The 288,358-nt window shown below is 38.3% G+C and overlaps 2 protein-coding genes across 8 annotated transcripts; one reads left to right on the top strand and one right to left on the bottom strand.

Moving 5' to 3' along the window:
• Positions 1-32,403: 32,403 nt before the first annotated feature.
• LOC116586909 (RWD domain-containing protein 1-like) lies at positions 32,404-33,325 on the bottom strand. Its single transcript, XM_032337442.1, is given in 1 exon segment — positions 32,404-33,325. A coding segment is annotated over 1 exon segment (732 nt). The 5' UTR covers positions 33,311-33,325; the 3' UTR covers positions 32,404-32,578.
• Positions 33,326-67,206: 33,881 nt separating this feature from the next.
• Positions 67,207-242,031, top strand: PARP8 (poly(ADP-ribose) polymerase family member 8). Of its 7 annotated transcripts, none has more exons than XM_032337436.1 (28): positions 67,207-67,393; positions 68,428-68,529; positions 69,457-69,511; positions 146,363-146,425; positions 160,384-160,421; positions 167,917-168,006; positions 168,407-168,477; positions 170,193-170,270; positions 172,178-172,272; positions 181,766-181,826; positions 182,290-182,380; positions 188,484-188,550; positions 195,074-195,199; positions 195,581-196,145; positions 197,770-197,820; positions 197,928-198,023; positions 208,651-208,743; positions 216,120-216,245; positions 217,482-217,547; positions 220,058-220,125; positions 221,833-221,881; positions 223,001-223,113; positions 223,347-223,419; positions 224,689-224,758; positions 227,629-227,702; positions 228,785-228,854; positions 229,706-229,790; positions 239,838-242,031. In XM_032337436.1, exons 2-28 carry the CDS (start codon positions 68,439-68,441, stop codon positions 239,938-239,940), a joined length of 2,628 nt encoding a protein of 875 aa, XP_032193327.1. In that variant the 5' UTR covers positions 67,207-67,393; positions 68,428-68,438; the 3' UTR covers positions 239,941-242,031. The 7 variants fall into 7 exon arrangements, with proteins under 7 accessions (XP_032193327.1, XP_032193328.1, XP_032193325.1 ...); XM_032337437.1 differs by lacking the exon at positions 67,207-67,393 and adding an exon at positions 67,764-67,894; XM_032337434.1 differs by lacking the exon at positions 67,207-67,393 and adding an exon at positions 67,927-68,340.
• The last annotated feature ends 46,327 nt before the right edge of the window (positions 242,032-288,358 follow it).

The raw sequence follows: 288,358 nt of genomic DNA, 5'->3' as shown, positions 1-288,358 counted from the left end.
ATTTTAAGTTGTAGGATGCAGGCTTATTCTCACCAAAATTTTGTTATAATATTAAGTATTTATAGAATTTGAGGAATAGTAATATATTAAGACATTTCTTCAGGAGATTTGCTGGTGTTAAACTTGAAAAAAAACTGATATGTTGCATGATCTGAACAATTTGCTAACCTTTAACCAATACTATTATTACACATAAAATAAGGCAGAGAGATGTAAACTTTATGTTGCTTGCCTCACTTAGTAATTAATATAATAAACAGGGACAATACTTAACAAACAAACATTAACACTTACAAGGCTAGAAATGCAAGATTTTAGCATGCAAAATTTTTACAAAGGCTTTCGTAATTCTTACGGAGAAAGAACGATGATAAACTTTCACAAATGTAATCATTTAAGTTAGACATGCATGATCTATTCCACTGTCTTACTCTTGCTAACCATATTATTTCTTCTTCTGATGGTTATTTTGTTTGCACATTTTCAGTGTAGAGTTGGCTAAAAATGATAGCAGATTTTTTTTCAAGACTGTAGAGCTTAGATTTACAAGTCCCATTAATCTCAATGTCAACAATCTGTAACATTCCAGTTTTTTAGTCAATTTCCTAGTTAAATGTTTTTGTATATATCTAAACTTTTGCCATGCTGCTATGCAGTCTTAATAATGAGAAATCTAACTGCCCTGACTAATGTCATTCTGAATAACAATATTAGAAATATTATGAAATATTCTAAATTTAACTGCCCTGAATAATGTTATTCAGCACTGAGACACCTTAATTTGACCCTGCCATTGCTTAACTGCTAGTTACATAGTTTGTTTCAATGTCTTTGTTTTGCTGTATTAGGAAACACTGAAATGAATACTTTCCGGCAAAGAACTGTTTAGAAGATTTATTTGAATTTGCGAGTACATTTTCCTTTTTAAAAATCAATTTTATTGAGAGATAGCTTATATATAATAAAATGCACACATTTAATTATAAAGATCAATGAGTCCTGACAAACGTCTAATTCCATATAACCATCAATACATAGAATATTTTCATCACACTTACAGTTCCCTTGAGCCCCTGGCAGTCAATCCTATCTTCCCCCCAGTCCCCTATCCCAAGGCCATTTATCAACTTTCTATCACCACATTTTAGTTTGGCCTTTTCTAGGATGAGATACAAATAATACAGTATTTATTTGAGTGTCTGGCTCTTTCAATTCAGCATAATATTTTAGAAGTCATCTATGTGGTCATCTGTACTGGTAGCTTATTTCTCTGTATCACAGAGGAGTATTCCTTTGTACAAATTTATTCATTCCTTCATGTGTTGGAGGACATTTGGGTTGCCTCCAATTTAGATTATGAATAAACCTTTGCCAATATTCTTATCCAGGTCTTTCTGTGGACATAGTTTTTTCTTTCTCTTGGATAAATACCTAAGAGTAGAATTTCTGAGTCATAGGGTAGATGCATGTTTATAAGAATGTATTCAACCATTTTCCTAAGTAAGTGTAGCATTTCACTGCCAACAAACAATATATAGGTGTTCCAGTTGCTCCCCATTCTTGCCAACATTTATCACTCTTTCCAGCCACATAGGACAACAGGACAGTGAGACCACATGATTTCATGTCTGAGGACTGCAGGATTTCTGAGGTCAGGAAACAATGAAAAGAAGAGACTTTTAAACCGAGATTGCAAGATAATGCAATCTCTCAATTTCCTGGTCCAAGATTTGATTACTCAGTGAAATACTCTGGTAAGAGCACTAAATAGGGAAGAGCATTTTCTTTGCCTTTGAGATTTCCTCAGCCTCAAAGGCCTCCTATCAGCACAAAGGTTTGAAAAGTTTGGAAAATTCCTCTTACTGCAAGCCAAGATTGTTCTTGAGGTGGACACTTGCTCCTCTGCCTGTCTTGACCCCAACTGCAGCCACTGCCCTGCGTCAAAGTGTTCTCCACCTTTTGCTTACTGATGAAGAGTTTCTCTCTCTGGAAAGTTCAGTTCTTTAAGATTTATGTGTGTCTGCGAAACAAGACTGTATTGAAATGGTGGTTTTGAACAAAAGTATTAATATTTGCCGTCTTGGGTAACTTGTGTCAGTGGCAGTGAAGGTCTTTCATGTGTTTTTATATCCTCACCATAAACAGAGCTCTTACTCCCCCCCACCAATTTGAATGATTTTCTAAGGATATACTTCCAGAAGAACATTATTAAGTCAAGAATAATAAATGTTTTTGTGATGATTGCCAAAAGTAATAGGATGAGTCTTATTCATCAAAAAAAGTAGTGCTCTTTTTCATAGTTACTTTTTTTCACATTACTCTACAGATTTGAAACAGGACTCATTGAATTGTATTGCACTCATTTTATTAAAATATTTGTATCCTGTTCTCAGGCTTATTTGCATTGTATACTCTCCTCTCATCTATTGTTCATTTATTTAACACGCATTTATTCAAGAGCAGTCTGAGTTAGAGAATGACCTTTCCTTCTCTTATACAGACAAATGAAATAAATGAGAGTAACTGCTAATGGTATGGGGTTTCTTTTTGGAGTGATTAAAGTTTTCTATAATTGATTGTGGTATGGTTGCGCAACTCTGAATGTAATAAAAGTCACTGAACTGTACACTTGAAATGGGTGAGTTATATGGTATGTGAATGTTATCACAATAAAGCTGTTATTTTAAAATAAAATAAGGGAATGAAATACGAATGTCAATGAAGCTTGTATGATATGTCTCCAAAAACTAACTTCTTACCCAACTGAAACCAAAATCAGCTTTACGAGACAAATTCTAAGCGTGCTGAAAAAAGAAGAAAATTATCTGATCTACCAGAACATTATCATAATAAATATAATAAGAATGAATTACATTTTTGTTTGATATCAGGCACTGAAGTACACACTTTGAATGAATTATCTCATTTAATCTTTGTATCCATTCTGGAGAGTTACTATTATCTATTACGTACCTTGTAGATGAAAAAACTGATATGTAAATCAAAGCAAGTAACTGAAAGATTCAGGGCTGAAATCTCAGGCTTGCCTGACATAATTGTTTTGGATCTATTGCTTCCTAATATCAGAGCGTAACATTCAAGAAAGTTCCATTGCTGTTGATTGTAGCTAAAAAATCCATACATGCAGGTGCACATGCTCAGAATCATGTGAAGTAAAACAAACATTTTCAAGCCAAGAAAAATCAGCCTGGTCTGGTGAAAACCTAGATCCAGAAATCCTAAAACCTAAATCCAGAAATTCTAAATTCTTTGGAGGGTAACTGGAAGTAGGAGTTGCCGATACACCCTCCAGCTCAAGCTGGCTCTAAGTTAATAGTTGTGCTCCTGTTCAACACCAGTTTAAAACCTCATTGATCCTGTGTGTTATCACAAAAGTAATACCTTAGGTTCTATGACCAGTTATAGTTAACAAAGATATTTTAATGGTTAAGACAAGCTATGGCCAGGGCTCCTGGGTGGCTCAGTGGGTTACGCCTCTGACTTTGGCTTAGGTCATGATCTCAGGATCCTGGGATTGAGTCCCTCATCAGGAGCTCCGCTCGGCAGGGAGCCTGTTTCCCTTTCTCTCTCTGCCTATCTGTCTGCTTGCCTATGATCTCTCTCTCTCTGTCAAATAAATAAATAAAATCTTTTTTTTTTTTAAAGACAACATATGGCCAGCCTTTTAAGAATTATCAAATGTTAGTTTTGCAAGAAATCTTTGAAATTTTATTTCTTTTTAAAGATTTTATGTATTTATTTAACAGAGAGCGATCACAAGTAGGCAGAGAAGCATGCAGAGAGAGAGGGGGAAGCAGGCTCCCCGCCGAGCAGAGAGCCCGATGCGGGGTTGGATTCCAGGACCCTGAGATCGTGACCTGAGCTGAAGGCAGACGCTTAACCCACTGAGCCACCCAAGCACCCTGAAATTTTATTTTATTAATGAGGACACATCTCCTAGAGAAGTGAAGGCAATTTTCCAAGGTAAAGCCTCTTCAGAAATCAAGTCAGGGAACTATCTCAGGTGTGTCGAACCAGGGTCCAGGAATCCTTTTATCACACTGCATTTGATTATTACTAACTAATAAATGTTCTTACCCTTTCTTCTCTCCAGTCCCTGGTAAATGCCCAACACTGGCCCAATAATCACTCACGATACTGCCTCCATGGTTTCGAGTACAATCTGCTCTCTGATTGCAAACTCTGGGAATAAACCTGGTATTATTCCAGACTGCTCCTGCCAAGTCCAATTTCATTAAGGAGTAATAAAGAACAACAATACACATTTTTACTTTAATGTTCAAAGAACACTTCTGGATCATTGAATTCTGGACAGCATTTCATCTATGGGACACAAATTATTCTAATTACAAGTTTACCTTATAAGAAAAGAACACCTGCTTTTTCAAGGCAATAGCCCCTAAACACTACTGAATTAAATAAAACTAAATTTGTTTGCATTTAATAGTAGTTGGGAAAGAATGAAAAAGAAACAAGTAATTGTGTTTTCCACTAGGGAAAGCATTGGATAGTTAGGGAACGTTATGGAAGGAACACTTAGAATTTTATATTGTGTACATTTCTACTGCATACACTCAATAAAGAATATACAAAGAAATAATAGCATATAAACCTTGTTAACAATTCCCTAGTGTCGACATTCTGAAAATGAACTACTCTTTCTAGAAATACAATTAAGCATCAGGAACTAAGATTTGCATTATACATAAGCAAATTTTCCAGGTAACTAAAGCTTATAGCTCCAAGATGCATCCCTGTGTTTATTTCATTACTCATTCTGTAAGTGTAAATTTTATATAAGCCTTCTGTGTTTGCCAGGCACCAGGCTAACCCAGTGGCACAGCAGAAAACATAGTCCCCCCCCTTATGGAGTTTTCGTAATGTTAGATGGGATCATTACTGAAGACATCTCGTTTCTGCCTTTTAAACAAAGGGTAATCTATGTATATTCATATAGTCTCAATGGCTTTCAATGAACATCCATTACTGAAGTAAAGTACTAGGACTATATTTTAGACTCTGTGTCTCTTACTCTTAAATAATAATCTCCCAACCTCTATGGCACCAAGCATGCCCAAATTTATACCCCATTTGCAGCATTTTTCATTTTGTCCTTTTTTTAATCATCCAGGAAAGGTGAAACCAGGTAAGTAAACTTTCGATAAAAATTATGTTTGATGAGATTCTGAAATACATCCTTATAAAATACCTGATCACTTGCAGGGACTCTGGGAAACTTCTTCAGTGATTTGAACAGAATTTTGGGTTCACTTATTTACCAAAAGTTAGAGCTGCCCATCAATACTATATTCTCTGTATTATGTTAGCAGAAGGGAAAATTGGTAACTGGGCTGCTTGGGCTGCCAAAATAAAACACCATAGACTAGGCAGCTTACGCAACAGAAGTTTATTTTCTCACTATTCTGGAGGCTAGAAGTCCAAGATCTAAGTCCAATAGGGTCAGTTTCTGGGGAAAACTCTCTTCCTAGTTTGCAGGTAGTCACCTTCTCATTGTGTCCTCACATGGCAGAGGGAGAAAGAGAGAGAAAAAATAAGCTCTTCTGTGTCTCTTTTTTAAAAAGAATATTTATTTATTTATTTGAAAGACAGAGAGACAGAGACAGAGAGTTGGGGAAGGTCAGAGGGAGAGACTCTCAAGCAGACTCCCCACCAAGCACAGAGCCCAATGCCGGGCTCAATCACGTGACCTTGAGATCAACCTGAGGTGAAATCAAGAGTTGGGCACTTAACCAGCTGAGCCACCAGGTGCCCGTCTTATTAAAGAAACACATTTGAGATGCCTGGGTGACTCAGTGGGTTAAAGCCTCTGCCTTTGGCTCAGGTCATGATCCCAGGGTCCTGGGATCAAGCCCCGCATCAAGTTCTGCTCAGCAGGTAGCCTGCTTCCCCCTCTTTCTCTGCCTACTTGTAATCTCTGCTTGTCAAATCAATAAATAAAATCTTTAAAAAAAAAAAAAAAGAAACACGTTTTATAAGATGTGTTTCCTCTTATAAAAACATGAATTTTATCATCTAGGGCCCCACTTTGTTATCCTCATTATCTTAATCACCTTCCTAGGTGTTACAGCATTACCATTTGAGTTTGGGGGGACACAAATATTCATCCATAACACGTGGTTAAACCAAGTCATATAATAATTAATATATTATTATTATCATTTTAGATAGAGAAGTGTATGGAAATTCTGAGATATTTATTTTAGCGATCTTTGATTGAGGGCCAGTTTGTAGTCAGACTCAGAAATGGCATCCATACTTTGGGTCTCTTAAAAAGGATGTGAAAATAATATGGCCTGCAATTAATTTTTACAATCAAAGATTTTGCTTTCCATTGTATTTTTTAAAATGCTGCAGTCATCAATGACTGCAGAAATAAGTTCACTATTGTCAAGCACAAATATCTTTCAAGGTCAGATTAAAAACTGGATTAAACATTTTCGTTGTGAGGTTGCAATCCCTGCTTGATGAGATGAATGGAAGAGCAAAATTCACGGATCGAATTTGCTTTTCAGTACAATCTCCAAGTAAGAATGAGTCTGGGTTGCTATGATGCTTTCCCCCTTGCATTTTCCTTAAAAGTTTATAGTGGCAGTTTCCAATGACTGTCCTGAATGTAGTAGTTGTAAAACGAATCAAGTGTAGTGATCCTTCATCTGGAAATTCCTCAGCCATCACCTAATGCATCTGTAAGTTGTTTGTCCAGACACGGGTCAGTGAATTAAGCTAGTGGTTTTGTTGTTGGTAGTGTTGCCTAATGGGATGATACAATAGACCAAAAAAATAGTAACATAGTAAATATATGTTTATGAATATTTTTTATTTATATACTGCAGTGGGACCATGAGTTCCCTGTTTCCAGGATGAATAAATACTACTTGTCTTCAATCAACAGACTGCAGAGCATACAGTGTTTGCTAAACTAGCTGAGCACGGAAACTTGCAGTATTTCTTAAACTGTAATGTGTAAGTGAACTACCAAAGATATTGTTAAACTGCCCTTTCTAATTTTTAGATCCAGTAAGTCTAGGGTGGGGTTCCAAATTCTGCAATTCTAGGGGTGAAACTGGTGCTGCTGGCCCAGACCACACTTGAAGGATCAAGGCTTCAAAAGGCAGAAAACGCAGTTCTTTCTTTCTTTCTTTCTTTTTTTTCTCTTAAGGTTTTATTTATTTGAGAGAGAGAGAGAGAGAGAGAGAATGAGTAAGAGGGAGAAGGACAAGCGATTCCCTGTTGAGCATGAAGCCCTAAACAGGACTCAATCCCAGGACCCCAAGATCATTACCTGAGAGGAAGTAAGACACTTAACCCACTGAGCCACCCTGGCACCAAGATTATTTCTTCTAAAAATCTACAAAATGGATATCACTAAAATAAGATTGCTATCCTATTCTCTATGGTCTCTTGGGGAGATTGATGAGATTACATATGTAAAGCAGCTGGTACAAAAAGAGTTGAAAAACAATGAAAATTCTTAATCGGGTAAACAAAGACATTGTCTATTATGGTGAATTTTATGTAGTTGAATTTATGTAGGGCAGAGAATTGGAAGGGTTTGTTATGGTAGCATGGGCATGTCAGTTAAGACGTCACTGAAAATATTAAATTCTAGAGATAGTAGATTCTTATTTCAAAAGTGGGAGTAAACTCATCAGTGCTTTTCATTCATGGTGAAGACAAAGCAAGGTCAATAATTTCAATTTCAATAATTTCAGCAAAATTACAGTTTTGGAAACCAGTGTGGACATTTGTGCAGTAATATGGATTTGATTTGATGAGGCATGCAGGTAATGGTGGAAAGAGAGAGGCCAACAGATACTGCCTACTCTCAGCCAGGTAACAGGCTCTACAGGGCCCTGGGTGCACGGGAAACCTTCTGGGATTTCCAGAATGTGTGTACATACATTCAGACTTCACTCTGATTTCTCACTAGAATCTCTGCAGGAAGGTCCAAGCAAATCTTTTCAAAAGCTCTTTATAGCATCTCTTTCTTGTGACGGGTATACCAGTTCCCCCGGGGAGACTTCTCTGTAGCACTCCTACAAGGAGACTATCACTCTTGTCCTTCTCCACTTCTCTTCAAGACCGGCCACCCTCTTGCCATTTGCCCCACAGAAGAGACAAACAGTACGGCAGACAATCCTGCACTCTGATCCCCTGAAAGCCTTCTTTTTTTTTTATTTTCAAAAAGTCTAGTTTGAAAGTAAAATATATTTTTAAGTTAGCTGTGTTTTCTCTTTACCTCTCTGCTCAACCTAATTCCTCTAAGGCAATTAGAATTCTCAAGAGATGTAGACAAGAAAGAGATGTACATAGTTCAATATTTCAAGATCCTTTCTCACTATAATAAATGGCCTGAGTCAGGGTGTGATTCTAGGACTGACTGAGTCCCAAGTACATATTTATTATTCCTACTGTGCCCTGCTGCCAAGTATTGCAGCTATCTAGGAAAAAGCAATTAAATTAATAATGACTTTTGTTTTTCCTTTTCTAAGACAGGAGAGAAATAAGAGTCAGTATTTCATCTCTCAAGAAATATACCCTGAAGTACTAGGAAATATGGTGCCGTAATCAGAGTGACATCTTTATCTTGAGCTACGAGGCTCTTTCATCAACATCTCCAACTTCTTGATTCATAATTTTGGTCCAACTCAGATTTTAGAGACTGGACATCACCTTTTCCAATAGATCTTTCTCTCCCACTTCTGCCTTTTCAAAGTCTCTCTTAATGACTCTTACCTGACTTGATTGGATCAGATCTCCTTCGATCAGAGCAGAGTTTGTAAAGTTTGCTTCTTTTTAGCTTTCTTAAAGAGAACCTGAGTCCACCGAGTTCAAAACCTGTATGCATTAATTGTTCCATGATGACCTTGAATCCTTTTTCAAAATTGGCATTTCCTCAGTATGTATACTCCCTTAATATAAGTTCTTTTATTTTATTTTCATTATTTTTAAAAGATTTTATTTATTTATTTATTTATTTATTTATTTATTTATTTATTTATTTTAGAATGAGAGAGCCCATGTGAGCAGGAGGAGGGCCAGAGGAAGAGGGAGAGAGGGAATCTTGAGCAGTTTCCTCACTAAGGCTGGAGCCTGACAAGGGGTTCAAGCTAATAACCCTGAGATCATGACATGAGCTGAAACCAAGAGTCAGATACTTAATCAGCTGAACCACCCAGGTGCCTGATTAATATGTGTCCTTTTAGAGGTTTAAGTGCAGGAGGCCTGGGTGGCTTAGTCACTTAAGTGTGTGCCTTGGACTCAGGTCATGATCCCAGGGTCCTGGGATCAAATCCTGTATCAGGCTCCTTGCTGGGTGGGGAACCTGCTTCTCCCTCTGCCTGCCACTTCCCCTGCTTGTGCACTCTCCCTCTCTCTCTGACAAATAAATAAATAAAATCCAAAACAAAAAAATAATGTTTTAAATGCATATAGTATTGCATATCTTTTCTTTAAAGCTTCTCTAAAATATGTCTATGATGTTTTCCTGGAAGCAGTGATTCTCAGCCCCAGCTTCACATTGAAACCTTTTGAAGTCTTTGAAAATAATATTGTTGCTTGGGCCCAATTCAGTCAGAATCTCTCGGGTGGGACCATGTGTGTGTTCATTTTTAAAGGTCAGGATTGAGAATTACTATTTTAGTTCACACATTGCTTCAAAAATGTCCTTTCTCTTTTCCCTAAAAAACAAAAACAAAGCACACAAAAATCGGTGCAGGGCACAGGTTTAGCTAAAGGGCGAGTCACAGAAGTGGAGGACATAATTCAACCAAGGTTATTTGCTCAGCTCCTAGATACCATATTTACAGTCCGAGTTTCAGCTAAATCTCGTGAGACTGCAGAAAGTAGGTTTTGTTCGAAATCAGTCTTTTTGTGGATTGAAGATCAATGACTTGCGTTTCTCTGGTCTGCTGTGGGGAGAACAAAATCGAACATGCCTCAATTGTAGCTTCTTCCCGGCCTGCCATTCACATGGCCCCTGAACTTTCCAGGTAAAGTTGTTCTCTTCAGATTTATTAATGAAGGGCTCAGAATTTCTAGCTAAACCCCTGCCACAAGGGCTCCAGGCACAGGAGCATCATGAGGTCGCCTGTGGTTCAGAATTTGAGACTAGGCATCATGACATTGCTCTCTATTTTGAGCTCAACTCTAACCAATATATGCCCTGGTTTCCTCACAGGTCAAAAGGCTGTGGGATCCCTTGCCATATACACCTCAAAGGACTTTATGAAATGAGGCAATCATACAGCTAAGTGTATAGAAAAACTACCAAGTACAATTCAAATGAAAAATGATTTTTATCACTGTGATCATTTGTAAATGATAAATTTATGTCATGTTCTCTTATTTATTGCCAACTTTTGAGACTGAATGGAATTTGGAAAGTAAAAATGAGAAAAAAAGTCACATTACAGTACATTTAATGATATAAACCTAGTGAAAACAAAGAAAATACATTATTTTATAAGAAAAGAAAAGAGAGACATCCTGGGTATTTGTGACGACAACAAAAATTTGGGAGGAGGGATAACAGGTTTTTTTATTTTGCCTTATTTACAAACGTCTTCCTCCTCCCGCAATGTACTTGCACTCCCCTTAGCAACTTAAGCATTGTTTAGGGCAGAAGTGGCTGACTTTTAATTTAAGTTGAATTCTTATAACTCCAGAAGGAACTTTTGTCGCTTCTTAAGCCAAAGTAAAAATTCAGTCTTTATCCTTATAACGTTCTCCAGGGAAATTTCAGTTCCTCAGTATAGCCCCTGGGACATGCTGCTGAAAAGTGGTGTGGCTGCTCTGGAGAAAAAGATCTCGGACTTCCCCTGAGATGCCGTTATAACTGCTCATTTCAGATATTTACATGCGGAATGACTTTATTCTCAAAATAATTTTTCAGAAATGCATTTTCCAATTGATCCATAGTATTAAAATTCTGTATCAGAAATTACTTACTGGTAAAGAAGTTAAACTCCTAAGAGACCAGGCAGATTGTAAAATGTTCTATAAATATCTAAGGCATTCATCATTGTTTGTGGAAATAGTACACAAGGGAAAATGCGTTCCAAAGCCATCAGGAAAAATTGTGTTTCATTTAGCTCCTACCATGGTTACGCCTCTATTCTGTTTGCCCTCGACATTTGTGAAATTAGTCAATGCTATATTACTTTACTTCTATGATTGGCTTTGGATGAGTGTTTATAAAGATCAATGGAAACTTTCCTTCTTAAAGGCAAAATTGCATATTAGTCTATATGCATTCAATAAATACTTAAATCACCAGCTAATTTGAATTCCATGTGAAGTTCATTTACATGGGTCAAGTGTGATTCAGTAACAGTAAATTTATATGCCTAGTCTCCTACAGACGAACGCTTGTCAATCACCTTTTCAAATATCAGATTGTTTGTATTTAATTTTGCAATATCTAAGAGATGTTTTCTCATCTATCTCAAAAGTTTAGCTGAGTGTTTCTTCTCTCTGCTTAGGGTAAAATTTGTACTTTATGGCAAAGAAGGAATATTTCTTCATGACTATCTCGGTGACTATTTCAAGTATCTTAAAAAAAGATTTTCTTTTGTAAGTCTTAACATTCTTCTGTATAATTCATGGGTTTTAGTCATATCCTTTGAGGTTAAAGAAACATGTCTTCAAGATAGGTAAATTGAACTAGAATGTTTCAGCTTTACTTTCTTCTCGGATTCCATGTACTGTCTATACACACGTAAGTCACAAATTAGCTAACAACATTCTTATTTCATTAACATCATTTTCCAAGTCTGTTCCTGCAAACTTGAAAAAGGAAATTCTCTAAATTCATGCTGCAACAGGTGCTGAGGCAAGTATTTTTACCATTCAGTTAGTCAATCCTAGTTCTTTCTTTCCCTTCCCTGACAGGAAAAAAAAAAATTTTTTTTTTAAATGTTTATTTTGCAATAAGAAGTATGGACTTCCATTTCAGTTGTGACCAGAAATCACAAATGTTTATAATGTCTATCAAAGACATGCGCACAACTTTCATCACTGATTTAACTTTCATGATTTTCTCTTCACCATCAAACCAACAGAAACTCCACAAACACTAAATAACAAAACATTACGAGGGCCATAAACTCAGATTGTCATTGTTTTCCCTCCACTGCCTCTTCCATTCTGTTTTCTGTTGTGTAGATCATATTCTAAGATGATTTGTCTATCAAGTTATGCTTTCAAAATGCTGGTCTCCCAGAGAACCTGATCTCCCAGAGTGTAATTCTTGTTCTTTCCCTTTTCATTTACTAAGATTCTTTGTCAAGAGAATGAATCCATTCTTCCCCATCCCAATGTTCTCGCCCTTAGTTTCATGTTAGGCATGTTGAGAGATTGTTTCACTCGTTCTCCACACTCTTCTCCTGGGCAAATGCCTTTCCCTCCCTAGGAGTTTTACGTGGACTTTATCTAACCTCTATGCCCACACTACAAACATGCAGTTCTGCATTGCCTGAGTTCCTAGTTCAGCAGCTGCCTTCAGATGCTTGTCCACTGACCTAATCATTTAGCTCTTCCATTGCAAAATCATCCTTTATACTTCTTTGCATGTGTTTATTTTTCACTCTTTCCCCATGGGAAGGGGAGCAGGGGGGAGTAAATGGGAATGTTGCTTGGAGCAAGAAAGAGGGAGGGCTGGAGGGCTGGGAGGCAGGAGGCCGGAGTGGAAGGATGAGAGAGAGGAAGGCGGGACAAATCTGGAGAATGAATTGCTTCCTCTGAGCCTGTTACTTACTAGTAGTGCCTCGTTTCCAAGGGTCCTTAAGGCTATAGGAAGGAAACCAGTGGGAAGCATTGTGACAGCGATCATGCAAACATCAGTGTTATCCAACAACAACTGTTACACAGTTTGTGTAAATGAGGTAACAGTGCAAAAAGGACAAGTACTATGTGCTTAGTTCTTTACCCTTTTGGGGGTTCCTCCTCTCCCACTCCCCACCCATGGCCCAGCTCCAATTCCTGCAAATACCCTGGCTACGTATGTATCAATGGTTAAAATTCGCCTCCAATGTTTCATGTTCTCTTCATATTGAAACTCTTCTCCTTTCTATCGAAAAATTAAACCCCAAATCTAAAACATTCTTACACTGAATTTTCTTGTCATTAATTCGTGTCTTCATAGCATAATTTTGAATAACAACTGCATAAATTCACACTAGTTTTCTGTTGGATTGTCAAACTGAACTTGGTTATCAACAGATACAGCTATTTTTAGAAGCTATATAACAAACAGGAGAATTAAATTAGAATTGGGTCTGTAGATATGAAAAAGTAAAATCTGTCTGGAACTGAAAGACTGAAAATCAGCTTGGACTGACAAATAAAAAAGCAGCCTTGCTGTGAATCAGGCTGGGGGGGACAGGCACAGATAAAGCCAACTGCCAAAACACGAAACGTGTTTTTCCCCAAGGTCACGCAGCGTCTGTCAACTGCTAGCATGATCTCTTCTTTGTGCCACCACTGCTGTGTCACAGATGAGGCCCTCAGCCCTGCTTTGTTATCCCCACCCTTCTATTATTGGGGATACCCCGTTGCTACACCGCCCTTACCTCACGACAGTCCCCAGTCCCCAGGAATCCCTGCTTCTCCTAATCCTGCTTCAGAAACAACACTCAACCCAGAAATGATTTCCTTTCCTTTAGCACTTCCTCAGAATCCTCCATCAGGAATGCAAGCCTTTGAGAGGGCACTGGCATCCCTCCCCCTTGGCCACCTCTCTCTGAAGAGTACCATCCACAGAGTTCTTCTGGAATGTGCTTTCTTTCTTGCAAGTCAATAAACATGATTTTGTGAAAGTACAGGTTTGAGCTTGGTAGACTGTGTCTGCTTGAGCTTTAAGAGAAATCAAGTAGAAGTTGGACAGTTTTGATGATTTTTCTTGGAGACTTACAGCTTGGAGATAAGATTTCCCCAATGCTAGATTTTTTTTTTTTTTTTAATGCTGGAATTTTTTTGGTGGGGGCGGTATATAATTTGTAAGACAAAAAATGTCTTTTAAAAGAATCAGAATTCTTTGAGACATACTTAAATAAGTATCTGAGGCTTCATGACTTCATTCCACACTGACAACTTTCAATAACAAATAATGAAAATTTTCATTGATGCAGATGCAACTTTTCTAAAAGTCTTGATAGTTTGGCTAAGAAGGAATAAATCTCTATGTAGTATTTGATTAAATTTTTATTGATTTATTTATTTAACAGAGAGAGAGAGAGTGAGATCACAAGTAGGCAGAGCAGGAGGCAGAGAGAAGGGAAGCAGGCTCCCTGCCAAGCAGAGAGCCCGATGTGGGGCTCGATCCCAGGACTCTGAGACCATGACCCGAGCCAAAGGCAAAGGCCTAACCCACTGAGCCACCCAGACGCCCCTTGATTTAATTTTTTAACAGGTTAAATTAATTCCGGGGTTTCCCTTCTCTAGAAAGCCTTGGATCCCCTCAGCAAATACCCAATATGAACATTTATTGGCCTCACTCTTCAAACAGGTCCTGTGCTGTACATATTTGATTTAGGTATACGCTCCATGTGTGGCCTATTTCGGACGTATCTATTTTATCCCATAATTTGTTTGTATGCACGTCAACCTCAGCTTTATGCACTATAACTTCAAAATGCATTTTATATCTGGTGGGAAAATTCCTCCCCACTGTTCTATTGCTTTTTCAAAATAGTCTAAATTATTATACCAAGTACATTTTGTTAAAACTTGGTTCAATTCCAAAAGAAAATTATGTTAGAAACAGTCCCCATTTTAACTATCAGAAAATGACATTAAACATCTAAATGAATTCTGAGATCATTGAATTTGCTTTCTCAAGACTTAGTATGCATCTTCCCTTTTCCAAATACTGTGTTGTTTCTCAGAAAAGTTCTTTTTTAAAGATATGTATGTAATATTTTTCTTCTTTAAATGTGAAATGTATTATTTTTCTTTAATAAAGAAAATAAACATGACACAAAATTTGTAAATAAAAATGTATTTTCAGAGTCTTCATGCTCCTATTAGGCCATAAAATGATCATTATTCAATTATTAAATTCATTAGCATTTACTGATTTCCTTAAGTTTTCTAGGTGCTCATATTATTATCTAAAAAGATTAATAACTCTTAAAAAGTTCTACTTCTATTCCTATTTCGCGTGTGGTGGGCAAATAACGGCCTCGCAGAGATGTCTTCTAATCACCAGAACCGGTGAATCTGTTATGGACCTGGCAAAAGGAAATAAAGGTAGAAGATGGAATCAAGGTGCTAACCAGCTGACCTTAAAAGAATGAAATTAATCTGAAGGCCCTGATCGAATCCTTAAAACAAGAAATCTTTCTCAGCTTCAGTCCGAGAAGGATGTGGTGACAGGTCAGAGAAATGAGCCATTCGAAGGATTCCACCTGCCATTGCTGGTTGTGGAGATGGAGAAAGGGAGCTGTGAGCAGAAGTGCTGGGTTGGCTCCTAGAAGCTGGAAAAGCTTTCTCCCGCAAAGCCTCCAGAAAGGACTACAGTCTTGACTAAACCTTGATTTCACCCAGAGATATTCCTGTCAGACTTCCGATGTACAGAACTGTAAGGTAAATACATCTATGCTTTATGCTACTAAGTCTGTGACACTCCACTTCTGACGCAATAAGAAGCGAATATTTTTGTCTTCTTACATTGATCTGAACAACATTAAATAATCATGTCAGATTTGGGGTAGAGAAACAAATATCAAAGTTTAAAAAAAAAAAACAAATGAGGCTGTCCTCTCTCAGCAACAAATGATGTAGGAATTCTCTTACTTCATTAAATTTAATTAAATTTCTAACCTAGTTTTATTGATCTGGTTTTTAATGATACATTTTAGTGCTTCATATTTCATCTGTCCGGTTTACTTCATTTATTTTTATGTATTCATTTCTAGAAGTACTGTTTTCAAAGAATCATACAAGATTTTTCTTCATTCATTTTTTATGAAACTCTTTGTCGGCATCTTCTCTTTCGGGTTCTTATTTGAAATACGTGATCCTTTAAAATATTGGTCCCGTCTGGCACTTTTGCTATCATGTCTCTCTATATTTACTCTGACGAGAATCAGGTCTTATGTACAAATTCTTATTTTCATCTCTTAACTTTCGTCACATTTAAGCTGTATTTCTAAAGTTAGAACCTAGTCATGGGTAGAGTGAGTTGGCTACTGTCTTCTCAGTAACGCTTCCCTGTCCTTTTTGGGATAGCACACTGCCCTGAGACCTTAAATCACCGCGGCCCACCCCTACCTAACTAACAGGGAGTCAATAAACCAAGATTCTCTCTCTCCTTGGAATCTGAATCTTGAACAGAATGGCATGGTTTTCTGGAAGTTGAGTTACTGGCCTTCAAAAATAACTGAATTTCTGGCTGAGATGCCAAAAGCTGGTACACTTCTATTTTTTCTAAGGCGTGGTTATCCTATTTTTCCATGGTGTAAACAGTAAATGTAAATGAAAGAGGGAGACAGTAAGTGAAGTGACCCCCACAAGGAACCAATCAACCAAATTCAGAATGTGGGAAATTGTTCAGAAGAATGGGCCTGATTTCTTCAACAATAAATGTCATACAACTTGGTGGAGGGAGAAGCAGTTAATTACAAAATTAAAAATTTAGTTTGTCACAAAATCCTCACAGGTATCCCTGTTTGGAAAAAAAAAAAACAACAACTAATAAAACACATTTTTGAGAAAAGCAGGGAAATTATATTAAGAAGTAAATGTTAACTTTGTTATATGTGATAATGGCATTGAGGCTCTTTTTTATTTGTTTATTTTATTAATTTTTTAAGTTTTTATTTTAATTCCAGTAGAGTTAACATATAGTGTTATCTTAGTTTCAGGTGTATGATATAGTGATTCAACACTTCCTGTGTTCATCACAGGTGGCTCCTTCAGCCTCCTCACCTATATCACCCATCCCCCCGCCCATCTCCCCTCTGGTAACCATTGGTTTGTTCTCTTTAATTAGAGTATGTTTCTTGATTTTTCTCTCTCTCTCTTTTTCCCCTTACCTCATTTGTTTTGTTTCTTAAATTCCACATGAGTGAAATCATGTAGTATTTGTCTTCCTCTGACTTATTTCACTTAGCATTATACTCTCTAGCTCTATCCATGACATTGCAAATGGCAAGATTTCATTCTTTTATATGGCTGAATAATATTCCATCATATAATTCAGCCATATATATATATTTCACATTTTCTTTATCCACTCATCAATTGGTAGACATTTGGGCTGTTTCCATAATTTAAGCTATTGTAAATTACACTGCAATAAATATCCTGTAGTGTGATTGTTGCATCCTAGGGTACTGCTAGTTTTAAATTTTGGGGGAAACTCCATACTCTTTTCCACAGTGTCTGCACCAGTTTGCATTCCCACCACCAGTGCATGAATGTTCCTTTTCTCCACATCCTCACCAACACCTGTCATTTCTTGTGTTTTGGATTTTAGCCATTCTGACAGATAGAGGTGCTATCTTATTGTATTTTTTTAAAGTCTATCTGTTAGAGCTGTACACTGAGGTATTTTCTGGTAAAATGTTATGATGGGTGGAATTTGATTTAAAATATTCCAGTACCACTTGTTAAAACTGTGTATCGGGAAGGGGAAGGGTCCTAGGAGGTAAGATTGAGAGAATGTTGGTGATTGTTGCACATGGATGATGGGGACAAGGAGATACATTGATGCTTTCTCTGTACTTTTGTAAATGTTTTACATTTCTACAGTAAGGGTGTTGAGGTTGTAGTGATTTATCCTTCCTTTTCAATATTTTCTTTTTTTTTTTTTTACTGTAATTTTAAGTGTTAGTTGCACAAGAAAATTTTAAAATATTTTAAAAGTATGTCCTATATTTTATATGTATTCCTATTTCTCATGCAATTCATTCATCCTTTACATGCTACTGTCAATTTTTCCAGTTTTGAGAAATGAATTTTGACATTTTCAGGAAAAGTGCCATCTTCCATCACAAAGGCAGTTTTGAAGTTCAATTGAGATCACATTTCTGAAAATACAGTACAGCCATCACAGTATTATCCAAACGTACTATAAGTTGTTATTGACTTGCTTCTTGCTTTCCTTTTTTGTTATTATAATTCAGACTGTTAGCACACATATACAAGCACCTGGACTTTTGTTTTATATTCTAGCAGATTGTTTTTTATTCTTTGGCTCCAATAGTTGTTTTTCTTACTTCTGATTCTATCTATTCCCTTTTCCCGAGATGCAACTTAAAACTGTTTTTTTTGTTTTGTTTTTTGGGGGGTTTTTTTTTGGTAGCTTCAGAGGTAAAATTTAGTGATTCATCGGTTGCACGTAACACCCAGTGCTCATTCCATCATGTGACGTGCCCTCCTTAATGCCCATCACCCAGTTACCCCAACCCCCACCCACTTCCCCTCCAGCACCCCTCAGTTTGTTCCCTATAGTTAAGAGTCTCGTATGGTTTGTCTCCTTCTCTGATTTTGTCTTATTTTATTTTCCCCCTCTATTCCCCCATGACCCTCGGTTTTGTTTCTTAAATTCCACATATGAATGAAATCATGGGATAATTGCCCTTCCCTGATTGACTTGTTTTGCTTAGCATAATACCTTCTAGTTAAATCTCCTTTAAGTAACTGCTATGTGCAGGGTAATTATCCTCAGGTAATTCTTCACATTGCTCTTAAGGGTATGCCCTTGGAGGGGTGCCTGGGTGGCTCAGTCAGTTAGGCTTCTGGCTCTTGGTTTCAGCTGGGGTTGTGATCTGGGGATGGAGGGAATAGCGAGCTCCGTGTCAGGCTCTAGGCTCAGTGTGGAGTCTCCTTGGGATTCTCTCTCTCTTTCTCTCTCAGCTCCTCCCCTCGCTTGCTCGCAGGCACTCTCTATCTCTAAACAAACAAAATCTTTAAATAAAAAAAAAGATGGGTGCCTGGGTGGCTCAGTGGGTTAAGCCTCTGCCTTAGGTTCAGGTCGTGGTCTCAGGGTCCTGGGATCGAGCCCTGCATCAGGCTCTCTCAGCAGGGAGCCTGCTTCTTCCTCTCTCTGCCTGCCTCTCTGCCTACTTGTGATCTCTCTTTCTCTGTCAAATAAATAAATAAAATCTTAAAAAAAAAAAAGAAAAAGTATACCCATTAGAAAGTCTCATATTTTCCTCTCAGAGTAAACTACCAACATTCTCAAGAGGTAAATGTAGAATATTTGGGGGCAGGAAAAATCCTGAGGTGATGCTAATAATAACAACGACAGTAGTGATTTCCTTTCCCCTGCACTCTGATCAGTTTTGCTCCTGCTGCTTGCGCTTAGGTCGGGCCCTATTATTATCCTGCCTCCATGCTCCCGGCTCTCCCCTGCCTCATGGGCCATTTCATTGGGGCTGTTCATCTTACTTCTATGATCCTTTTCCTCTATTGATTTATCCATCTACTCTTTTCCTCTCTCTGCCTGTTTACTATTGGTATTACATAAAACTTCTTTGCTAAGAAAGGTCTCATTTAGCTGCATTTTGCTTTAGGCAGACCCTTTCACAGCAGCCATGCTCTCCTCCTGCATACCTGCTCTAGCTCCAGAAATCCATTGTCTTTGTTTTCTGGCTCATTTCTGAGCCTTGACTCATGGTGATACACAGTCTCATGTGGCCGCCTTCTTCTTCTTTTATTTTCAACAGTCATTGCAGCAGAAGTAGTCAATTTATTTCTTTAGATTCCCATTTTATTTATTGCCTTGCAACTGGCCTGATTGTGTCCCTCTCAATTTTGTTATGACCAGTTCCTTAGAACCCACTGAGCCCACAAGGGGACCCTTGGGAATGGTGAACCCAACTCCTTCATTTGAATGGTCAGAAAGCACAAGCCCATGCTTCCTGCTTTCTGGTCCAGTACTGGAACTCTTTTCCTGACACCTCCATTCATCATTCACATTAATAGTCATACTTTGCATTTGCATAATACTATCGTCCTTGCAGTGGGCTTTCACATCTATCTTTTCACTGGCATGTAGTTTAAAAGTCATTCTTGACCATGAACTCCCCGTCACAACCACTACAACCTTGGGATATTCCTGCCCGGTGTCTGTACTTTCCTGATCTGGGCCTTTGGGTAATCAACCACACAGCATCCTGCACTGTGTGTTCTCTAATGCTTCTCACTCTCTGGAGAACACATTTTGTTATACGCCCCATTACTGTGGTACTACTTGCCTTCCGTCCCATCTGGAACCATTAAAAATGTGTGTATTATATATCCTTGTAAATATTATCTTAATAAACATCACTTGTGGTGCAGGGGAAGTAGATGAATAAAAGAAAGGTGTATGTCTTCCCAAACAAACCTGCTGAGAACCTCCTGGAAAGAACTAAAATGAGGGAGGTTCGCTTCAACACCAAAAACAAAACAACCCCGGGTACTCCTAGGTAGAATCTTTCCATAGCACCAGTGTTCTCTAAACCTTTTCACAAGTCTCTCGCTTGTTTGTTTGTTTGTTGCCTCTTTTTTCCTTCTCTGGGATGCCCCATGCTAGCCTACATCTAATTCTTTCTTCTAGAAATTTGTTATGTCCTTTTCTTCCAAACATGCAGTCCTTTTTGTTTTTGTTTTTGTTTTGCCTGACAGCACGTGTCAAAAGGGTTGGGAGGAAAATAAATCTCTTCCGTTCTGCTCCCCAGCCTGCAAAGTCAACCCAGGCAGGAGTAAGTGTTTTTTCACCCCGGAGAATCCTGAGCACCTCCGTACAGCCCCTGCCTCGTGTGGGCACTTCGTGTGTGCAGATCAATGAAGAAATGAAAGATCTTGATAGGATTTCCGTGGCATACCCACTTCACGCAATTTCTCACGCAGCCCAGCTATCTCTAAAATTTGTCCTACCTCTTTAAGAAATTGAGCAGTTGCTGTTAAGACACATGAACCGTTTAGACCATGATGCCTTCATCTCACCCTGCATTGGTCCTCAATACAGCCCCTTCAGGAAGGCAAGGAACTTGACAAAGAGAGCGGTTAAGAAAGAAGAATAATCAAGCCCCTTGCTCGCCATCAGCTAGCAAGCTGGTGCAAACCCTGAATGAGCTCGAACGCGAGTCTCTGGCTGAGAATTCGGTGCTCTTTCCATTGAAACTGCATGGCTTCTTAAAAGTCGATCTGCGGGAATAAGAAAACATTTGCATAGTGCAGTGTGACCGACAAGAGAGTATGGAGAGTGATATCAGGCAAGGAGGGGGAGGCACTTGGCCGTGGGTCCTCCTGGTCCCCCTCCTCTCTTCTGTTTACGAACCGACTTGGGCAGTAGGTAGGTAGCCTAACAGCTGTCTGGTAGATACAGGCCACGGTTTTATGTTGCTGAATGTGTTGAGTCATTTCCCTTAGTTCACACTTCTGCCTCACCCTGTCTTCTAAGTTATTATCACGACTTTAATCTCTCCTTTATTTTGACAGTTGGGATTCTTTTTGAGACATTATCCAAATGAAATATTGATCCTCACTGATGAGGCCCTAATCCTTCCCAAGTGGAACTGGCTATTTCTTTGATACTATAGTTAAAGCAGTAGGATTAAAAACGCTTTCACGAAGACATTCAAAAGTTGTTTACAAAAAGGATGGTTAATTTAAAGGAAACAGAAATTGAAACTAGAAATGACTGCCATCAGCTCTCTCTAATGTGTTTCTCTGATCTTTTCCCCTACCATGTAAATTGAAAAAGCTTTTTTTTAAGAGACTGTTACATTCAGGTGAGAAAACACAAACAAACAGTCAAAACGCTGAATTAGTAGGTAGACTTACAATTCCTAGTCACCAATTACTTTTATATTCTTTTGTTATATAGTTGGTATTTCTTCATCCCTCTCTAAATACTGTATTTGATCTATCTCCAGGTAGGGGAGCTCTCATTTCTCTATTAGTTATCAGACCCTGATTTTAATCTTTTACTCAATAAAAACTCAGCTTCTTTTTATATATAAATATTATTAGTAATCTATAATTGCCATTTCTCAATGAACGGGATGAATCAACCTGGGAAACAGAGAATCAGGTAACCACAGGGGAAGTGAGTGAAGAGTTCCACCCAGCTAGAGAGAAGACCCCCAGGGCCGCGGCCTGAAAATATTGGAGAAGCTCATTGGGAGGGCAAGACTTAATATAGTTTATCTTTACACTTTTAAAAGATTTTTGCTTCTTGCCTCTGCTTGAATGCCCGCTGTCATTTATTATAACTGGATTTATTGTTTCAATAGTGTCGTACCTGGAATCTTGACCACAGTCAAAACAAACAAATCCCTGGTTCTAGCTGAAGCCGTAGATAAATGACATGGTACAGATTCATGCGCAGGTTTGCTCTACCGTCTTCTCACATTCTCTCATCACCAATCCATCTAGCTCGTTCTCTCTGAAGGTCGTCAAAGGTCAATATAATTCCAATAAGGTGGTTTTTAAAAAAAAATATCAGTAAGGTTTTAAATAGAGGATGGCCATAACATTGAGTGAACGGCATGCATGTTTATCACCAAAAGCCATTCCCCCTGTTGAATGATCACCTTCTACAGAAGTCCCCCAGCCTGTGTCACATGTCCCCACAGTGCTTGCCCTCGGAGAGATGGACCATTGATTACCATAAGCCCAGCTGCCCCCAACATTGATGATCCAGATAATCTCAGTTATTTGCCAGCCCTTGTCGAATCCATCTCAGTTCCTGTCTTCACGTTTTTGCTCACACTGTTTCTACCTGAAGGTCCACGCGCACCTTCTTCATTTTCGACTTCATCATTCCGCCATCCGTATGCTCTAGACAAGATCCAGCGTCAGAACCGCTCTTAGTTGGCTCTCCATCAAAAAGCTTCCCCTGAACTCACCCTGAAATAACATTTTTCTCTGCTAAATTACCATTCGTCATATATTAGGGCATGGCTTTTCTAACTACCATGAAATTGAATGGATGAGAGAAGATGCAACTTGAAAGGAAATCTGCTCTTTGAAGGTAGGCCCTGGGGAAATAGGGCCTACCTTCATGTACAGTCTCATGATGTTTTCAGGATCTGAAGATGTTAACAACCCAAAACCAGTGTGAGCCCAGACAAGCTATCAGTGCTGGTCCTAAAACTAGGTATTTGAATGAATGGACGACTCAGGTTGGGGAATTGTGTCAGTAAATGGACGAAAGACAGGAACCGGTGCAGTGAGAATCTATTGAGGAAAAATGGCTAAGAGATAGCAAGACTAATACATGGCCTAAATTGTTAAGAACGTAAGGCTATTACTAAATCACTGAATCATTTATAGGGGCATACGACCACACAAGAACGCAAGTTAAGTCAAGATGAGCAGTAGGGTGAAATAATATTGAGTTGTACAACCCTGAGCTGGAAATATTTAAATCCTTCTTGCCAAAGGTAAATATAAAGGACGTTTATTGGTTCGGGGTGAATTTCAGGTCTTTTGTAAAGAAGGCTAGAACAAAAATATTCTCTTCCACTGAAAGGAAACAGTGAAGCATAAAACCCCCAATTTAGCTGCAGGTTCCATCACCTGCTGATTTGTGTGTAAGGGGCATGAAAGGAAAGCTCAGAAACAAAAGCATATGGGAAAAAATAGAAGGTGGCATTCACTTGCAAAGAAATGTGAGGCAGTCAGACTTCAGAAAACCTGACCCAACAAATTAAGAAATAGGACAAGTATTTTTTAAAAAAACAAATAATATTATGAAGCCTCAAGCTCCCATCAGTTCATTCTTGGTGGAAAGTAACAGTTCTGTCGTGGTTACCATATTCACAAAGTTCACCACTATTTCCAGACAACAGCACTGCAAAAGTCAAGGACAAAGTTATCTCCATTTAGGAGTTAGCAGCTCACAGGAAATACTCCAGGTTGTATTCAGAGGACAGAAGTAGACAGAGAGATCCTTTTTTAAAAAATTTATATTTTTTTATAAGGGGTTTTTTTCTTTCTTCCCTGGTGAGATAAGATGCACACACAATAATGGTGGCAGCAAGTGTCACTTTCTGTTTTTACAAACCTTCTCCTGGTCATGATTCCCTGCCCCCCCCACCCCCCGCCACAGGACATGTTTGTCTGCCTCCATCGGCTTAACAATTTTCTCAGTCAGTATTATTGATTTTATATTTTACTTTGACTCATTTTATTTGTGCAACTTTAACAAGAAATGTTGACTAATATATAATTACCTCCTTGGATGTTTTATTTTAATGACACGATATGATACTAAGACCTGAGACTTGCTTTCTGGTTGTAGGTTTGTAAAGTCTTTATGGTTTTAATTTATTTTTATGTTTTCATTCGCTCAGTTGAGGGAAGACTGTATCATCCAGTTCACCTCTACCAGATTTCAACTGCAGTGTTTGTAATTTTAAGGGTGTCCTTTTCCAAAGAGATACCAGAACTTCTCTATATCCACGCTGAAAAGAGTGACATTCTTTCCCACCTGCAGGCCGAGATTCCCTAGTCCATCAGGGTAAGTACCAGATGAGTTTCCTGAAGGCTGTTGTAGGCATTGCTTCTGTATGCAAAACACAGAGCTTGTTTCCATTACTGAACTTCTCTCATCTACTTGAATGTAATTTGCAGCCCAATTATATTAAAATTTGGTTTTTCCCATTGGAGCATACAAATAACTACATTCTCACGTAAAGTAAAGGCATTTATTAACAGTAAGTTTGTATGTTTTATCATTATAACTAATTTTATACCCATGGTATATTAAATCTCAAAGATTTTAAGACATTGATTTCCAAATCAGTTATAAACAGAAAATTCAAAACTATCCTTTGTTGATGACTTTCAGAATCCAGGACATAATATTCTGACTAAAATTTTTATTTTCTAGTTAATGGTGGAAAATGATCTACCTTATACCAAACTAACCTAAAAATTAGTAGTTATTTATATAGTGGATACACAGAAAAAAATTTTCCATATTTATGTTAAAGCGCAGCACTCTATTCATCTATAATTAAGACTTTCTCAACTCCTTTTTAGAATGCCCAAAAATGATACTAGAGGAGAATGGTCATGTTGTTATTAAAAGCTAATTTGCCTTTTTTTTTTTTTTTTTAAGATTTATTTATTTGACAGAGAGAGAATACAAACAGGGGGAGAAGCAGGCTCCCCGCTGAGCAGGGAGCCCGTTGTGGAGCTCGATCCCAGGACCCTGAGATCATGACCTGAGCCCAAGGCAGATGCTCAACCAGCTGAGCCACCCAGATGCCCAAAGTGTGCCATTCTTTATCTCACTCTTATATGGAAACTGACTATTGTACCACAAAAATACATGTTTAACATTTAACATTTCTTGAAAGGAGTTTGAGAATCTCTATTCCCTCAGATGGCAATATTGTTAGGGGTGCGAAAAGCTTGACTCCAGAAAGACTATTTCTAATCTGACAGGACACCTTAAAAAGCACTAGAAAACAAAGTAGATACTGAATCCCTGGTCATTAGATACAATAAGACAAAACTATTGTTAAAAATGAAAAGATTTATTGAAGAGTTATTCAAATTTATAGCAAGAACAAAAACGTTATTTTAGCTAAATGAAAATCCTTCACTATCTGGAAGAGAATAACTTTTAACTATTTTTGCTAAAAGCAAGCTGGTATACAAAGATTGAGTTATCATTTTAGCAAAAAGAAAAGCCAAATACTTTGCTTTTTGTAGATCATCTGTATAAGAAATTGCAGCAAAAGCCTCAAAAGCCCTTTTACGTTTCATCCACAAACTCATTAATATTGAAGCAACTTTGTGGGAAAATTGTAAATATTTTATTGCTCATTTAAGCTCATTTTTTGCAGTTATTATAAACTGTAGTGAATAAAGTTTATTTCCCTCAGATATTCTGTAATTATTATATACCCTCAACTTTGTATTTTAAAGTCTAATTGGACATTCTGACACACCATAGTGATTTGGTTTTTAGAAAAAATTACTCCCATTTTGCCATGATAAACAAAAACACATTAATATGTTGCATGCACTTTCCTCTCCAGTCACACTGACTTAAATTCTTAAAGAAGTAAAAATGAACAAGTGCACTGATCGGTGCTAGAGGTGTTTGTACATACTGTTCATTCTCGTATCTGACAGTCATTCTGTAATGTAGAAAAATAAGGGAAATGGTTTTGCTTGAGTAGACAGAGATTATTTACTGATTATCTCAGTATACAATTAGTCCAAGTTCTCAAAGTAGACTAGTATATTAAAATTCCATTTAAACTTACACATTACATAGAAACAAAAATGTATATTAAAGTTTTAAGTTTAAAGATATGAAATTTGAAAAGTTTTCCCCAAACAAGGTAAGTGATTTTATCTAGGCAGTATAATGATTTGAAGTCCCATCTCAAGTTATAGGAACAAAACCTCTTAAAAGAGAGTAGTGATTATAATTCAGTTTAATTGAACCATAAAGCCAGCATGGGACATTTTGAGAGCTCTGATTAATTAGGGTATTTTATAAATTAGAAAAAAAATATGCCTACATTATCAAACTATATGCATTTATCCAAGGATTTCCCATTACTAGATACATTACTGAACTTTATTTTTTTTTTTTTTTTTTAAAGATTTTATTTATTTATTTGACAGAGAGAAATCACAAGTAGATGGAGAGGCAGGCAGAGAGAGAGAGAGAGAGGGAAGCAGGCTCCCTGCCGAGCAGAGAGCCCGATGCGGGACTCGATCCCAGGACCCTGAGATCATGACCTGAGCCGAAGGCAGCGGCTTAACCCACTGAGCCACCCAGGCGCCCCCTGAACTTTATTTTAATGAAATATAAAACGCTTTCAACTTTTGTTGTAAAGTAACAAAGCCCTTAGTATTTTGTGGCTCTTCTTACTCACCTAACTTCCTCTGCTTCTTATCCTCTCACAAATCAGCCAAGTTCCTTACTTCAGCTCAGAACTAAACCTTAAAATTTTTGTTCCTCTGAACTACAGTTCAGCAAATCATGTGTGTTTCTGTAAGCAAGCAAATGAAAGTGACTCCATTACATTTAAGATTTGTTTCATTTAATTTATTCATTTTCTCCAGGGGTAGTAAAATATATAAGAATTTGTCCAAAAGACATTTACATCATACAACATACATCAATTCTGGGCCAGGCATGACTTTCTCCCTATTTTATTATATGCTTTTATGTGCTGTTTATTTACAATCCTCATCCAGCCAGATTATGGGCAAAGTTAGGAGCATAATTTTCGAGGTTAAGTTATACCTTATGGTTGGTATACAGAACAGAACATTCCCTACACCTTCTTGTAACTCAGTTTTTATGTATCTGTGAGATTTTCCTAGTTTTGCTTTTTTGTGTTTTGAAAGAAAGGAGAGGGGAATTTATACAGCTGAAATTCTGTAGAGTTCCCAGAAGGGCAGGCAACTCCAGACAAGTCAAAAGCAACAATGTCCACTACATATTCAGGCTCATTAATGTTTGGTTTAGGCAAAGCAAGCAAAGCTATGTGAAATTGCCCTCCTTAGTTATTGCTGTAGCAGTGATTCAACTTTCATGAGCATAAGAATCACCTAGAAGGCTTATTAAAATATACATTTCTTGGTCCTCACTGGGCAGTATGTGCTTTAGTAGGTAAAGTCCAAGAATTTGCATTTCTAACAAGTTCCCAGGTACTGGACTGGGGATCATTTTGAGAACTAATGTCCTAGAATGTTCTCTAAGTGACCAATTTCTGTGCTCAATTAATCAGCCAAAATTTCCTGAGAGAGAGAAAGAGAGAGAGAGAAAAAAAGAAACAGTAATAACACTTAAAAGCAGACCACTATAAAGGCTAATTATATGAAGAAAGGTGGGGGAGGGGCTCCTGGGTGGCTCAGTGGGTTAAGGCCTCTGCCTTCGGCTCAGGTCATGATCCCAGGGTCCTGAGATTGAACCCCGCATTGGCTCTCTGCTCGGCGGGGAGCCTGCTTCCCTTCCTCTCTCTCTGCCTGCCTCTCTGCCTACTTGTGATCTCTCTCTGCCAAATAAATAAATAAAAACCTTTAAAAAAAAAAAAAAAGAAAGAAAGGTGGGAGAAGCTTACTTACTTCATTTCACACCCACAAAAAGCTTTAAAATCTAATTCATATGTCAGAAGGAAGCATAGAACTCAAAACTTTACTGACCCAGATCTCAAAGGGAGATCATAGTCTCAGAGGTTCTCCCTTTCAATGAGCACAAAAAATTTGAGCTCCTATTATTGTGCAAAAATTAAAAACAGAGAATGCTAGAAGGTATCCAATTCTTCTATACAAACAGACCAAAAAAAGGGGAAAAGGGTATAAAAGATTACTCGCTAGATTTCTCAATACTTTCACCCAAGATAGAATGGTCCCCTAATATTACCCAAGAAAATCAAAGAATACATCAATACAGTAAAATTTGTTAGTCCTGCTTCCTTGAAATTTTATTAGGAATTCCAGAGTAGAACAAACCGAGGGTTACTGGAAGGTAGGTAGAGGAGAGGGATAGGTTAAATGGGTGATGGGTAGTAAGGAGGGCACTTGTGATGAGCACTGGGTATTGTATGGAAGTGATGAGTCCCTAGTTTCTACACCTGAAACGAATATTACACTCTATGTTAATTAACTGGTATTTAAATAAAAACTTAAAGAAAAAAAGAATTCCAGAGTACAAGAATCCATCACTTTCCAACACTTTTTTCCTAGTGGTGCAAAAATAAGGAGGAATGGTCATGAGTTCTTCAATTGCCTCAACTTAGGCTGACCCTTTTAGTGATATAATGGAGGATAAATTGGAACCAATGTCCCCAGGGTCAGAAAAATAGGCTATGCAAAGTGGTTCACCATGCTTTCTTAACAGTTTTCAAGGAATTTATATTTAAATGTTTGCCCTTCACGAAAAGTATAATAAATTTTATAAATGCAATTTGACTTTGCCACCTCAACTCATGTAAACAAATTGCTTTACTTACTTATTAGACCATGAGGAAGTTCCTTCGGGTCGATAAACAAAAACTAAAATTGTTGCATAACTGTATAATTTTTACATATAGAAATAAATAATATATATGTGTGTATATGCATATATATGTATATGTGTGACTGTTTGTATGTGCATGTAACTAAATTCTACAAGTCATTTCATCATTCTCCTAGTGAAGGAGATTTACCAGGGTCCCGTATCTTCTGCTACTATAAACAAAGCAGCAGTAAACATTCTAACTTTCTAGAATATGTATTCTTTCATGCTGGTGCTTTTTAATTTCTATAGGCTCAAGTCCCCAGAATGGAACTGTGAAGTTAAAAGGTTCTTTGTTTTGAAAAATAGTGACAATAATTACTGCCAGATTACTTTACAAAAAGTTTCCAATTCACATTTCCACCAACAATGCATAATGTCGGTATCCTTGAATCCTCACCAGCACTGAAGTTTTAAAATATAATCTAATGGAATAAAAAAAAGTTAGTTTCCTTTTCAATTTAGAATTCCCCGAGACTACTAAAACTAAGCATCAACATTATTCCTTTAAGACACAAATGCTGAAAATATGTCTAACTATAATAAATGTCAAGAGTCTAATAGCCAAGAGTCCCGCTAAATTAAATATCAGAATTCCCAAGTGAACACAGCACTAGCGGTGGAGCTAGAAAATTCCAATATATACCCTAGCTCTTCCACCTACACATTTGTAAATGTGGGCAGGTTGCTTAGCTTTTCTAAGTTTTCATTCTCATAGTACCTAAGTTGAATGAAATCATCATCTCTCTTTCTTGAGGTGTTCTGATCATGTTAAGGAATAACATCTGTTAAAGGGCTTAGCACAGTTCCTGGTACACAGGAAACGACAAGAAACATTGGCGAGGATTACAAGGATTCTTACCATCTTCTGATATGCTTTCACTTCTTTTCTTTCTAGGATCTTGAGTGAAACGTGGTTACAGAACAAAGCAGAATGATGTCAACTTGATGACCTCAATGTATTCACATTTGAAATATCTTAAAATAGTTTGTTGGTGAAACAAAAGACACCTACTCTCTTCAGTAGGCGCTGACACTTTCTTTAAACTATATAGGCCAACAATATTATAAAGTGAAAACAGCAGCACCAAAAATAAAACAAGAACAAAAACAAAGCAAAATGAAGCCCAATGCAAGAAAACACATACACATAAACCTTAATAGTGAGTTCCTGAAATTCTTAATGGTGAGCGGGTAATGTTTTGAGGATTACAACTTCTTCAGAAATGAATAGGTAGCCCCTGTGAAGCCACCCACTCATCTCACTGTTACTTTTTCCAGTATATTTATATCTTTTGTTCTTTGGAAATTCACTAATTCTTTCCAACATTATATTCTTACACTTTGAGCCGTTTTTACCAGCTTTAAAAAAAAAAAAAAAAAAAGATTTAATTAATTTTAGTTGGGGGCCAGAGGGAGGGAGAAACTTAAACAGACTCTGCACTGAGTGTGGACCCAACACGGGGCTCCATCTTACCACCCCGAGATCAGAACCTGAGCCGAAACCAGGAGTCGGAGGCTTAACCCACTGTGCCACCCAGGCACCCGTATTTTTATCAGTTTATTATAAACTTTATCATATGGTAGTTTGTTTATCCTTGGCTGATTCAAAGCACTTGGTTTAAATTGTCTTTAAATTGTCTCCTCCCATTTCACAACACTGCATTATTTTCAATTAATTCCCAATAAACTCTTCATTGTCCACGGTCTGTTAGAGCTAACAGTTTATCCCTGTTTAAGCTAATGGGTTCGACTTCTTCAACAAACACATCTTTCATGAAAGCTGCGGACAGCCCAGAGTATTAACTGAATCTAGTTTCATTATTTCTCACTTATCTGGATCTTACCCTTATTCTTTGGGAAACAGTCATAGCATGCCGGTGCTCCTTTGTAACACGATAAAAACTAGAGAGCATGGTCCAGGGAGTCAAACTAATCTCCCTAAAGCTGATGGGATCCTTTTTGTATACCAAGCTTCAGATAACAAGCCCATAACTTGGGTAGTAGTACTCTCCAAGCTAAACCTCAGTCACAAGGCAGAAAACAAACACATCTCACAATGTGCGATTTCCCTTGGATCTTCCACTGTTTCTATTAGATACAATGATACAACATTTTTCAACTGGAATTAATTTTTCAAAATGGAAAAACTGTACTGTTATTTTTATTATAAAAGTACATGTGCTTACCATTTTTTAAAAGTACAAAAATGTCTAAAAACAGGGGAAAAATTACCAGGGGTCTTACATCCCAGAGACAACCCCTGTTAACACTTAGATGTAAAATATCCAAACATTTGGATAAAATGGATGAAATTATTTCCCCCTCAAAACACTAGACATTTTATATAGAATGACCTGTGTTTCTCTAATCGTATGCAGCATAAAATAAATGTCATCCATTGACTGTATGAACCAATCCATTCTTTTTAAACAGTAAGGCAAATGTCATTGTATAATATATACAATATTCCATGAAGTATTTACTGAGGCTTCTGGGTGAGAATTTAAGTTGCTCAAAATTTTCCTATTATAATTATAAACATTATAAAATGATCTTTGCAAAAATATTTTTCTGTGTTATTTGTATAGGAAAATGACTAGAAAGAGAAATGCTAGATCAAAGATGTATAACAATTTAAATGTCAAGATATTAGGAGTAAATGTACTTCAAAATATTGTACAGAATTGTATCTGAGTTTCTTTTTCCGTATTTTTACTACAGCCAATCATTTTAATTTTTGCCAATCTCTGAGATGGAAAAAAATCCAATACAAGAATGTAGAGGGAGATGAATAGGTAGAAAGAGAAACACACAAATGGCCAAGAGAAGTAGGAGCTGGTCAATGTCAGTCCAGTCAGATTAATGGAACTTTCAAAAATGCAGTAATATTCAGTGTTAGCAAGTGTGTGAGAATTAGACATACTCACGTAATGTTGATAGGTATATAAACTAGGGCCTTGTTTTGGAAGGTTATTTGGTCCCAGCAACAAAAACTGTTATATTTCACAGCAGGTTGGCTGAGAAAATTATCACAGAGATAATCTTGAAAAAATACATAAACCAAGATATATTATTAATGACATCGGTAGCAGATTATTTAAATAAAGCATGACCTAGTCATACAATGCGGTTGTTAAAGATAGTAATATCTTGGAGATCAATTATTTAAAGAACCCACCAAGCTTTCATGATATAGATGCCTGTTAAATTATCATGTTGTACACCTTCAACTTATTTAATATTACTTGTCAATTATATCTCAGTAAAGCTGGGGAAAAAATATAAAGCCCAGTTTCTGAACATCTTTGTGTATAATCCTAAATGATAAAGCCATATTTTCTACAAGCTTGTTTAAGATATAGATTCTATATTGGGGATATATCTTTTTTTTTTTTTTGAAACTTTAAGGTCAGTTTATTAAGTTCAATGATGAAAGCTATCAGAAGAATATTCTCCTGAAAATTATTTTTTCTTAGAAAAAAAGAAAAAAAAATCAACACCTCAGCACAGCCACAGATACTGTGGCAGTCACACCTCTCTGCAGCTGGGGACAGCCCATTAGTTAGTCAAATCACTTTCTGGGTCAGCAGGATTATAGTCTGGATCATCCTCATCATCCTCTAGCTCCAAGTCATCCATTTCTTGGAACAGAGATTCATCTACCTCCACGTTGTTTCCAGCATCTTCCAGAAACTGGATATCAGATGTGTCAAGATTATGATCTGTCTCAAAGAGCTGTTTCCCACTTAATTTATTTTTTCCTGCTTGTTCTTCTTCTTTCATTCGTTTCTTTTTAATTTCCAAGAGTTCTGCATCAAACTTGGCCTTCCAGCTTAAGAAATTCTCAATTGTAACAGGAGTGCCATGAAATAATTGCTTTTCAGCTTCCTCTGCCTCTTTTTCTTTTTGTTTCTTTTCTTCTTCTCTTCTAGTTTTTATTTGATCTACTATTTCATTTAATTTTTCTTGTACAGCTGTCACTAAAGTAAAGATCATCACCATACCAAGGTTTTCTTCTGCCTGTAATGCTAATAGTTTTAAAATCTCTGAGACATCACTATCTTCTAGATTTTCCTGGGAGAATATTTCATAAAGAGGGGCTTCATCTGGGTATTTTTCACTGTATGTAAACTTGAGAGTAGTCTGGACAGTTTCATCATTTTCTCCAGCCTCAGATGTCACAGTAATGGTGAAACTGGGTGGATTTTCTGATAATACTGTGAAGGAGTCGGGATAGATGGACTCTAGAGCCTACAGCTCATTGCGCTGCTCCTCGCCGTAATCTGTCATCGTGGCCCTCGCTGCTGCCCATGGACCGCCCAGGACCCAGGCGGCGCGCTGCTGCTGGGACCGCGGCCGCACCAGGAGAGCCGGCAGCAGCCAGACCTATATTGGGGATATATCTTAAAGCCATTTTTAGAAAGACATTCAAGAAACCTGTCAAGAACCCATCATCAACTGTCGATGAGTAAGCCCATGATGTGGTTTTACATGAGATGCCTATACATCTAGCACCTTCAGGGGATATTCTAGATGCCTGGTGGTGTAAGACCACAGGAAGAGAATTTTAATTTTATTTTTACCTTTATTTTAATTCTTTGATTTTCATCCCATATTTTTGTTAGCATGAGCTATTAGCTAAATAAAAGGATGAACCTTTTCTGTCATCTCTCATTTATTTCTTTGTCTAAATGGGGAAAACAAAGGCTTGTCTTTTTTAAATTTGATAATTCTAAGTCCATGACTTTTAAGAAGTCCCCGGTTATCTTCATCCATCCTTCCACAAAGACTGTTTATGTCGTGCAATTACTCTTTCCTACCTATAAGGTAGATACAGAAAGTGGCATACATCTTCTGGGTCAAACTAATTTCATGTAACGAACAAAATTGTGTAAAGTCATTTTTTAAGACCTTTTTGTGATTTATCAATTCACTGAGTTAAATAGCTGAAATCACTCCCAAAACAAATCCTTTTGCAGTCAGCAAAACGAAGCAATTACATGAATAAGTTTTTCCACTTAGCCTATTTTTCTGCCCATGGTTATTAATCAGTCTCACTGACTACATTTTCCATTTTCCCTCCACTTTGAGGCACTACTCCAGGTGGCCAAACATTTCACGTTACGTAAATAAAATAAAACAAAACCTGTGCCCATTGAGCAAATGGATATGCTTCATAATCTCCCTCTTCCAGCCTCTCTCAAATCATTCAGAAAACACAATGCGGTTTCTATAAAAGGATACACAATATTTTCATTTTATTTGGCTAACTGGAATTTATTTAAGGGAAATTTTACTCCAGCCAATCTTCCCCAGATAGCTGAATTCATTTAAGTTGCTGCCCTGTTTTATCTAATGGCTCTTGGAGACCCGTGGGTCGAGTGTTTGTTGCTTTGCCTTGTCTCTTCCAAGTTCAAAGTCTGGAGAATGCCCCTTCTGGAACTGCTGTTTTGCATAATGTGACTTTCAGATGCTGCACATCATAACCACTATTTCTTTATAGTAATACTCTGGACATAGTTGGGTAGAGATTCGGATTTAACTGGGACAAAGTGGGGCCTGGGTCATTTTTTTCAAAGCTCCAAGTGTGTTTCTGCTGGGCCCATACATCTGGCCCTCAAGATATTACTCTAACATAGAGTAATATTTGGCCCTGCCATGGTGCCATTTGCCACCATTACATGATGCCAAGCATCATGTTAATGATGCTTCTCTGAAATTTAATCCAAGTCTTTACAACTGCTGATCTGCCCTGAGTGATAACATGGCTATAACATATCTACTCACAACATTCATGTTCTTCATAGGGATTCCAGTGTTATAAAGATGCATCGTTCTTAGGCCTGAGAGTTTTAAATAAGAGCACTGCTTGCACTGCTCCCAAAGTCCGACATGTGAACTGGACATTGAAATACTTTAAATTTTTCCCATGTGATATTAATGTGCAGCCAAGGTTGAGAACCCCATATAGGGCCAAGATACTTAAGAAGATTCAGTTCCTGCCTTGTTAAATGCAGTATCCTTCTTTCCCAAAGAAATCCCCAAGGAGCACTTAACTAAGGGATAATGACAACAGGAAATAATCCACAACAATTATATATATGCAGACTCTTCCTTTTGTTGAACTTTGGCTTGAAAATATCTGTGTTAATGTTCATTTCTAGAACTCTATATAAGAGGCAGTCCTAGGAAAAATAATGAGGCTAGAAAATATTTTCCATGACCTTCTCAGCTTCTTTTATCAATTTCCCTCATTTCTTTACCTGGGAACCTCTCTTTTGTCACAATCTCTGAGGTCTTTGCTCTCAGCTAATTAGCTAAGACATTAGCTTTCAAAAGCACAAGATGTTTTCTCACAAAGATGTAGAATATCTATATTTAATAGGACAGGCTATGGAAAGATTTTAATTCTTTCCAGGAACATTAAATCTTCTCACCCAATTCATCAGAATAATCAGGTTTCTAGACGAAGACTGAAATTCATGGTTCAAAAGTGAATTCCTTATGACTTTCTACAGTCCTAGCATGCCCAGGAGATAGCAACAAAAATTCCTGAGTAAATGGGAATATGGATCACCTTTCCTCCTGTGTCTCTCCCTTTCACGACAGACTTATAATCATGGCTGCTATGTTCTGAATGTTTGTATCCCACCAAATATGTATGTTGAAGTACTTACCTCCAAGGTGATGGTATAAGAAAGCAGGGCATTGTGAGGGGATTAGAGAACCAAGAGAACCAAGCCCTCCGAAATGGAATCAGTGGCATTATGAAAGAGACGCCAGAGATTCCTCACCTTTTCTGCCATGTAAGGACACAGGAAAAAGGCAGCAATCTGTGAATCAGGAAGTAGCCTCTCTCATCTACCAGACGCTGCATCTACCAGCACCTTGATCTTGGACTTCCCAGCCTCCAGAAAGAACTGTGAGAGGTAAATTTCTGTTGTTTATAAACCACACAATCTGTAGTGATTTCCTAGAGCAGCACGAGCAGCCTAAGACAATGGTGAAGGTCACAGTGTTGTTTTTTTTTTTTTTTCATTTTATTTTAGTGCATTACTCATTGCTATTTCTGCTTTTTAAAAATAATATAACTTAGTAAGAAACATTGGAAATAGAAAATAGTAAAGAATAAAACAAAAATTATTGACAGAAATAGTCACTATTAAAATCGTAACACGCTCCCTTTCAATTTTTTTTTCTCTGATTGATATTGGTACCTATTAATGCCAAAAGAAAAAATCAGAGATTATCATTCCTGTGTACTGGCTGTCACTAGACTATAGACAATGTCGGGCAAACGTGAAGCTCAATTCTAGCCAGACTTCATGCAGATTAACTCTCCTCCATTAAGATATCATTTCATGAGATAAAATAAATATAGCTACTAACATACGAGCTTTCTCAGTTAAACTGCAATTCAGTTATGCTTCCCTAACTTTGTAGCATTCAGATTTCAAGTGATCACAGAACATTCCTTGAATAATTTCTAAAGGTAGTTGGCTATTTCTTTTGCAATGTGCCTCCTCCTTTTTAAATTCAATTCTTATAACTATAATTGGGGTACTTTTTTGTTTCACATTCATAGTTTCTCTCTCCCAAAGTTCATGAATATTTCCATATTTATGTATTTGAATATTGTATGTAAAAATGTATAGAGCAATAATGAGATTACACAGTAAGTGCAAATTTGTATACTGGTGTTTTGAAAAATAAATACTGACTATATATAAAATATTCATAAAATATGCATGAAATAGGCACATTAGTAATAAAGCAATAATATATCCTCCTTTAAGTTTAAAACTAGGACATTGACATACCTTTGAAGCCTGCTTTGACTAGCTCCTCTGTTCCCTGTTTTTCTGTCACTTATAGGGTCTCAAACTCGTTCTCAGACCACTTCCAATCTACTCTCCTCATCTATTCTGTATTTCAGGAAAATATATTTGCAGGTACGTTTAACCTCCCATTTTTCATTAGGCTTACCAGTGGGAGGCACTGGGAAAAGACAAGTTATCATCTCCCTGTCTCCTATCTCTAGCAAAATTTGTCCCTTTTCTAGGGTCTAATTCCCAACAGATACAGCTCCTCCTTCCATGAAACCTGCTCTCCCAGACCATGCTGTTATTAGCTCTAGCAGTTGCCTGAGAATCCAGTCTTTTCACTCTGATAACACCCCATCCCACTATCCTTCTCGCCTTAGGGGCACGACTGGCTTCCTGCTCTCAAGTAGCTGACTCATAATGGTTTGGCTTTCACATTTGCAAAGATGTGGCTGGAACTAGAGCATATTATGCTAAGCGAAATAAGTCAATCAGAGAATGACAATTATCATAGGATCTCTCTAATATAAGGAATTTGAGAGGCCGGGGTGGGGAGGATTGTGGGGAAAAGGGAGGGGAAAAATGAAACAAGATGGGACTGGGGAAGGAAACAAACCATAAGAAACGCTTAATCTCAGGAAACAAACTGAGGGGTGCTGGAGGGGAGGTGGGTAGAAGGGATGGGGTGGTTGGGTGATGGACATTGGGGAGGCTATGTGCTATGGTAAGTGCTGTGAATTGTGTAAGACTGATGATTCACAGACCTGTACCCCTGAAGCAAATAATACATTATATGTTAATTTAAAAAATTGGCTTAGCTTTCATAATCTGAGTAATCAATTACCTGTGTTAAATCACCTCTGTTTGAAAGACCAAGAAATTTCCGATTTATAGGTGGACAATAAGAGCTCTTCTATTTCTAGTTTGCTAAAAAAATTTTATTAAGCTTAATTAATTTTATTGAATTCACTTTCTGCATCTCCTGAGATGATAATTTGCTTTTCCTCCTTTAACCTGTTAATGTGATAAATTACATTTATAGATTTTTTTATTGTTAAAAATCCTGCCTAACCCAGTTTTCATACTGTATCTTCTTTTTTTATAGATCACGATATAAAAGATAATTTGCAAATTTCTAATTTAGAATTATTGCCATTAGGTTCATGAAGGAGATTGGTTATAATTATTCTTTGTTGTAAATTTCTTGTATAATGTTGGTATCAAGATTTTAGTGACCTCATAAAATGAACTAAAAAGTGTTCCTTCTTTTCCCATTCTAGAATAGTTTTTGTATGACAAAAATAATATATTCCTTGAAAATATTTATAGAACTCATCAGTAAAATTATCTGGGCCTGATGGTCCTCTTTTTTTTTTTAAATTTTTTTATTTTAAAGACTATTTATTTGACAGACAGAGATCACAAGTAGGCAGAGAGGCAGGCAGAGAGAGAGGAGGAAGCAGGCACCCTGCCAAGCAGAGACCCCAATGTGGGACTTGGTCCGAGGACCCTGAGATCATGACCTGAGCTGAAAGCAGAGGCTTAACCCACTGAGCCATCCAGGCGCCTCAATGGTTCTTTTTGTGAGGAGAGTTTTTAACTTGTAATTAAGTATCTTTACAGGTAAGAAAAATTTGCATGTGCTTTATTTCATCTTGAGCATTAATAAATTTGAACTATGAAAAGTCCTCAGGTATTATGTCCTTGACTAAAACCTTTCTTAATTCTCTACTTTTCTTTTGTACATCTTATCAGATAGTGCCCCTATCTCTCGATCCTACTTCATATATCCATCTTTCTGTCCTCTCCAGGCTGTATTCAGTATAATTTCTTCATATCTAACTTCCAGTTCTTTATTTTATCTTTGGCTCTATCTAATCTAGTACTTAACCTGTCCACTGAATTTTTACTGTTCATTATATTTTTCATTTTTTAGAATTTTCTTACATTCAGTCACAAATCTGCTGAATACATGATATATAGACTGTTGCTTACTTATGTTACTAGCACAGTTTCCTGATTTCTTTAAGCATATTAAACATAGTTTTTTTATGGTTATGTAATAACTGTAATATCTGAAATCTTCATGAGTAGATTTCTATTTTTTTTAAAGATTTAATTTATTTATTTGACAGAAAGAGCACACAAGTGGAGGGAGTGGCAGACTCCCCACTGAGCAGGGGGTCCAGTATAGGGCTCGATCCCAGGACCCTGAGATCATGACCTGAGCTGAAGGCAGATGCTTAACCAACTGAGCCAACCAGGCACTTTGAGTAGAGTTCTATTTTTATGTTTCTGCTCTTGATGCCTATCTCCTTATGTGTTTTGTGATAGTTTATGTTTAATCCCATATTTAATGGAATTTTGTCTGTGATTAATCTCTAAGACCTGGCATACATAGATGTCTTCAAAGATCTTTGGTTTTGTTTTGGCTGGGTTCTTAGAAATAACACTAAACTGGGACAATTATAAAATTTCAGTTGAGTTTTTTTTAGTCATGAAGACCATGAGAATTTAAACTACAATTTCAGGTGAAGATGAAATTATGATTATTTTACTCCTTAACCTAATACCAAGTTGGGGCAGAAAATTTTCCTCATTGCCCCTCTGAGAAGCAGTTATTTTTCCTACTTTATCCTTTCACTGAAATTATAGTCCTCTAGAATTCTGGCTTTAAATGGGTTTCTCTGTAAGACTGCTGCACTGAGAAGGCTCTAGGTTCTATCTCCCACTGTCCCATATCTTGGATTGTCATAAAAATGACAAGTCAGGGTTTCAGGGACAGCCCTGTGTTATGGAAGTTTCTGGTTATGATGCTTTCATACCTCTCTGGCATCATGTATTCTCTTCATGGTCTTCTGATGAGTACACCTTAATTCCTTAGTGAGTCAGCAATACACTTGAAAAAATGGCATGTACCTTTTATCCGGTATTTGTAGATGTTATATAGCATGATGGTGGTCTAGCAAGGTAGTCTGCCATATTGCTGGTAGAAAAAAAATCCCTGGCTTTTTGAAAACATATCAGGTAATTTTTATTGCCATTAATATTTGTTTTAGAACCGTGCTTTTAAATACCTGCACTGCATTTTGTTACATATTTTTGTATCATATATTTAAGTAATCTGCCCTTCTTCCCTTTGTCTTTTGGAAGCAAATGTTGTACTCAACTCTTCATTTTAAGTAAGAGTGCAATAAATATCACTCTTTATATGCATTTATGATTATTTTCTATTATTATGATTATTTATATTAGTGAATCATGGTATGTGAACAGTCTTGATGCTTGAGATGCATGTTTTCAAATTGCATTGCAGAAATAATGGTACCAGTTTATATGCTGATTGAGTTGCATATGAAAGTGCCCATTTCACTGCACTGATAGCAAGAAAAACTATCACCATTTTTTACACATAAATCTGATAGAATTTAGAAGGCACCTTATTACTTCAATTTGTATTTATTTGATTATTAAATTACTCAGCACTTTTTTGTCTATTTTCAGACCTAACATAAATATTTTTTTCTTATTGTTTTTTATATTAATGCAAACCCTCAATCACTACTTTTTTTAGTCCAAAATTGTTTCCTAAGCAAAATTATATACGCCTTATTCATAGGTTTTATACTAGATTACCTTCTTTTATTTATATCCTGCAAATTTTGTTAAAATATATATTATGAATGATTGATCATACATAATATCTTTTCCAGGAAATTTTCTCTGTAAATCTAAATTTCATAAATCTTCCTTTAAATAGCTCTATAGAATTTCCCCTAGTTTTAATAATCGCAGATAAAACTTTCTCCCATTTCTTACTGCTTTTGGTCTGTTGCTCTCTCTGTTTTCTACCACGAGATACATAAAAATTCTAATACCAGATTCCATGATAAATTATTTCTTACTCACAACCTCCCACAACATTTTAAGGATTCAAATTGACCTTTTCTCCCATTCTTCTTATTTTGAGTTCCCACTATGTCAATACCTGTGAAATCTCATCAAGGGTTTAATAGTCCATACCCTACTGACTCATTCTTTATTTCAGTTTGATCTTCCTTATTCTCATTCAATTCTTTTTTTTTTCCAGTAATATAACTTCTTCAAGCATTTTACCCTCTAATGCATTTCTCCAAATAGCAGCTGTAACCCTTACTTGCCCTCATCCAGCAAAAAAATAAATCGTGCTAATCTTGGAAACAACTGATTATATCAATTTGAGAACAGCAACATTGATGCTCTATGTGGACCTTACAGTCATGTTCCTTACAAGTGGAGCAAAGTTGGGAATCCCTGGGACCTTCCTGGGCTTTATTCTGAACAAGCTAAACATATTATTGTTTCTAATATTAAGGATTCCCCCCTCCCACGTTCTCTACATTTTGTTTAGATCTCTGCATGTTTAAAGTTTTCCAATTTTTAAGGGCGCCTGGGTGGCTTAGTGGGTTAAGCCTCTGCTTTTGGCTCAGGTCATGATCTCAGGGTCCTGGAATTGAGTCCCGCATAGGGCTCTCTGCTCAGAAGGGAGCCTGGTTCCCCCTCTCTTTCTGCCTTCCCCTCTGCCTACTTGTGATATCTCCCTCTCTTTGTCAAATAGATAAAATAAAAAATTAATAAATTTAAAAAATCTTTAAACTGTTCCAATTTTTAGACCTCTAGACCTTGCTGCTCAAGAAGGGGCAACATCAGCTTCACTTGGGGGCTTGCGGAGAAGGCAGAAAGTTATAGGCTTCCTCCCAGAGCCATTAAATCAGAACCCACCATCCGTCAGGATCCCCGGGGTATGAGTATGTGCAATCGCAGCACTGCTCTGGCAAACTACAAACTCTTCTATCTCCCTTGTATAAGTTGTATGTGACAAAATTAGTTAATCGGGCAAAAAGATCACGTTTCTTAATGAGAAGGAGCAGATACTGGCTATTATCGTCAGTGGCAAAACGGGTTATTCCATCCCAATTAAAAATAGAGATGACAGACAGAGACAGAGACCAAGATTTTTAATTTAAGACGTGGGGGTGATGCAATTACATTTGCTGAATAACACTACTTAATCAGATGGAGCCTTCTTTCTTCTCTTTGACAAGAAGGGAGGAAATAGTAGGAATAACACAACTCCGAAAGGTGCTGTCAAACTTCCTTCCCCGCACCTTACTGCTTTCTTGTAAACATTGGACAGAACAAGTTTGCATTCAAAAAGTCAAGCCTCCCAGTTCTAAACAAATGTGAAAGACCCGCTGTGATTTTTCTCCAGAAGCTTTTATAGAATACTACTTTCAAGTCTTTTATTTTTGCTCATTAAAATCTGATTAGCAACATGTAAAGACTCCCACTTTATTACCAGTTGGTAACCTCTCCAGATCAGCATTTTTTTTCCTATTAACTTCAGAACCCGAGATTCAGGAACGTATACTTAAACTCTGTGATGCTGAGATTTTACATTTTCAAAGTGAAGTGACTCTCCTCTTGCACCATAAAAAGTACTTAAGACGGTTTAGATTACATTTAAATGTTCCTGGATGAAATGAGCTTAGTGCCTGAAGCCAACTGTTACACAAACCATGTGTTTTTCCAGACCAAATTAAATGAAATGAAAGATGACAGTTCTAACCAGTATTCCTGCTTCAATACTGCACAATTTAGGAACATCATATTTTATTATACTTGGAAATTCCAGGGTTTCTCTTTAATTAGAAATAAAATAATTGATAAGTAAATAAGTAGTATGTGCATGTATGATAACAAAAGAATGGCTAGGAGTGCCTGGATGGCTCAGTGGGTTAAAGCCTCTGCCTTAGGCTCAGGTCTTGATCTCAGGGTCCTGGGATCAAGTCCCGCATAGGGCTCTCTGCTCAGCGGGGAGCCTGCCTTCTCCTTTCAATCTCTCTGCCTGCCTCTCTGCCTACTTAGGATCTCTGTCTGTCAAATAAGTAAATAAAATCTTAAAAAAAAAAAAAAAGAATGGCTAGATCTAGAAATCCAAATTGCCTGAGAGCTAGCTAAGGACGTTAAGCAATGCACATTTTTATTGCAACAACTTTGTATTAAGCTTCAGTGATAAATAAGTAGAGGACAAGGAACATAATGAGTAGGTGATGAGTTAGGGTTATCATTGCACAATGATAGGATGATAGAGAGTTTATGGTTAAAAATGACTGCTCCTAAGACCCGTGGAGTAATTGGAGGATATAAATAACATATGAAGAGAACAACACGCCAGTAGAATTTAGTCTGCTACCTACAGGAATAGTATCTGAATTTTAAGGATTCCCTTAGCTTTTGAACAAGGTTGACATGTGTTTGGATCTAGCTGATAATCCTGGGGTTCGCTAGCATCTACCTTTCTGGCTCATGTTGCATGAACACCTATACTTGGGTCTGGTTTTTCCTAATCTGATCCATTTTGATTTCTTTAACCCTGAAGCTTATTTTTATTTTACACTAAACACACATTAACACACAGGCCAACATGTAGAGTGAAGAATGCCAAAGAACTGTGTTTCTTTGTTCTTCTCACAAACCAGACACCATGACAGAGAAAGCAAATATAAGAATGTGTTTATGCTCAGTGTAATTATACTGATTATTCCAAAGTTTGGAGGCATCAATATTTTTTGAAGGTTTACCAGGTCTGCCATGGTTAGTTTTTTTTTTTTTTTTAAAGATTTTATTTATTTATTTGAAAGAAAGAGATCACAAGCAGACAGAGAGGCAGGCAGAGAGAGAGAGGGAAGCAGGCTCCCGGCTGAGCAGAAAGCCTGATGTGGGGCTCCATCCCAGGACCCTGGGATCATGACCTGAGCCGATGGCAGAGGCTTTAACCTACTGAGCCACCCAGGTGCCCCTGCCATGGTTAGTTTTATGTGTCAACTTGATGGGACTCTAGGATGCCCGAATATTTGGTCTGACATTGCTCTGGGTGTTTCTATGATGGTGTTTTTAGATGAGATTAGATTTAAATCCATAGATCAAGTAAAGCAAATTATCTTCCCTAACATAAGTAAGCCTCATCTAATCAGTTAAAGGCCTGAATGGAACAAAAAACTGACCCTCCTCCAATTAAGAGAGGATTTTTTTTTTCTGTCTTCAAACTTGAATGAAGCATCAGCTCTTTGTTCTTGAGCCTGCTGGCCTTCTAAAGGAAACTACACCATTCCTTCTCCTGGGGCAATGGTTCATAACCATGAGAGCCATGATGTAAATGTATCTCCCCCCGACAAAGAATTTATTTATTTATTTGTCAGAGAGAGAGAGAGCACAAGCGGGGGTAGTGGCAGGCAGAGAGAAAGGGTGGCTCCCCTCTGAGCAAGGAGCCCAACACAAGGCTCCACTCCAGGACCCTGTAGATCATGACCTAAGCCAAATGCAAACACTTAACGGCTGAGCCGCCCAGGCACCCCAATGTATGTGTATCTTATATCTCTCATTGGTTCTATTTCTCTAAAGAACCTTGGCTAATACAAGATCACTCATATAATTTTAGAATTTTGACTCAGAAATAACAATGAAAATATATTTCTCACAGTGTTCTATAACCTCCTACTATTTCCTCTTCTTGTGGTGTTCTGGTTTGTGTGTGTGGCTATTGTTATAAGATCAGAGGTGAAGAGAGGTATTTGTTATGACCTTTTAGCTTTTTCTTGTATACTCAATTTCCTGACCAGTTCATATTTTCTTCTTGCCCATCTCTGCAAGATTTGGGGGCAAGTAATAGAATAGATCATGGTACCTCTATCAAAGATGAATTTAGGGGCGCCTGGGTGGCTCAGTGGGTTAAGCCGCTGCCTTCGGCTCAGGTCATGATCTCAGGGTCCTGGGATCGAGTCCCGCATCGGGCTCTCTGCTTGGCGAGGAGCCTGCTTCTTCCTCTCTCTCTCTCTCTGCCTGCCTCTCCGACTACTTGTAATTTCTCTCTGTCAAATAAATAAATAAAATCTTTAAAAAAAAAAAAAAAAAAAAAAAAAAAGATGAATTTATCTTCAATCAGTCCAATTTTTAAAAATACACTAGTAAAATGATTTCATGTTGTAACATCAAAAATCATTGAACAGATTACACAGCTAGAAGACAGAGTTGACCCTCTCCATTCTCAGATGGTTATAAAGAAAGCTGTATCCACAAAAAATGTAATTAAGTCAAAATCTCTTGCTGCATATCCAACAGTCATTTCTCTTTTTCTTTGATAACAGATCTTGTTCTCAAATGATGAATCATGAAGGATTTTGCGTCAATATGTGATATCATTTCTCCTTTGTTTGTGATTGTTTTAGAGGCTGGTCTGTGATCTATTTCTGACCTCTAGTATAGAGAGGAAATAGTTTGAAGATTCTTGGAAAGATTTCACCCCTAATGGAAATAAGGAGAAGATCTTTTTTTCTTTTTCTCTGTTTTCCTACTTTGGAAACTTTCAAATAAATATGGTCTATCTAGAGCTGTAGCCACGATTTACAACTATGAGGTAACAAACCTGATGATGAAATTCAATATTTGGAAGAAGGCAGAGTTAAAGGATGGAAAGAAACTAGTTTGTTAAGATCCCCACTGAGCGACCAAACCAACCCTGTGGACCAGCTACCTCAAGACTTCTTGTTAAGTCAAAATTAAATGTTGCTATGTTATTAAAGTTTTCTACTGGTTTCAACCAGGCACAACCTAACTGACAAAGTTAGTGATGTATGCTAATGTATGGATTTGCCCTTATTTTTCAACCGTTCTTTCTTGTTATGTTAGCTCCATACTTCCTAACTTTTTTGCATTATGTTAATTTCTATTATGATATTTGTATTGACAATCCCATTGATTTAATACCCCATGGTGACCTTTGCTCGCATAGTCTCATCTTCTAACATACTTTATTAGAAATATAAATACAATATTTTATTTATGCTAATGGTCCAGAGTACACTTCAGAAGTTCACAAGAGTTTATAGCAAAATGCTTCTTTTTTTTTTTTTTGTAAAATAACATTTTTTCAAGAGACAGCTCTTGATCTATTCCTGGGCCATTGTGGAGACTAAAGTCCTATCAGTGGAACAAAACAGGACAAGATGAACTGTTTATCATGAAATTAGTGCTACCCAATTAACTAGTATACCCCAGTAGCAGGCAGGAATAATATATATGGACTTGAGCCAAAGTTGATCTGAAGACACAGAAAGCTGCATGAGCTTACTCTCTGTGCTGCAACCCCTCCTTGAGCCTCGTCTGTGTCTTCATGGGAAATTCTCTATGGCCAGCTGACTAACGAGAGAAAAATTGAGCCTATTCTATAGAAGTCAATGCACAATATATCAGTGACAGCCAAAAGTAGATGGCTTAGGCATCATAGCCCACTTGAGTGTAATCCTAAGAGGTACTTCAAGCTATATATTTGGTTGGCCACTATTCCTCCACGATGAGATATTATTGAGATATGCGTGGTAGTTAATAATTTAGCTAAATGATTAAGGACTGGATTGGTGGGACTCCTGGGTGGTTCTGTCTATTAAACGTATGCCTTCAGCTCAGGTCATGATTCCAGAGTCCTGCATCAAGCTCCTTGCTTAGCGGGGAGCCTGCTTTTCCCTCTGTCTGCTTCTCCCTCTCCTTGTGTGCCTGTGCTTTCTCTCTCTGACAAATAAATAAATAAAATCTTAAAAAAAAAAAAAAAAGATTGGAGGAGTGATATTAATGAGTGTTAGGGAAAAATATGTGGATGAACCACTAAGAATGAGCTAGAGTGGGAAAACATTTATGCTTAATACGAATGCTTACCGAAATCCAGTCAAGATTATCAATCAGATATGTAGATACGAAACCACCTCTTTCACCAGGCACTACATTGCTCTTTCAGAAAACTAATGAACAAAACTACCTTAGTGGTAGCAAGAGAGAACGTGCATAGACTCAACTCCATGCCTTGTGCCTCTCCAAAGCCAATTTATCTGCCAAGACCATTAGTTGTCCAGCATGCAAGCAACAGTGACCAAGACTAAGCACTCAATGATATATCCCAGGTGAACAAATGACTTACCTTTTGGCAGGCTCATTGATAATATTTTAATTCCCTCTGTCACCATGGCAACAGGGAGTTTTGCAACTGGAATAGATACCTATTCTGAGATGACATTGTCTTTTTCTGCACACTCTGCTTCTCTGATCACCACTCTCCATGAGCATATTGAATGCCTTATACAGTGCCATAGTGTCTGATTCTACCCTGCTTGTATGCAAGGAGCTCTCTTTATAACAAAATAATATAGACGCATTGACCTTGCTTGTCTCACCATTGGCCCTGTCACCCAAAAATAGCTCTTAGCCCTGAGTGGTGAGAAATGATACTTCCGAGGGTGGGCTGATGTTAGAGGATGTGGTGTGTGTTCGGAACTCATAATCAAGTATGAGCTTGTGTGGGTCTCCCAGGGAGCAAATATAAGAATCTTTGACCTGTGTTACAGATGTCTGAGTCATGCCTTTCACCGTTACGATTACTGATCCTTTTCAAATTTTTGTCTCTTTTTCCTAAGAGTCTAGGCTTTCCTGAATTAGTACCCAAGGGAAGATATTCTCACAGTAATATTCCTTTGAATCTGAGGATGAGAGACTGCTATGTGGCCTTTCAGGACTCTTCATGCTCCTGAACAAACAATAAAAAATTTAAGAGATGGTTACGTTGTTGGCTGGGGAATAAAGTTTGGCTCTGGAGGGGAATTAAAATTGCGATTTCTGAGAAAAATAAAAAAGAATACAGGGGATCCCCTTGGATGGCTACTAATTCTGCCAAGTCCTGTGGTCAAAATTAATGAAAACTAATGGCCAAAACTTGGAAGCAAATAAGATATCTTTTAATAAGTGAATGGATAAATAAAGAGTGGTACATCTGCACAATAGATTATTATTCAGTGATTTTTATAAAAAGTTATCGAGCCACAAAAAGTCATGGAGGAAACAAATGCATTTTACTAAGTGAAAGAAGCCAGTCTGAAAAGCCTATATATATACTGTAACATTGTGACTATATGACCTTCTGGAAAGTATATATAGAGACAGTGAAAGTATTAGTGGTTGCCAGGAACTGGGGGGATGGGAATAGAGAAGTGGAGTAGAGTAGATTTTAGGGCACTCAAACGATTCTTGAATGATGCTGTAATGGTAGATATATGACATCATACATTTGGCAAAACTCATAGATCTATACAACGCAAAGAATGAAATTTAATATAAAGGAGGAACTTTAGCTAATAATAATGCATCAACATTGGTCCATCAGTTTTAACAAATGTACCATACCAGCACAAGATAATAAAATAACAGAAACTGGGGCTTGGGGGGAAGATGAATAGGAATGACAAACACAGAAACTCTATACTTTCTTCTCAACTTTTCTGTAAACCAAAAACTGCTCTAATGAATAAAGGCTATCAATTTTGTTAAAAGAAAATAAATAAATGACCACATCAGGCTCATGTTAGTAGATTATGAAGGACATTTCTGTCCAGAATGAAGATTTGGTCACCCTGCAATGGAAAGCTCTGACTGGGAGAGAGGGTCCAGAGGGTCCATGGTCACAGCTGCCAACAATGAACCTCTGATTGTTCACAGAAGTCAAGTCCTTAACCTTCGCCCACATTTTTTTTTCTTGCATTGTTTGCTATATTTATATTTTTATGTGTATTTTTTATTTATATATGTTAACAAATTCTCCCTTTTCTTTCCTCTTTTTTGCTCCTTAATTTTTGTGTAACATATATTGGGGGTGGTTAGCTTAATTTTAGAACTGATCAAGATAGTATAGTATAGTGATGGGATTAGAAGAGGAATGGACATCACCCAGAATTCTTAGACTTGGAGTAATTGCTATGACTGATGAGATTTTGGGTTGTTCCTTTGTGCAAGAGAGTATAGGTAAGTGTCCAGCCATTAGAAAAAGAGTTGCATCTCTTACAAGGATGCATGAGTCGCTTTGTGTTTAAAAAAGAGAAAAGTTTATGTTGACAATGAATGAATCAAACATAGATTTTATTATTATTATTACTGAAGTATAACTGACATACAGTGTTAATTAGTTACAGATGTGCAACATTTTAATTCAACAATTCTACACATTACTCAGTGTTCATTATGTTGGGTATGGTCACCATCTGTCACCATACAATGTTATTAAAATATTATTGACTATATTCCCTGTGCCACACTTCTCATCTACATGACTTATTTATTTTATAACTGGAAGTTTGTACTTCTTAAATCCATTTATCTAATTCATCCATCCTTTGACACCTCTTCTCTGGTAACCGCCACTTTGTTCCTTGTATTTAAAAGTCTGGTTTAGTGGGGTGCCTGGGTGGCTCAGTCATTAAGCATCTGCCTTCGGCTCAGGTCATGATCCTGGGGTCCTGGGATCGAGCCCCACCTCGGGGTCTCTGCTCATCGGGAAGCCTGCTTCTCCCTCTCCCATGCCCCCTGCTTGTATTCCCTCTGTGGCTGTGTCTTTCTCAGTCAAACAAATAAATAAAATCTTTGAAAAAATAAAAAAGAGTCTGGTTTTTCATCTGTCCATTTTTTGTTGTTGTTTTTTAGAGTCCACATACAAGTAAAATTATATAGTATTTGTCTTTTTATGACTTACTCACTTAGCATAATACCCTGTAGGTCCTTCAGTATTGTGTGTCACAAATGACAAGATCTCATTTTTAATGGCTAAGTAATATTCCACTGAATATACCACGTCTTCTTTATCCATTTATGTAGTGATGGACAGACACTTGGGTTGAAAGCATGGATATTGATTATTATTGGAAGTCTGTTGTTGTTGGAGAAACTCCTTAGCCTATAAACCTTGATAGGAACAAGAGACCACCTCTTGCTTGGGAAGTTAAAATGCCAAATGCTTGCTTTTTCAGCCTCCTTTGCAGCTAGGGTCTCAACGTATGATTTAAGTTCCGCCAATCTGTTTGCCTGCACTCAGGCATTCATTTGACTAAGGAATTCATGAGAAAGAACCAGCTTTAGTTAAGTGCTCTCTGTTTCTAGTGGAGGCAATGCAGCAGCTGCTACAGCATCTGTTGTGGGGTGCACAGTGGGAGCAGTAAGGGTGATTGAACAGGTGGCCTGGGGTTGAGCAACAGGTACAATTGTGCTCTGCAAATGGCAGCATTAGTTCTTAAAGGTGGTGCCAGTAGAACCGTGGACAGGTTCTACAGAGTCGTTTGGGGCATGTTTCGTGACTGTTCAGCTTTGAGTCTGGTTGTCCAGCCTTTCCATAGTACTACAAACTCCCCAGTATTTCTGATAAACATAATTACTGTTGAAGTCAGAAATTTTAGGCTACTGAGGTTTATGTTTTTAAAAGTCCAAGTCCAAGTTACACAAATTAACAGATGCTCTGCAAACACTTGTCTTTTTAAGTTAAAATACAATCTATGTCACAGAAGGTAGAAAGAACAAAAGTTCTTAAGCCTGGTAGAAAGACCAAAGGTGTCTTAAGCCTGGTTGGTCTTCAAAATGTAACTGGGTAGAACTTAAGCTTTTAAGTAAGTAGAAAATATTTTATGTAAAATACAAATGATGAATTAACATTATACTTATGGATTTTTATTCTAGAATCTTATTCTAGAATTTTTACTCTAGACTTGTTTCTTTTGTTAAAATGTTTATTAAGTTGCAATCTTTGGAAGTGTGAAATATAATCCTCAGTATTTTCCAAATGTATTGGAACGTAGACTATTTGATTTACTAAGTTAGCAAGCAAGTTCTCTGCTAAACGCTGGCAAATACTAGCATAGGTCGGTTATGATTTAACATCTTAGTGCTAAGGTATTCTGATAATTTTGGTCGCAAATGACAAAAGTATAATTCAAACTGGCTCATATAATTAAGGGAATTGGGTAATAGGAAAAACTCAAGGATAGTTTAATGGAGAGTTTTAGTGATGACACAAAATAAATGTTTTTGTCCTCTCTGTATCTTCACTCTACCTTATTAATTAGTTCTCTGTTTTATTTTATTGGTTGAAATTCGATGTCATCACCAGACAACTACCTCACACTTCCTCTGCTATGTTTGAAGAGACGCTATTTCCCCCTCAAACATTGAAGGAAAATAACTGTGTTCCTTTTTGATTCGATCAGCTGAAGACATAGGCTCCTTCCGGCAACAATAGTCATGACCAAGAATTCGGCGTGGGTTCACTCAAACGTTGCCGCGGCTCGGCAATGAATCTTCTGTTTAGGAGTGTGTGTGTTGGCAGGGGGAATGGTGAGTGGCCAGGACCCCACTGCATATATTCCCAACAATGTCCAACACATGCATTTCCATTTCAGTAAACTTTGTCATTAAAGTGCTGTTTTAATGGCGATCAGAGTAGTGGAGGTGAGAGCCCCCAACTCTTGTTGATCTGACCAACTGAGGTCGCTTCCAACTGGATTGTTTGGAATCTCACATGTGCCTTTATGTCTCAGTCCAATTTACATTAAATAATTTTCAGGCCCCTGTGTTTAGCATATTCCATTTGTCTATACATGTGTATATTGTGTATTATAGATACAATGTGTGTATAGATATATGTATATTTAACATACGCACCCATGCACACATATACATGTACGTATACATTCCTGCATAAAGTTTAGAAGGCTTCACATTAAACTTTTCCCTAAAGAGTAAAGAGAAACAATGGCCACAGGAGTTGAAAAGAAACACATTTACTCATGGTATAAGCATCTAAATATTTTACATTATGGATGTATTAATATTTTCATAAGTTTATTCATTTTTCATAATTTTATGGATTTGCTTATTTATTTATTTATTTACGGCTTAAAACAGTAGAGATTTATTTTCTCATAATTCTGGAGGACAGGAGTCTGAAATCAAGGTGTCGGCAGGGCCATGCTCCCTGAAGGGAAGACACCTGAAGGGGACACCTGAAGGGGAGAATCCTCATTTCTTCTAGCTTCCGGAGTTTGCTGGCAATTCTTTGAGTTCCTTAACTTAAAGACACACTCTTCTCATCTCTGTTCCTGCCATCACATGACCTTCTCCTCCTTTCTGTGTCTGTGTCTTCACATGGTCATCTTCTGTCATTTCAAACACTACTTTCAAACAAGGAGCCTGGGTGGCTCAGTCTGTTAAGCATCTGCCTTAGGCTCAGATCATGATCCCAGGGTCCAGGGATTGAGTTCCACATTGGGCTCTTGGCTCAATGAAGAGCCTGCTTCTCCCTCAGCCCATCTGTGCTCGCTCCCTCGCTCTTGCTCTCTCTCTGACAGGCAAATAAATAAATAAATAAATAATCTTTAAAAAAAAAAAAAGGCCGATGATTTCTCTTAAATTTGGCCAACTACAAGATATCAGAGTATATTCTAGATGTAATTTGTCTCTCAGGATGCTGTATAGAAATTTGAAAGGCCCCTATATTTCAGAATGTATCTAACATGGGTAATTCCTATGCATAATGGTCTCCCATTATCAACCAAGTACTGATAGGGGAACGGGATACTTCAGAGAGATGGTCGCACCTGTGTTTGCATTCGCTTCTACACCTTCTTTCTTCTGTATCTGACATGTTTCATGTCACTGTTGTTTAGCTGCTGAGCTAATGTGCTTTTATCTATAAGGGGTCTTATGTGAACCTTTAAATAATTAAAGACGCATTAGCTCCCTGGAGGGCCAACATGACTCCCTGAATGAGCCAAGATACCTAGGGACGTAATCATGCAATTTCCCTCAACTACCTACCTTTGAGGAAAAAGTCACATCACTCAGCAATGAGTATTATAATTATTCACAGCAGTTTGCCTGGTGCAGTATAACATTCAATTTACAGAATTAAGGGTGATTCAATTCAAAAGAAAAAGAGCTGGTTTTAAGAAATGAATGGTCACATCAACTACTAGAAGTGTCTTCAGGTCAGAGCCTCTATATTAAGGTTTCAGGAGGCTTATATTTTTAACTAATATCCTATTCAGCTTGGAAAAACTTCCACTGAGCTTCCCTAAAACAAAACAAATCAGAAACTGATCTTTGATTATAAGCCAAAAAACAAAGAGCCGAAGAATTGAGACAAATTTTGAAGGAAGAGTTCTTTTGGGACTAATCATCTCAAAAGGATAAAGACTAATCAGGCAATAAAGAACAAAATATATTACAAAGACCCTATGAAATACACAGAGAGAAAATAATTGAACCTTTTTAAGAAAGATTTAACCTTCTAGAGAAGAGTTAGTAGTTTTGGCAACAAAAGAGCCGAATAAAATACTGAAGAATTACTGAGGTTTAGAAGATATAGCTCTAAATGTTTTCAAAAAGAGTTGAGATGCTAAAAGATAGGATTTAGTTCATAATAACAGGCAATAGAGGAATAATATCTTCCACATCATGAGGGAAAATAACTAACAACCTAGAGTTCTATAACCAAGTAAACCATTGTTGGAGATTAAAGATACTGCCAGATGTATATGGAGAGATGTAACTCACAGATGTCACTGTAATTTGAATGTTGAGATGCACTAAATGGACACCTGATAAGCTTATTGGGAATTAGTTAAAAGCTCTTCAAAGCTTAGGTCATGTGTCCTCATTGAACACATGGAGCGCTGCATTTGATGTATGAAGGGTTCTGCTTCCTCTCCAAAGAAATCTGCAATTTCACTCCCACAAGTGGAAGTGGAAGAGGAAGAAGTGAAAGATTCTATTCTTGGTCTCTATTCCTTGGTATGTGCACATCTGTATGCATGGGCTTCTCTTTCAGTTACTTAATTCCAGAGACCATCTCTTTCAAAAACCATTATATTCTCACCACCCAGGTGGAGTCATGCTAAGTTAACCCGGTTTAACTGTGTTGACTGCATGGCATTTATCTGGTTGGCGCCTTTCTTTATAAATTATTTTATGTTCAGATGGAGAGCGCTAGATGAAGTCAAACCAAGAAAATATTTTCTTTGGCAGTTTCTGGACACTTAGACACAATGACCATTAAACGCTTCTTCAGCAAACAAGCCAAAAAAATTCATAAATATAATATTTTGATCATGCTTTCAGATGGTATATGAGGTAGTCCATAAAAGACAAATAATATTCAGGGAAAAAAATAATTATTTCTTACATATTGGTGCTGAGAAATAAATGTGTAGTGTGAGGACTGTGAGAAAAACTCGAGCACAGATAAATCTTACATTTTTGTTGAAATCTATCTGCTAAGAATTTCTCGTTGTGTAAATAGCAGGGCACCCTAAGATTCCCTTTTCCCTCAGTGTCTGACGCAATCCAATGCCTTTCGACACAAAGTAAAAGTTACATGATACAAAAAGACAGAATGACTCAAAGAAACTAAACTTTCTAGATGAGCATGGAACAATATGGATCTGAAAGTGGCAGAGAAGGGAAAAGGATTTGGGGCCCAGAGTGTGGGGAAATTTGAGGTGCTACAGAAGACTCATGGTGTCCCAGGAAAGCTGGATTTGAGTGAAGACAAGGTAGAAGGGACTTTCAGTGAGGGAACAGATTGAAGCAGGATTTCTTCATTATAGACAGGGGGAGCGGGGCTGCTAAGAAAACAGCTGCTTAGAAAACAGCGGGGCTGTTCATATCTTCTGCCCATTTTTTGATATGTTTGCCTGTTTCGTGTGTGTTGAGTTTGAGGAGTTCATTATAGATCCTGGATATCAACCTTTTGTCCGTACTGTCATTTGCAAATATGTTCTCCCATTCCGTGGGTTGCCTCTTTGTTTTTTTGACTGTTTTCTTTGCTGTGCAGAAGTTTTTGATTTTGATGAAGTCCAAAAGTTTATTTTCACTTTTGTTTCCTTTGCCTTTGGAGACATATCTTGAAAGAAGTTGCTGTGGCTGATATTGAAGAGATTACTGCCTATGTTCTCCTCTAGGATTCTGATGGATTCCTGTCTCACGTTGAGATCTTTTATCCATTTTGAGTTTATCTTTGTGTATGGAAAGAACTAAGATGCCCTTCAACGGATGAATGGATAAGGAAGATGTGGTCCATATACACTATGGAGTATTATGCCTCCATCAGAAAGGACGAATACCCAACTTTTGTAGCAACATGGACGGGACTGGAAGAGATTATGCTGAGTGAAAGAAGTCAAGCAGAGAGAGTCAATTATCATATGGTTTCACTTATCTGTGGAGCATAACAAATATCATGGAGGACAAGGGGTATTAGAGAGGAGAAGGGAGTTGGGAGAAATTGGAAGGGGGGGTGAACCATGAGAGACTATGGACTCTGAAAAACAATGAGGGGATTGAAGTGGCGGGGGTGTGGGAGGTTGGGGTACCAGGTGGTGGGTATTAAAAGAGGGCACGGATTGCATGGAACACTGGGTGTGGTGAAAAAATAATGAATAGTGTTTTTCTGAAAATAAATAAATTGAAAAAAAAATAAAAAGAAAACAGCAGGGCTGTTGGAGAATGGAGAGCTGCTGTGGGCAGAAAGGTGTGGGAAGAGAACTGGTGAGTCAGGAAGAAAGGATCGTACACAGGAGGGTGGAGGCTTTGATCAGTTAAGGCTGCCATGAAAGGCAAGGGTGTGAGGCTTGATGGAATTTGTTGGCTGCCTGTTTTCCAAAATAGTTAATTCCAGTAGTTTCTTGGTCCTTGCCAGCTGAGGAAATAGCAGACTAGTGGATGGAAAACCTTTCTAGAAGAAAAAAGTTAAAGGGTATCTTTTAATAAAGAGTACAGAAAAACAGTAATTATGTAGTGATGACATGGTCATTAATTTATTCCACATATATCTCTATTTATCTACTTCTCTATCTCTATCACCATTATTTCATTTTACTTTTTTCTCTTTCTCTTCCCACCCCCCCCCCCCCCAACACTTCTGAGTACTTTGTAGACCATTGTGTGCTGGTTGCCTCTGGGGAAGCAGAGAAAAATGTTTTCTTGGCTTTGGTTTCTAAAGTTAGAAGCTCTTGGGATAGCTTCCTAATAGAAAATGGTTCTGGAAAGAGAAGATTCTAGACTTAACAAAGTAATTAGAGACAGAGCAGAACTTCCCCCAACTTCTTGTTAAGACAAAAGCAAAAACAAAATTCAAAATACTTTGCGTTCATATTGGAAGAAAGAGGAAGATAATCAAAGTGGAAAGAAGTGTTACGACCTAAAAAGAGAGAGCCACTCCTAAAAAGTCACTTTGATAGGAAAGAGGAATGTTGCCACAAAGTCCTGCAGCCAGGTGGCAGTGAGGGTGGGGGTGCAGTAGGGGTGCAGGGCAGAGGGGAAGGGGGTGTTTTGGGGGCCCAGGAAGCTGATGCTGAGTGAACAAGCTCAGCCTTCACTTGCCTTACCACAGGGGTTATGCTCACTGAACTTACCCCCCTGTGACCTGTGGTGCAGATTCCTGTTGGTAGCATTGTGCCTGGGATCACAGGAGATCCCTATCAGTGTTTATGGGATGGATAATCACAGCCTTACAGTGTCACTAGATGGAAGGTTGTGGAAAGTTTATGTGGAAGAGAAATACTTGTTTCTGAACCCTGATAAGATACACCACTATTACAGAGCTTTCTACTGAAATCAGATAAACAATATCTAAATGCATCCCCAGAAACTGGGTTTTAGTGAAAAGGTTTATTTTAAGAAGAAATATTTTGGGGGGTGCCTGGGCAGCTCAGTCATTAAGCAGCTGCCTTTGGCTCAGGTCATGATCCCAGGGTCCTGGGATCAAGGCCCACATCCGGCTCCCTGCTAGTCTGGGAGCCTGCTTCTCCCTCTCCCTCTGCCTGCCACCCCCATGCTTGTGTGCTCTCGCTCTCTCTCTCTCTTTGTCAAATTAAAAAAAAAAAATCTTTAAGAAAATAAAATAAAATCTTAATTTTTTTTCTTTTATAGTTCAGAAAAGTAGAATAAAAATAAAATAAATACCTCACTTATTGAAGTGTAGCAATGTTAGCTTTCCACATTTTTTGTTGTTAGTTCTGAAATTCCTGCTGAGACGCAAGTGATTATTTTAAAATCTGTAATTTGAAAAACAGGCTAAATTTGTTCCTTTATAAATAAAAGAAAACAAAATGTTTTGAAATTATCCTAATAATCTTGTTATCAAAAAATATTTAAATAAGGAAAAAACATTCATAATACCACTATTCAGAAATAATGACTCTTAACACTTTGCTATGATTTCTAGGTACAGTATAAAATGTAGCCACTCAGATTTAAAGAATCTGACTTTTTGAAAGTTTGATTTCAAGCTGTCCCTTCAGCTTATAGAGCATGATCTGAGCCACCCAGAAAGCATCTTTGTAGGTTTAAAATTGGTGATTTTTTATACTAGGTTTTCTTTTTGAGAAAACCTTCGATTGTCTAGGTTATGCTAGTAATGGTCTGGTAGACTGTTTGCCTCATTTTATTGATTTATTTTGCCTTTACTGTCTGTGTCAGTCAACAATTAACACAATACTGTTGGGGAACAAACTACAAACTCCGTGGTTTAAAGCAACAATCCTTTGTTCTCATTCATGTGTCTGAGCCTGATCTAGGCTGGGGTAGAGTGGGCTTGGCTCCAAATTGCAAGATGAATCCAGGTCTACCCTACCCTACATGCTCTCACCCTTCTGAGAACCAGCAGATTGCCTAGGTTTTTATCTTCTCGTGGTGATGGCAGAAGTGCAAGAGAGCAAGTCCAGACACACTAGCACATTTCTAGCTTCTGTTGATTTCATACCTGTGAACAACCTATTAACCAAAGCTTGTCAATGGACAAGCCCAAAGGCCAAGGCAGCTGGTAGACTCCATTTCACGGGAGGCCAAAAAGAGTCACACAACCACCAACAATAAAGAGGACACTTCTCCCACGTAGGCTGAAGGACTGGAGGATTTTCAAGTAAAACTGGAATCTCTTCCATTAAACTTCAATACAGACATTAAAAATCATAAGTTTGCTTTGTTAATACTTGAAGTCATTGTATACAGTTAACGTGAATGACACATTTTGATTTACAAAAATTCGCCCTATGGCAACTTTTTCATGGATGATGCACTTTCATAAGATGGGAGAAGAAAAATGCATTTTTAGAAATTATCCCCATTAGATTCTTCTGTAACCACTTCTCCATGACAGTAACTAGTGATAGCGATAGGAATTCCAACTCCTGGTTCTATTGTAAATTTTCTGCATAAACTAAAAGAAGTTTCAACAGGTAGAACAATCATTTCAAACACACAGTATTTCCTACCCAGGGCAGAAAGAAAGGCCAAAACCCCCCAGGAGAGAGAGGATCAGATTCAGGGTGGGAAGACTCTGTGGATTGATTTCAGGGATCAGACCTAGGGGAAAAGGAAGAAAGCATTTTTCTGTGATGTCAGGAAAGACGTTTATAACAGTCTGTCCAAGGAGAACACTTCATGTTTTTATAAAAGCAAATTTTTAAATGAAAAGCTACAAAGTGACTTTGGAAAGAGCGCTCCAGTGTTTTTGCTCATTTCCTCCAGCTCACGGGGCGGCTGCTGTTTTGTAAGCGTCCATCTCACCCACCCCAAAAGAACACTTTTTTCCTTCCAATCTCTGGATGTGTCTTTTTAAAATAAACTTGTCTTTCTATATATATTCCTAGATTTCAAAGAACTGTGAAAACCCACTTAGATCATGTCTCTACCATTAGACAGGCCCACACCTAAAATAGCCCAGACAAAAAAAGAAAAATATGGCTAGAGTTGGCAACCTTTTTTTTTTTTTTTTTGGTTGGAAGCTTGCTAATGTCAACATTTTAGGAGGCTGGTGTGCCAGGTGGCAGGAGGAAACAGATTTGTATTCTGTGGGACATACGAGTAAGTGGGATGGATTTAAAGTGGTGCAGCTATGGGGCCCGCACCTGGTCCAGAGGGACTCAAGCTTGGGTTGAGCCTGGCATAGTTCAAGGCTAAGCAGTTGGCTAAGACTGATTTGATAGGACAGGCAGTAAACTCCCCAGGGCTGTAGACATTTAGTACAGGGTGGCCGTTGATGGTCCCTCCACCAAGTTTGTCGTGCAAAACCACTGAAGAAGAACTCTCCCCAGCAGACATTGAGCAAGTCACATCAAGTAGTGCTTTCCCTTTCAAAATCTTTCACTGTCTAAGGTTCCTTATTTCTGTGGTAAATACTACCCCACTATAGTTTGTTTCCAGCTCCCAATATAAAAATCACTGCCTGTGGAGTGAGGAAAAGATGTGTACCAATGGGCGTGCAAGCTTATGTGGACGAGCTCAGCACATTATAGACTCCACGAGCTTCCCGCTGCCTAGAATGTCCTTTTTCTCTTTCTTTATTCCCTTTTTTTTTTTTTGAATACTCAGCATCTACCTACAAACCCTGTTCCCCAGTCTGAGTTATGTGCCCTCTCTCTGTGTTTCCATTTTGCACTGTGGAAGGATACCGTTATGTTGCTTTTCATGAGTATTTATTGAGTGTTTTCTGGTGTTTCCCACATTAGTTTAATTATAAGAGAAATACTGTTGAACACAGCAAATGACTCGGCTTCTGAGCACGTTTGCTTAGCCTCTTAAAAAAGGAAGACGGATAGTAAGTGTGCTAAGTCCTGTCGCTGGGGTAAGCACAGAGGAGGGGCACTGAGATCTCTCTCATAGTCTCTCATCATAGCCTATGGCTCTAATGATTACTCTGAGAATAAAATGAGAAGAAATCTACACTGTGAGGAATAAAATAATCCATTTCTTGATATAATTCGATCCCAAAAGATGAGTGAACACCACAGAACCAGTCCAGAGAAGTGCAGTCAACTGAGGCAGGAAATGATTTTTTTTTTTTTTTTTTTTAAATCAGACCAGCAAGAGACCTGTATGAGACACTGCCTTCATTCGTTTCTAAGTACTGACCCTGAACGTGGAGTCTGTACTTGACCTGGCCTAACACCTCATAACACTTCATCCACTTGGCAGTGTGGCTGTACAGAAGACAGACCCTTGATCCAAGCTGGGAAGATAATTATTTTTTTTTCAAAGATTTTATTTATTTATTTGACAGAGAGACAGAGAGAGAGATCACAGGTAGGCAGAGTGGCAGGCAGAGGGAGAGGGAAAGGCAGGCTCTCTGCTGAGCAGAGAACCTGATGTGGGGCTTGATCCCAGAACCCTGGGATCATGACCCGAGCCAAAGGCACACACTTAACTGACTGAGTCACCCAGGCATCCTGATAATTATGTTATTTTATTATGAGGTTAATATATAGGTCCTGGAGGAAAGAAGTTATCCTTCTCCTACTGGATTTATTAAGCTAGAATGTTATAGGTTTGGGATTACCACAAGACCATTTTCCTTTTTATTTGAAAGTAAGAAAAGGCGAAGCAGAAATGGAAATGGAAAGAAAGGGAAAATTCAGGTTGAGTTGAGTCTCTGGTTTGACCCCCTAAGTCTCTAGCTCTTCCAACTCTTGCTTTGGTTTGGTAAGCCAACCAAGTACTGTGTCTAGTTATTTGAGCCAGCAAACCAAATCTTGCCTTTGCTAGTATGAGTTAGAGTTCTGTTTTACCACCAACGATGCCTGACGAATATACTGACCTTGGATGTGACCTCGAAGAGGAAGACTGGATTATAGTAATGGAGGTATTGTTCAGGTACCTGAGATCCTGGGATTGAGCCCTGCATCTCCCTCCCTGCTCAGCGGGGAGTCTGCTTTTCCCTCTCCCTCTGCCCCCATCCCCAGCTTACACTCTCTTTCCCTTGTTCTCGCTCTCAAAAAAATAAATAAAATCTTTAAAAATAAAATAAAATAAAATGTTTGAGAAAAGCAAGAAGAGAATGGGGCTTCCCCTTTACTGTCCCACCCAATATTAGCAACATGATCTTTTCAGTGCAGTGAAGAACAAAAGAAACGGAGGAAGTCTGCATGGGACTCAGCTCCAAACCAGACCTCAGAAGGAACAGAGAGAAAGCCAAGTGGTTCCTAACACAGCATTTAAGCACTGTTCTCGCAGTTGGGAGAGCTTATGTGGATGGAGACAAGGGCTTCCAGCGTTGACTTGGGTGGTCCACTGACCAAGGAGTGGATTGGCCTCCCAGGAATATCTTCACACAGTGTAAGCTCTCTTAAATTTCAATACAACCCAGGAGAACTGGAGTAGAATTCCCAAAAACTAAAGATAAATTTTCTGTCTGCTAGACATGATAGGATTAGAAATAGAAATCTATTTAAGCAATCAAAAGTAAAATATAGCTCCACCTCCTCCTCCTCCTCTTCCTCTTCCTTTCCTCTTTCACTAGAATCTCTCCGTGGTCACACTGCTACCTCCTCTTCTGCCTTGCTTCTCTCGCCTCTGTCTTCTCTGCTTCTTACTTATAAGGACATTTGTGAAGGCATTTGGAGCCCAATAATCTAGGATAATCTCTTCATCTCAAAATCCTTAACTTTTTTTAAAAAAATATTTTATTTATTTGTCAGAGAGAGAGAGAGCGCGAGCACAGGCAGGCAGAGGCAGAAGCAGGCTCCCTGGTGAGAAAGGAGCCCTGTGTGGGACTCGATCCCAGGACACTAGGATCATGACCTGAGCTGAAGGCAGCCACTTAACTGACTGAGCCACCCAGGCATCCCTCAAAATCTTAGTCACATATATAAAAAGGTTTTCTCCTTAGAAGATATTATTTATAGTTTCCAGAGATTGGGACCTGATACCCTGAAGGTCATTTGTTGAATTGCTTATCACACCCACTAAAGTATTTGGGGGTAATGGAGCATCAGGTTGGCAAAATTCTCTTCAATATTTCAGACAAAAAAAAGTTATTTGTTCTGTACTTTCAACTTTTCTATAACTTCCTTTCAAAACAAATAAATATGGATGTCTCTAACAGTTGAAAAAGAAAGAAAAGAAATGTATCTCCAGGGAACCACATGTTCTAGAATTCCATCAGCTCCTTCTTCTACCTCAAATCTGTGCGGGTTCCCAGTTGGCACCAAGCTCACGGGACTTATAAATATGAGTAAGAGGAAGGCCCTACACAGGGACTCACAACTTATTTGTAACAAATGTATCCCAAGAACACAGAAAATTACCAGATTAATTGGGAAAACAGAGGAGGAATCAGTCAATTACATATAGAAGTGAGACAGAAAATTTTTAAGGTGGCTCCTTAAGACTAATGAATTCTTATTAAGCAAATTCTTCATTTCTTTTTTCATGTCCTTATCTCATTTAATCTTTTTTCTTCAGCCATTAAGGGACAGGAGCCATGTTCTTCCCATTTTTCGGCTAGAAAACTGAGGTTTTAGGTAATAACAGATTGTGATTGTGTACCTTCCTCAAATTTCTATCTCTGGTGAGTTGGAGAGTCAGAATTTGATCCTGTTCTGCTTCACAACTCAGTCATCACAGTCATCACATCAAGCCTTTCCTGGGATGAATGTTAAAAATGTTTCACAGCTGATATCACAAAGAAGAAAATGAATATATAATGGAACTTTTTTACCTGAATTAAAACATATATGTTATTAAAATTATTAAATTGAAATTATTAAAATGAAACACAATACACTGCCAAAAACCCATCCAACCAACAAAATCCCCACATGTTTAGTCATCTAAATCTTTTTAGAAATTCCACATATCCCTCTTAGTTAAGCATAGTAAGGCCTCAAATTAATTAGATAGAAGCATATTACCTTTATTTAATCCCATTTTCCCAAATTTATTTGAATCTAGAACAATTTTGGAGGGAAATATCATTATTATTATATGATATTTATATAAATATAAATTATATAAATATCATTATTAATTATTAATAATTATCATTATTAATTTCATTATATGAAATTAATATCCAATGGAACACTCTTAAGGAAACGTTTCTCTTTTGTGACAACAGCATGAAATGTCAAAGAGCATAACAAAATGAAATCAATTAATCAATGTGTATTTTTGAGTACCACCAGTATACTCACCACTCAGTATGCCAAAGGATATTTAGGAACAGTGGAAACAAAGAACTACAGGGGCACTCAAAATTTCAAGGAATTTAAAACAACGGCAATAAAAGACAGTAATTAAGATTTCTTGCCAAGCCAACAATTATTCTTAAACTACTTACTGTCTATCATACTAAAATAATTCCTATTGTGTGTACTAAGATGAATAAAATCAGCTCCGGCCCACAAGGAATTTACAGTCTAGAAAAGGAGAAGCCAGGGAAGAAGAAATGTTAGTCAGCTGGAGAAATCAGGAAAGATTTTTTTGAGGAAGGTAGTATTTGGTCTGAAGGAGTTAATTTTAAATTATTTATTTTTATTTTATTTAATAAATGGAAATTTTAAACTTTTGTCTAACTAAGAGTATCTATATCAGAAAAGGCATCGCAATCTAGAATATATAAAGATCTCCTATGAATCAATACTAAAAAGTCAGAAAACCCCAATGAGAATACAGAGAAAGGATATGACAGGCAATCATACTCAATTATACTTGTATACTCAATTGCCAACAAACACTTGAAAAAAATGCCCAATCTCACCAATAATCAGGGAGATACAAATAAAAGCAAGATAAATATTTTTCATCTAACCAACTGAAAAAGATTTAAAGATTTACAGTACATATTAGTGGGAATGATGCAGAGAATTAGGTGGAGTATAAAATGAGGTATTTTTGCTTATACCTACCAAAATTTTAAATAGCCAGTTCCCTGTCATCCAGTCCACTTCGACCAATCTATCCAAAGAAACTTCTGAAATTGTGCATAAAGTTTACGGCCATACCACCCTCAACGTGCCCGATCTCGTCTGAAATTATGCATAAAGATGTGCATTTACTGCAAATTGTTTTAATCACAAAATATTTGGAAAACCCCATCCTGACTGCAGAGGCATGATTAAAATGTATTATGGTGAGTCCATTCAATAAAATTCTCTGCAGTAGCTAAAAGGAATGAGCTAGATCTGTTCACTGCCAGAGAAAGTTCTCCAAGACAGTGGAGAAGTCAAGTTGCAAAAGAACATATATTATATGGTTCCTTTTAAATTAAGATGTATATGTATAGATCTATGAACATACATATGTGGATATTTAAATGCCAGAATGGAAGGATTCTCTTATAACTATTAATATTGATTATCTTTGGGGTCAGGAATGGATTTAGGGGTAGGAATTTTCAGATTTTACTCTCTGTATTAATATATGCTTTAAATAGTTTGCATTGAGAATATATTCATGCAGTATTTATGCATTTTTAAAAATAAAAGAAGAGGTATTCAAAATGAAGTAGAATTAACAAGTGAGTACAAGTTGAGAAGTACGAGTTTGTTTGCATGGGATGGTAAGGCATCTACCCAGAGTGAAGGATGCTCCTTCCTTCCTTCCTCCCTTCCTTCCAGGGAGAGATTAAGAGAATGAGTGGGAGGAGGGGCAGAGGGAGAAGCAGACTCCCTGCTGAGCAGGGAGCCCAATGTGAGGCTTGATCCCAGGACCCTGAGATCATGATGTGAACCAAAGCCTGACACTTAACTGACTGAGCCAACCAGGTGACCCAAGGATGTTTCTTGGTAGAAATGAGAATTAAAGTTTATTGAGAGACAAATGTGACTAAATTGAAGAAAAGCCTGGAGCTAAAAAGAGCAGTTCGGGTTTCATGTTACAGCCTTAAGGTTGCTAGAAAGTGCATGAAATCTTCAGTATGACAAACGCACTGCTCCATTTGATTTTGTTAGGAGATAGGCTAAGGACCAGATTGGGACGACTTTCACGCCAAACTACCTAAAATTGTCTTCCCCTTTGTCAAGTTTATTCAAGGGTGACTTTGTTTTGCTCATACTTTGATTGCTAGACCTACCAAAGGAAGTCAGGGTGGCAGGATTCATTTCTCCCAAAGCAATACCACAAGCTGAAAGAATTGCCCAAACCCACTTCATTTAGGAGGGGTCTGTTGGGTCTAGCAAGCATTTTGAACTTTATGGATCTCTTTCCATTACAAAGCCACCACAAGAAGTTCTTAGAAATCTAACTGTCGACAAGAATTTTGAGATCACCTTCCTGCCGGTGGCTTCCCATTTCTCTCAGATGAAATCTCCACATCCTCACCCTTGGCTGAAATTCTCTTGGTCATCTCTTCCCATGGTAATCCCTCAGGCTCATGCTCTCCCTCGTCCACTCTGATTCTACCTCAAGAGCAAATTGTCACAGGGCTGGTTCCACAGCTGACCAAAGCTGCTGGGCATTCTCATGGGGATTTGCTACCGAGGGTGGCATCACGAAGTTGGGAGAGCGGGTGTTTTCTTTGCAAATCCTGCCTCCTCCCCTCTTCTTAATTTCCAAGGAATAAGAGAGATCAGGCTTTTCCTTTCCTTAAGACTTTCCCAAGGACTGAGATTCATTTGAAAGGAAGTTCAATGCAGGAAAGGGAAAGATCGCGGCCACCAGGAGAAGCTATTTTGAGACCCATAGGTTCCAGGCCTGCTTCAGAATCCATTATAGGGCTTCTTGTTGGCTTAACTCCTGGTCCGCTGCCATGGGTGAGGCTGGTTTGCTCTGAAGTGAGGCTTCTGAACATCCATTTTCCTCAAAGATCAGTTCAATTGCTGAAAGTTTTGGGGAGGGGAAAATAATCATTGCAGTCTACATCCCACTTTAGGTAAGTTCATTATCCCCTTTGTGCCTCAGTTTCCTCTTTTGTAAAATGCGAAGAATTACAGTAACAGCTACCATAAAGGATTATTATGAATATGAAATGAGCTAATATATGCAAAGCATTTGCAGTAATATCAGGCTGCTCTAATAAGCTCTGGACACGTGCGAGTTATTAATAATTGAACTTATTGCCACATTTCCATTACCTTCTACTTCTGCAGCTGGGGCTTTCAGCAGAGGTGAAGAATTTACATTTTTCCTCCAATACATTTTTTTTTTTTTTTGGCTTGGGATCATTTTTCTAAACTGGTGGGACTTTTTTTTTTACTAGACCCAATCATCCAATGTATTGATTACTTACTATCTTGAATTTCCTATAGCATGCTACTAGAATTCTCTTACTGTGAATAGTTTTTGTTTCTTTAACAAATGGATTAAAGTCTTACTATGTGCTGTGTTTCTGAATTCATGTGATTGTGTGTGTGTGTGCACAGGAGTGTTTAAGGTCGGGATATAACTTCCTCATCTCAAACGTCCATATAGTTTTTAATCACCAATCTAAATGTTTAAGTAAGAGGTAATATAAATAAGACACTGCCTGTGGGCTGAATTTGAAAGAACCATGCCTAAGGATCTAGCATATTACACTGATGCCAGGGTACAGTTTCTGTTAGAGGAACTTACCTTGCAAAATGCATACTAAAGAGAAAGGGTTTTTTTGTTTGTTTTTTGTTTTGTTTTGTTTTTAATGTTATCCCTTAACATTTAAAAGTATTTAAATATATCACACCTTAAGGGCATGAACGGAGTGAGGTCAGTTTTGTTTAACAAAAACAGGGCAGCCTGTGAAGTTTGAAAAAAAAAAAAAAAGCCAAATATAGGACAAATCACAATAAGGCCTATTTTATGAAGGGAGTAGTAAACCAAGAGGTGATCCAGAAGAAATACATCAGGTAGGTTTAAAAACTATTTCAAATTTATTTGTAGTAAGGGTTCTACTTTGAGAATGCAAGGTTCCTGGATAGAGAGACAACCATCAAATAATTTGGGGTTAGTTGTTGGATTTTAAGCATTTTAGAGAAGTTAGAGCACAGAGGGCTGGAGGGAAATAAACATGATACTCCTGGCTATGTGGAACAGAAGGAAGTGTTTTTGGTTGCCAAGAGGACTACACACCTTGGCCCTACCCTAGGGAAGTTTCAGAAGTTCTGAACAGAAAACGTACTGTATTGTGACTTTCACATCAAAGACAGCAGCGGTCTTCTTAATGCGGAGGAGTGTTTCTTCTTAAAATTCACAGTGATTGTGTTGTGTTCAAGGCTGTAGGACAAATGATTTCGTGTTTTCTTTTCTGCAGGCCAGAGGGGTTGGAACATATGATTTCTCATTGCATTTATCTCTATAGAATCTTAAGACCCCGTCAGGGATGAGAGTCATTTCTAAGTCTCCTACACACCGTGGGTTGCCCATATCAGAATCCAGACTGGGCTGATTCAGGGTCTGAGCCTGTCTTGGGTACTTCTGCTGATAAGGAAGTTGTCTAAGACTGTGGTAGCTACACAGAAATGAAGCTGCAAGGCACCACCAGTCCTGCATCCAGCCAGCCTTCAAGCCTGCCTCCTATTTTTCAGGCACTGCACCAGGCACTGGGAATGCAGAACCAGAGGAGACACGCACGGTCTGCTCAGGGTAGCCTTCTCAGTGGAGGGAAAAAACAACAAGAAAAGTGCCTTTGGATGCCTGTCCTAGGGGAAAGGGCAGTATAAAGAGGCAGGACGGCTACCTCAGCCCTGAGGTGTCCTAAGGCAGAACAGGAAGTGAGGATCAGAGCGCTCTCTCACTTCTGAAGAGGACAGCAGGATGGTAGGACCTTTCCCTTGACTGACTGGCAAAGGGGCGGCTTCTTAAAACAAGCCAAACAGATATCCATCTTCTAGGGAGACCCTGGCACGTGCTCATTGATTCTGCCAATTTTTTATGGACGGAAATAGCTAGGAGGGAAGAACTGGCGAGTCTTTGGAAGTAGAGAAAGTCCCTAGAAAGGGGCTGCATTTCCTAAAGGGTGTCCCAAAGGGACTGAACTACCTCCCCACCTGGAAGAAAAAGATTCTGGAGGTGAGGCGGCCCGGGGCCGGGGGTGGGGGTGGGGGGAGCGTCTGTCTGGAGTCATGTCAAGGCTTTTTTCCCCATCTAGCCTGATGTGGCAACAAGGAAAGATTTGTTCGTTATATTTATTTTTCAATTTCTAAAGATTTTTCTTTTCCCTCTTCCCCCCTCCCAGCCGCTCCGGTTTGGGTTTTCCATATGACTCATAATCCCTTCCGAAAGTGGAGTCGAATTCATAAAAGTGGTGGAAGGCGGGGAGGGGGGGGTGCAGGCTGGGAGCCCCGGGGAGTCTTCACTACCTGCATTCCCACTCAGCTGCCGGCGCGAGCGGCGGCCGGGGCGGGGACGCCCAGCCTGTGCCCGGGATGGCGGATACTATGCACACCCCGGCGGCCGGGACCCGGTGACTGGGCGCGGGAGGGTCTGCGGCGGGCGGCGCTGCAGCAGCCTCGGCACGGCCGCCGCCGCCCGCGGGCGCGAGTGTGCGCGGGTGTGGAAGGCCGGCGTGCGGGCCGCGAGGGGTGTGCGCGCGTGAGGCGGAGCGGGGCTCGCCCCTCGCCGGCGCCCGCCGCCCCGCCGGTGATCGCTCTCCGGCCGCCTCCAGCACCCTCGGCCCCCCACGGCCGTTGGTCCGGGCGGGGGAGGGAGAAAGTGAGACTCGGTGTCATCACCATCCATTGTCAGGAGGGGAGGAAATTGGAATCCAGCAGTGGCGAGCAGCAGCTGGGCGGTCACATCTGGGAATGCAAAGCCGACCTCCCCCTCCTCCTCCTCCTCCACCACCTCCTCCTCTTTCACCCAGGATCACTTCCGAAACCACTTCGCCTCCAGCCCCTGCCTCGGCCAGAGGTTTCATTTTTAACTGAATATTTACGAAAGCTGGAAGCGTGCGAGGGGGGTGGGGTGGGGTGGAAATAGCGGCTGCTTCTTTTCCAGGGATTTATTTAATGGGGATGTGTTCAAGGCAAGAGCGAATTCAGAAGGATATCGACGTCGTGATCCAGAAGTCCAGAGCCGAGAAGGACTGCCTGTTTGCAGGTGAGTTCTCGCCTTTCCGGAGCCTCGGACCCAGCGCCAGCTTCCGCCCGCCGCCCCCCTTCCCAGCTCTCTGACCGCGACGTGTGTGGTTCGGGCTGGGGGTGGGTTGCACGTCCCCATTCCGGGGTTCATTTGGCAACAGCTGCTGCAGCGGGAGCGGGAGCGAAAAGGGGGAGGGGGCGCCCCCCCCCCAAGTCTGGGGCTGCTACCAGCTCTGGGGGCTGAACCACGGTGGCCCCGGCGGGGGTCTAGGCGGAGGTGCCGTGCGTGGTCTTTTTTAGCCGGCTGTGGATACCCGGAGCGCCCCAGCCCGCCTCCCGGCTTTCAGCGGCGGTGGCCGAGCCTGGCGGGGAGGACCCGCGGGTTTGCGCAATGGGCTGAGCGGCGGCGGCCGGGAATGGAGCCCGCTGCGCTGCGCGACGCTGCGCTGGCCGGCTGCGCCCGGCGCCGAGGCCCCCGGGGGGCAGCGCTGGCCCGATCTCCGCGCCTTCAGCTCCCGTTAGTCCCCTCCGACTGACAGTGCGTTGCCCCGGAAAGAGAAGGGATTCCCGGGGTTCCCGAGGCGCCCTGCTCCCCTGCCTGGGGGGTCGCCTTTCGTCCATTTTGCTCCCCCGGGAGAAGGATCGCATTTTGCTTTCTCAGCCGCGAGCTCGGCGGGGGCCGCTTCCGGCCTCCCCGACCGGGAAATTCCCGCCGTTGCCATGGCACCCGGCACTTGTTGCGGGGGGCGGCCTCCCGCGGCACCCGGCTGGGGGTGCGCAGCATCCCCCTCCTGCATGGCGCGGAGAGGGGACCTCCCGGTTCTCCAGCCCACACCTCCCTCCCCGCCAGGCCTTCTCTTGGCTCCACTAAATAGGGGGCCCAAGTCATGACCAAGGTTAAAAACCCACTCGAGGGGTAGCTTTTAACAGGACTTTTCCGTTTCAGATTTCAGATACTCAGACTCCACCTTTACTTTCACCTACGTTGGCGGCCCCAAAAGGTATTTGTGTGTATAGAGTTGCTTCATTTCCTGTTCACAGGCTTGTGTTTCCTTTGTTCTTAGCATGTTCCGTGTTTGGGGTTTTTTTTTTTTTCCTCTCGTTGCTGCCCTTTAGCCACATCCCAGGCTGGAGGTCCCCCCGTTTTAAATAAGAGGGAACATAGATATGTTTGATTCAAGGGTTTCTAAGATCACGCCACAGGCAATGAGCAGAACTCTTGCACTGTTCATATTAAAGCTGTTATACTGTAGTAGTAGCTCGCTCTGGAGAGATTTGGGGGTTGATAGCTGCAAGCAGGTGAAGAACCGGAATCCTGGGCATGAAGTGAAATGCATAAAACATAAAAGGTGTCGCAAAGTAGTTTCAACACAAGTAATAATTTTTTTGGTGAGTTGGGGCTGCGTGTTTCCATGTTTTCTGAAGGGTGACATAAATAAGCAGTCTGCCAGTTCTCCATACTTTTTTTTTTTAAGGAGCGGTATTTTGGTTTTCTACATTTAGTTTTGGAAAGAATTTGGAACTTATATGTAGCTGGAGTGTATAACTTCTCTCTTGGGGGGAGGTATGACAGATTCATATATTAATACTAAATTATTAACAGTGTGAAAGAAGTCCAAATCCAATTTTGTATTTAGGAGGTAGAGTTAAGATGAAAGGTAGCTTTTAAAATACATCTTGCAGTCTTCCCTTGTTAAGTTAGGATTTTCTCCCTTTTAGCCCTTTGGGGACATTTGTTTAAAAGAGCAGTGGCCACATATGAGAAATGTCAAGAGATTTAGCCTTGCTGTTAGGACTTGACATTCACTATCATTTGACCACATTCCAAAATATTGCTTAGCTTAATGGAAACATTTATGAACATATAAATTGCAGAAGCAGCTTTCCTCTGTAAATACATTTTTTTAAAAAGATTGGAATTAATGTGAGTCTTTAAAATGCTTAGGATCCGTGCTGCAATCTGTGTCTTAAAAAAGCTTTAATTAAAACGGTTATCGCATTTCCCATATGTATAGCCTAAGCCCCAGGACTGGCATATTGATTTGATTTACTAGTTGAGAACATAACACACATAACATGTACTTACTGGGAGAGGATGAAATTACAGTACTTCTTAATTTACTGTGGTACTATCACCGTAGTTGTGAATAAAAAGAATAATTTCAAGGAGATTCAGCTAAATTAATGCTGCTCCTACACTTACTATCCAGAGGAGGTTGGTGTATGACTAATATCCTTTTGGATTATTTTAACAGTGAAAATATGCCATGCGTCCCATTGAAAACATTCTCCACGCAATCAGGTAGATAGCTGCTTGAGCACTGTAACAGTTACTGCTGTTTACCCAGTGAGAGGTGTGGCCTAGGGAATGCTCTGGGTAGGTTTTTCAACTAACTAGCTTATTTCCAGTAAGATGCTTGGGTTCTTTTGGGCCCAGTTTACTTTCTTGTACAATGAGGGAGTGAGCCATACACTTAATCTCTGAGATCTGTTAAATGCTGCAGTAAAATTCTGTATCAGCAAATTATTGAACTGGTGTTAACATAGCAAGTGGTGAAGAAGGTATGGAAGCCTCGAGGAGCAAGGCGGCGGGGTGGGCGGGGGGTTGGGGATAAATAATTAATTAAAATAACCTCAGTTTTCACTGTAGGAGCAAGCACCTTGGTTGCTCTTAAAGTAAGAGATGTTTCCTTTTCTGTGTAATCCTATTAAGGGATAGTATTTTCTTTTGTCTCAGATTCAAATACCTGGGATTTGTGTATCTACTAAAGAAGACTTTAACAGACTGTTCTTGTGATTTCTTTGTGTCCCCAAAATCTTGTTCTACAAAAGGATATATAAAAGTTTGTTTTAGTATAATAATGCTAATAATCCCTTTAATGGTAATCTCTTTATGTATTTATAGCTAATGGCAGAGAAGACATTTTTTTCCCCTGAAGATAAAAATGCATTGTTTTCATTAACTACATTAGAATCTGATATTTATTCTGTATTTCTCATTGTGGCATGTTAATTGGGCATTTAAAAATTTTTTAAAATCCTACTGTTTTGATTGAAAGTGCTTATTAACTTATAATAGTCTATCAATAGTGTCATTTTCGATAAACTAGACTGACTTCATGGTTAAAGGAGGTGGGAATCTTAAGGAGAAATAGTATATGATTATCTTGAATTATACTTAACTATCATTTCATTTAAACCATTGAGAACATATTTAAAAGATCATTTTCAATTCAGGTTGTAGATAAAACTTAATAAACCATTTTCTCTTTCTCACACTTTCTAAGAACAAGTTACACTTTGTTCTAAGGGCAAAGGTTGACCTCACATGTTACTACTCAAAAAAGAAATAATAGGGAGAATTTGTTTTACACATACATTGTTTTATGTTTCTGTGGGTAGGAGGTAATGCCAAGAGGCAACTGTGTCAGGGCTGGCCAGTGGCCTGGTAAACTGAGCTTTCATTTGGAGGTTGAAGGGCTTGTTAACATTGGCTGTTCTGTTTTCTTGGTGGACTTAAGGTGAGGAACAAGGGGGAACTTAGGGTCATTTGGGAGACCGAGTTCAGTTAAGTTTCCCTAAAGAGAAGGTTCATGTAACTGTTATATCCTCACTTTTGGATGTACAGACTGAGGCTCAGAGAATTTAAGAGACATGCTGAAATTTACTTGGTTCTTTGAAGAAGCTACCATATATGTACCCCGTTCTGTAACCCTCTTGAGACCTGTGCTCATTCCTCTACACTGTTGTTCTCAGCCTCTTTGAACATGGAGACGCTTGAACATCAAAGGATCATGCAGATACTGATTGGAGAGTGATAGTTTTCATGTCTTTCGATTGAGAAATAATGAGGAAGAAGTGTTAGATGTTATGAGTTTGGTTTTTAAGACCGTCTACATATGCTTGAAAATGTATATATGCAGCTAGATTAATTTATTTTAGCAATGGTCTTTGTTACACATCTCTGATTCCTGGACTTCTTGGAATAACTTCATAGCTGTCAGTGGTTCAGGACCTTCCATGGGCCCTTACCCAGTGCTTCTTCCAGTTTCAGGGATGTGCTAATGTCTGGCCTCAACTGTACAGAATTTGGGAAGTTTATGCAAAAGTCATTCCTTCCCTGTACTTGTCATGCTTGTGATCTCCTGCCTCCTTCTTTCTCCCTTATTGATTGATAGTAAAATCCTTAAGACCACAAAGGGATTCTGGCCCTTCATCTCGTTTGTAGTCAGTCGTGCACTTAGTGGTAGAAGAAACAGGAAGGAGAAAGTCAGTAGTGACAGCTCCTGGGGATGGGAGAGCAGGCTGAGTCCGTGGTGCCAGTTGTCAAAGAAAGGACGGAGCAAGGGGAGCCCACTGGGCCTGGCCATGGACCCCTGCAGGATTGCCCGATTGTGTTTCCGATAAGGATAGTATATCGTGAGGATATAACTGAGGTTTTAAAAAATGCACAAATCAGAAGTATTTATTGTCAAGACTTTTTGTTAAAGAGATAAGCCAAAAAAAAGAACATAAGAAACATGTGATTTTTTCATCTTCTATTAATGTGTTAGAACTTATTCTTTCAGCATTTTATGTGTCTATATGCATATAAAATATATGCCTCCAGGGATTGTATTATACTCTTGAGACCTCAGTGTTTTTTCACTCAAGAATGTAAAAGTGTCTTCCCTTTAGAAAGGATATGAGAATAAAGAAATGTTTATTAAATTGAGAGTTTTCCAATCGAGGAGTGTGACTGTGAGATAAGAAATCTAACATTTATATTAGAAATTATTAACCCATTAGACACTTAATATCTGGCAGAATGTTCAGAGTTGGCTATAGGTGTATACCTTTAATTATAGGAAGAGACGCTCTTTCATGTGGTTGTGGGTAGACTGGCATCTTTTGAAGTGTGTGAGTATGGGCCCACCTCCTTTGGGATATTCTGTTCACATAACTGTTTTGGAGCATCACACGTATCACTAACAGAAGTGTCCACAGTTCCTCAAATCACATGCTACCCTTCTTTTTCTTGGGCCTTTGCACATGCTGCAGAACTCCCATCTACATCCTGTCCTCCCCATCTTCCCCCATCTCAGCCCTGGGAGGCCTTCATTCTTGGATCTTTGCTAAAGATCCGACCAAATTCCTCTATGAGAAGTCTTTTTTGGCACTCTGGTCCCTGTATTATTCTTCTAGGTATTTCTGAAACCATGTTGTCATATTGTTTTATTAGCAAGTGTTTCCTTGAGCATCTGTCTGACCTTGAGCTTCTTGGAGGCAGGGTCCATCCTATTCATTGCAGTTTCCCCAGATCCTGTCTCCCCGCCTAGTACAATGTTTTTTTGAATAAGTAGATGCTTATTCAATCATTTAATGAAGGCTAAAAGGTCTTCCGGCAGGTGAGAAGCAGTTTTCTAACTAAATGGTCAAGTATAGTGATAGTCAAATACTTCAAAAAGCCCCAAATCTGGTCGTGTCACTTGCAATAGAATTTCTTAAGAATTCAGAAGCCGTGTAGCCAAGTTATAAGCCCCGTGGCGTGCTCAAAGGCTTTTAGGGGACAGAAAGATAATGCAATTGCTTAACATTATGAGAGACTTAATGGGAACGATGACACACTAGGGAGTTTGGACTCTAAAAGTATTTAATTCAGTTTTAAAAAATCAATAGCATTCTGGTGATCAAGCAGATTTTCTGGGGGCCTTAATCCACCTGGGTTCCCAATGTTTAATTCCTTGCTCATGGGATGCCATGGAGAGAGGCAATTTACTTGATTGATAAAGTGCATTTGTTTTGACTTTCTTCGAAAGGAGAAGTGTATGTGGGTGCAGGCCTGGGGGTGTTGAGAGGGTGGCGAAGTAGAAGAAGATCATCTCAAAGACATTAATCAATTTTCATTGTGAAAGAATTACATACTCATTCTAGAAATCTTGAAATATGCAATTATTTTGAAACCATCAAGTGCTTCTTAAGATGTCATAATGAAAAGAACGATCATTTTTTAAAAAATCAGAACTTAGCATGTTCCTCTTGGTGATGGGGACTTGCTTCCCGTGATTTTATACTTTATCAGTTATTATCCAAAAATAATGATTTAGGAAAAAAGGTCTTTTCCCTGGAGCCCTGGGAGCCTACATTGGAAGCTGGGGTGCCTGGTGAAGGAAGTATGAAGGAAGCCGAATGAGTGAGTGAAATCTGAGCTGTCATATCCCTTTGTAAATTATAGCTGCTCTGGCTCTTTTCTGTACGTAATTTTTTTGAAAAGGATTTCATTATTAAATGAATTTTAAAACCACTGACCTAAAATAACCACCAATTTAACACAAATATAACTTTATTGAAACTTACCTAATAAAATATTTAAACTCCGTTTATTTCATGGATTAAGATAATACTCTCAATTATATTTATTGGGCATAGTCTCTGCTGTACCTTTTGCCTACCTTACATCCCATGTTTGCAACAGAGACAAGTAGGGATTTTGTCAGTTCTTTTGCATTTTATAGCTAAAGAAACTGAGGCGGAGGTAATTTAAGTAGCTTACAGTTAGGAAGAAGCAGAGTCGGAGTATATTGCCATGTGAGTCGATGTTTACGTAAGGTTTAAGGGGCAGTGGTTGAACTGGCATGACGAGGAATAGTTGGGAATGTTTGGGATTGGGGAGGGATTGCTTGGTGGGACACCCGCCAGGGCCAGTACTGAAAACTCCACTGGCTGGCAGGGGAAATGCCCGAGCCCAGTGCTAAGCATTAATAGTGAGAAAATTATGTACATTGGCTGTGGAATCCTTACACAAATATTGGGCCGACTCATTTAAATTCCCCATCATTTCTCTCGACAGCATTTTGAAAAATACATGTAAGAGAACATTTATCAGTCCTAAAAATATTTTGTAATTCTCTGCACAGATTTGCTTTGGATAGATCGTGCTGTAGTAGATAAATCTTGCTTTAAGACAGCTGCCACTGACTTAGTGCGGAATTGTTCAGTTATTGGCATGTCCCCTTGCCCTTTTTCGCTCTCTACGTTTTTGAAAGCCCATTTTCCATGTACCCCCAGGGAAGGCTAATAAGAAATAAGCTTTTATTGATAAGGCTTGTCACTCTTATTTTACTGGGACATAATTTAGGTTTCCTGTCCTGTTGCCTCACTTAAATGCTGGACGCTTCAACCCAGCGTATCAGAACAACCCATCACTTCTTCGTTAAAAGAAGCTTCTCTTCCCAGCCTTTCCCTCGTGTGGCTTCATTTGAGCCACTCTGGAGGAATCCGTCTCAGGTTTTGTGTATCCCACCTTCCTCTTCATTTCTTTCAAAGCTTTAGTGGCTCTTTCTTTGAAATCATCGTGGGCATCTTCATCCCCCACAGTGTCAGCTTTTCTTCGGGGGCCCTGATCTCTGGACAGAGGTCAGTCACTGTAACCCAGTGTTTTAAATTCTTAACTAACAGCTCCTCACCCGTCCAGTTCATTGACACCTGAACTCTTTTAAGTATGAATTTTACGGGACACCTGGGTGGCTCAGTGGGTTAAGCCTCTGCCTCCCGCTCAGGTCATGATCTCAGGGTCCTGGGATCGAACCCTGCATCGGGCTTTCTGCTCAGCAGGAAGCCTGCTTCCCCCCTTCTCTCTCTGCTTGCCTTTTTGCCTACTTGTGATCTCTATCAAATAAAAAATAAAATCTTTAAACAAAACAAAAAACATTACCTTTAAAACAAAAAAAGTATGAACTTCAGCATGGGAGTTTTCTGCTCAGAAGTCCTCAGATGTGACCATGGTTTCCTCCATAACAAATCGAAACCCCCCATCCTTGGCTTTCTAGAGCCACCTTCCCCATCCAGTCATGCATACTTCTCAGGCTCCCACTGTCCTTTTATCGACCTGGTATTTCTGTTCAGCAGCCCCCAGTCTGTACTTAGCACATGAAGCATCCACAGTTGTTGAAGGCTTATTGATTGTGTAGTTTCTGTGTCACATAATGGGCCTGGTTTGGATATCGAGATCATGATTTTTATGATCACGGATGCCCGTTCATTTAATCTTTTCTTTGACCACAAGTGGCATCTCTGAAAATTTATGATGTATTTATGCTCAAGGAGAGGCTAGAGTAAGATCATGAGTAGGACAGACTGAGAATGAGAAGACGATGAAATCTGAGGAAGATGGGACAAGAATATAAATAGACTGTTACCAATCCATTACAGAGGAACAACAACAAGTTTTGAGTGTAGTTCATTTGCATATCGGTGACATCCCAGTTCCTGGCTGATACTTTCTTTGTATTAACGGAACATGCCAAGCCCGACATTAAATTTAAAAGGGGGATCATCCACTTACACCTTTGTGCAGTCAGATCCGTTTTCCCCATACAGAAATGTGCAGAAAGCTAGCTGCTAACTAACTTTCCCCTAAGATGGTTTCCTTCCAAACATTCTGAAATATAGATTGAAAAGATCTTGCTGATGGCCTCAAAGTGTTCTTAGGATTTCTCAGCCAACTCAGAAGTGTTGCATTTGTTTGGATTTTCATCGTTTTGTCTAAAAAACATGTACAGTTTGTTATCCAAGAATCACTTACAGAATATTTACTGTATACAAAGTACAGAGTGGAGCCAGATACTAATGTAACTACTTTACATTTGTTAGGCTTTCACATCAATGAAGAAAAAAGTTCAGACACAATTGGAAAACAAACAAACAATGCTATTAAGGACAGAGCTGTATAAAAGAGAAAAATGTAAGTCAAAAAAAAAAAAGTCACAAAAGACCAATATTCTGTTTAAAGACTAGAAATCTGGTTCCCAGCAGAGTGCCTAGAATATAATAAATATTTCCTACTATTTCTTAAATGAGAGTATTATTTTTCTAACATTATGGGAGAGCATTTCCCAAACTGTTTAATTAGGTGTTGCATATGTGGCCAGCTATGTCTGGGAAATACTTATTGAAACAATATTAAACATTTCTAATGGTTGACTTCTGGGAACTTTTTCTGTGTTAGTGTACATTATGCATATCCAAGAAGTGAATGAATTGTTCAGGGTTTCTCACTTGATTAGAGCTCTGGAACATCTTGAGAAAGTTGTTTTGTGGAAAGCACTTCGGCAAACTCTGAGTCTTACTCATTAAAATTAGTTTTTGAGTAAATAGCAGTATAGTAGAAATAGAAATTGCACATTCACAATTGAGCCCTGAAGAATTTACTTTCAGAAGTTTTTGTAGAACTTGCTTAATGAACAGGAAAGCTTCGGTTAAAGGCATTTGGCATTTTATGCCACTGACTTTCCTATGTGAGGATATATTTCTCTGGATCTCTCACTTTGTCATCATTTGTGTTGAATCCATTTATGATAAGAGCTTTCAACGATTCTTCATCAATGCCTTAAAGTTAGCAGGGCCCACTCTGGTACAGGTTTAGAAGTCAGCCTCAGAAGGAAGTGTTAGAGATAGATAATGATTTTGTATAGCAGAAGTACTCATTATGTCCTCTTAAATTCTGTCACTTTGAGTTCAGTAGAGCTTGCTAGCGAGCCATCTTTGACGGAGTTCATACTTTTGGAGAAATTTGTGGTGAGGGAAATATGGGATTTATTTACAAGTTTCATTTTTTTTTTTTATAAATTACATGGAGAAATCAATGAGGGTATTTATTTTATGTATTTTCCTCCCAGTCACCAAATGAGAAATTTACTGAAGAAGTTTTAAAATACTGCTCAGAATTTTTTCAACATGAGTCAGGAAGCAAGCTGTCCCTTTTTTTTTAAGGCAGTGTCAGTCATTACACTTGAAGAAGCCACATGCTTCTTTCGGTAACCCATGAATGGAGAATGAAGCTGGTGCTTTCAGGTGTGGTCCTGTGGACACAGTGTCACATATATATTGAAAATGATTCATGTTAACAGCAGACCTGTTCCTATGCGAACGCTCCATAGCTTTTGTGATTCAGGGAAAACAGTGGAATCTCACACATAGTGAAAATCTAGTAAATTCTAGGTTTTTCATTTTTGAAATCAGTGTGCCAAATCTTAAGTGGGTGAATTCATTATTGTGATGATACGTTTGCCAGTCTGTATGTCTCTATGTCAGTGATCTTCTTACAAACAAAGTCTTAAACACTGGTGAGTGGAAGACAGAAGCATAACATAAAGATCTGCTTCATGGGTAAAAGCTGACGCAGTCATCATTCTTATTAAAATGCACCACAGCTAGATATGCACAAAAAAAAAAAAAAAGGCCCTCCAGCTGCAAAGCAGTCATTATTTTATTATCACCACAGAATTTGATATGATTTCTCTAGTGAATGGTCAAATTCATTTTTAGTTAACTAAGAAAAAGTTCGAATAATTCACTGTGAGCCAAATTCTCTCGTTTCTTTTGGAGCAGTCTGTCCTTATGGGAAAACCAGATTAGAATGGTGATTTAAGTGAGTTTCAATTAATAGAAGAATTGCATATTCTTGGCTGAATTTGACTCCCAAACGATAAAATTTGGAGCAAGAAAGATTTTAAGCTTAGTTTTTTTAAAAATCATGTTTGTTTGGGGGCTAGCTGGTTAACTGTCTGACTCTTGGTTTGGGCTAAGGTCATGATCTCATGGGTCAATTGATAGAGCCCCGTGTGGGACTCTGCCTTCAGCAGGGAGTCTGCTTGAAGATTCTCTCCCTCTGGTATTCCCCCTGCTTGTATGTGTGTGTGTGCACGCTCTCTCTCTAAAATAAATAAATAAATCTTTAAAAAAAAATGAAATCATACTAGTTTGATTTTCTTTTTTGAATGAGGTATAACTGACATATAACATCATATTTGTGTCATATGTACAGCATAAAGATTTGATATGTGTATATATCCTGAAATGATCACCACAGTAAGTCCAATTAAAATCTGTCACACATAGTCACAAACACTTTTTTTTTTCTTGTGATGAGGACTTTGAAGATCTATTCTCTGCAACTTTCAGATATGCAGTACAGTATTATTAGCTGTCATCACTGTGTTGTACGTTATATCTCCATGACCTAATTGTAACTGCAGGTTTGTACATTTTGATCCCCTTCACCCATTTCTCTTACCTCCTCCCTCAGTTTGATCTAATGTGAGCTTTCTGCGTTGACTTCAACACAGATCATTAACGTAAAATTTCCAGTGTCTTCAATTCTCAACATCCAACATACACAAAATCCTTTTCCAGCTGTAGGTAATTGGCAGGGAAAAATCCATTTAGGGCAGTAGTTTCACAGAAGGTTTTTTTAAAACAGAACTGTGACGTTTCCAGTCTTTGGGGTACAGTCTGGGAAGTGTTATATTTCAGATGCACTTTTAAATGAAAATACAGGTGCTTACCACTCCGTACCTATGAGAATGGCCAAAATCCAGAACACTGAGGACACCAGATGTTGGCGAGGATGTGGAGCAACAGGAGCTCTGATTCATTGCTGCTGGGAGTACAAAATGGTACAGCCACTTAGAAGACAGTTTCGCAGTTTCTTACAACACTAAACATACTCTTGCCTACTGTACAGCAACCACACTTTTCTGTGTTCACCTAAAAGAGTTGAAAAGTTATGTCTGCACAAAACCTGCGCATGGATATTTATAGAAGCTTTATTCTAATCTGCCAAAACCTGGAAGCAACCAGGGTGTCTTTCAGTTGGTGAATGGGTCAATCACCTGGGATACTTACAGACTATGGAATATTATTCAGCACTAAAAAAGAATGAGCTATCGAGCCTTGGAAAGACATGGGGGAAAGAATTCCCATGACTAAGTGAAGGAGACCAATCTTGAAAGCTACAGACTGTATGATTCCAACGATATGACACTCTGGAAAAGGCAGAAGTATGGAGACAATGATAAGATTGGTGGTTGCCAGGGGTTACAGGAAAGGAAGAAAGGAACAGATGGAACAGAGGCATTTTAGGGCAGTAAGGTTATTCTGTATGGTACTGTAATGGTGCATACATGTCATTATACATGTATGTTTTCGAATTCATAGAATGTACAACACCAAGAGTGAACCCAAGGATAAAAAATGGACTCTTGGTGGTAATGATGTGTGTCTGTGTGTTCATCATTAGTAACAAATGTACCACTCTGATGAGTGATGTTGATCATGGGGCAGGCTCTGCGCATGTGGAATAGAGCGGATATGGGAAATCTCTGTACATTCTGCTCAATTTTGCTGTGCTCTCCAAACTACTCTAAAAATTAGAGTCTTAAAAAAATAGCCAGCCAAGAAAGGCAGGTTCTTGCCAAGACTTTTTCAACTCCTGAATAAGGCCTCTGATCTATAGAAGTTTAAAAATCCTTTTTTACATTACACAGGCATATACATTTGAATTAGGAAAATGTAAAATTAGCTATTTTTATTCAATAAAATTGCCTTGGCACAAAACTAAAACAAATAGGCTATATTATGAATTTAGTCTGTAGCTAATTCCATAGAAGAAATCATCATTTTAAATTAGGTTTTCTATCAATGTTTTCCAAATATAGATTATAAAACTACACTAAACAAGAATATTTCAAGAAATACTAATGATTATTACAGAAATTCTATGCCTGCTAATTTTTTAGTCCCCAAAGAAAGACATAATGCCAGTGTACTTCTCAAATAAAATCAAGTAGGAGTTGGTGCTTTCAGATACTTCTGTGGCGGAATGCTGAGCCTAAAACAAAACCTACTTGAAATGTGCCTGCTATTGTGTGTCTTGCACACACGATGCGTTCCTGCACACACTGGCATTGATAGACACATACCTACAAACTGACATTGGAATGCATTTTAATTTTTCTTCCTAAACATCCAAAGATAACCTTTTAACCTACATTTGCAGACATGAAGAAAATAATAATATACCCATTTCTTTCTTTCTAGCCCCCTCCCCCCAAACCCCCAACTCCCAACATGCACAGACCATGCATAGACCCACAGTGTTCAAAGACAGGAAGTATTGAGAATTGAATTACACTGGAAACTTTTTGTGGGCAGAAGGAGTAAGCAGATGAGGGACACCTTATAGGTGAAAAAACATTTGATTATGGCTTTTAGAACCATCCCAGACATACATAAAGTTCTTGTAAGTCCAACTTTAAGTTGGATTGTGTTTATAGACCAATTGTAGTCTAACTATTTTTCAGGGTTTATGAAATTGCATTTTATTTTTTCCAAAGAAAGTTTTTCCAGTGTTGACTGAGTTATAAGATTATTTAAAAAATTCTTTGTGACCCATAACATTACAGTGTAGTAATAATAGAATGGAGAGATTGATTTTTTTTTTTTTTTTAAACAACCAGGCAAATGACTTAACCTCTTTGAAAAGTCTTGGCTTTATTATCTCTGAACTGGCAGTGATTTTGCAAGGTTTTTAGGATTGAACTTGACAGTGTGCTTGGAAAGGGGGTCCTGAAGACTACTCTTCGGCTCAGTGGTTTGCTAGAAGGAATCACAGGACTCAGAAAGCTGTTACACTGTGAGTCCTGTGATAGTTTAATTTATAGTTTTGGTTTATTATAGAAAAAGGGTACAGAATAAAATCAGCAAAGGGCACAGGCTCACTGGGCAAAGTCCCAGGAGAAAGTCCCAGGAGAGCCAGGAGAAATCAGGCACAAGTATGCAAGTGTCTTATCAGCAGAGTTGTATGGACACACTTAATTTTCCCAGCAATGATGTGTAACGTCTTGGGCAGAGTATTGTGAACCAGAGAAGCCCACCTGAGCCTCAGTGTCCAGGGTTTTCATTAGGGATCAATCACAAAGGCATGCCGCACCTTTACAACTGACCTTGGCTTTTCAGACTCCAGCCTCCCAGAGCAAAAACATGTGTTCAGCACATATCACACTTGTTAGTGTAAACTGTCTGAGCACATTGGTGTTGCATGGTCTAAGACTTAGGGCACATAAAAACGTTCTGATCAGGCAGAGTATTCCAAGGGCTCAGAGCTCATTTCCTGGGAACTGGCCCAGAGCCAGTTTTGAGGACAGGCCTTTTTTGGAAATGTGCAGGATCTGAGCAACCAAGGCCTGCATTAACCCTTCCCTGGACGTATGCCGATGGTGTCCAGCTCAGGACCTGATAGGGGAGGCAGGATCTGATGTCATTATTTATAGCACTACCCAATTCCAGTTTCTGCGATTGGGACCTCATAAGCGACAGACTAAGGGCAAAAACATTGTTCCCCTTTTTTAGTAGGACGACTGCTCTGTCTGGTTTGGAAATAAAAATCTTTCTCCATTTCTCCACTATCATTGAATAACAGTTTCTGATAAGAATTACATTAAATGTATATGATAGTGAAGAAAAAGTGGCCGTAGCATGTGTTTATTCAAGTAATTGCATGCTATTTTTTCCCCTAAAAAATAGCAAAGCATATGTTCATTCATGTAATTGCCTGTTTTTTGGTTTGGTTTGGTTTGGTTTTTGTGCCATGAAGTCCAAGTCTAAACTTTTATGTTTTAGAATCTAAAGTTGCTCCAGACTCACTTTTGGCCATCACCAGGTCACCACCGCATTCAGTGATAATGCTTTTCCTCTCCACTGGTCTGGGTTCCTGATCTTCACCTACAATTTTAGAGTAATGAGGATTTTTTATTAAATTTGTGGTAGTCTAGGTTTTTGTTTATATTCCTTATTTGTTTACCCTTGTGTTTTTTCCCCTTTCTTTAACTGAGTTGTGTAATATTAAGTGGTTTCTTTGGGAAGACAGTGGAAGTGTGTTGTGGGGCCGCTACAAGAGTCCTTCTTCCGCAGCTCCCTCCCCTGGGCCCAGCCTCCCTGATCCCAAGGAAGTCTGGGTATATTCTGATACACATGGCCCTGTCTGCCAGCTTTTTTTGCATGGTCCGGCATAACCTCTGTAGGGAAAAAACTTTTTCCATTGTTGCTGTGGTGGTTTTTGTAGGGGGAAAAAAAAAATCACTTCAGGCCTGCATCATAGCTTCCCTGCAGAGGGAAATGGTGGCTCCAGGGCAGGTGGCCCGGGGTGGCCATGAAATGAAATGAACTAGTCTGTTGAGGGCCGAGCTCGCTCTTTCGAACTTTCGCTGATGCTGGCGGATACATGTCACAACTTCCTCCTTGACGGCAGTTAGCTGACAAGTTTATTTTGATACGTATATGTTTGTATACATAAGGAAAGAAGGAAAACCCATGAACTTTGTAATCCTGAAATAACAGAGCAAAGGTTCACTGAACAACTAACACGAGATCAGTAAATCCTGGTTCTTGCTTCTAAATTGCCCTCACGTTTTTGTCCCGAGCAAGTTTCTCATTTACGCTGTGGAAAGGACAGAGGAGAAGCTACTGGAAGGAGAAGGTGGCTGGAACAACTTTATACAGCCTGACAGCTGGATTGCCTCAACATTTACATTTCTGATTAAAGTACCTGGTTGATAATTTAATTTTAAGCAGTGTTGTAAAGGGGAAAACTCTCCAAATTCTGTGGGAGAAGGTGTTTTGGGACTGGGTATTTATCATAGGCTCGCCACTTCTGCCTCCTTCCTTACGCAGGAACCGTGCCCTTTACTCTTACTTCCCCGTAGCTCCCTACCCTCCTCTTCTCACACCCTACCTCGTCCCAGAAGCTTCCGTTGTTTCCCAGCAACCCTCAGGGCTGTTGGAGTTGCTACAACAAGCAAGGTGGGAAACACAAGGGTGGATAGGCATAGAGATTTTAAGCCGTCTGTGTTCATATTGTTCCTCCATTCACTCTAGGTCTGCCTGTCTGTCTGTGTGCAAGTCTGTTGATGATTTTTGTGGAGCAACTATAATTACAATTAAAACCTGGGGGAACTCTGTTATTTGTAAGGAAATGACACCTGGCAAATACATGAATTGATTACCCCCATATACTCTCCTCCAAATTTGCTTAGGTGCATTGATTGCACACACTCAGTAAAGAAAAACATCGTTTTCTCATAAGGTATGCTTCACTTGGGGGACGCCTGGCTGGCCCCGTAGGTTAAGCATCTGACTCTTGGTTTTGGCTTAGGTCGTGCTCTCAGGGTTGTGAGGTTGAGCCCTACCTCAGGCTCCACACTCAGTGGGGAGTCTACTTGGGCTTCCCTCTTTCCTTCTTTCTTTACCCTCTCCCCACTGTGCAGGGAGGGAAGACAGCATCTGATGTCATTATTTATAGCACTAGCCCAATTCCAGTTTCTGTGATTGGGACCTCATAAGCAGGCAGACCAAGGGCAAAAACATTGTTCCCCTTTTTTAGTAGGATGACTGCTCTGTCAGGTTTGGAAATAAAAAACTTTCTCCATTTCTCCACTATCATTGAATAACAGTTTCTGATAAGAATTACATTAAATGTACATGATAGTGAAGAAAAAGTGGCAGTAGCATGTGTTTATTCAAGTAATTGCATGCTATTTTTTTTTTTTTTTCTAAAAAATAGCAAAGCATATGTTCATGTAATTGCCTGTTTTTTGGTTTGGTTTTGGTTTTGTTTTACACCCTCTCTCTTAAATAAATAAATCTTTAAAGAAGAAAAAAGTATGCTTCACTTTCATGTACCTCCCCTATGCCAGAAACTCAGGCTGCCCTGCTTTCCGGGTTTAGCTTCTCAGTAATGTCAGAAGCCACGTGGTAAGAGGACAGAACTATAAAATCAGATTTAAATAAAAAAACTAAAATCTTGGTATATTTGGCACACGCCCATTAGCCCTGTATATGTTGTTATGACTTAAGGGCATGCCTGGTTTTCATAAAAACAGTCTATTGCCATTCAAACAAGCAAAAATTATTTTTGATACCCTACTTGAAAAGGTGTGTGAATACCTTAAGTGTATTAAAAATTTTGCAGATGGTCCAAGTTTTATAAAATGCTGTTTTATCTTTTCTCATGAATGCAAAAGACAGACTGTGTTTTCTCAATAATTAATTTTCATAGATAATTTCCCTAATGGTAGGATATAAGTGAGGTTTAGTTCCAGCTAAAAAGAATATGTATTACCATAGGTATGATAGAAGAATCATAAATATTTCTGATCCCTTTAGAAGATACTACTTTTTCTTAATATCGTGGAAGACGAGAATTTAATGTCTCATCTGTTTCTTATTTTAAAAAATTGTTTTAGTAAAATATAATTGAGCAATTGAAATTTGTTTTCCCAATACCTACAGATTTTTGTTTGTTTGTTTGTGGTTTTGTTTGTTTGTTTGTTTTGGCTTAAAATTAAGTGTGTTTGGCTCGGAATCCAGTTCTTCCATTCTTGAAAGTCTGTTGGTCACTATCTAGGAGGCAAAAGTCATTTAATCGTCCTGGATGTGGACAGTGACTCTTAAGCATCTTTTATTTCTTGTCTACTTAAAATGAGAGAGGGATTAGCTTTGGGAATCTGGAAAAAAATTGATAGTGAATAATCTAGAGTTGAAAGTTTACAGATCCATCATTCTTATAGTTTTAAATTGTCTAAGAGCTTCCTATAAAATTTACTTCCAGTTTAAACCAGCTGGGAAGCACTTAGTCCAAAATAAAAGTGTTTGATTTTAGGTTGTAGAAGAGACTCAAGAATGAGAACAGAAGTTACTTTCAACCTGAACTTCTTTGGCGTCTGTGAGGAGAAGGTCTGAGTGAAAAAAGCAAACTACTTAGCTTGGTCATGAAGGGGGAGCTAATGAACTAATTCACTGGTTACTATGCCTGTCCAGGAACCTTCCCTCACTCTCTGTCCCATCTCTTCCACGCCCCATTCTTCTTCCCACTTTGCTTGTATTATGATGTGGTTGGAAACCAAATAACCAGGCTTGTTAGAATCATGTCTAAAATGGGACAGACTTTGTCCAAGGACTCCAGAGGGAATGTAAGAACATGGCCTTGTGACCTATTTTGGTGGTTTAAAACCTTTTTGTATGTGTTGTTTTCTTCTCTGCTTAATTTTATGCTTGTTTTTCTTTCTCATCCTCTGATTAAGTTCTTTGGCTTCGAGGCCAAGTGTACATGTTGCTCATAGTACCATTTGTCATAGCGCCAGATGGCAAGGTATTGATGGTGGGATACTGCTGTTTGGTCAAGGCTCTGCCATTAGAAACTTGTTCTCCCAAATACCAGTGCTTCCTCCACTTCTGCTGAGTGGAGAAACCTAGATCTGAGGTGAGCCCTGTGGAGTACACACTGGGGTGGGGCTCACATTTGATGCCACTTCCTTTGCTATAAATTGTCCCTTGCCTTCAGTACAAATAAAGACAGTTACTGCCAAGAATATGAAAGTAACCTTTGCTAAGCTAAATTGTAATGAAATCATTTTGGCTTATTTATAGTCACTTAACATTTTCAGTTCATGTGTTAGTATTAATTCTGCTTACTGGAGAGAAAGTACAGAAAGTGTTTTTCAAGATGATAACCACCTTGTTACTGCAGAAATGTAGAAGTTTGGCATTTTAAATATCGTATGTTTTAAGTTAGGAAAAAATTGCCAGTGTTCCATAGCACAGAGAGATAAATCTGTGCTTGCTTGTGTCCCTTTAATCTTCCCCTTACAAAATTAAGCCTAGAGGCCTTACACTATTTTACATTTTCAAAATTAGGTCACATAAATGTTGTGTCAGACTTCCAATCCATAAGTAGTATCCTCACGAATACGAAGCTAGGGTATAGTTATATCCCGATTGCTTAACTGTGCACCAGAGGTGAACATAAAATAATACTGGTGTTTTCAAATGTTAGTAAGTGGTTTTTCTGTGATCTCATATACAAGTGTGGTGGTTTTTTTTTTTTTCCTTCCCCCCCTGAGCTAATATTAGAACATACGGTCTGATAAGCGTGAGTCCATTAGGGAAGGCAGGATAGCAATCAGGATTGACCTGGAAAACACTTGGTTCCAGGATTTGTGGATTAGGAGGCGGAGGGACTGAAGAGGAACTTAAAAAAGCAGTGACCAACAGGGAGAACAGGTTAGCCTCAGAACTCAGGGGTCCCAAGGATTTTTCCTGAAGAGGTTGAGAAGAGCTATAGCTGGGGCTCCCTCGGATGGAAAGCCATCCACATAGGAAGTGATTTAAATACCCTGTTCCTAGCTGAAGGGTGAATGCTTTATTTATTCTGACAAAGATTTTTGACCCCTCTGTAGATTCCATCAATTTCAGATTTAATGTAAATACATTTTCCCTTTGGCTATTTTGCAAGGACATTGAGGATTAATTGTATTTAAAAGAAAGTAGCTCTTGAACTCTGCATTGAACTCCCAGAAGAGGAGGAGCTGTTTATCATTTTCTCATCATTCATTTCTTATTCATTCATTTAACAAATATTTGCTGAATACCAATTAAACTGAAGACACTGTATCAGGTGCTCTAAATGGAAATACGAAGATGAATGATTAGGGTGACTTCTGACCTCATTATATTGTGTGTTCCTATTTTATCTTAAAAATTCCCATTAGAATATAAGTAATTGTACAGGGATATAATATTGCTAATCTCAGCATTAGTTGATCTTTGACTAACATCACTGACACATATTTTTATTTTGTAAATTCACTTTTCCTTTCTATTTTAGAACCACTCTTAACTTCTGCTGTAAAAGATGTACAACAAGACTTTATTTTTTACCGTAAACTATAATCAGTGTTATATGAACTACTTTTTCTTATTAAAAAAGTAAATGCAAGTAATAATAACAAACCAAAATAAACTCCCTACACATTCCTTCTTCCATTTAAGACACAATGGTCTTATTTTAGATGGCATATCCAGAGTCATTTTAACCCCATGTTATTACTTGTGAAAATACTACTCAGTATAGGTTTTAAGAAAGAGAGTTTATAATATTTATATTTTGTAATTAGCATTAAAGAAGCGTATATTAATCTGCAGTTTGAGTTAAAATATGTTAATTATCAGGGGCATGAACTTGGGACCTTTCCAATGACCACTGATTGGATGTTCTTGTACAAGGATACATGCTGTTCTCTGAAGGAGCTGATAAAGGTTTCCTAGCTTAGGTGACTTTTTAGCTGGTTGGTTCTTGAAGTTCACTGAATAATGAGTGACCAATTTTGACTACCAGCCTGAAATGTTCATCTTTAAATTTAATCAGAGCAAGTGAAAGTAGGTGAATTAATAATGTGTGCCTGATTCTCTCCTTTGGGTTTGAAAAGAAATAAAGGCTCTACCTCCTAAATTAGGATAAAAAGGAGGAACATTCCTTTCCGTGGTTATTTCTCAATTTAGGTTTGTGTTTTCGGAAAAAGAAAATAACAGTGCTGGTATCAGTAGCCTTTGTCACTGCCAAATAACATAGATACGTTGATGTTTTGGACTGGTTATATAAAACAACAGCTAGGCACGTCGTCTCAGAGGACAATCTGCAAAGATGTAAGAATGCTGAGTATGATAATTATGGGTTGGAAAAATGCTGGATTGAGAATAATAACAAGTGATAACTAAAGTTATACCTATATATTCATATATCTTATTTCTTTTCAATTTACATAATATCATAAAAATGATAAAATGCTTAAATGTAGTCTTGACAGAGAACCAGCATCCAACTTCCGCTGAAATCGCATGAGCCTGTCAGAAACCTGATGACAGTATTTAAAGAAGACCTAATGTTATTTGTGAATTGGTGTCAGGAGGGACTTCTAGGGCTTATTTTACTTCATCTTTAAAGCATGGACTTTTATTTTATTTTATTATTTTTAAGATTTTACTTATTTATTTGACAGACAGCACAAGTAGGCAGAGAGGCAGGCAGAGAGAGAGAGAGGAGGAAGCAGGCTCCCTGCTGAGCAGAGAGCCCGATGTGGGGCTCGATCCCAGGACCCTGGGATCATGACCTGAGCCGAAGGCAGAGGCTTTAACCCACTGAGCCACCCAGGCGCCCCTAGAGCATGGACTTTTAAAAATGATTATATCAGCGTGGCTACTTTGAATGCCAGGAGTTCAGTAAGTGTCAGGAACAGCAGATATTTTTCTTCTTGCCTCCTGTTCTTCCCTCAGAAGCAGGGCGTGGGAGCAGATCTCTTCGTAGGTGGTGTGCTTGCTGGTCAGTCAGGGGACTGGTAGTTCTGTTGCACTTCCATCCAGGGAAGATCAAATCTTAGCATTTCTGTTGCTTCAGCTGTTCCATTTATGGCAGTTGCTCTAGACTAGTCATCTCTGTGCTCCTTTTTCAGAAATGCAGATTTTATGATATTCTTAATCATTCTCTTTGCATTTAGCTTAAACATGTTTTTAGTTGATCAGAGAATGGGGATAAGCAAGCCAGGGTTTCTGGAGTGTATGGCACTCTTTCAGAGCACGGATGTCTTGAAATCTGTGTATGTCAGGATGCCTTTATGTGCTAATGACAGAATACTCAAGATTGGCTTGAATAAAAAAAGGATTTTCTTGTTTATCGAGCTCTAGATTGGGTGGTAAGTTGGGTTTCTGGATTGATTGGTTTAGAGTTTAACAATGTCTTCAACAGCTTGGTTTCTTTCCAAAGGTCAACTCTTGCCCTCCATGTCAGCAAGTATCCCTTTCTCATGGGATTGTAAGACAGCTGCAAACAACTCGGGTGCTTTTCCCCTCTTCCATATCCAGAGAAGGGAAATGCTTTCAAAAGCTGATTATTTTAGGCCTGAATTCCATTCCCATTGCTAGAGTTAGGGGTAAAATTAGCTGTCCCTAAATTAGCTACCCTGAGGAAGATACGATATAGTGATGAATAATAGGAACATTTCTAAGAAAAGGGAATAGATGTTGATGTGACAAACCCAAAGTCTACGCGAGAGAGAGAGAGAGAGAGAGAGCGCTTTTCTACTTTGATTTCACAAGTTTTTATTCTATTTGGTCTTTGAAAATCTAGGGAAGAGTCGGACTTATGTTAAGTAAGTGAGTGTACTGCGCTATGTGAGAACAGGTCAGTCTGACACACGCAGCATCAGCAACACAAAACACATGCCTGGATTTGACTTCTGTAACCAGTATCAGTATTTTTGCCGTGAACCTCAGAAATCCCTGATGAGTGTGCACTACGTAAGAAGAGGTTTCACAGGAGATAGTTACTGGGAAATAGATCAGAATATGTCATAATGAACTACCCCGTTCCCATGCAGACGGCAGAGATGATGTGTAAATATTTTATTCTTTTGGAATAAACTTTAAGCTGGCTACTCTCTCCTTGTTACTACCCTATCCACTCCTGTCAGCCATCACAACATTGGGTGTTCTTGGTCAATATGGAAGTTTTCTACTGCTGGTGAGTATGGTCTTCTTGTATTGCAGTAACCCAATAATTATGAACTATGAGCCATTTCTAAGGCTTATTTCCCCACTTCCTCTCTATATTCCACTCTGGCCTATGGGGGCTCCGTATCATCACTTGGGGAGTCAGACTGAAGAGCTTCCATCTTGTATGTGCATTATCTGGAAATACCCTGCTTATTCTCCGTTTCAGGTAAAGAAAGAACCTGGAGAAATCTACATGGGTCTTTCATTACCTCTGTCTGGAAGTGATACACATCACTTCCTATCACATATCACAGCTCACACTGGTCATGTAGACCTGCCCAACTATAAGGGGGGGAGCAAAAGGAATATTGGTGAGCTTTACTATATCTGCTCTTTATTTCTGTGACCCCCCAGGAAACGTAATTTCTGACTACTTGATGAGGTTCCTGGGGACTAATTCATCCCTTCATCTCCTATCTCCCTTGGTATAAAGGTCTCTTGGAATCCATAGATCTAGATAATTCTTTTTTTTTTTTTTTTTAGGATTTTATTTTTATTGATTTTGCAGACAGAGATCACAAGTAGGCAGAGAGGCAGGCAGAGAGAGAGGGGGAGGTAGGCTCCCTGCTGAGCAGAGAGCACGATGAGGGGCTTGATCCCAGGACCCTGAGATCATGACCTGAGCTGAAGGCAGAGGCTTTAACCCACTGAGCCACCCAGGTGTCCCAGACCTAGGTAATTCTTAAATGAGGTCTACATCCCACCATGTACCTGGAGTGCAGGTTTTCTCTTGGGAAAAAAAAATTTTTTTTTTTGAAACACTAATGCTAGCCATTGGCTGCTGGTGCAGACACAATAAAGCTCATCAGTCTGTAGTGTTTGGTGGGGATTGGGCCTTCCCTGAGGTCATCTCCTCATAGGCTCACACTTAATTGCTTTATAGTTAGGAGCCACGAGCAGCCAATTATGTATGGTGTTAAGAAGATAAAAGGATTCTCACTTGATGACTTCCATTCTTTCTTAAAGAAGGTAGAGGGTAGAAATTAAGAATGTTGGAATAGCCACTGCGAAGGGGGATGGAGAAGGGAAAAGAGATATCCAGTGCTTTCTTTTCCATCCTGTGTAGAATTTTGTAGAGCTGACTATTTTGCTGTATCACTATCTTTACCCTCCTGCCGGTTTTTACCACATGTCTGGTCATTTGCCCTCCTTTCTGGAAGACTTTGATACATGGTTTACCGTTTTCCAATCTGCCCCAAATTCAGCCAGCACATGAGTGACTCCCAAGGATTCCCAACTATGACCTATTTGATATCCACAGGCCTCCTAAATCTTTGACTATCTCAACGCTAGTGTTTCCATATCCCACTGTGTTAACCTCATAGTCACACACTGGATTTGCCGTCTCCTAGAACTGCTTGAACTCTTGGTGTATTTAACACACATAACTCATTCTCTGACACTGGGGGTGTTCCATCTTTCCTGCTCTCATGTTATTAACTACTGCTTAGTGGAGACCTTTAATCTCATGGTCCACTTTTAGTTTCTTTATATTAACTTCCTCCTACTAATTTTCCCCCTTCCCTTTTTAGTCATGTTTCATCAGTTCTAAAGACCCATTTGGCAATATCCTCTCAACTTCCTTGTCTTTTTGTCTTTCTGTGGGACCTGTCTAGCTGAACTACACCTAAAGACCCATCTACCTTCTTACTTCACTCCCATTCCTGGGCTGATAAACATTTCTTCAGGTAGAGACTCAGGAGTGGTGATGAATGTATGATCTCCAGGCTTACTGGTCCCTCACATGCCAAATACTGCATGAATCCTTGAAAGAATGTTGAATAGTGAGAAACAAGCATGGTCTGTTTTCCTATTTAGCTTTTCCTGTTTCCCATGGTAGTTCCTCTTCCTCTTCTCTCTGCTCTTCTCAAAGCTCTTATTCCTCCACCTTCTTCCAGAACACATCCCATCAAACTTCACATGAAAATCAGTAACCAAAAGGTAGCAACTCTTTTTTACTTCGTGCCATGTGTCTACAGCCCAACCCAACTGCGTTCTAGAGGATCCTTTCCTCTGTCATTCATTCTCGCTGGAAGAAGCCTGTGGCTAATGTGCTAATACCTCCCCTGGGCTCTGGAACACATCAGTTCCATGATGTATCCCCCTTTCACTCATTTTCTCACTGGCTCATTTCTGTCTTTTTTTTTTTTTTTTCCCATTTCTGTCTTTAAAAAAAAAAAAGCTTACAAATAAAAACTTGTTTACTTTCTATTGTCTTTTTGACTTAGCTCACTCAGCTTTCAGCCTCACAGCAGTGTGTGTCGATGGGCACTCTTCCTTGACTTGTGCAACTGTGGTCTTCACCAGGGTTAATCGTGCTTTCCATTTGGAAATGCCTCTGTGATGGACTCCTGGTTTTGCCCCCGTCTTGACAGTTGCAACCTTCTAGGGGCTCTTCTTTCTATTTCAGTTCCTTAAATGTCAGTGTAACTTAATGTTTCCCTCCTGTTCTCCCACCTTTACCTACTCAAGACATTCTGGGAAATCTCTGCCAACCTCCTTGTCTTAATATCTATATTTACATGTCCCAGATCTTCCAAATCCTTGACCTTTCATTTTTAACGTTCTTACACTGTGTGGTCTGTTTTTCGGCTCAGATCTACCTTCCGTATGTCTCCCTGTCTACATGGCATCACAACTTGGACATTTTAAGAATCTCCAAGTTAGCGGCGCCTGGCTGGCTCAGTGGGTTAAGGCCTCTGCTTTCGGCTCCGGTCATGATCCCAGGGTCCTGGGATTGCTCAGTGGGAAGCCTGCTCCCCACCCCACCCCCTATCTGCCTCTCTGCCTACCTGTGATCTCTCTCTCTGTCAAATAAATAAATAAAATCTTTAAAAAAAAAAAAAAAGAATCTCCAAGTTAAGTACATAAAAAATGAGTCTCACTGCCCACCGCCTCGCAAGTTCCTGTGCCAATCATTAGATGACTCCAACACTCATCCATATTCTCCCCAGTGAAGCACTTGGGAGATATTGAAGATGCCTTTGTCTTCCATACAACCTACATCTATAACTAATCACTATGTTTACATTGATTTCTAACTCTTAACACCCATCAAACAGCTGATATTGAAAGGCGGCTGCTTTCTATCGCAACTTCTATTTTAGTTGTGACCACCGCCACCAGTCCTCACTTTCATTATTCCAGAAACCTTTTCCAAATTAATCTTTCTTCCTCCACTCCTGCTCTATTCCATTCCATTACACCCATAGCAAAATAATCTTTCTGAGTTATAAATCGGAGCATGTGACTTCCTTCTCTTAAAGCCCTTTCTGGTTTCTCCGCTGACCACAGAGTGAAACCTATATTCTTCATCGTGGTATAAAAAAGCCCCTTTCTTTGCGCTCAGGCATCTCTTGACTTTCCTCTCCAAAACTCACTCATCCCCACCACTTTACTTATTTTCAATATTTATTTTTATTTTGCATTTTTAAATTTTATTTTTTTGTTTGCTTTGATTTCAATTTAGATGTCATTTCCTCTAAGAAGTGTTCTCTGTGGGCGCCTAGGTGGCTCAGTGGGTTAAGCCACTGCCTTCAGCTCAGGTCATGATCCCAGGGTCCTGGGATCGAGTCCCGCATCGGGCTCTCTGCTCAGTGGGGAGCCTGCTTCCCTCCTCTCTCTGCCTGCCTCTCTGCCTACTTGTGATCTCTCTCTGTCAAATAAATAAATAAAATCTTTAAAAAAAAAAAAGTGTTCCCTGAGACACTCAAAATTAGATTATATATCTCTCCTAGATGTTACTGTAGCTTTGGATCCTCAGCCACATGGGGATAGTGATCACATAATTAAAATTCTCTGTTTATGACTCTATCTTTACATTCCTTAAGGGCAGGAACAGTTTCTTTTTCACTTAGCCCAAGTGACCAAAACTTCTTTTAGTGAGAGAATGAATGCTATCGGTACAGAATTAGGCTAATTGATGAGAAATGATTACTTTCTCTTACTTCCATAGGATGGAAAAAATGAATACTCGTCACTCTAATCATTTGACTAAACCTTACTGTCTTTCAAGATTCAGCTTACCTGGTCACATGTGGTCAGTCCTTGCCCTGTCTTAGAGGCACTTACTCTGCATGCCCAAGGCACCTTATGCTTGTTTGTTTTAACACTTAAAACAATAATGTATAATTACTGGTTTTCCTGCCTGTGTTCCCTTCTGGACTTTAAATTCTCTGAAGCAGTAGTTTATGTTGTTCTTATCTGTGTCTCTAAATGACTGGCCCAGGAAAAGAACAGCTCTTAAAATTTTTATTGTAAGGATGTTGGAGACTGCCCTTAGGAATTTTGCATATAAATTAAACCTAGGAGTTCTCAAGATGATTACCAAACCAAAATGCAATGGGTCGATTTTAAAGCAGATCCTCAGTTGATAATAAATGAAAGAAGTATTAAAATTTTTTTTTTCCTAGCCTTTAATTATTTATTACAAAGGACCTTACATGCCACTGCCAATAGCCTAGCTCAAATGAAATGTGAATAAGCCGGGGAAGTAGCGAGTAGCTGTTACGGCCCCAGTGTTTTCTCATCTTTTATTAATTCAACACTACAGTTGAAAGTATCCCCAGGCATAGAATGGATTACATGCAGCCAGCATTTTGAAGCTAAGCCTTGTTCTGAAGCCATTAGGAAATTAAGTCTGTCCAGGTGTTCTGATTGTTTTGGCTGTTTCAGGAGGTCAGAACCAGTCTCAGGATAGAATATAACTACACTTATAGAAGAACACGTTCACAGAGTCCGAGGTAATGTTATAGAATGCTAAGCTTATTTGGTTCGTTAGGTTCACATCTATATTGCCCAGGATTTTAGAGTCATGCATATTTAATCTAAAAACCTTGACAATGCAGAAACGTGTGAAAGAGAAAGTAAAATTGCTTATAATTTCAGCACCCAAAGATAATGTATTAACGGTTTGATATATCTCCTTTCAGTGCTTTTTTTCTGTACACACACCATGCACACACACCTGTGTGCACACTTGCTCCTCTCATTCTCATTTTTATTATCTGCAAAGAAGGAGTATCTTAGATGCCTAAGTGGTATTTCGCAAGTCGCCTTTCCCCCTACAATAACCCGAATCATTGTTTATTACCACTTACGTACCATACTTTACGTTTGAGGCGGTATTTTTACTGCTCCCAGTGTCCAGGGGTGAACAAGGATCCTTTGACTTCTATTTTCTTGCACTTGTCTGTCTACTCCTAAGATATTCCTACAGTGAAAATCCTGTCTTTTTGTACACGTGAGATTGCCCTCGTGAAAGTGACACCAATTTACACATCAGGCAGCAGTCTCATGACTTAGCTCGTACAAGGATGTGCGAGTCCTTTTCTGCTTTTGCCGGGTACACACACGCAGAGTCGAATCTCATACTTTTAATATGCATATATTTAATTGGAAGTGAATATGTTCTCACGGATGGTTGATTCTCCTGGTTTTGATCAAAATCCCCTCAGAGGGTCTCAGAACCACGGTTCCTGTGGAGGGGTTTCAGCTCTGTTTATCTAAGTTTGGTGTTCTGGAGACATTTCCTTAGGGTGGCTTCAGGAAACTTAAAACTTTTTACTATGGCAGTACAGCTTGAGATGTCCGCCTTCTGGAAACTGGGACCATGTGTAGACTCCTTTTGTAGACTCTGTGGCGTGACCTGCAACCCAGGATACAAACGTAGGGTCTTGACAGTAACGAACTGTCAGTGCTCAGATAGGCCCGAGTTTTAGGTGGGACCACACAGCCCCCACAAGGCTTAGAAAATGAAAAAAGTAACAACCAGTCCAGATTCACACTCAGTCATTCAGACCTCCGGAAGCCTTGAACCTAGGGCTGAATGACTGTTGGAATCTGGCTAGTTTAGCTAATTGAATATTTATTAGACACACTTCATAAAAGCAAATAGATAGATTCTATAATCTCTACTGATAATGTGCACTAAGTAATTAATGATTATTATTGTCAATAAAAAAGGAGAATATTTCAATAAGCTTTTCTTTTATGGCTCTTTAAAAAATTAATAAAAATAAAAAAAAATAAATTTGGTTACTTTTTTCCTTTGGTTAGTGTTCAGTTTTGTTCTTTTTTATATTTGTATCCTTGCTTCACTGTATAATTCGGTAATGGATTATTTCTAAACTCTTTTCCTAATAATAAATTATTTTGATTTAAAAATTACTCATCAGGTATGGGATCATTATTCCCAGAAGCACTGCAAGTTGATTTACTTTTGAATATGCAGAATTCAGGCTTTAGTGTACTTGAGCAATGTTTTTTTGTGATTTACAGTTGCTATGAGAAATATAAATTTCAGGAATTTTCACTTGGGTGAATTCTAAATTATTCCCTATCATGGCATTATTTTGATATATTTCCGTTGAACATACTATTTATTTTTGAACAAAGATGATTTAGGTGAAAGAAATACATGCTGTTTGTTGTTAGGAATTATGTAAATCTTATAAATTAAGTCTGTACATCAGGACTTAGAGGATATAATTTGATGCTTCTACAGGGGAGAGGAAAGATTTCATTTTAAATGAGGATAAGAGAAAGTTACTTTGAATTAATTTCAAATAGATAATGTAGCAAAGGAATGAGTAGAATCAAACTATACCATAGTTCCTTCTGTAGGTTAATCTCTATTACTTTATAGTCACTATTTTAGCTGCCTTACTGAAATAATAATAGAAAAAAATTAAATCAGAATTCTTTTAAACTTTACTGAGGTTAAAGCTTGAAAGTTTTAAGATTAGCCTAAACTTGGGTAACTGAAAAATTCTCCCAAATTGTAAATTAAATTTGGGTATCTGAGGTACTATATTTTAATGTATGTGGAACACATACATTACATTTCTTGAGTGATTAGCCCATAATCTTCAGTTTGAAAGGATGAAAACTGGAAGGCAGCCATGATTCTATTATCTGAAAACAAAGTAGTGGTCCTTTCTGCCCATTAGATATTTCCCTTTCTCTTTCTCCTTGAAGTAATATTATATGCTTCTTATTTCCCATTTACTCATCAACCCATTGTAATTTGCCCTCTGCCCTCACTTACCTGCCTCTTTCTGCTTCGTGTCTTCTTTTTGTAAAGTCTTCATCTTGATTTTACCGACATTACTCCTAGGTTTTTTTTTTTTTTTTTCCTTTCTTTATTTTCTTTAATCACTTCTCTGGCTTCAACATTTCTACATTTTTACCACATCTGCTTGCCCCTTTCTTAACTGACTCTATAGTTGTTGGAATTTCTTATGCTATTGCAAACTTAGCTGGCTCTTAGCCACTGAGGACACAGCCTTATCTCTGTGCTCTTCGATTTACTGCTGTGGCCTTGGGTGTTCTTATTCTCACTTATGATCGTGACACCCAGCTTGCCACCACAACTGTCACTCAGATAGGACATGAAAAAGAATAGGTCAGATCCTTCAGAGTCAAAAACTCAAGGGTTTTTGGAAAGTTATTATAGCAAATGCCAAAATCTTATCTGGAAATCCGATTTCTTTTATTTGAAATCCTGGCCAACAGTATTTGAAAGAAGGAAATCAGTACTTACTTTGAGACATAAGGAAATTAAAAAGGCTTATTCCAGAAAAAAATAAAAAAATAAAATTTTTGTATCATTTTCTTGATAAATGGATTGGTGGTGATAGTTGCTGAGTTGCTGGTGGATACTCAGAGCTGTATCTTTGTATCTTTTAAGTAAATACTCTCATCTGTTATCCATAATGTAGTTTAGCATGTGGCTAATTAACCATAATTTTACTAATAATGATAATAATCACTGTGTTGGAGCAGTGGCTCTGGTTTTCTTTTTTAATTTCCTTTGTATGCTTCAGGTCACTGCTTTAAGTATCATACAGGAAAAACCTTTTTTCTCTCTCTCTCTCTCTAAGTATTCTACTAGAGATTTCTCATTGCATTGCAATGCAGTTTTACACATTTGTATGTGATCATCTGAGCAAAGTTTAATTTCTTTTCTGGACCATGAACTCTGTAAGGGCTCATGGTGTCATGCCTGTGGCTCACCATTCCTAGGGCCCAGTGCAGTGCCTGGTACACAATAGGTGCTCAGTGGTTATTTCTCCATTAAGTGCTTGAGTAAATGCATGAAGGGATTAGTGTTTGACAGTTAAATTGCAGATTTAGATAAGAAAACCTCCAAGAACAAAATGTATGCAGTATTTACTAATTGATTTCCTTATCCACCACTCCAGCAGACATAGGCATCAGGGGAACAAAGATGCATTTAACACGACTCTTGCCTTTTAGGTGTCCATACTAATCTAAAGTTTCCCATACTTTCAGGGCTTTCTGGGAATCTTAGAACATGTGTGAGTATTATAATTGAAATATAATTCAAATGAATTACTCTCTAGCAGGCATTCTTCATATCCCTTTCTTACTCCTTAGCATCTTTTCACTCCCTATTACTGTGATAAAATGACCCTTTGCCTTAGATAAAGCCAAAAATTATACCTGAGAGTTTTACAGGCAGCAGAATCTCAATAGACGTGGGATTCATCCCCTTCCAGCACGAGATAGAGTAGGAAGGAGGCCAGAGACCATTCCGCAAAGAATAATCAGGCTCTAATCCTGATGAGATTTTCATTTTTCCCCCTCTCTCTGAATGGAAGGAAAAGCCATTAGAGGAAATAATAACGAGTACAAAAAAAAAAAAAAATCTGAAAAGAAGCCTGGGTCAGAGGTTTCTTGAAAGGATTTAGAGAAGGAAAAAGAATAGAAGACGAGGTGTTATGTAAGATGCGCTAGCCCCGGTGATCTTTCTCTTCTATCTGTTAAGTTAAAGGTGTACCAAGTAAATCTATTCAAGACATGTCCTCCTGCTAGGAAGACTTAGAACAGGATTTTACTTAGTGTCACAGGGAAAAAGAAAAAAAGTTCCTTTGAAAAAAAAAAAAAAATCCTCCCAGCTTTGCCTCCTTGGAACTCTAGTGGAAAGATTTTTCCACATTCCAGTGTTCAAGAAATGAGGACACCGCAGTGTTCATTGGATCTCATGTATGTTGCTGGAAGAGGGTGATAACCTGTTTGGAACCATACAGACGGAGTCAGGTCTGTATTATTCTCTGCGTACTGTATTCTTACCCACGGCATGGCAGGACGTCGGTAGTGTTGAATAAGCCTGGTTTCCATGGCTGACCAAGTGAATGAAAGATTGAGAAGTGCCTACAGTGCTGGACCATGGGGGAGGATTGGTTGTTGACCCTTTGGGTTCCTCCCTTGCCAAGCCCATTACCTAAAGAGCATAGATCTTGGCAGAAATGGAATCTTCAGAAGAAATCACCGTACCAATAGTTACTTAAAACGTTACCGATTTCAAAATGTCTGTATATACATTTTCCATGGAATCATTTCCATAGCTGCCTCCCATTTTCCCAGGGGTCTTGAGAGCCTCAGTGCAAAGAGTTGTTCCGATCAGAGGAAGCATATGTTACCCAAACATCTTCATTATGACAACATCACCTGCTTAGGGTGACTCCTGATTTTGGTTCTAGAGAGACCCTTGTAGATCAGCCAAATTACTTATAGTTCCCTCTCCACTATCAGTATGATGAAAAAACCAAAAAGGCTTTGCACCAAATCTTAAACTGGAGTGTCGTAGAAGCTATGTGAGCATCTGTTGAATGTAGATTCAGATTCTGTAGGTCTGAGGTGGGCCAAGATGTGATATTTTTAATAGTCTCCTAGATGAACCATGCTGCTGGACTGTGTACGGACCAAACAGTAAGTTGAGTAAGTTGCCAGGGCATTGGAGGTCTTCTGAGGCAGCTAAGGGCCCTCGATTGTCTTTCTCTGGCCAATACATTCTTGGTAGGTTAACATCACCCATTAGGCAATAAAAGTTCCATAAACAGGCATCAGTGGCTTATGGAATCTTTCTTCATTGAAAATTAGTAATTAAACCCGACTAAATACATACCCACTTCTGAAAGTCCAGCTGTAAGCATTCTGGTGAGAAAAATGAGGCTTTCAGATGTGGTTACTGGTTTAAGGTCAAGAAATGGACTAAATCTTAAATCCTCAACATGTGTCTTATACCAAGGGCCAGATGTGCTGGAATCAGCTTCCAGAAAAAAAAGAATTGCACTGGTTAGGAATGAAAAAAGCTGGTATTTTTTATCTTTTGCCACCATGCTGGAAAAATAACTTATCTTTATATGATTTGCCTCCTTAAAGTTCTCTGAGTAAGAGGGTAAATCTTCTTTGCAGTGAACACCAAGTTTCATTTAACTATTGATTATTCTGTGAATTGCTTCATTCACAGTTGGTAGACGAGGTAAGTTCGTACATAAAAACTTCTTTCCTTGAGAGGCCTATGGTTTTTCAAACATAAATTTTTGTTTTGCTTTTCTGTAATGCAGTGAAATTAGAGACTTAATTTGATCAACTGCAAGGAAATAAAATACAACAGGACCTACATTTACTAAACAGTGCTTTAAGGCAAGTATTTAATTAGTAAGAGTTGGAATATATGTTTGTTTTTGTCTTATTTTTAGGAGCGTTTGTAGTCTCTTGACTGTTTCTCATAGTTAGTAACTGAATATTTGTGTCAGGGCCTCATTTCTCAGAATTATATTTTCCTCCATGGATGTGATATTAAATTAATGCAGTAAGCTAATTCAGCTACTGTTTCATAAACTTCCATGTCTTTTTTTAATTTAGCAAAAGCCTTCTTTCAGGGTAATCATTATACTTCGCAATCCTCCCTCTCATACTTCTCAACTACTGAAGTAGTTACTAGACGACCCTCCAAGCAGTACTCCAGATCCAGCTAAGTATTCATCAAAACACTTCCTGATGATATTGGAGTTTCTGAATTTTTGTATCTAGCAGACAATGGAAATTCCCCAAATGATGCCATGGTGTATTTTTTATTTTATAATTGATACCTAAGTCTTACATTGTTTGACTACATTCATTCTCATTTCCAGTGTGATTTATTTTTACTGACTGTCATGAATTCAAGTTACGGACGGTAACTTTCGGAGTTCCGTCAACTCAGCTCTGACCTAGGTTGTTACTCCTTTTCTCACCCATTTTTCTTCCTCAGTAGAATGGTAAGATGGAAAGTGTTTTATATAATTATCTATAATAACGGATGCTGTTAGAGTAGTGCCTATAAGAATGGGGATAAGTGGATGAACAGAAGAGAAACTCAAGGGCAGAATAGTAGGATTGATGTTGATTGCATGTGTTGGGTGGGGTGTGTTGATTAGATGTGAGAGTTGTGGATTGAGGGACGTCATTAAAAGAAACTTCTAAGCCCTGTGATTTGCTTATTTGGGGGTAAAACATTTAATTTTTCTAATAAAAAGAATATGTTTTTTTTTTTTAATCTCAGTCCTTTTTATAAATATTAATTTGCTTCCCTTGGCATAGTTTCCACAAATGACAAATAATATATATGACCTTCTGATTATGTAATTACATTTACAGTTTGAACAATCAGATTTGAAGTGACTTTGGCTAATACGAATGGGTCTTTTGAAGTCTGGAAAATTTATAAGGTTGCTAAAGAGACCGAGTTTGCTTGGAAAGACCATTTAAAGCACGTGTTGATTAGTGACTGCAAAATATACTGTTCGTTGTTCTGCATAGATAGGGATACATAGCCACATTGGAGAAGATCTTGCTTGTTCAAAAGGCTATAGATTGTGTACAGATTGAGAATTTTTGTTTCGTTTTTGTTCGGTTACCCAGTTACACACAGCATTTAGAACTTCTTCCTTTCTTGTTTAGAAACTTGGACCCTTTTTATGTCCTAATTTTATTATTAAAAAAATTAAAGAATTTGATCTTGTTTTTTATAGCTCTGACTCATGAAAATAGTGGATATAATTGTGGAGCTGTGATTGTTTTAGCTCGTAAACAGAAACTAATACTTTTTTCTTGTTTTGACAGCTGACCTTTTAAATAAAACAGCATTCTGTTTCCTTGAATTTGGGGACTAATTCGCAGAATATGTGATTTAAAATCTGATGAAAATGTTTTCAACTTTAGTTGAACAATTTATGTAATTGTTCTTAAATTTGGCCCCTTGAGAAATGAAAACATCTTTTAACTTTTAATTAAATCTTACTTAATTTCTCTAAGAAAGGGCATTAAGGGTTTTTGAAAAGTACATATTACAGATAATCATGCAACTACCATAAGTAGACCTAGTCTTTTGTGACAAATAACTTGATCTGTGATCACTGATAAGACATCAAAGTAAAATAGTTATTTAACTCGATAAATTCCTACTTTATTGGTAGCATCTGGAACAATATTACATTTAAAATCCACACCTGCCTGTTGAAGTGACAATTGTCAAGACTTCTCAGTTTGTTATTTATTTCTGTAACACATTTTTATTTTCTAAAAAGTATTTTAAACATTCCTAAGTTTAAGTCAGAAAACCCTAGTTCATTCCAAACTAAAAATCTAGTAAATGACACCCTTGTTTCTGACCTCTCTTTCCTGTGGTTAAACAAACAAACAAACAAACAAAACAAACAAAAACAAAAAACAAAAAAAAAACCCAAATTGTATAAAATCTCCAACATCATTGCTATAGTGCTGCTCTTCTTCACCCAGTTTCTCTTTCTACTTCATAGGAGTTAGTAGGAAATTTTGTTGTTGTTTATTTTTAGTATAGTGCCAGACATCCTTAAGCCTCCTGTAGAAGGAATTGAAGCCTCAAATAATGCATTTCAGGCTCTGTTCTCGGCTGCAGAGAACACAACTGTCAAATGGCCTGATCTGAGTGAGCTTGCTGTTTGTTCTCCATTCCTCTGATACATCCCACCTCTGCGACACCTGCCTGAAGTGTCCTCTCAGAGGCAAGCCTCAAGGGGGAGATGTCCTCGAGTGTGACGTTAGGACAACTCTGACATTTGTATACTTCCTTAGGATTGGGAAAGTGAAACAAAGACATGGCCAGAGAGTAAGATATTGGAAATCCTCACTCATGTCTGGCTTCAGAATTTCAACATCTTTCTTCCTATTTTTCTACCTTTCAGAACTTTGCCTGTTTTTTAATGTTTCCTTTCTTTAGTCTCATACCTAAACTATGAGACAATGGTAGTAGTGACTTTCTTCACTAGGTGGTGGGGACTTTATCAATATGGCAAGTGAGTGCTTACTCAATCATTTATAGGAATGATATTTCCTGTGTTGCTCTTCTTTGGATTGAAGGGAAAAGAGGAGAGGTTGAAAAACTAGGTATCTGTCCCACAATTTGTCATGGGGTCAAAGAGCTTCCCTATCTTTTTTTTTTTTTTTAATTGTATTTATTTATTTGAGAGGAGACAGAGTGAGAGAGCATGAGAGGGGAGAGGGTCAGAGGGAGAAGCAGACTCCCCATGGAGCTGGGATTCTGATGTGGGACTCCATCTCAGGACTCTGGGATCATGACCTGAGCTGAAGGCTGTCGCTCAGCCAACTGAGCTACCCAGGCGCCCTGAGTTTGCCGACCTTAAGAACAGAACTGGTCTTACTGTTTCATTTCTGTGGTGGATGCTCTTCACAAGTGAGGAGCTGCTGAATCTTCAGGAGAGGCTTACCTGCGTGTTCCATCCATTGATCTAGCAGTTTCTGTGTTGCAAACCTTTGAGAGGCTTTGTCTTTGTGCCAGACATTAGTGTTTCAATAATAGACCTTTTCAAGATTGCAATACTGTCTCGTCAAAAAGATAGTCATCTGGAGATTTTAGGAGATCTTCTTTTGAAGATTTTATATCAAATATTGAGGACATTAATAAATTTTTGTTTTTACATTTGCCTAATTAGTTTATATTTATTTGCCTTAAAACTTTTCTTAGTAAAAATTTTATTTTATTTTATTTTATTTTTGCCCTAAGACTTTGAACTTTCAAAATATTCTTAATGTAGGGATTGAAGTTTGTTTTCAGTTTAGTTTTTAAGGGAAAATACTGTCATTTGGGGAGAGCTTAGTAGAAAAGAATAATGGACTGCGTCTCTACTTTATTGATTCTGTAACTTTTTATTAGCATCTACTATGTGGCAGACACTTTGCTGGCTGCTGGAATGTAACAGCTAGCACAGTGAATGTGCTAGATTTCATTATGCAATCAGGCAAAAAAGAGCCAATGAGAGATTTCTAGTGCTCTTGTAAAAAATAGGATATAATAATTGTTATGGAAATCCCTGTTTTCAAGAAAACTGTATTGGGGGAGAGTTGATAAAAACTTAGTTTAATGAAGAAATTTGATGTAAGTAAGATGAGTGTTGTGTAATAATGACTTGTATGTACAATAGTATTTCAAAGGAAGGAGAAACTGCATTGCCTTGAGTAATACCTTAGATTTTTAAAGTGGACTATAATTCAAGGAAGTATCAAGAAAGAGAACAGTGACATTAAAAATGGTTAACATTTATTGGGCATTTATATGTTGCAGAGAGTTACATACACATCTCACAAACTTTGAATGAACATTTTCAGTTTTTCAGCTTTAATTCTTCAACAATTATGTTATTGTTGGGGGTTCTGGGTGGCTCAGTTGGTGAAGTGCCCAGCTCTTGATTTCGGCTCAGGTCATGATCTCAGGTCCTGAGATCAAGCCCTGCATCAGGCTCTGCACTGGGCATGGAGCTTGGGATTCTGTCTCTCCCTGTCCTTCTCTCCCACCCGTGCTTGCTCATGTGTTCTCTCTCTTAAAACGAAAGAAAGAAAGAAAGGAAGAAAAAAAGAAAGAAAGAAAGAAAGAAACTTGTTATTGTTTACTTAAACTTCGTAGGAAGTATTTTTCTCCTTTTAACTTATCACCTCAATTATGCCATAAATGTGATGAAAATAAGAGACTAGGAAACTATTTGACATGAACATGACAAAGTCTTGTAGGAACTTTTGTGCAATTAGTGTGATATAAGGAAATCTTAATTTCATACCTTTTAGTGAAAAGAAAATGAATTTAGTAGAATGATTTTTAAAAATGCTTTGGTTATTAAATACAGAAGACAAACAGGTGTTTGGAGAGGGGAGATATGCGGGGGATGGGTGAAGCATGAAAACGATTAAGAGTACATCTATGATGGTGAGCCCTGAGCAATGTACTGAATTACTACACTGTACACCTGAAACTAAGGCAACACTGAAACTAATATTGGAATTAAAAGAAAAAAAGAAAAAATTAAGAGCTTTTGATAGATAAAATTCATGCTGTTGGCCTAGATAACCCCTAGATGCCTTGTTGTTCCAAGTGCTGAGCCAACTTTTCATTTCTCTCATTTCTCTTTGGAAGTTTGCAGTGCCTGGGTGGCTCTGTTGGTTAAGCCTCCAACTCTTGGTTTCGGGCTTGGGTCATGATCTCAGGGTTGTGGAATCGTTATGCTCGGCACTCAGCACAGGGTCTGGGGTTCTGTCTCTCCCTCTGTGTGCGCCATACCCCACCTCAAATAAATAAAATCTTAAAAAAAAAAAAAAAAAAACAAGTTCGCAGTGCTCAGAATGTAAGGCTTTTGTTGCTTTTTCTATTCCAGTTTGTTCTTAGGGAGAAGCCAGAAATGTCCTCGATTCAGCGTCTGAGCTGGAGCACTGTCCTATACCGAAAGAAAGAACTGATCCCATGTCCTACAGCCAGTGTCCGTTCAGGGGCTGCACATGGTGTGCAAGACACACTTTCTTACTCACTTCGGAACTTTTTTCACATGATTTTGCTTGGCTGGGAAAACAAATCAAAAAGACAAGCCCCTTCTCTCCCCCCTTTCAATTTTCAGAAAACGATCTTTTTGCTTACTGTAAATAGCAAGTCTGAATGAATGGACCAGATTTCTTAATCTTACATCTTGAAAACCATGAAAAGATGGGAGTAAACGAAAGTCGTGGTCTGCTGGTGTAGTCATGGGCTTGGTGAATGTAAAACTATGGCTGTGGCAAGCTATGCAGAGAGCTTACACTTCACTGCCAGAAGACTAGTGTGGAAAAACTAGTAGAAGCCTAAAATAAGGAAAAGTTTATTTGGTTTTGCATTTCAGCCCCGGAGATGTCTTTCTAGGTAATATTGTACTCATTATCAGCTTCCCCAGATTTTATTCTGAAGGTCAAAGCCTATTAACTGCCCAAGCCTTACATTTACAGCACCTCGTCGATGGCCATCTGAGTCAAATACACTGTTACCTTGGACAGCGTCTTTGGAATTCCGTGTTTTTCAACATCACCCAACTATTTAGACAGGAGGACCTTGTTGGTGGCATTGCCTTCATTCTGCTTACAGGCATGCTCTTTATTTATTTATTTTTTTTCCAATTAATTTTGTTGTTTCATTACAATTCTTACTTTTTTCTACACATCTTATTCGGTCCTATTAAAATACTGAAATCTGAGAAAAAAAAACAAACCTAGATCAAGCCATGTGAATTAGTTTGGTTTTTGAGTAAAGTGGGAGTAATGCAGTAGAGGAAGGAATGTCAAATATCCACAGGCAGTTGGATAAAAAGGGTCAGATTTGAAGGATATTCTCCAGCAGTGGCTGTGTTATCTTTTAGGAACTCAGCCCGATGGTTGTATGGGTTTCTCCAGGCACAGTACAGTGTTTGCTAAGATAATATATACCCAAAAGTTGGTATAGTAAAAACACTTAGGCATTATACGTTAATTAATTGAACTTAAATTTAAAAAAAGTGTTTTATTAAAAAAACAAAAACACTTAGGGTTTTCAGCCCCTATTACTAATGTACTCAGTGGGAAACAACAACTCAGTCATGATGAGTAAATTTAAATACACTTGCAATCCATTTTCAGTAATAAATAACAAATTTACAGTGAGTTTGTTGATGTCCATGGATTGATTCTTCCGTAGCTTGCAACTGCTGCTTTTCGTGTATAAAAGGTTCTGTGTTAGATCCTTAAGGTTCCTCCAGGCCCCTCATTTTATAATAGTCTGAACATTCATTCTTTGCCCTTTTTTTTTTTTTTAAAGATTTATTTATTTATTTGACAGAGAGATCACAAGTAGGCAGAGAAGTAGGCAGAGAGAGAGAGAAGGAAGCAGGGTCCCCCCTGAGCAGAGAGCCCAATGCGGGGTGGATCCCAGGACCCTGGGATCACAACCTGAGCTGAAGGCAGAGGCTTTAACCCACTGAGCCATCCAGGCACCCCTGCTTTTTTTTTTTTTTTTTTTTTTTTAAGTAAACTCCGCCCAACATGGGGCTAGAACTCAACAACCCCGAGATCAAGAGCCCCACGTTCTGCCGACTGAGGCAGATAGGAACCCCATAACATTCTTACTTTGAACATTAATTTTCCATATTTAGACATGATCTATAGGAGATAGTACCACTCCATAAGGCAAAATTTAAGATTTAATTGATTATCGAAATGATTGATTTTGTTGTGATTTTGAGCTTTATTTAACATTTAACTTACCCTCTTTACTCGCATTAAATCTTTGCTGTAGCTGGAAGTTGTCTTATGGGTGCATTCCACAAACAAGGTGCGAAATCTGCCTTAGGCTGAAGAGGCTGGCTCGAAGTCTTCCTCATTCTAGCTGGGAGATGGGATATTTATTGACTCCTGTGGCTAGCTCTTACATCTATTTATCTGTATATATGGCATATGTAGATTTTGATTACAAAGGGTTGAAAAAAGACCAGGTTTTTTTTTTTTTTTTTTAAGATTTTATTTATTTGCCAGAAATAGACAGCAAGAAAGGGAATGCTAGCACAGGGAGTGGAAGAGGGAGAAGCAGGCCTCCCGCTGAGCAAAGAGCCCAATGAGGGAACTGATCCCAGGACCCTGGGATCATGACCCGAGCTGAAGGCAGACGCTTAACAACTGAGCCACCCATGCACCCCGAAAAAAGGCGATTTGAACTGTCTTCTTTCAGCTCATAATCAGAAAACACTGTTTATTTTTCTACCATCTTTGAAAAGCACTCCTGACCAAAGTACAGGACCCTGGCTGGGATCATGGCCTGAGCCAAAGGCAGACACTTAACCGACTGAACCACGCAGGCGTCCCTAAAATTGATGTCATCTTTCTTTTTATCTTTTTGACGTGACAGTTTAAAATTTCATATGTGGTTTGTGATATATTATTTTTGGACAGTGCTGTGGGTAGAGTTGCAAGATTGCTCTAGGGCAGTATAATTTTTTTTTTTTATGTTAAAGATTTTATTTATTTATTTGACAGACAGAGATCACAAGGAGGCAGAGAGGCAGGCAGAGAGGAGGAAGCAGGCTCCCTGCTGAGCAGAGAGCCTGATGATGTGGGGCTTAATCCCAGGACCCTGGGATCATGACCTGAGCCGAAGGCAGAGTCTTTAACCCACTGAGCCACCCGGGCGCCCCCAGTATAATTTTTTAAATGAAGAATTACTTAATGATTAATGATTTGCTTCCTTAGAGAGGGAGTGAAAGCTTGAGGACTACACACGGGGTGGATATGACATTTAAAAACAGACAGACTCCAAGCTGCCAGCACCAGAGCCTTCATTGCCGTTCTGATTATCTCCTTGATACCTAGTGACACCAATGCACACGGTGGAAAATGTTTTGGCAGACATTTTTGTTTTCAGCGTTGAAAAATGTGTACTTTAAAGTTGTAATTATTGTCATGACTGGTGCTGCAGGAGAACTTCGCGTTGGGTTTGTGTTGTGCTTTGATGAATTTCCAGACTCCCGAGTAAATCAGGGGTTTTTCTACGTGTGAGTGAAATGTATTTTTTCCTGCGTCTACGTGCCTCACTTGATTATAGGAAAGCCACCACGGTAGCTAATTAGCTTGCTTCTCTTTTAATTGCCATTTCCTAATGTGTCACGCAAGTGAGAAAAGAAAAATACTAATTTGATAAAGATGACTGACTTATTTTTAGTTAACTGGGCTCATTTTCTTTTTAAAATCGGAGCACTGCAATAAAGCGTATAAAAATTGGAAACGTAATTACGTAGAGATAAATTATTGAAAATGAAGTTTTTAAAGCAAGTACTTCTATTACTTTCAGAAATAGTTCACTGATTAAGGCAGTTAGTTGCTCTCTGTCAGCATGGCTCAGGAGAACGTGTGATTTTAGAAGTAAAAGATGAACACTGGTGATACCTTTCGGCCGAACATCTAGGGACTAGTTTCCTGTAACATCTGGCTCAGCTGCGAAGGGTAGTGGGGCGTTGGGTTATTGACAGAAATCGATGGACTAAGAAATGATCTAGGGATATTATTTCAAGGCACCAAGGTGCAAACCAATTGAAAACTAAAAATAATAGAGTTTCTGTTAGATACACTGTTAACAATGTGTAGGTGATAAAATAAGATCCAAGTGATACGGAGATAACTAGCAGAGGAAGTAAAAATGTGTATGTTTAAAAAGAGCCTGTGGATCTGAGCTAGGACTTGTCATCGTAAGATACCTTGACATGTGTTGCCATTTGTCTGGATTTCCTTCATATAGTTTTTTTTGTTTGTTTTTTTGTTGTTTTAATTTTTTTTTAAATTCATTTATTTGACAGACAGAGATCACAAGTAGGCAGAGAGGCAGGCAGAGAGAGAGGAGGAAGCAGGCTCCCTGCTGAGCAGAGAGCCCGATGCGGGGCTCTATCCCAGGACACGAGGATCATGACCTGAGCTGAAAGCAGAGGCTTTTAACCCACTGAGCCACCCAGGCACCCCTCATATATAGTTTTTGAATCTGGTCTTAGGCAGTGGGTCTTCAAATGTGTTCAGAGCTTGGTTTCATCAGAATTATTAAAGTCTAGACAAAATGTAGATTTCTGAGTTCCATTTCAGAACAGTTGAATCCCGTCTGCTGGGTGTGATGCCTGGGAACTTGAATTTTAACGAGACTCCCAGGGGAATCCAGAGGGGATTCAAGTGTGAGAACCTCTCTAAGGTATCAGAGTATTGGTGAACATTTTCGTGACATGTTAAGTATTTTGGCAAAAACTGAAATGAATGTGCGCTATACATTTGTTGGGATTGGAGTAATAAACAACTATAACCAGCCTTGAGCCCCATAATATTAGGATTTACAAAGTACTTTTTGATAGTGGTGACTGGGGATCAACAGTTTCTGTATCAACGGTGAGAGGTGAGTGCATTATTTCCCAAGTCTTGGGTCTAAGAATGCTCTGGATTCTCTTCAGATTGTGTTCATCTTTCACCTTTTACCAATTCTTGGGGCTAAATAAGTCTTTTATGGATACAGTATTTTATAATTGCAGCACTGTGGGCAGCATATGGGAAAGTAACCCTAAACGAAGTATGCTCTTGACCTGAGTGGTATAGTCTATTGTGATCCTGTCAGGGAGGGTATCCTTGTCTCAGCAAGGTTACCTTTGTTACAAAGAAACACCAGACACACAGCTTGTGCTTGATTTATGGTATTTTGACAGCAAATAACAAAACTCTGGGACCCAAACTGGCTTAAATATGAAGGAGATTTATTATGCAAGACGGGATTTGCCGGAAGCTGTGGGCAGAGGCTAAGTGATGTCATCAAGGAACTGATCCTAAGGTAGGTTTTCCTCCGGCTTTCAGGATGGCTGCCATTAGCAACTGGTATTTTACTTGCTTCCTTGTTCAGATTCAACGGAAGGAGTAAGGGGAAATCCGTCCTGTAAGTCAGGACTTCAAATCCTTTCTTTCATTCTTAATTGGGCCAGTTTGGAGCTAAGGATGGGGCCATCTTACTCTTAAGTCTTGGAAGCAAGAGAAGTGGATACTTGAAAGAGATTAGGAATTTTTTCCCCCCAGGAGGAAAGAAAGGATGCTATAGGTGACAAACATTGCCTGTTTTATAGATATTTTAGTGTATTTCATGACAGGTATTCCCGGCAACTTGTAAAATAAGTAATTAACACTTTATAGGTTTGACAGTCTAAGTGTGATGATATGTAACGGTTGATGAACACTTTACTTTCTATATGTTGGCACCATTCCAAATATTTTTTAAATATTTTTTAAAATTCATTTAATACTTAGAGTAGTCTGTTAAATTAGGTACCGCTGTTTTATCTATTTTATGGATTACTAAACTGGGACATAGTGAGGTTAAGTGACTTGTCCCAAGTAACATAAGTGGGAAGTGAGGGATAGGGATTTGAACTTTCAGACTGGCTCCAGAGCTAATTCTTTTACCTCCTACAATATGACCGGCACAGTAAGTGCTGGATGATGGTTGGTCAGCTTGAGTTGGGTATGGTCTTTGAGAGGTGAAGAGTCATCCCGTTTGTGAATCGAGGTTATTGTCATAACTCTTTAGATTGCTGATGGTCAGAACACCTTGTTCGTGTGGGTGTTAGAGTAATTTCAAATTGAAATAGAGTGATTATTCAAACCAGGTATAATAATGGTAACAACAGTAATGATGATGATGATGATAATAATATATTTACTCACATCCCAATTATAAACCTCTGTGGATGAACTTTTACGATTTTACCATTATCTAGTAAGGCTACTGTTTTCAATGTCCTTAAACCATGCATTCATCCCTTGCCCCTTTGCATTCATTAAGCATGATACTCAATTACTTAGCCAACATGTGTGTATCTGCCAAGTCTAGTTCTCAAGGTAATGGTGATTTCAAGGATAAGTAGACATAGCGTCTTGGCTTTTAGGTAACGATGGTCCAGTTAAAGAAAACCAACACGTAAACACATAGCTAGAAGGTAGAGTGATAACTACTGAAATAGAAGAATGGAGAAGCTAGCATTGAGACAAGAGGTCTGTAGGTTGCTGGGAAATGGCACAAGTTTGGGAAAGTTCTTGAAGGAGGAAGATTCTGGATGATGAAGTGGGTAGACCCAAACAGGAGATAAAACAATTAGATAAAAACATTTTAGGAAAGAAAAGTGAACAGCATTTACAAAGGCATTGGAAACTAAAGAACTTACGTGTTTGGGAAACATAAGTAAAGTGCTTTGTTAAGCTCTGAAAAGGGAATTGGGAGGAAGGTGGTAGGAGTTCAGGTTAGACCGATATTTTTGGAATGTTTAAATTTTTAAGATTCACTGAATTTTAAAACTTCAAGATATACTTACTTGTGGTTTGGGCCCCCAAAGTGTTTTTAACCTTTAACTTCTTGATTTTAGTTTTGATATATAATCTTTGTTCTTTCAAGACCTCTGGCATTTGGTAAAACAGATGAGTTTGGGAATGTTAGTCATATTGTGGTGCCTCCAGTGGATATGTGTCAAAGAATTCTTTAATCTTGGATGTGTTTCAACATATTGATGAAGTGTGTAATTTGAAGAAAATCTTAGTAAATAATTTTATGTTCAAAATGAAGGTCCTGAATTGTTCACTTTACACACACACACACACACACACACACACAATTTAAAGATTCTGTTTATTCATTTGAGAATAAAGAGTCAGAGAGAGAGAGAGCCTGAGCAGGTGGGAGAGGCAGAGGGTGAGGGAGAATCAGACTCCCCACTGAGTTGGGAGCCTGACGTGGGCCTGGAGCCAGGACCTGGAGATCATTACCTGAGCCCAAGGCAGACTCCCAACCATATGAGCCACCCAGGAACCCCTACACACATATTTTGAATACACCATGCCAGAAATACATCTTTTCCATAAAACATGATATATATTCACTTTTAAAACCTTGGATGATCTGATAACAATTTCATTTTAGTAGAATTATTGAATTCCACTATTATGAGGTTATTTCAAGTTAGTATGGTTACTAATTTTATTGAACATCTTTATATGTCTCTTTATATACTTGAACTAGATTCTCTCTTAGGTGTATTTTAAAAGTGGAATTGTTAAAGATAGGCTGGTATTCAAAATTGCTTTCTAAATTGTTTGTATCATTTTATATTTCAGGTAGAATGAAAGTCACCATTTCCCCCATTCTTGCCAGTAGTTTATGTTACATTTTAAAGTTCATAGCAATATTATAGTGTTAAATCGTATCTCATTGTTATCTTAATTTGCATCTGATTACTAATGAGTTGGAACATTTAAAAAATTTTTTAAAGTTTAGAACTTTGTTTCTGTGAAGTTTTTATATTCTTTTCCTTATCTTTTATTGGGCTTTAAATATTTTCCTTAAATAGTTTTAGAAACTGTATATTCTGGATAGTTGGCTTATGGGATCCAAAACTTTTCATGTCTGGTATCAATTTTCATTTACCTGAAAATCATTTAATCCTCTTCCTCTCCCATTTGGTATACCTGGAGCCTTTCGATTGTAAAATTCTTAATGTCAGAAACAAGCCTACTTTTAGTGGTTAAGACTGGGGTTTTGAGTCCATAAGTTTTGATTTGAATCTAGGCCTTTCATGATCTTGGGCCTCTAATCTCTCTAATTTCTACACAGAAATAATAACTTGTTATAGTAAATAAACACAAACACAAATATTTAATTCAGAGCTTAAAATTGTACCCAGAATAAATAGAAGCAATAATAATATTACTACTACTAATAAGAAAAAGAACAGGATCATTACTTTTTGTTTTGTCAAATACCTTATGCTTTCAGAGTGCTTTTATTTAAATAAAATTTGGTTAATCTGAGCATTTCCTAATTCGTATTTTAATAGTTCATTGTGATGCTGGTTGTATGGAGTGATTGATTTCTGCAGTTTCCATATACTGGAATGCATATATCTTGCTTATGAAATCATTACTCAAGGGTTTCATAATTTATTGAAAATCTATATAGCTACTTTTTTATTGGGTACTCTTGTCTTAAGTGTTAGATTTGCATATATTTATGTAGTTCACTAAATCAATGTGTTCTTTGTGAACTGATACAAAATCTTTTTGTACACATTTATAAGAGTATTTATTGATTTCGTAAATCAGATATTTGTCAACCATGCATCAGTGTAAATTGTTTATATATAATGTAAGCGTAGTTCTTTAGAGTACATAATTCATCATTCAATTAACATACATATATGATTAATCAGTATTTACCTCCCATGGTCCACATCCTGCAGGAAAAGAACTTTCTTTGATACATAGAAGTTACAGTTGTTGCTCATTTGCTGATTCTCTTAGGGTGTTTTTATATTTTGCAGATGTTTTAAGTTGAGATTTTTTAATACTCATTTCACAGTAACAATTAAAAAAACCTAACAGCTAGTTAGAATGCATAATTCTTTCTCAAGGACAATGTAGCAATTTCTGAAGGTTTGATTAAAATTCCTGATTACAATTCATCAAGAACTAACCTCTTAATGTCTGAATATAATTTTGAATGATTTTAAGACTTGATTTTTGGAATAGATTCCAAAGAGATATTCCAGGGAGAGGGACAGGGGTTGGTTGATGAGGAGACATGTTCGGCTGCTTTTCAAAGAAAAAATAGCCACATGGAGAGACCATACTACTTGCCAAGATTTTCTTTTAAAAACTGAGTATATTGACTATACTTTCTTTTCACAGTGCTTTTATTTAAATAAAATTTGGTTAATCTGAGCATTTCCTAATTCATATTTTAATAGTTCATTGTGATGCTGGTTGTATGGAGTGATTGATTTCTGCAGTTTCCATATACTGGAATGCATATATCTTGCTTATGTATAAAGTATATTTCTTTTGGATATGGGTGAATGCCGGTCTTATTCTGCTTTTCTTTGTTCATATCTCCTTTTGTTATCAGTGAGTTTTCCTTTTTAAACTCTATATTCACTGAAGTAGACACATGTGTAATTATAAAATCAGATAGTTTGGGTTTATAATCCGTGTATTTACCATATTTTAAAGTAATACATTTTAGCTGCTCTTTATTGACTTAACAATTTTAGATAGTTTCTGTTGAATTCATGTTATATTAATATTTATCTCTCTTGTGTCTTTTTATCCCATGATCTTCCAATAAGCCATTTCACAATTTTTGTTTACATCAGTAATTAACATTTTATTTATAGTGACTGTACCATTATAACTATATATGTTTTTCCTTTTACTTTTTATTTTTCCTAGAGTTAAAAATTGCCTATGAATTTTTCCCATTAGCTTTTATTTGACTATATATCAGTTATTTAAAAAAATTACTTTAGAACATTTCTCATGGTTTTCAGTAATTTTCCCAAATAGTCAAACATTTCAAATAAATTATCAATGACTTACCTCTTCCCACTTCCTGACCTATCTCAGAGTCTTTTCTTGAGTCTTCTTTTTTTCTTGAGTCTGATCCATATTCCCTGTAGATTTGATATATTATCTTTCCTTTTTTTTTTTAAGACATACACTCTCGTTGCTAAAGAAAAGTTGTGTTGAAAGTCATTTTTTTTTTTTTTTTGAGGATGAGCATGTCTAAAATACATTGATTTGATCCTCATTTTAAGTGATAGACTGAGAAAGTATGGAATTCTGAGTTAGAATTCATTGTTCCTCATAATTTTGAAGACATTGCTCGATAGTCTTGTAGTAAACAGTGCTTTTGAGTAATCCAGTATCTCGCTGATTGTAATTCCTTTTTGTCACATGTCTTCGTATCTTTCTGGAAGCTTTTCACAGTTTTCTTTATCCTTCAAGTTATGAAATATCACAATGATACGGTTAGAAGTAGACTTTATTTAAAAAACTCTTGGATCTGGCATTCATAGCAAATCTTTTTAGTGTAGAGGCTCCCGTCCTTCTAGGGAACCCTTGTATTCTATGTTTAATTTTATATATATATATATATATATATTTAAAGATTTTTATTTGTTTATTTGACACAGAGAGAGAGGGAGGAAGCGTACAAGCAGGGCAAGCTGCAGGCAGAGGGAGAGGGAGAAGCAGGCTCCCCAAGAGCAGGGAGCCCGATGCGGGACTTGATCCCAGAACCCCGGGATCATGACCTGAGCCGAAGGCAGATGCTTAACTGACTGAGCTACCCAGGCGCCCCTACATTTAATAATATTTGTTCACCTCCTTCAACTTCTTTTTTGGGGTCTACTCTTGAACTTCCTAAAACAATCCTCTATGTTTCTTATGTTCATTTTCATATTTCCCATATCTTTATCTTTTTATTCTTTTTCAAGTTTTTCTCGATTTTATCTTCCAACTCCCTTGTTGAATTTTTAATTGCCAGTGTATTTTTTATTTCCAGGGTTTTTTCTTTTTCTTTTTTTTTTCTTTTGAAAATACTTGAAATAGTTCTTGTTTTATGCACAGATCATACTTAGTTTACAGTGGGAGTATATCTTGGTAAATCCATCACAAAATGAAAATATTGTTAAATTGAAAACGCATTTAAGGGGTGCTGGGGTGGCTCAGTCAGTTAAGTGTCTGCCTTCCGCTCAGGTTATGATCCCAGGCTTCTAGAATTGAGCCCTGCATTGGGCTCCCTGCTTAGGGGTGAGACTGCTTATCCCTCTCCCTCTCCCTCTGCCCACTCATACTCTTTATTGATCACTCTCTTTCTCAAATAAATAAATAAAGCCTTTAAAAAAGGAATAAAGAAAATGCATTTAATATACATAACCTGCTGAACATCATTAACTTAGCCTAGGCCACCTTAAGTGTGCTTAGAAAACTTAGACTAGCCTACAGTTGGGCAAAGTCAATCTAACACAAAGCTCTATTTTATAGTAAAGTTTTGAATATTTTCTGTAATTTATTGGATCCATGTTCAAAATTTCACGTATGGTTTCTACCGAATGCTTATTACTTTTGCACCATATTTACACCATTGTAAAGTAAAAAAAAAAAAAAAAATTCTAAGTAGAACCATTCTAAGTTGGGAACCATCTGTATTCAATATCTGTATTTCTTTGTATCAACTTAGTTTCCTCTACTTCTTTCATTGTTTCTGTTTTCTCCAGATTTACTTTCTTGTTTGTTTTAGTCTCCTACCTTAGTGCTGGAGGCTTTTCTCAAATGTCTAGTGATCTTTCCCTGCCTGTTGATGTTTAAGAGCAAGGCAGCGGATCAAGTACACTTGATCGTACAAGCAGACATCATAGCAGGAGGGCAGTAGTGACCCCTGAAACTGCAGAGTGTAGTCACCACATGGCTGGGAGGACTGTTTCATCTCAGGACTCATCCTGAAATTTACTCCTCCCAGAGAGAATCCCAGTGTCATTAAATCCTACTGTGGCTTCAAAATATAAAAGAAAGAAATGGAAAAATGAGAGAGATAGGAAGACCAAGAGACTAAAAGAGAAAAATGTAGACAGACTAAGAGTCTATGATGAGTGGGTGGATTGGTAAGGAAGGGTGTGTGTACGAATGTGTATGCAGAAGAGGGGAAGAAGGAGAGAGCGAGAGCGAGAATACATGTTAATGATAATACATATTCAGGGATGTTGGTGACGTGAACTTAATGACCCTTCAACAGAGTCAAGCTGTGTGCAGATTTTGGCTAGGGAAAAAAAAATGGCAGTGAGGGAAAAGTCCACATTAATAATTTCCTGGGGTTCATTATTATGTTTCCATTTCATTACATCAGTACTCCTAAAATAATCCTTTCTCTGTGATTGGAAGGTGAGAAAAGGAGCACCTTCCATCACATCACTTACGTGCGCATTTCTGCTGCCGTTATCAAAGGGAGACCTATTTGCCGGTTTGGTTCCACCCGAAGTATGCATTGAAAAAAATTGCTTTGTGATTACATGAATCCTGTGCTTAGATTCTGCCTTCTACTGATTTTTATCTGTTTTTGGATGATTTATGAGGTAGTGGTTGTTGGTGCCTTGGAACTTGATCAGCAGTAGTGATAGAGAAGTAATCACGTGATGCTTATCTATATCTTTTTAAAAAGAACATCTTTCTGTTTAGAAGAATCAGAGATTAAAATGGGTTCAACACCCAGTGGGATCCAGGTCTTACTGAGTCCTGCTAATTCTCATTTTTGTAACTGCTGTTTTGTTCTGGTAGGAAACTTTTTAGAGAAAGATAAGGAACAGCTTGTGTGTGTGTGTGTGTGCATGCCCATGTGTGTTGTGTGCTCTGTTATGGTGCAAATACTCTTGGATTTCATCTTTCTCAGAGTGTCAGTATTTAGGTGTAATAGATTCAGCAGTGTAACTCTGCTGTTGACTTTTGAAACAGAACATAGTTTTGTTTCCATGTCTGTAGCCTTACATATTTGACGACAAATTATTATACCTGAGAGGTTCTGGTTTGAATGACTCCCTAGCTTTGGTGTATCTGTCTCTGTTTATCTCTCTTATATATTCATATACGCACATTCATATATGTGTGTTTACTTTTTTATTATTATTTAAAGATTTTATTTATTTATTTGACAGAGAGATCACAAGTAAGCAGAGAGGCAGGCAGAAAGAGACAGGGGGAAGCAGGCTCCCTGCTGAGCAGAGAGCCGGATGTGGGGCTCGATCCCAGGACCCTGAGATCACGACCCGAGCCGAAGGCAGAGCCACTGAGCCACCCAGGCGCCCCATATGTGTGTTTATATACAGGCAAATATTTGAATGTTTCCTAGCATCAGCATATGTTAGTATGTTTAGCTACTTTTTAGAAAGCGAATGGTTTCTCGTATTGCTCATCTGTAAAATGACTTGTTCATTCCTTCTCTTGTGAACACAGCTGTATTTATGTGCATATGAACCTTGGCTCCCTTACACCACGTCCTCAGAACTTGCTACTTTGACCGATAATAGCGCTGACTCTTCTGACACCATTTGTTTCTCATGTTTCAAACATCATTGTCTATAAGACATCGATTCCTCCCTCTTTCTCCATGCAAAGAGAAAACCAGTTTTGTTCGTGAAATGACCCTTAGTGAAAATAAGTGACCCCCCCCTTCCCAGGGGAAAAAGGAAATTAGTTGAACCGAATCGTGTGCCTTGTTTGTCTTGCCCACCTTCCCCTTCCTCCCCGTCCTGATCGATTCAGGGCTGGCTGTGGGGCACACACCTGGCCTCTATAACACACGTTTGCTCCTGTGAGCCGTGAGGCTTCTGGAACCAACTTCCACGCTGTTCAAGAAGGAAGCACACGCGGGAAGCCTCTTCTACTTTAGACATTCTCATGTCTGGATGTCACCCTGGGACTGCAGCAGTCACACTGTGGGCCACACGGGAGGTTAACCCAGAGCTGAAAAAGGGTATATCCTAAGAGAGCCAAGATGGGAAAAATCTGAGCGCTTGATGACATTGTCCAGCTGCTGAATTCAACAGTTCAACAATCGTGGACGACCTCATTCCTACTCCCCCACCCACAACAACTATACTCTGACATACATTTCCGTACTTCTAATCTAGGTCTTATTTTTAATGTCCAGTCAGTTTGCATTTTTGACGCAGCCCAAAGCATCTTGGTGAAACATGTTACTGCTTTACCTTTATTAATGCACTTGTTAACCCTCTTTTGGCATTAAAGCCAGTGGAGTAAATGATAACCGGTTATTTGTCTAGCATCATTGCAGTAATGATAAACGTTTGGAGAAATAAAAATCTAAAGGGTTTTTCTGCAAAATTGATTTATCTAGTTCCCGAAGGATCTCATTATTTCTTCCATCTCTGACAATTATTTATGGTACAATATGATTTTCTTCTTTATCAGTTTAAAGTTGTATTAATCTTCACTTTGTTCAAGATGGTTTGAAGTAGATTGCAAAGCAGAATGGCAAAAACTAAATTATGTTATGTCCAAAGCAATAAGAACAAACAACGTATGCTGACCTTTGGCTATTGATTAACATTTTGTAGACTTATCCCTGAGCTATACATTTAGAAATAGACATTTGGCATTTTATTAGAAGAAAAGAACTTTTGGAAAAGGTTTTCTGTTTCTCCACAGTGAATATATACTGACTTGAGAAGCACCCATAAAGCAACAAAATGTTCATGTTTTTCGTTCTCTGATTATTGTTGATTGCAGAAACAAAATAAACAAGAACATTTTGGAATCTATTCAACTTCATATTGATTTTATGTTAATACACGGAGATATTTTAAGAAGCGTGCAGAATGGTAGCATTTGTTAAAGATTCTTGGCAAAACAACCTACCAGGTTTTTTAGACACTGTGGTTTATTATTTCTTCACTCATGCATTCCACAAGCCCTGACGACCGGGCTGTCTGGACCCCCATGACTATGGAGAAGTCCCAGCCCTCCAGACACTCACAGGTCAAGGGCCAGAGAAAGAGGCAGACGTTAGAGTATATTCTGATGTTACAACTGACCGTGCAGACACGTGCAGGGAGCTATGGGAGCGTATGGGATAGGAACCACATATAGACCTGATAGGAAGAGAAGAGAAAAAGGTTTTATGCCTCTAAAGAATCTTTAGAGGCGCCTGGATGGCTCAGTTGGTTAAACATCTGACACTTGATCTCAGCTCAGGTCTTGATTTCAGGGTTGTGATTTCGAGCCCCATGTTGTGCCTACTTAAAGACGAAAGTTAAAGTTGGTATGAAGAGTATTTAAGGGGTGCCTGGGTGGCTCAATGGGTTAAGCCTCTGCCTTCAGCTCAGGTCATGATCCCAGGGTCCTGGAATCGAGCCCCACATCGAACTCTCTCTGCTCAGCAGGGAGCCTGCTTCCCCCTCTGTCTCTGCCTGCCTCTCTACCTACTTGTGATTTCTGTCTGTCAAATAAATAATTAAAATCTTCCAAAAAAAAACCCCAGTATTTAAAATGAGAAAGTGAGAAGCACATAAAATGTTTTTAAAGAAGTTTTCATGTTAACATTGGGCTTTATCTTTATTTCTTTTTATGTTCATGGCATAAGATGTATGTAATAAATTTGGTGCAGTGATGTAATAGTAATAACAACAACTAAAATTTACTCAGTGTTTATTTACCAGAGTGGTTCAGTGGATGAGGATTGGATTTTGAATCCCCTTTCTGTCAGATAACATGGTATGTGGCTTCAGGTGTAGTCATTGTGCTGTATTTTTCTCATCTGTAAAGTGGGGGTGATGGTAGTTTTTATGTTCTAGGGCTGCTGTGAGGTTGCAGTGAGTTAAATCTCTGAGGCTTTAAGAGAAGTCTTGGCATATCTCGAGTGCTCAATACACTTTAGCTATGATCGCTGTTCTATGGGTACTCTCAATCTTTCAGTGACCTGACAAGATCATTTAGTAGACAGAGTAATGGCCACCACATGTCCACCTCCTCATCCTTGGACCAGTGAATATGTTTCCTTACATGATACAGAGGCATTTGCCAACATGATTAAATTGAGATTCTGAGATGGGAAGATTATCCTGGATTGCCACAGTGAGCCATAAGAGGCAGGAGAGTCAGAGTAGCAGATGTAATAAAGGCAGCAGATGGGGAGAGTCAGGGATTTGAAGATTCTGTGCTGTTCACTGTGAAGACGGAGGAAAGCCCCATGAGCCAAGGAATGTAGGCAGGCTCTAGAAGCTGGACAAGCAGAGACCTGGTTTTCCCCTCAAGCCTCTGGCGGGAACGGGACTCTGCTGACAACCGCATTTTGGCTTGGTCACACCCATGTTGGAACTGTGTCCTCCAGACTACAAGATAATAATAAATTTGTTTAAGCCACTGAGTTTGTAGTAATTTGTTATATAGCAGCAATAGAAAATAAATAGTAGATTTTTTACAAAGGAGGAAATGAGCTCTGGGTAGTGAAGTTTCTGGCAAGGTTATTGGAGATGAGCAGGTTATTGGGGTATGAGCAGGGTGTGTAGACTGATAGGAGACACCAGGGAAGGACCCGGGCCTTGGATTCTGTGTAGCCTACCACCCACTGATTTGAGCCTCCATCCTGCTTCTCGTGCCTCACGTTCTGAACCTATCCAATGCCTTGAGGTGGCCAACTGCCTCTGTTCTCCTTGAGATACCTTCTTATAGGTAGCCCACCACCAGCGTTTCCAGTCTCTTAAATTACTTAACTCTTTCTGGCCCCTTCTCTTTTTTTGAAAGTGTTGGAAACCTTCTTTCCACTGGTGGTTCTCCTTTCCTTCCTGTCCTCGTGAATGTATGTCCTTCCCCATCCCCCGCCTTTACTCTCATTTTGGTAAGGGTTTATCAGGAAACCGAAGTCAGTGGGCCGCCAGGCACGTTCAACCCAAGCAGCATATTAATTTTTGACCTATGGCAGTGCCTCCTCTCCCTTCAGTACCCTCAAAAGACTGCAAACAGTAGCATAAATCCAGCCAAGACTAGAGCAGTAAAATAATGTCTCACGTGGTCTTTATGAAAGCACCCACAGTGTTTGTTCTCCCTAGTAATCTTTCCTTATAATCTTACTTTTTTTTAATTGAAATAAAATTAACTCCATATTCTCTTAATGGTGGAGTGGTAGGTAGGAGACAAAACGCTCCTCTGCATCCTGCCAAAATAATCATAATGGATAAATTTCATAATTTTGGACAAATTTTTATGAATTCTCTTACATTTTTATGTATTTTCTAGGAATACGTCCAGGAACACCTACCCCATTTGAGGGTAGGAAAGGAAACTGCAACGCACACTTACTTGGGTGTGTATGTCAGTGCCCTCATATTCATGAAAACCTTTTCTAAAAATGAAATGTTGCAAATAAAGATTACCAAAGTTGGTCATTTAATAAGGAAAAGACCATATGACTAATCGAAGTTTTAAAATGCCTTTTTTTTTTTTTAAGTTTTTATTTATTAGAGAGCTTGAGAGCTGGCATGGCGTGGGGGAGAGGTAGGGGAAGAGGGAGGAGGAGTCTTACGCAGACTCTGCGCTGACTGCTGAGCCTCACTGGGCTTGATCTCATGACCCTGAGTTCACGACCTGAGCTGAAACCAAGAGTCAGACGCTTAACAGAGTGTACCACCCAGGTGCCCCCAAAATGTTTCTTTTTAAACAATTATTCAGACCACTACCTTACAGGCAGCAGTAACAAAGGGAACAAGTAGATGCTAATTAAGATAATATTTTTGAAAAGCAAGTACTTAAATTAAAATGCACAGCATGTTTACCTTTTGACTTATATTAGCAAATTCCTGTTCCTGCCTGTAACTGGAAATTTTAACTATTAGGTCTTCACCATACAGATAGGTACAGAGGTGGCTTCTCATTCTCCTGTAATGTAGAGAGAGAACAAGGCTTTTTTCATCTGTTCTTTAAAGATGAATATTATATTAGGTCTTTATTGTAAGTTTTTGGTTCCCAGCTTTCTACTTGTAATTCCATTCCTCTTTAACTCCCACTTGTGAAAGTATGTCTGAATGAATGAAACTGACACTATAGCAAGAATTTCAAATTCATTATGCCTTACTAAAATGAGTAATTCTTCCCTAATCTTTGCTGTGCTTCCGAATGGCTATATGAGACTCTCGTGTTTCCACATGGAGGCTGAGAACTGTCAAATCAGAGTCTTTTCTGAAGAAAAGAAGAAGCCGTTATTCCTTACATTAGAATTCTGTCAAATTCCAAAGGAAGCTGGCTCGGTAATCGTGTACGGGGCTTTCTAAGTGAGATAATAATTACATGATGTAGGATAGTTCTGATTTAATAGTTGTGTCAATACAATGATACAATATCATGATTTTTTACTTGCCCATCAAAGAGTTTGATGATTAAGTGAGCTTAATCTTGCTTTGCAACACCAAGATTCTCGGATTAAAAAAATTTAGTTTCTTGCTACTAGTGGATGTAGGGTGTGTTTGAATAGGTATTGTAAGTTTACCATGTGTTTTGTATTTATTACATTTATGGATTTGTTTGGCAGATAGTGATTGCATACTTACTGTGTGTCAGCTACTGTTCTCAGTGCTGTGTTAACAGCAGAAAACAAGGCATAGTAGGCAGGGTATGATCATGTTGGGCATTTAAGAAATTTGAATTTTATTCTAACTACAAGGGAGGTCATTGGAGGGTTTTGAGCAGGAAAGTTATAGGATTTGTAAATACATAAATAACTTATATAATTTATACATAGATAACTTTGGCTTCTCTGCACACAGTGATTACTGGGGAGTAGCAAAGAGGAAGTTGGAGGACGGGATGGAAACATTATTGAAGTTCAGGGGAAAGATGATGGCGGCTTGCCTTGGAGTTAAAGGAAATGCAGAGTAGTGGGTAGCTTCCAAAAGTGGTGTCAGATGTGGGGGCGGGTGAGAAAAGGAAAGGAGTAATCATGATTGCATAGTTTTTGGCCTGAGCAAGTATTTAGATGGTAAAGATAAGAGAAGTCTGGGAAGGAGCAGGTTTGGTAGTAGTAGGGTAGGGAATCAACAGCTAGGTCAGAGATAGGAAGTTAGATTTTTACCTGGAGTTTAAGTGTGAAGTCAGGGTAGGAAGGAGAGATTTGGGGTTGTTGAGATAGGGGTGATATGTAAGCCCAGGAACAGATGAGGTAACGTTTATGCTGATAGAGAAGGGGTTACAGGACTGAGCCCTGGAACATTCCATAATTCAGAGGTCAAACAAGACGGTGGGTTCTGCAGTTGAAAGTAGAAGGAGGAAGATAGACATAGAAACTGAAAGAGAGTATGGTGTCATGGAAGTCAAGAAAGTATTGCAAGAAAGGGAGCATCATTAACTGTCCAATGCTAATGACAGTTCAGCTGCGAAAGAGAGAAGACATCATTGGATTTGGGGTCATGGAGGTTGTGGATTATATTGACAAGACAGAACCATGGTAGCTTGGAAGAATTAGAGGAGGTTATACTAGATTATGTTTGGATGCTGATGCAAATGACTCAAGAGGTAAGGAGAATTTGTTGATGACAAACAGGCTAATTTCACATGTGAAGTTGTTGAGAAATTGAGAATAGAGTCATTGAAGAACTGTACCTTTGTGACGAGTTGAAATTAACTTTAAAATCTGGGAGTTCGACCCTCTGTAAGAACTTTGGTAAAACTTCATGAATTTTTGCCCAATTTTACGAGTTCACAGTTTCACAGGCAGGGTCTAACTCTGGATAGTGATTTGCATTCAGCAGGGATCTAGGCCATGTGTCAAGGGAAGTTTCTTGCCCCTCTGTTTTCAGTTCCTCGGGCTCCAGGGTCTTCACAGAGTAATTTGGCTGCAACTAATAAAAAAGCCTATAATACTGTTGGCTTAAGGGAGAAGTTTTCTCCTTGTCGTGTAGGTTTTTCAGGCACGGCCTGCTCTGGACCCAGGCCCTTTCTTCTCATCCCTTCCTTATGGGCCAAGGTGTGGTACTCCTGTTCCCGACAAGAAGGAAGAATGGAGAAAGACAGCAGCAAAGGTACATTTACCAGCTGCCTTTTAGAGGAGGATCCCAGAACCTGCTACAGGATACTTTTGTGTATACCATAGTGACCAGAACGTGGTCATATCTTAATTCCTGTTTGCAGTGGAAACTGGAATACTTAGTCCTGATTTGGGAGAGGCATGTTCCAAGCTAAATAGCAGCTGTCTATGAAAAGGGTATAAGTAAATGTTGGATAAATAACCCCTGACACCACAAAGGTCTGTATTTCCATGAAATAGATCATGCATTTGAGATCATCTTTCCTCTTTGCCTTCCCCTCACTCTAGCCGTTTGACATGGATCTTTGATATTGAGAAAATGGCATCCCTTCCTCCTAGCTGAGCAGTGCTAGTGTGCAAGTCTTATTGGCCAGACAGAGTACAGGCTAGATAATGGCTCTCTTGGGAGCCCTTAGCCTGGAGCCCTTTTGCAGTGCGTGATTTGCCCAGTGGTGCATGGCTGTCCTGTTTCCTTGCTCTAACATCTCTTCTGCGGCCTCTGCTGCTTGTGGGGGGAAGAGCAATCTAATGATCTAACAAAGCGATTCATAAGTGGTAAGAATAATTGGTTTTTTATCTTCCATAAAGGTTAAGTATGGAGCATTTTTGAGTTGGTATAAAACCCTTCCAGTCCCTTAATATCTCTGTGTGCAGAACTTTTCAATAGCAGTTTTCGTGTTCTTGAGAGAAATCGGTCTTACTTACTATAGTTTTTGTTAGGAGACTACAGCAGTGGGTGCCTCCTGGGTTTCAGGAAACATGCCATTTAAACACGAGTGGGTGCAGGAGACGTCACTTTTTAAATTTTGTTTATTTATTTATTTTTGGCAGAGGGAGTATTAAGCTTTTGTCATGCAGTCACGCCCTGATAGATGCTTTATTGAAATATGAAAATTGGCGTGCTGTTTCAGAAGCATTAAGCTAATTGTGGCTTGTGTTATGGTCCACTCATTCAGTAATTTATCCCAGAGTACAGAACCGACTTTTTTTTTTAAAGTAAGCTCTGCGTCCAATGTGGGATTTGAGCTCATGACCCCAGGAGCCAGCCAGGCATCAACCATCTCCCCCGCTCCTCCCCTCCCCGCCGCCGCAAGGAACTGATGTTCTTGAGAGACTGTTCAGTTCACTGAACCCTCCCTCCCATTCCTGAATTCCTGAAGACAAGGACCTGTGACTCTTAACCAGGTGTACTGTTCTGTGCCTTCCTTTGTCTGTGGTTGATTAGCTCACATGGGTGGGGAATATAGTGGAAAACAGCCTATACTAACAGAGGAATGAGATTGATAATATTTCATGGCTGAATATTTCTCCTCCTTTGGAAACTTTTTAGATTTTTTTTTAACACAATAAGGTCTTATTTAGTGAGAGTGAGTGAATTAATAGAAAATGTTTTCTCTCTTGTGAAAAGAAGAGTTGTTACTGGTTGATAAGAAATCATGCCTTTGTATGCGACATGTAATGATGAACCTAAAATTGCTAAAGTTGTGTCCTGGTTTTTTGGTCTTTTTTCCCCCAAGCAGTTCTTACAATATACTCCTTATTTATTTTACATTTTTTCCCCCTATTTATCTCTATCAGGCTCTAAAACTTGGGTAGCTTTGGAATAGTATTAAGGAATGTGACTAAGTAGATGAATCAGCTTTTATTTTTCATGTCCAAGCTGTTCCTTTTTTCATTCTGTCCAATTAAAATATGTTAACAGTTTTCATAATGAATGTTTCAATGTAATATTTGAAGGAGGAAGGACAGCTGGACTGAACGGTTTTTCATGAACGTTTTGGGGATTACTGAAATCTTTAAAATTTCAGGCATACCTCATTTTATTGTGTTTTGCTTTATTGTGTTTTGCGGGTGTTTCATTTTTTGCAAATTGAAGGCTCATGGCAACCCTATGTTGACCAAGGCCATTGGGATTATTTTCCCAACATCATTTGCTCACTTTGTGTGTCTCTGTCACATCTGGTAATTTTTTGGTAATTTTTGCAATGTTTCAAACATTTTCATTGTTATCATATTTGTTATGGTGATCTGTGGTCAGTGACCTTTGATGCTACTGTTCTAATTATTTTGGGGAGCCCTGAACTGCACCCATTAGATGGGGAACTTTGTGGATAAATGTGTATGTTCTGACTGCTCCCCTGACTCTCTCCCTCTCTTCGGGCCTCCCTATTCCCTGAGACATGACAATATTGAAATTAGGCCAGTTAATAGCCCTGCAGTGGCCTCCAAGTGATTAAGTGAAAGGGAGAGTCACATGTCTCTTACTCTAAATCAAAAGTTGGAAATTATTAAGCTTAGTGAGAAAAGCACATCAAAAGCTGAGGGAGGTCAAAAGCTAAGCTTGCCTCTTGTGCCACCAATTAGCTAGCGTGTAAATGCAAAGGAAAAGTTCTTAAGTAAAATTACAAGTGATACTCCAGTAAACACACAAATGATAAGAAAGAAAAACAGCTTTATTGCTGATTATAGAGAAAGTTTGAGTGGTCTGGATAGAAGATCAGACCACCCACAGCATGCCTTTAAGCCAAAGCCTAGACCACAGCAAGGACCTAACTCTCTCCAATTCCATGAAGGCTATGGAAGGTGAGGAAGCTGCAGAAGGAGAGTGTGAAGCTAGCAGAGACTGGGGCCTGAGGTTTCAGGAAGGAAGCCGTCTTCATAACATCAAAATGCAAGAGGCAGCAGCAGGTGCTGATGTAGAAGCGGCAGAAGGTTACCCAGAAGATCTAGCTGAGGTCATGAACGTGGCTGCCCTAAGTGGTGCATTCTCAATGGACATGAAACAGCCTTATGTTGGAAGAAGATACCAGTTAGGACTTTCAGAGCTAAACAGAAGTCAGTGCCTGGATTCAAGTTTCCAAGGACAAGCTGACCTTCTTGAAGAAGCCAGTGGTCTTTTACCATTCTGAAGATTCTGGGGCCCTTTAGAGTGAGGCTGAATTGACTTTGCCTATGTTCTGTGAATAGAACAATAAAGCCTGGATGACTGAACATGTCTTTTTATAACATGGTTTACTGAATATTTTAAGCCCACTGTTGAGACCTTAGGAAAGAGAAAATGCTTCTTTGAAAATATTGCTGCTCATTGACAGGACACCTGGTCACCCAGGAGCTCCTCTGATGGAGGTGGACAATGAGGTGAGTGTTATTTTCTGCCTGCGAACACAGCATCCATTCTGCAGGAGTCATTTCAACTTTAAGTCTTATTATTTCAGAAATACGTTTCGTAAAGCTTGAGCTGCCATAAATAGTGACTTCTGTGATGAGACTGGGCAGAGGAGATGGAAAACCTTCTGGAAAGGATTCACCATTGAAGTTATCTTGGAGAACATACCTGATTCAAGGGAAGAGGTCAAAAAAGACAGTGTAGCCCGAGTCTGGAAGAAGGTGATTCCAGCCCTCATGGATGACTTGACGGGGTTCAAGACTTCCGTGGAGGAAATCACTGCAGATGTGGGGGAAACAGCAAGAGAACTAGAATTAGAAGTAGAGCCTGCACATGTGATTGGGTTTCTGCCATCTCATGATAGAACTTTCACAGATGAGCCAAGAAAGTGGTTTCCTGAGATGGAATCCACGCCTGGTGACGATGCTGTGAAGATTGTTGAAATGACAGCAAAGGATTTAGAATATTACGTAAACGAAGTCTGTAGGTAAATCAGTGGCCCAGTTTGAGAGGATTGATTCCAGTTTCGAAAGAAGTTCTCCTGCTGGCAAAGAGCTATCAAACAGCATCTCATCTACAGAGAAATCATTAGCGGAAGGAAGAAGCCATCAATGCGGCAGACTTCACTGTTGTCTTTATTTTAAGAAATTGCCACAGTCATCTCCGCCTTCAGCAGCCACCACCCGGATTGATCTGCAGCCATTAACATCAAGGCAAGACCCTACATCAGCAAAAAGATTATAGGTCCCTGAAAGCTCAAATGATGGATAGTGTTTTGTGACAACAAAGTATTTTTCAATTGAAGTGTGTACATTGTTCTTTTAGACAATGCTATTGCACACCCAGTATACAAGGCTACAGTATAGTGTAAATAAAGCTATATGCATTGGGAAACAAAAATTCTTTTGACTTGCTTTATTGTGGTATTTGCTTTATTGCAGTGCTCTGGACCCAAACCTGTAAGATCTCCAAGGCATGCCTGTATGGCTATTTGTCTTTCTCTGCCATTAATTTCTAAAGAAAGACATTGGAGAACGGAAGTTCTATAGTTAATGGCAGAGTTTCAAAGTAATTAAATTTTACAATAAGGGTGCCTGGGTGGCTCAGTGGGTTAAGCCTCTGCCTTCAGCTCAGATCATGATCTCAGGGTCCTGGGATCGAGTCCCGCAACGGGCTCTCTGCTCGGCAGGGAGCCTGCTTCCTCCTCTCTCTCTCTGCCTGCCTCTCTGCCTACTTGTGATCTCTCTCTCTCAAATAAATAAATAAAAATTAAAAAAAATTACAATAAGCCAAATGTATTAAAAGTGTTAAAAGATACTATGGTATAGACTTTTATATCTTCACCCAATTCCTTTCCTCCTGGGCACGCACCTAGACTACATTTTCTAGCCTCCCTGGCACTTAGGTTGAGTTCCAGAGAATGGAACATGGATGGAAGTGTTTTATGTCATTTCAGGGCTTTGCCCATGAAACTTTTCTTCATGACTTTATTTATTTAAGATTTTATTTATTTGTTTGACAGAGAGAGAGAGAGAGAGAGAGATCCCAAAGAGAGAGAAGAAAACAGCCTCCCTGCCGAACAGAGAGCCCGATGCAGGGCTCCATCTCAGGACCCCGGGAACATGACCTGAGCCAAAGGCAGAGGCTTTAACCCCCTGAGCCACCCAGGCGCCCTTCTTCATGACTTTCATGAGCCTTTGTTTCTTGCACTTGTGGATGGAGTGCAGAGGAGGGTGAAGCCTTGGCAGATTGCTGGGCCCAGTAGTTTATAAAGCCTGGGCTCCCACCGACTGGAGCAGGATCTCCTGCTCTTCTCCATATTTGATATGGATGAGAAGTCAACATCTGTTGTGTTAAACCACTACTGATGTAAGAATTGATACCAAAAGGTATCAAATGGGATCGTCTTGAGACCTTGGAATCCAGCTGTGTCTTCGGGAAGACACAGGATTTAGTGAGCACAGGACATTGCATCTCCCAGGGATCATTTGCCCAAATTTTCAGGCATGGATGTTTTGTATACTTAAAGATTTTATGCATCTCATGTTACCCCAGACCTTTCCTAACCCTGTAGAATGATGTGAGTGGTGTACTCACTAGGAATGTGTGGGACAGTCCAACAGCAAGGAGGCATTTCAGTTCACTCTAAATCATGAATATTTCTGCAGCAGATAATTAACATTGGTAATTGTATTGTTTTATAGCCAGCTTACTGGAATGATCTGTAATGTGGCTTGGCAACAGTCAACAGCTATCAGATGCCATTTGAAATAATTAACTGATTAGAGATAACTTATTATTTCTTGCCCAGCCTTTTCACTCTATGAATGTTAAAGTATATTTTTGCCTCTTAAATATGGTAATAGCTTTTACTTTGCATGCAAATATTGGCAATAAGCTCAAAATTCCTTTCCCTTGTGAATCAACATTCAGATGCCTTTAATGGATAATAATTTTTTTAATGTTATCATTTGGTTCTCAGATGCTCGTTTTAAGAACTTACTGTAGAGTCCTGAAAAGTCTGTTGGTAGGAAGCTATGACTAGCTACTCAGTTTCTCCTTCTTGTGCTCTTGCCCCAGGGTTTTGAGTTCGGTGTATTCTCTACTAGGAATAGATTATTCTCTCTCATTTCTTAGATAAAACAGTTGCCTTCTCAAGACTTTGGTGACGATGATATAATCGTGATGACGATGATGCTGTTGATTTAACATCAGTATGGTTAAGTGTTTGAATAGGGAAGTGTTTGGACAGCAAGGGCCTTTCTCTTTGAAAAGCAGTGGTGGTTTGTTCTTGGGTGATTTGCATTTAACTTCATTTAAGGAGGTTTGTGTTTGCTTGAATACTAGGTTCTTGTGCTCATTCTATCATATCTTGCTATACGGTATTAAATGAATCTGTTAACCTCTGTTTGTTTTCTTGTTCATTCATACTTGTAATGTGAGAAGAAGCTCTTTAAACTGTGTAATGGTGTGATCCGTTAAATTTATGGTTTACCCATGGCAGGTAGAACCTTTATGCTTGGTGGTAGTAATCCTACAATTAGAGGTAAGAGTAAGTTCTGAAGAAAGGAAAATAAGAAAAGAGAAAACTGAATGAGAAAAATAAAGGAAACATAAGAAAAAATATGCATTGTCGGAGAATATTTCCAGATTTCCCCAAACAGGTTTATTTCTATTCCTTATTAGGGTTAAAAACAAACAAACAAACAACAAACAGCAACAACAAAAACCTCTTTTAGGAAGAAGGGAAGGAAATTTTAAAAATATTTCTTTTCAGTCAAATGTTTAAATCCTAGAGATATTGAAATATTTTTAAAAGTTTATTTATGAGGAATTTAGTTTCCTTTTTAAATTTTAAGTAGAGGATTTCAATTTCTCCAGAAGAATTATTCTCTTTGGGTCAACCTCCATCTGTGCGATGACATGCCTATAAATATTCTTCAGGACCAACTGTAAAAATGCTCGAAAATATGATTGTCTCTTCAGATTACATGCCTTTCCTTTCTGCTTTTGGAATGAAGAAACAGATATATAGCTCGGTGAAATTGATTGTATGTGAGAAAATGGATTCTTTACTTTTACCTATCTTAATAAGCATGCAGATTGCTAACTTTCCAGTAGATGCATTTAAAATATGTCATAGCTAATCAAATGTTAAAATAAATTATAGCTAATCAGATTTGTTGTTTTCTTTCCTTTTAAATGATATAGTACATGGGCCAGCACAGGAAAGGAAAAAATTCAGTTTAGTTACCCTTTACTGAAAACAGAAGTTGATTGATTCAGAAAGGAATTTGCAGCTACCTGAAATGATATTGACAATGTGATATGTTAGATGCGTAAGAACCACAGTTGTGTCCCTCTGAAGTGACTGTCCATGGTATTCGGTGAAATGTTAGATATTTTTCCCTCTTCCACTCATCTGCCTACAATTTAACTTTTCATTAACGGGAAATACTGTACTCGTGTTATTTGTTTTAAAAATTTTTTGGCAAAAGCAATACATATGGCAGTTTTGGCTGTATATGATACTCTTCATTTCAACGTTTTCCTTGTTATCACTGCAGAATTTTTTGATTGGACTAGTAGCTTACAACCAGTTAAAGGAAAGTAGTTGTTCTTTATAAAGCATTTTATATAAGTTTATGTTTGTGTGTATTAGCTCGAGGTGAATGCTGGCTGATGTCTAAAGTGAGAACAATCAGAGAATTATTTACCTAGTTATATACTTTAAAAAAGATTTTAGTTATTTATTTGACAGAATGAGAGAGAGAGACAGAGTGCAAGCAGGGGGAGCATGAGGCTCTCCACCAAACAAGGAGCCCTATGCAGGACTCCATCTGAGGTCCCTAGGATCATGACCTGAGTCGAAGGTAGACACTTAACCAATTGAGCCACCCAGGCGCCCCTACCTAGTTACATTTTTAGGAGGATACTGACACATAGGCTCAAATAACAATCTTATCTTCAAGTCATCACTATTAGTCTGGGAAATTATTAGCCAACCAGTGGATCCTGACATGAACACATGTTCAGTCAGGTCATGTTTATGAAATTCAAACATAATTTCATGTGTTCACTGTTAATAATGGCTGTTAATTAAAACAAAACTAGTGGTCTACATAACACAAATTACAGATTAATTTATTAATTTACTAATGGTTTTTTCCACAGCAGACCTTTTCCGTTGTTGATACAGTTTTTACAACACCAGTACTTAAAAAAGGGTTTATAGCAAAGTGACAACAACAGTAGAAGATCCGTCTGTTTTTCTGAAACATAACCGGTAGGTTTTGTTCTGCGGCTGGCTGTGGTGTGAAATGGCACTGCTGGTGTTGGCCTTCTCAGGTGGTAAACAGTCCTGCTCAGACAGTTTTTCTAAGTCAGTGCCTGTCTGCGTTCCTCCGAAGCTTCCCTTAGGGCCCTAGCGGGTGTGGCTGTGCCTGGACACCCTCGGTTTTTCTGAGCCTCTTTTTGGGAAGCTCGATCGCTCTCTCTGTGGCGATTTTACCGCTTGTCCTGTTGCTTTGAGGTCCCACCCCATTTTTTTTTCTTTTTTTGAAAAAAGATTCTTTTAGTGGTGGTGTCAGACAAACCTGGGTTTGAAGCTTCATTTTTTCTCTTGGTAGGGCCTGACCGGGGGAGTGTTTCAAAGCTTGGGGGTCCCTGTTTCCTCAGCTACATAGTAATTGTGAATGTGTGGCATTAAAAAAAAAAAAAAAATGATGTCATTAAGTGCGTATTCTGTAAAAGGTGTTCAGTAAAAATCTGTCGAATGAGGTGTGTGGAAACTGTTTCGTTAACCTATCTTTCAGCTTCTCTGTCTTTTTCCATTTTATGAACGTGTTTTTACTGATAGGAGTACCTCAGATATGATTTGAGAATCTGAGAGGGGAGGCTGTTTCTTCACCTTTAACCACATTGATTAGCATCACCAGCCACTGTAAAAGCATGTTGCCTATTGCCAGTGATGTCTCAATTAAAAATTCCCTTGGGAACAAAGCTCCATTTAATAAAGTTGGCTTGGCCACAGAGATGATTCAGAAAGTTCCCTTTTCCCCAATGCAGGAAAACTCACAAGGGAGCTGCTTTGTATGCTGGTCTCACATAGACTTGCTGGCTCTTGAATATTCTCTCAGAAGGGCGGGACCACCAAGGACTGTACAGACAAGTCCTATCCAAGTGTGAGAGGCACTGCTCAGGGTTCATCCCCATAGAGCATCTCTGTGCCCTTGCAGTGGACCTTTCTCCAAGGGCAGAGTCCAGGTACCTCTGTTGGCCCAAAAGGGGCAGGGTAGACACGTCCTGGGGAGGGAAGCCACATCTTAGAACAATCCATCACTCTGTGTTTTACATTATTTCTTTCTGTGGACGTAACTGGAAGAGTGGTCTTGAGAAACTGCTCTCCCACTAAGGATAAAGCAGCTCCATGCTATAGGGTAAGGACGGCATTGACAATCGTAAATCAAACTAATGTGAGATTTCTCAGGGCCTTTTAAGTTGGTAAGAAAAGCACAGGCACTTTCTGTGTACTAGTGTTTTACAAGGGACCGAGGGTTGCCGCGATACTAGTTTCGGTAATCATTCTGTCCTCAGCTCCTCATCTGTAGGGGGGGCTGTCATATTTTTATGACCAACTCCCCTTCTTTTAAGGAACATCCGAGCCACTTCCTTGTACAAAATGCTGTAGGCTCATTTGGATACGTTGTGAGTCAGCGTTGGCTCTCGCGTGCCAAATCCTCCCTTCTGTTGGAGTTTGCCCAGGGCCCGCACCTACTGCTCCTGTTTCCAGTGCCCTCTGGAAAAGATGGACACTGATCCCACCAAGCTGTATCCCTCTTTTCATGGTCGTCTTCTGTGTGTAGATACTGTGCTTTGATCAGATTTGTGGCAAGGGTTTTGGTCAAACTTGTGGCAGGGGTAGAGGGAGACTATATTTTACAAAATTTAAATACTCAGGGAGTCCACGTTCCTTGTAGGCTTGCTTTCCATTCTTTTCAGCAAAATAGGTTAAAGCAGGTTATGATTTGCACCTTCTAGCATGCGGAGGGCTACAGATACTGCAGATATGTAGAGGAATAAAATACAGTCTCTGCCCTTCACATTTAGTTTGGAAGCTATAAGGCTAGAAAATGAAAATTTTGAAGAACGTGGGTGGTGTGTTTAAATTCCTCCACTCCTGGGGCAACTGGGTGGCTCAGTGGGTTAAAGCCTCTGCCTTTGGCTCAGGTCCTGATCCCAGGGTCCTGGGATCGAGCCCCGCATCATCAGGCTCTCAACAGGGAGCCTGCTTCCCCCCCTTTCTCTCTGCCTGCCTCTCTGCCTACTTGTGATCTCTCTCTGTCAAATAAATAAATAAAATCTTAAAAAAAAAAAATTCTCCACTCCTTTGCTTTTGCTCTTTTGCAGATTTCTGTGGGAAACTTCCCGTCCCTGCACTAGCGGCAAGTCTTGTGCCCTTGTTTTATGCTATCACTTACGGTGTCCTCTTTCTTCAGAGCATTTGTCACGGCTGTTGTTTTCATTTATTTGGGCAATATTTTTATTGTATTTTCCTTGGCCATGCATGGAACTTCCTGAGTTCAGAGGCTGCGTCTATTTTTAATTCAGCTGTGTTGGCACAAAGTAGGTCTTCAATAATCATTTAGCTCTATAACTGGCTGCACGAATGTAAGAGTTCGATTAATGATGGGTGGGAACTAATCACGGAATATAGTTCCTTAGGACTTCTTTTCACCCTGAGCATGAATGTCATTTTTCTCAAGGGCTTAAGATTTGCCATATTTATAAAACCTTCTGTGTGCTTTTAAAAGCTCACAAAAGTTAAAAGTCTTTTGTTTTGTAGTATTTTTAGTCATAATAAGATAATGACTTTGAATTACTTCCTCAGAGGCATTTTTGTAAATGTCAGGGTGGGTTAGGATAGTGCCTGTTAGAGAAGGAAGGTCTTAGAACCAGAGCTGGGCAGATGTGACCATTGCCAACATTCTTGCTGTGTCGTTTTTCTAGGTGGAAATAATTAAGGCTTAAGTATTTTCCTTTCAGTTCTAACAAATATTTCTAAGCCATTATCTTGTTTCCTCTGTCAAAAGACAGCATCCAGGGAAGAAGCTTTATTGATATTTGCAGTTTTAGATCTCAGACTGCATATAGGTGATGGGATTACATATACATGATGAAACGATGCTGTGGTGATGAGACTGACTTCAAAGAATGACTTGAATTTTGAGTTATCTATGAATCACCTCATTAAAAATGGTCAAAATGAATCTGTTGATCTTAATACTGAGAGTTCTGAGAAACATTTGTCATTTGATACTTCCCCATAATCCTTAAACTGACAGCATTCTCATATTCTTTTCTTTAATATTCGGAGTGCAATTTAACGGATGGCTGTCTCAGCTTCGCTTTTGCTTTCCTGTCTAACTATCTATTTGTGTGTCGGGTTCTTGTTTTTGTAGGAATCACATTTTAAAAATCCACATCCTACAGTTTCCTCAGTTCTTAAAACTACACAGACTTGTTTTTTTTTCTTCCCTTTCTCCTTCCCTCCATCTATCTTCCTTCCTTTTTTTTTCTCTCTCTCCCTCTTTCTTTCTTTCTTTCTTTTTTTCTTTCTCCCTTCCCCACCACCCTCCCCCACCTTCCTTTTTTGGAACCCACATGAGACTTTTGGCTACTCCCCTCCCAGAATTAGTTGCTTTTCCTTTCCCAAGAATGTCTGATACAAAAATATTTAAATACAAAAAGTAAGACTAATTCTTTAAAATCAAGGAAGTTAAATATTTTTTGAATGGATAGCTTCCCCAGCAGAATTTAAAATGCTGCATCACTGGGGCGCCTGGGTGGCTCAGTGGGTTAAGCCGCTGCCTTCGGCTCAGGTCATGATCTCAGGGTCCTGGGATCGAGTCCCGCATCGGGCTCTCTGCTCAGCAGGGAGCCTGCTTCCCTCTCTCTCTCTCTCTCTCTGCCTGCCTCTCCATCTACTTGTGATTTCTCTCTGTAAAATAAATAAATAAATAAAATCTTAAAAAAAAAATAAAAAATAAAATGCTGCATCACTTTCAAGGGATAATTCTTATATCACTCAAAATGAAATTTTATGTGGACTATTTTAGAGTTTTTCCATATCCTTTCATATTGCAGGCATCTCTATGTTAAATTTGAAAAAGTTTTAATAACGTGATGAGACAAATCAAAGATCTTCATTGAAGTAGAAAAAGGTAACAAAGAGCTCATTTTAAAAGTATTGAATGCATATTCAAAACTTTTTTTCCTCATAAATAAAGTGATTTTGTGGTCCAGTTTTATGGTACATATATATGTAAGTGTGTGGTTGTTGAACATTGCTCCTCTTCCAAAGTAAAAATCTTAATCATTTAAAAAAATAAAATTAGACATATTTTGCTTTCATTGCTCTTGTAACTATGAACTAAATAAAAGTAGTTTAAACAGTCACCCCATCATTAAAAGAACTTTCCTTTGCTAAATTTCCTTTCCTTTGCTGATTTGTAAAACTTATGCCAAATAGAGTTAGACGTGTCTCCATCCACAAACGGTGCTGTGCTAAGGAAAGAAAATTTAGAGGAAAAGTAAGGGTTTTTTTTTTTTTCACATTAGGTTATTAAGTACATTTCATGATTGGTTTAAATTGATTCATTTCTGACTTGGAGCAAGAGCTGGTGTTCTGCTGTGTATAAATGTTAATAAATATGCTGTACAAATGCAGTTAAATAATCATGAAAATGGTGAAATTTAATGAAAGGCATTTGGATCAAAGGAGATCTAAATTCTGAACCAAGTGCTTTGTAACCAAAGACAAATTGATAGACCTCTCTGCACCTTAATTTCCTTAACCTATAAAATAAGAGGCCCAGGTAGATGGTCCATTTTTATGACTATAATTTTATGAGTGTTATGGGAATACATTTTATTTCTCTTTGCAGTTCAGCAAGGTAACTCTTTTTGAATTATTTCTTTTCAGTTAGGTATGAATATCTCCTGTAGGCATCTTCCATCCATCTCTTCCAGATTAGCTGTCTCAAATGTTTTTCTTTCCCATTCTTACTGATAAATTTGGACTCTTTCTTGACACTGACGACAACTTCAGTATCCTTCTTGTCACCTTGCAGACTTTAAACATAAAAATATACATTGGTTTTAAAAGGAGAGAAAAAGTGTGTATTAGGACTATGAAGCCTGGCCTTGAAATGTTTCCTGTCTTTTATCAAATGTCTGTTACCTGAGCAGAATTTATTTGAGGATGGAAAGTGGGAGAAGGAGCTAGATGCATTTGAGTATGCACGTGTTGTCCTACAAACACTTTAAATGCCTTCTTGAAGGGAACACACATGAAACATTTTAACTAAGGTATTAAGAAGTGTTACTGTTTGTCTGATGCTAATTAGGGCAAGCATCTGGGTATATTTCCTCTTTTGAAACTGAAATATGTTTTTAAAAAACCTGAAACTTAAAGTCATCAGTACAGATTGTGTAAGAATTTTAAGTGGATTTTGTTTGGTCTTAGTTTCATTTTTTTTCTTGTTAGTCTATGTGATTTTATAAATGTCAGACCTATTTTTGTTTCTTGGAAAGCTGATGGGACAGAAGTGAGTGTGTGTGCTGATTATTAACCAGTACTTTAACTGATGGAATATTTATTCATTGCCAAAAAACATTGAGATATTTTTGTTATAGTTTAAGTGTCTTCCTTTGAAAACAGCACTGTACTTTTAGAATGTGAATCATTTCTTCTGTTAATAATGATGAAAGGTGAAATAGAACAGATGAAGAAATGCCTGTGTAAACTTAAGCATATTAATTACAAGACAAAGTTGTAACCTGTGGAAGGAGGGATGCTTGGTGGCTTTGGATTGCTTCGGGACAGTAACTTTTTCTCTGTGCCTTCTATCTTCAGAAATATTTTGAGGAAGAATGATTTGAATCTTCTTGCAAAATAATCAGAAATTTCTTGCCCTAACAAAGCTTGGTTCACAAAATCACAAGACCCAAATGGCTTAGAGGAAAAAGTCAGAAAACCTAGCTCTGCTTCTGGTTCCGCATGGAAATGAGGGAATCCGTATAAAATTATGTTTCTTCGCCTGCACAGTGAGAGTGTGAGTTAGGTGATTATTGACTTCTGTTCCACTCTGCTACTCTGTGAATAAAGATCATAATGTTCTCCCCCCACGCCCATCTCCTGCCGTTTCTCAAGCGTTTTATCTTTTGGCCTTTAGAAAGTAAAATCAAAACAAGGTCTTTCCATTTTTAATTTCTTTTTTCAATTGATTGCTCTTTTGCTCTTCTGTCCAAAAGAATGAATGTGTTTGTCTGTTGGACTCAAGTCAAATGAAAATGTAAACTAGGAAAGTCATAGAATTGTGCCTTTGCTTGTACAGGTGTGGCTCAAGTAAATCCAGGAAGTCCGGTAGAGTTCTTAAATTTATTTATATGCTGAAGAAGAAGATATCCTTGTTGAACCTTGAGTAAAGGATCACTAGACAACTTTTTGTTCTTTCCATTGTTAAGATACATTTATCTAATTTTACTGTGATGGGAAATGTTCGTTATCTCCTGCAGCCTTCTCTCTCGTTTTGGGGGGGATACGGTCATTAGGAAAACATAATGTATAGGACTTAATGTTTAGGTGTTTATGTATAGATTTCTTATAATCAATTATGTGTTTCCTTAATTACAGAATGTGGCCTCATGAGTTATCCTTTCAGATATTAAAAGTTAAAATACATATAAGTCTGTGTGTGTATATGTCTATACACAGACACAATTTATTATCCAGAATTTCTACATCCAAAAAAACTCTGAAACTTGAAACAAAGTTACTAAGTTTGGCCCATTATTGGCAGACTGACCTGACATGAGGTTGTTTATAGAGGGAACGTTCATGCCTCTCTCCAGACACATTAATTGTTCTTGACGATAAGGTGTAAAATGTGCACTCTGTTATCTTTCTAAAATGTGAAAAACTCTGAATTTCAAAATACATCTGGCCACTGGGGATTCAGATAAGAGACAGTGATCTTTACCATCTTGGTTTTCCCAGCATGTGAAAACCATCCCAGTTTTATTAGCATGTGAGTTTAAGAATATGGGTTTCTCAATGTTGCAGGCACTGGAAATAATGTAATAAAGAGACAATAATTTAGTGCTTGCCCCTAAGGTTGTAACTAGACTCTGGAAAAATAAACGACATACAATATGGGAGAGAATCTTAACACAAAATGTATCATAGGACTTATCCATAAAAATTAGTGCATAGTGCTTGTAATTTTTAAGACCAGTTTTGTGCTTGCTATACATGCAATCAGGGTTTTATACAGATTTGCTAAACATGGTTAAAAAGAAATTCTGAATAGAAATAGTTGATATGCAGACCAATATTTGCATAAAAACTAATTAACAGATGCATGGGAAATGTTCAGTATATTGTTGGGTGATTTGGCTTTGAAAACAAAGTTGTAAAAATTGTTTTTTAATGACAAATGCAAATGACATACAATAGTTTTTACTCAGCAGATAGTAACTTCTTTCTTTTTTAGTAACTATAGGAATTAAACTGAATAAGTCTCGCATAACTGCCTTTTTCTGTGAGTTATGGTCATAGAAGTCTGATTTAAAATGGACGAAAAACTTACTTCTGACATAACAGATGGTGTGTATTAGACTCTCTGGTGGGCAACTTGACTTTTAAAAAGAACTGAAGATTCAAATTGCTAATATCAATACTTTATGGAAAACATTTTCTTGAAAAAGTCTTTATATTTAATAATTCTTGAAGTAGTTTTTAAAAAAGCTTTTAAATGATTCCCCGATTGATTGACTTTAACTTAAAAACCTTTAAGGATTTCCCTGATTGACTGGCTTTCACTTAACATTTTATAATAAGTCAATTTTTGAAAGGTTATATTAAGCTTTAATAGTATTTGTATTTAAATTTTAATTAAACTATATTCAGGGATAGAAATGATATCAATTATGGGCTCACACCCTCACAATTTGTTATACCAAAAAAACGGTATTTTGTCAATATCTATGGTAGAATCTAATGTCTTTCCTATCATTTTCCATCTCTTCTTATCATGTGAGGTTTCATTTTAATATTCATCGTGGTTACTTGTTTCCCTACCAGCTCAGTTTCCCTAGAATCCTCTACAGATCTGGTTCTCACAGTTGTTGATCTGTAGTAACTATTGTAACTATTTGTAGTATCTAGTATCTATCTGTAGTATCTAGTGTATTCTCAAGTATTAGATATAGATAGTGTATCTATAGATACACATAGATATAGATCTATCTATATATAGATATAGATATAGATATAGATATAGTTAGACAGAGATAGTGTATCTATCTGTAGTATCTAGTGTATTCTCGAGTAGTACACACTTACCTCCAAAGTCTTCCTTAAGTGATCTTGTCCCATTTGGACCATTTCCTTACTCTCCTCACACTCTGTACATTAACTGTACATTAGAAGAGTTTCTAATGAAGAAAATGATCTCAAGTGTACTTTGTTATGGGAAGTAAATTTGAGAAACATTCAGAAAAGTCTTGAAGGAACATATGATATGATGATATTAAAGGCAAAAATATAAATAAGAGGGGCACCTGGGCGGCTCAGTCATTAAGTGTCTGCCTTCGGCTCAGGTCATGATTCCAGGGTCCTGGGATCAAGCCCTGCATTAGGCTCCCTGCTAGGCAGGAAGCCTGCTTCTCCCTCTCCCACTGCCCCTGCTTGTGTTCCTGCTCTCTCTGTGTTTCTCTCTGTCAAATAAATAAAATCTTTTAAAAAATTACATATATATATATATATATATGCACACACACACATATATACATGTATATGTATATATACATATACATGTATATATACATATACATATACATATAAAAGCCTTTGTATCTCATATATATAGTATCTATATATATATTATATATGTATATATGTGTGTGTGTGTGTGTGTGTGTGTATGAGAGATACAAAGGCTTTTAACATTGAACTTTATCTTCCTCCTTTTAAAATGGAGGTTTAATTTGAAGATCCTGTATGGATATTTATTTTGCCTTTTTTTTTAAATTGCTATATGTGAAATTCATGGTAATTTATGAAGGATTTCTTGAGGGTAGAGAAAGGGGTGGGGAAATCTCATGATAGAAATTTTGCCATTTTCCTTTTTATTGGCCCTCTTAAGAAAAAGGAAGGGGAACAGGAGTAAAAAAGATCTTTTTGATGGTGTAGGAGTTTCCAGTTCTCCGTTTGCTTTGGGGGGCCGCTAGACGGTAAAAGTGATGATTATCCCTACACTCAGCCTGTATAGGATATGATAACAGAGGGCAGCATCTGAGTAAATCGCATAATCATTTTAAACAAGTCGCAATTTGTCAGTAATGTATTTATTGTTATATAAAATTGTGTAAAGTTGGCTTTTTTCCCCATTTTTATTCCTCAGAATTGTGAATTCTCAACCAAATTGCCAAATGTTCCCAGGATGTTTAGTATTCCTTTTCTTTCTCAGGTTGATTGAACAAAATGGCCAATAATGTTCTCTCCCTTGTTCTCTCTCTTTGCCTTTCTCTGTAGCCTGAGAAATTTCTTCATTGACTTCTCTGAATCTAAGAGGTTTGCTTGCCTATTTTTAGAAATTTAGAGAAGTGACTTTCTATGGGTTCTGGAGTTTTCCCATTTTCTTCAGTGAAATTCATGGTGCCAAAATCAAGGATGCCAAGGCACAGATTTAACCATGCATTGCCTAGAAAGGGAAGCTGAGATAGTGTGATATTTATGCCGACCCTAAATCCAGACTATAACGAGATTATATATGCAGAACCAAGTGTTAGACCAACCTATATTCTAGAGCCTCAGTCTTGTTAGTTATCACTGTAATGTATCACTATAATAGAAACTAATCATGAACAAAAGGGTTCAAAGGGACTGAAAGAACATTTTTATAAGCCAGATTGATGGTCGCTTCTCTCATGTGGTAGTGCTGTAATAGGATTCAGTGTACATTTGTTTGGTTCCTGGGGAGCGATCTCAACAGAAAATATTCTGTTTATTTGCATGGCCTGCAAATATTGAAATTTCAAGACCTTCAAGTGCCCTTTACCGTTTGTTCAGATTTTATGATCAATGTTGCAAATATCAAATGTAATATTTTCATGATTTTGAGCATGGTGAATCATAGATGAATGTCCTTGAACCCTCTGCATGTAACGTATAGACACAGTGTGACTCCTTTGTTCTCACTTCACAACATTACACAGAACAATAAAATTCCATTACAGTGATTTGCTTCATACCGATGCATTATAGGCCAAATTATATCCCTTAAAATATTACATGTGTAAGAAATCTATTCCCTGAGGGAAAGGCAAGTGTTATTCATCTCTCCTAAAATCAGACTTCTAAAGAGACTTAAGTTAATTGGATTTAGGTTTGTTTCTCTTTGATAAGACATAAAGTACTTCTTACTCTACCATAAATTTTTTAAAGACTTAAAAAAAATTTTTTTAAAGACTTTATTTACTTATTTCTTTGAGAGAGAGCACAAACAGAAGAAGCAGCAGGAAAAGGAAAAGCAGGGTCCCCACTGAGCAGGGAGTCCGACACGGGACTCCATCCCAGGAGCCTGGGATCCTGACCTGAGCCCAAGGCAGATGCTTAACCGACTGAGCCACCCACGTGTCCCACTCTAGCATATTTTAAGAGTCACTCAGTGTATATGGCAAGGGAGCTATATATGTATTTTGAGCACCTCTTAGGATGCAGTATGCATAAGCATCTGGGACACGACAGTGAATTAGATACACAGAGAAATTACATCTAGTGGGGGAAAGAAACATTGATTTGATGTTGACCCCAATTATAGCTATGAAAAGTTTTAAGAGGGGCTCGTAAATGGGCCGGTGGCAGTGTTTTAGTAAGAGATCTTAATCTCGTCTGCCTCAGATTGGAACGAGCCAGGTGAAGCTGAGAGGGAGGGCTCTTGAAAGTAAAAATGAGAGCTGATGGCTGAAAGAGGTATGGGAGCTACCCAGGAAATATAGAGGTGTTTCCCCCCATTTTATTAATGAATATACTCTTATTTGGATTGGGAAATAAAAATTTTAAATTAATTCTAGTCGTTTTCCTCTAAAGGTATATTTGATTAGTATTAAAACATTTATTCCAGAAAAAATTGGAAGCAAATATCATCAGAAATAATAGCCATCAGTGATCCAAGAAACCTCCCCCCAAAGGTAGACTCTTATATTCTTCTCCTCCGCAAAAGCCCAATACAACTATAAATACATTTTGATAAAGATAAGTAAATCCAGATTTTTAATAAAAATGGGGTTACGGTATTACTCCATTGCAGTCCACATCCCTTTTACTGGCCACAGACCTTCACAATAGATACCCCATTCTTTATTTAACCAGTCACTGCTTGGGAACCTTTTAGTTACCTCTAACTTTTTCACAACCCACAAATATTTTTTTCTAAAGATTTTATTTATTTATTTGACAGAAAGAGCAAGAGAGAGGGAACACAAGCAGGGGTCGTAGGAGAGGGGAAAAACAGGCCCCCCGCTGAGCAGGGAGCCTCATGCAGGACTCAAACCCAGGACCCTGGGATCATGACCTGAACAGAAGGCAGGTGCTTAACAACTGAGCTGCCCAGGCGCCCCCACCACCCGCAAATATTTTAAACAAAGTCTATTGTATTTATAGATTTGACTTTTTTTCAGTTTAGCATCTAAATCAGATTGAAATAGGGAGGCATTCTTTTGTCCATTCAGGAGCTTTTTTTCTTCGATTTGTGTACTAAAGATGGTTCAATGGCAGTTAGTGTTATGGACGTTTAACTTATCAAGATATATATTCTTTACTGAAAAAACTCATTTGTAGTGCCATGATCAGGAATATTTTACATTATTATTATTATTATTATTATTTTTTAAAACAACTTAGTTTTTATCCCTGCAGGGTTTTACATAACTGAGTTAATGAAAACACCTCTTAGGATCAGAGAATCTCTGCAGGGTCGTGTTTCAGCAGAAAACATTCAGTATCTTTTTTGCTTGTTTTCAAATTTTTGACAGTTTTTCTTTGTAGTCTTTCTCCTGAAAGCATAAGTAATTTACAAAGGTAATTCTTCATCCAAAAAGAAGAAGAAGAAGAAGTGCTGCAGTGAGAATGTTAATTGTCCATAGAGGCCTCCTTGAGTTTGCAAATCTAGAACCATGAGTTATTGAGATGATTGAGAAATTAAAAAAAAAAAAGTTAGATTGGACTCTTAAAAGCCTCTTGTTACTTACTTTGTGAGGTTAGGAGAACAAAACCAAGAAACTCTCCAACACATTTCATCTTTAGTACCTGTATAACTGGGTGACTTTCTGTCTGGTTGAGGCTCCCAGCATTTGCCAGGGTTCCTGTCCTGACTGAAGGTGACCTTTCTCGCCATCTCATAACTTTGGGAACCTATCAGCCAAGTGTTAGGCCAGTTTTCTTGGGGGACACTTATAAGCATTACTTCTACATGTAAAGTCAGTCCTTGTCCCTCAGTAGTTGCTTGTCATTCCTGATTAAATGAAAATCATTTTCAAATATATTATAGAGATAGCTTTGGTTACATAATTGATTTGTCCAATAATTTTCTAGTAACAAGAGAGGGAAAATTCTTACTGAACCTATGAAAACAACTGTGTAGTCATGGAAAATACGGATACTCATTTGTTTCTGAATTCTGGTGAGGTCAGGGAGAATTAGATGCTCTCTTTAAATGTTTTTCTTCAATTTGAAAAGCAGTGTCTACCAAACTGAAAGTTAGGTATAGCTTAAGGGGGAAAAAAAGTCTTCCTCATATATCCTTTAGAAAATAGAATATTAAGACAACATCAGCAATATCTGAGCAGATAATCCATTAATTCAGTCTTCTTTATTTCTTCTTTCACTGGATCTAGGGTCAGCAGAGTTTGCCTTGATGAATCTTCTCTTCCCACAGGAAACATCAACATCCTAGTTAGGTATTATACTTGTTACAACTGCCACCTTTCCTTTGCTAAAACATTTGCAGGGCTCCTTTTGTGTTATCTGTTTGTTACTTTGTTGCTACCTTTTAGTTAAATATTCACTGGCTGAATAATGAATTGATTTGTTAATTGAATATCTAGTAATCAATTAACTTTGTGGTCAAAATATGTCAGATTTAAGTACAGTACCCTTGTTTTCAAATAATTATACTTTCCACATTAATCTTGTGAGAAGAAATCATTTTTCAAAAGCTTAATGAAGAGCGAAAAGCTAATTGATTGTAGCAAGCACTTAGAAATACTATTCTATAGTCTCAAAGTATTCTCACTTTCCCTTGAGTTGCTGACTTCCCAAAAAAGTCTGTAGTCCAGAAACAAACAAAAAAAGCAGTGGCTAGGACTACAGCTTACCAAATTCAACTTTATATACATATATACGTAATGAAATAAAATAACGAACTATGAAGGACTTAAAAAAATCATTTAACCACAAAGAAAAAAAAAATACTACACCCTAAAGAGAACGACCTTATGTTTGGCAGACAGAAAAGTAATAAGACCTGTGAACTTGCAACGTTTCTTGTGTAGTATCTGATTTATTACGGTTCATTTTAGGTCACAAGTTCTATAAAATGTGTGAATGTTACTTAAAATCCTAAGTAAATCATGCAAGTAGACACTTTGTAACAAAAAAATCATAAAACTAAGGATATGTGCCTATGAGTTTTTAGTTTACATAGTTTGTAGATGTTCACATTAAAACATCTCATGTGGCTTAATAGGTCTGTGTACCAGTTAGGATGATTTTGGTTGTAAGAAACAACAACAACAAAAAATATTTAAATCTGGCTTAAAACAGTAAAAGGGAGCACCTGAGTGGCTCAGTTGGTTAAGCATTTGACTCTTGATTGTGGCTCAGGTTGTGATTGCTCAGGTCCCGAGATTGAGCCCTACATGCAGCTTCACGCTAAGTGGGCTGAGTCTGCTGGTTTTTCTCCCTCTGCTCCTTCCCCAACTCACATGCTCTCTCTAAAATAAATAAATAAAATCTTAAAAAAAATTTATTTGTTCCTTGAAAAGTTCATTGATTGATAGAGAAATTTAGTTTTAGTTTGATCAGGCCTCCGCTTCCATTTCTGAAATTTCTGGGCTCAACCTTTCTCTGTTTACCGCAGGTGTTAGAAGGCTCCCGGCTGAAGTTATGCTTATCTGATTGGCTTGTCCCGTTTGCTCAGCAATTTTCTCCCCTGGGAGAAGGAATTCTCCTGCAAACCCAAGGACTTTCATATGCATGCAGCCCAGAGGGAAAGGAGGGGAATGGATAATGAAGAGGTCCTCTACAGAATTATTTTTTATCTTCTCGTGCCTGAGTTTTGGGAAATGGGAGGGAGTTAATAAAGACGTCCATTGATTTGTCTCCTCCCATTACACAAGCTTCTTTCTTCACTTATCATCTTCCCTGTGATCCTCTTGACAATCCTGGGAAGGAGATGTTATCTCACTTGCCAAATAAGCAGGAGGAGATTAGCCAATTCTTTTTCTCAGGCTCACAGGGCTTGTGAAGGCATATTCTAAAGTCTGTTCTTTCTTCTGTGCTCTTAGGCTGTAAACTAAATCATAGTTGCTAAGTAATTTTGTGAGGAAGGTTATTCCAATTTGGAAGGTCAAAGGATTTATACATTTATTAATAAACATTCATCCCACAATTAATTACAGTGTTCCCACTATATACTGGATATATGGTAGGGGCTGCGAGGTTAAGGTGAGCAAAACAGAAGTGCCTTCCAATCCTATGGATTCAGTGGGGGAAGCAGATGTTAATGTCATGCAAATGACTGTATAATTACAAACTATGAAATTGCTCTGGAGTAAGATCTAGGTCTGGCAGGAAGGATCACAGAGTTTCTTCCTACGAGGTGACTTTTGAGTTGAGATCTGAAGGATGAGAACAAGTTAAGCCAAACGGGAGGAGAGCATTCCAGGGAGAGGGAATGTGGCATGCTAAGGAAGTGAAGGGGGTCCTTTGTGTTGTAGCCCCGGGTAGCCCCGGACAAGATAGGGATGAGACAAGTAGATAGGTTACATCCTCCAGGGTCTCCGGGTGGTATTAAAAATTGCGCTTGATACTCCACAAGAAATTATCTTGGAAAGTACTGATCTTACATACTTTAAGGATTTGAGCAAGTTGCCTAGGTAGTATCTTAATATTGATTGCAGTTATCTCTCTGAATATTTATAGTATTTTCTTAAAACATGTTTTCTTGCCATAACAAAGCCTTACCTCATTTTTAAAATTATTTTATCATCTTCAGCTTTCCAGTCCTGGCTTGTTGTGTAAATCATTTGTAGCAGCTTTTTGTATGACTTGAACCTAGATGTAAAACAGTGATGGGAAAGGCATCTATATTTTAGTGAATATTTATCAAAAAGAGTGTTGAATTAGTTGCAAACTGCACAGAGAAGAAAAGTCCAGACGTTAAACTTTGGGGAGGAAATACGGAAATGATATTTATATATAATAAATTTAATGTTGGTGACTTGGCATGTTCTTTCCATTCGTCAGGTCTTGTTGACATTGAATTTGTGACCTCCTTTTTATTTTTGGTTATAATCAAGGAATAAAAGAGAAACAGAACTTTATTTAAATATGCAGTTGGCTCTTTGCTTTGACTAAGGGCAGTATAAAAGAAAAATTTTGTTCATGCCATATGGCATATTAATATCCCCAAAAGCATGCACCTGGTTACTAATCAAAGTTGAAGTTAGGTCCTTCAAGTTCATCTCTGTTGAAAAGATGGTTTGCTTAAAATTCTAAGCATTTGACCTATCGTATAGTATTTAAGCATGGAGTTGCTGACTCAGTCAGTCTCCTGAAAGTCGCACAAATGAACACCATTACTTTATCTTGTTACATCACTTGCTGAAAATACAACTTTAGAAATTGTCAAAATAAGCTTTGAAAGTAGGAACATATGTATTATTGAGTAAGTGTTTATCAGGCAAGCATCTTCACCCCTTAAACCTTTGTAAAGGGTAATATCAATGGTCCTGCATCAACAGTTTATTTCATTGGCGGGAAAGATGTGTCTTCTCTACTGGAATGAGAGCTTAGTTCTCTTGCCTTGTTGCTGAATGCTGCATAAGGGGGGCAGGGCGGGTGTATATGCGTGGTTGTCACTATAAGCCTGTTTCAAGCATGCTTGCTCCCAGCACAGAGCATATGATGTCCCAGTAAGTTTCTGCTCAGACGTTTTCTTTATGACTTTCCTCTTCTGCCTAGGAGAACTGACATTTCCTTCTATACTTTCAAGATAGGAGTAGAGATAGGTTTCAAGATAGGTTAAATAAGGACTTTGCTGTGTAGTGGTCTCTGGACAAGTAAACTAGTACACTAATGATCAGTTTGAAATGCTAACACTTCTGCTTGTTTGTATTGAAAATAACTGTGATGCTTCCATTTTTTTGGAGCAAAGATCTTCCCCTCCATTGTGTCACTGAATTTCAACTCAGGCCGTCAAGACTGGGAAAATGCAAGTATCACCTTCAGTATGTAGATTTGAAAATGAGAAATACAGAGAATACACGTGATCTGGGCATTCAGAACCCACGCTGTTCTGGGTATCAGAAAAAGCCTCTGAAGAGGTGACAGAAGAGACTGACACTCCCATGCACGGTGGTGTGGACCCACAGGAGAGCTGTTGAGTACCATCATTTGCTGATTTTCGTCAAAGCTTTCAACACTTGCCAAAGCAGTACATTTTCTGTCAAGAACTGTCATGGTATATCCTCCAGTAATTTTGAGGGGAAAAAAATGATTTGTTCGTTGTTGTTGTTGTTGTTGTTGTTTTTAAATAAGCTACTGTGTCAAATCCCTGGGGATTTGAGGATGAAAATGTTTGGTCTGTACCTTAAGTCTAGAGATGAAGTTGGACATAGGGGAAGAAAACATCCATCTGCCTGGATTGCTGGAGAAATTTCATAGGAAGTTGTCTTTGAGATTGAGTCTTGAGGGTAGAAGGGGGGGTTGTGTTCCAGGAAACTAAGTCTATGTGTAGGAGTAATAATAATGATAAAGATATTTACGGATAAAGCAGCTAATATTTATTGAAAACTTTGGAGTGCTTGGTTTCTTCTTTTTCTTTTCTTCAAATTGTTTTACATGTATTAACCTGTCTACTCCTTATAGCAACCCTAAGAGACAGAAAACTGCAGATTGGAAACTGAGTCAGAGAGTGTTGTTTCCTGGCTCGTAGTCACACAGTTAATAATGGTGGAGCCAGGTTTCACATCCAGAGTCAGGGGCCACTTTCCTTTGTGTGAGTAAAATGACCTGTTCTGGAAATGGTAGAACTTGAAGGGGTTAGAAGCTCAGGTCTCTGGGTAGTTGTCCAGGTTTTGGCTGGTCAGAGAGTTCCATGGGTCAGATCATGAAGAGCCTTGAAGACACACTAAAGAATTAACATTAATTTGTAGAATCAGTATCTGGTTGTTATTTTTGTTTTGTTTTGTTTTTTGAAAACAAGGTCTAGAGCTTACTTTCCTCAGAACCACTTGGGGTGGTTTTTAGAAGTACATAGTCCATAGAAGTACATAGTCCAGGTCCTGCTTCAAATCAACCACTTCAAACTTTCCCTGTTCCAGGAAGTGACCAAGCATCTGGCACTGTGATATGGTCAAATAGAAAGTAGATCTATAGTTCCTAATGGCAGGTGCTGCTATTAGTTGCCCCAAATTTCTTGGTATTTAATTTGTTGTGTTGAAAATTAATGTAAAGAAGGCAGTGAATTCTGCTTTGTATGAGTGGGGTTTAATTTGCTTGCAGAAGGGTCGCCTGGGTGGCTCAGTGGGTTAAAGCCTCTGCCTTCGGCTCGGGTCATGATCCCAGGTCGTGGGATCGAGCCCCACATCGGGCTTTCTGCTCTGCAGGGAGCCTGCTTCCTCCTCTCTCTCTCTCTCTGCCTGCCTTTCTGCCTACTTGTGATCTCTGTCTGTCAAATAAATAAATAAAATATTTTTTAAAAAAGAGTTAATTTGCTTGCAGAATGTCCTATTGAAATGTGGGGGGAAATGAAAAAGCTGCCTACTTGGTTGAGAGGTAGGGAATTTTTGAGCCTTCTGCTCATGGCTGGTAGGAGACTCGTGGATATAGTTGAGATTACTCATGTGAAAAAATAGAGCAGTCAGCATTGAAATAGGAAAACAGCATGAAATGTGAACTATCAAAAGTCAAGATCTCGACTCAGAAGAGCATCTTAAAAAAATAAGAGGGGACCTAGGGAGGCATGGGATTCAGGAGCCACGAAAGGAGGATTTCATGATGTCTCTGTATTTATTAAATGTGTCTGAGAATTTATGTAAGAAAAGGACTAAGGAAAAAAAAAGACCAGTGCTATCGTGAAGAAGCAGAATTTTGGTGGGGTCCTAGGAGTGGAGGCCAGGTTGGAATGTGCAGGTGCAAGTGGACAGGTGGCCAAAAGGGCTTAGATGAATCTTGGCAAAATTTTGATTTGAAGAAGGCAGGTGGAGTGATAATTAGAAAAGGTTACAAGGTAAAGGGAGAGCTTAAACATTACTAGCTCCCTCCCCCTCCTGTTACGTTTCATACTTATTACAAAGATTAAAAAAATACAGATACAAAAAATAAAGTTTCCCTTCACCCAATAAGCAAGAGATAATAAATGTTGAAATTTGTCCACATTTTTCTAGCCATGTTTCTATCAGTATGTATTTGTATCAAATAAATATGTATTTACATATTTTTAATGCAAATATGTTGTAGCTGTCTAATTTTTTGTATGTACCTTAATGTATCAGAAACACGTGTCTCTTTAGTTACAATATTATTTTATGCCATTACTTTTTCACAGTTACCCGGCGTTATGTCCTATATGTATATGTGTGTGTGTGTGTGTACACACACACACATATATGTGTATATGTATATAAAATAGTGTATGTAATCTTATTATTGGTATTTTTGTTTTTCTGGGTACTTCTTCATTTTAATAGTGCTACCATTAATATCTTTGCAAGTGAATCTTTTCATACTTCCATAATTACACTTTTTTTTTTAATTAATTTCAAATTGTGGAACAAGTTCCCAAATGGAGCCTTCATTTATGGCATCTGTAAATCACCTAGATGGGTTAGTCTTAGATAAAAGAAGAGACATTTCCATCTTCCTGGGTGTAAGGAGAAAAGTGTTAACTTACAGGTGGATTGGCGGGTGAAAGAAGTGATAGAATGCCGAGACAGAGTAGCCATATGATGACCTGTTTTAATGCGGATAATTGAAAGGGCAAATTGTTACGGGATGCTAGGAAGTTGTGAACGGTTGAAAAGTCTACCAAGAAGAAGATGCAGAAGAGGTTATGAGGGCTTATTGAGCAAGGCTGTTGGAGCTGGGATGGGGCACCATATGTCTATAGTGGGTTCAGATGCTTTGGATCCATTGTCTTCTCCAGCAGCATTCAAAGCCCAGATTGGGAGGAGTTGAGATGTGTCCTATCTACAGTCTGGTGGTTCTAGGCCTGGCAGATAGTCTGCACGGGCAAAATTGGGGTACACAATGAAGGAGTTGAAGATGGTGTGGGGAGAACGGTTAAGGCTCTACAATCACATAAAGAAGGAAATGAAGCTGGAAGGGCCTATAAAGAACACAGAGAGTGGAAAAAAAAAAGCACATGGGGATTGGTGGGTGTCAGGGAGTAGGAATAAAGGAGTGAGGGCTGAAAAGTTATAAAATTGTGGCTAAAAAGTGGGACACTGGGTTGAGATTTAATTTATTTATTTATTTATTTATTTTAAAGATTTTATTTATTTATTTGACAGAGAGAAATCACAAGTAGATGGAGAGGCAGGCAGAGAGAGACAGAGGGAAGCAGGCTCTCCGCTGAGCAGAGAGCCCAATGCGGGACTCGATCCCAGGACTCTGAAATCATGACCTGAGCCGAAGGCAGCGGCTTAACCCACTGAGCCACCCAGGCGCCCTGGGTTGAGATTTTAGAAGGAGAGCAGTTATGCTTCAAGCCAAGGTTCAAGGGGTATCCTTGAATTTCGTGAGCTAAAATTAAGGGAGGATGAGGTCATGGAACCATATGCAGCTTAACGTTGTCCATATGGATGTGGGTGATGTGAGGATTTTTAAGTGAAGAGAAAGAGAGTGCCCTAGAAATTCCTAATCCTGGATAAATGACAGAACAATTGGTAGCGAATAATGGTAAATGAGCTTGTTGACTTGGATATTTAGAAAATGTTTATGCAAGATAAAAATGATAATGAGTGTGATAGTGAATATTTTGGGAAGTAAATGGCATCAAAATAGCAATTGGGAGCTGCTAGCATGCCAAGTCACCTTCTGGCTTGAGATACAAGAGTTGGTTGTGGAAATGAATGGTTGGACAGTATCTTTTTCACCCTGTAACACTGAACACTGGCAAAGAGGTGCCGGAGGGAATTATCTTCTGGTAAGTTCCCAGGGGTTCTGGGAATAGGCTAGGGAACACATATCGTCAGGTCTAAGCTGTTGTCTTGCAAGCAAATGCGAACGTACAGAGTTGAGGCCTATAGCCATAAGTGTATAGCTCCGGCAGAGAACTGTGGGCCAGGAGCTGCCCTTTGGTTAGTTTTTGCATTTTGCTTTTTCTTATGTAAATTTTAAAAGTGATCTAACTGGGAAAGAAAAGCTCCCTAAGGATAGGTTTATCAGAGAAATTGTTCTAGAGAGTAAAGTAAAAGACAGAATGAAATATTGGGTTTTGCTTGTTGGGTGTAGATGAAAAAGTACGAGCTCAGAATCCAGGACTCTTGAGTTTGAGGGGACAGAAACATTTTGGGACCCACTTGTAAAATACAGCTACTGAATCCGGTACCGCCGAGAGGTCTAAATCTAAAACAATTTCCTCTTCATATCCAAGTTCCTTCCCCTATTATGTTAAAACTGCCATTTTTCTGAGCTCTCTACTATTCCTAAAAAAATTTTTAGGGGCGCCTGGATGACTCCGTTGTTAAGCTGCTGCCTTTGGGTCAGGCCATGATCCTGGGGTCCGGGCACTGGGCTCCATGCTCAACGGGAAGCCTGTTTTTCCCTCTCCCACTCCCCCTGCTTGTGTTCCCTCTCTCATTGTCTCTGTCATATAAATAAATAAAATCTTTTAAACTTTCTTTAAAAAATTTTGTTTTTCTTCGATTTGTGAACTTGGAAACTAGCTCTAAACTCCATTTATTCATACTTTGCAGGCATTTTGGAAGAAATAGGATGGTAATGGGGTGAGCGGTGAGGTTAGGTATAAGAATGAACTTATGAATGCTTTTAATTACACAAGAAAACAAATGTAGAAACAAAATACAGGATCTGGTAGATAACTGAACATCTGAGGACATCCCCTCCCCCCTTTCCCCCCAACCCTTGCCCCTGCCCCCACCCTTGAACTCCTTCAGAAGCTCTTGACAGTAGAGCTAGAGGTCTTTGGTAGGGATAGTTGCTTTCAGAGGAATAACAAGTGGAAGCAGCTATTTTATTTAAGAAATGATTGAAGTTATAGAAATAGTTTAGAGATTCCAGTCTTAAATTTGTGATATTAAGAACCCAGCGTGGGGGGAAAAAGGGACGCCCGGGTGACTCAGTCGGTTAAGCCGCTGCCTTTGGCTCAGGTCGTGACCCCAGGGTCCCAGGATTGAGTCCTGCATCAGACTCCTTTCTCGACGGGGAGTCTGCTTCCTCCTCTGCCTGCTGCTCCCCCTGCTTGTTCTCTCTCTCTTTCTCTCTCTGACAAATAAATAAAGAAATAAAATCTCAACAAACCAAACCAAACCCCAGCACTGAGCAGTATATGCAGTATATAACGAACACGGAGTGACCAGCTAACTTCCTCTACAAAGCACCTCAGTATAATTGTGGTTTAGAAGCCTCCTCTAAAATTTTGCAGGCATCTTTTTTTCCTGAATCAGAATTCAGAGCTTGCTCCAGCTTTCTCTTCCTGCTCTCGTTCACTTTCCTGTTCACTTCCTCACGATAATTTCGCCTGCTTTAGTATTTAATATGTATGGTCCATGCTACCCTTACTCCTGTACCTGTTCAGCTTGGTTCTTTTCTTGCCCCCACTCCCTGTGCTGCTCCCCTCACCCCCCGCCCTACCTGTTAGGTCCTTTAGCTTAATCATCCATGTCTGCTTGTACTAGATTGTTCCCCTAAGAACTCTGTAAGCCCTAGAGTGAAACTGATTTGGATTTTACAGCCCTGGTGATTTTCCTTCTGGTGTACTACCAAGAAAATGCTATATAGCACAGGAGCTGATGAGTCATTTTGTAGGGCTTTTGCTTTCTATTTTGTGTTTGAAAAATTAGGTATGATCCCGAACGTGGAAATGTTTCTTAAAATCAGGAGGATAATAGAACCGTAATATAAGATCATCAGTGTTAGTTTTGGTCTCTGATTAATGTAATATATTGTGATTTTTGAGTAACTTGAGTTCCCCAATAAGCATTCATTCATGTGAAATTTCATTTTTGTACATTTTCATTGCTTGTACTGGAAGCTGACTAGAATTACTTGGCACCTGCTGCTCTGTGTCTGGCGTTGTTCTGGGGACCTTACACCTGTTAAACCATTAAATCATCACAGCAGGCTTGTACTGTAGGTCTGGATTCTCCCATTTTACTGAAAAGAGATCGAAGTATTGAAGTAACTTTTCATAATGCCTCTCAGCTAGTAAGGCTCAAAGCTGGAATCTGATCTCTGTTTGTGTGGCCCCGTTTACAACAGGCTCCCCAGTTGGAGATAGACATGGGAATGTATTAAGGCTTCCTTTTGGATTTGGACAGTCATACGGATGAGAAATGAAGCCAACTCCTATTGGTTGAGATGGTAGTCTGTTGGGAATTAATTCAGCTTAGTATTGAGTGCAATCTCTGGCAAGATTCCAGGCTTCTATCACATAGTTCTGCTGGATGAAGGGTTGCCTTGATCATCAATAATTTCATTTCTACATAGTAGAGTTCCGTTGCCTAAGGGGTTGACTTGTGGGAAAATAAATTCATTGAGGTCATAGTGTGTGTCTCCCCTGTTTATCTGAAGCATCGCTGGCATGTTTATTTTATCTTCTAATTCCTGGCATTTGATTCAGGGCCATGATTTCCAAAGCTGGTCCCTTGGCTGGCCTCCACCATCTGCCATTTGTTGCCGCCTTCTTCTCCCTGTTACATACCCCCCCACCCCCACCACTGATAGTGGCTTCTGAATCCAATCTCCCACTTCTTCACTTGATCCTAAATATTGTCAATCCTAGTGATTTTTTCACAATACTAACTTTGCATTCAAATGCTATTGTGCTTCATGTCATACTCTGTGATTCCCTTTATATAATGTTCTTGAAATGACAAAATTATAGAGATGGAGAATTGATTAGTGTCTGCCTGGGGTTAAAGATGTTGGGATGAAGGGAGACAGGTTTGACTCTAACGAGGATAGCATGAGGAAAATCCTTGAACGATTAAATAGTTCCGTATTTTGATGTATGATAGTGAGTACATGATGCAGACGTGATAAAATAACATAGAACTATATGCAAACTTTATCTAATGTCGATTTCCTGTTTTTGTTATTGTACTATTGGTATATAACATGTAATTAATGGGAAAACCTGCATAAAGGCTACATGAGACCTCTCTATCTGTACAATTTCATGTGAACCTTTAATTATATAAAAATAAAAAGTAAAAAAAAAAACTATTGTGCTTTAAAATGTTTAAGTTCCTTTGTCTGTCATATTGGTTATGTTTTATATTCTTTGCTTTCTCTTACATTAATCATACAAAATCATCTCCTGATTTTTTTTTCTATCTAAATCATAGTTAAACATTGACACAATATTTCTCTTTTATCGGGTTACCAAGAAATGCTTTTTGAGTTAAACAATGAAATATACTTGATGAAAGAACAGTGTATCAGTAGTTGGTCTCATTACTAACCATCTTGTTTTCCTATTCACTTCCTTATTCATTCTTGCCTTTGTGTCATTTCTTTCCATGGACTAAGCAGCATACCAGGGGTTTGATCTGAGGAGTCTGGAAGACTTGGGGTTGCCTGAAGGGGTTGCACAGCCTGTGGCCACAGTCACATAGCCCTAAATCCACTCACAAATTCTAAAATTAGTCCTAAACTCTAAAAATAAGTCTTCCTTGAGGCCTTAAGACTTAGTGTTATAAGAGCCAGATGAGCCAGGAAACCAGGATATGAACTATGGTGAAACACAACCATCCATCCACTCATATTTACTAAGACTAGTTTTATAGTGCAGAGTACGATCTTTCTTGGTGAACGTTCCATTCATGCATACCTGAAAAGAAAAAGATACTCTGCATTTATAGTTGTTTTTTTTTTTATTTTTTTGTTTTTAAAATGAAAATCTGTTTCAGATCTTCCATGTCTTTAATGATTTTTAGAGGGTTGTCTTATTCTATTAATTACTCAAACTATGATTGTAGAGTTGTCCCTTTCTCCCTTTATCTGTCAGGTTTTGCCTCATGTATTTTGAAACTCTGTTGTTAGGTGCATACACATTTTTTATTGTTGTGCCTTCAACCCGACAAATTCACCATTTGATCATTTTGATCTCCTTTTATCTTTATCTTGAAGTTTTTGTTATTAATTTAAACACTTGAGTCTTATGCTTACTCTTTGCATGGTATAAATTTCCCCCCTTTACTTCCAATTATATTTAATGTGGATCTCTGAAAGACAGCCTAGAATTGGATCTTGTGGTTTTGTTTTTAAACCATTCTGGCCATCTTTGCCTTTTTATTCAGTGTAATTCATCCATTAGCGTTAAAAGCAATCCTTGTTACAGTTAGGGTCAGGCACCATTTACTGTTTGTTTTTTATTTGTTCCTTCTGTGTTTTGTTCCTCTGTTCTTGTGTTCTTCTGGATTAAACATTCTAAAATGATTTTAGAATTCTTTCATCTAGTTATTGTTTTTTAAGTTTTTTTGTGTGTGCTTGTTCTAGGGATTACAGTGTATCCTTAATTTTTCTTAGGGTTATTGTTTAGGGTTAGTATTACAATGTTTTATTTAAGATGTAAGAATCTGGAAACTGTATATGACCATTTAACCCCTCCCTGACATCATGCTATAATTGTCATGTGTATTACATTTACATGTTTTATAAATCCCACAGTGAAGTGTTAGAATCTTTAAACAGTCATATATTTTTAAAACATTAAAAGAAAAATTACAACTTCTGGTGCTCTCCATTCCTTCTGGACATTTGATTTTCTGATATCATTCACCTGGAGAACTTTGGGATTTTTTTCTACTTTAGATTTGCTAGGACAAATACCCACAATTTTCTTTTATGTATAATTTTTAAAATTTATCTTCATTTTTAAAGATCTATGGCCTGGATATAGAATTCTGGGTTCAGCCCTACCTTCCCTCCCCTAGCTCTTCATCATTGTACTCTCCACTGTCCTCCGTTTCTTATGAAAACATTGGTTCTTACTGTTTTCCTGTATGTAATGTGTCAAATTTTTCTCCTCTTTTAAAAATGTTTCCTTATATTTATTTGATTTTCAGCGCTTTGACTCTGTGTAGCTGGGTGCAGCTTTCTTTGCACTTGCTCTGTTCAGGGTTTTCTGGGCTTCTTTAGTTTGTACATTGGTCTTTCACCCAAACTGGGAAATTTTCAGCTCTTTTTATCCCCTATATTTTTCTCTCTCTATTCACTTCCTGAAACTTTAGTAATACAAAATGTTTGCTCTTTCTACTGTCCCACAAGACCCTGATCATCTGTTTCTTCTTCTTCAGATCGGATTTTCCTTTCTTGTTTCCTTAAGCATATTTATATTAACTGTTTTAACATCCCTGTGGGCTAATTCCAGCACTTGGGTCAAACTTCCACTTACTATAGGTTAGATTTTCCTGCTTCTTCCTATGTCAAGTAATTTGGATTGTATTTAATTCACTTTGTGAATGATACTTTGCATGGACTCTATTCTGTATGTTCCTTCAAAGAGAATTGAATTTTTTTTTTCTTGTCTTAACAGCCAGTTAATTTGGCTGAATTTAAACTAAATTTTGACTTTTCTCTGGCAGGCAGCAGTTCCCCTGATCCATTCAGAAAGCTAATATTGAACAAGTGCTTGAGAGTCATGCACCATAATAGGTGACTGTGTTAAAAATAAAAATAAACATGGACTCTTACCTCAAGAGACTTACAGTCTAGCTGATCGAGATAGGAAAGTGAACAGATAAGCATGGTAACTTTTAATATGTCACTGAGATAATATCTGGAAGCAGTCAGGTTACTGAGAAAGGAGTTGTGAAATTGTTAAAATGTAATTTAAAAACTATTTTTAAAGCAACCCAATCCTTCTGAGAACAGGAGATCATTTATTTATTACATACCATGATGTGGCTGATGAATAACTATTAGTTCCACTGGCATCCTGTTGTTAATTCTTTGAGGGAAAGGACACAGGACGTGTTTCAAAAGCACAGTATATTGTGGGGAAGCAGTATTAAAAATAAATGCTTAGATTCTGAACTACCGTACCAAATAGGAGGAATACTTTATGTTTGGTTTAAAAAAAAAAAAAAAAGATTTGATAAAATCTGAGCGAATGACACATATGGTCATACCTTAGGGAATATTTGATATTGCTGAGATTAAAAAGACCTATCTATACTAAAGGTACCATTGTTGGGAGAAAGATATTTCAAAAACCGTTTATACTCATAGAAAATATATCTTAAAATCTGTAAGTTTCCTGTGTCAAATACCAAGGAGGTTTTTTGGTTTATACTTATATCTGTACTCATATCTGTAAAAATGAATGTCTGTACTATATCTGTAAAAATGAATGGGTAATGTGAGGTTGGTTTTTATTTTGTAAAAACATTTCCCTCAGTGGTAATTTGAGCCTTTCTTTTCTCTTTTCCCCCTGTTTTAACAGTGTATCCTATTCAGTACATGTGTCTGAAGATTACCCAGGTATGCTTTTCTTCTTTCTATTTTTTTATTACAAATACTCGTGTCATGATTTCTTTGAATGTTTCTTTCTTCTGGAGATCAGGAATGTATATAAATATATCTAAGAGTGAAACGTTCACAGGAAAAGACTTGCAGATTTAGAAGAATTCTGTTGGTTGCCTGTGAGATGCATGTCACCCTGCAAAGCAGTCCAAAATCAAAATACTTTCCTGATGAAAAGTCATGTGCTTGAGCCTGTGTGATAGCTTCTGCCTGTGTATGCTTATATCATTATAAACAAAACAAAGAGAACTGAACTGGTTTAGTTGTTGGATTTGCAACATCATTTGGCTTTTCATAATGTAAACAGAATAGGTAAGAAGAGCAGCTAAACTAATAGCTAAAAAGAACAATAGCTAAGAATAAGCCTGTCATTTTTCTAAGTATATAAATGATTACACATTTCTCATAATAATCCTATGAGATTGTTACCATAATATCACCATTTTCCTCCTGAATGGTGACACACCTAGTAAGAGGAAGAGTTGAGACTTGAACCCAGTAGTCCAGAACCTAGAAGCTATACCTCTGGACTAGACTGGGTATCTGGTATATACACGGCTATTCTCACTGTGTGTCTGTCTCCTGAAATGAATTAGAAGGCCTACAGACTTGTCCCTAGAAGACAGAATGTAAGAACACTGCAGATCCCTTTTTCTGAAAATCAGACCAGTGTTTTTCTTCTAGGCCTTGGTCAGTCCTATTTTCTAGACGCATGTCACCTCATAGAGCCCAGGCTGTGGATGCAAACATTTCAGTCACAACAATGTGAAGATATAAACAAGATGTTCCTCTTTAGTATTTTCCTCACAAGTGATATCTATAATTATATCTTGAATAAGAGCATAAGGATTGCAGACATAGTGCAGAAAAAATACACCTTGATTAGTTTACCCTCAGAGCAAAGAGTATAATGCAGGAATCTATTGTTTATTGTATTTTGTGGCAAAGAACAGCAACTCTCTCTCCAAAATTCTGACTTACTCAAATCAGACGGTCACCAAACTATACTGTTGTGATCTGCAAGTATCATAAATTAGAATCAATTCTTATTCAAATCTAGCCATTTTATTCACATACTATGCATGATTTGGATCATATTTTTCTATGTAAAATTACTACGTTGCTATAACTAACTTTGATTATAAGTACTTGTAGTATTTTTTAAAAATAATTAGTTCATAAGGTAGTATGAAGATCTCCCTTCTTTAACATTTAGGCTAGGATTTTTTTTTTTTAATTTTTAATTTTTTATAAACATATGTTTTTATCCCCAGGGGTACAGGTCTGTGAATTGCCAGGTTTACACACTTCACAGCACTCACCATAGCACATACCCTCCCCAGTGTCCAATACCCCACCCCCCTTCTCCCAACCCCCCTCCCCCCAGCAACCCTCAGTTTGTTTTGTGAGATTAAGAGTCACTTATGGTTTGTCTCCCTCCCAATCCCATCTTGTTTCATTTATTCTTCTCCTACCCCCTTAACCCCCCATGTTGCATCTCCACTTCCTCATATCAGGGAGATCGTATGGTAGTTGTCTTTCTCCGATGGACTTATTTCGCTAAGCATGATACCCTCTAGTTCCATCCACGTCGTCGCAAATGGCTAGGCCAGGATTTTTTGTGGCAGTTTGCATCATGCATTTAATCATGCATTTTTTAATAATGTCAAATGTTACATTTAAGAATAATTTCGTAGGGGTGCCTGGGTGGCTCAGTTGGTTAGGTGTCTGCCTTTGGCTCAGGTCATGATCCTGGGGCCCCATGTGAGGCTCTCTGCTCAGGGGGGAGTCCATTTCTCCTCCTCCCTCTGCCCCTCCCCCTGCTCATGCTCTCTTTCTCTCTTTTCACTCTCACTGTCTCAAATAAATAAATAAATCTTTTTTAAAAAGTACCATGGCTAACATTAACAAAAATAAATAAAAATAATTTTATAAATCATAAACTCCCTTACAGTTATTTTGCTATGATCACCACACGTGTTAAGCATAGTATTCTTTAAGACTATCGTATAGTTTTACAAGTTTATTCATTATTAAAGAGATGCTTATTTTTTGATAGTAGTATATAAAGTGTTCTAGGCAGATTTCATTGGAAGGAGCAAGACAAAATAAAATATTTATGAAGAAAAATTTTTTGTAGTTGATTTTGCAGTCAACTCTTGCCCTTGTGATATTTTTGATGCTGAGTGTTTGCCAAATAAGTATGTTAGGAAAATAAAAGTTAACCTCACTATCATAGATAATTATAATTATTGTACTTCTCATCTGAGGCAGCTCCTAGAGATGTCAATCATGAGAGGACTTTAGTTAGGGTGATAGAAATAATGCCAAAAATCAAAACCCATCTTGATGACAGTGAATCATTCTGTAACACAAGAAATAGGGCAGAAGATGCCTTTGGTAAACCAAGCGAACAAAATGTTTAGCTCCCTCTTGTGGCCAAGAGGTATCACGGACTTTTTCTCGCCTTGGTGTGAGGGAGCCCCTCTAAAAATGCAATATACAAAAATTGAAACTTGCTAAAAATTGGTTATTATTTGTGTTTTTTTTCCTTTTAAACAAATTCCCATCTTGGATAAAGTCTGTAGTAAATCTGCAATATAATTTCATTTTTAAATATAAAAAGAGTGTAGATAAAACACAAGTGTGGGTGAGAGATTTGTACATTTGGGCGTAGGATTTTGAATTGGTTGATGTGACGAACCAGTACACTGTGTACTGAGTATTTCCATATACATAATTGAATTGACTTTAAATGCCAGTTTGTGTATAAGCAGAACAGAGGCTATAATGACATTTTGTACTTGAAGAAATATGCCAAGAAAGGTTAAATAGTATTTCCCAAGGACATGTAGTTTGGTGGTAAAAACCAATTCTATGTATTTTTATGGAGCTTCCTTCAAAGTGAATATTACCATGATAATATTTCCCCATGATTAAATTTTAATCTACATTTATTTGTACCAACATTTCAGTTAATACACTTGATTTCTCAGGTAGATAATATTGTATAAAAATTACCTGTTTACTCTCCCTTTCCAATAATCATCCTTGTGTTTTTTTGTCCCATTACCTGCTAGAACTTCCAGAATATTTTTAATAATTGATATGAAAGTTGGCAGCTTTGTCCTCTTTTTTCAAAATTAATGATTATATTTCCATTTGCTTTCAGAAAACTACTTTTCTCATTTACCAAGCTTTTTGTTTTTGAATCACTATTAAGTCTTTATCAAATTCTTGTTTAACATCTGTTGAGTTATCATACATGATTTCTCCTTTAAACAACAAGGTAACGAGTTATATTATTAGTAAATATCTTAATGTTGATCTTTAAGAATTAGATGTATTTTGTCATACACTTTGTCATTAAGGACTTGACATTGTACATGGTCTTTGTCATTTGACAGAACATGCAAGCCAATCTCTCTGAGCCTGGTATTTTTTTTTTTTTTTTTTTTTAGGGAAAGTTCTGGGATTAATAATTATTTTTCTGCCATGATTATTGCCTGTTCTGATTTTCTGTTTCTTAGTCATTTCTAAGCATGTGTTCTTCTTGAAAGCTCACTATGTTGGTGAAATGTGCAACTTTTCAGCAAGAAGTTTGCTTATAGTATTCAGTATATGTCAGTATATACATCTGAAAATCTTGTGCATCTCTAGGGCTATTTCTCCTTTCTTCTTTCTGTTGTTTTTACATTTGTTCTTGCCTTTTCTCCCTTCGATTTTTCTTCTCCGGAGTTTTACCTACTGTAAAATCCTTTCAAACAAATAGCTTTTTACTTCATTTTTAATTTCTGAATGCAGTAATCTTGATAGTACTTTTGTTAATTCCTTCTGCTATTGTTCCTCAGCCATTTTTTTTTCTCCTTTCCTACTTTTCCTGGATTATATGGTTGACTGATTAGTTCATCATCCAAGTTTGAAAATTTGGAACTTTCTTTGTCCTGTGGAAATGTATGAGAATAATTTTTCAAATTCAGGATTATGTCACTCTGTTTCTCTCCTTAGGAAGGAATTTACCATTTTATAATTTTAATCATTTACTAACCTGTGTCATCTTTTGAAATCAGTCACAGTTTTGTTTTTTGTGAACAAAGAGGGTCTTTGTTGAGTGTTAAGTATACCTTAAATAACATGGATATAAATGCAATGCTAAATGATATGTTGGTTCTTTAAAATAAAGTGAAGAAATATTCCTTCTCGTTGACTTGTATTTCCTTATGTCATTTATACTGCAGACAGATTTTTGCTTTTTGAAAGTAAGTATATTACAAGTCACAGATAATTGGCTCTCCTGTAATAGAACAGCAGAGTTTTTTCTCATCAATTCCCACCTTTAATTAGGAGGCTCGCCTTACTGGTGGGTGTGACTCTCTCATCCCTTTTACATGCTTTACAACATCCTGCAGCTGTTGAGTGACAATTTTTTGGCATTAAAAAAGCATAGCAAAGCATTGATGTTTGGAGTCAGACGGTTTCACTACTTACTAGTCATGTGTAATTTTAATTACTTAAATAATTTGGGCCAATGGCTTAATTTCTCTGAGCCTTGGTTTCCCCATCTTTAAAACAGGGCTGATAAATGAGTGGCTTGAAGGTTGACAAGAAGCACATGAATAGTATACCTGAATGTCAGAGGAGACATTCAGATTTTATTATAAAACCAATATAATTATAATTATATAAATTACATAGTAATGAATCCTGGAATGACTTGGCTTAAATTCTGTTGCATTTGAAATAGAGTGAAAACAATAGTTCAGGAGATGCTTTTTCATAGCTTTCTACCCATTTCTCACCGGTTGTCTGTCCATGAGCGTTCCGCTGATGCTTGCGGAGTCCGGTAGAGCAGGGGAGAGAAAATAGTCATACTGTTAACAGCCTAGAATAAAGATCTTGAGGGCCTCTGTTCTTTACACATTAAAGAACCCAACTATCCCCAGAAGTTTCAAAAAAAAAAGAAAAAAAAATTGGCAGCTCTGGAGTTAAGTGGGCGAATTCCAGAGGAGGAATTTGAGTTTGAAAACATTCTATTCTGTCACTGACTCATTCTGTTACCTTAAGTGCATTCTTTATTCTTTTTATGTCCTACTTTCTCATGTCTAAACAAAGATGATGTTATTATTACAGATGTCAAAATAGTTTGAGGAAGGTTTAGAAATGATTATTTAAACAACAACAAAAAGAGAAAACATAGAATTCGTTCATACGGCTGGGACGATCCTCAGAACACATCAGCAAACCTTCATTTTTAGAACTGAGCCAACCGTTGCTTAGTTAGAAAGGACTGATAGCTAGTTGGCAGCTGGGTCTAGACTTTATGTGCTTTGTCTGCTTTCCTGTATTTCTGTTCTTCACTTGGGTATATACCCCTTTGATCTGGCCTATTATGTTGTAATGATGATTTAATAGATATTGTCTTGAAACCTGAAAACGTTTTGGCTTGGGTAAATTAAGCCGGAAACAGAAGCTGGAAGTGTTCTAATGCCTAAATACTGATCAAAATACAAGCTGGGAGAAAATCTCTTAGAAAATGATATGTTTGCCTGCATAATCCTGTCTTTGGGTATTATGCAACATGTATTCACCAAATTATATTCTCTTGAATCAAAGCTGACTGCCTTCCAGTATCAACACTATGTAAACCATTTCTTTAAACCGAGTTATTCACTTCCCCATTTTCGTAAACAGAAAGCCCTAATTTTCTTGCGTCTTGAAGCTGTAGTAAAATCCTCCTTGTTCCGTGACCTTGAGATACTGTGTGATACTGTGTCCATTTTATGGATTTTTCTGGATCTCCCCTTCTGGTTGGTGGTCAGCTATTAATTCTGTTGCTCTAATCCACACTTCTAATACCCCTTTTCTCCGTAAGTTTGCTTCACGGAATCCACTGTGTACAAGGAGAATGTAATTCAGTTGATTCTGTAGCAGATAACTTGGAATCAGTGAGACTCTCAATGAGGGTTTAAGAAATTTAAATGCTGGCTTTGATAGAGGGGTTTTGATCCCTACCTCAGAGTATGAGGTTACTGAAAGGAGACACCAGATAAACGGTTGAAGTCTCAATCAATACGACAATAATTAAAATAAGTTTAATTAAGTTTAATTAAAATAAATTAAAATAAATAAAATAATTAAAATAAATGAATAAATAAATTAAGTTTAATTAAAATAAGTTTATCTTAAATCCGTTTCTTAATCTGTGGTCCCGCTTGATCAACACAAAAATCTCACACCCACCTTGATGCCATTTTAAAAGAAAACAAGGCAAAATTTGCAATTAAAAAAAAGTAATGGGGCAAACATGTTGTGTTTCAAATCTAATCCACACTCATGTCCTCTTTATCTTCCAGAATAACTATGAAAGCCTTGTGTCTGTTGAACATCTTTTGTGGCTTCGCTGTGACTACATATAGCTCTCACTGACTCACTACCCTAGGTCTAAAAGCAGTACAGATGTTTCTTTGGAAATAAAGTAATGACTTTGATATCTATCAATTAAAGATGATATTCTGACTGTGCTGACACAATATTATGAAAACTTGGCTCAAGATCTTTTGTCATGTACTCAGTTGTCAGAATGCTCATTTCCTTTTGCAGAAACTGATACAGGTTTCTCTTGTTTGTTGGGAATATTTTATGCTTTTTATTTTTATATTCTGTGTATTTTACACAACACTGATGAGAGTATTACAGGACCACTATTAATGACTTGGTGTTTGTTAAAACAGCTCTCTCCCTGTACTTCTCAAGGAACCAACTAAAATAAGTGGCTGTGTGTTATATTATATTACCATATGTGTGAAAGTTGATATTTATTAGAGGAAAATCATAAATGTATAAAATAAATAATGAATAAAAAAATTAAGTAAGCTGTGGAATAATTTAATGTCCTATGACTGCAACTCGTATAGTATTATTTAATGAAAATTAATTCATGGAGGAAGAGTTGTGATACTTTATACCAATTTAAAAATGTGCATTAGAGTAATATGGAGGTATGGTTTTCAACACAAACTTTAGTTCAAATTCTTTAGTGACGTGATATTGAATTTGTTGCACCAAATGTGCTAGTTTAGCTCTCTCTTTCCGACCACTAGCCTGCTTCCTGTAGCAGCCACTGATACTGGGAAGGACCTTGTTCAGTGAGTTAGGGTAACCTCGAGCAACCCAATGATCTGTTGCCCCATGGAATATGAGAGATACATATGGGTTATAGTCTCTATCCAAAGTCTGTATTTCTCTAGAAGATGCAAGCATCTTTAGAGAGGCCATTTAAAATTAAATCACACATATATCTGAAATACACTTATTTTTTTTTTCTGATATTAATCAGAGCAGTAGTATGTGCTTCACGAGTGGTAAAAGTGATGTGGCTCTAACCTCATTTTTTTAAATAAAGTGTGTCTTTTTTCAAGTTACTATACCTTTAATTGTCCACATTTCTTTGCAGATAATACATATGTATCAAGTTCAGAAAATGATGAAGATGTATTAGTTACCACAGAGCCAATTCCAATAATTTTTCATCGAATAGCAACAGGTAATAGGAATACACTATTTTTTAAAATTCTGGGTAATTTTTCTTGAATATGGGTAGCTTTATTTTTTTGTTTCTTTTAGCCCGTGTAAGAAAAGAGGCAAACTGAATACTTAAAAGCTTGCTCAGGACAATGTAGATCCCATGAAATATATAATGAGAGCTGAAGGAGCCTATGCAGTGGCACTTTGGTTTGACCTTATTTTTATGACCATATTTCATATTTTGTGAAAAATGAGAATAGCATGTATATCATGAAACCTCCTGACATAATATAATTTCAAAATATTCCTTAATTTTCTTGTGAAGAGAGAATCATCTGAGGGGTGGTTTTTATACTGAAACTTATGAATGTTCGGTAAATAGTATACTGAACACTGAAATGATGTTTTATAACTTTCAGAATTAAGGAAGACAAATGACACTAACTGTTGCTTATCCATAAAATCCAAATTACAGAAGGAGAATGGAGAGGTATGGATATTGCATTTCATGTTTTATATTTATTTTAAAAAGTAGTCATATTTTAAATTTGCCTTGTATTTATAGTTAATATTTAATATCATCACTGTTTTTTTTTAAAGATTTTATTTATTTATTTGACAGACAGAGATCACAAGTAGGCAGAGAGACAGTCAGAGAGGAGGAAGCAGGCTCCCTGCTGAGCAGAAAGCCCGATGTGGGGCTTGATCCCAGGACTCTGGGATAATGACCTGAGCCTAAGGCAGAGGCTTTATTTAACCCGCAGAGCCACCCAGGCGCCCCTCACCACTGTTTTTGAGGTTAAGATCTCATCTAGCAGATGAACACAAGCTTGTGGCTGAGAGACTTAATGTGTGGGGAGGGTAGTGACCTATAATTAATTCAGAGAAGGATGCTCCCTTTAAAATAATAGAATGTCTGGTTTAAATCTAGATCAAATACAAAGCTTTACTTATTCTTCATATGTTCGTCCAATACATAAGTGACCAAGGAGCACTTACGTAACTTATAGTTCCAACAACTATATGTGGCTATCCATTGTTTCGATGGCACCCTTACAATTTCATTTGTAAAGGACGATCTCTTTAGCTAAGGTAGCAAAGAACATGGGTATGTAGAGTCATTATTATGGACCAGTGTTAAAACAACAACAAACTCATACCCCTTTCCTTACCTTTAAAATGTTTGCTTGAATCAGTCGATAAATACTGGGACGTTAAGCAAACAAAATGAGTGTAACAGGACCAACAATTCTTTGCTCTTAACACTCTGCACCCAGTACTGCCCTCCCTTTCCCTTAGTGTTATTTCACTCCCTCTACTCTTTCTTTATCCTCAGTGAGAACCACAGATTTGGCAGTACTTCTGTGAAAACCCAAAACCCAAATTCCCTTTCTGTAGGTTTTTCTTTTTCCTTAAGAAGTTGAAATTTGTTCTAGAAATTTGGGAATGATTCCAAAACGTTGAATTAATAGATTCCTGTGTTTAATGAAATTTGCCTTTCTCCTAATTATTCTAACAGAGCCAGGGATAGGAATATCATCATTAGTTGCTTTAGATGAGTTTTCATTGTTTGCACTTTAGACACATCACAGCTGTGGTTCAGTTAATTAGAAACTCAAACTTCAAGTTCAAGCACATTAAATTAAATATCCTTTTGACATCTGAAATCTAAAGCAAATAACTTCTATATGCGGAAATTCTCTTCATAATGTAATTCATATTTATTTTCGTAATTTGATTTTTTCATTACAGGAGTTAGAGTGCCTTTTATTTCATACCATTGTGTAGAGTTGGCAGTGGAAATGAGGACAGTCAAGGATAAATAGTGCTGTGGAACTTTTTAATAAAAAAGTTGAATCTGTATGGACTTGTCAGAAGTTCTAGCAGAACAAAGCCAAAGTTGTAGTTGATTATACATGGTTTTTTATATACATATCAAATGGTAAATTGTACAACACAAAATCGATGAAATAGAACTTTTAAAAAAGATGTACCTAGAGATTAATGTACTGACAAAACTGTCTCTTAAAACAAACAAACAAAAAAAACCTTTTGTTTTTGGTTTGTACTGTACCAAGAATGTTTTTTATATAAAATCCAGGTGAGAAGCACAAGTCATCTCTATTATGGCCATTTGCGACTTTCTTTTTCAAAAGAAGGCAAGGTGGTTTGACTACTAAAACTTTCTTCTTCTCTTATTTTAAGGAGTCAAGACAAAACAGTACAGTGGAAGAAGATTCTGAAGGTGATAATGATTCTGAAGAATTTTATTATGGAGGACAGGTGAGTACATCAGACCTCCTAGCTCTCGGCTCTCAGAGTCTTCAGTAGCCATCTGTGTCCTAGAGGATTCCCATGCTTGTGATCTGAGAGACCTCCGTGGTCGTTCTGTAACTGACTTGAAATATGCATCATTTCTATTTCCTACTTGCATGCATATTCAGAAATTAAGGTTACTTTGGCAATTCTTTGACTGTCGTCGCTCACTTACATTGAATTTATCTTACTTGGTTGCAGAGATTTTGCAGATGGATTGTATTATGCTTTTGACTTTTACATTTCTTAAGCATGTTGGGCTCCGTCAGTGTTTCGAAATGATGACGCTTCTAAAGAAAACATGGATGGTTAGTTTTAAGTAGAACATGATTAACCTTTATAAAAATTGATGGTCCCTAATTACTGAGCATCCTCAATATTTATATTCTTTTTCTCTTCCTCTTTCACTGATGTAAAGTGTTTGTTGGAAAATGGTGATGAAGAAATAATCATAATTTATGTATATGAAAATGGCATAGCCACATATGCATATTTATAAAAGAATTCACTATTTTTCCAGGATAGTGTTGAAATTTCAAACTGTGCTATTGATTTTAGGATATGGCTGTATAAAGCATCTTGTTCTGGTTCTGTAAACTTTTTAAATCAAACATGTTTTGTAACTTGCGTAATGGGAAGGTAGTAGATTAAAGTGGTGCTTTTTTGGGTGTCTGTTGTTAGAGAACATGTGCATACGCTTGCACGCAAGGTGGGGGGAGCAGAGAGAGAGAGAGAGAATCTTTAGCAGACTCTACACATAGCATGGAGCCCTACACCGGGCTTGATCTCACGACCTGAGCCGAAATCAATTGGATGCTTAACTGACTGAGTGACCCAGGAGCCCCTAAAGTCGTACTTTAAAGACAAAATTGTAATTGTGTAAAAGAATGTAAGTCAGTTGGGGCACCTGGGTGGCTCAGTGGGTTAAATCCTCTGCCTTCGGCTCAGGTCATGGTCCCAGGGTCCTGGGATGGAGCCCCGCATCAGGCTCTCTGCTCAGCAGGGAGCCTGCTTCCCTCCCTCTCTCTCTGCCTGCCTCTCTGCCTACTTGTGATCTCTGTCTGTCAAATAAGTAAATAAAATCTTTAAAAAAAAAAAAGAATGTAGGTCAATTTACTTTTTTGGAGTCAGTAATTATTCAAGCATAAGCAAGACAGTAGAGATATGGACATATAAATAAAAGTAGGCTGCTTCTCTCCAAGAGTGCCTTTCTAGCCGTGGTATACTTTTCCTAACAATTCTCTAACCAGTGTTGCACTTTAAACTTTAATCATACAAAAAAACTCTTCTAGTTTTGATTTTTGTTTACACAGCTAATATTTGCAGAGGGGAAGTAAATTTTTCCCCCCCCCAGGACATATACTCTGTCTTGTAGTTTTTAGGTTATCTGCCAGCCCCTTACTTTAGTCTCTTTAACATTTGCCTTTTTCTCACATCAAAGTAGTCTAATTTTTTTCTTTTTAAGATTTTAATTTATTTATTTGACAGAGAGAGTGAGAAAGCACAAGCAAGGGAAGCAGCAGAAGTGGTGGGAGAAGCAGGCTCCCTGCTGAGCAGGAAGCCCTAGGCGGGACTAGATCCTGGGATCTGGGATCATGACCTGAGCCGAAGGCAGATGGCTACCCAACTGTAGCTACCCAGGCACCCCTCTGATTTTACTTTTCGAACATAATAAATTATACAAGACATAGGACATAAGCGAACCTACCATCTTTAGTGAATATACTGCTGTATTCTCTGTATTTTTCAATGAAGATGACAGGGACAATGTCCATGGCAGAACCTGCAGCGGGACCTGCTCAAGGACAGTTTGTATTTGATTCTTTTGATTCTCTTCACCCCCAAGTCATTTCTGAACCATCCCTTTTCGCCAGGTGAACTATGACGGGGAACTGCACAAGCACCCCCAGCTTGAGGCTGATTTGTCGGCAGTGAGAGAGATATACGGGCCGCACGCAGTTTCTCTCAGGTAAATCAATATCTCTCTGGAATAAAAATTGAAATGATTTGGTAAGTCATTGGGATTTTTCTGTTGAGTAATTTAAGTGGAAATATTCTTGGGCTTAGCTATATTTGAAATTTTTTGAGACACTCTGCTGTGTATTTCCTTAGGCAAAATGGTGTCTCTCTGGCTGTATCAATTTTTTTGGTTTTATTTTTGGTACATGTGGTTCAAGAGTACATTGATGCATGAAAGAAATTAGTTATTTTGGAGAGTTAGTTTGATAGAATATCAGTCTTAAGTAGTGTCGTAATCAATTCCTTAATAGATGTGGCCAGCTGGGCCCATGCAGTCAATCATAAATCATGGACACATCGTGTGAACAAAGAAAGTAAATAATGCATAACCACTGGTGTCCAGATCACATTGGGAATGTGATCTGACCCCCAAAAAAGAAAGGGAAAAAGGGACATAAATTTGCAGTGTTTGTTTGATTGATACTGTATTTTATCTTGCAGTCACTTCATATATAATTTGGTGATAAATTTAAAGACCATTGTGTATCATTTTTAATTATTCAGAAAACCCCAGTATCCTTACCTACCATTTTCTCTCCTTAATTTAAAAAAGATACTCTTTCCTGTCACTATCGTTGTCTCCTTCCATGAGTCCGATCTGATTATTTCAGATTCTTTTTCTTTGCCTAAAGGGCAGCCTCCACGTTGCCTTGGAATTCCAGACCCCAGTCCCAGCCTGACATCGGTTCCTGCCTCATCCACCCAAACCACAACTGTCCCTTTTCTCCAGATGTACTCTGTTCCCTCTTGACTTTGGATGTTTGCACAAGCTTTTGGCTCACCACTGAGCGCTTCACTCATAACCCCGTTGGTTTCTGTGTCTTTATTGAAGCCAAAGTCCAAAGGCCAGCTTCTCCAGCGCCTCTTTTGAATTTCCAGTGCGGACTGTTCGTTCTGCCCTCAGACTCCCATCTCATTTGGCTTTCACCTCATTTGTTATACTTCTCAACCTCTCCTGTCTTGTCATTATTGGTTTAGTTCTCTCCATCTAGACCCTAAATTCTGTGAATGCAGGGACCGTGTGCTTTTTTGTCTGTTTGCTTTATTTTGTTCTGTCTTGGTTTTTTATCATGCTTATATTTTGGTACTTAATACAGCACAGGAAGTATATGAAATACGGGCTGATGGATTCTGGATTGTTTGTAGTGGCATCCATGAAAGATGTTCACATTATCTGGTTACTTTCTCTTCTGTGGACATTTTTCAGAGAGCCAACCAATCTAGATTTTCAGAGATTTTCAGAGAGCCAACAAATATTTAAAGTTGGGAAATACAATACAGCTATAATTGATCACTATCAATGGTTTCATTTTAACTTCAGAAACAAACTCACCACCACCTGCCACCTTAGTAGTAAGTTGGGGCTAAGGACACAGATCTTGTCTGTCCTACTCATGGTGCTCTGGTAGGCTGCTGTGGACTGAGAGGGATTGGGATTATACTTGGAAAAGCAAATCTTTGCAGTTTTCAAGGTTTTAGCAGATTGGCTGCAATTATTTCTCAGTTTATATCTACTGTGGCTCCTGGACAGAGGATACGGTGTTCAATAAGTGTGTTAGAGTGAATAAATGAAGAAGGCAGTAGGGACTTATCCATAAGTGGTCCAAAACAATGATTAACTTTTTAACTTGAGACAAGTTGATTTGTTTGACCACTTGAAACTTTGATCTCAGTGATTTAATCCTCTCCCCCACTTAAAAAAAAAAAAAAAAAAAGGCTGGGATAGAGTTAATCATATAATACAGTAAGTTCAATTTCTTTTAATTTGCACTACCTATTGTTTTGGGGATTGCCTTAGCACATGTTGATTGCTTTTATAAGCATTTATAAGGATTTTTCTTAAACACATATTTCCATGTTAAGTTGTAATTACATTTTCCATTACATTCCATTAATTACATGTTTTCCATTATTAATAAAATTATTGATAATTTATCTACTCTTAAAATTAGATAAATATTTGTAAATTCATTCAAATGAAATACTGAAAGTCATAAATGGCTTTGATTCTTTTTTCTCCTTTCCTATTTCACTTATAAGTTTTGATTCAACTTAAATCTTTTTGAATATGAGCTATGTTCTTGCCTGCTCTACACTTTCTATAGCTATAGAGGATGTTTCCCTAATAAAGAATCTCCCAGAGGCCTCATGATGTGAAGTATGAATCACAGTAAGACTAGTCTGATTTACTTGAAATAAATACAAATGAATTTACTGTCTAGTATCAAATACTGAAGCTTGGGCACATGGCAAGAGAAGTAGTTAGGCAGAAGGTCTTGGAATCTTCTTCCTTACAAAGTTCTAAGCCTGTTGAAAACAGACTGTTGTAATTAGCTGTTCTTTTACTTAATTGAGGTTTATAAGAACTTAATGGAGTTTGAAGAACAAAAGTACCTCAATATGCATAGTAGGCTATTTGGTGTCATTTTTTTTTTTTTTTAATGTGATGTCTAATGAGAAGGGCAGCTAACCACATCTAAGTTCTCTGTAAGAGATGAGATGAAAATTTTTAACTGGCATTGCCTCACTTGAGACAGAACCTCTTAAAGTAGGTTGAAGGAGGAGATAGAAATGGGGACTTATGGCCAGTTCATTACTGAGGGAGGTAATTTCGGCTCTATGTGGCCCTATCATTCAAAAGCAGAATCCTGGCTGTGTTGAGCCATACTTATAAACACTGATGAGAATCCCAGTTCATACACTTTCGTGCTGAAGTGAGTTAGGTGTCTGGAGAAACAGGATAAACTATCAGTTTATCAGTCTGAATGAACATGTCTCGTCTTGAATCATGCAGCAAAGTGAGGGTGTTTTATGTGTTTCACAAATTTTCTCCTCTAGTCATTACTTAAAAAAAAAAATTGATCAGTGCCATCTGAAAACAATTTGAGATTAATATTTTTAGAAAGGTATGGGGAATTACAAGTCACAAAATTCTCACGTGGTCAGGAATGAAATGATTCTGACAGTTTGCCTGTGGTGTTTCAAACATCTAGCCCATGTGAAATAACCTTCGCTTTATGATCATACCACCTTCTGTTTTAAAAGTCAAAGCTACTGAGTAATATTCTAGCCTTTTTATGGTGACTAAGGCTTAATGAAGGTTGGAAGATTGCAAGATTGTAAGTCTTTTGTACTTGTTAAAAAGATTTTATTTATTTGAGAGAGTGAGAGAGAAAAAGGGTGCCCATGCACATGTGACTAGGGGTGAGGGGCAGAGGGAGTAGGAAAAACAGACTCCCTGCTTAGCATGGGGGCTTGATTCCCAGACTCTGGGTTCATGACCTGAGTCAAAGGCAGATGCTTAACCAACTGAGCCACCCAGGCACTCCATCTTTTGCATTTTGATCACCTTTTGTGGATGGACAATTGTAATAAAACCTTTTGGAGTGTATGTTCTGGAGGATAGGGCATTCTGAGGAGTTTTTAAGGTTGAGGAGGTTATGCTACTCTATTCAGGCCCCCATACTTCCTTGAGAAAGGGAAGAAGGGAGAGAAAGATGGAGAAAGGAGAGGAGAGGGAAGGGGAAAAAAGCCACACAAATCAGGATTTCTGCATTTCCATTTGTGGTGACCAGTAGGATTACTTACAGATCTTCTGGTTCCTGCCTTCTGGTATTTGGCAGCATTTTATTTCCCTGCCCCTTTTAATGTGAGGAGTGGACACAGCTACCTCTGGCCAGTGAAATGTGAGCGTGAGCTCTGGTGTAGGAGCTCCCGTTTCCCGCGGACCCCGTCACTCCGGGCCCCTGAGTGACCACAGTGAGTAGCAACTCCCCTTCCCCCGTCCAAGTCCATGGTAAACGTGTAGCGTTAGGGAGATAAAAATCTTGCTTGTGTGTTCAACCACTGAGAGTTGAAGAAGTTTGTTATTGCAACATAACTTAACCTACGTTAAAGTACGTCATTCCTCAAAAGAACTGGTGTTGGGTATTTGTAGAGTTCTTTCCAGCTATGGATTCTCCCACTCCTGCTTCTGGAGCCTCCAGAAAAATGGTCTGACTGAGAACCAGGGGAAAGCGGTAACAGGAAGCACTTAGAAGACAGAAAGGGGGGAGGGGAGAGTATTTTCTGAAAATACTGGTTCATAACCTAGGGGAAAGCTTCAGAATGTCAGATCCCAGACAGTCACCCCTATTCCCAACGCCTGTACTTTCTTGAAGCCAAACCAAGGATTTGTCAGCGGAGGGAAAATTGTAGCAACTGTATCTCTTAGACAGTGTAATTTTTATCTCGGCTTCCTTTTTTATACGGATCTAGTTTTTAAATTCTTCTCAGTGCTCTTGCCTTTTAGAGAAACTTCAGAGCACTTTGGATACAGTCTTGCAAATGCTTTAATCTACCAAGGTTTATTTCTGACTACTGAGTTTGCATATTTCTTGGCCCATTCACAAACATCTCTCCCACACTGAGCAAAAAACACACATTGAGTAGGCATGCAGACACAGACAGGGAATGCTGTGGAGTTTCAGATGTCATAGAAGGTGTGTGTTTCCTCACAAAATCTATTTCTTCTCAAAATGTAACTGACCAGTCACTGAATGCGAGAAATAACTAAATAGCAATAATTTTATTTCCCAAGAACCTGTGGTAGAATTTCATATATGTGTGTATAATGTTTAATTTCCTTGACAGTTAATAAGGGAAGGCTAGATATCTAGTAATATTTTTATAACCAGCACAATCACTGCTAATTTTGATCAGGTGGTGTTATAAAACATCATGACAGTATAATGAATAAGCTGTAGTTTTATAGAGAAGGGAGGACCAGCAGGGATGGTCTAACATTTACTATATTGTGAACAAGGATGTTGTGTCTCACTAATGAGCGTGTTATCTTGATTAGTTCCATTAAAAATTAGGAGAAAAAATTGCCAAGAATTCTAATAAATGGTGCCCTAAAAAACACACGTTTGTAGAAAAATACATTTCATACATATGTTCTTAAATGAACTAGGTCACATGTAAATATCCAAAATCAAATGACCAGATTTCAAGATGCATTGATTCAAAGAGTAGCTCACATGTCTGGAGAAAAATTTGTGAAGCGATCTTTTCTCAGTTCCAGGGTGTAACAACTACATCAGATCATTTCTATGTTGTTCTCCTTATCTTGAAAAAGCATTCAGGTTCAGTTTGATGCGATCTTTTCACAGTGAATAAATATAGGCAGTGCATGAAATTATTTTGAGTTATTATAAACTCGATACAGCATTCAGGACACAATCAGATATCTGGCTTCACAATTCAAGTTGCATTCATATTTCAGGCTTTTGACTTGATTCTGCATTTGCTATTCATGAGATCCGGGGCAACTGAAAGTTATTCAGATATAGAAGCAATCCTGATGACTGGGTCGCTGCATCTGGACAAACTGTAATCACGCTTTGTAATCTCGCAGTGGGAAATGTGAAATTACGGGCATTATATAAAAAGGGCATCACAACGGAAATTGGTTTGCATATACGCAGCGCTGTTGTGAATTCTTTGAAGTGTGGCATAAAAACAAAAAGTGTAACTATTTACAGATCTACACCTGCAGAATCCAGTTAATTGCAAACCTTTAATGCCTCTGCCTCCTTAAAATTCTGTTTGTGTTCTGTCTTTGTGCTCTGCTGTGGCGGGGAAGAGCGCTTATAAACCTTAATTTCCTTCTTTCTGTTGTTGTTGAAATAAATTGACGGTGTTAGAAATTGGGAAGACACTTACCACAAAAGTGTTGAAGAAATCATATAAAGAATACTTAAAAATTCACATATTAAACTTTTTAAAAGAATACATGTCACTTTCTGATCATAACTTTATGATAGATTCTCTGAAGTGCTCTGGAAATCTCTGAAGAAAATAGCTGTGGGTAAGGTTCTTACTGATTTTTCTTGTCTCTGATTTCCTTCTTTCTGCCTCTGATTGCATCACACTCTGGCTATTGTAACTAAATCCAAACCTGAGTTATTCTTCCTTGGGAAACTGGCAGTGAGTGACCAGAGCAAACGAACACCTGGGGAGATGACAATGTGGGGACTGGTCACTGTGATAACCTGGCTGGTGTGATTAGAAATGGTTATAACCTTTTAAAATAGTAATTAGATGTCACATATCAAGACTCCCAAATATAATTATATTATTTATTTTGTGCAGTAATTCTAGAAATTATTCTGTAAGAAGACAAATGCCCATAAATTTTTATTCAGAGGCCTTTTTTATCAATATTTACAGTGTAAAAAAAATTAATAGCAGTCTCATAATTGTATCGTTGTTTTATTATAGAATTGTATTTATACAAATATAACCATTTAACTCGATGATTTGGAAGAATATTTAATATAGAAAAACATTCGTTTTAGAAGAAGTGAAAGAAAGAGGAAGACAAATTTTTATATATAAAAATATGGCACGAGATACAAGCAAATACATGGAATCAGATATAAGCAAAGATAATTACTCTGAGTGGTAGTATTATAAGTTGCTTTTGTATGTTTTTCTGACATTTTATAAAATGAGCTTATATTACCTTTGTAGTCAGAAAAAGTAGATATGTTTTTAGAAAACCCATTATTTTTTTATAAAATTTTATTTATTTATTTGAGAGAGAGAGAGATAGTGAGAGAGAGCACGAGTGGGGAAGAGAGGGAGAAGCAGTCTCCCCACTGAGCAGGGAGCCCCCTGTGGGGTTTGATCCTGAGACCGTGGGATTTTTTTATAAAATAAATTTTACCCACAATCTACAGTTAACAAATAAATACTTCCTTCTTTTTTTTTTTTTTTAACTTTTTTGGTTTTTCTATTTCTATTTAATTTTTAAAAAAGAGCATTTCAGTTTCCATACAGTTTTGGTAATCGACTTGCTCCAAATAGTATATTTTGGAACGTATCCAGAGGGATGGTACATATTTTTATATCAATTTCTTTAGTAATGGGTAAAAAATTTTTCTGACGTATCAGTGTCCTATAGTTTATTTAAGTGTTCTCTTATTATTTAATATTCATTTCTGTCCCCAGTTTCTGCACTCAGAAACATCTTTCTAGGCAGAAGTTTACACATATTTGTTACAGTTTCATCCCACTGGAATGTCTACTGGACATCATTTGTAATTGGTCTTCATTACCACATTAGTGGTTCTTTCTTTAAAATTTGCCTACACAAAACATGTTTGACTTTTATATTTATGAATAATTTGCTGACGTTCCAGATCAGCAAATTTTGACCACTGGGTCATGGGGCCCATTTTTGAAAAGCCTCTGAGATACAGATAGTGTTTGCTTTTTAAAAAGGGTTTAAAGAAAAACGAAAACAGAGGAATATTTGACAGAGACCAGAAAAGGCCTGAAAATGCTAAAATACTTACTTTCTTGACTTTTACAGGAAAAGGTTACTGACCCCTGAACCAGAGGCATTAAAGAGATGGTTTATTTGCTTGGTCCTTATTCTTGGCATAGTATTTGTATAATTTCATAAATAAATTGGTGTATTTTAAGTCTAATTTGCATATCATATCATGTGTAAATTTGCACAAGGTTATAAGTGTTCTTTTCCTTTGTAATAACACAGATGTTTTAAGCCATGCAATGTTTTTAAGAAATCCATTCCTGTGTGAATAGTTTTTATCCCTTTTCTTTATGTAATCTAAAAATATTACCATCAAAGAATAAAAAATACAATTTCATAAATAGTAAAAATGTGGTCAGTGTTTTGATATATATTAACTTTTTAATTTTTTAGAAAGATTTTTATCTATTTGTTTGAAAGAGAGGGAGAGAGCACAGCAAGGAGGCAGGGAGGGAAAAGCAGACTCCCCGCTGAGCTGGAAGCCTAACTGGGCCATATCCCAGGGTCCTGGGATCATGAGCTGAGCCAGAGGCAGATGCTTAAACTGACTGAGCCACCGAAGCCCCCCTTTAAATTTTTTTTATTTTTTATTTTTCAAAAAGATTTTTATCTATTCATTTGAGAGAGAAAGAGAGTGCACGAGCAGAGGGGTGGGGCAGAGGAAGAGGGACAACCTGAACAGGGACCCCTGTTTTGATATATTTTTAAGGGGACGATGGAGAAAGCACAGAGGCTGAGTTCTTACATTCTAATATGCTGCTTTTTGTGTGTCATAGACATTAAGAATAAAAAGAAACCCTTCACTTTCTTCATTCATCAAATTACATAAAACCATTTAATCATTAAAGGTGTCCTCTCTGAACCCTAGACAAGTGCCACAGTTTTGTATTATGTTAGCATTACTTGAATACATAATGCACAGAAATTGTCATTGAGGAGTAACTGTGTGCCAGATACTGTCCTACACACAGTTTTGAAATTGAACATGAGTTCAATGCCTGACTCCCCCACTGACATTGACTTTTTGGCATCTGATTTCAATTCTCTAAACCTCAGTTTCCTTGTTTGCAAATGAGGATAACAATAGTATCCTCATCATCAGACTATGATGAGGACCCTGCAAAGTGCTGGTTGATTGAATACTGAACGGATTAATTCCCTGCATAAATAAAGAGGATGTATGTCTTTAAATCTTGGCTCTGCTACAGAGTGATGATGGGTAAGTTACTTTGTTACTCTGGGTCAGTTAGTGTGTATATAAATTAAAGGTAGTAGTGGTACGTGTAGTGGACTGTGGTCCCATGGATGTAAAATTCTTAGAATAATTTCTGGCACATGAGTGCTTAATAAATATTGGCAGCTACATTGTATCATTTCTTATCTGTATAGTTTTATTTCTTATCTGTATAGTTTTATTTCTCACTGTATATAGCATTTGTAACTTCATACTCTTATAAAAATATTAAAAAATACAGATATGTGTATATAGAGAATATGGGAAAACTATTGTTTTTATGCTCTTTCATGTATGCTGGTTTATGGCACTCCCAGGGCTGGAGAAAAGTTGATTTCTAGAATCTAGAATGTCTTCCTGTGGCACATAACTGTTGTTACTTGTTTTAATTTTGATATATCAGATTTCTAGAACTGCCTCTCAAAACACAACGACATTTAAATGGCAAAGCCCGTGGATCTGGTCAGAGCTGGTGATGTTTAACATGGGAGGGAAAATCATGGGCACATCATTGTCATGGTGAATTCTTTCTCCACCCCTTCCCCATGAGAAACTCCTTTTTTGCCCTTTGAAGCAGCTCTTCTTCTCAGAGAGCACACTGCACACCAAGTGGTCCTATGAGAGGATGGTTGAATTTGCCACAGAGAACTGGGGATGTTTGAAACTACGAAGCAAACAGTTCTTGAATTTATGTATGCAAAAGCATGTTTATAAAAATAGATGTCTAGACGGTATAAATAATCACAAAAGATGACAGTCCAACTACATGAAATTAGTTAATTCATGTCCCATTCACTTCTGAGCTCTCTATAGAGATCAGGAAAAGGAGAGAGCACACATTATCTTAAGGAAAATGGAAAAATAAGTGTTAATCTTTGCTTTCAGGGAATACGGAGCCATTGATGATGTAGATATTGATCTGCATATTGATGTTAGCTTTCTGGATGTAAGTATCAATTTATACAGTATGATTGATACATTCAAAAACATTTATTGTTTTCTAACAGTATTGTTGGAAAAAATTAAATATTCGTTTCTCATATTAATAGTATATGCTGATTTTGTTAAAGTGGTTATAAAGAAATACAATGACTGGTTGAAGAAACACATGATATATATATTTTTACATTGGTTCTTTTAATATATTCTGAAATTTATGGGCTCTTATTATAGTACTTCATTATTTCTTAAATTTTAACTTTAATTTTCCTATGTAGAAGGCAAAAATTAAGAATACTTTGACATTCTTCTCCAAACCAGTAGGTCGTGAGGTAATTTGTGAGACTTACTGATTTTTGTATTTCTTCAAAGTAAATTAAAAAAAAAAAAAGAGTTTCATTTTGAAAAAAAAAAAAAAAAGAAATCAAGAACTCCATAAAATTAATTCATCTTTTAATATATTTGCACAGGAGGAGATTGCTGTGGCTTGGGAAGTGATTCGAACAGAACCTATAATTGTCCGACTACACTGTTCACTTACACAGTATTTAAATGGCCCAGGTTAGTTTTATTTCTGTGTTTATTATTTTGAATATGAACTAGTTGTGCATTGTGCACTCAACAGAATATTCATTTGGTAATTCTGAGCATAATTGCAGCTATCTTGATAATAGTATTTAAATATACTTGCATCCTAACAAAGATGGTTTATTGCCAGTATAACTTTTTTTTTTTTTAAGATTTTATTTATTTATTTGACAGAGAGAGAGAGACAGTAAGACAGGGAACACAAGCAGGGAGAGTAGGAGCAGGAGAAGCAGGCTTCCCGCCTAGCAGAGAGCCAGATGTGGGTCTCGAATCCAGGACCCTGGGATCATGACCTGAGCCAAAGGCGTCTAGACAGTCAACCAACTGAGCCACTCAGGCGCCCCTGCCAGTATAACTTATGGAAACAGAAACATACAACATTTAGTTGTATAGATTTCAGAAGTTGACAAGTTGCTGTGAAACAAGCAAATAAAACCTAAAAGAGAACTTTGCTTATAGTAGGGGCTCAGAGGGTGTATTTTGGGTTACCCTTAGATTTAATTATTTATGTTTCTGATTCTAGGATTCAGTTTTAATGTTTACTTATCCCACCTTTGATTACTGATGAATTTAGCCTAACTATAAATACAACATACTTCTATTTTTGAAAATGGAAATCTTAGTAATATTTTTGTTTTCCACTATCTTAAAGGATGATTTTGTTATATCTCAAGTGATAGTTATTTACAATAAAGGACATGATTATTAGACCTTGCCAAGACTTACTGAATTACGGTATTTTCCCCTACCAGATACACATGCGTGCAGGCCCACGTGCACACACACACATACACTGTATCTACTCATTTTGCTCCAGTTGCATACTGCTGAATAACAAAGCACCCCCAGACTTAGTGGCTTAAAACCACCACTTACCATCTCTAACCGTTCTTCGAGCTCAGATGAGCAGTTTTTGCTTGGAGTCATCCATGCCTTTGAAGTCAGATGGTAGGTAGAGCATATGTCGACTAAAGGCTCTGCTAGGTCTGATGCTCAAGGTGCAGAACTTTGAGGTAGCAGTGGATGTGTGTGTGTCATCTTGGAGCTCAGCTGCGGCCCCTTAACTTGAGTGTTGATCTTACACATGGCCTCTTCATGTGGCTTCGGGTTTCTTGTAGCATGGGTACTGGAGTCTGGAAGCAAGTGTTGCAAGAGACAGGCTGTGGATGCCGCCTGGAAAAAGGCACAGTGAATCTTCCACTACATTGTATTGTTCAAAGCAGTTGGAAAACCCACCCAGAATCAAGGGATGTGGATATCGACAGCACCTCTTGAAGTCATGGCCATCTTCACACATCCTTTACTGTGATGTTGGCATGTCTTTCTTTAGGCATATTAAGAAACTTATGTCTACAATTAGCTTTTACACGAGAAAAATCCCTGACCTTCCAAGCTGATGAAATACATAGAAAGGGTGCCTGGGTGGCTCAGTTGGTTAAGCGACTGCCTTCAGCTGAGGTCATGATCTTAAGAGTCCTGGGATCGAGTCCCACATGGGGCTCCTGCTCAGCAGAGTCTGCTTCTCCAGCTGACCTCTCTTCCTCTCATTCTCTCTCTCTCTCATGCTCTCTCTCTCTCAAATAAATAAAATCTTTAAAAAAAAAGAAAAAAATACGTAGGAAAATTTCTTATTTTGAAAAAGTTTCTGTTGAGTCACCTCTTTTCTATTTTTGTATAATGATTTCTACTTAAATAATCAACTCTTAATATAAAAGCATATGATTTAATGCCAGGCAGAGACAACTAGATGTTACATATTTTTACTGTGATTATTTCAAATGTATAGAAATGCAATAAGAAAGAAAAAGAATTACTCATAATCCCTCTATAGTGAGAACCTGCAAATAGTTTGGTGTTTCTCTTTCCTGTGCACGCTTGGCTCATTTTCATAAAGTTGACATTGAACTGCGTAGTTTATGTACCTTATTATTATGTCATGAGACTGTTCTCAAGTCATTAAATATTCTGAAATGGAATAATTTTTAATATCTGCACAATATTCCAGCTTATAGGTATATGTGTTTTTGCTGTTCCCCCAAATACTGTGCTGTATGGTTAATTATTTTTCTTTCTTTAGGGATTTGATATGTGACCATTTGGTTTTATTCTGTTTGTGGTTAAAAGAAAGAGCAGCTCTTATGTTTGAACTTTTTTTTTGTTTGTTTTTTTAAATTATCAGGGTTAGGAACAAAATTGGGTCAGTTCATTTCTACTCACACTACTCCACCTGTGTGAGATGAGAATGTGGCATGCTTTTATGTAATCTTACCACTGTTACTCATTTTTGAAATATAATCTTGAATTTTAGGCAGAGATTTTCCTTCTCAATGTCTCTTTAAAGATTTGCTATATTTGCATAAATATATATTTATTTGCTACATTTGCATAACAAAATTTTTTTGGGGTAAATGTTCTAATAATTATATTCCAATTCACATTTAGATGATTTTATTATTTGGTACACCTTCTTTGGTATTACAATTCATCCATAATTTAGTCCTTCTGTTTTCATTTCTATTGGTTGATTTGCCTACCTAATAGTTTATAAACCAAGGAAACATGAGGATTCTTCTTTTTTTCAAACCTCAGAATGACTCTGATTTTGTGAATGAGACAAACTTGACCAACCATAAGTTTATTGGGTCATAATAGTTCCCCCCGAAAAAAAGGTAAAAATACTTTAGAAACCTCTGCTAGCTTGTGTCTGAAGTGTTTTAATTTTGTTCATTTGTAAGACATCTACTTTGGTGTTGCTTGTGTTTTGTTATGTGTACTTATTGGGCTATTTTTTCCCTTTTTTTCCTTACTGTTACCTTTTATGTATTTATTTTCAGTGGTACCCTTTGGTCTTAATTCACCTCAAGCAAGTTTTATGAATAATCCAAGGTTGAAACTGACCTAGTTAACAGCTGTTTTTGAAAAAAATTCATTGCTAGGTTTTGGAAACGTATGAATAATACTTATTTCAGCTGTAATATTTGATCAGGGCTAATCTGACAAAATATCTGTAAGTGAACAGGAATGATAAGAATTAAAGAAATACACCTCCTTATCCACTTTAATATTAAAGATAAGGACTATTTTCCTTGTATATGAGGAAATACATTTTAAATAAAAAGACATGATTTTTCTTACTATGTATTTTTTCAGAATTGCTCTTTTATAAGCCTAGTTTCTGATTTGAAGGGCAAGGCTGCTTTCAGTTTAATGCGATAAACAGCCAACATTATTAAAAATGTTTTTCTGTACAAATCATCTCATCATTGGTACTGTACATGTATGTGATGAGTGTTAGGATCATTTCCAAGTATCTTAAGCATCCCTCACTTACTGCCTTCCCAACCTACGTTATATGAAAGACTAGGAAAAATCGAGTAACTTTCACCTTTTTTAAAACATGAAAATGTTTCTGTAGTGCATTCTGTCAAGTTCTTCCTCAGTCTGTTGTCCCTAAAAAATGAACCCTCTTGGGGAATTATTTGGTTATTTTAAGGTAACTTTTAAATAGATTTAGGAAGGATAGACATTTTTATTCCTTTAAAGGAAGGCTTGTTTGTTGTTTTTAGTTTTAGGTATCAGTACCGTTCTGTGTTTTTTGTTTTCTGTTTTTCTGCATGAGGTCAGTAATTTTAGCTAAATTTATTCATGAGTACTTGTTTGTTTAATGGGATTTTTATATTCCAGTTTATTTTCTAACTGATCATTAGTTATCAGAAAGCTATTACTTGAGGAAATTTTTATAAAAATTGGGTGCCTGGTGGCTTAGTTGGCTAAGCGTCGGACTCGATTTCTGCTCAGGTCATGGTCTCAGGGTTATGAGATTGAGCCCCGCATCAGGCTCTGCGCTGAGTGTGGAGTCTGCTTAAGATTCTCTCTCTGCCCCTTCTTCCTGCTCTCACACATACACACACACACATGCTCTCTCGCTCTATCCCTCAAAAGAATTATACAAATCTAAAACATTTTTAGATTTACAGAAAAATTGCCAAGGTAGTACTCCATGTCCCCATACACTCTGCATCCAGTTTCACTGATTATTAATATCTTCTGAATACATTCAAGTTAATAGTAATAATTAATTTCATTAATTTAATAATAACACAAGTTTTATCACTTGAATCTTGGAACATTTTTGGAAGTACCATCTTGTTAGCTCTTTTAGTATATTCTAAAATTTAAGTCATCCAGATTTTATACTGCTAGTTGAGTCAGTGTTTGTAACTTACATTTCCCTAAAAGATTTATCCTTTTGGTAAAATATTGATGTTTATTTTCATCAGACTGTTATTCACAGTCTGAATAAGTTTTGGTCTTTGTATCATTTATTTGTAGGAATAATTTATATATCCAGGGTAAATATTTGTGTCTATTATATCTCTTTTCTCTCCCTCCCTCTCTCTCTCTCTCTCTATGCATCTTATACAGTTTCTTCCAGTGATAATTTCAGTTCTTCTAGTGCATTTTGGATTTTTCTGCATTTTTAAAAAAACAGGTCCCTTTTGTTTCTCTGCTTCCATCTCCCCAGCTATTTTATTCCATCTACCTGGGAAGAAATTGTGTCTTCTTAAATCTTCTAAGGGAGCACAGCAAGTTCCACTTTTGTCATCTTTCTCTAAAACAAAAAATAATAAAATAAAAATCTGCTGAGTGTCCAAGATGTTAGGATTTTTTATTCATTTTTGAATTTCTGTAGCCCTCGATTTGGGACAGGAGGGATTTGAGTGATGTCCACTCAGTTCCTCAGTCTGTACCTAAGGATTGGAATGCTTTTGGAAAAGGAACTGATTGATGGTTCTAGCACCAGATTTCTTTGATGAGTGGAGTGTTTGTGTCCCAGAGTAATAGCCAACCCAGGGGGTGAGGAAATTGAGGGTGCCAATTTGGTTTCCAGTGTGGGACATGTGTGGTCTGAGAATGTCCTGTTAACAAGACGGTTTACCACCTCCACCGATCCAGACCACAGCATCTCTTGCCAATTACTTTAATAAGTTCCTGAATGATTTTCCTACTTCTCCCCTTGTTTTCTACAGAGATCTTATGCTGCCACACCTGTGGTCCTTCTCAGATCTCCGCTTCTAAAGGGATACCTTGTTCACTGCTCTGTGGCTCCACTGGTCTCTTTGCTCTTCCTAGAATATTGAGGCACATTTCTCCCTTAGGGGCCGTGCCATTGTGATTTCCTCTGGATAGGACACTTTTTTCTTCTGCCATGCTATCAAGTGCTGGAACATATTTTTCCCATGTAACCTTTACTCCAAGACCCTTTCCCTTCTTTATTTTCCCCCAGAGCCTTTACCACCATGTGGTAGTCTATCTGTCTAGTTTTTGTTTGTCTCCTTCCACTAGACCAAGGCTTCATGGGGACAGGGATATATTTGTGTATGTGGGTTTTATTTTTTGTTTTGTTTTTTTTTTTGCCATTCTATCTATAATGATTGGCACAGTGGACACTCAGATAGATATTCTTTAATAAACCCATGAAGAATGAATGGTGAGTGATTTTTTCAGAGATTATTAAATTCATAAACATCATAGTTATTAGCTTACAGAAATGCATGTACCTGGTAAAAACACATGACAGGTCCCCTAGTGAAAGGCAAGTCTCCTATATCTCATCATCCACTGTTTTATTGCAAAAAGAAAAAAAAGAGTGTGTTGTTCATACAAACATGCCTCTTCCACTTACAGAATCATGTACAAGCTATCCTACATATTGCTATTTACACTTACATATTTTTTGGCGATTCTTCATCATTATACATATGATACTCTTATAGGCACATATGTTATATGTTAATGTATGGTATCTAATGACCAAGAATGATCTCCAAAATCTATATATATATATATATATATATGAAGCATAAATAGCAATGTTATAGGACTGGTGTATGCTATTTTAAAATATGTATGTGTGTATAAATATGTTTTACATACTATATAATATGTAAATGTGTAATATATTTATGTATGTGTACATAATGTACTGTATCATATATATTCCTTTTTGGTCTTTTCCCTGGCTGATGGTCAAGTTTCAGCTCAACATTTCGACTGATTATTTTTTCCTTTGCAGTGCCCACTGTTGATGTCTTTCAGATTTCTACAAAAGAGCGATTTGGACTGGGACATCAGCTGAAGAAGTAAGTTTCCCAAGGGGGAAAAAAAAATTTCTTTGAAAAAGAATTGATTTCTCATTTTGCTCACTCCTTTCCCCTGTTTCTTATCAAAAGAGTTTTTTGAAGTGAGCCCCTCGGGAGAGGAACTCATCTGATGCCAAGAACTGCATCAGTAGTGTAGCTGCAGAGCTCCCCGCTTGAAGCAGCCGCCATCCTTGTTTGCCTGCCCAGGTCCAGTCTCCTCCCTCCCTGCCCTTGCCTGTGGAGACTGATCTGTGTGGGTGCAGGTTCTAATGTGTCGCTGTGGCTATAGGTGACCAACAGAGGAGGAAACAGTATAAGAAGAGAGTATTTATTGCCTTTGATTTCCACCCTAAGAGGTCACCTTGAGTTGACTAGTCCTTCAAATGAAGCTTTCTTCTCTGCTCTAGGCCATAGCCTATGCATAACTCTCTCTCTCACTGGGTTCCATTACAGTTGTAATGGAACAACTGTAATGGAACCCAGTAAGTTCTTGCTTGTTCTTGGGGCCTAGAGGTGGTAACAGTCAACAGCCACTGGCCCTGGCTGACTGCACTGTGCTTAGCTCCTCTGCTTACACTCTTAAAATGATCATTCCTTTTTCAAATAAACCCTTTATTTCCTCTTTGGACCTTTTCTAATGCAGTGATTGAATTTATATTTTATGAGCATAAAATTACTCCAGTCAAAATGACTTGTAAAACTTGGTTGCATATAGTTAAAATTAAATTTAGTAAATCCTATGCTATATACATCAGCTATAAAAATTTGTATTACTGGGACTTCTGGGTGGTTCAGTCGGCTAAGTGTCTTCCTTCATCTCAGGTCATGATTCCGGGGTCCTGGGATTGAGTCCTGCATCGGGCTCCCTGCTCAGCAGGGAGTCTGCTTCTCCCTCTGCCAGCTGCTCCCCCTGCTTGTGCTCTCTCTCTGTCTCACCAATAAATAAATAAAATCTTAAAAAAAAAAAAGAATTTGTATTACTGGAGAATTCCTAAAGGATTATTTATTCTTCTGAATATACAAATTTTACTTCAATTTAAATTTATCATTAGATTATTATATATTTAAACACATGGTTTGCACCCTCCACGATGATTCGGTTCATGCATTCACCAGTATTTTAATGAATTTTAATTGGGCATCAGACATTAGTCTTTATTGAGCAATGTTCTAAGAGAAAGTACTTTGAAACTTTTTATTTCATTTACTACACAGGGAATGTATTGCGGTCATTTTACTTGAGATTATTGTTGTAAAAGAAAGCTTGTGTGTGTTATAAAGGGTTGTATATATTATGTAGCTCTAGAATCGTCTTAAGTTTTTATGACTTGACATTGTGCAAATATGAGTTATATGTGGATCACATTTGAAAGGAAATTAATATATGGTAGTATTCTTGCAAATTCCCAGTGTTGGGTTTAAATATGAATATATAAAAAATTAGATAATAAACCCTTAATGTTTTGAATTGCACATCTCTAAAACTAAATTTACAACATATGTTTAGCACATTGTAGAATGCCATGGGCTTCTTTATAAGCACTTAAAAATTTTCTTATTTTTCTGCACTAGGATTAAGTGTGCTTTTCCAGTGGAATTGGTTTTTTTGTTTGTTTTGTTTTTTGAAGATTTTATTTATTTATTTGAGAGAGAGAGCCTGAGCAGAGTGAGAGGCAGAGGGAGAAAGCAGACTCCCCGCTGAGGTGGGAGCCCAACCTGGGGTCTGATCTCAGGACCCACAGATCATGACATGAGCCAAAGGCAGATGCTTCACGGACTGAGTCCCCCTCAGGTGCTGCTGGTTTTGTTTTCTTAATTGGATTTTGTTTTCTGTGTTCAGCTAGTATCTTACAGATCTTGGAGCTAAGCATGGTGCCTGCCTCTATGTTATGCCATCCAAGTTGATTACCACCATACCTTGGCACATCTTCTGTAATTTTTTCCCCTCCTGTGATGTTTTTTACCCTCACCCAATTTTCTTCCTTGTTTTTAATTTTTTTTCCTAATTAAATAACTTAAAAGGGCATTTTTAGGTTTACAGCGAAACTGAGAACAAGATACAGAAATCTCCCATATACTTCCTGTCCCCACATATGCGTAGGTTTCCAGCTATCAATGTGTCCTACCAGAAAGGTACATTTGTTAGATGATGTTAATGTTGATGAATGTACATTGATACCTATCATCCAAAGTCCATAGTTTTACTTTATGTACTTTATTAGCCACTTAACTTTTTTTTTTTTAAAGTGAAATGAAGTAGGTCCAGATGAGCCAAGAATGGCAAAAACACAGAAATCTTGGAATATGTAACTTTCTGCCTTTTAATGATGTCTGAGTATGTTGTTTGGACTCAGAAAAAGAAATGATGTGTATAATTCTAACTCTGAGAAATTAAGGAAAGCTGTGTTCTGTATTCATTGTTTAATCGCTTTATAGAATATGTAACATTTTATTAATATTTCCATCTAAATGTTTAACATATTATAAAGGTTAATTACTTCTAAGGGTAAATTTTAGTTCTATGAACAGTTTAGTATACGGGCTAGAACTTTTTCTTAATAGATTCCTGTTAAATTTTAATCTAATTTATTTTTCCTTAAATTATAAATAAATGGGTTTGCTTATTATCCTTTCTAGTCTAAAATTACATGATTTCCAAAAATATGATCTCATCCTCACAGTAAGTCATAAGAGAAAACTGAAATTTTCCAGAAACATAGCAAGTTAAGAAGGCTGACTCAAAATCTAGGCCTTTTGTTATCACTACTCTGGTTTGTTTTCAGCAAATAAGAAACACTCATTAAACTTTTCCTGTGATTCTTTATCTGGTGTGTTTCTGGCAACTAGACGGGCTTAATAACGATTGCAGGAACAAATGCATACACAGTGCTTATTGTATGTGAAGTGCTATTCTAAGCACTTTATGTACATTAACTCACTGGATCTTGACCACAGTGCTATCCAGCAGGTGCTGTTACTATCCACATTTCCTAGATGATGAAACCGAGACCCAGAGAGATTAAGCAGGGTGCTAAGGTCACAGTGAGAAAGTGGCAGAGCCGGAATCTGACCTCAGATCAATACTTTTGACCCATCCAACAACCTGCTTCTCATATAATCATAGGAATCCCTTTGCTTTATTTAAGACTTGGGATATGTTTTTGGCACTGAATGAATATTGGGAGAACATGAAGGCATTAAAAGAGCCCGAAAGAAAAAAATAAGTATTGACCCAAAACAGATGTAGTATAGTGGTCAGCCTCATATAAAGTATCTATCATTCAAAGGCTAAATATGGCATAGGCCATGGAAATATTCATCTTTTCTTAAACAGTGAATAGTTAAGTGCAAGTTTTTTTTTAAATGAAATTAAATTTAATTTTTTTTTCAGTGCTCCAAAATTCATTGTTTATGCACTACACCCAGGGTTCCATGCAGTATGTGCCCTCCTTACTACCCACCACCAGGCTCTTAAATGATATATGACTTGATGCTGAATTTGCATCAATCAAACTTAAGTTGTTTTTAAAAGGAAAAAACAAAAAGCCTTGCAAATCTCCAGTATTGCCTTAAATACATACAAACATAAAATTAGGTATAAATTCTTCATCTGTTGAGTTTGCATTTATAAAATGAAATTCAATGTATAACTGAAGTGCAAATTAAAATAAAAGTCAGATTTCAATTGTCAAATGAGTACGTTCATTTGATTTGATGCATGATGCTATCTGGCTGAAGCTGTTAGACCACTACAGGTTGAATATAGTGCTGGCTCCTCCAGTGCATATTCCTTTTGAAATCAGCATGAAGAAAAGCATAGCTTTGCCCACATATACTCCCTTTTCTTTGTTGGAACTACCTTTGTTGAAACAGCTGACTATGACATCGTCTTGTGTAGTTGATCTTTGACAATGACAACTGTAGTAACTCTTCACAGTGCTGGCATAATAGTAAACACAAACACCGGTGGGAGCGTTAAAATCTCTGGATGGCTCTCAGGTATCAAGAGGTGACCTTTAGACCACATGTGTTCCTATGTATATTTCACATTACCATGGACGCTGAACACAACATTAACTGTGTTACAGGACAGTTGACTCCACCTTTTGAATCCAAGAACATCTAGGGGTTTTGGGGTCCAAGTTGAGGAACTACTGGTTTCAGATGCTGAGGTCACACTTTGGAATGCTAATGCAATACAAAGTTGGAACAACTTTAGCTATAGTTATTTTTTATTTATTTATTTATTTGTTCCAGTTTATCTATCAAGAATTAGAAAAGCACTTGTTAGGTTTCTTATGGAACGGTATATAGGAATGGCAATTTTCGTATAGGAGAAAAAGAATCTGAATCTGCTTGGTATGAAGAGTGGTATCACTTGGGGATTTCAGGTTAGGTACAGGGACAAATGAAGACCCTAATATTACTGTTAAACTTAAATCATGCTGAAATCTTGGGTGAAAAAAAATCTTCAAAAGTAAAGTGTTAAATTAAAAAAAAAAAAATTCCATTAGCCTGAGCTTGAAGGTGAATTTACTGCAGACCGCATCATTGAGTGCAGTTTTATCCCCTTCTTCCTCACTACCTCTCTAGCTGAAAAGGCCCCCAAATATTCCAGAAATGCCTTTCTTCTGAACTCATCTAAGCTCGCTGACTAAAGGCTGGAGTACTAAGTCGAGGTTGTACTTACTAGTTATTGATGATAATTTGATAGAAACTGAGGATCTTGAGAAATTAATAATGGTCTTTGTGCTAAGAGTCACACCTGTTTGAGTAGCATATGTTAGCATCAGTCAGTCTGTACTGGATAACATAGGTGTTGTGGTTTTGCCACTTATTAACCAGGCTAAATTGGGAAGATTTCTGTCTTTAACCTTATTTGTGAAATGTGTAGAATAATAGCTCCCTGAGGGTGTTGATAGTTTAAAGAAAAAAAAAAATCTGTTATAAGCATTACCCCTTGGTGTATTATAAATGGTAAGTATTCGTACCAATTATTTTTTTTTTGTTTATTTATAACAATAAATGCTCCAAAAGCAATAAATTGCTCCAAAAGCAATCTGTGTTAGAAATAACTTGAGAAGAACATAAAAAGCAGACAATGCTGAATTGACTTTTGAAAGAAAATCAGAATATTTAATTTATTGTATACAGAATGCTTAATTGTAAAATTTCATACTTGAATCTCAGCCTTCATGGACCCTCTGCCCTTGCCACTTGAATCCCAGGTTCAAGGATCTGAGAAGCTGTCGCATTCAGGGACCCTTCTCAGAAAACAATGCTGTGACAGAGTCTGAGATGATGTTCCAGAATTCTTTGCTACAAAAACAGTGATGTGCTGTGGTCTTGACTTAGAAAATACTGAGATCAGGAGTTATCAAATTCCTGCTTTATGATGGTCACTAAAGGCTTTTTTAGAGTCACACAATCTATTTTTATTTTTTTAAAGATTTATTTGCTGTTTTAGAGAGTGTGAGCATGCATATGCAGGAAGGGGAGGGGCAGAGGGTGAGAGAGAGAGAGAAAATCTCAAGCCAACTCCGTGCTCCCACCCCAGGCTCAATCTCATGACCCTGAGATCATGACCTGAGCTGAAACCAAGAGTTGGTCACTTACCTGACTGAGCCACCAGGCCCCCCAAGACACACAGTTTAGTTTTTTTTGTTTGTTTGTTTGCTTTTTTTTTTTTTTTTAAACAGTGTGTTTTAAAGTGAATGGGCTGTGCAGAGAGAGAAAATTTGCTGATTTCATATTTCTCAATAGAATCAGTTTTACGTGTTTTCCTTTTACTTAACGATTTCACGGTTTCATTTTATTTCCCTTTTCATGAAGAAAATTGCATAAGCAAATCAACTGAAAAGAAATGGACTTTACTTGTATCTTAAGTGATAAAATCATAATTACTATCAAACATTATTTCAAAACTGTGTTTCTGGCACCAGCAAAATAATTCCGAATTTGCTTTTGGCTAAAGAACTTTGGCTAAAGTTGTTTAAAGGCTGCCCTTCTAAATCTTTTTATAGCCTGTTATTTTATCAATTCTTTTTTTTTTTTTAAGAGATATTTATTTATTGGAAAGAGAGAGAGAGCGCACAAGAGAGCAGGAGCACCAGTGGCGGGGGAAGGGGGAGGACAGAAGCAGAAGGAGAAGCAATCTCCCCGCTGAGCAGGGAGCCCAATGCAGGGCTTGATCCCGGACCCTGGGACTATAACCAGAGCCGAAGACAGATGCTTAAGTGACTGAGCCATCCAGGCGTCCCTAATTTTATCACTTCTTTTATCGTTCACATTATTAATTGTATTGCAGTAATCAATGAGTTATTAACCAAAATGCAGTAAAGTCATAGGCATTTCCTACATGGGGCTTTCCTACATACGGGACCATCTCGTATGATTCGAAGTTAGAATCTCACCAATTCCCGTGCATTGATTTTCCTTCGATAAATACGTCCTCCACGTAATACGGAAATGGCCTATTAAATTCTCTTGGAACTGTGATGACAGAGTTCCTTTGGATTGACAGGATCATGCAGACATTCGTTACACAGCAGTGGAAACAGAGCAAAGACAAATCGAACTGCCTGCACAATAAGAAGCTGTCAGAGAAGAAGGTGAAATCTCCCCTGCATTTATTTTCTACCTTGCGCAGGTGGGTAGCAGATGACTTCTCGGTTGTCTTTCTCGATTCTGACCACGGGCTACTCCACGGTTAGGTCCTTCCGAGCATTCTTTAAGATGGTCTCGGCATCCATGCATGTTCTGTGTGACTTCAGAGGACGGACTAGGTCCTGTCGATTCCCTCAAAAACGTGGCTACTCGTGTCCGCATTCGGAGGGTTTGTTTACGTCCCACGTGGTTTCGATGGCGGCTCGGCGGCCGGGCTCGCAGTGCGCATGCTCGCACTTTCTCTTTGCGCGGGACGGGCTGTAGCTCCACGAGGCGGGCCTTGTCGCCGCGTGCGGTTGACGGAGCCTCCGGGGTGGGTCGCGCTCCCGGTTTGCACCGTAGTAACTGCTGTTCCATTTTCAAGGTCGCCAAGTTACCCTCCCCCCGGTTGTGGTAAAAGCAAATCCAAGCTGAAATCGGAGCAAGATGGGATCTCCAAAACGCACAAGCTGCTGCGGAGGACTTGTTCCAGCGCCGTCAAGACCGACGACGTGTGCGCCACCAAGTCTCACAGGACCTTTGGTCGCTCCCTGTCCAGCGACCCGAGGGCGGAGCAGACCGTGCCGGCTATTAAGTCGCACAAACTCTTGAACCGGCCGTGCCCGGCCGCCGTCAAGCAAGAGGACTGCCTCACCCTCAAGTCGCATAAACTGTTGACTCGGTCTTGTTCCGGAGACCCGCGGTGTGAGCACAACGCCGGCTTGAAGCCCCACAAACTGTTAAGCCGATCTTACTCCAGTAATCTCAGAATGGAAGAGCTGTACGGACTGAAAAGCCACAAGCTGCTCAGCAAGTCCTACTCCGGCGCTCCTAAGTCCTCCAAGACGGAGCTTTTCAAGGAACCTAACGCAGAGGGCAGGAGGCTCTCTCTCACCTCAGGGCTTATCGGTATCTTAACCCCGTCTTCATCGTCATCTTCCCAGCCTGCTGTGCGTAACTACTTTCCTCCTGAGTTCCTCAGTGTTAGCGAAGGGGCAGGACCGCTGTGGGGGTGGGGGTGGGGGTGGGGAGGATGAGGGTGGGGGTGGGGGGGTTCCTTTGGGCAGGTCTGGTAGAGGGAAGAAGCGAGGTGCTCATTTTTGTTTTCGTGTTTGGGAATTTACCGTTTGTTTCCTTGGGGGTGTTAACTCGGCACGCCAGACACTGGCAACCGGTACTCGCACGTGCATTTTGACTCTAAAATAAATAAATAAATAAATAACTCTAGCTGTTGATGGACGGTCCAGTCCAAATTCCTGTCGTGGCCCTGAATGCTGCTAAAACTGGAAGTCGGTCGGATCCACAAAGCTGATCCCTTTTAAGCAAGCATGGCACTTTAATGTTTTATCAAGTAGGTTTATCTGGCCTCTGGTGCTCGTAGGTCGGTAGTGGAGGACAGAGTTTGTCGAATAATTAAATTCAGAGTAATGCCCTTCCTTTTCTGGATGAGGACATTTGCCTATGAACATCGTAACTTGTGGAGAGAAGCAACCTCTACTCCTGTATCCCAAAGCTTTGCTTAAAGCTGCTTTCAGTGTCTACTTGATAAAACTGAAGTCACGTTATCCTGAAGCTTTTTGGTGGAGATGGGGCCGGAAGGTAACGGTATTCAAGCTTAAGCCCTCTGGGTGGTAATTTTACTGGGAGCCCGTCGTAGACAGCATTTACCTTTGGAGCGATCAGCGTTATAAGCCGATTTCAGATAAAAGAAACAGACCTCTCTTATGTATAGTAATTATGCAAAACAATTGACAAAAATGTTGTTTTCTTCCAGTAAATGCGTGTGTGTACTGGGGTAAGAGTGTACTTGACTCTTAACCATACATACGGATACACCTAACAGCAGCATTGAAAAAAAATAAGATACATCTTCAGAAATTTGTGCTACTCTTGTATAGCTTTATTTCTAAAATTACATTGTAAATGATACCATGAAATTATACTTGTGTTAAGAAAATGTATGTAAGTATATTGATAGTTTCAGGTGGACCCCTAAAAACCCATTTCCTATCAAAAGGAAGTGTTAAGGACACTTAGAAAATAATGTTAAAATGTTAACATAGAAGGTTTCCCATGAGAATATCACGTAAAAAAGATAATTTCACGTATTCTGTAAAAGAAAGTGTCTTACTATCTTCCTGTATAATTAAGCCTAGTACAGTACAATAGTTTAGTGGTGTACCCCCTCGGTAGCTGTCTCCTATGTCCTTGGAGGAATAATTCTCATTGTAAAATAAGATGGAAATAATCTAAATGAGGAGATGAGAGAACTTGACAGTAAGTAGTAGTGGAAATGAGCTTTTGTGATCATTTAAAAATGCCAGTCATTTTTACTATAAGATCAAAAATTAAGAATGCTGTTGGGTTAGCTTAGACAAGGCTTGTGGTAATAATGGCAGAAAGTGTATTATAATAAACTCTAAAATCTTGATGTCATGTTCAGTGATTTAATTCATATTACAGGTGACCCTAGATCACACACTTGTATTCACTGTTTCAAAAAGTCAAAGGCTGTAATTCATCTATTCTCTGAGTTAAAAAATTATTTTCTTCTTTTACTTTGCTTTTTTATAGCCAAATGGTGCCAAATGCATTCCAATACGAGACCGCGGCTTCCTAGTGCAGGTAAGATCCAAGCAAGCCATCCATTGCAGAAATATTTGAGCTTTTAATGGGTTTTCAAATTATCTATGAACTTGACTTCATTATTTCTCTTTATTATTTTTTTTCAGACAATTGAGTTTGCTGAACAGCGGATCCCTGTATTGAATGAATACTGTGTGGTTTGTGATGAGCCACATGTGTTTCAAAATGGCCCTATGCTTAGGGTAAGTTCTCATTGGTAGAATTTCAGTGTTGACATAGGATATAAAAGGGTTAAGATACTAAAATAAAGTATATAACTTGATTTACAGTGCATATTGTCTAATGAGCAAATTATTTAATACACACAGTGGTGTAATTTTGGCAAATGAATCACTATTTGTGAAGGAATCTGTGGAAGACAAGGTGTTTCATATTAGGAAAATATTTCCTAGCATATTTCTTATATGTGCCTATCTATCATCTCTCTTTCCTTTCATCTATTTATATCTATCTGTCTACCTCTGTATTAATAGCAATAGATGTAGGTGTAGGTGAATAGAAAGAAAAATGTAGCTATAGATGTATATATGTAAACTTATGAACAGTATTTCTTCAAAACCACACAATTTAAGATGCTTACCAGGAGAGAAAAGAGTAGAAGTCGGAGGAGTTACACAATAGCACACAGAGAATCTGAATTTTAATGATTTCCAAAAAATGCCAGCTCACTGACACTTTTGAGGCATTACTGAGGGAGTATAGAAATAAGAATCAATGTGTATATGTTCCCACAAAAAATAAATCTTTCCATTTATTTAGATACGTAGTTTGGGAGGAATGATCTGATTTCAAGTTTTTCTGTAATTTTTAAATTGAGATAAAATTCATATAACATGTGTGGGGCGCCTGGGTAGCTCAGTGGGTTAAGCCTCTGCCTTCAGCTCAAGTCATGATCCCAGAGTCCTGGGATTGAGCTCTGCATCGGGCTCTCTGCTCAGCAGGGAGCCTGCCTCCACCTCTCTCTCTGCCTACTTGTGATCTCTGTCTGTCAAATAAATAAATAAAATCTTTAAAAAAAATTCATATAACGTGATTCACTCTTTTAATGTACACAATTCAATAGTTTTTAGTTTATTCACAGTGTTGTGGAACCATTACCACTGTCTTAATTCCAGAACATGTGCATTACCCAGAAATGAAATCCATAACTGGTAGTGGTCATTTCCAATCTTCTCCCTTCATCCTCTGGCAACCAGTAATCTATTTTTTGTTTCTATGAATTTGCCTATTCTGGACATTTCATATAAATGGAATCATACATTATGTGGCCTTTTGCTTTTGGCTTCTCACTTAATATAATGTTTTCAGGGTTCATCCAGGTAGCATGTATCAGTCTGTATTTGTTTGTTTTTTTTTGTGGGGGGTGTGTAATAATATTACATTACATGGATATATGACACGCATTTTCCATTCATCATTTAATAGAATTGCTGGTACATATGCTAACTTTAAGTGTTTGAGAAACAATCGAACTCTTTTTTTGACAGTGGCTGTACCACTTTATTTTCCCACAAGCAGTGTACGATGGTTCCAGTTTCTCCACATCTTCTTCAACACTTGTAATACTTCTTTTTATATAGCATCTCAGTGTATGTAAAGTGGTATTTCATTGTGGCTCAGATTTGCACTTCTCAAATGATTAATGATTTTGAGCATTTTATTGTATGCTTATTGGCCACTTGTGCATCTACTTTGGATAAATGTCTGTTTATATTCGTTGCCTGTTTTTAACTGGATTATTTCTCTTTGTTGCGTTATTAGAGTTGTGTGTGTGTGTGTGTGTGTGTTCTGAATACTAAATTTTATTAGATGTGTGATTTGCAGATATTCTTTCCTATTTTGTGGGTTTTCTTTTTACCTTCTTGGTAGCATCCTGTGACATACAAAAGTTTTAAGTTTTAATGGAGCCCATATTTATCAGCTGAACTGTTGCCTAATCCAAGGTCACAAAGATTTACACCTATATTTTCTTTTATGTTTTATAGTTTCTGTCTTACAATTAAGTCATTGATCCTTTTTGAGTTAATTTTTGTGTATGGTGTAAGGTTGGGTTCTAAATTAATTCTTTTGTATGTAGCTATTCAGTTGGCTTAGCACTGTTAGTTGAAAAGAGCTTTCTCCATTGGATGATTGTGGCACTTTTGTTGAAAATCATTTCACTGTAGATGTATTGGTTTATTTGGACTCTTAATTTTATTCTACTGACCTGTGTGTGTATCCTTCCATCTGTGCTACACTGTCTTGATTACTGCGGCTCTGCAGTAAGTTTGGGAAGCAAGAAGTGTGTGTTCTCTAACTTCATTTTCCTTTTATAAGATAGTTTTCACTGTTTGGGCTCCCTTGCATTTCTATGTGAATTTTAAAGTCAGCTTGTTCATTTCTGCCAAAAAAAAAAAAAGAAGAAGAAAAAGGCAGGGAATTTTATAGGTTTGCATTGGCTCCATAGGCCAGTTTGGGAAATATTGCTGTCTTAACAATTTTAATCCTTTCAATCCATGAACACAGGAAGTTTTTCCGTTTATTTGGATCTTTAAAAGTTTCTTTATACACTGTGTTGTAGTTTTCATTATTCAGGTCTTATACATCCTTTGATAAATTTATTTTTTAGTTAGTTTATTCTTGTCACTCTAATCAACATTGTACTAGAGGACATAGCCAGGGCAATTAGGTAAGAAAAAATATTAGAAGGTATTCAGATCGGAAAGGAAAAACTAAAATGATCCTCATTTGCGGATGACATGAGTGCTGTGTGCTAGACCCTGTATAGATAGATATTTTGCATATTGCTTCCTTATTTGATTTTCACAAAACTCTTGTGGTTTATGTGTTTTTTCGCTCATAGTGCAAATAGGATTAAGATAAAAAAAGATCAAGAAGTTTGTTCAGCATCACCCAGCCAGTATGGGTAGAAGCTGGACTTTGAGCCTATTTCTGCCTGACTTCAAAACTGCATCATAAGTGCTTATTGAAGGCTTCCTAAGTATAAGGCACCAAGCTAGATTCTTTTGTACTTTTTAAGAGAAATTTGTCCTGTTATTGGGAATATATATTTGAAAAGACAAATTATAAAGCCTAGAAAGAGAAAGTTTTGTCAGAACTTGTTTGCATTTCAGGATGTATTCTTTAAGAAACACGTAATAACCATTTGTGATCATGATCTTTTGTCAAAGACATACTTAATTTTACTTGTTTATGGGAAACATATATAAAAAATTTATCTCACTGCTCGTACACTATTCTTTGTCAGTCAGCTTTTTTTTCTCAAAGAGATACATACAATGTTACTCTGAAACCCAGATTAACTAAGGTGTTTGTTTGTTATTTTGATGTGATACATGGAAACGTGTAGTTACGATGAGAATAAGGAGAATCATGAGAATAAGGAGAATCCTTTGGTCATTTCAGTTTATCCTTCCATCAGAAGGTCCATTTTTATTTTGTTAGTGTTCATCTGTGGATCTTGATCTGTTGCATGATCAATGGCAATGCGATCTTCACTCCAGAAGGTTATAATAATGTTATTGATGGCACATGCTTTTTGAGTGCCTTTTATGTGATCATGTGTTCAAAGTATTTTACATGGATTATTATTTGATTTAGTCCTCTCGTGATAACCCTGTGAGATGGGTATTATTATTACCCCTGTTTTATAGATGAGGAGAACAGTAATTTATTTACTATCAACGTGGCTAGTAAGTGATAGAAATGAGACTCAACCCTAGCAGATGCACCAAGGCCACAGTTCTTTATCAGGATGCTACTCTTGACTCATGTATTTGAACTGACATGTAATTCTAACATGTAAATAGATTTCACATCCTGGATATTTTCTGCTCGTGTTGTGGTCCTTGTGGTTCAGTTACTGGCAGCTCATTCCTATAATAAGTGATAGAAGTATCCTGATTGCTATCAGTATTCTCTGTGCTTGCTTCAATTTTTGTTTTACTTTAACTGTTTTATTCTGCACCAGAATTTCTTTCTAGAAGTGGAAGTGCTTTTGTAAATAATGATGTTTTCTAAGTAAGTATAGCTAGTTTTCTGCTGGTTTTATGTTGTTGCCATTCAGACTGATATCTAAGAAATCAGAAAACGTACTTGGGTTTCTTAAATAGAAAAATAAGTGACAGCTGAAATTAAATGAGGAAATGGAAGTCAAAGGAAGAGAAGTAAACAAAGAACTGCCTCTTGATTGTCTTAACTGGATATTTAACCTAAATCCGGCATACTCATTTTTTTTCTGTATCTCTCTTATATTTACATTGTAATATGTTTTACTGTAATTTTAATAGAAATGTATAAAATTATTGCACATAAAATTTCTTATGAAGTATTAATCACTACACTGACTCATTGACCATTTATTCAGTGCAATGACACATTGCAAACTGAAATAGCTCCTAGAGATGTAAAGAGGAGACATTATGTCCTAGTGAGTGATTAAATAAGTCAGATATAACTCAGGGTTCCAGAGAATTCTATATCTAATGTTCATTATGTTTGATCTCTTTCATTCAAAATTTGAAGTGTGTCATGTTTTTTCTCTTTTCTCTAAGCATGATTATTTATTGAATGACATAAGTTGCCCTTTACTGCTATTTCCCAGAAGTCCTAACATTTTGGTCACTACTTGTACTCCTCTGTCACTTTACTCAGAGGTCTGGGTAAGCGTGTCATACTTTGTGAAACATGGGTACCTACCATGCTTACTGATTTAGAAATACCACAATGATCCACTTATCTCTTTGTTCACAAAGGTTATAAATGTCACTCCCAGGCATGAGGCCTGACATGTAAAACTTTGCAAATGCATAAAACTCAAATTAACATCACAAGGATTGTTTTATAGTGTCCTGGATTTCCCATGTGGCAGTGCAGTTCAGATTATGATCAGAAAACCAAACCCAAACCCAATTGGTGGTTCTCTACATTTTGGAATCAACTAGAGTATTAAGGCAGCCAACTGTTGATGCTTTAAAATTTTGATTTTTGTCTTCATCCAGTGTTTTTGGATAACAGAAAAATAAGGATTTATTGCCAGACTCACCACTGTTTTCTAAGCCTCTTCCTTCCTAGTACCCTTGTCTTTATGTTATACTCACACTGAATACCATGATCCATGCAATTGTTTGTCTTCTTTTTTGAATCCTGCGGAAGGGCTGCTGAACTGGGTTGGAGAAAACCATGCATATGGTTGTAGGGATTAGGATCTCTATAGTTAGAAATTTATCATTGGTACTTGGCAGTCATTCTGTATGTCCCTGGCTAGTAGACTTTCCCATTTCCCAGATCAACATATGACATGAAAATTATGGACCTCATTTTCTTCTCCTGTCATGTGAAAATATTCCAGATTGCTTGCTGTGAATAGATTGATCAGGCTTGAGATTCTGGTATCTTTCTTCGAGTGTAATGCCCAATCCCACTGAGGCAAAATCAGCTGAGACACCTGAGCTGTGGACCTTAGACAGATGTTTGTAACTAAGTTCTTATTTTCAGAATGAAATTAGCAGCGTCCAGTTAGAATTTGGTCATAAGCTTAAGGCATTCCCATGATAATTGTTGAGAAACTGAGCATATAGGTAAACCTTGATATGTCCCATTTTACTTCTTAAGAGTAAAACAGGTAGGTATTCCTGTATTTAGGTCTGACTTGAATGTTTGAAGAATGGATGGAAAAGCACACCCTGTTCCCTCCTCAATTCTTCCTCCCATCCCCCACCTCATGCCACAGAAGTAAGATTTCCATTTTTGAAATATAGGCTAAATGATAATTATACCAAACACTTTAGTTCAGAAATACGTTTTTTTTCAAACCAAGTAGAAAGAAATTGGTTTTAAGGCTCAAACAACAACTTAAGTTGTATGAGAAAATAGGAAACGCTGTGTTGAAGCTTAAATGGGCATGAGCCTATATTAACTACAAATCTGACTTGATCTCCATGGGATTCCTGTCTTTCTTTTAGCATGGTGAACTTGCCCCCGCCACCACCTACCCCGCTCCCCCCAACCCCGGCCCTGCCCTGAATGTCTGTCTTCCAAACCTTGAAAAGAACCTGAAGCATGGACTATAAAATCAGAAATACAAAGAGCTAAATAAAGGCTTGTAGGTTTTGAGTTTCTAGTAGCTATTCTTAATTATTCTTACATTTTCAACCCTAGTTTTTTAACTAGGAATTTTATTTACACTGCTCATTTCTTTTTTAACAAGAACAATTTTAACACTAAATTAAGGGTTTCAATAAGCTATGGATATGAAAATAAAAATACTATTTCATAATAAGCTTCAGTGAAAATTTTATTGAACACTTACTTTTGTGTATGCATTGGTTTAAAACGAGAAGCAGCTGTGGTTATCAAGTTACCTAGTATTGTTAATATTTAAACAGCTCTGTTTACCTCAGGGAAATTTTCTAAGCCTCTTACTTTTCTTACTTCTTGGTCTTATCAATCTGGTGCACTAGATGTGATTTTTTTATCCCTATTTTACAGATAGGAAAACTGAACCTGTGCACATGTGCTCCCATTGGAACAGTCACCACTTTTTGTCTGTTCTGTATATTGCGCTTTTGTTTGAGTGGAAAAAGCATGGGAGAAAAGGTTTGAAAACCTCTCACCTACACCATGCTATATACAAATACATAGATACTCTTGAGTTTTATCATTTCTATTTTTAGTAGGAAGCAATTTGAATTTATTGAAGACACAAACTCTCTAAAACACAGTTAGGTTCTAAAATATTCTTTAGGCTTAACCATTTTTGAAATACATTTTCATTGCTCACATTTTAAATTGTTTTGATTCAACTAAAATTTAAAATGTATTTGTCTTAGCTTTAAAACTTCTAAAATAAATCTTAGGGACATATAAAGTCATCTATGTGTTTAAATGGTGCATAATGAATGTTACATTGCAAAAAAAATTATGTATTGGAATGGCAAGAGGGACTTGTCATGTTTTTACAGTTCAAATTATAGGAACTAATTGCTTGAGGACAATAAAATAACATTAAGAATTGTTAATATTTTAGGAATTGAAACATTGATTGTAAACTCAAAAATGAATTCATAAATGATGTATACATTTGGTTATATTGGGCATATACACTTTATATTAAATTATGTGCCGTAAAATACATCGTTACACTTACCCAGTAATATTTTTACCCAGTAAAATTTTTTTAATTTTTAATTTTTAGAAAATTTTTTACCAGTAAAAACTTTTAATATTTTCCCCAAAAATGGGTGTGTATGTTTTATTTATTTATTTATTTAGTAAGTAATCTCCACACTCAATGTGGGGCTTGAACTCACAACCTCAGTATCAAGAGTTGCATGCTCCACCAACTGAGCCAGCCAGGTGCCTCATCTATGTTCCATTTTTAATTGATGCTAGAGCTTTCTGTATAAATGGTACAGTCAGAGCAGAATATGTTGGGGGTGGGGATTAGCTGAGAGTCAGCTAACCCACAATGTAATTACTTATGTTTCATTAGGGAAGAATGATTTGCTTCCTCTCTTTTTTTTTTTTAAGATTTTATTTATTTATTTGACAGAAATCACAAGTAGGCAGAGAGACAGGCAGAGAGAGAGAGGGGCAAGCAGGCTCTCTGCTGAGCAGAGAGCCCAGTGTGGGGCTCAATACCAGGACCCCTGGGATCATGACCTGAGCTGAAGGCTGAGGCTTTAACCCACTGAGCCACCCAGGTGCTCCCTTGGTTCCTCTTTCTTGAATAAGATGTTCTTTCTGTGAGCAATGAGACATCTAATCTTGATGACTTACTATGATTTGAGAACTCTGTTTTAGTGTGCTATTTTATGTTGACATTTTGAACTCAAATAAAATGTGGATAAACATGGGAGCAGGGAGGATCAAAAGTTTACAAAAACTAGTTAGTAAATGTTTATCTGAAAATTTAACTGATTTATAGCTCTGATACTGTCTTGAACTTTCTAGTACAAATGAGCAATAGAGGGACACCTGTGTGGCTCAGTGGGTTAAGCGTCTGCCTTTGGCTCAGGCCCTGATCTCCGGGGATTGAGCCCCATATTGACTGGAGCATTGGGCTCCTTTCTCAGTGGGGAGTCTGCTTCTTCCTCTCCCTCTGCTCCTCTCCACACTTCTTACATTCTCTCTCTCTATTTCTCGATCTCTCAAATAAATATATTTTTAAATGAGCAATAGATTTTTATTTTAAAAATTCACTAGTATTTACTTAGTTTGGTGTTAATATAGCTTAAATTAATCACCATATTACCTCTACATTTGCTATTTTAAAAAAGGGAAGATAAAATTGTAAGAATGTAATGTGTAGTTCTAATTTTTTAGTGCGGTAGCAAAAACTGCCCTTTCTTACCCTCAAAGTTTTATAGGGTATCTGACTTCCTTCTTCAAACAGTTGCAGGAACCATATATTCCTAAAAGTCAGCCTTATACATTTCAACCAAAAAGATACAAGAAAGAAGTGTTCATAAAGTAATCAAGCCATAGCTTTATCATTAGGAATGTAGGTTTATAATTTAAAGTAAAGGGTCAGGGGCACCAATAGGGCTCAGATGGTTAAGTGTCTCCCTTCAGCTCGGGTCATGGTCTCTAGGTCCTGGGACCCTCTTCTGGCTCCTGGCTCAGTGGGGAGTCGTCCTTCCTCTCTCCCTCTGCCTCACTCCCTGCTCATGCTCTCTCTCTTTCTGTATCTCTCTGTGTCAAATGAATAAATAAGATCCTTTAAAAAAAAAAAAAAAGCAATGAGTCAGTTGGCAAGTTCATATGATCAGAGACTTGAGTATAATAAGGTCTGGGAGGGAGATGAAATGGAAATACAGAAGAAAGCTTTGAAATGTTGCTCATTTGTTACCCAAGATTAAAAAAAAAAAAAAATAGGTCAGGGCGAAATTGGTACAGATTATTTGAAACAAAATCAGGGTGGCACATGAATACCTAGGATTGGTGACAAAGTGTGTGATAGAGATCTGTAAGAATAACTACACTATTTTTCTTCAGTCTTAGACATTTTTCCTACATTAAAATCAATATTTTATCCATCCAGTCTAGTGGAGTGTGAGATATTTTATTTCACTTTCACTTCCATTGTTTAAAGCAACAACTTGGTACTGAAAAAATAGTTTCTATTCTTTTAAAACATTTCCTGGAATCTGTGAATACCATGTTCATAGGTACCTACATACATATATATTTGGATGATCTCAAAGTAAGTGTAATTGATCGCCAAAGTTCAGTTGAAAAAAATGAAACTAGCTATTACTTGTATGCACTAAATAAGCTTTTTTCCTATTATTCCTTTGGGATTGAAGGATTTTATTTAAAAAAAAAATGTATGGTTATTAGACAAGAGTAGTATTAATAAAAAAACAACCTTCTGTTTCTGTGTCCCCGTTTACTTGCTCAGTGAACATTGTTGGGTGGCTGGTACATGAATAAATTCCTAGGGTCCTTCATGATTTCTATGGTTTATCTTCTCCCCGGATTCTTTGTGTATACAGGTCCACTATACACCAGTATAATGTTTGGCACTATGGTAAATGGACAATGAATGATTGCTATTATTATTTCAGACCATATTGTGCTCCCAGAAAGTAAACAAAAGAAACAGCCAATGTCCTTGGGGAAAACTGAGGTTGAAACGTACATGCACATAGATGAACCCACACAAAAAATAGAAGATTAAAAACAGGTTAAACACTTAAGGAAAAATTAGTCGCAGAAATTGAACAGTCTGCTCTAAGTAGAGCCATCTATATATAGCACTCTCTGTATAGCTTGAGTCTGGATGAAGAGTTTTCTCCAGTTAATTTCCTCTCATAGATAGTTTTACCTGATGTTTCTGAAATGTAATCAAACTGCCCTTTTAAAGTGGATAAAAGAAAGATATCAATTGATTTTTTTCCTAAAATTCTCTTTGGGGAACATCAACCAGAAGTGTTTGTGATTGGTCATGCTTATGTCTACAAAGCCACCATATGGGCCCATTCCAAACATAAAAGATGGACCGAAAAGGACTGTACTTCCCACTGGTTAAGCGCTCGACCAAGTCGTTCTCAGAAATGAGTGAGCAGAGGAGCAGTGGCGCTAACAAAAGCCTTTTGTCTGCTAGGCAGTGGCACCATGGATTGTATCGTGTTAGGCTTCATCAGCTACCTAATGCAATGTAACTCTGGAGATAAGATAAATCAAACAGATGACACTATATTAGATTTGAAAGATGAGAAGTCTTCCAAAGCAATTGCAGAGTGTATATTTCAGTGCTGTTGACTTCAGGAGGTTATTGAGTCAAAAGTCTTTGCAACAAAACCAATATTTCAAGAACCGGGTAGCAAGTAAGCAGAGTCATGCTTATTTCTTCCAAAGAAAATTACCTAGGAAAGAGTTGAATCTTCTTTGTATATTTGTTTTACACAGCTGTTAGGTTTAACTTTTTTTTTTTTAGCGTACCACCAGCTTAGGTGTCTGCTTTTTCCTTTTCTTTTTTTTTAATACATCTCAGGTACAAAAGTGAATGAAGTAGAAGAGATGATTTTTCCATCTGTTGCTAAAAGATTCTACGTGCAAGTGCCTACAACTATTTGAAATGGATTTCTTATATTTGTTACTCCATATCACTAGATGATTATTTACCAATTGTTACCCAAATTTAGGAATTTAACTTTTGTTAATTAAGGTCCTGTGATTCATTTCCTTTTAATATTCTGAAACTTTGCATTTTTTTAAGATACTTAATGGAATGTCATAAAATTACCTTAAGAGCTGGGAAATGGAAAAAAACAGTATTGTAACTCATTGCCCTTTCTTTTGTAGCCCACTGTGTGTGAGCGAGAACTGTGTGTGTTTGCTTTTCAAACCCTGGGAGTAATGAATGAAGCTGCTGATGAAATAGCTACAGGAGCTCAGGTAGGAACACACAGTGCTAATTAGTCCTGATTTTGATCTGAAAACTATTCTGATCCACTAGTTACCTTCAGTGTGCTCTTCTTCTTCTTTTGGATACATTTTTGATACTTTCATGGTAGATTAAAAAGCAGGCTGGCATTTGATTTTTTTTTTTAACTAGAAACTGAATCTTGCTATCTGTATCTAGTGAGTGTTTTGTCATTTGGCAATTGCAGAGGGAAGAAATAAGCCAACTTTCTTGTGTTTGAAAAATAACTATGATTCTGTCATGGCGAAGTTGAAATATTGAAACCCTTGCCACATGCATTATGTAAAATTTATTTGTAAAGTTATAGTGCCATAAAATGGAAGCCAATTTATTTTTAAAACGTAGGTGAAAAGATAAAGGGCAGAACATATAAGAAAAAGCATCCAATTTTACAATGGCAGTGTGTATGACATAGGAAGAAAATTATAAAAACAAATGAAACAACTTGGGAGTAAGAAGCATTCCATGTTTCTGGAAGGAAAAAAAATAAATTCTGAAGATGCCAGAATTTATGTCATGAATCATGAATTCCAACAAAATTTCAATTGATTTTTAAAAACTTATTTATGCAAGCTAAGTTCCTCATAAACCTATGAAAATAGATTTACAGATAAGATAGATAAGATAGATTAATAGAAAAATATCAGAGAAAATTTAAAAAAAATGAGTGTTAATTAAGGGAGGCTAGACCAACCATATACAGAAACATGCAGTTCTCTATTTTATAAAAAATGTAGTATTGGAAAGAATAGGATGGCAAATAATCTCCAAAAGAGATCGTTATAAATATACTTACCATATTTTAAAGGAAGTATCACATCAAATACTAAAATTAAAATGTTTTAGTAAGTGAGGTGGGAACAAATGACTTCTAACATGGGGGACAAAACCCCCATGTTTGTAAAAACAAATTTGTAAAAACAAATTCCTAATAGCTGAAAGAAGAGTTTTGTTTAAAAATACTACATACAAACTAGAAGAGAGTAATACTAAGCATGCACAATGTGGATAGTGCCTCAGGTTTGTGCATTTATGCAGCGTCAAGAAATCGTAAAGAATACCAACAGATTTGAGTCCATCCATACTTTGTTTTTTACTTGAAAAAATAGTGAACAATAAGAGCTACCTATGAGAAAATTTGTCTTGCCTCAACATAATTGTATGAAAGCACATAAAACTTGGAAAAAGAAACATGAAGACCATAACAGATTAATAGAGGAAATGAACACACAATTCACAAATATAGTTAGTAAAGAAACGTAAGAAAATATTCAGCTTTACTGAAATCAGCAAGAAGCTAAATGTGAAGAGAATTACCGATCTGTCACTTACAAAATTTGCAAGATGGGTGGGGGAAAATGATCATATAACAGACATTCATTCAACAGGTATCAAATACCTACAATTAACAGGCATTAGTCCAGATGGAAGTACAGCAATTACTATGGAATAGCGCAGGCCTTGTGGATTTACACACGTCCTGTTAACCTAATTGTTTCACCCATTAACTAAATGGAGGTACATCCACTTGAACTATTAAGGAAAACAATTGTGATATAATGAATTATAAATGAACAAGAATGCCAACGGTATGGCATTGATCGTATGTAATGTGGATAAAAAGGTCCCATTATTAAATTTCAAAAATATGGCTTGATATCACTTCTATAGCCAACATGCGCATATTTGCATATTAAAGACTCTCAGAATCCCTGAAACTAAGAAAATAAGTAGCCAGTACTTAGAGGGTTTCTCCAATGTGTCTGACCATTGGTGGGTCCTTTTTCTTTTTTTTTTTTTAAGATTTTATTTATTCGACAGACAGAGATCACAAGTAGGCAGAGAGGCAGGCAGAAAGAGAGGGGGGAAGCAGGCTCACCGCTGAGCAGAGGGCCCGATGCGGGGCTCAATCCCAGGACCCTGAGATCATGACCTGAGCCGAAGGCAGAGGCTTAACCCTCTGAGCGACCCAGGCGCCCCTCATTTTTTTTTTTTAATGTGAAAGTTTTTCTCATCATTTGGAACTAATATTGCTCAAAAAGAAAAAAAAGAGATACTTTAATCTATGCTGTTTATAGATAGCTGAAATGCTCACTTCGGTAGCACAAATACTAAAATACAGGTATATAAAGATGATTAAGCTTCACACAGCTGTGTGTGTGTGTGCTTATGAATATACATACATGTACATACATGAATAGGTATGTGGGTATATATGTATAATATATAAAATATGTATTTTAAATATTTTGTATATTTTATATATTTCACATATTTACATATAAACATATATATTTATGTATATAAAATTCTTCAAGTGGTAAAGTTAACGTTTGTGCATTTTAGTGTAAATTGTCCCTCAGACGATGTGAGAAGGGAAGGAATCAGAACCTGGAACTAAGAAATAATTAATTAGAAGGAAAATTAGCATCATGCCACCATAGGCTAGGTTGATAGACTATTAGGTGCTTTTTCCCCCCTCTTTTCTAGCTACCTCAAAAAATTATGGTTGTTAAAGAGAACTTCATTTTGGATTTTGTAATGATAGTTACAAAACAATTACTCGATCATATCAATTTCTACTCTGAAGTGGAATTTTTTTTACTACTTGAAAGCAAGTTCACAATATTCTGGTTGTAATTCTAAAGATTACGTAGAAACTGATTCTCTTCTTTAAAAAAAATTTTTAAAAGATTTTTATTTGACAGAGATCGCAAGTAGGCAGAGAGGCAGACAGAGAGAGAGAGAAGAGAAAGCAGACTCCCCAGTGAGCAGAGAGCCTGGTGCCGGGCTCAATCCCAGGACCCTGGGATCATCACCTGAGCTGAAGGCAGAGGCTTTAACCCGCTGAGCCATCCAGGCACCCCCTGATTCCCTTTCTAGAAAGAAAGAAACTATATCTCAGTAGTCCTAGTGCATCAGTCGACTCCTGTATTTTCAGTGGTTCTCTTGAGTTTGCAAGAACATCCCTTAGAGGGACACGGCAGGAGGCTGGACTGGAATGAGAGTGTCTAAGCAGCCAGGATTCCAGGCCCCCATATACTGTTTCAACCAAAAACAGATCCATTTTATTTCTTTATGTTCAGCTCTCTTACAAGATTTTATTTAAAAAAAAAAAAAAAAAGGAATCAATATTGAAATGTTTGAAAGCCATTGATCTTCGATTTTAAATTCACTTCTTTTCCAGAATACATTATGTATCTGTAGGCTACTCCTTTCTTACTCACCTGGACTTGAACTTTCTCATCTACAAGTGCTCTAAGGTCTTCCTTACCTGCAGGGAAGGGTGGAGAGTCTTACTCTATCAGATGGGTTGTATACAATGGCCTTTGAAAGCATGTGATTCTGTAAACCCATAGACCTTTTCTCACTCATCAGATGGCCTAATTCCCATTGTTTGAATTCTGTATTTCTCTATCCTAAGTATCTTACCGTCTGGATTGTCCCTTCAATTATATTATTCAGTGTAAGAAGAAAGATGTCTGTAACTTGCTGTCTGTAGCACTCACCATTATGTGCTAGGAGCCCATTAAGAATCTTTCAAATTTTGGGGCACTTGGGTGGCTAATTCAGTTAAGCATCCAACTCCTGATTGTAGCTTGGGTCTTGATCTCAGGGTCCTGAGTTCAAGCCCCATGTTGGGCTCTGTTCTGGGCGTGGATGCCTACATAAAAACAAAAACAAAATCATTTTAAATTCTGGGAGAGGGGAAATACATGATTTGGAATAAAGAAATTATAGTCGTTTGTTACGTTTCATTTTTTAAAGTAGACATTTTACTCCATGGAAAAATTAACATGCAAATGAATATAAATCCAAACAGTGTAATACAGACCTTTTCTTGTTCAAAAATTCTAACTGCTAACTTTTGTAACAGATAAAGCATAAAATTATAGTGGCTTAATGATAGACTTTTTTATTTCTTCCTCCCACAACTATCCAGTTAGAATGCTTGTTGGGCAGCTTTCTGCGTGATGATTGAGTTAACTGAACCGTTTCCTTTGTGTGGCTCTGCTGTCTTTAAGTACATGGCATACAGTAGAGGCAGAGATACACGTGGAGAAGGTGCACCCGTTCCACCCTTCTCCACTGTCTATCCAATTCCATTGCTTAAAACTAGTCACGTAGCTTTACGTAGACAAAAGGGGTGGAAATGTCACATGCCAAGCAGCTGCCTCCTGTCAAGAGCTCTATACCTAGGAAACAAGGAGCAGAAGACTTTGGTGGACAGCATGAGATTCTGCTATGGTAATTACGCTGTTTCTTTCAAGTTGTCTTAGAACATATATGAGCAGGAATATTCTGATTAAATTTCCTACCCCCTATATCCACTATTTCATTAAGGACTCCCAACGGTGAAATTATTGGCAGAAGAATTCATATAATTGTTGGTAGTTTGATGCTTCTGGGACAGGGTGTTTAATATTTCATTGAAATGTATACATTGCTCAGGTTATTACTGTTCTGTCTGTTTGTATCATTACTCTTGTGATAAAAAAAAAAAAAAAAAAAACCCGTAACCTAAAATTGACTATCTTAACCATTTTTTAAGCATACAGTTTAGCAGTTAAGTGTCTTCAACTTGTCATGAAACAGATTTCCATGACTTTTTTATCCTGCAGAACTAGAACTCTGTACCCATTAAACAACTCCCCTTATATAGCCCCCTTCCTCCTGCCTGGTAATCACCATTCTACTTTTTTTTTCTATGAATTTGATTACTTTAAATATACGTCATAGGTGAAATCTGACATTGTTTGTCTTTTTGTGGTTTATTTTATACTGTTTTATTTCACTTAGCATAATGTCCTCAAGGTTCATTGATGTTGCAGCCTATAACAGAATTTTCCTTTTTCAGGCTGAATAATTTTCCCTGTATATATATGCCACATTTTCTTTACCCATTCAACTGTCAGTGGACATTTTGTTTGCCTCCATCTCTTGGCTATTGTGAATAATGCTGCTGTGAACATGGGTATGCAAATAGGTCTTTAACATCCTTCTTCGAATTATTTTGGATATATATCCAAAAGTGGGATTGTCACTTCTAGCAGGATCATATGGAAATTCTATTATTAACTTCTTGAGGGGCTTCTGTACTGTTTTCTATAGCAGCTGCTGCAATTTATAATCCCATCAGCAGTGCACAAATTCTCCAATTTCTTCATGTGTTCAGCACTTGTTATTTTCTGGTTTTGGTTTTGGTTTTGGTTTTTGGTTTTTGATAGTAGCCATCCTAATGGTTATGAGGTGATATCTCTTTATGGTTTTGATTTTGATTTCTCTGATGTTTAATAATGTTGAGCATCTTCTCATGTGCTGTTGGCTATCTAGATGTCTTCTTTAATGAATTGTCTATCTGAGTTTTTTGCCATTTTTAAATCAAATTATTTGATTTCTTCTTGAGTTGTAGGAACTCTTTATATATTCTGTATATTAACCCCCTTTCAGATATCTGATTCACAGATATTTTCTCCCATCCCATGCCATTTCACTCTGTTGATTATGTCCTTTGATGCACCAAAGTTTTTAAGTTTGAGGTAGTCCCATTTGTCTATTTTAGCTTTTATTGTTTGTGCTTTGGTGTCAAGCCAAGAAAGCATTGCCAAGTCCAATGTCATGAAGTTTTTCCTCATGTTTTCTTGTAGGAGTTTTATAGTTTAAGGTCTTATGTTTAGGTCTTTATTGCATTTGGAGTTAATTTTTGTGTATGGTGTAAGATAAAACTTCATTTTTTTTTCATATTGATATCTAGTTTTGCCACCCATTTGTAGAAAAAACTGTTCTTTTCCATTGGGTGGTTTTAGTACCCTTGTGAAAGGTTCATTTGACCCTTTATTAAAGCAAAGGGCATGCACTTTTTTAACACTGCAGTTGCATACTGTGACTTGTAATTCTTAGAAATTTTTATAGGATAGTACCAATTCCCTCCCAACTGCCAGTATGTCAGAAAGGGCTGTTTTATTTTACTGATTATTCTTTTTCAGATGTTTTTATTTGGATCTTTCTTTATTGAGAGACCAGATAATGCCAAAAACAATTTGTGTCTAGGTTTAAATGCATCTCTCTGGAGTAGAGGGAGTGTGAGTGTGGATTCAGAAGACAAAAAGGATTTTATTATGTCTTTATTATATCTATTGCTGAAACCGTATATATACAGACACACACATGTAAGTGGAATAATGTGTTGGAAACATATTGACTCTTTCAGTTCTACCATTTTCTGAGTGAGTCTTGTGGGGTGTATGTCTGTGTACTTGGGAAGGGTTCCTTATAGATCATATACCCGATGGCTTGAGTTTTGCTGATTATTTTAGGTCACTAGAAATTTTGGATGCTGTGATTGGGTAGATGTGTTTTGTGAGTATATATACAACATAGTGAGCCCTACAGCCATTAGGTCACAGTGCCCCTCCCATGAACCACAAGAATCAAAAATTATTTTACTCTTACTCTACTCTTTTTAAATGCCTCTCTAAAAACTTTCTAGAAATATTTTCCTTTCTTTATGATGTCTTCTATCTTCACACTGTTGATGTTTCTGTCCAGGTGCCCTTTCTCCATTTAGACAGTGTCTGTTTTCTCAGTTGACTTGCCAGAGCAGATTTTGGGAAATGAAGAGGGGGCTCTACTCCTGTTAAATGGCACTGCCTCTTAGTAAATTGTGTTAAGAGGTCACAGAAGAACACAGGAATAAAACCATCTTATTTAGAGTACCAAAGTTCATGGATGGCAGAGAAGGTCTCTGAGGCAGAGAGCAGGAAGAAGTAAGGTGATGTCAGGAGTTGTACTGTTCTTGGAGTGCATCAGACTCATCTCCTGAATTTGCTTTCCATCACCTGGAATAGTTTCTCCCAGAGCTCTATCTTCCTTTCTGTCTTCACTCTGGACTCTGTTGAAATATCACCACCTTCCTAGGCACTCTGAAACCCCCTATTGCCTTAGTCTCTACTGCCTGCTTAATTTTCACAGTATTCAGCACTACCAGAAATGTATTTGAGCATATGCTTAACTGATTATTTTGTTATGCATCTTCTCCATTAGAATATAAATCCATTGAGAGAGAGGACCTGTCTTTCTTGTGCATGTCTGCTATAGAGCCTAGAGCAGTGTGAGAGCACAGTAGGAGTTCATGACAAAGAGATCCGAAGACGTAACTGGAAGTAACACATGTTAGTTATTTCAAGTTAATGGTCAAGTTTGGTCAACTGTGGTCTGAAGCTGTAAATTACAGATCTGAGAAGTTGATAGCAGTTTTGAGACTTAGGTGACCATGACAGGCAGGAGCAATGGCAAAGCACGAGCTGAATCTCGAAAGATGCTAACTGTCTCATGTGTGTGTTTCAAGGTGGTAGATCTGCTGGTATCCATGTGTAGGTCTGCGTTGGAATCTCCTAGAAAAGTTGTCATTTTCGAGCCATATCCTTCTGTGGTGGATCCTAACGATCCTCAGATGCTGGCCTTCAACCCCAGGGTGAGTACTGCTCCTCATATACCCATCCTGGCCCCTGTAACAGCAGCTGAGGTTTTAGTCCTGCTAGTTTCCCCCTTTCTGTCTAACCGCCTCCGTCATCAGGCCTACCCTTAACCCACTGTGGACCCTATCCATTTAGTAAACACAGTTCCTTTCCCACAAACTTGATTTACTGCCTCCTCCAGTCTTTCCCATATCCTGTTACTTCCCTTGTCCTTTCATCTTTTAAAATCACTTTCAGAACTTCATCTTTATGAAGCTACACCCATTTCTTCCTCTCAAATTACAATCTTTACACATCCCATCTGCGTGAAAGGAAGGAAAATAGCAGTAATAACTTCATTAAATATTTTTGAGAGTCTAGCTTAATGTAACCTCACTGTAATTTCTAAGGGTTGTAGGTAAAAGGACCGAATTTTGCTTTCTTTTGTATTTTTACTTAATCATCCCTTGCCTTCTCCCCACTCCCCTTCCTCCCCAGTTACCTGAAGGTTAGTGAAAGTTTAGTCCATATTGTTGATCAACTGGCATTTCTTGAGAAAACAATTTTATAAATATTCGTGGAGATGAGGCAGAATCCTTCTGAAATAGCAAAATTCTCAAATTACATGAAAGCTAAAATTGCCTTAGTTTCTATTACTACCCATCTTGAAATCATTCTGTGGAAACAATGGCTATATAAAATGTCCTTGGAAAAGCTTTCCTTCTGTCATAAGTGGCAAGAGTACACAGAGTTAGAGTATACTTAAAGATGAATTATCAGTTAAGTGTGTGGTGTCATTTATACACTTATTAGTCATATTCTTTTGGTAACAATCTTTCAATCAAAAGAAAATAAAAACAAAATGATATTATGAGACTTAAAGTGGATTTTTATATTTTAGAAGGATTCTGTTCTTACTTTATTCATCATGGCTTAATTTTTTTGGTGAGACAAAGAATCAAGAGCCCAATATCTTCTTTATATTTGTAGTTTTCCCTCTGTAGGCTAAACATGATTTTATGTACTTATATTAGGATTGGGATTGGGATTTTCTTCTTTCTTCCTTCTATCTCAGTTATGTATCCTACATCCTAGAATCATCTTATTAAAGCCTTTCCTTTTTTGTACACAGTACAGTCTTTCAAATCGACTCTGAAGGGAAATCCATGTACAGAAATAATGTGTTTCTCTAGTAACATGTAGACTTGCGAAGGCTTATAGTGAATACTATTTTTTTTTTCCCACTCAAACAGAAGAAGAACTATGATCGAGTAATGAAAGCACTGGATAGCATAACTTCCATTAGAGAAATGACACAAGTAAGTGTATCATCTTGTGGTCTTGTACAGTTTAGTTTTGCTTGAGTAAAATCATATTTTAAAAATGTCTGAGGGTACTGGCTGTGTAGTGAAATGTAGATTTTTCTATTAGATGGGAGTATAATTAAAAAACTTTAAAAATTAAAAGTGTGTCGTACTAGGAGGTTTTAATTAAATTACATCGTTGTATTGGTGGGCTACCACTGTGACTTTTGGAGGGTAATTGCATGATTATATTCCTAATGTTCTCTGCGACAGTTGGAGTATATGAAGGTATGTTGGACTATCTTAAAGCAAAGGTTAAATCTGGTAACATCTTCCTAGACTGCTCATTTTAATTAATGGTAGTACTTTTAACACATTATTTTAATGTCAAAATAAAAACAGATATTCTATCAAATGTAAATTGTGCACAAATATTTTAAATAGAACATAGAATCTCAAAACAACTTTGGAGGACACAAGCCTCCCCGAGAGTATGAGTTTATATTTTTAGCCATTTGGGGAGGCTTGGTGATGTTTGCTGAGCATGGATGGCAGTTTATTATGAAAGTCTAACATACCACTGGGCTGTAGTCCAGCTCTTCGAAAAGCACATGCTATTGAATTTCTGAGGCTTTTCCACTGCCAAAAATTTGGAGAGAGACTAAAAACTCATCAATGATAAGTAGAAATTAATAATCTGTAATTGACAACAACACACATTATGGATTTGGTTTGCATATGGCGGTTTCAAGGCTTGCACTACGCTACAGACACTGGAGGCTTATCCTATTACCCTGGGTCATTTCTGTCTTTGGGGAGAGAGTATTGGACTCCTTCAGTCTTGAGGCCCGCAAAGCTTCACTGCCACTCCTCCCTTTACCTCTGCCATCGCCACTACTGTATTTGAAATGTGCTCCCAGAGTACGTTTTTACATTTACAAATTGGAGTTTTGAGTCTTTGGATAGTTATTTATTCAGGTGGTCAAATATTCATCCGTTTGTCCAACAAATAGTGTGTGTCAGACAATGGTAAACAAAGAGATCCTTAATTTACAAGTTAGATCATTTGCTTAAAAACCATCATCCTGGCTCGTTGTTTTTCTATGCCCATACTTTTCTGTATTACCTGAATTCCTTCTCAAACAAATATTATTATTTGTATAAGGAAGAGAAAACAATGAAATACATTTCCACTTAGGGGGGAAAACGAACCTATTGGCTTATACAAAGTTAAATAAACATTTTTTAGTCACCAAAGACTTCGGTGGTACTAGGGTGTTTATTATACTATACCCTAGACCCAGATCATTCTCGGATAAAAATAGCTACGAAATTCTGACTCTGGGATCAGCTCTCTGCCAAATTTTCTTCCTTTATTCTGGGTCATGTGTAAGCTATTTTAATAGAAGGCAGTGCAGACAGTTGAGTGTCAACCTAGGAAGTCAGAGGCGGGTGTTGTATAATTTGCTCATCAGTGATGCGGCCTGTGACCTTGGGCAAGTTGCTTAATTGCTTGATGCTTAGCTTCTTCACTATCAAGGTGGTAAATAGTAACACTGCACCTCCTTCCAGTCTGCACTCCATAGGGATGCTGTCAGGTTCTATTGCATCAAATTCTTTACACCTCTCCAAGTAAATATAACATTATACTGTCCTATTTTCTAGAAGGTACTGCCCTGTGGGTAGTGGTAAATTGTCACAGACAGATCACCTTTTGTTTTATGAAAAAGTAAATTGTCTGGGTAAATTCCACTAAATACTTTGAAAAAAAAGGGGGGGGGGCTCTTATGTAAATTTCATCCAGTTTTCTCATGTAAAGCTCTGCACCTAAGTCAGTACCTTCAGATATGAGCTGGAGTAGTAGCTCTCACAAGTTTTGCTTTAATGTTAGTTCAAAGTTAAAAACCGTCATCATCAGAAAGAGACAGCGCCTAACACTTGCTAAAGGTGGGGGGAGAGATTTAATTGAAGGACTGCCCTTGGGGAGAGTGAGTGAGGTCACCTCCAAGGAAGACAAAAGTGATGGAGGTTTTTAAAGGGAGAGCAGAGACGAACAGAAGGGGACTCCAGAGAAGTAAAAATAAGGGGAATGGGGAAGCAGAAAATTACAGAAGAGGGATGAGTAGAGAATTAGGAAGCTTAGCCGTGTGGGTGGGTACAAGGGAGGTAACTGTTGTTGTTGGGCAGCATCGCTTTTGCTGGAGAAGAAACTCAGCTGGGGGGCTGGGATCACCTTTAGACTTGGCCTAGGGCATGGGATCCAGATGAAAGCTTGATTAAGCCTCTTGGAGCTACATGTCCGGGCAAGTCCATTGTGCCACATGAAGTTCAGAGTTCACATCACCTGGGGGGTGGGGGGGGCGTTAGGGGAGAACGTGAGGGTAGTCACAGCCACAAAGCTTCTGGGTTTAACAAGATTAGACATACCTCTTCAACCTGATATTCCTTTTGCATAAAGGAAAAATGAGAAAGGAAGAAAAGGAATTTTTAAGAAAAATCAAGAAGTATAATGACTTTTTTTCCAGGCACCATATCTGGAAATCAAGAAGCAGATGGATAAACAAGACCCCCTTGCTCATCCCCTACTGCAATGGTATAAAATTTTAGTTTTCCTCTTAATGAAAACAGCATCATTTTCTACTGCCTGCTTTAAGGGGAAAAAAAAAGGCCTATTTTACAAGACCTGCAATGCTACAGTTCTACAAGCCTATGAGGCCTGGTGATTTTACAGAGTCCGTAATGACTCACACTTTAATTAAAACTTGTATATCACAAGGGGAAGAAAATGCTGTCCTATGTGCTACGCAGATAAACAATGTATTTGACAGCCGTTTGTCTATCATTTAAAAAAAAAATGTGATTAGCTGGATTATATGGTGAAGCCGTTTTGGTTCATTTAATTTTCTAGTTAACTGAGGACTCAGCAACAAAACTCAGTTTCAAATACTTACTGAAAAATCTTTCTAAAATGTATGTTGTGTATGGTTCACTTCCTTAACAAGAACAGTATAAATTTGATGAAATCTTTGTTTGACGACTGGAGAAGTGTTCGGAGTGAGCCTGGTGAGGGGCCTAGTCCAGCATGGATCCTAGGAAGGCTAGTTGAGAATATGAGAGCGGGTTGAGAAGGCCTCTCCTACCACTCCTGCTTCAAAGCCTTTGCCCTCTGGTTTCTAACTTGCAAAGTGAAAACAATAGTACCTACTCCCCTTACCTCTGAGGGTTTTATGCACATACGTCTTTGAAATCACTGAAAACTTAAAGACTGTGAAATTCACCACGATTATACATTTATTCAAGTGTAAAGATTATAAGTGATGGCTCTGAATGAGATTTATTCTGTGCTACAACCAGGAAGTTTTTAAAAATTATGGAAAGATGGGCAAAGGAGAAAGAATGATTCTGGTTACTTAACTTTCACTTAGGATTTTACAATAAACATTTAGTCTAATAAAACTTTAAAAAATTAGATTTGGACGTCTTCCTTCTTTGTGTCCATAATGATCTATTATTAAAATTCTGTTTGAGTAGAATAACAGAGTTTTCATTGTAAGTTTTTACATTCTCACATGAAATCATATTCAGAATGAAAGTAAAAATCTCAAATATCTAATCTCTTTTTTTTCCTGCCCCTGTAGTCAGCCTCATTGTTAACTTTAATTATTTGTGATCATTTCCTTCAGCTTGTTAGTCACTTTTTCAAGGAGAAGAAAATCTACAAAACTGTTTTGTTAGAGTTTTCCCTAGTTATTATTTTCTGTTCTGAAAAACATAAAAATAACTAATTCTTTCAGATAACAATGTAATTTTTTTCAACCTCAGTGTCTAAATATGGTGAATAACAGTTTGTGTATATATCACCATATATATCAGCACAAAGATCTTCAAATATATAAAGAAAGAAAAAGATCTTCACAGGAACTCTTTCTTAATCAGACAGTGTAGGGAAGAGCCAAGGAAGCTGATGTATCCAAACTTTGCACCTCGACAATCATCCTTTGAAAGTATGTTTAGAAATGTTCATTTGTCAATATCTGAAGTCGTAATGATTAAAAATCATTATCTGTTAGGTTTTAAGGGACTACTTCTTCATTCTCAGATTATTATCTTCTTTGTTACATAAGCTCTTTAAATTATTTCAGGAACCAAAGCAAAGGGATGTAATTAAGTAAAATGGTTACTCAATTTAGTTAATGTCACGGCAAACGTAAGTTCCGATCACTTGCCAACTAAGGGAAAAAAAACATTAAATATATTTGGCATATATTTGTGACTGATGGACTATTTTAATTAATTTCAGGGTTATTTCAAGTAATAGGTCACATATTGTGAAACTGCCAGTTAACAGGGTAAGTTTTTTTTTAACATATACATACAGAAATGGGAAGAGTCCTGACTGGTTGGGAGAAGTGACCCCTGTGATTTTTTAGGCAGCCTCTCCAGGAAATTGAAGTAATCCCAGGTTAGGCCTAATTCTTCAGTTTGAAATTACCATATGTGCACCAGCTCCAACTTTTCCCAAGAAATCAAATTCACATTCAGGCTGCTGCCCTGAATTTTTAAGTAAGTAAAAGGGTCAGTATGAAATTGTTGGGTAGATATTCCACCAGTGATAGGAAGAATCAGGAGTTTGACCAGAAAAAAGGTAATGTGCTTTTTTATCATTGTCAGTTTCTTGTCGGCACAGCCCCTCTTTTCCACAGAGGAGAAGATACTGCCTTATCGGCTTAATACACTTAGAAAATAAAGGAAAAAGCTAATTGGCTCTGATTTCAGTTATGATCGAAACCAAAGAAGAGCCGTATCCAAAATCTCAGCTTGCTTGTCTGTGAATCTCTAAGCTGCAAGATTTCCTTTATATTGTACTCCTATATAAGTATTTTCCTATGTGAAAGGGCAGCAATTAGAAAATTTTGTCAAGCCACTAATTCAAAAGATTCTGTTTTAATTTCTTTACATGAACAAAGGGGGAACTATGCGTGAATGGCTATTTACAGTTTTATAAATGTATGCAAATAAAGCATGATGTTGATAGTTTTTGCAATTTTAAAATCTTGAACTAACTTTTCTTTTCTGCTTAGCCAACTCAGATATTTCCCCAGTTGAATAGCTAGTGTATACTTAGGGAATTCAATAATAAAAGTCTTAAAAAGAAACATAATTAGGAAGGCAGATCTGCTTGGACATGATTACAGAGTGTATTCCAAAGATAAATATAAATGACTTTGGATTGTCTGTGTCCTGTTCCTTTTCCATTAGCCTAAAAAATTACCCTTCATATCAGCAACTCCATATGATAGATCATTTTAGCAGGGTTTTTTTTTTTTTTTAATGAATGGTCCTGTTAATGTAAGGTAGTATGGCTTGAATCTCAATTAATTCTTAAACCAGTAAAATTTGAAATTGTCATCAGTCTGGTTATATGTTAATTTTGACATATTTTCATTTGTCATTATTTTAAATGGCAGCAACTGAAGTTTATGCATACTCCACATCAGTTCCTTCTTCTCAGCAGTCCACCAGCCAAAGAATCTAATTTTAGAGCTGCTAAAAAACTCTTTGGAAGCACCTTTGCTTTTCAGTGAGTATGGCTTCCTGTTGATGGGGGTATGTCTCTACCCCAGTCTTCCAGAAATGTATGGGGAGGAAAACATTCTTTTAGTACTTGGCTGTTAGCCCTGAGTAGTCCACTGCCTGATACTTGACTTGGAAATTCAAGATTTCGAGAAGGTACATGACTGATCATATTGTGGCCACTTTCAAAGATTATTAATGTTCGGTTTTATTTTGTCCTTCCCCTCCTCTGTGTTTTAGTGGCTCACACATTGAAAACTGGCACTCTATCCTGAGGAATGGTCTGGTTGTTGCTTCTAATACTAGATTGCAGGTAAATTTTCTGAATGCTTTAACAAGACCATATATTCTTTAGTGTTAGAGTTCAGTAAGCAATCCTGGTGCTTTTTTATTACGTGAGAAAGGGGAAGCCAGTGCGCTTTAAAAATTACATAGAATTTCTAAAAGGCAGAAGTAATGTTCATAAAATAACTGAAGCAGAATTGACCAACACACCATTGGGGATGAAGAGGAAAAGAAATTGAATTCCCTATGAGAAAACAATAAAATAACTTTGAATTTCAGTAGAAGAAAATTATCATGCAGAAAGTAAAACGGTGCAAACATTCTGTCTGCTAATTCAACGCAGATTTCTTGAGCACTGCCCCAGAGTGGGGTACTTTAAGAGGAGGTAAGGTAGGGCTAAGAATCAGCAAGAGGGAGATTGGACACCAAAGAGCCATCTGCTGCCTGCTTCATGGTCTCCGGGGCAGTGCTGGGAGTCAGCGGGATATCATGGATATCCCTCATGGGGTATCCCTCATGGGGTATCGTGGATATAGTGCTCATCTTTATTTACTCCCGTCACCTTCAACACCCCACTTCACTCTCATTCAGCTGATTTTCATCTGATGATGGTAAGAGGTCAGAAAATGAGATGCTTAATCCCGTCGCCTGTGCTGGATCCCACACGCCGATGACAGTTAAGATGATACAGTTAAATGTAAATGTCCATAAACACACACTTACTGAATTAGTATTCAGTCCATGCTAAATAAGGTCCAGGGGCCCTAGAACGTGGAAGTGATGAGAGAGAGTTTAAAATGTTCTGAGTAGTTTCTTAGATCAGTCGAAGAGTTTCTGCTAATGAAACTGTTAACCTAAAAGTTTAGAGGAGATAAGAATGGGAAGACAGTGTTGTACAGTGAAACTCTGAATAGGCTACTTTGTTGATGTACTAGCATGTGTGTCCTAATCAAAACTCTGTTGTGTATATTCAACCTGTTTTGTTTTTGATATTTTGGAGTTATTAACATAAAAATCTATGCTAGTATTTGATAATACTAGCTATATTTGTCCTGGGTCTGGTGGAAAACCTTTATCAAGGATTTTTCTCTGGCTATCACTTTTCATCTATCAACTCACTGAATGTTGAAGACAAGGATATTAGTAGTACTGTTTTCACATTAGACCTTAGGAAAGAGCTTTATTGTTTTCTGAGAGTTAATCCTCCCAACATGAGACTGATTCCTTTCTTTTGTAAAATAATTCCCCTTTGAAACCATTGACTGTCCACTTTCTGTTCCCTCTCTTCCCCTTTTAGCTCCACGGTGCAATGTATGGGAGTGGAATCTATCTTAGCCCAATGTCAAGCATATCTTTTGGTTACTCAGGTAAGCTCCTGTTTCATTTCTAACCTCAAGTGTGTGAGGTTTTGAATTTTCTTAATGTGTATCAAGTGACTGAAGCTTATTTGATACATTTGCATTTAATTCATTTGATTCATATCAGAAGCAGAAACAAAGTTCACATGTCAGGGTGAATTTAGAATACTTACCCTAATATGTAAAGTGGAATATGTAGTTTTTTTCAATGTCAGAATTAATTTTGTTCAGTGCTTTCTACATTCATTCCCTCCACAAGTAACTATTGAGAATGTGGTATGTGCAAAGCATTCTGTAGAACACAGACTACTCATCTATAGTAATTCACTGACCTGGGTTGTAACTCTGCACCATGCCAGCCTCTTCTCTTTTATTATTGTATATTGTATAAAGATATTTTGAACAGTGTGGGGAATTCAGGATTAGAAAAATACCCTCAAAATTATCCTACTTATTGACATCTTTTTTTTTGGGGTAATATTGTATGAAAAAATTATTTTGGAAAAAATTGAAAGCATGTGCTTGAGAAGAGCCTGGTAAATGCAAAATATGGAAAGAAAGATCACGAAATTACTAGCATTCTTTATCCTCAGGTGGTACAATTTGGATGATTTCTTTGCACTTTTAAATTTGGGGAATATGTTTCCACAATCAGTGTGATAATTTTTTTAGATCAATAACTTAATGTATTTAAACATGAAGTAATTACACTCACTCTACAAAATTGAAGAAAAGAAAAACTGCATAGACCTGTGTAAAGTAACAAGTGGATTTTTTTTTTCTCCTTTCCCCCAACCTCGGTGTTCTCTGCATTTCTCTTCAGACTTGTAAAGTTTTTATATTCATATACCTGCATATATAGTTGGTTTTGCTTGTGTGCTCATGTGTATATGCGACTGATTGTATGGTTATATTACATAGTCTCCTGAAGTTGGTGGTGGTGCCTGGTTAGTAAGTCTTAAAATGCTCTGTTATACAAAAGGATATCTTGAGAGTTCAAATCACCAGGTAAACGTTAACCAGGCCAGTATAATTCTGACTAAGTTCATGCACTTTCAAGCACAGCAAGTTGTTTCTCAGGGTTCTACCCCAAACTTTTCCAGAACATATGTCCTAGGAACACCAGGTGGACTTTGTAGGCCTTTTTTGACCAGCTTCAGAAGTCACATAGTAGCACTTCCCACATATGTCATAGGTCAGAGCAGTCACAGGCCCCTGCATCTTTGAGGGTTGGGTAATTAGGCTTCCTTCCCGAAGGAAAGAGTGACAAAATCCCATTGTAGAAGAGCCTATGGCTTAAGAAATATTGTTGCAACAATCTTTGAAAGTACAATATACCAAAATAACACAGGAAATAAACACCAGGGATGTTTGGATGAATCAGTTAAGTGTCTGCCTTTGGCTCAGGTCATGATCCTCGGATTTGGGGATTGAGTCTGGCATTGGGCTCCTTGCTCAGCCAGGAGCCTGCTTCTCCCTCTGCCTGCCCTTTTCCCTGCTTGTGCTCTCTTTCTCTGACAAATAAATAAAATCTTTTAAAAAAAGAAAGAAAGAAAAGAGAAACACCAGGAAGAATAAGATAATAAAGGAAATAGAATGATATAATTCAAAGGAAAAAACAAATTAAAACCAGCATGAATCAGTTTCTAAATCTCATTAAAACATAACACAATAGAAAAACTAAAATAAAACCAGTTCAAGAAAATACATCCTTGGGGCACCTGGGTGGCTCAGTGGTTTAAGCCTCTGCCTTCGGCTCAGGTCATGATCCCAGGGTTCTGGGATCGAGTCCCACATCGGGCTCTCTACTTGGCAAGGAGCCTGCTTCTTCCTCTCTCTCTGCCTGCCTCTCTGCCTACTTGTGATGTCTCTCTGTCAAATAAATAAATAAAATCTCTTAAAAGAAAAAAAGAAAATACATCCTCAGCATTGATAAGGAAAAACATACCAAGTCATGACATACTTTGAAGTGGCTTTCCGTAGTTGCCTTTCAGGCTGCAAGTGTAGGGGGGTGGAGAGCAGCACAGTCCCCCTGAGGATAACAGACTTTACCTTTCTTCCAGAACCACATGGCTGAAACCCTAGGCCTTGTTCTCAGCTTGATCCTCTCGACCTCTGCAACTTTGTGGGTATATTTCTGACTTGGAAAGAGTTACATTCATACCATTTGCAGTTTATTCTTTCTCATCAAACCTTTATTGAAACAGCAACAACAATAGAAAATCAACCTACTTCTCAATTCTGGACAGTGGATGAGCATTTCCAAATAAAGTATAGAAAAATACTGATCTCTTCTAAAACAAATAGGAATCTTACTTCTATTTGTCTAAAATCCATCACAGTAAAAAGTTATGGCATTAACAGAGTAAGCTAAAACTTGAGTATCATAGACAAAGGAACTTGTGTAATTTTTCCTTTATTAGATGATACAGTAAATTCTACACAGAATTAAATACAGATCAACAATTCATGAAGCTTCAGCGTAAATGTATTTTTCTGACCTTATTCATGTTTCCCACTTCTCACCTTCTCCTTCTCCTAACCAGATAGTAAACTGAAAGTTTAAGCTCTACCAGCCCTGTAAAAGCAAATTTTAAGAATTTTAAGAATATCAGTTTTGTGCAAGAGAGTTTCCTATCCCTGCTTTCAGTACAAAGAAAACCAAGCTGGCTTGTCTGCATTCTCACACTCTCAGGACCTCCCGAAACCCACTTGACTTTCCAGGTTAAAGCCGCTGCTCCTTCCAGAGCCCAAGCGTGGTCGTCTGTGGCCAATGCAAATGTCTTCACCTCCGGTAGAACTTTGCGATGCCAGTGGATTGTATTTTAAGGTATCACCCAGCTTTGTCCCTCAGTTACGATTCTGCTGGTGTTTTTCAGGGATGAACAAGAAGCAGAAGGTGACAACCAAAGACGAGCCGGCATCCAGCAGTAAAAGCAGCAGTGCATCACAGGTGTTGTAGCCGCTCGAGGGGCTGATGTGCTGAGTGAGCTCCCGCTTCCTTAGCCAGCAGGGCTTCCATAAGCACTCGGGCTTCTTAAGTCTGCAGAATTATCTTGAATGGCCGTTACCCACAAAGCCATAAAACCGACCCTGAAATGTGATAATCAAAACACCTTTATGCAGTAAATATTCAGCAAGTATTTATTAAGCTCCCATCACAATAGGCAGTGGACTGTAGTGACAAATCAAAAATAGAACCAAAAACAAGAGGAATTTCTTGGGAGCCTACATCCTATTGAGTGGCTATGGATAAATTGAATATATGTCTAGAGAGGATGAATGCTAGATGGTAGAGAAAAATGGAGAAAAGTCAGGGAAAAGGGCTGTAGAATACTGTATGTAGAATCATCCGAAGTGATTATGTGGAGGCCTATGGGCAGTGAGTACATGAGCCATATGGGAGAAAGAACATTCCAGACAGAGAAAGACCAAGCATAAATCCCTTGTTATTTCAGTGGAACCAGCCATTCTGGACAAGTGAGAAATCTGCTTAATGAATAATGTGATTTTGAGCTGGGCATGGGGAACTACAACTAACTTAATATCTAAAAACAAAATCAAAACTACAGATTTTCTCCATGAGATTTTCCTGAAACTTCTGCAGCTTAGTTAATGGTGCTGTAAAAATGGTCTGGTTTTGAGTAAGTTAGATGATCTGGAATAACTGATTGTAGAGTTTGCAATTTAAATTTTGTTTCCCTTGAAATGAGGATGCCAGGCTTCCAGTAAAAATAAATTTGAGTTCTAATTCTATGATGTGAGGCTGTTAAACTTTAATTGAGCATTTTTAGTTCACTTATCTTGAGACTGATTTAATAATGACTATGTACAGAAATTAAATGATACAACAAATATAGCTTGACATTAAGAAGGAATTCAAGGATATTACTGCTAGTCTAGATAGGCCTTTTTTTTTTTTTTTAAATCTGAAGCTATCTTAGTGGCTATTATTTTTTAATGATGATTAGTTCTTTTCTCACTTGAGCAACTGCCCTATTTTCACTCTGATTTTTAAATTCTTTTGGAATTTAGTCACAGAAAAAAGGGCAGCAGTCCCAATTCCTGCAAAGCCGTAACTTAAAATGCATAGCCTTATGTGAAGGTAAGTTGAAAGTTTCACAAACCTCATAGTGTTAATTCTTTATATTTTCTGTGTTTAAGAATTTGACTATATTTCCAGAATGCTCAAAATGGGTTAGTGAAAGCATTATATTATTCCTTGTGACCTTTTCTAAGGGCACAGATGGAAAACAGTTACAATAGAGATCATAAAGGTGAAAAACAAAGCAGAATTGGCAAGAATTCAGACAGTGCTGTATTTTATTCTTGGCAGGTATCTCAGAATGGTAATTATATTTTTCTGATCAAGTATTGCTAATCTCTTTTGTGAATATGCCACCTTCCTTTTTAAGTTGGTTTTTGAATGATAATACTGTGAAAAATGTGAAAGATGAAGCAAGCACTAAGAAGAGAACCCAATAGGTCTTTCTGCTTCTACACTGACATTATTCCTCTATTCTGAACTTGCGGTAGACAGATTGATAGGTGATTTGCAAGATCGTATACTTTTTCTTGTTCTTGCCGTAAAATCTAACCTTGACTAAAAAAAACTGGTGCTGGGAGTTCAGCAGGCACCATTAACTGTCTTTTACATAGTCAACCCTTGATAGTTAATATAGAACATGAAGTTGCTTTCTACATAGTCCCCAAGTCAGGAACTGTTTGCTTTTGATAATATACAAGTGATTCCCTTCCTGTAGTTACACTGATGGTGTTTAAAACATAAAATTGCCACATGACATTTCATTGTATTTACTTACACTTTTGATAGCTTATAAGGTTAAATATTTTTCGTGTGTGTTTGTGCATGTACTTTGTGCTTTTAGATTTCTAAGAGGAGGGATAGAGTAACTTAGAATAAAATCATTCTTTAATTTTATCTTCCATTTACAGTCATCACCTCACCTGACCTGCACAAACATGGAGAGATATGGGTCGTCCCAAATACTGATCATGTCTGCACACGATTCTTTTTTGTGTAAGTGTAAAGGTTCAAATCTGTATGTTACTGTCTTCTCCATGAATGAGATAGTGACTACATTATTATTTGGTCACTTTAGCTGCCAATAAGTACCAGACAGATAGTTTCTCATCATCTGAATGTTTCTGTTTTATTTTAATGAGCTGTAAAAAACAGAGGGTTATTTAAAGGCTGTTAACTTAGAAGTGAAGAAAAACTTTGTCTCTTTAGCGATCTATGTGTGCATATATATATATGCATGTGTATGTATGTGTAGACAGACATATACCTATAGATGGATGTAACATGTACACACATGCACACACATACATATGTCTTTAGTTGTTTCTGGATTTAAAAAGTATTATAACTAGGAACTAAGAAAATAGTAATGAGAATAAAAAGTTGATGACATGGGTCGCCTGGGTGGCTCAGTGGCTCAGGTCATGATCTCAGGGTCCTGGAATTGGTTCCCACATTGGGCTCCCTGCTCAGCGGGGAGTGCACTTATCTCTCACACTCTGCCCCCTGCCCTGCCTCATGTGCATTTTCTCTCAAATAAATAAAATATTTTTTAAAAGGTTGATGATCTGTACTTCATGTAACATTGGCTGACAATGCAAGACATATTGATGTGGATTTTTTGACACAACTATATCATAAGACCTGCATGAGTGTATAATAGCATTATTTTTTTTATCTCCAAATAAATAATGAGTGCAGTAGACCTGATTTTCACCCACCCTTGCTTGACTCCCAACCCTTTCCCTGTCTATTTCTTCCTTACCCACGGTCCTATCGCCAGAAAGACCTTTGGGAAGAATGGAGTATATCCGTTTTATACTTTTATATAGTCTTTGAAAGAGAAGATGGAAAAAAAAAACACAGGCCTGTTTTATAAGCCATGTCAAAATGACTGTCTCAAGATTGCTTATATAGTGTTATCTGTAGCACGCTGTGCCTGCAGCATTTGATCTGTTGGCTTATTGGCAGACTTTTCACGATGCAAATTTTATGAACTGTCTGGTTTTCTTTGGGATAGTATGAAAACTGTGACTTTCTTGTGATACTGTTTTACGTATTATGCATTTATGTATCTTCTGTACTTCTGATACATATTCATACATACATTCCATATTGTGACATATATATTATCTGTAGATGTCTTTCTTCATGGCCAGGCAGCCGTGAGTATGGTGGACAGAGTCTGCTTTGGTTGGACAGTTTGTGTCCAGGCTGACCAGTTAGGTGACCTTAGCCATTTTGCAGGACCTCTCTGACCTTCATTAGTAGATACAATAAAGCATCATCGGTAGAGAGAGTAGCATGCTGTGTCTCCCGTACCAGGCAGAATCCCAACAGGAAATCTGTGGCCAATGAAAAACACAATTTCTATCACCCACAAGTAGATTGTTTAAAAAGGTGTGGTTTATAGGGGCACCATGGTCTAGTGTAGTAACCTGGATCTAGTAGCACAAGCAGTGCTCTGCATCCCCGGGCCAAAAGGACAAGGGCAAGGACAAGAAACAGTTCTCAGAACCCAGTAGGAGAACCTTTTCTAGTTCAGCAGCTTCGAAAAGAGCTGGAGCCTTCAGCTGAGGGACTTACATAGACCAACGTGCCCTTATGGGCCTGGAACCAAGGGAAACCTGGACTTTGCCCCACCGCCACTGTCTTGCTCAGACTCCCCATTGCTTAAACCCTGCCCAAGAGTAGAGGGCAAGTGAGCTTATTATAAGAGTTACAGAGCAACCTCCTTTGTCAGAAGGCAAGGTAGAGAAGGGTGCCATGTGGGTCTGGAGCTTCCTGGGGAAGCTAGCTATATGCGATTTTAAGATTCTTATGAGGACAAAGTTAGCACAGTGCAGGTCTTCAACGAAAGGCACTTACTAGGAGTACCTGGGTGGCTCAGTCAGTTAAGCGTCTGCGTTCAGCTCAGATCATGAACTCAGGGTCCTGGGATCAAGCCCCACATCGGGCTCCTTGCCCATCGGGAAGTCTGCTTCTCCCTCTCCCTCTGTGTTCTCACGTTCTCTCTCAAATAAAGAAATAAACATCTTAAAAAAAAAAAAAACACGTTCTCTCTCAAATAAAGAAATAAAAATCTTAAAAAAAAAAAGGGGGACTCATTAAATTCCCCCCACCTTCTTTCTTGACCATCATGACTGTTACCTCCTGTTAGAATATTGGCCTTCCCAAAGACCTATCCAGTCACAAATTTGTTTGATTGAGTGACCGTATGATTTAGATGGAAAAGTAACTCCAAAACCTGTTCCTTAGCCTGATGTTAATCAGTTAATTTACTCCTCTTAGTATCTTGCTAAAGTTCAAATTCATTAAGCTAAATAAGCAACTTCAGGCAGTAGGCATTCTAACATTATTTCTTTGAAATTTTACATAAATCATATGTAAAATAAATTTTTAGGAATATATGTGTCATGTGTATGTCTGGAGAGATGGATTTCCCTATTTATTAGAAGAAAAAAAGTGAGGAAAGACCATCTGAAGAAAAGAGAATAAAATTCTTCCAGTATACTTAGATGCTTTCCAGTATTGTAAAGAAAAAAAAAAAATCTGTTAAGGTAATTGTTTTCATTTCTTTCATAAATACAGGTGAGATTTCATCCTATTTCTCTGCACCCTCAGGAGAAAAGAGACTAATTAAGGAAAATTGATAAGATTCAAACACATCAGAAGGAGAATCCATTCACTAATTAATGTACATTTTAATTACAACCATCAGCTTCTTTATAAAAGATAAAAATCACAGAGTTCTATGAGTAATGTGCCTTCCCAGTGAGTGGTAACATCTAGGAAAAGATAAATTGTTGAGAAAGAAGTGAGTTATCACAAATATACTGTTATTAGGCAGAAAATCTTATTTTCTTATTCTCATTTTATTCTGATCTTTTTAAATTAACATTATCTAATTCCTTATGTTAGAAGTTTGGCCTGATGACTAGAATATAAATTATTGGGAGCTTCCTTTTTAAATCTGTTTTTAAGTGAAACTACAAAAAAATCAAAATAGTTTCCATGCTAATCTGATTTCTAGAATGGAGATAATAAGATAGGTGTTTAATATCCTAATCATACTCTCTCTAACAAGTGAACAACGACACAGAATCAGAGAAGAATTGGGGGGATATTTTAGGGAACAGACTACTGTATCAAAAAAATTGAAAGTAAAATTTAAGGGAAGATATCACTTAAAGAAATTTGAAAAGTTTTGTTTAATAATTTCAAAATGGATTAATCAAATTTTAATGCTTTAGGCAAAATGTAATAATTCAGATGTTGTAAACAGATTCTAGCCAATTCTAGGGATTATTACACTGCAAAACTTCCGATTTAAAAGTCAATTTTTTCGTTGTATCGGAATTTTCCGTGTCAGAAAGGGCTGACTCCTACTCTTGCCTTTGTTTACTCTCCTGATGCCCTGCAGCACCTCCCCTGGTTCCTGATGCACGGTTCCTTGTCAGTAGATTTCTAATGAATGAACAAAGACAAAGCTGAAAAGAGAAAGATTTTAGCTTATGTATAGTTTTGTTTTGTTTTGTTTTTTGGTTAAAGTTTGAAATCTATCTAAAGAGGCAGATACAAGAAAAATTCGTAAAATAAGAACTGTATCATGGCCATTCAGTGAAAAGAAAGAGGACTTTCATCATGATTTTGCAAAAAAAGAAAAAAACACCACCACAACAGTGTTTGAATGGTAACATAGTGAGGAGACAGACAAGTTATTTATAAAGTTGGAAGACCAACCATTCGGTCACGGCTTGGTGAAGCTGTGTGGCATTAGCTGTGTGACATCAAGCTGATACGATCGGGAACTTTGCTTTATCCCCAGCCTATAATAAATCCAATTTCTCTGTCTGCAACCCAGATCCCTTTCCAAGATTGAAACTGCCACATCACTCTCCTGAGTAAAACTCTTGAGAAGCTGCTTGCTTCTTGTAAGATGAAGTCCAGTCTCCTTCACAAAGGAAACCAACTCACTTCCCAGCCGTTTGTTCTTCCTTCAGCATAGCTGTGTTAGAAGATCAAGGATATCTAGCCCCTCCCCGCCTTCCCTCCTCTCCCGTTGCCTCACACCTCCCCCCCCCGCCACCCAGGGCCCTGGTTTTCATTATCCATGATTTCTCAGCTTAGGTATTAGGCTTCACAACCTAAACTGTATGTGATTCCCACAATGCTTATGCTTTTCCTCTTTCCTTTCTCCAGTAGCCTTGGATTCTCTCTTCCTCTCGCCTCACACTACTTTATCTGATTCCCGCTCTTTTAAATATTAGCATATGCCTTCCCTCCTCCCAGAAACTTTCCCTCACTCGTGCTACTCCTTGATGTTATTGTGCGGATGCCATGGGCTTTGTTTTTATCACTGAGTTGTTCTTATGTACGATCTTTTCCATTATCCCGCATACATATTGAGGTTGGGGATTGTATGGCTCATTTATTCTTGTGTGCCTAGCACAGTGCTTGGCAGAGAAGTAGAAATGAAGGAAATACCCACACCTAACTGCTCGATAGGTATTTCCCCTCAAAAACTCTGCTCATACCTTAAAATCAGTATGTACCAAGTGAAACCCATTGCTAAATCCCCAAGTCAAGTTCTTGGCTTCCCCAGTCTACGCAGTGATTTTACTCAAAGACACTTGCAATCCTGAGCTTTAGTTTTTAATGTCTTTTTCCTTGACACTATAGTCATCAGCCCCCATGCATATCTTTACACAGTTTTCTCCTTTCAATACCTTTGTTTCCATAGATATATCATTCTCTGCCCCAGAGTCCACCAAAAGATTACTAGTTTTTCTCTAGGCTTCCAATTTTGTTATTGCCCCAATCTGCCTTGTACACTGCCAAATTTATTAAACATTAACATTATTACACTAGTGATAACTGTTCATTTATAGAAACTAAAATCAAAGGTAAGCAAAAAAGAAGAAAATCACCCATAATATCCCACTTGGAGTTAACTATATTTAATCTTTTAGTGTATAGCCTACATTTCTATAAAATTTTTTAAGATCATACTATTTATATCCCACTAATATTCCTAAAGCAGAGTCTTGATTATATCTTGTTCATAAATTCCGATAGTTTTTAACAAATGAAGACATGACATTCTCCAACAAAGAGCCCGTTTTATCTTACTTCAATGACCCGTACAGACCATTGATGGAATAAAATTATTATCTAAGGTCTTTCTTGAAAACAACGTGGAAGTGTTTTTCCCACCACTGTGCTTTGCTCAGTCAGTCCAAAGGATAGGCCCACCTGCCAGCTCAGCCTTAGCTAGTCTCCCAAGGCTCAACTTCATGGTCTTTTCCGTGGGGTCTTTCCTGACATCCCAGTCAGACATGATGTCTGTCTTTAAGTTTTACTCGTCCTTGCTCGTCCTAAAATTGCTCTTCCTTCCTGCCTGTCTTAGAGTTATTTGCATAACTCTATTATCTCCTCTAGTACAATGCAAATTCTGTTCCCCAAAACACTTAACACATAGTATAGGAGAGCAGTGACAAAGACTGAATGTTCCAACATAATGAAGAAATTGTACATGGGCGATGATGTAGATAATGCTCTTAGAGCATCAGATACCTTAAGGAACTTTGGAGAAGTGCTGGATAGCATTCCGTTTGCAGTGAATTTCTCCTCTCTGTTGCTAATGAAAAACAATGCAGTCATTTCTGGGTTCCAGATTTAGGGAGTCTGAAAACAAATTGACGTGTACCATTCTTTAAAGCTGTCACAAAGCTGCTACATGAGTTTGGGAATAGAACTTGTGAATGCATTCAAAAGTCTTCATCCAGGAAATTTCCTAACTTAACTCAACCTGGAGAGTTCCAGGCAGCTAAATTCCCTCTGTTCTCTTTATTTCTTTCTCATACCTTTTTAAGCAAATTGGTTTTTTTTTTTTAATTTTAGTAATCTTTTAATGCCCCTGGGAACTATCTCCTACATATAAAGTATGTTTCCTTTTAGATGGTTTCTTTTTTCCTTCTCCAGAAAACCCCAGTCAAGTTTTTCGTTTCCCTATTGATACCAGTCTTGCTCCATTTCTTCTTTTTTAATCTAGTTGCTTTCTGGACATAAATGAACTTCACTGTTAAATTAGCAGTTGAGTGTGTGTCTGGAATACTAATTAATAGCTGCAAAGCATTCTGTGTGCCATGTTGTAGCATACGCCCTAATGCCACTAACAACGCATGTATCTAGATGGCTGCCAGTTCACCCCGTCAAATGGTAGTTTGCCTTTCCTGTATTATGATATATACATCATTGTTTAAGACACCTAAATGCCTGTGGCCAGTTTTACCCTTCCAATCCACAACTGCTGTGCTTCCCTGTGAGCGTCATAGACAATGGAAGAATAAGCATTTTTCTTAATGCTTTCGATCTCCATCTCAATCTCTTGCTCTTGCTCTTTAGTCTCTGCTTGCTTTTGCCCCCAGGTTCGTTCTGTCCTAAGTTATTGTTTATTTAAAGAATGTGATTCTCATCTTCTCTCCATTAACTGCAAATGCTTTTCAGAAGTCAGTGAGCATGTAGTATTTAGGGATAGCAAACTCTTCCATTTGATGGTGTTGGGTCACCCAATAATGGGTACGTGATTAAAGGAGCGAGACTGATACAAAGCGAAAGTCAAGCAAAACTTTATTTCGCGCTAGCATCAAGAATCAAACCGACCGTCAAACAGAACAGTCGGGGCCGCACCTTACAGAGAGGATGACCTTTCTCTGTTTCACAGACTAGCTTTTATAGAGCAAAGGCCACGCACAGGTGGCCAATGAAGTACAGAGAAAGACGTGCTAGGTGACCATAGTCGTGCTAGGTGACCAACTGAATTACAATTTACCCTAGTAAACATTTGAACCAGCCTGTCACCTTGCTCAGAATTGGCGCCCAAAGGTGCCCAAAGGGTGGGGCCCATACTCCTTGGTAGCTAGGAGACAGTATGCGTCCCCACTGATTGAATACCTCCACTTGGCCTGACCCACCCTTTTTACTTGGACTTTGTTACCTGGGACTTGTTTCCAAGACTTGTTTTTAAGTAAGTTCCGGGGGGGGGGGGGGGGGGGGGGACAGGCGTGCGTGGAAGGGTCAATTTAAGTTTTACAACAAAATGGCAGTTCAACTGGGGTGGGACCCCTCTGGCTGAATAGGCCCTTACAATGGAAATAGGGTGTTAGGGAGGTGGGACATGACTGGAGAGGATTTTTAGGTTTGGGTTATGAGGGACCCTGGGGCGCCATGACAGAGCCATTGGATTTTGTCCTGCAAGTGAAGTGGAGGCCATTTGTGTCCTATTGTATCCTATTTGTATCTGTTTTCTAGCAGGGCAGGAAAGTCTTCTAAGGGGGATCATGGGGCTCGATATGGAGACTGAGAGATCAGTTATAATGTTCTTACAATCATCTAGGTCAGTGTTTTCCCACTCCAGGAGAAAACGTGTTTGACATTGTGACTTTGGAAAAAACAAGGCTTACTTCACGGGGTGCGTTCAGTATTTTGTGTCCTATTCTATTCTAATTTCATTGAAAAATGCTAGCCCGGACACTCTTAGTTTCAGATCCTGCTAATTGTACATAACCTGCAACTTGAAAATCACTTATTTAAATGAATGGTAATGGAGCCCTAGATGAAGGTAATGTCATCAAACGGAGAGAAGGTGCAACTGGGAGTAATTAGGAAAAGAGAAGGGAAGATGACTTCGTGATTTATTGGATTTAGGCACATGGAAGAGCCAAGAATGACTGAAGTTCTCTTGTTGAGAGACAGGGTAGGTGATGGTACTCCAAACTGAGATTTTGGTAGAGTTAAAAAAAAAAAAAAAAAAAAGCAGTCTTGGGATAAAAAATTAAGTTCAGTTTTGAATATACTAGATTTGTGATTTCTATGGGAAAATTATAGTTAGGGAAAGATGTAAGGATGAGAGATATAGTTTAGGAATCAGCATGTGGGTGATAATTAAAGCAGCGGGAGAGACTGAAATAATTGAGAGTTTGCATATCATGAAAAGAGAAAACACTGAGCGTGAATTGTGGATAAAGCCAGCATTGAAATGGGAGGCTAGGGAAGAGGATGCGGTGAAGGTAACTGAGAATTAATAATCAAAGGGCCAACTAGGGAGTGAGGAGATAATGTAGCTTCAGGAAAAAGAGCAGTCAGCTGTATCACGTACTGCAGACGTAGCGGGTAGAATCCGAATTCCTCATCTAAGAGGCCCTGGGTAGCCATAGTCCGGACTTCCAGCAGAGTGGGAGGATGGGAAGAATGACTGCAGTGGGTTGAGGAAAAGCAGTTAGATTGTACTGCAGACAAATCTCGAAGGTCAGCTTTAAATTGAACGAGTAGAGCTGGTAGTACGTAGGCTGGGTATCAGTTAAGCCAAGAATATCTTACTCAACTCAACTTTGTGTCCAGAGGACACAGATGCTGTAGAGACAGAGTAAACATAAATGCATATTAGGAAGATGAGGAGCGAGCCGTGTGGACTGTTGTAAGTGTAACTGCAGTCTGGTGTTCTTAGTGTCTCCATCCTCTTTTTGGCAGTGTCTTTTTCCTTTCCAAAATCCAGATCCTTGAGGAACTAGCTGGATTGGCTCCGTAAATACCACTATGTCCCTCGGGATGAGTCTGCAAGCCAGGTTGCCTCCCCAGCCTTGGCTCAGTGCTGTGGATGCCTTAGTGTGCCCTTTGTCCCATGGGTAGTCGGGATGTAACATATTTTACTTGCCCAATAAAATGTAACTTTTACACAGTTTGCCACCTTGCACCAAATTAGATTTGGACAGTGCTTAAAGCATTTCACTTAAACGTTCTCCATTTAATTAATAGAGCACTTACAGTTTAATCTCCGGGGAGAATCATTCTAAGTGGGCCCTTTCTTTTCTTCACAGTAACGTTTCACCATTGAGTGTCTTATATCCACACATGCGTGTGTACATGCGTGCGTGTGGACATACTTGTATGGATAGAATTAACCAAGTTGATAGGCAACCATAAGTCAGTTCTTAGAGTTTAAATGTGATATGGATTCAGTTATCACTGGGTGTTTGAGCAGTGGATTATGTAAGGACCTGAGTTCTCATTGCTGTACATCATCTCTTCCATTTTCCTGTATTGTGCTATTTCAGGAGAATTTTTATGTAGTGAGGAAAAGACAGTGGTGTTCATAAATCTTTGAGGCTGCTTACAAGCCTGGTTATCTATTTTGAAGTAATTACTACTTCTCGAAAGCTTCTGTCTTGAAGTCATTTGTACAAAGTAAAATTAATTCATCACCTATTATTCTTCTGAATCTTACCACAGAAGTTTAAAAATTCTTTCCTGGAAAATTCTTGCTGCCCAAGTAAGTTTATTTGAGGAAATGAATGATCACCTAAAACGCACTTCTTTCTTTCTAAGGGACTTAGTAATTGCTGTCCTTTCACGTTGTATTTCCACTTCTATAGCTTAGCACACTTGCATTCTTGTGTGTACCGGCATAAATCAGAATATCTTCTAGAGTCAGACTACGTAGAGCTACCAGTGATAAGGAAAAAAGGCGGCACTGATCACAAAGGAATAATAATGAGAAGGCTGGCGGGGCGAAGGAGCAGCGGCAGAATGTGAAGTAATTTCTAAGGGTGTTGCAGATCAGAAAATAAACAAATGAGATAAGTGGGAGTGGGCCTCACAAGCTTCGAACCTAGGGAACCAAAAGCTGGAGCCGGCATGCTCTTCCACGGGAGGCTTCATGGAACAGCTGAGTGGGAAATGTCCACCAGGCAAAGACACAGGCAATACTTTATGTGGGGATGAAAAAGTTCAGATTAAAAAGGAAGGAAAGAAGGGGCAAATCAGGGCATGATGTAGGATAATCGTGTGTGTAGTCACGCAGGCTTTTCTGCGTTTATTAATGCAAACACCTTATTAAATAAACTGAGAAGTAACGTCTTCACTACTCATTCTCTTTGGCTAAATCTTAAGTATCCAATGGCATTTCTGAGGGGGTTTTAAGCGCTTTCTTGAGTGTTTTGTCTTTTTAAAAAGAAGCCTTATGTTTTTTTGTGTGTGTTTTAGCTATGAAGATGGCCAAGTTGGAGATGCGAATATTAACACACAAGAAGGAGGCATTCACAAAGAGATCCTTCGAGTAATTGGTAATCAAACTGCTACTGGTTAAAGGACCACCATTTAATTAACGTGATTTGAAAGCCTTCCTCGGGTTCAAAGCTGGATTTTGAACTGAAGAAGTTGATAAAATAATTTATTGTTATTATAAACAAAAGTAACCCTTTGAATACTGATTTTTTTCTTAGTATTTCTAACTATCTCATTAAATACCTAAAATGGTATAAAATTTATCAATTGTAGGGTTATGGAATCTAGTAATAAAATTGCAACAGCACTTAAACTGAAGTTTGGGTTGCTCACACAATAAACAGATTGAAAAAACAGTTCTGTGCTGATATTTTTATATTAAACTCTTTAATTGGAAATTTGGTATTATATACCAACATTTTAGGTTACCAAACTAGAACTGAGAACATTTTATAAAGACATCTAAATCTATACAGTACTTTGCAATAAGTTTGTTTGCACATTCTCATGTGCTATTTACTTAGTGGTATGAACACTCAAATGTTTTGGGGAGGGACGTTTCCTATTCTCTTGTTATTTTTTTCTCATACAAAAACAACTAGGTCTTAGATGCAGTGCTTTGCCCAAGAGTATGTAATGTACATATTTATAGACCGATGCATCCAAATGTGTGATCAAGCAGAGACGGCACAGCTCCCCGATTCTATGTTCATTTAATAAGAAGAAAATAATATTCAGTAAGCAGTAAATCTGGACATAAACCAAGATATGAGTCAAATTTACCACCATTCATTCATTGAAGATGTTTAGAAACAATTTTTCTATTTGTTTAGATAATTTCCACTTCAGTTAAAATTCAGCTCTTTTATAATGTTATCTAATAGTTATAATTTGGGGAACACAGATGCCCCAGGTGGATTAACTCTATATTCAAATGATTATATGCATAAAAGAAAGGCCTCAGAATTTAAACAAACTATATATTTTTTATTTCTTACGGTGGAACATTTTTAAAATTTATTTATACCACACCAGCATTTTTTATATTTTTTCATCTAATACCTCTGCTTATTTTTTTTTCTTACTGCGAAAGAAGACAAACTTTGAAGTTTCTTTTATATTAAAAGAACACAAATAAGCTTATAGAGAATAACACCAGCTCTTAGCATTTTCCTTTCAAGAGTCACGTGCTCATCAAAATCATTTCTCTTTCTTTGGATACTAAAGTTATTCATTGTAAGTTTTAGACAGTGTTTATTTTCCTCCATGATGTCTTTGGAATAAGGCCATTCATGAGAGCAGTTTAATTAGCAAGTCTGCCACTCTAGTCAAACCCTGAATCAAGGTTCATATCTGATTCTAATTTATTTGGAAAGAAAAAATAAATTAAAATGTTTAGTCATTTGCAAGTATAATGTCATAACTTCTGTGTTTATTTCCTTTGGCATTAAAGGTGAGCAAAAAGGTTATACTCGTTGTTAAGGGTTGCTATCTAAGAAGTTTTTACTAATTGTTTGTTTTCTTATATTGTAAATAATTGATATGCCGCTTATCTCTGCAAAAAATAGACTTGAAGTGGTTGGGATATTAATCATTGTGATAGGATCCACTTAAAACATTGATCTGTTCTGACTTGTGCCTCTGAACTCAAAGACAGACTGAGGGATTGTATCGGCATGGTAGAGCCAAGCTACATCTTCCTTAGTGTTCTGTGACCAGATACTTGAAGACTTTACATGGGACACGAGGACGACTTGCTTTTTTTCTGTCAAGATTCCCCAAGTCTTCCAAATCCCTTTGACGGGGTTTTTAAAACCGTTTTAAGTGACAAAATTATTTTTCAAATTAATTTTGTGGCACATTCTTCTGAATCTTATATAACATCACTGTGAAGATGTACTAGTGAGATTTAGAAATTGAGTTCTTGGAGGCCCACCTGTGTGGCCACTAGCACCACCAAGGCATCTCCAGAAACTCTCTCTAGTGCCTCCACATGCAGTTTTAAGACCACAGACCTAATCATTCAGGTTGGACTTTGCAGTTGAGTGAGCTCTAAAGAGCGAAGTATTAGCACCTGAATTGGAAGGGTAACTTGGAGGACTCAGGGGAGAGTATTTCAGGGAGGAAAAACTGGCATAACGCAAACTTCTACTGCTAGTTCAAGAATAAAAATTTTAAAAAAAATGGATTCACCTGTTAGGGCAAGAAAAGTGGTTGCTAGTTTTCATGCTTACTAAATATTACAGACAATGGACACCTTTTATGATAATAAAATCAGATGTCTCCTAATGGTAATTCATTGAATGCTATTGCAGTGCAGAATGTCAGGTTGTAAGTTTGTTTTGAAAAATTAAGCTCAGAACCTTTGTAAGCAAATAGTCCAAGTATTAGAGCAAGTCTTTTAATTGAACTTATGGTATTGGGGTAACTATAGCATCCTGAAACTTATCTTTATTTTTAAGGAATCTAATTTGAATATCTATCATTAGTAAGTGAATATCATGCTTCCAAGATCCAAGGAGATCTTTAAATGTAGAAGTTTGAACATTATCATGCCTTGATTCAGTTACTCCAGTAAGATATTACCTATTGACATATTTGATGATTCCAAACATGTGATACTGTATTGTATTTATATGATATTTGAAGTCTGTTCACTGATGTTTTGTTGTAGTCATATTAATTGTGTAGCCATTACTATATAATATGAACCTACTGAGCAAAGGTAATCCTTTATTTTCATTCTTGAAGTACCGGAAGAAGAACCTTAATTTTTTTCTGCTCTTTCCTGCATTACTCATTTTGTAAACATTTCACTATGAGTAATTTGTCCTTTTTCACTGTCCACTGTATTAAAAAGAGAAGAAAATGATTGGACGTTCAAAAAGAGAAAAAATGATAATATACTTATAACCTAGTGCTCCACAACAGTTTATGGAAAGGCATTTTTGGTGCCTTAGATTCCATCATGTTGAAATGATTTTTATTTTTTTTTGCACAGCAAATCTCAGTCAAATGTTGAGTGTGAAGGTGGTTTTCAATTTAAAATTTGAATGAGAGCCACATCCTTAAACTTAGTATCAAATATGTGATGTAAGAAACCACCCCCAAAACTATTGTTAATGTTCTGAATATCTCTCACTGAAAAACTTGAGAGTTTAGAAAAGACAACTCTCAGTTTTTCTCCACTTTGCTAAAAGAAAGGAAACTTTTAATATGCAAGTATATGAATTTTTGATATCATTGAAAGAATTTTAGCAGTACTTTATTCCAGAATACCATAACTGGCCAGAGGCCATGGCATTTGAGAAAGTTTTAAGGAAGAACTCATCATCCTTGTTAATGTCTGGATGCCTTTATCAGATAGTAATTTAATATGTCATGAAGGGCCACTCAGCCTTGGACTGCCTACCACTTAAGTATGTGGATTTCATAGTAGCACTTGAAGCACATTGTAAAAATATTAGGATGTTTTTTTATTGCTCTGCTGAATTCTTCATTATAACACTACCTCAAGACAAATGATAGACTGTTTGTTAAGGTAAATTGGTTTCCAGTTGAAGGAACAATAAAATTTTGCAAATGGAAGTTAACTCAAATAATTCAGCCAAGACCATGCTGGATGTAGATACTGTCAATTACCTCTTCACATTGCAGAAATAAGGATTTTTCAGTCACTGGTGATGAATGATACAGCTAAGACCCAGTGAGTTATGTGAAGGGGTTTCAAGGCAAAATTTGAATATAATTAGTTCCCTTTAAGATTGGTTTTCTCCGTGGGCCAATTTGATGTCCATTCACCTAAGTCACAAACAATTGCCCATTTTACAGTTAAAGGATTAAAACCCTCAACTGCTTTGCCAGAATGGCAGACTGAATATTCAGTTATTTTGGCATTGAATGCCTGCTAAATTTTTGTCAGATTATATATAAATTTGATGTATATTACTGTCCAGTCAGTTTTCCTGGAGATTTTGTGTACACTATGATATATTAGGATAGGTTTTTGTAGGTTAAAAGAATTTCAAGTAGTTTTTAGACAAAACATATCCATGAGTGTGAAAAAGCTGTGTTGAAGAATAGATTACATTACACATTTACCAGCAAGTCGGTAAAAAAAATAGTGCTTATTTACATAGTCAACATAATTTAATGTTCTAAAAATACTTTCTTCAATCTACCCAATATTTAATGTATCATTTGAGATTTTAAAAAATGCAGCCACTCCTTTATGTAAACATTAAGAGATGCCTATGTTTCTTTAACTATTCAGCCTTCTTTACAATAAATTTCTTGACTTTTGTGCACAAAATAGTATTGCAACCTGCTATTTAGCCTTTGGTGCCTTAGAGTTATTATAAATATTTAACAATATGTACATAATGTAAATACTGCCAAGAGATCACTAAGGCCAAATATTTTCTCTATTCACTTTTTATTGCACTTGCTTTCTACTGCTACTTAAGCCTCTTTTATCCAGCTTTGTAATAGTTCTAACATTGTAGCCAATGTAAATGTTTACTTTCAATAAATCTGAATTTGTTCAACAAGTACGGTATATGTGGGCACTATTTTGAAAACCCGGATAGGCCTTAGATATTCCTGATGATGAGTCTTGCTTCTGGGGACTAGATATTTGAAATTTTCAACAAACTCTAAAAACAATGTTGCCTTTTTCACTTATAAAATACTTTTAAAATAAGAGGGAGTAAGAGGAAAGAAAGAAAAAACAACCTTCTTGCCAGTATTCCCCCCACATACTTGTGACGGATTTAACTAACCATGTTGAGTACCACTTTTACCTCATATTCTGTCAAGAAGTACAGGACTGAAACAAAATATCAATATATTTTGTAGGTATGCTCTATAAACACTTAGGCATAATATCAAAAGGAGCATTTCAAAGGAACCATCTTGAATTTTCTAAGCATTTCGGACTTCATTAGTAATTGGAAAATGATTCTTAAACCACTGCTTTTAATAAGACATTTCAGTAACTAAGTAAGACATTAGTCTGTAACCACAAATTTGTTTTTCTTAATACTTGAATGGTAAATATAAGGAACTAAGTTCAGATTTCTACAAGAAATAACATTCTTTACTCATGTTATATTTACAGTTGAGAAACCATAGATAACAAACTTCTGTTTATCAGACTTGATTTCAGTTACTCTAGAAATACTTGTTAAGAGTCTGTTATGTGTATTTGCAGTCACAGTATCTTTATAAGGAATAGAGATTTTGTGTCGGCCTTAAGGAACCTTCAGTCTGTTTGGGACAGCAAAATACTTTTGGAAATAACTCATGAATTGCACAAAAACAACAATGTTGAATGGAAAAGACCAAAAGGCAAGGAACGCTTAGGAAGAGAGCAGATGAGCTTATATCATAGCTATGGGGGAAATACCATGGAAGATCCCTGGTGTTAGCTGGACCCTCAGTATCCCACAGACCTTCCCCAACCCTAGGACAAGGCCTTTAAAACAAAGGAGAGGAAAATTGGCATATGAAGGAAAGTAGACTTACAGATGCAAAGGTCTTGAGTGAACCCACACAAACTCATAAATAGTTTTGAATTCATTGAACTAGAATCTGCAATTCAAATGACATTTTGAATCTTTAGATTAGTGTTAATGAGTAGCATGTTACTAATTTCCATTTACTTAATTCCCAGATACTTTTTGTAATCTTTTTGCAACAAAGTTATAATGGTTTATTTGTATATCTGTTTCTGCTTTGTTGTAGGTAATACATATACTAGAAAGCACTTAATTTTTTTAATTTTTAGCATTTGATTCCTCAACCAAATTTTTGATGATATCTTTGTGACTTCGTGGCTCAGTCTTACACACTTCCGGAACTGCCATTCCCTTTACACTTAGACTGCATTCCTCACCACAGGAATATAGTTGGCACGAGTGTAGTCCTACATCCTAGGTCAACTTAAAACCCTTTTAAGCCTGCCATTTTGGAAAACCAATGTTGAAAATCCCCACGAAGTTCTTGAGTATTTATTTGTACTTTATTTCTGTTCCCAACCTCCAAGTCCCTCTTTTTTAATTATTTCAAATAGTAGTGACTTCTAACTTGTATCTAGGAACACTGAAAATTTCCAAGCTATCAAACGTATACATTGTTTAAAAATCATGTATTCCTGAATTTCAGATAAGAGAAATTCTGATTACATAGGATTTACTTTATCTAAAACTGTAATTTAGGAAGCATGTTCACATAGATAGTCTCATTTACCCTTCAGAATAAGTCTATGAAAGGTGCTAGCAGATTCCTTTATCTTATAGATAAGAAATTAAATAGCTTGTCAAAAGAGTCTCTAGGCTCCAAACCTAGGGCCAGGGTTTCTGAATCTCTGAAAATCCATGTTTATTATTGCTGAGATCTGAGCTCTGCAAAACAGAAAACAAGTGGAAGAATTAGAGCAGACTAGGGTGGGTAGTCAAGGAAGATTTTTAGGTCTGATTGCCTTGAAGAACTCTATCAGGGAATCATTAAAACCATTCATAGGCTAGGTGTGATTTTATTCTAGAGAGCCTGGAGGGAAAGAAGTCTGTGCTTGATGTAATTGGCAATGGAAAAGTTATTGCTAGCTCTGGGTGAGTGATGTCATGGAAGTGGAATTTGGGAAGTAACGTTGGCAGGCCATATTCAGAAGGATTTCTAAGAGGCAGAAAGCAAGATGCTGTGAATCAGTTTTAATGATTCTCAAGGGTACGGAGGCCTGGAGAAGAATTGATTAAAAGAATACATAGACAAAACAATTTAGGAAAAAGAAAATTAGCAAACAAGAGACACAATTTATATGTTAGGATAACAATATAAATTAATAATTTTCCTCTGAATTTTTTATTGGAGATCAGCTAAAATTCTGATATTCCTCCCAGTGTTTGGGAAAGAGAGAAGAGCTAACTGAAAACAATGTCTCTACACCAAGTCTATAAAAGCACATATTTTTCCATGTGCAGAGTAGGGGTGGGATATCCTGGTCCACAAAGGGACATGTCTGTGAATGTCCTTTACCCTCCACCTAGGAAACCTGTACACACTGAACTGTGTAAGAGAGTGGTTGCAGTAGGTTAGTAAATCTCTTATCTGTTTGGATATGATGTATCATTTCCTAGATCCATTAAATTGTGTGTGTTTTCCAGTGTGTGTATGTGTGTGTGTGTGTGTGTACAAAGCATTATCACCTAAGGAACACTTAAGACTCACTGCTCCAGCTGGTGGCCCTTCACTCTATATGCTCTACTTGGAAGACATTGTCCACCATGAATGGCTTCAACTCCCACCTGTAACGATGATTCCTAAACCTTCCGGTCTTGTTCCTCTCTCTCTCCTGAGCTTCCAATTTACAGGATCAAATAATGCCAAGCAAACATCTCCTCATGTTCCAGAGATACCTCAAATAAACAGCCTGATGTCTCCACCCCCTGCTGTTCCACTCTCCTTTCCCACGTCTCTCCATGAACCATTGAATGGCCACCCCATGCACCTGTTTACTCAAGCCAGAAGAACAAGTCACCCCCTATTACCCTCCCTTTCACTCAATCCCCACCAATTAATACCCAAGCCATTTAATTTCTCTTTGTGGGTTTCTTGAGTGCATTCAAGTGTCTTGATCTCTCCTGCGACGACTTTTGTTAACTTCTATATGGGTTATATCAGTAATGTGCTAAGGATCTCCTTGACTGAATGCGGTGCTTTCCACCCAGAACAGATACTGAGCTAGCATGTATGCATACAGCCTTATGATGGCTACGACACTGAGTATCTCTGTATGTTAGTAAGTAGACGCTGCTGCACTTACACATGCCTGGAGGCAGCAAGTCAAGAGTTAACTCAGTACACATAAGACCTACTTGCCCTTTGGTCCCAGCTAAATAGGCTACTGAGTACTTTTACTATCACAAGCACTTTGACCCCCTTTCATAATGCTGACTTTTCTGAAATGCGAACCTGATCATATAGGCCCCTTCCTTAAAATCTTCCAATGCCTCCTAACATATCCCTCAAAATAAAACTTCTGGCCTCTTCCCTCTTTTCCCTCTCCAGCCTCAAATTTTACCAACACCACAGCGACCCTGATACTCGGCACAGGGGCCTCATTGAGTTTATCCGCAGTCCATAGAACAGCCTGTTGCTCCTCACCTTTCCCAGGCTTTTTCTCTCTGCCTAAAACAGTCCCACTTCCCATCTCCAAGTTTTATTCCCCTTAGCCTTCAAACTGTTTTCACCTCTGCCCCTTCCTCTTCCTCCCACACTGGATTAGGTGAGTCTTCTATATCTCGGAGGATCTGCCCAGAGCTCATCCATCTCACTTAGCACACAATGAAAAGTTTTATTGATCGCCTGCTTCTTACCCTGGTCGCCCTTGCTCTCAGGCACGGATTATTTTCAGTCCCTAGTGAATGTTTTGGACTTGGTACATACATAAAAAGTAACTTATAAATGTCTGTCTGATGAAGATGGTCTTCAAATTAAGCAACATTAAAGCCAAAAATCTTTAGCATATGTCCTCTGGCACATAATCTACTCATAAATCTAAACAACTACTCGGCAGGAGGAATTAGCAAGCCACAGCTACCATCACCATCATCACCATCATCATCCCCATCATCGGCTCCAGCTCCAACTCCATCAGCGGAAGGAAACCTAGAAATCCCCGGACGTTGCTAACAACCACTCTCTCTCGTCACCCTTGAAGTATATATTTTCATCGTCTGGTTATTCATCTTAACTTTGGATCAAGCAATAAATACCTGGTTTAGAAGGTCATTTTGAGGGTCCAGAATGAAACATAAAACTGGATACTCAAAGATTTATGATTTAATGTCAGTAATTTGCATAATCATAGGATCATTGCTTTGCTAAATAATTACCTTAAATAATGAGCTTCTTAGCATATTTAAGAGTTCATTTACAGGTCATTAATTGCTTGACATACATGGAAGAGAGATACTTTAAGCTAAAAGTTCTAAGCTTCATTACCAATAAAAATAAATCAGTGATGGAATTAAGTACATCTATAATTATAAGTCAGTGGTGAAATAAGGCTCCTTCCAAAGGAATTGCTTTCTTCTAACATGGTATAAATTGTAATGAGCTTGAGTTTTATTATACATATTTGCTACTCTGTGACATCTAACTAAATTTTTGCCTCTGTGTAATTGGGAGTGTTTCTATTCTTTATGTGTTTCTGGGTTAACTTCTGGGATACGTATTTCTTAATAGTTGTAGGCTTATGGCATAATCAATATTCAGGTGCTGAGATGCAGCAGCCGTGGAGAGGTGTAGCTTTCTGCAATTTATTATTTGGAATTTTTTTCCTTGTGTTTCTGCCTATTGCAGATCTATCCATAATTCAAGGCCAAACTCCTGTACCTTCAAGTACATGAATACTTTCTGGATCACCCAGCCATAGATGATGACTCCCTGCTCCAAATTCCTGCAATATTTTGTAGTTCTCTTGGAGCACTGACATAGTTAACACAATTTCTGGGGCTCTTTGGGTAAAAAATTGCATTCCTGAACATTATACTCTTCCTGCTACCACCGGTAGTCTCTCTCTACTAATATTATGCTTAATTTCATAATTTTAATCTGTTAAGCATTCAGTGTTTAATTTTTTTTAAGATTTTATTTATTTATTTGACAGAGATCACAAGTAGGCAGAGAGTCAGGCAGAGAGAGGGGGGAAGCAGGCTCCCTGTTGAGCTGGGAGCCCAATGCGGGGCTCAATCCCAGGACCCTGGGATCATGACCTGAGCCTAAATCAGAGGCTTTAAAGCACTGAGCCACCCAGGTGCTCCCAGTGTTTAATTTTTTAAAGTCTTTTAGTTTAATAGCATTTTAAATTTCTATTAGTATTACTGAAGAAAATGAAGTAGAGTGAGTCCCCCCTGTTTGGACTGAAGGGGACCACCATCTCTTTCCATTGCTTTCATACCTTGTCCACTTCTGCTATTCAACCAGGGTGATTTGAGAGAAGGAACAGGGCAATGTTATCATCTACACCATATAACAAAGAATAGTAGATCCACACTTTCTTTCCATCCTCCTTATGGAAGTTTCCTTAATTCATAGAGAGTAAAAGGGACTGGTCATACATTAGATATGAGGCAAGATAATCAGCTACGTAGACATTCAAAAAGCATCTGACAAACACATCGATTTGTTTTTTAGTGTACAGAAGTTTTTTTTTTTAATATGTAAGCAAATGGTAAATTTTGTAAACCTTGATTTTGTTTTATAATATTGTCTGAATGACAGAAGTTTTCAGGGATCTGGAATGCTATTTCTGCTTGCATAATTTGAAGAATGAGGGTTTGGAACAGAGTGCGTTAGCACATTTTCCCATCGAAATGACAGTGCTGATGGCTTATTGACTACCTTTTTTCTGTTCAAAGCACCTCTATTCGTGAAGTCACCACATTGAAAGTCATTTCTCTGCCCGCTAGTCTTAAGAGCTGTCAGGTTTACATCCAAAATATCTTTGGTCCCCTGGAATGCTTCAATATTTGTCAGCTCTAATATTTTCATTTATCTCTTCAATTTATTTATTCATTTATTTATTTGTTTATTTATCCCATTGTACGTACCAGTTTTTGTGACACATGTTCTCTAGATGCTCATTTTTACCATCCAAGAAGTGGTTCCTGCCTTGCAAGAATCCACAATCACGAAGTCAGGACAGCTGGAGTCAGTTACATTCCAGTATGCTACGGGAGGTAATAGGGGGGACTTGGAAGGAAACCTCTCATCCAGCCTTGAAGATCTCCTCATCAGGGTTCAGTCCTGCTCAAAAGATTTTGTGGTTTCTCATCTTGGACCACAGATTCTAACACAGCACTGAAGCCTTATATTAATCTCTGAATCCACCAAACCTTGGACTTTGTTCATTCTCTGTCTTTCCTCACCCCATTTCCCTACGAGTCAAATCATTCTACCCATTACTGCTGTCAGATTGGTGGGCTTTTATCTTTTCTTAAAAATCTCAAAGGGAATCCTACATCATCTCTGAAGCCTGTCACCAGATGCAGTCTTACAGCCATTAACATGAACATTTCTCATGCGTTCCATCACATTCTGCTGTAGGTACAAGCAACAGACTTGCTTCATTTCTTCCACTAGACTGAAAGCTCATCCAGATAAAAATTTTATTTTTTGGTGTCCTCCAAGACCTGAGTAACTTAGCAGCAAATATTTTTGAATGATTGAAGACCTACAACTTAAAGATTTGTGGGCACAGCAGTATTACTCTATGCTATCACTTTCTTAAGCGATTTCTGTCCTTCCCCCACAATGGTCCCAAACTATAAACTGAAAGTAAATTAATATGTCTAAGTCTTGTTTTGCACATTCAGTACAACAAAATGCTACTTGTGCCAATAGCAACTGGAAATCCCATCTGGGGAAAAAGAAAATAGTTGAACCTCAACTTGAGATCCTGATTCTCTCTGTTTCCTATTCTGTCTTAAAAATAGTGTTTTGATAGCTTCCTCAAAGCCTGGCAAGGCCTGTTCAGGATTCCTGTGGTTGTTGGTTAGGGAAACGAAAGAAAAAGGAGAAGGTAAAACCTTAAGACTCTCCCTTCCCTCAAAACTATATCCTCCAGTGGCTGCTGGTCCCTCCCCTCATCCTCAGGAGGGATAAACTTCCTGTTTCAGCTTCATTTATGAAACTCTCAGGAGGTACATAAGAAGAGAAATTCCTTCGCCATATTAGATGGAACTACTTTATTCCTTTGAGCATCCTTGTGACTACTTCTTTCCTGTGGGCAGAAAGAAAGGAGGTTGTGAAAGAATACCCGCTAAGCTTGGGTCCTCCTTCCCGATTGGAAAAGCCCTCAGGAAACTTGGATGGATTATCCATGTGTGTTTTCCTTCATGTGCACGGAGGAGGTGGACACTAGGAGAGAAGTTAGGAAGGAAGCTGCCTTTCCTTCCACAGCCCATGGAGCAAAGGACCCAGGTCGAAAGCGACAGAGAAAGTGGGACACTAAGAAGAGTATCAAGAAATTTATTTCTCTGCCTCGTAGCTAGAGACCTCATGTTAACCCTGACTCTGTCCCACACTGATTTCCCATGCTACTTTTTATAAACAATATTCAACTTGTTTAAGTGCTTAGTAGCTTGGTTTTTCTTTATAGGACTGCCACCTTTATTTCAAGTCATCTAGTTCTCAGGTCTCTCTCTATATATGTTTACCTATCTGCTGTTTTCCACTTTATTTGTCTACGTGAGTGCTTTCCTCGGCATGACTGTAGCTGCTCTCTTACCCACACTTCCTTAACCACTCCACTATGTTGACATGTTTTCAGAAACGTCAGTATGCAAGGTGAGAAGGTGAAAAGTTGGCCCATACTGGGTTGTGACATTGTTGACAAGCTGTCATCATTTTAGGACATGCAGACAAAAGGTGAGCCACATGAGCACAATTTAGGAATCTAGGTAACCACGATTTTCCATGTAAACCACCAACAGACCTCACAACAGCAGAGAGATCAAAGTGAAAAGGCTTAAAGGCAGTGACAGAGACTGACATTTAATAAAGATGGCAAAGGTGAGAAGTTAAATATTAAGTCCAGGCTCTAAGATACCAAAGTCTCTTCACAACAGTCTCTTGTATGTTCAATTGGCTAAAGAAAGCTTGGCACTCATTTATTGGCCCTTTGTTTTCCCACAAAAGTGCAGAATGGGCTCCTGAGTACTCTAGATACTCTAATTAATTAGACTTTTTATTTTCTGGGATTCTAGACTCTGTATAATTTGACTGTTCCAATCAATACAACCCTTTCTCTCACCATCTCTCCTATCCCAACACTCTCAATCATTCTTTTTCTTATGTCCTTTCAACCCACCATGAGTCTCCTCTCAAGCCCCAAGTTTCTCCCCTTGCCTAAAAGGTCCTTTTCTTCTGTTTTCCAGGTACCAATACCCAATATATACCTACAACCCCAAGCTAAGCTCTGTCTCCTTCATGGCCTCCTTCCATAGTATAATCTTATCCTTTAGAGATATGCCATGAGGTTGGTTGGTTTATTTTTTTGTCTCCCGAATATTTTGTGAAGACCCAGGAGGAAAAATATATCATTTTTTAAGATGTATGTATTTATTTGTTTTAAAGAGAGGGAAAGAGAGCAAGAAAGTGGGGGGATGGTCAGAGAGAGAGAATCTCAAGCAAATTCCCCACCAAAAGCACAGCCTGAGTTGGGGATCAATCCCACGACCCTGAGATCATGACCTGAGCTGAAATCAAGAGTCAGATGCTCAACTGACTGAACCACCCGGATGCCCCAAGAAAATATCACTTATACTTTCGATTTCTGCAAAGTTCAGCATATAGCAAGTACTCAATAAACAATTCTTGAATAGACCAATTGAATTGACCAAGGTAATTGAGTGTTGAGAGCAGAGAATGAGAAGGTTTGAGAAAGACTGGATATGTAGCTAAGAAAAATCCTATATAATATTAATCATTCCTACTTCTTTGTCCACACAGCATCTGTAGGTACTTCTATTTAAATTTATCTCACAAATGTAAGTATTCATTTATATTGATATCTCTTTATGTCTTCTGAGGCTGAGGCCCAGGACTCATTCATCTGTCCCATTTGGCTTAGTCCAGTGCTTTCTACCAGAGTAGGAACTCAGGATACCCTAGGAAATGAGCCAGTTGCCAAATGCAGAAATGAATTAGTGAAAGCAGCAAGATCACATATGTGCATGAGAGCAATCCCCACCCAGGCCTATCAGGAAAGTATGTCTTGTGTTGAAAATATTCCTGTAGGCCCAGTAGAAATGCATCTTTGGGCAAGGGATTTGGATGCTGGGGGGACGGAGGGGACAAACCTTCTAATCAAGGAGAACTTTACGAACGTCCACACGAGAGTGGAAACAGTGAGTGTGCAGTAGAAGAGAAGAATTTTTCATTATTTTACTCCCTTTCAGTGCTTGGAGTTGTGTCTTATCTCTCTGTTTACTCTGATTTTGCCTTTCTCATCTCTACCTTCCTTATCTTCTCCACTCTTTCTCTTAAACTCTAATAATCCTGAAATGCAAACTGAGGGTAGACAGAGAGCAAGAGAACCAAGAGACACCATAGAGACTGAGGTGCTGTAAGCAGTATGGATTTTCCCCAACCAAATAAATCAGGACTGAAGTTAGGGCATTTTCTAATAGGACAGACACAGTAAGCAACTTGATGCATTTCTGTATTGAGTTCTACTTGAGTAGAACTAAAATAATAACAATAATAATAATAATAATAAATTTAAAAATAAATAAATAGATAAATAAGTGGTTAACTAGACTCCAGCTTCTCTGATGGGCACTGGGTGGATACAAAGGTGATCCCCTCAACCTTTACCCTCCAAGAGTGTATGTTCTGTGCAGTCCTTAATAATAAGAATGATGATGGTGGTGCTCTGTGATTTTGGTTCCCTCCCTCTGATCAGCACGATGCCAAGCACAGAATCAACATGCCAAAATGTTTGCTGAACTTAATTACTTTTATGCCATGTTTATGAAGTCTTTATCCATGCCTTTTGGGCTAATTTTGGCATTGATAATGGCCCAGAAAAAGACCTTGGCCAGTGAGAGGACCTTATAGGAATGAGAAGAACAGCTGCTAATATAAATGCTACTCACAACACTTAGAAAGTTTTGCCAACAAGTTCAGCAGAATCCTGGAAATGTCTGCTCCAGAAGGGCTTGAGATCAATTCCAGTGCCCTCTCGTCTGCCCAGGCTGCAGAAGGCAAATCTAATGCTCTGCTTACAGAATATTGAATACAGCTTCTGCAAGAGGGGTTACAGCAGAATGAAACCCAGAGTTCATCAAACCAACTCACATTGCCTGGAGTACTGTGACCTTGGTAATCTTCTGGACTATGAAACCTTAGAATAGTATCAGACTTACGAGGTACAAAGAAAACACCCAGAAAACACAACACATATAGAGGACTCGTAAGCTACCCATGCGGGAAGTGGAAGCTATGCTCTTTATTTGGTATCAAGAGGTAAAGCTGTCATCCAAAGTATTTTCTCAAGGAGCAGTTGGAGATGTGGAGGGAACCAGGAGACCCTAAAGATTATTTAACTGTATGGCTTTTTAATTCTCCAATTAATGCATCCAAGATGCATGTTGGCCAAGTACTATGTGTAGTCCCTGTGCAAGGAGTTAAGGATACAGAGGTGAGATAGAGTGAACTGCTCATACACTCATGAGGGCAGAAAAAATTAAAAAAAAAAAAAAATTCTTCAAGGCTGTGCCGATCCTGGGCATTTTTGCCTTTAGATTCACTCTGCACCCCTTCCACTGCTCTGCTCTGTGTCCTAGTGGGAGCCAAGCCTACTATATTTCTCATGCCCCTGCTTTAGCTGGCTTCCAGAAGGACTTGACAATGGGGAGCACTAGCAGGAGACTGGAGAACAGAATGGGAAGAGGGGAATTTCTCCTTCCATTTGTTTCTCTGCTGGCCTTTCTAGCAGAAGTTGCCTCCCTTCCCCACCGCCATGCCTCCGGCTAACTCCTGCAGGGCAAGCTTGTGTGGTTCCAGTTTCTGAAAGGCGATCTCCACCCCTGGGCTCTTGTAGGTCTCTTCTTCTTTTAGCCTCTCTAGTCCCAAAATGGTGCCTTCCTGGGTAATGTTAACTTCCGGGCCATTTCCCCTTGCTCTGTTTGGTTCTCATCTTCTCTAACCAATACCCTGAATTAGATCTCCTCTGTTGTAAACACTCTCAAGTTTTTTCTATTTTAGACCCTGACTTCTACAACTGTTGTATTCCTTGTGCTCAGAACAGAGCCTCACACATATTTATGACTCAGTATCTATTAAATGAACGGACTTGGTGGAGGGGAGGTTAAGAGGTGTACAGATGATTATAGTATATAACTGAAATGTGATAAATTGGACGTGCACAGGAACACAAAAAGAAGTGCTTGGTGTGTTTTGAGAGTTTAGAGAAATTCAGTTTTGAAGGAGGAATGTTCAGGTGAGCAGTAGATAATATGCTTTCCAAGAGTCAGAAGCCATGTGAACAGAAATAAAGACAAAGGAAGAAGAAGGGTATATGTGTTCAGGGACCTACTGAGTATTGTTTCATGGGTGAGAAATGCTGTTTACGAATTATGGAAATCAAATTAGAAAATGATCCAAACTACAAAAGGCCTCATGTCCAAACTAAAGAGTTTGGATTCATCCTGCAAAATCATTGAACAATTGCAAGTTAGGAAACTATAAGAACGTCCCCCCGATTTTGTTATCTTTAATAGGCCCACTTCAGAAACAAAGAAAGCATTTAAGATTACTTAATTTTTACCTTTTTTGTTTGTCTGTTGTTTATTTTTGTCACAAAAAGCAACAGTTGGCTGAAATATTTTGTCTTGTTAGGAATGATTTTCAGTGACAGTGGATGTTTCCTTGTAAAGATGCCTCCGTGAATACGGATGAGTTAAAAACCTCCAGGTCTATGCTGTTCCGTTATAATAAACACCAACCACCTTTTGTTTTGCTTTTAACCACTGATGCATCGCCTCACAATGTCAGAGGTGTGCTCCTTCGCTGCCTGCCAGATGGCCAATGTGCCAATTGCCTAAAACGCTACGAAAAATGTCATATACATCTAGAATCATTCAAAAATGAGAAAAGAAGACTGCAGAGTGTCAGGAAGCTGTGTTTTTACCACCATGTTAAGTTTTACAATTATTTTATTTTCTCCTTACTCCTTGAATTTTTTAAAAAATTTATTTGAGAGCGAGAGAGAGAGCATAAGCGGGGGTGGGGGGGGTAAAGGGAGATGCAGACTCCCCACTGAGCAAGAAGCTCCTTGTGGGACTCGATACCAGGACCCTGGGATCATGACCTGAGCCAAAGGCAGACGCTTAACCAACTGAGCCACCCAGGTGCCCCTCCTTGAACTTTAGATATAATTAGTTTAACTGCCCAGGTCAATATTTTATGGAATCCAAAACCTGACTCAGATCTGTGTAGACTGCTCATGGAACAGGTCACCTTCACTTCCTGGGTGCTGACAAGTGCTGCTTCTGAGTCCTCCATGTTGATGGTCAGAGCTGGAGCTCAGCTGCATCCTCCCTTTGCACAGGCACAGGGACAGGGGCAGGACTGCATCGCATCATGACTGATTGCTTGCTCAGCATTAACAAGTTCAGTTCTCTCAGTGCTCTGCTCCAGGGTTTCTCACCAGTCCCTCCCCAGCCACCCATGTCACTATACTTCAGCTTCCTGGCCAGGATACTAAACAAGGAAGTCACATGATAAATGGTCCAACTTCATAAAGGATTACCCCTTTATTCTAGCTTATTCACCAACTCTCATCTTAATGAGGAAGACCTTCTAGAAGAAGTTAAGCCAGCAAAAGGGAGCAGTATAAGTGATCTTGTTATTGAGACCTCTTCTGTGCTTTAAACACTGTGAGGTCTTGGTTCCCTTGAAATTCTGACAAAAATGTTGGACCGCCATCTCACTACTGCCAGGTGGGATAGAAGTATAGTTTTGCCTAGACTCAAGTGTAGGCACTTGAGCAAGTGGACCCCTAATTTAATGTTGGATGCAGGTGGGACTTTGGCTCCCCACTAGCCCCCACTGATGTTTCCCTGTTCAGCAGGAGTAGGGGTGCTCCCTCATGACCTCCATTAAAACCACAGAAGGAGGCCATCCTCATTACCACTGCACAGTGATGAACCCAAGAGATCACATGATTGTGGGTATAGATTGGGGTGGAGCCAGTTGTGTGTTTTTGCTTGTTGGTTGGTTTGTTTTGTGTGTGAGTTTCGTTTTCTGCAGTGGTTGGATATAACAGAGTGATTATTGTCTAAACTTCCCTTTGCTAGGCTGCCCCTTTCCTGGTCTTTTGGTTAGAGAGAACAGGCTTTCGTGGGGGCTTTGCTTGTGTTTTTTGATATACCTCGGTTGTTGGCTTCTTCAGATCCAAGTCTAGTATATATGAGGGAAAACGTCCAGAAAACTCACTGCTATTTTATCCCTTGAATCCCCAGGTCTTTAGGCAATCTTGCCACCTCCTCTCCATGTTCCATAGACTTCTTATGGTTTGTTTTACACAGAATGCCAATGTTTATAATTGTACTTAGTGGAGGAGTAGGGAAAATATGTCTGCTCCATCTCCTGAGAAGTAGATCGCTTCCCCAGTTTTTGTGAAATTTTTGTTTTTATTCTTTCATGAATTTTCTGTTTATGGCTTTTACATATTCAACTATTGAATTATCATTGTTATTTTTATTTCATTGCCTATTTTCAGCCTGAAATTAGCAATGTCAGGGGCGCCTGGGTGGCTCAGTCAGTTAAGGGTCTGTCTTTGGCTCAGGTTAGTCTCATAGTCCTGGGATGGAGCCTGGCATTGGCGCTCCCTGCTTAGCAGCAAGTTGGCTTCTCCCTCTCCTTCTACCCCTCCCCCAGTTCATACACTCTCTCTTCTTTCAAATAAAAAATAAAACCTTTGAAAATAAATAAATAAATACAATTAACAATGTCATATTGGTTGCAAATACTTTACCAGCTTTTTGAAGGACTTAATTTTGTTTATAATGTTGACATATAGAAATTCTAATACTTAGATAATCAAATCCATATGGTAATTTTCTGCACAAAGTTTCCTTATATAAAGCTTACAAAGTCTTTATCCAAATATTAGATAAACATTTGTAGATCTTTGTAGAGAAATATTTATAGATATTTTCGTTTAAAATTTTAAGACTTTAGCATTTTCTTTTATTTTTCACTCTTTCATCTACTTAACATTAATATTGTTTTATAGTGTGAGCAAAGAATTTTTTTGAACTATGGCTTTAGGGGAGAATTTCTTGACTGTGTTGGAGACTTGAAATTGCTCCCAAATATCCTCAATCCTAATACAAAATTTTGCTGTAATAACTACAGACAGTATCATTCATTTACTACATGGATTAGCAACACTGGTCCTTCTTGACAATGTGTTTGCCTTCACCTCGGTTCATGTTGAGGATGGTGGAAAGGGAACCTTGCCAGAGCTGTCACCCCCAGCAAAGTGGCTATGTTGTAACATGGATGATGACGGACTCCTTGAGCTGGGCTGTGGGAGGATACTGGTTGTGTCTTCTTGCCGAGTCTCCTAACATTCCACATACCACTTCCCAACTCAACTACAGAAATGACCTCTACTACAATATTAACAAAGTGATTTACTTCAAGCATCTTGATTCAAAGTGAAGGATGTTTTAAAAGATGAGGAAGTGTACATTATTCCTCCTTCATTTTCCCTCCCAGATGTTAATCTTTGTTAAGAACTCTAGGGCTAACCCAAGATCATTCATTTCTTGCCACTCTTTTGGAGGCTGGGGGTCTTCGTAATCATCTCCCTGAGTACAAATGGGCCAGCATGATGTTGCCGTTTTGAGATGTGAGGAAGAGATTCTGTTGTAGTGGACACACCACTGGAATGAAATTCTTCATGCTTCACTGCTTTTGCCTTTTTTTTTTTTTTTTTTTTTTTTGCCTGTGCTCCCAAGTCTTCAACAGAACCATAGACTAAATAAAACAATAATCTTTCTCTGCTTATTGCATCAAATTAAGGAGAAAGAACTCACAATTCTACATTAACAAGGGTAACTCAAAAAGAGAGGCAAAGAAAGGAATCTCATGGCGGCAGTGAGAAAAAAAATCAATGCAATGACAATTATAAAGGCTTCTTAGAAGCACAGAAGATATTTCTGAGTTATATTAAGAGAAAAAAATGTAAGATGAGAAATACACAGTGTGCTCACCATATTAGGGAATAAATATAAATTATGGTGGTAGTAACTTTCAGGTGGTTTTTCTCTCTTTTTTTCTTCACTGTTTGTATTGTTGCATATTTATGAGGTAGCCTAAAATTATATCATAATTTTTATTAATGAAAAAAGGCTAATTATACATAGAATATGTAAAAGCAGGAGTTATTTGGTGTACTTCGTTGCTGGTTCCCTGGAGTTCCCGACAGAGGGACTTTGGATGAAGGTTTACAACGCCTCCTTCTACAGCAATAAACTGTTGGTTTATTTAACATTGCCTCATCATTGTCTGTATTTTTATTGCTATACAACCCAAGAGTGGATTAAAAATAACTCTAATGTTATAGCACTTTATATCTGTTATTTTATTATAAGCAATGCCCAGATAGAAGAGAGTGCAAAATAGCTTCCACTATGTCCCCAAACTGTGCTCTTTGCTGTTCTCTCTGAGCCATGAGGCGGATGTTCAGAAACAACGAAACCAGAAAGTAGCAGCAGAACAGGTTTGTTTCCTTGGGGTGTGCTTTTCAAAGAGGCCCTTTGCTAGGAAGCCCAGGCCACAATATTTCTTTTAGAGACAATGAGAGCCTTCAGCCATGCCAAGAATTACTTGGGGAAAAAAAACCTGCCAGCAGCCCTTCATTCTCCAGAGGGCAGAATTTTGTGCAGACTGGAGGCAAGGGGTGTGTGTGTGTGTGTGTGTGTGTTGTGTGTGTGTGTGTGCGTGTGCGTGTGTGACTCTAGGGAAGTGGGCTTCATGCTTCATGATAGAAGCAAAGTCTAAGAATTATTGCAAGCTGGGAACAGAAACATATCAACAGTTACAAGACAAAAAATCAATACTTCGTAAGTAATACATGACAAATAAAAGAATACAGGTGGAACACACACACACACAACTGAAGGGAGGGGTATTATTAAACATATCTGACAAACAGAAGAGAAAAGCTCTCTGTAGCCAGAAGAAGGACAAAAAATGTGTAAAAAGAAAATGAAGGGGAAGAGAGGAAAAAATGAAACAAGATGAAACCAGAGAGGGAGACAAACCACAAGAGACTTAATCTCAGGAAACAAACTGAGGGTTGCTGGAAGGAAGGGGGTGGGGGGTTGCCGTAGCTGGGTAATGGACACTGGGGAAGGTATGTTTTGTGGGAAAAAAATTACACATTAGTGTATTAAAAAAAGAAAAGAAAAGAAAACAGAAAAGGAAGTAGAGGGAAATTAGGTCCAAAGGATATTCCCATGATGACCCAGTCTCTGGATAGAGAACATTATTCAGTTCTCTCTGAAAAACAACTAATATTCTCAAACTTCTCCAGGAGCCTCGTGGAAAGTATGTGCTGGAAAGAATCTTAGATAAGAATGATCTAGGTTTGGGGGTGCCTGGGTGGTTCAGTTCATTAAGTGTCTACCTTCTGCTCTAGTTGTAATCCCGGGGTCCTGGGATCGAGCCCTGCATCGGGCTCGCTGCTTAGTGAGGAGTCTGCTTCCCCCTTTCGCTCTGCTCTCTTCCTCTCCCTCTCTCTCTTTCTCTGTCAAATAAATAAAATCTTGAAAAAGAGAGAGAGAAAGAGAGCGCTAAATGTTTGTTTTATATTTATCAAGCAAATGTCTTTATTTACTCTAAGTCTTGGTTAAGGATTTGAATCAAGTTCTATAAGAACTTGTGAACATTAGTGTGCAAACAAACCTGTCACTAAACTGATACCCGGAGCATACCAGATGACTCGCACAGAAGGGAAATCAGATCTCCGAAAGAAAGTCTTCACATCCTGTGCCTTTTCTCAATGCTCTCGGGTTATTATCTTCATAGGTCACTGCTGAGGCATGGACGCTCCTAGACTTACCCGGTCTGCGTAGTTGGAACAGCTAAGCTTGGAATTAGAGTACAAGTTCTCTGTTCACTGCCCTCCGGGTGTAATGTATTTACACTCACATTTTTCTCAGTTGCCAAAATACCTCCCAGAAAGAACACTCAGGTGCCATTGCTCCAGGCACTACCGGGAGGGGGACAGTCCTCTGGTGGTGATCTGTGGGCACCAGTGACAGAACCCAGCAAGTTCTCACCTCTGTGTTGTGTCAGCTTCCACTGAGGTCATTTTAACTCTGTAGCTGGTCCTTTCATCTATGTTCCCTGACAGGTCATTTACGTGGAAAGCCAGTGCCTCCTGTTAAAAATATGCACCCTAATGTTTCCAGTAAAACTACGCTGTGTATGTTTAGTTTAGAAAAATGAAAAGGGTAATGTAAAATTTCCAGACTAGTATTTCCCTAGGACACATTTACCTAACCTATTTTTTTTTTTTCCTGCTTGCCTCACTGTTTTTCCATTTACACTAATCCCAAAATGCCAGCAGTATTCTGGTGTATGTCACTGTTCACCTGACGTGCTCCCCTGGTGGGGACATGGTGTTTGTGTGCACTTGAATGATTCCACTCTTGGTGTCTCCATCAGATTCTGCACATGTTAATGTCATATCTGTTACAATATCAGTCAAATTGTAAAAATAAATATTGCAGGCTTGAAGCTTCAAAAGTAATTATGGAGATACTTCTCTTATAACCTTTCAACTTTAAAAGCATGTATATTTTTGTTGGCTGAAGTGAGTTTTACAAAGACAGAAGGTGGAACCAAGAGATACCAATTGATTTTAAAGGTTTTATCTATGTGCGGTCTCTCCCACTCCTACTTTTCTTTCTCCCTTTATTTTTATTTCTCTTACGATATTACTTGCAGTATATTGAAAATATATTATTTGCAGAGCATTGAGAAGGAAAAGTTGAAAACTGTATGGTTTTACAAGATTGATTTTTTTTTTTTGTTCCTACCTAGGGTGGCATGAGTTGAATTTCTAACAGAGTGTCATTCCTTATATTTATCATTTCTAGCCATTCGTTCAGAAAAAAAATATGGCTACATTTCTGATTTTAAAATGCATTATGGAGGTGCCTGGGTAGGCTGTCAGTTGAGTATCCGACTCGTGGTTTCAGCACAGGTCATGATCACAAGGTCATGAGATCGAGCCCCATGTCAGGCTCTGAGCTCAGTGTGGAGTCTTCTTGTCTCTTTCCCTCTGCTCCTCCCCTGCTTGTGCGCTCTCTCTCTCTTTTTCTATCTCTAAAATAAATAAATAAATACACTCTTTAAAACATGCATAATGGTTGTCCTCTTGAGCTGAGTGGGACTTTGGAAAGCACTCTTTCCACCAAACAACAGAAAACATCCTGAGGTCAATCCCACCGTGTGTGTGTGTGTGTGTGTGTGTGTGTGTGTGTGTGTGTGTAGGGATGGGTTCAGCATTCTTGGACCGAGTTGTTCACAACCTCTGCCCCTGCACAGACTGCTCTAGATTATTGTGTGAGCACATGTCTTTACATAGTTTTGAGAGTCTGGATGTGGGGAGCACACAAAGGAAACGTTGGGAATAGTGACAAGTGGACCAGCTCAGCATGCATCCCATTTTTGAAAGGAAAGAGAATGGCAGAATGTATAGGGTTCAGTCTATAGTGTCTTTGTGGACAGAATCCTAGGTCATTTTGAACTGAATTTGAAATTTATTAAATTTAATGTGCCTGGCATAGAACACATGAAAATGATTACACATTATAACAAATTACAAAAACCTTTAAAAACTTATTTTCTCCTTGTGTAGAACAGATTTATTATAATATTTTATCTGCTCTCAGTGATTCCATGTTGAAATTATAGAAATTTAGCATATTCTAGTGAGTAAGGGACAGGGGAGGCTAGGAAGAGAGGTAGGCAGGGGGCTGCTGATTAGGCTCATGCAGAAGTCTACCTAACTAGGCTCCCAGAAATCCCAGATGTGAAGAAATGTTATAGACAAGATATTGACCCGAAAGAAGGGAACATAACAAATCCACCATGTTCCAAATATAGACAGGATATTCTGACCATATTTAGAGACACACCATGTTTGTCTTACATGTTATTGACAAGATATTTACCAAGTTCCCTGGTCAGTTTTCTATAAAAGACTGTCCATAAAACCCCTCAGGGGCAACCCATTTGAGAAACCTCTCCCTCTAGCGAGCTCCTTTTCTTCCCTTTGTGTTCTCCCCTTCACTTCATAAACTTTCACTTCACTTCCCCCTTTTGTCCTCCAGGTTTATTCTTCAACTCTGTGAGATAAGAACCCTGCAACCCTGTCACACCAGGAAACCAAGAAGTTCAAAGAATACAAACTCTTTCAGTAAATCTACTGCTAGTTTTATTTCTTGTGATAACAACCTTGTTACTCAAAGTACTCTTGTACTTTGCGAGTACGGTGGAGATGGTAAGCTCTCTCTCTTTGCCTTAGTTTGCATTTATCTAACTGAAATGATATTTATCTACTGTATCTTCTAACTCTCTTTACACAATCTGAATAAATGGACCAAGCGTATCTCTCCCTCCTCCCTGCCTTCTTAGTACAGACCAGTTGGGCCACTAGCAGTTTCCAACACCATTTCGCTTTTCCTTGTTGTAGGCTCTGAATCATGCTTCATGTCAGTTTCCAAGCAGAGATCTCACTGCGTGAAAGATCAAAGGAGAAGACACTTTAGGCCCCAGAGATCCTTTTGTGGGCTCTGTTAGGTCAAAATTATTGTCATAATAATACTAAGATATCATTTCCTATGAGTACTCTCATCCGCTTCTAACCCAGCATGGCATTACTCAGTGGCTGCACCATGTGTGATGTCATAACGGCTCGAAGGCAGGAGCAGGTATGGCAATCCGACGGTCTTCCCTACAGCCAAACATTAAAGAGATTGGAAAATATATAAAACAATGTCTTTCCCACTGTTTTTTACTTGGAAAATATAGTTGCTTCCTTAAAAATATGTTAGTTATGTTTTATGTAATGGTTCACATGATTTTAAATAAATGACTGAATCGATACTTTAAAATTTCTCACTTCTATTTGTTATTACAAGACATAAAGCCTATGTGCATTAAAGTCTGTTTGGAGTCCTTAGTAACTTCAAATGGGTTGAAGCGAAACCCAGAGTTTTGAGAAACGCTGTTCTGAGTTTCTTTTACCCCCCTTTAGCCCTCCCTGTAAATAACCTTTGGGTGGTTGAGTCCTAATTATGAGGTTTACATCATATTTTTCTTTCCTATTTCATCCACAAACCCTGTCTCTGTCCCTGAACTCAGCCCAGACTCCCCAGGTGTGGGGAACATACCCACAGAAGTAACCAACTCAATTGTGTCTTGGGGAAATAAGGAATGAAGAAAAAGAGGTTGTTTAATAAAAAGAGCACAGGATATAGTCAGTCAGTGTGGGCTCTCATCCTCCTACCAGAAGAGCATGTTAAGATTCCTTGTCTGTAAAATGAAAGAAATTCATTATTTTCAAAATGCATTCCACAGACCTTATGGTTCTGAAGATGTGACGATGTTTCCAAGTGGGGAGACTGGGTGGGGAGACATCCTCCTCACATGCCTCCTCCAAGACAAAGCCGTTTCCAGACTGTTTTCCATAGCAGGATTTGGGATAAGACTTCAACGGAGAACAGAGATTTTGCACTAAAAATGTTTGGAAACCATTGGTTTTGATGATTTCTGGTAGCCCTAACTTGACAGAAGAGCAGGGGCCTGCCATTAGAAAATGTGTCTACCTTGGCTAAGACAATGCAATTTTGTTATTGGTTCTACACTTTATAGTTGAGATCAGAATGAATTTGAGATGGCAGCTATGCACAGGTCCTAAGTGAAGAGGCTGTGGAAGAGAACCTTCCTGTGCTCTGCTGGTGATATGTTGCTTTGACATATGAACACAACCCTCCAACTGGAATCTCATCCAACGCTTGACTACACCTTCCTTAATGGCACCACTAACTTCACAGAAGCAATTTTACTTTGATTCGATAGAACATGATTGAGTAGAAAATCCAGGAACATGTCAGAGAAGCTTCTCTACTTCACTGGAGTTTACAGAACACATTTGCTTTGCTATTGAGGTGAGGAAAAAAAAAAAAAAGAAATGTAAGATCTAAATAGGTGTTGAAATGAAGGAAATTTTTAGAGCAATAGAAAATTAGAGCAATCAAATATTGCAATGGAATAGCCTTTTTTTTTCCTTTAGGAAGACTTTCTTATGTGTTATCTCAGTTTTCTTTTCCTCAATCAAATATTTAGACAAGATACTATCTGCATTGCCAGTGTAAGTCTTGAGGTATAGAGATGTGGGACAACTTGTGTGGGTTCACTAGCAAGAGGCACAATAAAGAAGACAGAGCTACAGAGTGAGGATTTTGACACATCTCCTGACTTCTTTGTTTTATGTTCAGGAGAATAGGTTTTCTCTGTATTATTAAATATACCAATGATAGGAAGTGGTTTAGGAATATGTTTTTACAACATGAAGTATTTCCAACATGAAGTACAACATGAATACATTTCCTTCATGTATTTTACAACATGAAGCCAATCAGTTGGGCAGAGAGATCACTTGTTTTCATCTCTGCCCAACATCCATCCCCAAATCTAGCTACTTCTTCTCTTGTCAATAAGCATCTTACACATTCTAGGTGACACAGTTGCAAATAAGCTGTCATTGCCATTTTCACAAGATGAATTTTGTGCTTTTTCACTTCCATCTCATAATTTTAAATGTACTTTGAAAAACTCTAGCACTTGCAAATGCTTATAGTTTAAAAAAGTAAAGAAACGCACGAGTCTACTGTTTTGGGTTCCATTTCATTGTCCAGGAGACATTTCTCGCAGATTCCAAGTCCAGATAAAACAGTGTTTGGATTCAGTTTCTCTGGAATTTGAAAGTTGCTGTTTAAACTCCTATTCTCTGAGATCTTTTAAAAAAACAGCAGCACTTTTGTTAAAAACAAAATCACAAGTTTTAAAAATCTTTAATGGAAAACAGTTTGCAAGTGAAGTTAAGATTTTTCTCATCAATCATACTTGTGTCACTTTCAAGATGTGTTTTTCAATATAGCTCTCTATAAATTTATGACATTCTCTGGTTTGATTTTCCTCTCATGTAATGAGTGCTCAGTTTTTCACTTGGATCATGAAAAAAAAAACTTGAAAGACAAATGGCATTATAAAATTCAGATTCTACACCATTTGCTGTTCCACAGAAACTAGGAATGGGTTAGTCATTTTCTGCAATTATTAATGACCTTAATATGATCACTTGATGAAAGTCATGGTATCTAGTCAGTGATTTTTTTTGTCTTTTTTTGGTTCTCCTGGGAGTTCTTTTTTTGTGTTGTTATTTCTCTGGACCAGTTCTAGGGTGAACTAAATAAGTTAATTTATGTCTGCTATTTCAGCTCTAAGTTACATATAATTCATTTTTGTGTGCTTATCTGGGAACAATCCATTATTGACTTAGTTTGGAGTAGACATAATGTACCAATCTTAGTCATCAGAAATACGTCCTACTTAGAGAAATTTTCCACTCACTTTAATTCTCAAATGCACAGATCACTTTTAAAAAATCCTTATCTACCAACAACAGAGAGGAGTGGTTTCACACTCTAAGAATTCATCACAAGTCACTGGAGAATTTGACATATCCTTATATTTCTAACTTATCTGCCTGAAGTAAATTTCAACATAAACCCTTAAATGATTAAATGAAATTCACCCAACCATTTACTTGCATAGTTTGAAGATGGTTATATTTTGGGAAGAAGAAATACGGCCTCAATGGCTGATCTGACACAAAATTAAACAACCAACTTAAAGTTTGTCAAAAGCTTACAGGCCTTTGGATTTAGCACGGATATGAGTTATTGATCTTCTGCTCCAACTTCATCTCAATTTCTTACTTTTACTTTCTCCTTTCAACCCTCCTCCCTTACCACAAAATCCCTACCTTCCTTTGGTCAGTTTGCTTCTGTATGTCATGTACACCATTTCTGTCGGAGACCTCAGACTTCCTTGCAACAGGGCATTCCACATTGCTTTTCTTCCTCATTGTTGTAAGAAAATGGAATCTAAGGATGAAAAGTTGAAGTTTATCTAACAAAATATTCCATCATTTGAAAAGATTGTCAGTACTGTAGCAGAAGGGCATTTTAACTCTTGGGTGGATGTGGGGGAAGCCAGATAAGTATTTCTTGCTCTATAGAAGTAGAGTTATAACTGAGACTTCTGATTTCCTTGTGCCTTAGTTTGCTAGGGCTACCATAACAAAATAGCACAGACTGGCTGGCTTAAACAACAGAAATTTATTTTCTTACTGTTCTAGAAGCCTGAGATTAAGATATCAGGAGGTTTGGTTTCTTTGGAGGATTTTTTTCCTTGGCTTGAAGATGGTCGTCTTCTCACCATGTTCTTACATGGTCTCTCTTCTGGGTGTATGCATCTGTAATATTTGTTTCTCTGTGTGTCCAAATTTCATCTTCTTCTAGGTCATGTTGTATTAAGGCCTACCTTAACAGCCTCTTTTTAACTTAATCACTTCTTTAAAGGCCCTGTCTCTAAGTAAAGCCAAGTACTAGGGGTAGGGTTTCGACATGTAAATTTGGGGGTAACACAATTCAAGCCCCTAATACCTGTGTTTTGGTAGAACCTTCTTCAAGTAGCTATGACAGATCTGTTGTAACAAGATCTGGTTTTCTTTTCATATAAACATTAAAATGACCATTAGCTTTTTCATTATATCTGTGATAAGAATGGCATTATCACTAGAAATTAGATGAGCTATTCTCTTTTTCCTAGGATGGGTTAACATCCTTAAGTATTCTAGAGGGTCTTGCAGGTGTAGAGTTACTGTTCTGATTTATTTTTATTTACTTGAAATAATACACTCTAATTTTGGAAAGGAGGGTACTCAGCAGGGAGGACTGCTCAAGGTCAGATAGTGAAGACTTATTAGTCTTCTAGCTTTGCAACACACCAGTTTATAAGCTTCTATATTTGTAAAGTCAGATCCACACTTAACCAGAAGGAGAAGTCAGATTAGAAGCAGCTATCGGCTAGGTTTGGTTGGGTATTATTCTCTGTTAGTTAGGGCCTTCCAGAGAAATGGAACCAATAAAGAATCTAGGTATCCATGGATCTATCTATCATCTATCTATATTTATTTTAAGGAATTGGCTCACGTGATCATCAGGCTGATCAGTCTAAAATCTGCAGGGCACTCTAGAAGGCTGGAGATCCAGAGAAAAGTTGACATTGCAACCTTGAATCCAAAGACAGTCTAAGAATTCCTTGCCTTTCTGGGGACCTCAGTCTTTTCTCCGAAAACCTTCAACTGTTTGGAATGGGCCCACGCACATTATGGAGGATAATCTGCCTTATTCAAACTCTGCTGAATTAAATGTTAATTGCATCTAAAAAAAATTCCTTCACCATGACACCTTGATTGGTGATTAAACAAACAACTGTGTACCATAGCTTCGCCAAGTCAACACACAAAATTAACCATCCCAGGTGGCTTTTAAAATACAGTGATGATAACTGATTGTGGACACTTGTCCAAGAACATGGCTTATGTTCTCGCTGTAACATAACTGCTGTCGGGCATCTAATGAAGGTAGAGTTGTCAACTGATGTGTGACACAGCCATCTTAACGTGGTAAGGATCAGTGCCGTTTATCGTCTCTTCCCATGCACAGTTACGTAATGCATGCAAGAAGGCCACCCCAAGAATGCGTATGCTTGTGCACCTTCCACTCCCTGATGCACAGAACCATATGGCATGGCTCTTACTGTAGTTAGGCTTTTAAATGCCCTGAACATGACCAAGGACATGATTTCCATCCCAAAATTTTACAGCAGGTCTCCCTATTTTGGAGGTAGAGGGTTTCTGAATCCTTTCTTCAGTGAAATTTGGAGACATAAACAAACGAACAATGAAAGGGAACAATAACAGCGCTCAGGGGCAAGTGGTTTTCCTCCCCACCGGCCCCCACCAAATTTTCTGTGGTAACGTGTAAGAGTGATTGCAAATCCCCTGTTCTCTATTAAGCCCTTTATTGTTTCAGCCATCATGTGTGACCTCATTGGTCTGAATTTCGTTTCTGCTCTTCACCAAACCCAAGTGCGAGCTTTTTTAGGCCCTTGTGTACGGTATCGTGTTGGTGAACTGTCGGAGGCAGGCCCCTGGCCAGGACGGCCTCCGCCATTAAAAGATGGCGCCTGGCTAGTTGCCAGGTTAGGATTGCGTCGTGAGACTAAGCAGAACGCCCAAAGAGGAAGTAAACAGCATTGGTTGCTAGCGAAGTTGTTCGTTTAGGTGCACAGCCTGATTCGCTCCCTCCTGTACCCTGCTCGCTGATTGGTCATGTAAGCGTATATAAGTGTGTAGACTTGCAGAAATAAAGAGAGAGAAGATGCATCTGAACTGGGGCTTCTTGTCATCCTTGCTGGCCAAGGGCGATAGTGAACGAGACTCTTACTTGGAGGGTGAGTCTATCCAGTGGATAGCATCTGTCTAGATCTTCTCCTTCTGACTTAAGGGGATAAAGAGTTCCAGGAAGATGCGATGAGAAAAAAATGACAGACAAGACAGAAGTGCAGGAGGCCACAAAACAGAATTACTGCTCTGTGAGGGACATCCATATTAGTAACAATGAGTCAAATCCTCTTAATTTATATTTGCTAGCCTCACTTTAAGAGAGCGGAGGAGTAGTTTAGTGACTATTTTAGAGAAGTACTTGGAAAGTATTTCAGAAATTCTTTAGAAGACTATTTTAGAAAGCTTCCAAATAGATTGATTATCATTGTTTTGCAAAAGTTTTGGCACACATATGGGAGAAGTCAGTTTAGAGAACTTCATTTACATAAAAATCTAAGAGTCCTGATTCTATAATCATGTGTTTGCATGACTATTTTACAATAATCCATGAAACTGTGTTGTTTTTTTCAGTTCAGTTCAACTTCAGAATTTGAAACACTGTGTGTGGTACTTGCCTTTGAGGACTATCTTTCACTATAGATACAGAAAAACAAAAATAGTTAAATGGGATAACCTGTCATTAAAAAAATGAAAACACCAATGACAATAACTGGAATTACAGTCACAAATGCCTCTGTGTCAGACACTGATCTAAGCAGTTTCCAGTAAGAAATGGTTTACCCTCCTCTGAGGCAGGGAACCTTCTGCCCATTTGCAGCTAAGGAAGCAATGATCTAGGAAGTTCAGGAACTCAAGACTGCGTTGCTCATACCTGGAGAGACAACATTAACATACAGGCAGTCTGGCAACAAACTCCACTTTCAGGGGCCTGGAGTGAGCAGTATCCAGAATTTCCTCAGAAAAGCCACGTGGACACAGTAGGTCTTCATCACTGAGGGAGCAAAGAGGGTGGATGGGTAGTAGGATGACAGGAAGCACCTCACAATCAGAAAGAGCCAAAAACTCCAGAAGAGAAAGGTGGAATGGAGGGCTGACGAGGACTCCCAGACCAGGTTGACCATGTCTCAGGGGGAGTTATAGTAATGAGAGAGAGAAACATGGAAGCCATGGTCAGTTGATGGAGAATCTCGAGTTGAGGCCAAGTTTGCCTCCCGTTGTGAAAGGACTAACTTAAACCCACTGGAGGCTCATGAGTGTGCAAAGTGCATACAGGTATACCCTGAAGACATTGCGGGCTTGGTTCCAGACCCCTGCAATAAAGCAAATACTGCTATAAAGTGAGTTGAACGAAGTTTTTGGTTTCCCAGTGCATATAACAGCTACATTTACACTCTACAGTCATCTATTAAGTACACAACAGTATGTCTAAAAGAAATGTGCATGCCTTAATTGAAAAATCCTTTATTGAGAAAAAAAATGCTAGCCATCATCTGAGCTTTCAGATGAGCTGTAATCACTGATTACAGACCACTGTAAGAAACATAATAATAATGATGAAAACATTTGAAGTATTGTGAGAATTGCCAGAATGGGACCCAGAGACATGATGTGAGCGAATGCTTTTGGAAAAACGGAGCTGATAGACTTGCTTGATGCGGGCTTGCCTTCATGTCAAAAATGCAGTGTCTAGGAAGCACCATAAGATGGGCACAACCAAACAAGCTATACCTGTAACAGAAACGTGTTTGGGTAACCCGGTGCCATACAGTGGGGGAGAAGCTGATTCTAGGAAAGCTCTGAACTGCCCCAGTGCCTACCCTGAATGCTGTTTGCTCTGAGAACACAGGTTAAGGTTGGCACAAAATTTCTCATCACCTGTGAAGGTCACATTTCCTACCCTATATGCCAGGGGCCCTCAGAGGACCGCAGGGAATTCACAGGGTCACAGCAGGATATTTTAAATCTTTGAGGGAAACAGCAATATATAATAACTTTCAGACACAGGCAAATGATTAGCTTAGGGACATTCACAGTTTCAACATTAAATTGGGCTACATTCCTTTTAATGATGCTATAATTTTGAGAGGCTGGGTTTTTCAAAGTTGCTGTGATAAAAAGCAAGTAGCAATGCAGAAATCAATATGAAAGGAAATAAAAGGTGGCCGTGTCCGATCTGACAGCGGGGTCTCTGAAGCTGTGCCTTGCCCTGGGGGCACGTACATTTAACCCGTTAGTATATCTAGTAGTGATTATTTAAACATGAAATAAAATATATTTTTAACCCCAGTTTGTTTGTGTTGAACTAGTTAAAAAAATTAGGTAATTCATTTGCTCTTGCTGATGCCATGAAAAAATTTCACCAAAGGCATCACAAACTGAAAAAGTTTGCAAACGTCTGTTCTAAGGATTATGCCTGTGTTGGGTCCCCTACCAGTTAAAGATGGCCTTCAGGGGCGCCTGGGTGGCTCAGTGGGTTAATCAGGACCTGGTCCTAGGGTCCTGGGATTGAGCCCCCGCATCAGGCTCTCTGCTCAGCACGGAGCCTGCTTCCCTGTCTCTCTCTGCCTGCCTCTCTGTCTACCTGTGACCTCTCTCTGTTTCAAATAAATAAATAAAATCTTTAAAAACAATAAATAAGTACATAAATAAAAATAAAAATTAAAAAAAAAAAAGATGGTCTTCAAATGTTCTAAATCTTTCATTTTCCCACAGGTAATTGTGTGCAAAGGAAATTTGGAGGGGGGCAGAGAGAGTTTCATATTTATTTCGACTGTGTTATAATTATTTTTTCTTTTTAAAGGACTATCTAATTTTAAAAGGCATAACCATATTTAGTCTAACCTCAAAATCTCCTGCCTCTTCCTTCCTGGTTTGCCCCACCTTGGTAAAATGGGTTTGCCATCCAATCAGAAAACGAAGCATCATCTTTTATTCCCTCCTTTCTAACTCCCTTCCACAGAGAAGCTCTCCCTGGGTCTTGTTGCTTCTGCCTTCAGCGCAGAGCTCCTGTCCCTCGGGCCTCACCACCACCCCCTTCCCCAAACCACCTTCTGTCCTCCCCCAGCCCATGACGTCTGTGACGGCCTCCCACAGGTCCTTCTGCCTCCAGCCTTCCCCTTTTTCTGTTCTCAGGAGAACAGCCTCAATCATCTTTTGAAAATATAAAGGGTATCAGCTTATTGCCTCATTTAAAACCTTCAGTAACTTTTCATTTCACTTTATTAAAAAAAAAAAAATCAAAGCTACTTACGATGACTTAAGCCCGTCCTACATTTGTCTGCCCTCAGCCTCCCTGACCTCACCCCCACATCGTGCCCTTGACCTCCACACCCCAGCACATTGTCCTCTTTCAGTTTCGCTGAGACTCTGAACTCTCCTCCCCCTCGAGGTTTTAATGCTCTGTCTCAGACTCTCCCAACCGTTGCCACCGCTACCACCAACTCCTTTCATCCTTTGCCTAACAATGTAACTGTGACTTCTTCGGGGAAACCTTCTCTGACCACAATGCCTTCAGCAAAACCCCTCCACACAATCGAAGGCAGAATCTTTTTCCTGGCCTGAACTGATCACAGTTTTTCCTTCTATTTGTCCGTTTACTTCTTTCTTGCCTGACTGGCCCCACTAAACTAACCGTAAGGTCTACTCGGGTAGACTGCCAGTCTTTGTACTTACCAGCATACACCTAACACCTAGCTGTGTCTCTGGTATTCAGTAGGCATTCCATAATAACTATGAAATAAATGAATGCATGAATGGGAAGATGCTCTCCGCGCCACCTGACACGTGGGTTGGGAAGTGGCGGTGGTCTGCTTGATCTGCCCCACTCTGCTGTCCCTCACATCCGATCCGGTCTCTTTACCCTGGGCCCTGCCATCACCTGCAGAATGGAAAGTGACTCCTTAGGGTACAAACCTGAAGGCAAATTTAGAGACACAAACAAGGCAGCAGAGTCCCTTTTCCCCTGAATAACTCTTCAAATCTCTAACTTTGTGAGTACAAATAGAAATTTCAGATTGTTTTCTTTGGAACACTTTTCCCATCCTAAGAACTTGGCTATTTTAATATTTCTAAGACCTTTCTTGAGCAACCATTTCCTTTGTGCTGAAAGTCTATCCTGTTTTTTTTTGTTGTTTTTTAATAGGAGCCCCAAAATGGATGTTCATAGGAATGATGTAGAAGCAAGACTTCTTGTGATGTCTGCTATATATAGGATGGGGAATGTCACTGAACAATTATTTTGGTTTTCTGAAAATGAACCTTATCTCCAATTTTTTACTCTATTAAAAATGTCATTATGATTCCTGGGCGGGGGGGGGGGGACTTTATTTAGTGCCTGAAAATGATGGGAAATCTGGGCAAAGTCACACAAGAACTGGCAGATGGGGATTTTGAAAGACGCATTTGCATTATGTGTATTCAAGGTCTTTTATTCGTTTTAATATTTAAGTTTTAGTAAAGCATGTATGTATATCATCATTAACTTACCATTTTATAAATATATAAGCATTTGTTTCCTAAATACCAGGGTTAAGTGTCTAAAGTAAACACCAAAGAGAAAAAAAAATACCTCCTCTAATAACTGGTTTCACCCATTGGGAGTTTACATTCCAACTGAGAAGGGTAGACATGTCTAGGTACTATGATGTCATTTGTAATAAAACTTACAGAACTGATTGTAAGTACTATAGACATGTGGGGAAAGAAAGGGTTTCTTTGAATTCTCCCCCACCATCAGTTTTATTGAGGCGTATTAACAAAAATTAACAAAAATCGTGAGTATTTAAGGTTTACAACATGGTGTTTTGGTATACATATAGTTTGTGAAATGATGGCCACAACTGAGTTAGTTAACACATCTATCCCCTCACATAATTATCTTTTTTTTAATGAGAATACTTAAGATCTACCCTCTTTGCAAATACAGTGTTATTGGCAGTCACCATGATGTACATTAGATCTCTAGAACTTATTCATCTTATAATTGAAGGTTTGTACACTTTGATCAACATCATCTCATTTCTCTACCTCCCAGGCTCTGGCAACCATCATTCCACTCTGCTTCTGTAAGTTTGTCATTTTTAGGGTCCATTTATAAGTGAGATCATGAAGAATTTATCTTTCTATGATAGATTTATTTCCCTTGGCATGATGCATTTCTGGTTCATCCACATTGTCACAAACAGAGGATTTCTTTCCTTTGCATGGCTGAATAATATTCTATTGTATGTATCTACCACATTTTCTTTATCCCTTCACCCCTCAATTGACATAAGTTGTTTCTATATTTTCTTGCATTCTAAATTCCTGAGAATGCTATGGAAAAGAGGGGTGTTTGCTGGTGCTGAAAGGGGAGATCTCTTTATAAGTAGAATTTTTAAGAGTATCCTATAAAGGAGAAATTGACAAGAAAATAGCTATCTTGGGAAAGTATGAGCAATGGGTGAAGAAAGACAGCAAATGTCAGAGGTCTCTGTTTATGACCTAAGCTGAAGGATGGTCCAAAGAATGAACAGTGATATGTAATGGACATCTACCTCAAGTACTGGGGTCTGTTCCTTTAGAGCAAAACATATCCTGGAAGCCAAGGTCCTCTCATCTTGCCCACCCTGGCTTCACAGAAAAACACTGGGCCCTTCCCTAACACTCTTATTTTCTGCTTCGATAAAACAAAACAAAAAAGGAAGAAATTGATTAGATAGATGCATCACTGATACCCTTCTAGAATGTAAACTTTGTTGGGAAGACACTGGTGTTCTTCCTTCTGACTCTTGCCTTAGACTGTGGCCTGGTCCAGGTTGCTCTGTGATGATTAAAACGCAGAGAAAAGAATGTCCCTAAGCAGATAAGGAGAGTTTCAGTGACAGAGTATCTACCAAGTGTTTACCTTAACGGTATTTACCAGAAGAATCCTGGATCAGTATCTCTCCGTGGGAGCTTCCACTTATCCTCTTAGAAGATTGTTCTGATTAGGGAAAATTGTTTCAGAGGAAGGGATAAATTCAGGTGAAGCTGGTGACAGGACTCAAGACTGCTGACTCCAACTTTTACTTTAGGCACAGGGTAATTTTGTCTTCTATTTTACTTAAAATATTTTAGATTTAGTAGAAAGCTGGGGGTTTAGCATTTTATAAAGATCATTCAAAATGCAAAATAGACTCCGCAAAATAAAGAATGGTAAATAGTGTTGTGTTTGTGCCTTCAGTGTTCAGTTGGAGGATTTGATTTAATCTAAAGAAATGCAATTAAAATGTAAGTGTTTGCACCCAGTTTAAGTTAATAGGCAATAGATGTTACTATGTATAAGGTACCATAAAAATAGCTGTGGAAGATTTGAAAAGTTTGGTGCCTGGTCTCTGCCGTCACTGGGAAGAGGAGACATAATCACAGGAAATACAAAATATATAAAGCAAAATGTAAGCGGCAAGTGATTCAGCAATTTAAATTTAAAGACCGAAAGCCTCATTTTAATTGCAAATTGCATAATTGCATTTTCATGTTTTACAATAAATGAGATGAATTTCTCTCCAGATTGTTCTTTTCTTGGAAAGGCGACTTGGCCCGCAGAGTCCACATTGAAAGCCGAGCCCGGTGCCCCCACAAAGGCACGGGTATTCTGAGGCCACACAGCCCCACTGATACCCTCTGGGTTGGGTAGACTGAAAAGCTTTGCCTGAAAGAAAATAGTGGAATATGCCATTCTTCTGGATGTCTGAATTCTGAGCTGACAAGATTTCCTTTTCTTTGGCACCACGAAAACAAATTATCATGTTTCCCCAGTAAACAAACAAGAGAATTAATGTGGAGGCAATTCCACACTGGTATTTAAAATCAAGCTTGGATTTTTAAAGTATTTGGAGACAAGGAGGAGCTGTGCTCAAAAGGATGCTTCAAAGACTCAGAATCTCAGGGTAGATTTTGTAGAGTGAAGAAGATATGGTGAATTTTCATTACCTGACACACAATCAGTATTGGCTTTGGACATTTTCTCTGATAAGTAAAAAAGGGAAACTGAGCAAAGTTCATCCTATGCTCAAGTGATTATACTAGATTAAAATTTTCTGGGTCAACTATATAGCTATTTTTTTAAATATTGGGAGGCAAATTTATGTCAGCGGGAGCTTAAGTTCAGCTCACCGCTAGGATCCGGAAATGCTCAGGAATGTCTGATAAGTTGATCAGATAAGTAGCACACATATATGCATTCACATTCTTTGATTCAGACAGGTTAAGTATTTGCCTCAAAAACTAGGAAGAGGAGAAGTGGTACGAGCACCTCGGTGTCTGACTAGGGGCCCCACAGCACACCCATTGGATATCTTCTCAGTTCACGGGCCATTTCTCCCTTCATGAGATCCCCACTTGACACTTCTGTTTCCTAGAGGCTGATGCATCGCAGACATATTTGTATCATTCAATCCTAGCCATGGCTGACTGGACCTGATGTAGACATTCTACTCAAGATAGGTCATTCTGATTTTCTTTCATGAGATCCTGGAATTGAAATTCCAAGATGTCCGAGAAGTCTCTCCATGGGGCTGAATCATATAAACCACTGAATTGGAGTCACAGCAATATAATCTGCCACGTGAAGGGAAAGCAGAAAAGCTGGTTGGCAGAGGGAGAAAGAAGAGTAAAATAGATACACCGGGAAGTTGACCTTTTAAGTTCTGGGCCGATTCTCAGTGACAAAGGGTGACCCCAAGAGAAGAAAGGCATTCTCTCTCTCTCTCTCTCTCTCTCTCTCTCTCTTTTAAGGTTTTATTTATTTTTTTGACACAGAGAAAGAGACAGTGAGAGAGGGAATACAAGCAGGGAGAGTGGGAGAGGGAGAAACAGACTTCCCACTGAGTAAGGAGCCTGACGCAGGTCTCGATCCCAGGAATCATGACCTCAGCTGAAGGCAGACGCTTAACGACCAAGCCACCCAGGTGCCCTAAGAAAGCCGTTCTTATACTTAATCCGGAACTAACCCTGGCAGAGACATGCATAGTCTCATGGAGGGCGAGGGAGCAATGGCAGTATAAGGACCCTTGGAATTTAGTCAGAGGATCAGGTCAGTAGCTGTGGAAAGGAAAATAGTGCTGATAGATTGACTTCTGAGTAACACTCGGAGACCTCAAGACATAAGAGTGTAAGATATGAACCCATGAGATGTGGAGAGTAGTGAGTCATTGAACTTTCGGTAAATAGAATTAAAGTGGCCCCTGTAGCACCCCCGGTTCGTTAGGTCTAAGGAAACTTGCAACCGTATTAGAGCAAGGACTATATTTCCAGAGCAGTTGCTTTGCAAATAGGAAGCAAAGAATAAAGCACAACGGTGCTTGTTGTTTTAATCCCAGATGGACTCAAATCCTTGAAAAAGAAGTGTGACTAGGTAGCTTTGGCTAAATTAATTATTTTCTCAGGATCTCATTTATAAAGAGAGGCATTTGGACACAATGATGCATGTGGTGTTTTGGGGTCTGAAACTTGTAATTATGTGAAACTATGAATATCTGATGGTTGTTCTCCTCCTTCTTCAAAAATATCTACAAAAAGTATTTTGTGGGGGCTCAGTGGGTTAAAGCCTCTGCCCTCGGCTCAGGTCAGGATCCCAAGGTCCTGGGATCGACCCCACCTTGGGCTCTCTGCTCAGCGGGGAGCCTGCTTCCTCCTCTCTCTCTCTGCCTGCCTCTCTGCCTACTTGTGATTCTATCTGTCAAATAAATAAATAAAATCTTGAAAAAAATATTTTGTGGTAGTTAGTTCATTTATTTTGTTTTTTCCCAATGCTTAGAATTTATTATCTGTGTATGTTTTATTACAAATCAGCATTTGTCGCAATCTTTCTTATATGCTGAAGGGCCAATGGCAATTTTCTTAAGACAGGGTTTCCAAACAATAGGTTTTTTAATTATAGATTTTAAAAAAGAAACAGTGTGCCGAAATGAATCTTTCCTCTACGAGGTATGGGACCCAAAAGCTGTTATAAACTTGCCTCTGGTACATGTCAGTGACTGAGCACTGAAAAGACTAGTGTAGCTGTTGTTAAAAATCTGATTTGTGTTTGCGGAAGTATTCCAGGAGCCCCCTGAGAGAAGACCTTCTGGAAGCTCTTACCAGTGGTGGGAATGTCCCCGTAGAGGCCTGGGAAATGAAAAGCTGCTGAAGTAGTAGAAGAGAGAAAATGATCAATACGCCTAAATCTTTGATAGGCTATGCAAGGTTATAACTATCATAAATCCTAGCTTGGCAGAAGAGTCAAAGAAAAAAAAAAAGGTAGAGACTCAAGGATGCAGAACAGGATTTCCACGGGAGACACAAATTAAATCAGAAATAGTGTAAAGACTATCCTATACGGAATTAATAGGCTAGTTTAAGACCAGCCTTAGGAAAACCTGAAAGGAGTCAAAGTATGTTTGGAAGTATCTCTACCGGACTCTAGAAATGACAGAACTTCTTTTCCAAGATACAGTTTTTTATGTGTTAAGCCACAATCCTAGATGCCCAAATGTGGCTTGAAAATGAATTGCAAAATCACAATCCCTACTATAGGATGAGAATTCTTCAATATTTCTCTTTGCTGGAGCCACGATGCCTGTGTATTCTACAGAAATACATAGATGTGACGGCAGACGAAGAGCTGGGTGCTTTAAAGTAGCATAGGAAAGGAGGCAGAGAGACAGAAAGGATGAGAGGAGAGGCAGGAAGGAAAATTTAGAACGCCAAAAATGTATCAGACACTGCTGGAGTATTCACACATGTGATTTAATTTTCACCACAAAAGAGACTGAATAAACATGGGAGAAGAATGGAGGTTTTTAAACAATGCATTGAGTGTTGAGGAGACAATATTCGTCTATCTTCAGTGGGTTGTGGGTCAATGATGATCAATGTGGAAGTTTTTGTATACTGCTGGTCCCAGAGGAAGCCTTCTTTACCACCTGAGGTAGCTATGGATATGCTCATTTTTACAAATCAGGCACCTGATAGGCAGAAAGGTTAAGTCTTCTATCAAAAGTTACAGCTGGCCAGTGGTAGTATTCCCAGGTTTATGCTCCAAGCCCAGAGCACTTGGACTTACCTGGGACCTGGATCAGAGAAGCAGACAGAGTGGAAATGGCATGTCATTTGGGTACCTCTCCTCTCTTCACCACATCTTGTTTGGTCCACTGGTCCTCATGGAGCTGGAAGTATGCTAACAGCACTGTCCCCTTGGTGATGGCCCTTGAGTGAGCCCTTCCCCTTCCCCTCCCTTCACATTAACCTGTGAACTAGTCCCTGAGACCACCTCAATCTCATCCCGCTACTGTGAGAACTCAAAATAAATGTGTGTGTTCTTGAAAACTCCCAAGGTTTACATTCTCATTGTACATCCTCATTCTCCACACACAGGGTTCTCCACCAAACCACAGTCACCGGGATAGATGGTTGGCTCGCGTGCAGCTCACAGCCTTGGGGAGCTGACCTTTGGACCAAGCTGGACCCCTATATGTAGTTGTGTTGTCCAGCACTGGGTTCAGGGTGGTTTTATCTACCTTAATCGATTAGTTGTTATTTGAGTATCTCCTAGAAACTCAAAATTAGGTAATAAAAAAACATGAGACACTATGGTTGGCCTCAAGGGCATTCTATATAGAGTATCTGAAGGAAGGTCAGGGAAAGTTGGGGGAAAGTTTCTAACCATCTATGACTGTTTGTTGCTCTCTGTCAACCAAGTCTTCATCTATAGGACTGATCCAAGCAAATCAGTCAAAAAAAGTGATAAAGATTTTTGTTTGTATTAGATGTTGTAACCACAAAGAATACTATTAGACCAAGGGAAATCTAAGGGATCAATAAAGAATGATTCTGGATTCCTTTTCTGGCCTTTCTAACCTCCTAACAGAATAAACAGAATTTTAAAAGGTCCATCATTGAAATTGCACCTTAAAACACAAGACCTAAATTCTTTTTATTTTTTTTTTAAAGATTTTATTTATTTATTTGATAGAGATCACAAGTAGGCAGAGAGACAGGTCGGGGGTGGAGGAATGTAGGCTCCCCACTGAGCAGAGAGCCCAATGTGGGGCTTGATCCCAGGACCCTGGGATCATGACCTTAGCCGAAGGCAGAGGCTTTAACCCACTGAGCCACCCAGGTGCCCCTAAAACCTAGATTCTGGTTGGGGATCCACCGGTGAGTAGCTGGGTGATCTTGGATAAGTTAATTAACCTCTCTGGATCTTGGTATTCTTTTCCATAAAATGAAGAGGGAATACCACGCGTGAGAAATTACAAGCTTACAAGCTGTTTCTTTCAGCTGTAACCATGAGCTCCTGGGGCCACTCTACAAAATATTTTTTTTAAGATTTTATTTATTCATTTGTCAGAGAGAGCCCAAGCAGGGGGAGCAGTAGGCAGAGGGAGAAGCTGACTGCCCACTCAGCAGGGAGCCCAATGACCTGAACTGAAGACAGACACTTCACCAATTGAGAAAACCAGGTGCCCCCAAAGATTTTTTTTTTTTTTAATCTTTACTTTTCTTTATGACAGATGTGTGGGCTTGGCCACAAGGGTAAGCTCCAGTCTTTACTGAAGTTTCAGGTTTCTGCAACTGCAGAGGGCAACTGTGGGCCTTGCCACATGGAAGGAGTGGAAAGAGGTTCCCTCTGGCTCCTCCAGTAGCCCATGAGACAGTCCTTAAACGTATGGGCCCCGCCTACACCTAACAGTGATCAGAGCTTACTGCAAAGAGACTGAGAGCTACAGAAAGTTTCACTCCCTGCTCTGATGCTAATTTGAGCTGTTAATTTAGACAAGTTATTCACACTGTCAGTTTTGCATTTCCCCCCTTGACCAAAAGGGAAGAATAATATTTGTTCTAGTCATTTCATTGGATTGCATGAAGATCACCCCACACTCCCCACACAGTACCCAGATATAAAGTGCCTTCAGCATCGTTGGTGGATAGTGGTGGCAGTGTGGTTTGTGACAACAGATCTTTGTTTAAAATATATGTGTCACTCACTGGCCTCCCCACGTGATTCATCTTCCAGGACCACTCCTGGTCTGCCATTTCTCTGCTCAAAACCCTCCTGTGGCTGCCACCGCTTGACAAAGGTCATCTAAAAAATGTGGGGCCTCGGCCTGGTTCCTGTGAAGGTCAGAGAGACCAGTTAGACTCACTAAGGTCAGCTCAGCGGTTTGCCGCAGTGTACATCAAGGTCTCTGCCCTTCCTTTTCGCTGCTTCGTTGCTTTTAGAGATTTCCAGAAGGCTGTCTGAGGACCTGGCACATGAACCTGGGGCTCCGATCCCTCCCTATTACAATTCTGCATTAGTCCTGCCCTGATGGGCCGTCCACCAGGCGCTAGCTCAATCTCTGCCCCCACTGTCCCTGGGTGTCCTCCCCGGCCCCGTTCCCGTTGCTTCTGTCCCTGCCACTCAGGCATGTGTGACCAACCACCGGGCTTCTGTTGCCAGTCAGAGCCAGCGTTGAAATCCAGGGTGGCCATCCCATGGTTTTGGCACACCCAATCTAATCAGCCTTGTTGCCTGCTTTCCCCCTTGTAGGCTACTGCTCACGGGGAAATGTAGGGAAGCTGCTTTGAAGAATCTCTGCCTTGTCTCGCCTTTCGCACCACTCTACATCTTTGCCATCTTACAAGATGTCATCAGAACCCCACCTGCTCTAGGAAGCCTTCCCCTGCTACCCGACCCGGACTCGGCAGCCTGGTTTTCTCTCGCCAGCGATAATATTTCCTCTTTGAACTCTGCTTCTGACACTGAATTACTATCACCGGTGAGATTCAGAAGCAAGACTTGAGTCTGGCTACAGACTTTGTAAATCCTACCACTGACTCCTTTCCCTAAAGCCCGACTAAAAAACATATAACTTGTGACAAAAGGTTGTACAGAGGGAAAAGGCTGAATAGTTTTATTTGATTTTTTTTTTATCAGACCTAGAAGTGATGAAGTGATGGACTAAATACAGTCACGACCATTTCCACATTGTTGACAATCGTCCTTACCCAACTACCTCAAAGGGTTCTTCCAAACCCAAAGCAAAGAGACAGGGAAAGAAGGCAAAAGCAATGTTGGCAACAAGTGTTAACTTCTGCTTCCCCCTTAAGTGCCTTGGAAACCAACCCAGGTGTGGATTACTCAACTGCTTCTTTCCAGGAACAAGGACAGGGTTGTATAAAATTATTTAATATATCCTTCCCTTTGAATCTAGGGGATGCTATGATCTCCTTGGTGTCTTAGTTCATCCCAGCTGTGATATAGCAAAATACCATAGGCAGGGAGGTTTAGACAATGGAAATTTATTGCTCACAGTTCTGGAGGCTGAGAAGTCCAAGGGCAAGGCGCCAGCAGATGAGGTGTCTGGTGGAGTTCAAAGATGGCTAACTCTTCGCTGTGGGCTTGTGGACATGGCAGAGAGAGTGAGGAAGCTCTCTAGGGTCTCTTTTATAAGGGCACAAATCCCCTCCAGGATGGATCCACCCTTATGACCTAATCACCTCAAAAGGCCCACCTCCGGACATCATCACACTGGGGATTAGGTTTCAACATATGAATTTTGGGAGACACAAACCTTCAGTCTAGAGCGCTTGACCAACTGAATGCAGCAGAAGTCATCCTGGGCCACTTTCTGGGCCAGCACTTTCAGACACTGACAGCTTCTACTACCTCTTACACTCATCTCTGAGACTGAGTTACATTATGAGAGAAAGTCCAAGCAGTCCACAGAGAAGCCCAACGGGAAAGAAAGAAAGGCCCTCGGGGGAATGTCCAGTTGACAACCAATGCAAACTCTGAGCAGATGGGCCTTTCTGGAAATGGAACCTCCAATCCTGGTCAAGCCACTCCATCAGATGCTTCAAGGAACAGAGATGAGTAGTCTGCACAGAACCCTGTCTGAATTACATATATATATATTAGCAAAATGAGTAATTGTTGTTTTAAAGCACTAAATCTTGGGTTGTTCAGTAGGTAGTTATAGACAACCAGAATATAGTTAGAATGAGTTCCTGTCTTTCTGGTTGAAATCAGAGTTGATTGAACTGACCTGATAATCTTCATGATTATACATTGCACAACAAAGTTCTATAAAAATATATATGTGTCATATCCAGAATTTCTGCACCCCCCCAAAAAATTAGACAACACTAAAAACACCAGCTCAACATTTTTAGTGAAATCACGAAATAACTCTGCTTTAATTGCTTATAGGCTATATATGAGGAATAAAAGCAGGAATAGTATAGACTTGGGGTCTAGGGAACTCGGGTCTTAGGTTGGTGAGAATGTTTAGATATTAACAGTGTTTCTATCCTTTTCAGGACCTGGTAGAGAATGTAAGGGTTCAGGGGCATCCTAAATTCACCAAATTATTTATTTGTTTATTTATTTATTTATTTATTTGAGAGAGAGAGAGACAGAGAGATAGCAAGAGCATGCAAGGGGACAAGTCAGAGGGAGAAATAGACTCCCCACAGACTCAAGCCTGGGACTCCAGGATCACGACCTGAGCCAAAGGCAGTTGCTTAACCAACTGAACCACACAAGCACCCCTAAATTCACCAAATTCTTAGCTTTGATGACAAAGGGTGAAGCACCATGCTGAGCTTTGGAGGTACAGGGGTGACAAAGAAGATACGGTCCCTGTTCCCATGGAGCTTACGTTAGGTGGGGGATGTGAACAATCAACCAATAACCACATACCAAATAACCAGCCCACAACAATTTTGCTAAGTGCCATGGAGGAAAAATACAGAGAGTATCAGAAGGCACATTGGCAGAATCTAATTGAATCTGGCCATCAAATATATCCTCCTTGGGAAGTGGAACACACTGGGATCTGCCAGATGGAAACGGGAATTTGCCAGTGAGAGAGCCGCTGCCGTGAGGCAGAAAGGAGCACGGGGATTGGAGTAATGGAGAGAAGCTGTCCTCCCAGAGCTGAGGGACTGAGTGGGGAGAATGGGGATGAGGCTGCTTATGGGGTTAGCGGCTGGACTGTGCAGGGCTTTAGGCCATGATAATAATTTTTTATTTTAATCTGAAAAGTGAGGTGGCATCCATGACCAGCTTTAAGATGTAAGATGATCATAGAGATTTAAAAAAAAAAAAGATGAATCCCAGAAGGAACGTTTTTGGGGTGACATAAAAAGTGAACTAGGCATTTCCTTTAACAAAGGGAGGCTGGGGGGGGGGGGGTCTGGGTGGATCAGTCAGTGAAGCATCTGCCTTCGGCTCAGGTCGTAATTCCAGGGTCCGGGGCTGGACCCTGGGTCAGGCTCTTTTTTTTTTTTTTTTTAAGATTTTATTAATTTATTTATTTGACAGAGATCACAAGTAGGCAGAGAGGGGGTGGGGGGAAGCAGGCTCCCTGGGGAGCAGAGAGCCCAGTGTGGGGCTAGATCCCAGGACTCTGAGATCATGACCTAAGCCGAAGGCAGAGGCTTTAACCCACTGAGCCACCCAGGCGCCGTGCTGGGTCAGGCTCTTGGCTCAAATGGGGCCCTGCTTCCTCCTCTCCCGGAGGCTCTTGTTCTCTCTCTTTATCTCTCTCTCCCTCTCCCAAAAAGAATAAACAAAATCTAAAACAAAAACAAAAATAAAAACAAACCCAAAGCAAAAACAAAGGAGGATTTAATAGGAGAGGAATTGGGGACACTGCTGATACCTGACTTCCTCTACCTCACGGGTCCGCCCAGAACCACAGTTCCTTTTCATCTACAAGATATCACTGGGCTCCGCATCTGAGATAAGTAAAGACTCCCCTGGGGGCCACAGACTGCTGCAGCTTACCTAGAATTCTCTCCAGCTCTCTGGGGGTGGGGAGGAGAGTGTGACATCAGGCAAGTAGGAAAACAGATTGTGAGGTGGCTGTCTTCGCACAAAGCTGGTCTAGGAGCAGATACCCTTTTGCCCACCACTGAAAAAAATAGAACTGATTATTCTGTGGGTGGCATTTTCTTTCCCACAGTCAAACTAATCAATGTCCTGCTGTGGTGGCAAGAGACACTAAATTGCTGTGACAGCTGCCTCTCAGAGAAGAGGAAACTGAGCGCCTCCAGTCGGGTCCAGAAATAACTGGTGGTTAGTGCCCCGGGGATGGAGTTGCTGGTCCGAATGTTCCCACCGAATGCTAACTTAGCGATCACACTAGGGCTGTGTGCATGACCGGCATAATTTCAAGGGGGAAAAAACAGCGCTTTGGCCAGAGTTAAAAATGTATTTTAAGAAGCACAGGTTTGTACCTGAACTAGGACTTTCGGCGGAGCATCTCCAAATGCACAAAACCCAAGAGAAACTATCTTGCTATAAACTGTTCATTTCTTTTCGTACTTGAATATGCCTAACCGCAAATCTGTTTTCTTGTTGTAAAACCAGTATCAGTCTCTAATTATTTTTATATTTATATATGTTATATTTCTATCATAATTTAGCAATTTTAGTCATAATCAAATAAGCATTATTGAATAATAAACCGTATGTCTAAAATTCTACTAGCAATCCATCCTTTTGTACCCGATGGCATTTTAAGAATTGACTTTGTTTACCAAAACCTTCTTTTCTAATGAAATTATTTCCTCATGGCTTCTGTGCCAGGTACAGGGGATATATTTGGGAGCTCTTTCTGCATGGGGAAACTTTAAGTCATAAAGTTTTTTCTTCTAAAGCCCTGAGGTATTTTCTTTTCTTTTTTCTTTTCTTTTTTTTTTTTTTTTTTTTTTTTTTGGTGGTGGTGTTTAATGTAAGCATTTCTAAATCTGCCAGGAATTTAAGTGTGCATTTTTCTTTTCTTTTCTTTTTTTTTTTTTTTTAAGATTTTACTTATCTCTTTGATAGACAAAGATCACAAGTAGGCAGAGAGGCAGGCAGAGAGAGAGCGGGGAAAGCAGGCTCCTTGCCAAGCAGGGAGCCCGATACTGGGCTCGATCCCAGGCCCCTGAGACCATGACCTGAGCGGAAGGCAGAGGCTTTAACTACCGAGCCACCCAGTTGCCCCAGGTGTGCGATTTTGTGTCCATGTTCCACAGAAATATTTGGAAAATTGAGTAACAGTTTATTTTTCATATAGATTTTCCAGAATCATAAAGACACACCTTAGATACTTTAATATAACTCTTCATTTTCAAGGGGACCTCACGATAATAATGCAATGCCTAGTACACAGCCCTTAGAATCTGAGATTTCTGAGAACTTCTCCCAATAATGCTCTTTCCCTCTTTCATTTCTAGTTCACTGGGGATCTCCCAGTCCTGCTGTGGCTCTCCCCACTCATCCGTCCGCCCGGCTTACGGAAAAGGCACCGCAGGATGTCCCTGCCTCCCTATTTGACCTCATGAAACCTTCGCCACAAATATGTTGTTCATGGCTCCTCGTCTGCCTTTTGTAACTATTTCCAATTCTGCAGCTCAGCCTTCAAGTCCCCGTTAACTGGCTCCCACAGAACCGTCGTTTGCTGTTCCTCAAAGGGACTCTTTTTTTCTCATTTTGGTTTTCCCACAGCCTCTGCCACCGCACCCCGCGTGCCCCGTACAAGCATATAATCCATATTCTTGTCAGCTGCTCGACTCTGTTCGTGATATTTCTTTCCATGCACAGCTCTCACTCTTCTTTATTCCATTATTACCCCATCATCATCATCATCATCATTATTATTATTCCATTATTATTATTATTCCATTAATATTCCATTATTGTAAACTTAGGGTTCTTTCTTGGTAAGGCCCACATCGTATGTGAAGACTCATGAGATGTGCTAAAGCCACGTAAGCAGTGAAGGAAAACCCCAGGTGTAAGAAGATCACAAAGAAGAAGCCAGCCATTGGGATCACAGACTCAGGAGCAGGCTCAGCCCCTTGAGCAGACTTGCTGCTCAAGTCTGGGTGAGGTACCAGGCAGAACACGGAGACACGGAGACACGGTTTGGACTTCACCTGGAGCTCAGTGCAGGTCGCAGGCTGGGCAGCCAAGTGATTCTTTCCCCACCCCAGCAGGATCCCAGGGACTCTGCAGAAAAATGGAAGTAGAGGGACTCAGGCCCAGGGACACCCTGGCACACGGAAGGGAAGAAAGAGGCAGCACGCTGAAAAGAGGAGAATACACTGAAATTCTACAAACTGAAATGAAGCTTTGGCAACCTCATATTCCTCAATTTTAAGAACACTGTGACCCAGGCACAGATCCCGGCCAGAGGACTGCAAGTTTCTTCTTTGGAGAAGCCAAATAACCTGAAAAGAAAAAAAAAAAAAATCTATTCCTCCTAGCAGTGGGAAAAAATCTGAGAAAATGGCCAGATCTCCACCATTTCCTCTGTGGTGAAGCTTACCTGTTGCAAAGTCCTGCCCAAGCACAAAGGGTCTCAAATTCATGTTTAATTCATTTTAAGAAATTCCCTTCTTGAAAGACAGAGATGAAAACAACTCTTTTGAAAAGGAATTTGAAGCA

This window comes from Mustela erminea, chromosome 3 (genome assembly GCF_009829155.1).
Source record: "Mustela erminea isolate mMusErm1 chromosome 3, mMusErm1.Pri, whole genome shotgun sequence".
NCBI classification, from domain to species: Eukaryota; Metazoa; Chordata; class Mammalia; order Carnivora; family Mustelidae; genus Mustela; species Mustela erminea.
Note: the sequence above shows the minus strand (reverse complement) of the source record. Positions and strands in the feature narration are given on the sequence as shown.

What these genes read in the sequence shown, in the direction of transcription:
- PARP8 (XM_032337434.1), top strand. Translation starts at nt 68,235, where the DNA reads ATGCAAAGCCGACCTCCCCCTCCTCCTCCTCCTCCACCACCTCCTCCT. An exon ending in ACCGCGGCTTCCTAGTGCAG is followed by an intron (nt 197,821 to 197,927) that starts GTAAGATCCAAG and finishes ATTTTTTTTCAG; the next exon opens with ACAATTGAGTTTGCTGAACA. An exon ending in CTTCTAATACTAGATTGCAG is followed by an intron (nt 223,420 to 224,688) that starts GTAAATTTTCTG and finishes TTCCCCTTTTAG; the next exon opens with CTCCACGGTGCAATGTATGG.